The sequence below is a fragment of the Lissotriton helveticus genome, chromosome 12 (genome assembly GCF_964261635.1).
Source record: "Lissotriton helveticus chromosome 12, aLisHel1.1, whole genome shotgun sequence".
NCBI classification, from domain to species: Eukaryota; Metazoa; Chordata; class Amphibia; order Caudata; family Salamandridae; genus Lissotriton; species Lissotriton helveticus.
In genome coordinates, this window is record NC_136073.1 from 49,970,928 (window position 1) to 50,259,285 (window position 288,358).

The 288,358-nt window shown below is 45.8% G+C and overlaps 1 protein-coding gene across 1 annotated transcript; it reads left to right on the top strand.

Moving 5' to 3' along the window:
* Positions 1–102,080: 102,080 nt before the first annotated feature.
* Positions 102,081–217,874, top strand: LOC144799352 (monocarboxylate transporter 13-like). Its single transcript, XM_078670610.1, has 4 exons — positions 102,081–102,237; positions 145,364–145,507; positions 198,914–199,699; positions 217,663–217,874. Exons 1-4 carry the CDS (start codon positions 102,081–102,083, stop codon positions 217,872–217,874), a joined length of 1,299 nt encoding a protein of 432 aa, XP_078526736.1.
* Positions 217,875–288,358: the final 70,484 nt, after the last annotated feature.

Here is a 288,358-nt window from a genome sequence, read left to right on the forward strand (position 1 = left end):
TGTTGTTGTTGTTATGCGGCTGAATTATTAGCAGCTATCTTTGCCCAAAAGGCTCCGTTAAGGAACTCCTCCCCTCCCCGGCACCTTAACAAACTGAAACAGGGAGGTAGCGAAAGCTACTGATTTTCTGGTCTGTACAAATGTTAATCTTTATTTCCTGTCGCTCGGCTGTGTTTCCTGAAATGAAAGCTCAGTGCGTCTTGTATGTAACCGCTTCCCTTGTTTATAAAATGCCCCTGCTTTTTCGCCAGAGAGTGACCTCTATGTACCGCTTCTCGCACGTAGTGCATGCACTTAAGGTTCTTGCATTACAAGCATTGATGGCAGAAATAAACATCAAAATGCAACTTGGGGCCGTATTTATGAAGGCCTTGCGCCGCCGGTGCGTCACTTTTAAAATGGGAAAAAGTGACGCACCGGCGGCGCAAGGCCTTCATAAATAAGGCCCTTAGGGGCAGATTTATGAGGCACTTGCGCCACGTTTACGCCGCTGTTGCGTCACGCAAGGCGGCGTAAACGTGGCGCATCCCTACGAACGATTTACAATGTGACGCATCTAGGCAGATGCGTCACGTTGTAAAGCCCTGCGCCGCTTGTGGGCGTTCCGGCGCAGGGTGGGCGTTCCGGGGCAGGTGCGCCTCGCAAAAGTGGCTGAGTGAAATCTATAAGATTTCACTCAGTCACTTTCAGGCCAATGCTGCGTCAAAAGCCTGCGCCTGCTAGAAGCAGGCGTAGGTCTTGACGCAGCATTGTTAAGATGGGGCACCCCTGTGCCTTGCTGGAGCTGCGTCGCGCTTGCGACGCAACTCCAGCAATGCGTCACCTTTACGGCACAGATGCGTCACGCATCTGTGCCGTTTTTGCCCCATGGTGCGCCGCATTATAAATGCGGCGCACCATGGGTGGCGGAGCTGTGGCGCAGTGTGGCGCACATTAACTGGCGCATCCCTGGGGATGCGCCAGTTAACATAAATCTGCCCCTAGTATTTTTTTAAGAACTGCTTTGTAGCTGGGCTTCCGACCCTTCTGCAATAGGAGAAAGTCCCTTCTGGCCACTTGCGGTTTAAAGCAGATTTCGGATTCTTGAATGTTGTAATCCGTTTCTCGTGAATACTGGCTGCCCTGCAGTTCTCTCCCGTTCGAAGCCTCATCTCGAAGCTGTTGCCCAATTAGTAACTATATATTAGCAGCGATTTGCTGGTGTTGCAGATTATCGAGCAGCGAGTGGCGTTGTTGCTGGGAGTGTGCCAGGACCCAGCGGGTGATATTAATGTTTGGAATTCAGTTGCCGTAGAGAGACAAGTCTATTTTGGGGGATGCTTAAGTAACTATTACGATTTATAGGTTGGAGACCCTCCGAGATGAGTACGGAGTACAAGAATAAAGAACCAATAACACGAATAACTTCCTTGTCAAGTTAGAAAAATTGGCCTGAGACGCATCTCATTGGTTTTGAGAAAGCACTTCTTAAATCTTAATTATTACAAATAGGAGATAGAAAATAAACATTGCATATACAATTTTCAACAATACAATTACATACCAATAATTCAAAACCTCCACACTAGCTAGACCTCAATCTCCTAACCTTTTCTCTATCCAGAGTCATGGTTGACCACCAAGCTGACCCTTTCAGCCCTGGAGAAGTGAATAGGGTCTCTTCTGCTAACTCCCGGTGTTCTTATGAAATTTTAACTCTGGTCAAACTCACCTGCTCCCTTGCACGAGGGAGCCGGGTTAACTAGAAAGCTGCGCCCACAACAAGCATTCCAAAGCTAACCCTAATGAGGAACCACCCTCTTGCACCCTAGGGGCCTCATTTACGAGGCCTTGCGTCAGTTTTGCGCTTCCAATGCGTCATTTTTTGTGACGCATCGGCAGCGTAAAACATGCCTCCTGTTGCGCATTATTTAAAAAGTAACGCATCTAAGCAGATGCGTCACTTTGTAAACCCCTGCGCTACATTATACCTGTGTCAGGTATAATGTATGCAGAGGGGGCGTTCCCCCGCAAAAATTTCACTGCGTCACTTTTAGGACGCTGTTGCGTCAAAATGTTGTGCCTGCCTCACAGCAGGCGTAAGACTGACGCAAGCCCTTTCACATGGGGCTTACCCCATGTGAAAGGACGCATTGCTGCAGTTGCGCCACTTTTGTAACACACTCCAGCAATGCGTCACTTTCGCGCTTACAGATACGTCAGAAATGCTGACGTAACTGTAACTCCTTGCGACATGATGCGTCATACATTAAATATGACGCATCAGGTATGTCGCAAGGAGTGCGCACTGAGAAGTGACGCATCGCTGTTTTCACGCAGCGATGCGTCATTTCTCATAAATGAGGCCCTAGGGGAGGAAGCCTGGGCAACTGGGCCATAACCTGGTCCCCTGGCACAGGAACCATCTAACCAATTCCCCAGGGCAATACTATGGAGCAACTACGAAAGGAGAGGTACAGTTGCACAAGCGCCCACCTCCAACTCCCCTCCCCCACTTTATTATCAGCGGTCCACCGACCATGTTTGGGATAAAAATGTGCTAATCAAGAATTTGCTAGAAGTTTTGTATGTCTAATGCTGGTGTCTCCCTGCCTTGAGGCCAACCATGAGTTCACCCTGCCACAGGCACTAATGGCTAACTGACCACTTGCAAACTGGCCACTACTCTAGCCCATGAATATTGCATGCACTGTGACTGCAAGCGGCCCAACTCCGAACATCTCCTTACATGGAGAGGACAAATTCACATCAACTTTATGTTTAAAAAATAAATAAATCTCCCCTCAAACCGAGCATTGAGTTACAGTCTTCATGCAAGCCTTATCAATCTAATACATTGCTCAGGTTACTTTCCAGGTTGTACAATTGATGATTTATAGTTTCAGTTTCAAAGAACTTTATTCGGTTAAAAACAAATAACCATAAAAGTAACAAGCATAAAAACAAATTACAATAATTACAGCTCATAATTGTTAGTTCAGAGAGGGAGATCAAATAGACAATTATCCAACAAAGTAAAATTTAAGCCATTTCAGTTATCATTTGTTTCCGTAATTTAAAAACACTCTTTAAAAAATTTTAAACCACAGTTACAGTTAAAACCGTATCCTTTCTCCGTACTTCTAAAAAAGCTGGGCGGCATCTGGTTAAATTCATTTCTTTTAAAAAAGGGACGATAATTTTTCTACGAGAGGCACCGTAAAGTCTACAGAAAAAAAGGATATGGATATCTGATTGATTTGACATACCATCACACGGGCAAGTGGGCAACATACGTTTCCATGAGTTCATGCTGGGAAAAGACACCAATCTAAAAAACATACAAAATCTAAAACGAGTTAAAAGAAAGCGATCATAGTTTGACATGGGCAGGGATAAATATGGCTGTACAGAGTTAGTCTCGCAAAGAGTAGAGAGGTGGGAATGTACTGAATGTTTCAGGGTTTCAGCTCTCTTCCTCTTATCCTCAAGATGGTCCAGACAGAGGGTTTTTAGTGTATTCCTAGGAATGCTACCCATTGAAGATGGATCCGAATAGTAAGAGTAGCATCCAATCTCAGACAGGAAACACTTTACATATCCCAACCATTCTACTCTGTCCACGTGATCCAAACTGAGGATGTCCTGTAACAAGGCCCGGTTCATAACGCATTCATTTGTGGTCCATACCCTGTGCCACAGTAGGATAGGTTGAATTTTGATGATGTCTGTTATGTAAGGTTGGCCAAGTTCTGCGTGACAGTTAAATGTGGCTGCACACTGTGGGACTGCTAGAACTTCCCTCAAAAATGTGTTTTCCACCCCCTGAATTGGATCAACATTTGCGTACCCCCACAAGCCTGAGCCATACATAGCCACAGATATACATGTTGCTCTATATATAGTTAGCATTTCTTTTATCGGCTTCCTGCCCAGTTTTCTAACAAAATTCTTTAAAGCCATGATCGTTTTCATAAATAAAAGGGTTCTAGCCTTAATTGCGCTTGTCCAAGAACCTGACTCATGGAATAAAATACCCAGATAAGAAAAGGTTGGGGTATTATCTAGTGGCACATTGTTTAAAAACATCCGTTTCATAGGTTTACCTGATTTTGGACCACAGTTCATTGTAAAAGTTTTGCTACAGTTTACTAGTAAATCTAGATTCAGCATAAAATTCTCAAAACTAACTACTAGTTTTTGCAGAGCCCGAGGAGTACGTGCCATAAGCACGGCATCGTCTGCATACATGAGTGCAGGGATTGCCCTCCTCCCCACCCTGGGCATATCTCCGCACTCATGCAGCAGTTGACGCTCAAGCCCGTTGATGTAAAGAAGAAATAAAAAAGGTGCTAGTACGCAACCTTGCCGCACTCCCTGGCCCACGCTGAATTGTCTGGAGCATTCGCCCCCCCTACCGTAGCGGACAGAAGCTGTGGCTCCACTGTAAAGTTCCCTCAAAAAACAGATTATGGTATTGTCCACGCCCAAACCTTTCATTATTGCCCACAATTTGGCGTGTGATACGCAGTCGAACGCAGATGAAAGATCTACAAAAGTAAAATACAAGCGTTCCGACTTTATCCTTATATATTTATGCTGCAGTAGCATTAAATTTAGGCCTTGCTCGATTGTACCAATCCCTTTTTAAAAACCAAATTGCAAATCACTCATAATTTCATTTTCCTCCGCCCAGCTTTGGAGTCTTGCCAACACTATACGTCCTAAAATTTTCATTGATGAATCAAGAAGGGAGATTGGCCTGTAACAGGCACAACTGTTTCTGTCCCCCTTCTTGTAAATTGGGACGATAACGGAGTTAAACCAGGATTCTTTTAGGCCCCTAGATCGAGCCGCATTAAAAAGTTGAACCAACATTGGGCCCCAGATTTCAGTGTTTACTTTAAATAGGTCCGCAGGGATCCCATCAGGCCCAGCTGCCTTGCCACCTTTGGTGGATCTCAAGGCAAGCAATACCTCATCAAGTGTTACAACCAAATTAGAACTTGGTTGTAAATCCAAACTATTATGGGAGCTTCCGCTATGGGTATCATCCTGTGCCTTATAGAGATCGGAGAAATGATCTACCCAATTATCCTCATTTATTGCGATCTCAATTCGCGCCGTATGGGTTTCATAAGGGAAATGGGTATTAATTACCTTCCAAAATACAGCGGGATTTTTAGTTTTTGAAGCCTCGCAGAGTGAATCTAATACCTCCTTATTTAGCACAGATTTCCTTAGTTTCAGGGCCTGATTATATGCGGACCTGCATACTCTTATTTCACCTATATCCCTGGGGCTTCTGTGTACTGCCTGTTTTAGATTTTTCAACGCCCTGGTACATGCGTTATCAAACCAGCTTTTAGATCCTTTGCCTCTACGTTTCGCCTCCACCCGTAGGCTACTTTTTATGCTTGTAGCTATTATACAAAAGTGCTCAATTATTTGGTCATTATAAGAGTTATCACCCAAACAAATCATAAAACTATTAGAACACGCCTCCCAGAGTTCCTTAAAGAAGGTTGCGGGGATTACTTTGCTCCAATTAAGTGTATACCCATTTTGTCTCCCAAGGACAACATCAACCGCTGCCCCAGCAGGAGGCGCGGCCGTAGATGGGTCTGGGAACAAAACTGCTACCTTAAGGCATTGGGGAAGATGGTCACTTATGGGCAGTTTAATATTTGTAACCCCCACCACTCTATGATTAAGATTACTGGAGGAAATAATAAAGTCAATAGTTGACTCCAAGCCTCTACCAACAAAGGTCGGGGCAAAGGGTGTAGGTTTTAGGGCTAATTCATTAGCAAACCCTAAATCGAACATGAATAATAATTCATTAAGCAAGTCCCCCATCAGAGTATGATCGAAGTGAGTCAGATACGTGTCTCTCTCTGTCATAAGGCCACATAGGCCCTGACTCCCTTTGGTACAGAGTGAGCAATTAAAATCCCCCCCCCATAGAATTGCCAATTCTCTGTCATTTTTATCAACCTCTAGCTGAACTTCTTCCTTAAGTTGCTTCATTGCAACCACAATTTCTTCCCTCGGGACATTATTATGAAAGTTAATAATCATCACCTTCGCTCCTTTAAAATTACTTAAAATTATGAGCTGAAAATAATTGGATTGTAAATGGCAATGAGCTTGTTTAATTTTAAGTTGGTTTGAGACAAACGTAGTCAAACCACCCTTAGCCCTTCAAAAGTGGCCTCCCACAGCTGGAGTAAAGAAGGTTCTATAACCATTTACATGGATTGGGTCCTGAGTCCATGTTTCTTGCAGGGCCACTATATCCTGACCGCTTATTACCGACTCCCAGGCTGGGTTAGTAATTTTTTGCCTCAACCCTGCTACGTTCCAGAACAGCAGTGTACAGAGGTCACTCTTCACCTGTATCGGATCTTTTCCTGTCTTTTCCCCACTCCCGCTATTATCACGTACGGTAGATTGCATCTGATCCAGGGTATCACTATCACAGGATGTCAATCTATCGGAAGTGATAGTCTCATATACTGTGGTCAATTCTTGAGGTAAATCAATAGGGACCTCAGTACTATTAGGGAAAACCCCACCCCCAGTAGGAACTTGAAGAACTGGAGGAAGGGGGTTTTTCCCAACCACATTTTCTCGGGGTAACTGAGCTTGCTGTCAATCCACCCCTTCCAGACCAGAAAAAATCTGGAAGCGATTTTGAATTGGTAGGTTGTACATATGTGGGAGCAGTCCTCTATTATTCCATGGTCTGCCTTGAGTGAGGTTAGGCTCCAAATATGGTGGATATTGATTACTGGAAGGGGGGTAATGACAGGCTTGATGCTGAATTCTGGGATAGGAGTCCTCCGGCCTCTGCGTGTAAATAGAGGGATCGTGGGCACTTGAAAAAGCAGAACTACCCGACATTGGTGGAACCCCCCTTGGACCAACCCTGTCCCATGGTCTTACATTTCCAAACCCCCGATGTTGATGGACTGGCTTCTTAAATAGCTGCCTGTCCCTGCCCCAGTTATTAAAGCTTTTTGACGGTGCATATGGGTAGAAATAAAATAAAAGGTGCGTGGAGATGGAAGCGCTGCTACCAGCATTGAACCAATCCCGATATGCCTCACGGCCCTATAATCCTTAAAATTGATGATTATAACGTCACTGTTTCTATCCTTTGGCCTGGTTCCCACCCAATTGGCACGCCTCACGCTTATGATTTCACCATTTATAGATGCAGTTAACGGTCTGTTATCTCGGAGCCAGAAGGTAACCTTGTTCCGTAATGCTCCGTGATCTTCCCATTTACCTGCAGGCAGTTCTGGGACCCCTGCCATTACAATGACATAAGGGGCCGAATCTGGGGTTAAGTCTACAATACGACTCGTTTTTTCAGGAACAATGGCCAAGACATTCCCATTACTCGACTTAGTTGTTGATAAGTCCTTACTACCACCTTGGTTTTGGATTCCCCCTGGTTTGGATGTTTGCTCCTTAGTTACAGGAGCCGCCAGTTGGGGTATAGGCAATTGTGTGGTGGGAGTTAATAACGTAATTGCGGGGCTATCTGGTCTTATCCCCTCTTGCCCAGATTTCTTTTTTTGCACAGGTGCTGATGTTATGGGTGCAAGTAATGGAGGGGGAGCTGTTACTTTAAATTTTACAGGAGGGTTCGTTTTTACTGTGGAGTTCATCTTAACTTTTTCTAGCCCCTTTACCAGATCAAGTAAAAGCAGGGAATTTTGTTCGACCTTCTTCTCTATTTTATCTAGATGTGTACGCATTGTAAAGGTCTTATCAAGAAGTGGTTGCATCACACCCCTAATAAGTTCTACAATCTTGGCCATCATGGCCTCCTCATTTACTAAAATTTGACCAATTTGTGACTGTGATGAATGAACTACCCCTTTCCTTATTTTCTGTGCTCGATTACCCAGTGGCTCACCCCCCCTTTTTTTACTGTTTCTCATAGTAAGTGGAGAAGTAGGGGACTCAGGATACGGCTCAATATAAAGTTTTGGGGAGCCCGATAATCTGACACTATCATTCCCTATAGGTAAGTCCACCAAGGATGAGCTAGTTGGTGTACTAGACAAAAGGTTTTTGCTTATCACAATGGGGTCAGCAGGAAGGCTGTCAATATTATCTGTGATCCCTGAATTTGACAGATCAATAAGTAACACGGAATCTCTAGGGCGCTTGGGCGAAGTGGCATCCTCTATTCCCCCTAAGTTAGATGATCTCATTTCTGAAAATAATGGTAAAGTTCCACACTCACTCCCCTCTCCTTGTGTAATTTTATGGCTTGTCTTCCTTAGCTTCCCCCTTCGTCTCACTCGAGCTTTCTTAAATCTTCTAGGGGATTCTTTTGTTACGGGGACATGTGTTTCTAAAGAAACTGCTGTGCCTGATCCTATGGGGGCTAAAGCATGGGAGTCCTCATCATGCTGACCCGCATGGACCATGGCAGTTACAGTAGTTACTTTGCCAGCGGGGGCGGGATGTTCCTTTTCCAAGGGTGTATCAGAGATAGTAGCTGGGAGCTCTGGTGTAATAGTAATTGTAGGCGAATGATCCAATCCCAGGGACACCCTTCTGTTGCTATTGATTAGTGCTACCTTCTCGATTAAAAAATTGTCCATAGTTACCAATTTGGAGGACATAATGGAAGATAGTTCCAGGCTAAAGTGGGGAACAAACGTGGCTTACAGAAGAATGTTTTCTCACTCACGTGCGTTGTAAATATCAGACAAGGGTCAACGATGAAAAGAGTTTGGCCCCGGCCCGGCTCCTCGGTCCCCGGAGGGCCACAGAGGGCCCGCCCTTTTTCCGGGCTTAGCCCCGGGCGCTCCAGCGACGCGGGGATCCCTCTACTTTTATCCTGGCTGTTGGCGCTCTCTGGCGCGTGTTGCGTCACCTGCACGCGCCGCCGCGAGGCCTGCCGGGTGTTGTGGTCCCCCGGAGCGGCGGCGCGGAGTCTGATGCCCTCGTGACTCTTGGCGGTGGCGGCTGGAGCTTTTGCAGGTTTCAATGGCCAGGTAATGACTCTCGGCGGTGTCGGCGTTGCGATGCTCTCCCCCGCTCTGCCGGGATCCCTCTACTTTTATCCTGGCTGTTGGCGCTCTCTGGCGCGTGTTGCGTCACCTGCACGTGCCGCCGCGAGGCCTGCCGGGTTTTGTGGTCCCCCGGAGCGGCGGCGCGGAGTCTGATGCCCTCGTGACTCTTGGCGGTGGCGGCTGGAGCTTTTGCAGGTTTCAATGGCCAGGTAATGACTCTCGGCGGTGTCGGCGTTGCGATGCTCTCCCCCGCTCTGCCGGGATCCCTCTACTTTTATCCTGGCTGTTGGCGCTCTCTGGCGCTCTCTGGCGCGTGTTGCGTCACCTGCACGCGCCGCCGCGAGGCCTGCCGGGTGTTGTGGTCCCCCGGAGCGGCGGCGCGGAGTCTGATGCCCTCGTGACTCTTGGCGGTGGCGGCTGGAGCTTTTGCAGGTTTCAATGGCCAGGAAATGACTCTCGGCGGTGTCGGCGTTGCGATGCTCTCCCCCGCTCTGCCGGGATCCCTCTACTTTTATCCTGGCTGTTGGCGCTCTCTGGCGCTCTCTGGCGCGTGTTGCGTCACCTGCACGCGCCGCCGCGAGGCCTGCCGGGTGTTGTGGTCCCCCGGAGCGGCGGCGCGGAGTCTGATGCCCTCGTGACTCTTGGCGGTGGCGGCTGGAGCTTTTGCAGGTTTCAATGGCCAGGTAATGACTCTCGGCGGTGTCGGCGTTGCGATGCTCTCTTGATGATTTATATGTAAACCTATACAATGAAGCCTAACCCCTTTTGTACCTTTTTTTTTTTTTTTTTTTTTTTAGAGGAGCAGCTCCGCTTAATGCGTGGCAAGTGTTACCTCTGCTGACGAATGCTGTTTATTGTTTACTACCTGCGACCTTATTCATTAATAAAGTAATGGATCCTACTAGGTAATGGTAATTCATAGATCAAGGTTTATACAAATAACTGAAGGATTGAACATATCTGAAAGCCATTTAAATACCATACAGGTCATTTTGAACCTCCATTTCACTAATGCCAACGCATTTCAAAGGTTTAGGCCAGTCCTGAGAATGTAATTCTTCCTTCCATTAGTTAAGACCCAGTTTTGATCATTTGTTTGTACATCATGAAGCCATGCTGTCTGACTGTTAGAGCCGCCACCCACTACTTCTATAGCATAACCTACTTTAGAGTTTCTAAGAGTGACTGCCGTTATGACTCATTTTGTCAATTTAAGGCACTGTTTGTTTTAATTTTCTTAGACAAAAGAGGGTCGATTTGGCCACTTGCCTAAATTGGATTGAAAGTTGAGGTTTGGGATTTGTACAATGCCCAAATATTTTGCTAATTCTGAGGAATGTGGGTGTTGCAACCCATTCTGGTGTCTTATCTTAACAGCTGAAGCTTTACGTGTATGGCGTTCAATTTTTGTTCACCTTTACTTACCTAGAGGCGACTAGCTCTACTTTTATTAAATGTACTTATTTTGTTATAGTGCGAAAACAGCATCTATATATAAATGGAACTGCAGGGTTATTGTTGAAGATGTTCAATAGAAGTGGTTAAGTGGAGAGACTTGGGGTACCCTGCATTCCTCCTAATTCCAGATGTTCTGAAAAGCCAAAGTCTGACCTTATGGGTGCGACTAGTTAGAAAGTTAAAATAAACTTCTGCCAGTTTCCAACCTGAGCATCTGATTAGCAGCCTGAGCATGACTGCAGAACTTGTTGCAGAATTAGAATTGCAGTATAGCTCTGCTCAGTCGATGGAGTTTTGAGGGTGGTTTTCCTGAAACATACATTTCTCTTGTACTAAGAAGATGCTGTGTTACTTTATGGCCAGCAAAAGGTTAACTGAACTGTTCCATGCTCCAGCTCATAACTTCTCAACCACTCCACACTCCCCAAGCTTACCTTGCTCAAGTAGAAATGGCAACTCTATTAACTATTTTAAGATTAGCCCAATTAACCTCGGCAGATCCAATACTCTTGAATATATAAAAATTAAACCTGCCACACAGTCCCACAGAACTGTCCAAGGAATGGTTGCAAAGCAAGTGAAAACAGTTGAAATGCTTCAGAAATAGTCACCAAATGTGAGGAAAACCACTTCAAAAGTCTACTTTCCTATGTGTAGCAATGAACTATGCCCCAATCTGAAATGGCCGCAGCACATCACGTGTTGTCATCACTGGTCACATGTTGCACAGCAGCAAATGAGGCTGGAAGGAGTCTTTCGTCTACTTCAAATGACACTTGCTCACAAAGGCACCGGCTGGTAACCTACCTCAGCCAAAATGCCGAGCAAGTCACTCAAGGGCCAGATCGTACTCTGGAATTGACCCACAACAAAGTGGCAAAACCGCAATGCACTGCAAGGGACAAACCGCAGTACTTGATGCTTCCCAAAGGAGGGCAGTGCAAGAAATAGGGGGGACTTATGCCAAACAAATTGTCGCCAGGTGTAACTTTGACTTCAAGGCAAGTGTAAATACTCTTTCCAGGTTTATTGTAGAAAATGCAGGAGCCCACGGAGGTGCGACCTGGTCATGTGCTTTCCATCTGCAACTGCCGTTGCAGTGGCTTTCCGAACTCTGAGTGAGTGAGCAGTCATGGGCCACATCTTAAAGCACAACATGTCTTTAGGTCCTGCATTCAAGACCTCTTCTATATACTTTAGTGTATAAGTATATGTGTGTGTACTTTGTGGGCTCTGGAGATCAGCCCTAAGACTTGTATGCTTCCGCTTAGGGACTTTTTTTCTGTTCAACTGGCTCCATTTAACTGTCTTGATAGAAAACGACCAGTAGAGGTCAGTAAAATCCCAGAATTGCTCTCTGCTTGTTCAGCTTCTTCTATTCAACTGTCTTGATAGAAAACGACCAGTAGAAGTCAGTAAAATACCTGAATTGCTTTCTGCTGAGGGACTTTCTTTTTTTATTTTTTAGGCAACTGCCTTTATTTAACTTTCTTGATAGAAAACAACCAGTAGAGGTAAGTAAAATGCCAGAATCACTTTAGCATTCTCTAGATTCCAGTCCATAGAAATTGTCTTCCACGAGCACCTGTAGACGATAATAAAACAGAGCTTTGGACTATAACATTTCCTGCTGAAAGGAAATATTTCTCTCCAAGTGCTCCTATACCTGGCATGACATGCAGTTTGGTGCTTACTCCATGTTAAAGAACAGTAGATATTTCAGCACCCATGCTAATGTGCTGCATAGCTAAATACATATAAGGTCCCAAAGGCGCGACCGATTGCATTGCAAATGCTTGTTTGCTGTTGACTCCTGTATTTGTGCTATATGATTTGCTGGTCTAGATGCTTTGGGCACTGTGCCACTGCTATTCAGTGCCACAGTGCAAGTTCTCCCTATTGTACAGTGGTGTATCAGATTGGTGACTCCATGATTGACTTATTTGATTTACTTGTCAGACCCTTGTACAGTGCACCATGTGTGCCCAGGGCCTATAAATAAAATGATGCTGGTGGGCTTTCAGCACTGATTGTGCCACCCACAGACGCAGCTTGTAAAATGTCACTCAGGCATGCCATTGCAGAGCCTGTGTGCAGTCTGGGGCTGCCATGTGGACTTGGCAAGTGCGCACACTTTTCCAGTCCCTAAACCTTCCCTTTTCCACATTTTAGTCAACACTAAGGTAGTCCCAAGGGCAGGGTGCATTGTATGAGAAAGGTAGGACATGCCCTGATGTGTGTGGCATCTCCTGATAGTGAATTACAGCCAATCTCGTTTTTCACTATTGCAAGGCTACCTGTTCCCATAGGTCAGAATGGGCAGTTTGATTATAGCATCTTATAATCCTAACTGACCAAGGGAACATGGTAGAAATTCGAGTTTAGTATGCCTGAACTCAGAAGATAAACTCCATCTTTTAGTGAAGTTGATTTAAACATTCTGTGTTTGAAAATACAGCTTTTAGAAAGTGTGTATTTTCTTGCCTAACCATCCAAGTCTGCCTCTGCTAGGTTGTGTATTCCATGTCTGGTTTGTGAGTGACAGGGACTGGGGTGGCTCCAGGAGACAGGGTGAGTCAGCAAAAGGCTGAATAGACCTATCTGCATGAGGAGTGCTGGGAAGAGTAGCACCTGGGTCTGAATAGGGCTGTGCCTGCCCTCTGCAATGCTGGCTCCACCTCCTGTGGTGTGTCTGATGGCCCTGGCCCACACTGACAAAGGAAGAAGTTGTGCACTGGCAGAATGCACCCAGAACTGGTTTGGACTAGGTACAGACACTCTCTGCCTTCAGAGACAAAGGATCTGTGTGTATAAAAAGGGAGACCCAGACCCCAGAACTTTAAATCACTTATGGGAATCAAGATGACCCTTTGCCAAGTAAAAGAACCAAGGAAGCTGAAGGAGGAGACTGCCCCTGTGCTGTGCTGTTGGGGTTGGCCTGCAGTGGTTACTTTATTGCCAAGGAAAGGAGAAAAGGAACTTTGTGTGTACTTTTGCAATCTTGAAGAAGAATCTCCGAGGGCTTAAACTGAGCTTGCCTCCTGCATGAAGTCTCAGGGATACACGACTTCACCACTAGCTCCCCTGAATGCCCTTGCTGAGGAATTCTGCCTACAGAGAGATGCCTACTGTTGCTTGGGCCCTCTGAGAAGACTGCATGTCGCTGGGAGCTGGAAGCGTAACACAACTAGGAGAAGCGTGTCGCGTTTGCAGCTGTTGCGTCACATCGCCGAAGAAGGGTGCCGCCGCTGCAGCTGTTCGCCGTTGTATCATCGACTAAGTGCGTTGCATCACCGGAAAAGCGTGTCGCCGCCACAGAGGTTGCCGTCGCATCACCAGAGAAGCGTGTCGCAGGACCTGTCGCGGCTCAGAAGTTACCGAGTTCGCTGCACGGCCGTTGGACATGCACGCATCGCATCCAATGTTGTCGCATCGCATCAAGACGCCATTTTCTCGCATTGCATCGGATCGTCGCATCGCATTGAGGCACCATCTTGTCGCATCGCACTGGATTACAGTAAGAAACAGACGCATCACTTCCGTTCCGGTAAGGATCCGACGTATCACCTCCCCTGCGCTGCAGTAAGGAACTGACGCATCACCTCCCCCGAAACAAGCAACCAACGCATCACCTTCCCTGCGGCCCTTTTGTTTGTATTGCGTGACGCATCCAAGGTACTTTGAGAGTAAAGTGTCGCATTTACTATCTACATTGAACTAAGCTATTTCTACCATTTTAAAGTCTATTTTTGATTACAGTATTGTGGATTTTTGTTGTTTGGTCTTGTGTTAAGTCTAGTAAAGATAACTTATTTTTCTAAACTGGTGTGGTGTCCATTTGTAGTGTTTTCACTGTATTACTATATGGGTTCACAAATGCTTTACACACTTCCTCTGAGATAAGCCTGTCTGCTCGTGTTAAGCTACCAAGGGGGTCAGGAGAGGTTATTTTAGAGGTGTACCCCCTTACCCTGACTAGAAGCAAGGGTCCCTATTTGGTCAAAGGTACCTACCTCTGCCAACCAGAGACCCCCAGTTCTAACAGGTACCACCTCCCTGGGTAAACCCACATGGGTAAAGATCCCCATTAGTCCCCTGACCATGAAGGGTGCCATCAAAGTACACAGAGGGATAGCTTTCAGGTACCAGGTGGCATGGTCCACCAAGACCAGAATTAATCTGTTGCCCATGGCTGTCTTATGATTCAGAGGCCCCACAATGTCAATCCCACCCTCTCGAAAGAGGTGCTCACGGCAGGGAACAGTTAGAGGGCAGCCTTCCACTTCTCCCCACTGTTGCCACTTGCCTGGCAATTCTGACAAGACCTAAAAAAAGCATCCCTTTGCCTTCACATTTGGGGACAGTAAAAGTGGATGGCAAGCCTGTCAAAGGCCTTGCTCTGCCCCAAATGTCCTGCCAAGAGCAGATCATGAGCCAAACCCACTAAAAAGGTTCTAAAGCGCAGGGGTACCACCGGCACACAGCTGCACCATGCTCAGCAACATTAGGCTGGCTATATAGTAGACCATTCTCCCAGTAAATCAGATGTGATCTGTCCTTTTTGCCAACTGCCTGGGCCTCAGCCTGCTGCTTAAAACCCACAAGAATAAGGTGTCTCTTCTGCTCCATGAAGCACTCTTGCCTTGTGGGACCGCCTTCTTGCTGCCAATGGGTCAGCTCAGGCAAGTCTCCCATTTCAACCCCTTCTTCCCCGTAGGTACCGGGGCATCCACGCTCAGGTGCAGGCTCCTCCCAGACCATGGGAATTACAGGAGCGGGTTTCTCATGCTCCCTGCCCCTCCTCTTCTTGGCAGACACCTGGGGCACTGTTTCAGGCTCTAGGTCCAACTGATTACCCTGGGCTGCCATAGACAGTTTGTTCAGGCACACCCATTTAGGCAATCCCAACGTAAACAACGTTTATGGCGAAACTTTTTTCCTGCATGGAATCACAAGGCGGTTGTTACAACAACCGCGTTGTGATACCGCATACCATTTCTCCGCAGGTCAGAACAACGACCCCCCACCGCAAGTCGTTGTTCCGACTTGCGGAGTAATGGTATGCGGAATCACAACGCGGTCATTGTAACGACCGCGTTGTGATTCCATGTGGGAAAAAAGACTGCGGGAAAAAGACCTATATTCATCTCAGCATCTCCAAGTGGGAACTGTATTCCACCTACCTTTAGGCGGTGTGTTCCAGGTCATTCCCCTGCAGACATGGACAGGTTCGCAGCTACTCGCAAGGAACCTGAGACCCCAACCCACTCAAAAGGAACCGGAGCCACTTTACAGAAGCGCTCACTGTTGTTTACTGCCACTGCTTGGTAAAGTACATCAGGAACTACTTGCTCTTGACAGTAGTCAAACTAGCTCCTGTGTCTCTCAGAGCCTCTACCCTCTGTCCATTGATGGTCCCTCACTGGTACTTCTGATTGTTATCTGGCATTAGGTTTCTCTGAACCATCTCACTGTCCCCTAGTGAGACAAGGGTCATCTCAGATGTGTCCTCACAATCTCCTGGGGCCAACTCCTCCCCTAGCGCTACACTGGCCATCAGCCGTGACTGCCCACCAATAGGGGGCTGTATCTGCCTGGACACTTGGAGTCCCCTTTCATGTGACCCTCCTGATCACAAGCATAACAATTTATGGGACCCCTCTCTCCAGGCTTCCCTGAAGAGATCCATGGTTTCTTATCACCTTGGGATGGGAATCTTTACCCTGGGAAATATATTGGGGCCCTTTAGACAACTCTTACTGTTTACCCTTGTCCCCTATCTCTCTTCTGCTGGGGACCCTGCCCACCCTTGCCAAGCCCCCATGTTAATGAGGGAACACGCTCTGGTGATAGTTCTGGCTTTATATGTGCGCCAGCGCTATCTGTATTACAGTAATGGCCGCATAAGTGTCTGCGGCCCTTTCTGGAATACCTAAGTGCACTGGGGGTATGCAAAGTGAGCGCACATGCCTGTTGCGCCCGTGAGGCACTTTCCATAACACAGCCCCAGGTATAAACTTAGACTTCAGGATCTAAAGTTACATCTCAGGTTTAGGTTTACCAATGTGAATCACGCCCTATGAGTCTACATTGTCCTATTCCTTCTTCCCCATTTTCTGTAGAAAATGATTGTGTACAAGATTTACAGGGGAAAAATAATCTCGTTTTCTAATAATTGTTTCTCGTTTTTATTATTCATTTTGCCATTTTAATAGTAAATTAAAGAACTGGCCAATATCACCACTTTTATAGCCTGCAAAACATTTTTTAAATATTATAGTTTAAAACCTGGCCTTCCTGGAGTAAGCTGAGGATCTACACTTAAGAACCAGGGGCTACCACCGGACCACTGCGGAGTTGCAACCACTGATGTTACATTGTCAGTCTGATTCAACTTACTGGTTTAACCCTTCTGAAAAAATTCTGACTTTCAACAAAGGTTTAAGTTCAAAGATGGAAATATTCAACTGGCAAAGGTGCCATAAGTATTTGGTTCACAAGCGACCTTCCTTGGGTCTGAAATTCAAATTTCTTCTGCTCTGAGTTTTCCTACCAAAAGTCGATGGCCTCACCGGTACTTTGTTCGATGGCTAACCGGCCTCATGGAATCAGCCTTGGCCACAGCCGGGTTGCCAGCTGAGGGTCTTTCACTCCCATCCCAGGGACTAAGGGGCATATTAGCAAGAACCTCGTTAAAATGATCACTGTTTTAGCGGCAGGAAACTGCAGCTAAAACAGCGATAATGGGCTTGCTAATATACGTTACAGAATTCCAATAGAACCCAGGTTATATGTCATGCACATCTAACCTGGGCTTCTATTGGAATATAATATTAGCAAGCCCATTATCGAAGTTTTAGCGGCAGTTTCCTGGCGCTAAAACAGCCATAATTTTAACGAGGTTCTTGCTAATATGCCCCTAAGTGATAAAGCAAAACTTCCCATGGGACTGGATATAGTCCCTGAATCTGCCCTCCATCGTGGTCGGCTTTAACCTCTGGCTTGGTTTAGCACAACCAGATACCCCCAGTTACACTTAGCTCCTTTTAGTGCTAGATACATCTGAAAAATTGAAAAATCATATCTCTGGTCCCTTACATCTGATTTTTCTCATTTTGCTGTCTATTTGCTCATTCATTTTTACTCTCCTTTGTATAAATTGGAGTAGAATTTTGATTGTGTTGTGTTTTCTACATTTGATCTATTTTAGTACTTATAAATGCTTTACAGATTTCTTCTAACTTAAGCCTGCCTGCTCTGTGTTACAGATATCAAGGGTTGAGCTCATGTTTATATTATTGAGACCTAACTGGACATAGTAAATAATAGCATCATTATTACTTGAAAGAAACTACCATTAAATTCAACTAATCATCCACTTTCTCACAGTGTGTAATAAGTCTATCAAAATTCAAAAGCCCATGTAAAGTCCAGACCGCTATAGGAAATGTTATCTATACCGAATTTTAACGATTCGGTATTTAGAAATAGGTATTTCAGATGTAGGTAAGAATTCGGTAAAAAATACGTAATTCTTCATTTTCGTTACTACTGAATTATAATTGAGATTCGGTAATAACGAATAGGAATGAATGTGAAGACATTCGGTATTACCGATTCCGATTCGGTAATACCGAATCGGTAATACCGGGAAGTATTTCAAGGGTGCCAGGGTGTCCCTGTTGCACCCCTGAAATGTGTATGTGTGCACATGTGGCCCACATACATGCCCTAAGGGCATGGATGTGTGCCACATTGCACATTTCAAAAAGCAAAAAAGTGCTTTTTGAAAGGAAATCACTACTTACCACCAACTTGAAGTTGGTGGTAAATAGCGATTCCTTAAGGCTGAGGTGCACTGTTTTAAGTGCTACCTACATTGCAATTAAGGAATCGGTATTACCGATTCCTTAAATGCAAGGCCAATAAGGAATCGGTATTAAGGAATCAGTATTTACCGATTCCTTATTACTGATTCCTTCCCTACATCCCACATGGCTAAATACCGGTCGGTAATGGTGAAATTTACAGAATTTCACCGTTACCGACTGGTATTTGCCCACCTACATCTGGCCCATGTCTTAAAATCATTTTTTATTTCAAATACTTTTTATTGGTTTTTTAGCAAGGTTTTTAGTAAGTCATTTAAACTGATGGGTCATATTCTCAAGGAGCTCTCGCCGAGTTATCGGCACCTTAACGCAGCCTAATCTGTGATAAACTTACCAACCCATTCACAAGCTGGTGCAAACAGCCCATATCACCAGTTTTCCGTCGATAGCAGCCACAAAAAACATTGCCAAGGATGACCCCAGCAACTATCGCTAATGAGTTGCAGAGTAGACGTTCCCGAGCAAAAAGCCACGACAACATGTGCTAAGGCGCGTTAGCACCAGGAAACTAACACCTGCTCTGACCTGGGGCAAAGGCGGACGGCAGCCTGCACCATAAAAGGGAGCACAGCCCAGACCCACACCTGAACAACAGCAGATGCCATGGAGCCACTGAACATGCGGGCCGGACACCCAAGAGGTCCACAAATACCCACCCCCACCACCCCCAGGACCCCACCACCCCCCTCCCCCCCCCGGGCCCCACTCCGGGCACCCCCCACCCACGCCTGGACAAATATATGTTACATCAACCACACGGATACATATACCAAAAAACTCACATGATGTCGCACAATCACATCTGATGACATGCATGTGTCGTCACAAAAATGAGCATCACACAATAACCTTTGAAGCAACAAATGATAATTTATTGAAATACACAGAACAGAATTGAAGACACATGGCGGCTCCCCTCGGGACAATCTGTAGGTCACTGCCTGCAAGACAAAAATCATGATGAGAAGGTTGGTCTTGCGCACATCAAAGGACAGAGCGAGAGCGAAGGAGGGGGAGAGCAAAGGAGAGGGAGCGAGAGAAAGACGGATAGAGAGGGGGAGCGAGAGAAAATGGACAGAGAGGGAGAGAGAGAGAAAGATGGACAGAGAGGGGGAGCGAGAGAAAGACGGACAGAGAGGGGGAGCGAGAGAAAGACGGACTGAGAGGGGGAGAGAGAGAAAGACGGACTGAGAGGGGGAGAGAGAGAAAGATGGACAGAGAGGGGGAGCGAGAGAAAGACGGACAGAGAGGGGGAGCGAGAGAAAGACAGACAGAGAGGGGGAGAGAGAGAAAGACTGAAGAGAGGGGAGAGGGAGATAGACACAAGAAGAGATGGACAGGGAGACAGAGTGCTGACACTGCACACCCAAGCCACACTGCTCACCTGCTTCTACTGGTGTGTCTCCAACCACGTGCCAGTATGTAGTACAGTTCACCAGGTCTCACATCTGAGACAGACCCGTCATCTGGAACATAGTCCAGATGCATGAATGGCAAAGTACATATAATTGCACAAGACATCATTGCCTGACTTCCCCTGCGCACTCAGGCAGATGCACCCCAGCCCCTCCCGCTGCCCAGCGGTGCATGCCCGCCCCTGTGCACCCAGATAGCTGCACCTCAGCCCCTCCCACCGCCCAGTGGTGCATGCCCGCCCCTGCGCACCCAGGCCTCACTGCTCACCTTTTGCCACCAGCGTTTAAAAATGAGGGCCACCCACGTGCCGGTGCAAGCCCCAAGCCTGGGGCCCGCGGACATGTCACCCTCCACATCATCCAGTTCCAATCCACGGGCCCCCAGGTCTCACATTTGGTGCTGGGTCTTGATTTCTCCATGGAAGAGGACATACCAGTGCACCCAGCCTCATTGCAGGCTGCACACCCGCTCAGCCTCATAGGTGCCACTAACTCTGTGATCCAGGAGGTGACAAAATGGGGCACTAGGCCCACGCTGCCCGCTTGCTCAGGCCTACACTGCGGTCCAGCAGGGCACACAAAACATGAGCCGTCTGGACCACTGGGAGGGGGCATCATCACAGGCTGCACACCCGCTCAGCACTTAAGGTGCCCTTCCCTCAGTGGACCCAAAGTCACCGTCCCATGGCGGTGTGCCTGTGCCTGCTGCAGTGTATCCAGTGCCACCAAGTCTGCGACCCCACAGTCATGGACCCTCTATGATTGGGTATCGTAGTGCGGACACCATCATGTCCCCTCCGGTCCTGCGGAATGTGATGTTGCAGGCCCTGGGCCCCATGCCTACATGCACACCACACGGATACACCCTGAGAGAGGTTGGAAATGGTGTTGTGAACCTGCACCCAGACCTTTTTATTGGCAGGGTCACATGTGCTCCGACCCGTGTGCTGGATGGGTGTGGAGTGGGTGTAAACTAGCCGTGAGGGAGTGGCCGTGGCATGCTGACAACTAGACCTGTGAGCAGGAGATCACTACAGGGGAGTCCTGGCACATGTGGCGTTGGTGATCAATCAGGAGGCGTGGTAGGAGGTCACGAGTGGCAGAAAAGGGAAGGCGAAGAGACGGAAGGTGTGTCAGCAGAAGAGAACCCGGAACAGGATCGCCAGGGAACCCAGCAGCTGCAGAACAGCAACGCGGACAGCGGAACGAGAGAAACCGAAGAGGAGAGCCCTGAGACGTGGTCCGAAGAGTGGTGGATCCCGGAGGACGTATAAGCCGCCACAACTCAGGAGAGTTGTGGCTCCTAGCGGTATGTGACGGGCAACAGACTTAGGGAGAGGGTGGGAAGTATACAGGTGGGGGGATAATCAGAGGAGAACGGATAACAAGGGTAGCACTAGAACAGCCTCTAAGTGCCTGCTTTGTTAAAATCCCTGTGCACACCCACCCCAATACCAACAAGCCTGAATCTAAAACCCTCACTATATTTCCGCTTTCATGATACTCTCACTATATTTCCCCTTAGCCTCTATAACGACTTAAGTGCCACTTTCACCTTTCAAAACCCTTCCCCCTCACATGGCTTGGTGAAGGTATTCTATTTTAAGCGACACCAGATTTTGACCGCTGCTTTCTTTTATTTTTGAGCCTACTCCGGGATCCCGGCACAGCAGTGAAAACCCGTAATAGGTTTCTTGACCAGCCCACAGAGAGAGAGCAACCGTCAAGTTCCCCTAGTTCCGGAGGAAGCTGACTACAGCACCCTGGTGCCAGAAGACCGCCCTATCAACCAACCCCATTTCATTTCCTGGACAGTTCCTTTTTTTCAAAACTATAACTTTTCCTTAATAAAACTCTCAGTATTTAACCCAGACGGCCTCCTCGCTTCTGCTTCTGACCATCCCTCTGACATTTGGTGTCAGAAGTGGGATCGGAGGAAATGGAGGCCGTAGTCAAAAAGATAGCGGCGGGACAAGACCGCTTAGAGAAAATAATGACCCGGTTTTTGGAAACCGCGGAATCAGAACGAGAAGCCCTGCATACGACTATTACTAGTCAAGGACAGACCCAAGAAGCCACTATGGGAAAACTGGCAGACACTCGGACAACTCCGGGGTTATACTGCCCCACCCTCAGTGGTGGTACAAAAATATGTTCAAGGGGAAGACCCTGATTTCTTCCTTGCCAATTTTGAGAGGATGGCCCGAGCTGCCCAATGGCCAGAAGATAGATGGGGTCAGTGTCTAGGACCCCTTCTGAGTGGGGACTTACAAGCAGCATATCAAACCCTTTAGGAACCACTCCTTACCCCGACATCAAACGATGCGTCCTAGAAAGAATGGGCATAGATTAAGAAACCTACAGAATGCGCCTCCGTCATATTAAAGAAGGCCCTCAGTAAAACCTGCGGGCCCTTTGTTACCGCATAAAAGATGCTGCAGATAGATGGCTGAAGCACTTAATTACCTCCAAAAAAGCCATCCTAGAAAAAAATATACCTTGAACAATTTCTTACTTCCTTGCATCCCCCGATACAAAGATGGGTGAGTCAGCATACCTATTTGTCCTTAGATAAAGCAGTGGAGATCTCAGCTGCCTATTTTAGGGCACACAAGAGGTACAAAAAGAAAAAGATGAGGCCTCTTGGAAGCAGCCCAGCCTTGCGTCTGTTAGACCGCCCTGACCAGCCATAGGTCCTAGGAAAACAGAAACTGTAACTATGATACCGAATCCCTTACCAGCCCTGCCTAGAACCGCCGTGCCTTTAGGACCCCAATGTTACCATTGCGGCACATATGGACATATAGCCAGAGTATGCCCACAAAAAGAAGAACCTAGGGAGGTCGGTTACACAAGGGTTCTATATGCGGGCCCAGACAACGAACCACAGCTGTTTCACCGACAGTTGGCTGTTAACGTAGAGCCTAGAGAAGCATTGGTAGACACAGGGAGTAAACAAACCCTTATGAGACCTCAAGTTGTTCCTGGGGGAATCCCCAGTACCACAGGTATGGTGAATATACAATGTATTCATGGCGACAGTAAAGTATACCCCATGACTGAGGTTGCTATACAGCACCAGCCAGTACAAAGTCCAGTAAAAATGAGAGTCGGTGATCCTTGGGACCGACTACCCTCACTTCAACAGTCTGTTGGCAGAACCCGAAAAGAAAATAAAAGAGTGGAGAGAAGAGGCACCATTCTTTTCAGAACCTCATTCTGATGGGGAACCTGGAAAAGACAGAAAAAGTAAACAACAAAGGAGTGAAAAAAAAGAGGAAAGGCTGTTCTTCTGACAAACACAGACCCGGCTATCTGGGAACATGACAGGAACTTTTGCTCTGCTCAAAGGGAGGATAGCACCCTACAAGAAGCTTGGAGGCAAGCCCTCGAACTGGAAGACCCCCTCCAAGTAGGTCCCCAGTTCTTTACACGTAAAGTGTTATTATACCGAAAAGGAGCAAAAACACTCCCCTCCGAACTTGTCATCCCAGTACCCTTCCGGGAAAAAGTCCTATACCTGGCCCATAGCCACTTATTAGGGGGACACTTTGGTGGGGAGAAAACTGAGAGGAGTATACTAGAGAGATTTTACTGGTCAGGGATCTATCATCAGGTCCAAAAATACTGTGGATAATGTGCTTTTTGCCAAAAGACCAGTCACTCTGTTTCACCCCGAGTAACACTAAGACCACTACCCGTCATTGACATTCCTTTCACAAGGGTGGGAATGGATATCATAGGCCCCCTACTACCATCTCGTAGTGGGTGTCGCTATGTACTCGTACTAGTAGATTATGCTACAAGATTTCCGGAGGCAGTGGCTTTGAGAGAACCTAATACTACCCAGGTCGCCAAAGCCATGATCAATATCTTTGCCCGAGTCGGATTTCCAAGAGAAATTTTGATGGATCAAGGCACCTCCTTTACCTCGAAACTCATGAAGCATATATGTCAACAGTTACATATCAAACAGATACGTACTGCAGCCTACCATCCTCAAACGGACAGGTTGGTCGAACGTTACAACTCCACCTTAAAGACCACCTTAAGGAAGTTGTTGAACCTTGAGGCTCGCAAATGGGAGGATATGCTTCCTCTAGCCCTTTTTGCTATTAGATGTAGTCAGCAGAAAAGCCTGGGGTATTCCACTCAGGAGACTGGTGGCTCCTAGCGGTACGTGACAGGTAACGGACTTAGGGAGGGGATGGGAAGGATACGGTTTGGGGGGGGATAATCAGGGGAGAACGGGTAACATGGGTAGCACTAGAACAGCCTCTATGTGCCCACTTTGTTAAAATCCCTATTCATGCCCACCCCAATACCAACAAGCCTGGATCTAAAACCCTCACTATTTTCCGCTTTCGTGATACTCTCACTATATTTCCCCTTAGCCTTTATAATGACTTAAGTGCCACTTTCACCTTTCAAACCCCCCCTCACATGGCTTGGTGACGGAATTCTATTTTAAGCGACACCAGATTCTGACCGCTGCTTTCTTTTATTTTTGAGCCTACTCCGGGATCCCGGCACAGCAGTGGAAACCCGTAAAAGGTTTCTTGACCAGCCCACAGAAAGAGAGCAACCGTCAAGTTCCCCTAGTTCCGGAGAAAGCTGACTACAGCACCCTGGTGCCAGAAGACCACCCTATCAACCAACCCCATTTCATTTCCTGGACTGTTCCTTTTTTCCAAAACTATAACTTTGTCCTTAATTAAACTCTCAGTATTCAACCCATAAGGCCTCCTCACTTCTGCTTCCGACTATCCCTATGACATGGACGTAAGTGGAATTCTCTGACCCTACATTTACCCATACTACCACACTTGAAAGACCATCGAGACAACACATCTGTGTGATTCGGAATGTTTAATGCACATTCAGTGGAGTGTTGCATCTGGAGCAGTACAGGGCCATACAAGGCCCACTTTCAAAGGTTAGCCTGTGGAGGGCATGCCAGAGTCCTTCAGTGAATGAGAAGTCCAATGGAAGAGGAAGAGTTCAGTCCGCAGTCTGATAGCTGTGACATTGGTGAACAAACAGAATATGGCAGTCCATGTCGAGGTCCAAGGTGAGTGTGGCAGAGTGTGTCGGGGGACAGTGGAAGGTGATGATGCAGAGGGCTGAACCAAGCTGAAACAGGCTATTTGGTGGAGGTGAATGCTACAGTTTCCTCAGTACCAGTAAGGAGGTTTCATCCGCATCTTCGTCCTCTGCTGTTTCATGTGCCTCAGGTGTGGGTGGTGCTAGGCTTTCTCCAACACTGTGTGGTAGTCACACCTCAGGGGCCGGAGGTAGAATGTCTGCCGCACTGTGTGGCACTGACACTTCAGAGGGCGGAGATGTGGATGTAGTGGTAGCAGCAGCATGCATCAGCACCAGGCCTTGTGGCAGCAATGCCATGTGGATTGTTTTGAGGTCATTATGGAACCCAGCTACCTCTCTCTGGTGTGCAGCTGTGGCAGCAGCTCTCTCCACATTGGCCCTCTCTATGTTCTCCATGAGTCCCAACTCCTGTGCGAGCTCAATGGAGCCACCCTGACTGGACAGTCGTTCTTGTTTCTGAGTCAGGACTCTGGGGATGTCAGCCATGGTTTGTTGGGGGCATGGAGGGGACTGTCGGTGTCCGTTAGGGACCGTGAGTGGTCCCTGATGGGACTTAGGATCTAGTTTGTCTGCCATGAGGTCGAAGCCCACCCGCACCTGTTCAGCCAGGTGCTCCTGGAATCCCAACACATGGCGTTGGAAGGCCATGTGTTCTTTGTGGGTGTAATGGGAGACAGCCGTGGTGGTGGGTGCTGCCTGCTGTGTGGTTTGTGCAGGGGGTGGGTTCTCCTTGTTGCAGCTAGGCTGCCCTGCTCACGGAGGTGTGCTGCTGAGACTGTCAATGAACTCAAGGAGGGCGTCGGTGTCTAAGGTGTCATGGTCCTCTTTGTCATCAGAGAAGAGACGTTGGGACTGCTCTGCTGGAGGTGGTGGTTGTCCCTCTGCAATGTGAAGGGGAGATGCAGTTTAACAGTGTGTCCATATGTGTGTTGTTGCATTTTACATGTTTACATACAAACTGCTTGACTGTGTGCATCGTGGCTGTTTCAGAGTGGCTGCCCATTTGTTGCGGGACAGTGGACATTTCAACACCATCATGGCTGTGTGTTTGTACCTGTACATTATCAACTCACATTTCCCTGCAATGCCACTTGTGATTGGCCAGCGTCCACACCCAGTCGGCATCACTTGTGTTCTCTGTTCTGTTGTGGACGTGTTGCGGTTTGTGCCACTTCGTTGTCAATGTTGATGTGCTCTGCATGTGATGAGTGTGTGCTGCATTTTGGGGGAGTCGCTCCTGCAGCTTTGCTTTGGCTGCCACTTATCCCTTACATGCGGTGTGCCTCTGACTTCTGTTCTTTTACAGTGCTGACATGTAGCATGCTTGGGTACATTGTTCTCTTGGTGGGAGTTGGGGTCTGGGGCATGGTTTGTCCGCCGATGTTCTCAGCTCAATTGTGCATATGTGCCATTGTGCCCATCTCCCCCCGTCCCCCTGTACCCCAGTCCCTGGTAGTCACTCACCCTGGTGCTGTTGTGTCCGGTCCTGTTGAGCAGTGTCCGGGCCCCTGACTCCTGCCACCATCTCCCCACTGATGACGGTGGACACCATTTCCTCCCTGTCGTCCAGCTCCTCCTGCAGGACTGCCTTGCGGTTGCTTGCGAGTTTCTGCTTGGTTTTTCACTTGACATCATTCCAGCGCCTCTTGACCTCGTCCATTGTCCTCTTCAGCACTCCGCCTGCATCCACCTTGTCCGCGATAGCCTTCCATAATCCATTTTTTGTCGCCAATGACCCAGTGGAGGTGACGAACAGTTGTTGATGGTGTTCGACCACCTCCGTTATCAGGATCCTGTTTTCCTGCAGACTGAAGCGCTTCTTCCTACTCTTCTTCTCCTTGGCCTTCCCTTACCCTGAGGTCCCAGGCAGGTCCTCCGGGGTGCTTGTGGGGTTCTGGTTCTCCTCCGTACTTGCTCCGACATCATCCATGGTTCTTCGCTGTTGTTTGGCATTTGTTTGTCTGTTTTTTTCTACTTTTATGGTGATTGTTCCCACCTGACACGTGTGAATTGCAGGTCTGAGGCTGGTTTTCTCAAATTTTTATATCGCGATTGGCCTCATCGCAGCTTTTTTGCGTTCGCGTTTTGCATTTTTGCGGCTTGGCATTGATTTTAACGCGGCCATTTGATGCAGTATCTGGTGACTGTCGCATGGTACCGCCGTGTTGTGAATACCTGGTCAATACGGCGTAAGTTTCCAGCGATGGACTGCGATGTTGAGGGTTGCGTTAAGTAATTTTTGTGATGGTTAGCACACGTTCTTAAGAATATACCCTATGAATGCAAAACTAGGGAAACATCCGCCTACGCATCATGCAAAACTGCGAATCAAGTGTAGGACATTTTCGGTCTCCAAACCCAAAAAGCTATAAGAGCAGGTTTTGTGAATTTGTTCGATTCGGAGTTTTACACTCTTTCAGAGGTCATAATTAGGAGTAAGCATTACTGGCGTAATTCTCTGTACTGTAATTACCATAATTATTGCAAAACTACCTGTAATCATGAGTAATTATGTGAGAAGCTTAACCTCATCCATGCTCATGACGAGCTGAGCTCGTCATGAGGCACAGCGCTCCGGTGCTCATGACGAGCTCAGCTCATCATGAGCCGTGGAACGCTCGCATGCGGGGATAATTCCCCTGCTGTGCTGAGCGTTCCAGGGGACCGGATGTGGTCATGACGAGCTCAGCTCGTCATGAGCACACGAGCGCCGTGCCTCATGACGAGCTGAGCTCCCCCCCAGCACAGCGGGGGAATTACTCCCGCACGGAAGGGGTTAATCCAGCATTTAGAGCTAATTTCAAAATGCACCTCGGCATCCAACGTTAGCCAGAGCGATCGCGTAATTTCCATTATTTCACATCACAAGAGTAATGCGTAATTACTGAAATAACTCCAATTGCTCTGGCGTATTTAAAATTTCGCCTAGTCATAAAGTTATGCAACTGAAATATTGCACACACATAATTTTTTTTTGTGAATCAAGCCCCTTATGTTGGCTTTTATCCATGCCAGTCACATGGCAAATAATTATTACAAAGAAGTGACGTCTTAGCTATGTGAATTCTCTCTAAAATGTTTATTTCTTTTCCCACAAGTCTGAAGTAATTAAGAAGGATGTGTTCCTATTTCCTTCAGTAGCCGTATGCGGCAGTAGATTATGTTGAGAAACTCCTCAATAACATGTTTAAAATTCCAGAACTGGCAATGTTTATAGAAACTATAAAAAGACCTAGACAAGACAATAAATACCCTCTCACCTAAGTGGCTTGAGCAATGAGGTGCCTTAAGGTTACGGACACCAGTTAAAATGGAAGTTTATTTTTGTTACTATCTAATCCAGTAGTTAATATATGACTAGAAGCTGATATGTCTTGTCGCAGATCTGATGAGCTTCTCTACTTAACATACTTTGGCTCTTGCTGTCACATTCCATGCAGATTGGATCCTCAGCCAACCTATGCCTTCATAAGTGAGGTGCTGTATTTGCTTTTGTATACGTGGTTGTCATAATTTTTTTAACATTCTAAATATATTTCACTGTCAATTGACTGTATAGACACTATTTCTGATCTTATCCCTTGGTATAATCACAATTTGCACATATATTTGTTTGTTTTCTTCCTTTTTTCTGTTTTGTCTTCATGTGTCATTGACTGCTACATATTTAGGTCTATTACTACATGTTGTGTTTCAAATGTCAAATTTATTTATTTAGTACATCTATACTGTATCTTTTACATGTGCGTAATATATGATTTACATGATTGTATGAAATATTTCTAATTGTAATGTTGTAGCTCACTTTAAAAAATTGGGGCTCACTGTGCCACTGGAATCAAGCTATCCTGGCTGAAGAGGGGGGAAACCCCGAAACCGGTCCTTGGATGCTTGTTTCCGGTACATGGAGGACCAGGCTTGGCAGTTCGGGCTGGACTGTTCCCACGAGGCACAGGGTCAGACTGATTTGCATATGGCCAGGTCTAAATTGGGATGGCAGAGTGAGCAAAAGAATGATGGATTTAACCCAGATCTCTTGACTGAGGGTGAATGTTCTGATTTGTTCTGCATTCCGCCCATCAATTGTGTGTCTTTTGCTTAAAAAAATTGGTGACATCTGAAATCAAAATATAAATGCGGTCCCGTTAAGCAGTGATGGCTGACAAGATATTGAATTTGTAGGTTGTAGGAAAACAAGGTTCATGAAGGGCTCAATTGTAGGGCCTGAGTGCCTCATTCATTGGTTGGTGCTAAGTTATTGTTGAGCAGCGAAGACCAGAAAATGGAAATATTGGAGTATAGGGGGCAAGACAGAGTTTTGAGTATTTTTAAAGGAATAGTGTGTTGATATTTATTGGTGTTTCAGTGGTATAATGTGTCTATATTGTGGCCCTAGGAGTGGAAGTCAGTTTATGAAGCTAACTTGTAAGGGACACCATTTGTAACAAGCTCCAAGAGCAACATACATGGGGTAGGGCCATCACTGATACTTTAGGGATCCCCTCCATTGATTAAAAACATCCAGAGGATTGGGAAAGAGTGTGCTCTGTTCACTCACCTATGAAATTCATAATATTGCAACTGTTAATCAGATCTATGAGAAGAAATGTGACTACTCCTAATGATATTGCCTCAAGATGCAACATGACTGATCTAATTTAGTAAATGTTTGGGGATCCACATTTCAGAGTGATTGTTGTTTGCTGTGGTCTGGGAAGAATGTAAAGTCTTTCTAAAGGGTGAATGTATGTCTCTCACTTTGTGAAAGATAGGCACTAAAGGACTAAACAAAACAGATTTTTTCTGAGCCCGATTCATAAACCTAAACTTAGACTTAAGTGTCAATTTATTACTTTTTGCTTTTCACAAAGGTAAGTTACTACTCGTAACTTTGCTACTAGTAATTTTACTAGTAGTATATTTACTACGAGCAACTCTACTAGTTGTAACTTTATTATCAGTAAAGTTACTTGTAGTAACTTACATTTGTGAATACCAAAAAGATGTAAACTTCGACTTAGGTCAGGCAGAGCTGATGGGACAAATAGGGAAATGTAGAATGGGGTGTGACTATAAAAGAGGAATTGATGTTTTTAAAGTTAGAACCTCTTTGATTCAAGGCAAAGTAGTAAGGGCAGTGATTGAGTCTCAGTATAGTTCAGAGGAACCACAAAATAAGCATACACCCACCAAATGTTCATTAAATATTTTCACAACATCTGAGAGAATGAGAGAGCGAGAAAGAAAGAAAAACGGGGGGAGTGATGGAAAGTGTGTGGTAAGAGTATTAGAGAAGGAGGAAAGAGTAACAGTAACAGTGGGAGGAGAATGACAGAGAGATGAAGCTAGAAAGAGATGAGAGATTGTGAGAGGAGGAAAGAGTAAGTGAAAGCAGAGAGAGTGAGAGAGCCGGAAGACACAGAGAGAGAGGGGGGGGAGTGGCAGAGAGAAGTAGAAAAGGAGGGGAATAACAGAGATAGAATAAGGGAGAATGGGATAGAGAGAAGGAAAGAGAGAGAGCAAGAGTGTATGTTTGTGGAATACTCACCAGTTTTTGGTGGGTTGCAGAAGTCTACGAAACAAATAAAGAAACCTTTAAATTCTGTATAAATATTTGCACATTTGCTGCTCTTCACAGACAAAAGTCAAATTCCAGGCTGAGTTTTCTGTCAAATTGGTGCTTATTTTGTTAACATGAAGATTGGTATTTACAAACTCCTCTTGCTTTGCAGTGAGAAAAAGAAAAGTAAAGTGAGGTATGTGACAATCTTGCTGGAGTACAGGGGGTGTAAATGATGAGAGCGTAGGATATAATGTTTGTGTAACACACCAACATGTAAATACCTTTAAATAGCAATGTACACATTCAGCACTTAAATAAGCAAAAATTAAGCACTTTTTGTAATTTGGAAGTGTGATGGAAACAGAGATCTTGATCGGATCAAAACAATTTAGAACACTTTAGAAAAAACTACCGCGAGCCTACAGATACTAAGCCTTAATTGTAGGTCCCTTGTTAAACACCACGAGGATATTCATGAGCTTCTTATGGACTGTTCTCCTGATCTGCTAGTTTTAACGGAAACGTGGCTAACTAATGACTCACTGGCTATCTCGGCTTTAGCCCTTCCCCCTGACTATCTCATTCAAACTCAGAATAGATCTAAAGGAAGGGGGGGGGGACTGGCTGTGATTTTTAAAACCATCTATTCCTGCACTCTTTCCCCCGCAAATATAGCCAACTGTGAAAGCACTCTTTTTAAGTTAAAGGTCTCAGACATTTTCACTCTCACTGGGCTGTTGATCTATCGCCCTCCTGGGCCAGGGAGTGCTTTCCAGGAATCATTGGTTTCAAATGTCTCTGCACTTATTTTGCAGTCACCTAACTTTAGTGTACTGGGGGATCTCAACCTCCATCTGGAGTCCTGTGACTCCCCGGCTATACTTAAGTTTCTAGGCGATCTGGAAGCCTGCCAACTATGTCAGCTGGTTGAAGGGCCTTCCCATTTGGCAGGCCACCTACTGGACCCAGTGTTTTCAAACATCCAGGGAATTTTAGTCTCTATTAAGATTCCAGCTAGCTTTAGGGAAAAGCTTCCTCCTCCTTTCTGGAGACGCCCATGGCATAAACTTGATGGTGCCCTGTGTGAGGCTAGACTAATAAACTCCCGGCCAGATTGGTCTGGCAATTTGGAGGAGGCTGATTTAGCCTATAGAGAGTGGATCAATGAGTCCCTGGATCATTTTATACCTAAGAAAATGTCAAGACCCAAACGCAAACAGTCCCACCCATGGTACTGTGAGGCGCTCACAATTAAAAAAAAAGCAGTGTAAGTTACTCGAGCGTACCTGGAGGCGATCTTATGACTCTGTAGCCAAAAACCAACTTTAGAATCGCCACTAAAGCCTATCATAGGCTTATAAAAAAGACCAAGGCTAGTTACTACACTGATTTGATCAATGCCAGCACTAATCGCGCTAAAACTATATTCGCGTTAGTGAAGGAGCTGACTAAATCACCTGTGGGGATTAATAACATCATAGTGTCTGACTTGCAATGCGAAGAGCTTGCTCGCTTTTTTATCAACAAAGTTCAAGGGATTTATAATACATTCAACTCTGGTGGCTCTTCTATGATTTATAGATCTATCACAGACCCACCGGACCTTCCCTACTCCCTCCTAACTTTTCCACTCATCTCCCAGACAGATATGGAACTCCTGGCTTTAAAAATCAAGTCTAGGTCCCCGGAAGATCCTGTCAAACCAGAGATGTTTAGATTGTTTCAGGATTCCATCATGACGGAAGGGCGGGAATTGATTAATAAGTCTCTGCAGTCAGCTACTATCCCCAAATCTTGGAAACATGCCAAGGTGGTCCCCTTGTTAAAAAAACCCACCCTGGACCCTTCCAAGCCAGAAAGTTTCCGACCTATCTCCCTGCTTCCGTACTTGGCTAAAGTGGCGGAGGCACATGTAAATTCCATCTTGACTGGTTTTTTGGAGACTAATGGGATTCTGGAAGAGTCTCAGAATGGATTCCGTGCTAAACATAGCATGGAGTCGGCCCTATTGGCCGTTACGGAACATCTAAGGGTGGCACAGGACATGGGTAGCACCTCAGCTGTGGTGCTGCTGGATTTGAGTGCGGCGTTCGACACGGTCTCCCATGGGATCCTGTTAAGGAGACAGTGGGAGATAGGTGTCGGAGATGGAGCTCTGGATTGGTTCGTGTCATTTCTATCTGACCGTTCCTTCCAGGTTCATGCTCCCCCGTACTCATCCAGCAGTTTTCCTTTAGGCTGCGGTGTCCCACAGGGCTCTGCCCTCAGCCCCACGTTGTTTAATGTGTATGTCCGCCCCTTGGTCATGTTGGCCAGGGAACGTAACATCAAATGAATTTCCTATGCGTACAATACGCAACTAATTTTCACCTTTTCCAACGACACCGTGGGGGATCAAGCCAAATTTCAAGAAGACATCTTGGCCATTTCAGCTGGCTAACAGAGAACTGCCTTCAGTTGAATTCATCTAAAACTGAAGTCCTCCTTATTGGCACTGACACCCAGAAGTGGGATGAGCGGTGGTGGCCCCCTACATTGGGCCCCCTCCTACGCCCAAGAGGGAAGTTAAAAATCTGGGTGTGATTTTAGATAACTCACTTACCCTGGATTCTCATGCGAAAAGAGTAGCTGGTACTTGTTATGGACGCCTACGCTCTTTAAAACCTATTCTCGGTTTTTTCGAACCCCCCCATCCGACAGACAATTGTCCAAGCTATGGTCTAATCCCATCTAGACTATTGTAATGTTCTTATGCTTGGTTCCAACTTGACAGTCATTAATAGACTGCAAAGGGCTCAGAACGCTGCAGCCCGTATTCTGTTCGGTTTGCCGAAACGTTGCCACACCTCTCAGGTTCTGCGTAGGCTTCACTGGTTGCCCGTTAAACAACGTATTCAATTCAAAACTCTGTGTGTTCTTCATAGAATGCTGCATTGTCTAGGCCCCCAAATCTTGCAAGGAATTTGTTCCTTTTATGTCCCGTCGCGTGCTCTCCGCTCTGCGGACCTTTCTCTTGCCTGTACCATCAAGATCCGGAGGTGCAGAGCTGGAGGCCGATCATTTAGGTACCTGGCCCCAAAACTCTGGAACTCTATCCCTTTAAGTGTGCGTTCTATTACCAGCCACCTACACTTTCGAAAACACATCAAAACCTGGTTGTTTTCCTCCATTTAGGGTTCCCCTGTGAGCTGATACTCTGCCGCTCCACTCCGGTCGTTGTGTAATTGGGCTTGTCTGCAAGCGCTGGGACGCCTCGTTGTTGGGGTAGCCATGCGCTATATAAGCGTACTATAACATAACATAACATAGCATAACTTTCCTTTGGGGTACACACATGATAAATATTCATTGAAACCTGATTTCCACACATTATTATTTGTATGCAATATTGTTTTAGCAGTAAAACTGTGTCTGTGCAAATTTAGTGGCCATTTCAATGGAAAATGTATTTTTTGTAAATGACAGTGTTCTAAAAATTGGGCTGTGGTTCAAACAAATTTGGGAAGCACTGCTCTAAAAGGTTGCAGCTTTCCTTGTAATTTGCTAAAATGTTAATATTTTACTAGGTGCCTATATGAGCACATGTACACTCACAGACACAACAAATACACAATGTATTTTTCTCTCTCACTGTTGAGTGCGGAAGGGCCATGAATTATGAGAAATGGAGGCTCAAGTGTGTCATGATGCCCCTCAACTCCCCTACCTGTGGTAACAAACAGTATATTACTCCCAGACACAGCAATGTGCAGCATGTTATGTCATTTTATTGTTTTCAAGAGTTAAACTGCTAAAGAAAGGTACAGGATCACTATTGGTTACATCCCTGCAATTAAATATTGGCTCTTGCAATTTGTTTTCATACTTTCCAGCATCAAAGCAGATGCTGAACATCTTGAATCAAAAGTGGAATAACTAAATAAGCTTGATGTAGCTAGGGCTATTCAAGTGTTAAGCATGTATGCATGCAACGACAAAATGATGCAGGCCAGAGGCTGCATCATCACATTTTTTTCTTTTTTCTTTGAATGTTTTTGGGGTACAGATTTTGGGTCGGGGAGGGTAGCAGCGTGAAGTGGGTGAGAGAGTAGCATGGAGGAGCTTAGGGGGTCACAGAAGTAAATGGGCAAGAGAGGGCAAAATGGGTGGAGATAGAAGCACACGTCAACATAAGCGAGAGTGGGAGCTACAAGCACACAAGTGAAGAAGAGCAACACAGGGGCTTAGAAGCTCATGGTTGAGCATTGGGTGGGAGACAGACGCACACCGGTAAGAGAGAGCGATGAGGAGTGGGGGGGAGGTGCACTAGGGAGAAAGCTGGCAAACACATGTGCTGTCATGGAATGCTTCAATAAAGGAACTCCAACCAGCACAGGCAGTAGCCCGACATTGAAGGTTGCTATGGACTAGCTGTCCAGTCTTGCTTCTACCTAGATTGAAGATTATTTCAGACCGTACCAGCTTTTCTGTGCAGCGCTTCCACCTGGGACCTTTTACTCTTCCCGCAAACCACAATCCATTTGTGGAGCGGCACATGCACACAGCAGTAATGGACCGGCAAAATGTCCAACTGAAGATCTAGAACTCTAACTGACAACACTAAGGCCCTCATTAGGATGGCGGGTGTACTTTGACCCCCCCCCCCCGCCATCCCGGTGGAAAACGGGACCGCCCGCGACCTGAGCGGTGGTCCAGCCATGCCTATTATGATGCGCCCGCCACACTGGCGGGCGCATCATGCATTTTTAACATTGTTAACAATGTTAAAAATGCATGGTACACTTTCAGCACTTAACCCCTTCAATGCTCATGACGAGCTCAGCTCGTCATGCAGTACACTGCTCGTGTGCTCATGACGAGCTGAGCTCGTCATGAACAATGGCAAATCATGAGTAACAGCACTCAGGGGGAATTGCTGTAGCATTGATGAGGTTAAATAAGCAAAAATTAAGCACTTTTTGTAATTTGGAAGTGTGATGGAAACAGAGATCTTGATCGGATCAAAACAATTTAGGACACTTTCCTTTGGGGTACGCACATGATAAATATTCATTGAAATCTGATTTCCACACATTATTATTTGTATGCAATATTGTTTTAGCAGTAAAACTGTGTCTGTGCAAATTTAGTGGCCATTTCAATGGAAAATGTATTTTTTGTAAATGACAGTGCGCTACCACATGATGCTTTAGATACATTAAAGAATCGCCTGCCACATGTCCATTAAAGCTAGGTGGTTTGTGAAAGATTGTTGTTCTAAAAATTGGGCTGTGGTTCAAACAAATTTGGGAAGCACTGCTCTAAAAGGTTGCAGCTTTCCTTGTAATTTGCTAAAATGTTCATATTTTACTAGGTGCCTATATGAGCACATGTACACTCACAGACACAACAAATACACAATGTATTTTTCTCTCTCACTGTGGAGTGCAGGATGGCCATGAATTATGAGAAATGGAGGCTCAAGTGTGTCATGATGCCCCTCAACTCCCCTACCTGTGGTAACAAACAGTATATTACTCCCAGACACAGCAATGTGCAGCATGTTATGTCATTTTATTGTTTTCAAGAGTTAAACTGCTAAAGAAAGGTACAGGATCACTATGGGTTACATCCCTGCAAATTAAATATTGGCTCTTCCAATTTTTTTTCATACTTTCCAGCATCAAAGCAGATGCTGAACATCTTGAATCAAAAGTGGAATAACTAAATAAGCTTGATGGAGCTACGGCTATTCAAGTGTTAAGCATGTATGCATGCAACGACAAAATGATGGACAAGCAAAATGTCCAACTGAAGATCTAGAACTCTAACTGACAACACTAAGGCCCCCATTAGGATGGCGGGTGGACTTTGCCCACCCCCCCGCCATCCCGGTGGAAAACGGGACTGCCCGCGACCTGAGCGGTGGTCCATCCATGCCTATTATGATGCGCCCGCCATGCATTTTTAACATTGTTAACAATGTTAAAAATTCATGGTATGCATTTGCATACACAAAGCGGCAGGCACCGCGCGGTGCCTGCCGCTTTGTGTATGCAAATGCAGGGGGTACCACAGGTACCCCCCATGTGCACCCCCCACCTCGCCTTCACTATGGGGGCCCACAGGGGACCCCCAAATTAAAGACTGTATGCCTTTCTGTGGCGGTATAGCCGCCACGGAAAGGCATCTGAATAAGGCCATCATAATATGGCTGGCGGTGTCTAATAGACACCGCCAGCCATATGAACCCTTTTCCTCCCCGGCCGCAAGGCGACCAGGGCGGAAAAGCAGCAGATGGTGTTTCCGTCCGCCGCGGTCCCCCCCGCCATTGTAATATGGCGGGGGGAGAAATAGGTGGCGGACGGTCATGGATGTCGGGCGGTGGCGATTTGCCCAACATTATAATGGGCCCCTAAATGAGCCATCCTGATTCCTGTGCCAACATGCAGCTCAAGAAAGCAGTTATTATTTTCACCAGTGGAGCAGAGGAATTTATTAGTAATTCCGCGTTACAAGAAAAACACAGAATTAATAAATGTGCCCATTTCCACTGGCAAATAAAACATTTCATCCACCCCTAATTGTAACTATGGCTCAAAACACAAGCAGTAAAGTACAATTCTGTAAAAAGCCAGGATTATCTGAAGGTATCACACAGAACAATGGGACTATGAATTTGGTTGGGATATAGAAAAGACTTATCATGTTTTCACCACTATACCATGTACATGGTGACAGCACTCTTTTCAAAGTACCAGTCAATACACCTTGCGTTGAATGTCTACAGCCTTTGGAAGTTGCTCTGCTATCAATACTGACCTGTTAGAAAAGGAGGCTGATTTATCAAAGGGTGATAGTACATATTTGCCAAGATTCTTTTGAGACAGCCATTTCACCAATCAGAGAAGGAATTAAGCACTGCCCAAATAACAAATATTATTTTAATATTCCCACATTCTCTACACTGTGTAAAATAATGAGATCAGACCTAACGCAGGCTTCTGAACCTTGCACCTTTATGCACTCACATAAAACTGGAGGAAACAAAAGGAAGAAGAAACAATAGTGAAGTGACATCCTAAACAACAAAACACAAGCAGAATAATCTTAGACCAGTCTTCATGCTATTACCCTTATAAAGAAGTTACATTCTGTTGATCTCTTCCAGAAGAAAAAGAAAGGACTAATTTTTTCTCACTTTCCTTACTTTAAATGGGATTCTTGTTTGTGGCTGTGTAGGTCTTTATCAGTGTTTATATGTTTACACTGACGAGGGTGGTTTCTCTTTGGTGGGATTTTATCAGTTATTATAGGTGTAAACCTAAAACAGGATAGCCTACCCAAGCAGCTGCTGGTGCTTGCATGCACTGCGGATGCAGAAGTGCACAAGACCTGCTGCTGCCGGGGGGCGTGGCCAGGATGGCGGTGTGAGCGGACGTGTCTCGCCGAGCTCCCGCCGCCGGCCGCCACTTAATAGATACTAAAGCACCCTTCCGGGTCCCGAGAGGCTTCACTGGGGCCCCAGACCAGTTGCCAGATTAGTGAGGACCTTTGTGAGGCGGCGTTGCGGACCGGCGATACAGGGTCCGGATGGATTCCTGACAGGAGCACCGCGGCCCGCGGGGGCCTGTGGCGGCTGGAGCTGCGGAAACGAGGCCGAGAGGGGCGGAGCCATACAGCCGACGCCGAGGCCTCCCTGACGGGAAGCGGCAGGTCCGACCCGCGCGGCTGAGCGCGAGGCCTCCCGCGGCTTCTCCGTGGAGGCTTCTGCGGACCTGCCAGATATCTACGCCGACACAGCCGGAGTCCCTGGGCCGCACCCGGGGCTGTTGGAGAGCGGCAACGGGGATAGTTGCGGCGCGGGGCGAGTCCGGGAAGCGGCTTGAGGTGAGGAGCGGGGGGAGACAGAGACGACCCCCCCTAGGTGACTCGCCGCTCCGGTCTGCAGCTCTGGGACAGCCGAGGGAAGCTACAAACGGCGCCAACACCCCAGCTGTGGCCTACCACCCTTGGAGCCTCCCCCGGTCCCGGAGGTGATTATTTGAACTGAGTGCCGCCATTTTAGGGCCGGGTGCTTGCGGCCTGTGCAGTGCCCGAGCAGGAATCGCCCTTTGCCCCATCTGGTTGGTGCCCACGTGCCTTCCCTACAGCCACACTTCTGCCCCCCTACACATACGGGGGTGCGGGTCGAGACTTGAACCTGCTACAGCCTCGGACGTTGGAGGTGAGCAGGGGAGCCCCCACCCTACGCGGCAGACAGCGTGGGGCGGCGGGGGGTAGTGTGGAGATACCAGAGTGGTGCCGCTGCCGCGGTGGCCCCCAGCGTGTGCCGCCCCGATCGAGGCCCGGGTGGTGGTCGGTTGCCGCGTGGTCTCTGAGGAGCGGTGACCTGGGAGCCGCCATTTTGAGACATCACCCGGCCCAGTGACTGGCTCTCCCACACGGACTGCATCGCCTGGACCTGCGCCTCGAACACTGTCTGAGGGGGAGACACCGGCGCTTAGGCCCTAGCAGCGAGAGTAATTGGAGCGGTGGAGACAGCCAGCGGTCCACGGGGGCCGGACTCTTAGCCCCCGACTATCCGGTACTTATCTACCGGTGCTGCGGCGAGCTTCCGGCCCGATCCACCCTGGCCTGTTCTGCTGGCAGGCCTGGGGAGTATGGCGACTGGCAGAGTGCGCAAGGACAGGTCCATTAAGGACTTGCTCACACCCATCACCATGGGGAAGAAAACAGACCTTCACAGCGCTGGAACCCACGCGGCGCCCGCTAAGTCAACGGCCGGCACACCGGGCAACAGCCCCCAAAGTGCAGACGAGCCTGTCACAAGGTCTTTCTTGGAATCTCTATTTGGCGGCCTACGGGAAGACCTCCAGCTCCTTAAGACTGAATTGAAGGGGGAGATTCGGGAGCTGAGGCGAGACACGGACGCCATTGGCGAGCGGGTAGCGGACCTAGAGACGAAGAGCGATGGCCGGGATGTCGAGATGGAAGCGCTCCAGCAAGAAATTATCCGCATCCATGACCAGCAAGTTGACTTACAATCGCATGTTGAGGATTTGGAAAACCGGTCTCGGAGGCATAACATTCGAATTAGAGGGGTAAAATCCACCCCAGACACGGCAGATCTCTTCAAGTTCACGCAGGGCCTTTTCAACCATATTCTGGGCCGGTCGGCTGACTCCACTATCACTCTAGACAGAGCACATCGGACTGGACCGCCTAGAGTCTCGAGTGCCTTGCCAGCGGATATCCTGGTCTGCGTTCAGGACTTTCGCACCAAAGAAGAGATTCTCAACAAAGCGCGACAACTGGGCTCCGTCACCTATGGCGAAAACTCACCGACACTCTTTCAGGACCTGGCGGCCATCACCCTGGAGAAGCGTAGATCATTCAGACCGGTTACTGCTGAACTGCGACGCCTTGGTGTCACATATAGCTGGGGGCACCCGTTCCGGATTGTGTTTAAATGGGACAACAAAGTGCACCAGCTACGCTCTCTCACTGAAGCTTGCCGGTTGTTGGGCATCGAGGAACCTGAACCGGCGGGAGACTCGCGACCGGGGAACCACTCGGAGACCGGCACCGCAGGACAATGGCGACAGCAGAAATGGCGGCGCAGGCCGCGTCGCCCTCCCCAGGAGGAGATTCATGAAGGTCAAAGGGCGGCAGTTGCGACAGCGGCACTGGAACTGGCAGAAACGGCTGATGACTGATGGATGAACGCCGAGCTGATCTTGATTTGCTTTGGCGGTCGGCGGCGGGAGAGGACTTGAAAGAACTGGACACGTTCCCCTGTCTTTTCAGTGGCCCTACTTCTTCTAAGCGTTGTGCACATGGGAATGTTCTACTTGTTGCTGGGGTGGGATGGGTGGGATGGGATTCTGCAAGGCCAAATTGGGGTGGGTCTGCTGTGGGTGGTGGGGGGAATGTTGGGGTTTGTATTTGAGTACCAGTTGTTATTGGGTTTGACTGCCGAGGTGTTGCCAACTGAGAATTGGGTGAGTCCCACTAGGTTTGGGACCGGCAAATACATGCTATGTCAACTGCCAAACCCCGCTCCACGGGAACGATGGATTCTATTGCAAGGTAGCCTTATTGCACACACTATACACTATGGCGGGGGTTGAGAACGTTACACCACAGTCCGACACAGCGCGGACCCAATTGAGAGCACTGACATGGAATGTCAGGGGCCTCAATGACTTTAGGAAGCTGAGAAAGGTCCTTAGTTACCTGCGCAGGCATAACATAGATCTCGCTCTCCTACAGGAGACACATTTGCCTCTTGCCAGCAGGATGTTACAGCACAAGGGGTTAGCGGGATGCAGTATCGCAGCGGGCTTTACCACACACTCGAGAGGGACACTAATATGGGTAAACCCGCACTCCAAACTCACATTGACGTCACTAGAGACGGACCCGGAGGGGAGGTACGTCATTTGCAGATGCAGGGGCCAGGGGCATGATTTGCTGCTTGTGAATGTATACGGGCCCAACTATGATTCACCTGATTTCTACGCGGACTTAGCCCGGAGACGCAAAATGTATGATTACTCGTATATGCTTTGGGGCGGGGACTTTAACTTGGTACTAGACCCGGATCTGGACAGATCTGCGGGACCGAACAGGAGCCCGTCGGCGGCTGCCACGGCGCTCCAAACTGAGATGGTGCACTTGGATCTCTTGGATGTATGGCGCAGTCGACATCACTCCAGAGGGGGGTACACACATTATTCAGCGTATCATGCATTACACACTAGAATAGATTACTGGTTTGTATCACAACAGCTATCTAATAATATAAGGGACTGTCATATACTGCCACGCACACTGTCTGACCACTCTCCTCTCCTCCTGATCCTGGAATCGCCAGTGCGCGGGATCCCCCCCTTTACGTGGCGCTTCCCCGCGTACTCTTTACTAGACGAGGTGTTCAGAGGGGAAATCGCGAATGAAATCGAAAACTTTTTTGTGACGAATACGGGCTCTGTGGAAAGTTTTCAGACGCTATGGGAGACCTTTAAGGTCTACATACGCGGGATAGCCATGGCCAAACACTCCAGTGTCCTGAAGTCCATTAGACAGCGGCTTAAATGTTTAGAGAGTCAGCTGAAGGACCTTGAAGGGAGGCATCAGGCGGAACCAGAGGGAGACGCACTAGATCAGATCAAACAATTGCTGACAGAATATCACACAGAGGCAGACAGAGAGGTACAACACATGGGCAAATATGCCACGGCCCGCATGTACGGCGAGGGTGAAAGGCCTGGTTCTCTCCTGGCTAAGATGATTAAACATGAGCGGCGGCCACTGCTGATTGGCGAGTTGATCTCGAGTACGGGAGAGACCCTCACAGACGAGGAACAGATTGTCGGGGAATTCAGGCGGTACTACTCTGCTCTATACGAATCGAAATCGACGGGACTGGATGGGGCAATCGACGACTACCTGAGTTATATTAAGATGCCACAACTGTCCGATTCGCAAAGAGAATTCCTTATGATGCCCATCCAGAGGGAGGAAATAGAGGAGGCCTTAGATAGTATGCGGACGGGTAGCGCTCCGGGCGCCGATGGGCTGACTGTCGGCTTCTACAAATCGTTTAAAGAACTGCTGGTCCCATACCTCTCAGCATTATTTGATGACATATGTTTGGAAGGCTCCATGCCCCCGACTATGCGAGAGGCACTCATCATAACGATACTCAAGCCTGGGAAGCCTGACACGGAATGCGGTTCGTACAGACCCCTCTCCTTGAGCAATGTTGATGCTAAGCTGTACGCAAAGGTACTGGCGACGCGTCTTGCACTCCTCGCCCCTGTACTGGTGGCCCCGGAACAGGCGGGTTTTATCCCATCTAGGAACCTCACATACAACATTCGTACGGTCCTGGGGACGATGCAGCATGTGAAGCCGGAGAATAAGGCATTGGCAATATTCCTAGATATGGAGAAAGCCTTCGACTCTGTAGAATGGCCTTTCATGTCCAGGGTACTTAGGAAACTGGGCCTGGGTGAACCCTTCCTACAAATGATAGGCGCTTTGTATTACAAACCGACGGCCAGGCTACAAATTGGTGACACGGTCACGGAGGCGTTCGGAATCAGCAGGGGCACACGACAGGGCTGCCCACTTTCCCCGTTGCTATACGCACGAGTAGCGGAACCCCTAGCGTGTGCACTCCGAGAATACCACAGTCATGAAGGTATTAATTTCCCTACATACAAGATATGTATATCCACGTACGCTGACGACACGCTTTTGTACGTCAGGGACCCGGAGCTTAACCTCGCGCCAGTGCTAAGGGAGGTAGTGCAGTTCGGAGCCCTATCTGGTCTAAAGGTAAACTGGTCTAAATCGGTGGCATTCCCGCTGACGCCGGTGACAAATAAATTTGTCATGGACTACCCATTGCAGTGGTCGGAAGACCCGGTTAGGTATTTAGGCATAAAACTACACCCGGACCCGGATGTATTGATCAGGGAAAATTACGGAGTTGCCTACATGAAACTGGTTGACGATGTTGACAGATGGTGTAGGCTGCCGCTGTCCCTCGCGGGTCGCATTGCGCTCATGAGAATGCTGGTGCTTCCGAGGTTCTTGTTTCTCTTTTGCAACCTACCGGTGGTCCTATCTAAGGCATTCTTTAAAACGCTAATTCAGACCCTCACGAGACTGGCATGGGGAGGTAAGCAACCGAGGGTTAAGTGGCAAGTCCTGACCCTCCCATATGACCAAGGCGGTCTGGGGGCCCCGGACGTAGAACAGTACTATAGGGTCGCGCAAGCGATGCACTTGCACACTTGGATACATGGGGATAGCAATATTCCGCACGTGATTCTAGAGACGCTCTTTGCGAAACCCCTCCAGCCAGCGGCTACTGTATTCGAACCGGCCACGCGACGTGTTGGCACTCTGGACTCTATTACGAGTACGAATCACGCATGGCACTCTTTGGCCAGAAGCCATGACTGCACACTGCTGTATTCCCCCCTGGTCCCGATAGAATGGGCCATATGGCTTCCACCGCTGCGAGAAAAGGGGGTCACGCGCGCCCTTAGTCAGCTGGGCATACACAAGCTGGGGGACCTGTTCAAGGACGGGAAGGTAGTCACCTGGGAACAGGTTGATCCCTCCCAGATCACTACGACGCTGCTGCACCGTTTCCATCTGCACAGAGTCCGTGCAGCACTACAGGAGCTGCTGGGGCCGGATATGGAGGAACCCACAGAACTACCAGAACTGACTTACGTAATAAAAACACAATCGTGCGGCAAGATGATAGCACGACTGTACAGGATGGGGCAGTGTCACCGAACACAAGAACCCTCGAAGGCCCGACAGGAGTGGCAACGAGACTTACAGACGGAGATAAGTGACGAAATGTGGAAATATTGCTGCCAGAACACGAAACGGGTGTCGCTGAATGCTAGGCATAGGCTTGTTCAGTTTAAATTTTTACAGAGAGTGTATTACACTCCGGAACGCTTGCACAGATATGGACTCCGGCAGACGCCTGAATGTGAACGTTGCAGTGCGTCAGTGGCGGACTTCCTACACCTGGCTTGGTCCTGCCCGGGGATAAACAACTTCTCGGAGGAGGTTTTTCTCGAGCTGGGGCGGATACTGGAGATGGAGCTCCCGGTAGACCCGGCATTGGCTCTGCTGGGACATACCAGAGTCTTAACCCCAGCTACGCGTCGCCTGGCTGGCATAGGGTTAATTATGGCACGGAGAGCGATAGCAATGTGTTGGATGCGCGGCCCGCTTCCAACTAAAAGAGGATGGGAAAGGGCTATGTTGTACAGTTGCACACAATCCCAGCTGTATAGTGAACTCTTACCACCTGTGAGTAGGCCACGGAACTTCTGGGACCAATACCTGACATACAACTCGAACAGGAACGACACGGTTGAGGATCAGGAGGAGACAGAGGAGCAGCAAGAAGGGGGGGGGGGACAACGAGGACTAGATAATTTCAAGTTTTCTGGAGGGGCCACGCGGGAGGGACACCCAGGTAACGCTGACACTTGAGACCAAGGACACATAGACTGCACGCATAGGGAGATCTTCAGGTTAGGAGCATAGAGTGAGTGAGAGAATGGATGGGTGGGGAGGGCGCGGGAGGACTTGGCTGGGGCACGAGACACATAACATTGAGAAGGCAGTAGCTTACGGGACGAGGCGCACAGGCAGTTGAGGGGGGAGGGAAGGGGGGTTAGTGGGCATGTTGGGTTAGGAAAGTTAGACTTAGACCACGTAATCGAATGCGCGCACCATAAGAGACTACCAATACAGCACTGGAGGAAGCAGAGCTCACCCTCCCGTAGTACTGGAGAGTAATGACTTGGTGCAATGGCGTCCATGCATGATAATGTTGTTGTTTTACTTGAGGCTCAGGCAGCTGGACCAGGTGACGCCGGTGAAATGTTTGGCACAATTTCTTCCTTTCTCCCTTTCAGGAACAATGGACTTGCATATTGTATTGACATGATCCTAGTTTGCTGCCGGCCCCAGGGTTGTAGGCGGAAAGCTGTGTGCGTGCATGGATGACGAATAAAAGTTTATAATCCCCCCAAAAAAAAAAAAAGACCTGCTGCTGCCTCCCACCAGCTCCCGGAAGCAGAGAGATCAGCAGTAATGAACCCATATTTGTGCACACTCTCATTAAGTAGCAAACCTTTACTCAGTTGCTCAAGGGACAGTCTGTGGCTGCACTTGGTAACTCAGTGATGATGGCCAGTTAGATCATTAGCCAAGACCTTCAACAACACTAAGAGACGCAGCTTTCTGTGCACCTGCAGCTGGTATTTACTTAGCACATAACTCAGTCCCAATGAAGGGCAACACACCTTAAGCTGTTGTTTACTAACCAAAAACGGCATACTTGTAATCTGACCTGATGTTGCTTGCACAGCTAACTGTGAGTAGCATAACCATGCCAACATCCGGGTACACCCAAGAGGGGGTGGTGGTGTTCTTCTTGTTGTTCTGGTTGTTGCTGACCACATGCATTGGGCTTTTAACACAATTTGAGTGTCTGTAAGCACTCTTCTTTCTCAAAGGCATCTGGGAGAAAAAACTAAAATGAAAAAGTTATAAAGACAGGACAGGGAGAGGCTGATCAATAAGTTAAAGCTCTTAGGCCACAAAGGGAACAGCCTGATGCGATCTTGATTTATTGAACTGGCTTGAGTAAAGTTTGAGTTGGGATACTTTAGGGAATGGGGAAACAAGCATTGGCCTCTTTCAGGCAGCAGTGCCGCTGCCATGTAGCATGGCTGAAAGTTAGACAGGACAAGCATTTGCAATGTAATAGGTCTCGCATTCACGCGTGTTTGGGCTATTGGCATTGTAAATGGCAATGTCTTTTATTTATGTTTTGGGTTTTAACACATAAATAAAAGGCATTGTCATTTACAATACTAATAGCTTAAACTCTCGCATTGCGAGACCTATTGCCCTGCATTAAAGGGCCTTCTCGATCGCTTGTTAGATTGCAAATATCAGAGGAAGGAACCGGCCTGTGACGTCTTCAAAGTAGTAATAAATAGTGCAGTGACGAAGATGTGTAAGTGTTGTTATTTACACAGACACAAAGTGTGAAGTGAGTTACATATGATCCGAGATACAAACACTAACAAAGCGCTCCAACACATTTCGCTTTGTGATTGAACTGTTGTGGCTCAGGAGGAAGAGTGGGAGCGGCGGGGGCTATTTCCTGCCCTCTCCGTGATTTGAGTGTGGCATTGCGTAATGTCATTGCTATCTTTGGCTTAATAAAAAACACTCCAGCTGTAGAAGGGCTCTGGCTTCACCTCCTGCTGCAGGGCGGGCTTTGCTTTATGGCAGGCATGGAGGGAGGGAGGGATTGTCTCAGCTGCAGCTCTGGCCTCATGCAGCACCCCTGCTATTACTAGAGAGGGAGAGGCGCTAAGGTGGTGGTGTTGGTGGTAGTGGTATAGGTGGTGGTGGTATGGGGTGGTGGTATTGGAAGTGGTGGCATTGGTGGTATTGCTGGTGGTTGTATTGGTATCAGTATTGGTATTGGTTTTGGTGGTATTGATGGTGGAATTGGTATTGGTGGTGGTAGTACTGGTATTGGTGGTGATATTAGTCGTGCTGTTATTGGTGGTGGGGTATTGGTGGTGGTGGTATTGGCGGTGGTGGTGGTATTGATGGTATGGTATTAGTGGTGGTGGTGGTGATGGTATCGTTGGTAATGGTATTGGTGGTGGTATTGGAGGTGGTATTGGAGATTGTGGTATTGGTAGTGGTATTGGTGGTATTGTTGGTGGTATTGTTGGTGGTACTGGTGGTGGTGGTGGTATTGGTGGTTGTGGTATTGGTGGTGGGGTGGTATTAGTGGTGGTGGTGATAATGGTAGTTGTGGTGGTGGTATTGGTGCTGGTGGTATTGGTGCTGGTGGAATTGTTGGAATTGGTGGTGGTGGTATTGGTGAGGGTGGTAGTATTGGTGGTGGTGGTATTTGTGGTGATGGTATTAGTGGTGGTGGTATTGGTGGTGGTGGTGGTATTGGTGGTGGTGATATTGGTGTTGATGGTATTGGTGGGGGGTATTGGTGATGGTATTGCTGGTGATGGTGGTAGTTGTGGTGGCGGTATTGGTAATGGTATTTGTGGTGGTGGTATCAGTGGTGGTGGTATTGCTGGTGGTAGGGTAGTAGTGGTGGTATTGGTGGTGGTGGTATTGGTATTGTTGGTGGTGGTATTGGTGGTACTGGTGGTGGTATTGGTATTGGCAGTGGTATTGGTGGTATCAGTGGTGGTAATATTGGTGGTGGTATTTGTGGTGGTGGTGGTATTGGTGGTGGTGATATTGGTGATGGCAGTATTAGTGGTGGTGGTAAAGGTGGTAGTGGTGGTATTGGTGATGGTATTGTTTGTATTGTTGGTGGTGATGGTATTGTTGGTGGTGGTAAAGGTGGTGGTGGTATTGGTGATGATATTGGTGTTGGTGGTATTGGTAGTGGTATTGTTGGTGGTGATTGTGTTGGTATTGGTAGTGGTATAGGTGGTGTTGGTATTGGTGGTGGTGTTATTGGTGTTGGTGGAGGTATTGGCGGTGGTGGTGGTATTGGTGGTGGTATTAGTGGTGGTGGTATTGGTGGCGGTATTGGTATTGATGTCAGTATGGGTATTGGTTTTGGTAGTATTGGTGGTGGTATTGGTGGTGGTGGTACTGGTATTGGTGGTGCTGTTATTAGTGGTGGGGTATTGGCAGTGGTGGTATTGGCGGTGGTGGTGGTATTGGTGGTGGTGGTGGTGGTGGTATAAGTGTTGGTGGTGGTATTGGTATTGGTGGTGGTAGTTGTATTGGTGGTGGTATTGGCGGTGGTGGTGGTATTGGTGGTGGTATTAGTGGTGGTGGTATTGGTGGCGGTATTGGTATTGATGTCAGTATGGGTATTGGTTTTGGTAGTATTGGTGGTGGTATTGGTATTGGTGGTGCTGTTATTAGTGGTGGGGTATTGGCAGTGGTGGTATTGGCGGTGGTGGTGGTATTGGTGGTGGTGGTGATGGTGGTATAAGTGTTGGTGGTGGTATTGGTATTGGTGGTGGTAGTTGTATTGGTGGTGGTACTGGTGGTGGTGGTGGTATTGATGGTTGTGGTATTGGTGGCGGGGTGGTATTGATTGTGGTGGTTGTGGTAATGGTAATGGTAGTTGTGGTGGTGGTGGTGGTATTGGTGGTGGTGAAATTGATGGTATTGGGTGTGGTGGTGGTATTGTGATGGTGGTGGTATTGGTGGTGGTGGTATTCGTGGTGATGATATTGGTGGTGGTGGTATTGGTGGTGGAGGTGGTATTGGTGATATTGGTGGTAGTGGTGGTAGTGGTGGGGGTATTGGTGGTGATGGTGGTATTGGTGGTGGCGGTATTGGTAGTGGTATTGGTGGTGGTATCGGTGGTGGTGGTGGTATTGGTGGTGGTATTGGTGGTACTGGTTGTGGTATTTGTAGTTGAAGTGGTATTGGTGGTGGTATCGGCGGTGGTATTGTATTGCTGCTGGTATTGGTGGTGGTGGTATAGGTGGTGGTGTTATTGGTGGTGGTGGTATTAGTGGTGGTGGTAAAGGTGGTGGTGGTGGTATTGGTGGTGGTGATGGTGTTGGCGGTGGTGGTGTTGGTGGTGGGGGTATTGGTGGTGGTGTCAAGGTAGTGGTGGTATTGGTGAAGGTATTGGTGGTGGTGGCATTGGTGGTGGTATTGTTGGTGGTGGTGTTGGTATTGATATTGGTGGTGGCATTGGTGGTATTGATGGTGGTGGTATTGGTGGTGGTATTGTTGGTGGTGTTGGTATTGGTGGTGGTAGTGGTATTGGTGGTGGTGGTATTGGTGGTGGTGGTGGTATTGGTAGTGGAATTGGTGGTATTGATTGTGGTGTTGGTGGTGGTGTAGGTGGTGGTAGTGGTATTGTTGTTGGTGGTGGTGGTATTGGTGGTGGCGGTATTGCTGGTGGGGGTGGTATTGGTAATGGAATTGGTGGTATTAATTGTGGTATTGGTGGTGGTGGAGGTGGTAGTATTGGTGGTAGTATTGGTGGTAGTATTGGTGTTGGTGGTGGTGGAGGCAGTGGTATTGGTATTGGTGGTGGTGGTGGTGGTATTGGTGGTGGTGGTATTGGTATTTTGGTGGTGGTATTGATAGTGGTGGTGGTATTGATGGTAGTGATATTGGTGGTGTGGGTATTGGTGGTCGTGGTATTGGTGGTATTGGTATTGGTGGTGGTATTGGATTGGTGGTGGTGGTGGTGGTGGTATTGGTGGTGGTTGTGGTATTGGCAGTGGCATTAGTGGAGGTGGTGATGGTGGTGGTATTGGTGGTGGTGTTGATATTGGTGGAGCCACACTCACTTACCGCCGCCACCGCCGAGAGTCCACAGAAGCTGACGCATGGTCCAGCCGCCACCGCCAAGAGTCACGAAGCCCGCAACTACCGCGCCGCCGCTCCGGGGACTACAATACCCGGCAGGCCACGCGGCGGCGCGCAGGAAGTGACTCAGAACGCGGGGACAACGCGCCAGGAGGCGCAATAAAATCCCTGAGACCCCGGCAGAGCGGGGGAGCCACACTCACTTACCGCCGCCACCGCAGAGAGTCCACAGCAGCTGACACAGGGTCCAGCCGCCACCGCCGAGAGTCCACAGAAGCTGACGCATGGTTCAGCCGCCACCGCCAAGAGTCACGAAGCCCGCAACTACCGCGCCGCCGCTCCGGGGACTACAATACCCGGCAGGCCACGCGGCGGCGCGCAGGAAGTGACACAGAACGCGGGGACAACGCGCCAGGAGGCGCAATAAAATCCCTGAGACCCCCGCGTCGCGGGACGCGAGCGGGACGCCCGGGGCGAAGCCCGGGCAAAGGGCGGGCCCTCTACGGCCCTCATCGGCACGAGGAGGCAGGGGCAGGGCCAGAAACGCTGTAGGACTCATCATTGTAAGTAAGACTCATACTCCTAAGAGTTTCTTATTAGTTATCATTTTAGTTTAAAAAGTGAGGCTGTGAGTATATCATAAACATGTCTACGAAATCTAAGGAAGCCCCACAAAATACTCTTGACAATTACCTTGTCCAGACCGTGAAAAAAATAAACACGCAGAGGAGAAACTCTCTGGGGTTAAGCCAATCCCCAGACCTCCGTTGCCTGTCCCAGACTGCATCTATTTTGATTGATGATACTATTCTGCAGGAAGCCAATCAGGAGAGCATAATTAGTGGCCCTATTTTTCAAGGATTAAGCTGCGCACCTGGTAATGTAGTCCCGTCCTCTGAGGTTTCCAACATAGAGGCTGAAAGTGACATTGACATTGACTCTGACCAGGAGAAACAGGCACGAGTTTCATCTGATGAGCAGACACCTAAAGGGCGCGCAACAAGGCCAAGACGATTATGTACAAAAAATCCACCTAAGCAGGGCGGACCACGCCCGGGGACAAGAAGGAAGAGGGCTATTACCCCAAAGACAAAGCAAGTAAACATTCTGGAGGACAAACAAAATCACACTTTTGAGGACACTTTTTTTGAAAGGATTGCTGACTTTCTTGAGTTAAAACTTAATGCCATTGTAAAACCTTTAATATCAAAAATCGATAAATTGCAAGCGGAGATTAAAAGATTGGGTGGTCTCCACACCACGGTCGCAGGTGGGGTAGAAAACATTACTACGATAGTTACAAATTTGAGCAGTAATACAGGGGGAAATGTGGTTAGCGAGGCTGTAAGTGATGGTGTAGGGATACAGCCGTCTGTTGAGAATTTACCACCCCAACCATTATCATCATTGACCACTACTACTGAGGGCCCTCTTTTAGTTAACATCCCAACAGATAATAATCCCTCTGTTAGCTTCCCCCCAGTAATTGCTCACTCTACGGACCCCCTACAATTTCTAGTCGAGGCCACACCAGTGGTTCTTGTGTTAGCGAATGTCCCTCCTTTGGAAGGGGGAACAGTGGAAAGCCCTACCTCCCTCACAAGCAAGGCTCTGCACTGGCTAACCAGTAATATGCGGTTAGCTCCAGGGGGAAAGTACCATCTGGCAAATGTAATCAAGTCAGCAACCAGAGTCCCCTGGCTAGGAAACCGGCCGAAAAAGTTTAAAGGGGACTGTGTGGCAGTGAGCCTCTCAAATCAAGACGTCCTCCCTAACATACTTGCTAACTTACTCCCTCCTCAACGCAGACAGGGCACTGTTGTTCCTCTAACCCTGAAGTTTTTTTATGGGGAGCAACACAACGTCACTCATCCAAGGACTCCTGCGCCAGGGTGGGATAGAATCTGGGACTCTAATCTTAGATGGGGGCAGGATACAAGGCATAATGCAGTGGCCCATCATTCCCTTCCACCACAGCACAATTCTTTCGTAGAACCTCTTCAATTGTTTAATCGCTATGCCCCATTATCCTTCATGGATCAAAATGATTGACTCTCTCCTAGAAATGATACTAACGATGAGGGTCCCTCGCCTGTTTTCGGGCCTTTAGATCCAAATCTTACAGGTAACAGGGTCTGCAGAATTATGAGCTAGAATGTTGCTGGCATCAGATCTAAATTCAACAATAAGAACTAGTTGGAGATAATCAGATCCAATGACATTCTTGCCTTCCAAGAAACTTGGTAAACGTCAGATAGACTTGTTCTAGACGGCTTTTCCCATTTCTTTGTACCTGCAGTACCTAGTAATTCTGGAAGGGCAAAGGGGGGCTTGGCTATATATATTTCCCTAGATATTCAAGGAAAGCCAAGACAGATTAAAACTAACTCGACAAATATCTTAGCGGTTGAACTAACCACACCAAACTCACAGCCTATATTATTTGTTAATTTTTATAATTCTCCTGTCAGTCAAATCTTGAACGAGCATTTGGTAACTCTAGAGGATTTCCTGTCCTCCCACAGTGAGAATAGTGCTCATGGTTTCGACGTGATTCTCATGGGAGACTATAACATTCACCCATGTAACATGGATTGCCGTGTGGAATATGAGGATTTCCCCCCTTACCTCTCCACTCTGCATTTTGAACACTCACTACGTGGAGTGGCTTTGGAATCATTCTTAGCAATTTTTAATCTTTATGAATTTTATAGTAGTAACATATGCCTGAGGTTACCAACATACGTGGGTAACAACACCGGTACAATTGTGGATTATATTTTTTTATCGTCCAGTATTTTGTCTGAAGTGTTTAATTACAAGGTAGAAACTTCAGTTTTTAGCGACCATAACCCTGTAATTTTAGAGATTGTATCTCAGGGAGTTTTGGGAAAGAGAGTGATTGAAGCTTTATGTGTGACTGATTTAGTCCTGGGAGACCAGAACCGCAGACTGAAATGGGACCAAGTAACCCCAATTACCATTATACAGGATACCCTGGCTAAAGTTGAGGGGGAGGTTGCAATCTGCTTGGATAATAATAACTCTGTAACCACTTTGATGGAAGCTTTTAACGTTATTTGCCGCCAGGTCAATTTAGACCTGACTGTAAAGAAAAAGCCCCATACACATAGGGGCCCTAAATGGTTTGATTCAAATTGTTCCAAGGCTCACTCAATCCTCTTGAAGGCTTTAAAAAACAAACCAAGAGACAAAGAACAGATAGCATCATTGAGAAAAAAATACAGCTATGCTATCAGGACGAGGAAATCCGAGATTAAAAAGGAGGCCTGGAACGATTTATTGTCGCCTGAAATACAGAGAGATAGTTCTAGATTTTGGGCGATAATAAACCATCCATATTTTGTGGGTTTAGAGAAGCAGAGAGCAGATTGCACCATACCTAATGAACAGTGGGTCACAGCTGCCCTGATAACACTCCAGGTTGTGGAATACAATTCACACAAGTAGTAGCTATCATCCCCCCTTTTAGTATAGAGGAGGTGAAAAAAGCGATTAGTGACACACACTCTAAAAAGGCACCAGGCCCCGATGGGGTTCCCGCAGATTTCTTCAAGAGTGCCCCTGAATTAAGTGCCAAAATTCTCACTAATATTTTAACGCTACAAGAGATTTTATTTTTCCCATTAGCTGGTCTAAGTCTACCATAATACCGATTTTTTAAAAAGGACAGAGAACAGATCCGGCCTGCTATAGGCCAATCTCCCTTATTGATTCTAGTGTTAAAATCTTGGGGAGAGTCCTTTTAGGAAGACTAACTCAGCTTTTAGAAGGGAAGGGTGCCCTATCAAATGCACAATATGGTTTTAGAGCCAAAAGAGGAACTTTAGATCAGTGTTTAAATTTAGAACTGATCATAAAGAAATATGTAATTGCCAAGGGGGGCTCTCTGTACATGGCCTTTATGGACCTCTCCTCAGCTTTTGACCTGGTTAACAGGGCTAAGCTGTGGAAGGGCCTTTTGTCGATGGGCATTGATGCTCCCTTGGTGGGGTATCTGGCCGAGTTACATAGAGATCTTAAGACCTTGGTCAGAGTGACTAGGGAAGGAAGATGTACTTGCCACTTTAAGTCAGAGAGGGGGGTTAGACAAGGATGTATCCTTGCCCCCCTCCTCTTCACTCTATATATAAATGACCTCGAGGCAGTCCTGGCAGATTCCCACACCGACATCCCGCGTGCAGGTGAGATAAAGATACCTGTCCTCCTGTACGTGGATGATGCTGTCCTCTTGGCACGCTCTGGAGTGGCATTAAACAAACTCCTTTTTTCTTTTGGGGACTTCATGTCCTCATTGGACATGAAAACCAATGTAGAAAAATCCCACGTAATGATTGCAGGAGCCGCAGGCAGGAAAAGAAAGTCTAAAACATTTTTTTGTGCAGGGAAAGAGGTTAGGAGAGTTCCATCCTTTCCTTACTTAGGAGTGACTTTTGATGAAAAGGGCACGTGGGGCCCCCAGCACTCCGTTAAAAGCAACGCAGTAGCAAGAGCGGCTGCTGGGTTGCTTGGTTTTGCAAAAAAACTTGGAGCCCGTCCCATGGAAAGCATTATAAAGGTCTACAAAGCTAAATGTTTGTCGGTTGCTCAATACGGCTCTGTTATTTGGGGGTACACTAATCATGAATATGATAAAATTCAGAAAGTAGAAAATACATTTTTGAGAACTCTGCTTTCCGTCCCTCAATCGACTTCTACATATATAATACATACAGAGCTTGGACTGGGCTATATCACCGACATTTTAAAACTAGCCCCAGTTATTGGATGGTTGAAAATTTGGCTCAACCAGGAGCTTACTTTAAATCATAACATCCTTAAAGATTGTTTAGCCCTGGATAGAGCACACAATATTCCGTGGTTAAAATACGTTCAGACGCAGTTAACTTTAGCTGGCCGACCCGAACTTTTTTCTTCCCCACATTTGATAAATCAGGAGGACATAAAAACAGTTAAAAATCTCCTGACAAATCATTATGTTTTGGAGAGGGAAGCCACAGAGTTAAATAAATCTACGGTTAGGAAACATTGTACGCTAACATCTGTCCCAGGTATGGAACCATATCTTTTCTTGGTAAATAAACCATACCACCGTTTCCTTCTAACGAGATTTCGTCTTGACTTGATTCCCTTCATTCTGGGTAATTTTAAAAAGTGGATTAGACCTGAAAATGCTGAACCATGCGATTGCGATTACTTTTCCATCCAGGACACGACTCATTTTATCTTGTTCTGCGGCCACTATAAAGAGATTAGGAAAAAATATTTGCTGCCTATACTGTGCAATCTGGGTTTTGCGCAGGTAAAACCAGCTATGATGTTCCTGCAACTCCTTCCTAACTTAAAAGTAGCATTTCATGTTGCTATTTTTTTGGTTGCAGGCGTACGTACAAATAAGCACCGTTCTAGAATTAGGCACCTTGTCCCAGATTAATGTTTACCTTTTATATTTTATCGATTTTAATCTTTTTAACACTAATGTATAATTTTTTCTGTATATTGTGATTTTAGGGTTTTTTAACAAAATATTGATCCATATTATTATATGTCTTGATGAAATGTTGTCATGTATTATTGCTCGCTCTTTTATGATTTTTAATAATCGAATAAAGATAATTGACTGACTGACTGACTGACTGGTGGTGGTATTAGTGGTGGTATTTGTGGTGGTGATGGTATTGGTGGTGGTATTGGTGGTAGTGGTATTGGTGGTGGTATTAGTGGTGGTATTTGTAGTAGTGATGGTATTGGTGGTGGTAGTGGTGGTGGTATTGGTGGTGGTGGAATTGGTGGTGGTGGTGGTATTGGATTTGTGGTAGTGGTTGTGGTATTGGTGGTGGTGGTGGTGGTATTGGTGGTGGTGTATTGGTGGTGGAGGTGGTGGTATTGATGGTGATGGTGGTTTTGGTGGTGGTATTGGTGGTATTGGTGTATTGGTGGTGGTGTTGGTATTGGCCTTGGTATTGTTTGTGGTGGTATTGGTGGTGGTGGTGGTATTGAATTGGTGGTGGTGGAATTGGTATTGGTGGTGGTTGAATTAGTGGTGTTGGTGGTATTGGTGGTGGTGGTAGTGGTGGTGGCATTGGTATTGGTGGTGGTGGTATTGGTGGTGGTGATAAAGGTGGTGGAGGTGGTGGTGGTATTGGTCAGGGTTGGATTGGTATTGGTGGTGGTGGAGGCGGTGCTATTGGTATTGGTGGTGGTGGTGGTGGCATTGGTGGTGGTGGTATTGGTATTTTGGTGGTGGTATTGATGGTGGTGGTGGTATTGATGGTAGTGATATTAGTGGTGTGGGTATTGGTGGTGGTGGTATTGTGGTATTGGTATTGGTGGTGGTATTGGATTGGTGGTGGTGGTATTGGTGGTGGTTGTGGTATTGGCAGTGGCATTAGTGGAGGTGGTGATGGTGGAGGTATTGGTGGTGATATTGGTGGTGGTATTAGTGGTGGTATTTGTGGTGGTGATGGTATTTGTGGTAGTGGTATTGGTGGTGGTATTAGTGGTGGTATTTGTAGTAGTGATGGTAGTGGTGGTGGTATTGGTGTTGGTGGTATTGGTGTTGGTGGAATTGGTGGTGGTGGTGGTGGTATTGGATTGGTGGTAGTGGTTGTGGTATTGATGGTGGTGGTATTGGTGGTGTTGGTGGTGGTGTATTGGTGGTGGAGGTGGTGGCATTGATGGTGATGGTGGTATTAGTATTAGTGATATTTGTATTGGTGGTGGTGGTATTGGATTGATGGTGGTGGTATTGGTGGTGGTGATATTGGCATTGGTGGTGGTGGTATTGATAGTGATGGTATTGGTGGTGGTGGTATTTGTGGTGGGGTAAAGGTGGTAGTATTGGTGGTGGTGGTATTGGGGGTGGTGGTAAAGGTGGTGGTTGTATTGGTATTGGTGGTGGTTGAATTAGTGGTGTTGGTGGTATTGGTGGTGGTGGTAGTGGTGGTGGCATTGGTATTGGTGGTGGTGGTATTGGTGGTGGTGATAAAGGTGGTGGAGGTGGTGGTGGTATTGGTCAGGGTTGGATTGGTATTGGTGGTGGTGGAGGCGGTGCTATTGGTATTGGTGGTGGTGGTGGTGGCATTGGTGGTGGTGGTATTGGTATTTTGGTGGTGGTATTGGTGGTGGTGGTATTGATGGTAGTGATATTAGTGGTGTGGGTATTGGTGGTGGTGGTATTGTGGTATTGGTATTGGTGGTGGTATTGGATTAGTGGTGGTGGTATTGGCGGTGGTTGTGGTATTGGCAGTGGCATTAGTGGAGGTGGTGATGGTGGAGGTATTGGTGGTGATATTGGTGGTGGTATTAGTGGTGGTATTTGTGGTGGTGATGGTATTGGTGGTGGTATTTGTGGTAGTGGTATTGGTGGTGGTATTAGTGGTGGTATTTGTAGTAGTGATGGTAGTGGTGGTGGTATTGGTGGTGGTGGTATTGGTGTTGGTGGAATTGGTGGTGGTGGTGGTATTGGATTGGTGGTAGTGGTTGTGGTATTGGTGGTGGTGGTATTGGTGGTGTTGGTGGTGGTGTATTGGTGGTGGAGGTGGTGGCATTGATGGTGATGGTGGTATTAGTATTAGTGATATTTGTATTGGTGGTGGTGGTATTGGATTGATGGTGGTGGTATTGGTGGTGGTGATATTGGCATTGGTGGTGGTGGTATTGATAGTGATGGTATTGGTGGTGGTGGTATTTGTGGTGGGGTAAAGGTGGTAGTATTGGTGGTGGTGGTATTGGGGGTGGTGGTAAAGGTGGTGGTTGTATTGTTGTTGGTGGTGGTGTTGATATTGGTGGTGGTGGTGGCGGTGGTATTGGTGGTGGTAGTATTGGTGGTGGAGGTGGTGTTATTGATGGTGGTGGTATTGGTGGTGGTGGTGGTATTGGCGGTGGTGGTATTGGTGGTGGTGGTATTTATGGTGGTGATTCTGGTGGTGGTGGGGGTGGTATTGGTGTTGGTGGTGGTATTGGTGGTAGTGGTATTGGTGGTGGTGATAAAGGTGGTGGAGGTGGTGGTGGTATTGGTCAGGGTGGGATTGGTATTGGTGGTGGTGGAGGAGGTGGTATTGGTATTGGTGGTGGTGGTGGTGGTGGTGGTGGTATTGGTGGTGGTGGTATTGGTATTTTGGTGGTGGTATTGATGGTGCTGGTGGTATTGATGGTAGTGATATTGGTGGTGTGGGTATTGGTGGTGGTGGTATTGGTGGTATTGGTATTGGTGGTGGTATTGGATTGGTGGTGGTGGTATTGGTGGTGGTTGTGGTATTGGCAGTGGCATTAGTGGAGGTGGTGATGGTGGTGGTATTGGTGGTGATATTGGTGGTGATGGTATTGGTGGTGGTATTGGTGGTAGTGGTATTGGGGGTGGTATTAGTGGTGGTATTTGTAGTAGTGATGGTATTGATGGTGGTAGTGGTGGTGTATCACCTGTCTTGATAATATGCTCCTACTTTTTTTAAAGAATAGTGTGAATGCAACCGAAAGGTATTGGAAGGCGTTACATGGACACTAACTACATGACACACGGACATGTTAATTTTTGTGTTTTAGGCATGGAGAAACAAAGGGGCATATTACCAACAACTAGCGATATTTATCGCTAAATGGGCTTAGCGAGTATTTTTTTAACGCCAAGCATCGCTGGATATTATCGCAGAGATAACGTGCTATTAGCAACGTTTATCTCTAAAGCGATAAAATATCTGGTGTTAGCAGCGAAATGTGTGAATATCGCTGGTAATCCAGCGATGTCCACGCATTGTCGCTAATGAGGACTTAGCCATAATATCCAACTCTCATTGGATATAATGGCTAAGAACCGGTCTGAGCAGGCGTTAGTTTTTGGAGTTATTTGCGCTTAGCGCGAATATTTTCATCTCTGCCTTGCTAATAGACGATACAGACGTTAGCGACTGCTTTCAGTCGCTAACAGGTTGGGTACGCCCACTTTGCATGTCATTAGCGATAAATATCGCTGACATGCAAAGCAGGCCCCAAACCGCTCGCTATCGCCTACAAGCTGTCGCTAACTGCTGTTAATAATGCAATAGAATTATCGCCGCTTTGCGGCCGAAAACGGCCGCTAAAGCGGCGATAATCACATACCGCCCGCCTTCGTAATATGCCCCAAAGTGATTTGCACAGAATCACAAGTTACTGAAACAATGCAGATAATTAAACCTGATTCGCCAATTCCAAAGTGACCAGCTCCGGCCGCAGTGACATATCAACTACTGCAGGAGAAGCTCGCCCCCCCCATAGCAAGTAAAGGCCAGGGGTGAATCGGTCCCACAATCCATCTAGAGGTTAACTCGTTGTAGCCCGAAAATGCAGCAGCCTACCCACGGTGTCACGCAGCCTGTAATCAAGAAGCACAGCATTCTTTGAGGCTGCAAACCTGCAACTGTGGTTTCTTTTCGCTGGACACAGCTACTCCCTTAGTACAAACATATTGAAAAACTGAAGTGCAATGCTTAATTTGGGACGGTGGTTGCAGGTGGCAGGTACGGCCACTTGTTCTGGGGGACAAGGGCACTTATTTTCCAACACCAGACCTTGACCCAATGAAGGAGGGAAGTGGGGGAGAGAAACAGTGACATTGAGATAAAGCAGGGATAAAAGAGATCCTGCATGAGGGAGATAAAGAGGCAGGGAAGGGCAGGTTGGAGGAAGAAAGAGGGATAAGGTGGAATCCAGACAAGGCATCCTTGCTTTCCAACCACCTCACCATCGCCAGGGCTAAAAGCATGGGGAGAGGTGGGATGCAAGAAAACCTTTGGGGGTTTATGCATGGGGGCACACGCACAGCAGTGTTTATACCAGCACACACAGAAACAGAAACTCTTCTGTGGTGATAATGCTTTAAGTCTAATTCAGCTAGAACAGAAAACATACACATTTCATTCAAATGTTTTGAGTGGACTGGACTGTAGCAGGTACGTGGATGAGGTGTGGCGCAGCGGCCAGAGCAACTGACGACGGAACCCGGGGACTCACAGTTCGATCCCCGGTGCCGGCAGCAGATCAGCCCAGCACCATGTGACTCTGGGCAATAGCTCGCTTAATGTTCCCGAGGGCCCCCAGCGCCTTGACACCTTTGGGTAATTGTTCGCGCTTTACAAATACTGGACATTTATGTAAGGTCACATGGTGCGCCATACCACATACAGTAGGCACAACTGGCACTCCTAGTGTAGTGGAGCATCATATAACTCAGGGTGTAATAAGAAACCAGGATTGAAGACAGAAGCTAGCAGCAAGCGTCGGGGCAGTGACAGGCAGGAAGAACTAGGAATTGGTAGATCAGGCAGGCCCCGGGGAGGTAGCAAAGGGACAGAGAAAGGGATTAGGAAAGAGCAGGTGTGTTTAAGGATGGGAATACAGGTAGAAGCAGGGATGAGAAAGCGGGGTAGGAAGAGCAAAGACACATTTGCAAAGCTAATAGGTTTCACCTTTGTGAGAGCTGTTGACTTTGCCAATGTCTTTTAGCCATGTTGGTCAGCAGCGTGGAGTGAAGTAGAACTGAGTAGGGTGGAGTAGTATGGTTTAGAGTAGTGTGGAGTGTCATAGTGAGGAGCGGCATAGAATAGAATGGAGTGGTGTAGAGTGGAGTGGAGTGGCGTATAATACAGTGGATTGACGTACAGTGGAGGGGACTGGCATAGAGTAGAGTGGTGTGGAGTGCAGTGCCATGGAGTGGAGAGGGATAGTAGAGTGGTGTAGAGTGGACTGGAGCATACTAGAGTAGCGTTGTTAGACCTGTCAGCCTTAGGGTGGCATCCCCCAAACATGTTGCCTGTTAACTTCCTCTTTTTGCTGATTCCTTTTCATTGGGCTTAGGACTTTGAGCACTTTACCACTGCTGACAATTGCATAAGTGCGTATGCTTCTCCACTAAAACATGGTAACATTGGTTTAGCCACAAGTGGGATATTTCATTTATCTGTAAGCCCCCGGGACATTGCCCTACCTGTTCCCAGGGCCTATAAATTAAATGCTACTAGTGGGCCTGCAGCACTAATTGTGCTACTCACACAAGTAGACATTTGAACATGTCTCAGGCCTGCAACTGCACAGTCTGTATGCGCAGTCTACTGACATGTCGACTTGGCATTTAAAACCCCTTGCCAAGCCTCAAAACCCCTTTTATTATACCTACGTCACCAATAAGGTTGGCCCTAGGTAGCCCATGGGGCAGGGTGCTGTGAAAGTAAAACATAGGACATGTACTTTTAACTAGGCCTGGGTGCAGTTTGGGGAGTTGCACTCTGTGGAATTCCACGGAGTCACTGAAAAACTCAGTGGAATTCCATGGAGTTACACAGGTGGGCGGAGTATTACTCAACGATGGGCAACCCTAGTTTTAACGCTCAGGAGATTGTTCAGGTATAATGAATGAATGAATGAAACAAATATTTATAAGAGCGCACTGCGGCCAAGCGGCTTCCTGGCGCTGAGGAACACAGCCATAATTTGAAAGAGAACCAGGGGGAAATTAGGCAGGAAAAGCCTGAAGGAAGAGAAAAGTTTTAAGAGCTTTACGGAAATGGGAAAAAATGGGAATAGAGCGAATCGAGAGGGGAAGAGAATTCCAGATCTGGGGGGCCCGCACCGAGAAGCGGGTGCCTCCGGTGCGGGATTTACGGAAGCGGGGAACGTGAAGAAGAGAAAGGGAGGACGAGCGAAGAGAGCGACAAGGGGCATGAGAGGAAACTAAAGAATTGATGAAGAGGGGAGCAGATCGGGCATGGGCCCGGAAAGCCAAGCAGGCGAGTTTAAAATGAGATCTGAGGTGAACAGGGAGCCAGTGGAGGGATTTAAGGGCAGGGGTGATGTGGGAAAACTTAGGAAGACGCAAAACAAGACGGGCTGCCTGGTTCTGGATGGCCTGAAGGCGACGAGTTTCGTAGGCCGGAATGCCTACGAACAGGCCATTACCATAATCCAGGCGGGAGGTGATAAGGGCAGAAATAATAGTTTTAAGGGCATCAACAGAAAAAAACCGGGAAATCTTGCGAATGAGGCGGAGGGAAAGGAAACAAGCAGAGACGACGGCGCTGATATGCGCATGCATAGTAAGATCATTGCTGATCTTAATGCCCAAGGTCCGGACGGAAGAGACAGGGGAGGGAGGGGGGCCAAAGGAAAGGGGCCAGTGAACAGCAGACCAAGGGTTAGAAGGGCCACCAGTGAGAACAAGCTCAGTCTTGTCAGGATTGAGCTTTAAGTGATTAAAGCTCATCCATTGGGAAATGAAGAGTAGAGTAGAACTGAACTTAGAGAGAGAGTAAGTAGGAGAGGAGAGATCAAAAACGAGCTGGAGGTCATCTGCGTAATTGTACACAGAGACCCCCAGCTCGAGAAGGGAGGAGATAAGAGGGCGGATATAGAGGTTAAATAGAAGAGGGGACAGAGAAGAGCCCTGGGGAACCCCACAGGTGACCGGGAGGGAGGGGGCAGAAAAGTCAGAGAGGTGAACTGCCTGTGATCTGCCCTGAAGAAAGGACGCGATCCAGGAGAGGGCGGTTCCCTGGATGCCCGCTGCGCGGACACGGTCGAGAAGAATGGTATGATCGACCGTGTCAAACGCAGCGGATAAGTCCAAGAGAACTAAGGCCTGGGGGAGATTGCTGTCAGCCTTCCCCTTCAGTTCATCCAGGACCGCAAGGACCACACTCTCAGTGGAGTGGCCAGGTCGAAAACCAGCCTGGCGAGCGGCCAAGATGTTATTCTCCTCAATGAAACTCGAGAGACAAGAAGTTACATAGCTCTCGAGAATCTTCCCGAGGTAGGGGAGGAGGGAGATCGGCCTAAAGTTCGATGGAAGGGAAGGGTCCAGGCCAGCTTTCTTCAGGATAGGAAGCACGATGGCAGTTTTGAAGAGAGAAGGAACAGAACCCAGAGCCAGGCAAGAATTAAGAAGAGTTAAGGGAGGAGTGGGACAGGAAGTGTAGAGGGATCTAAGGATCCGAGCAGGAGCACAATCCGCCGGAGAACCGGACTTGACCTTAACAAGGAGGTCACGGAAGAGCTCAGGTGAAATGGGTTGAAAGTGATCAAAAACAGAAGAACAACAGAAAGAGTGATCCGGGAGGTTGGGTTCAGGTACAGTCGGAATGTTGGACTTGATGGTGATTATTTTATTAATAAAATAATCATTAAGGGAGTAACAGAGGGATAGCGAGGGGGCGGGGGACAAACTAGCACGATCGGAGGTGGCGAGACTACGCACCAGTGAGAAGATCTCACGCGATTTATTGGCCGAAAGAGCTACGCGCTCCGAGAAATACTTGGATTTAGCCGCTAAGGTGGCCAATTTGTAGCTGTTCAAAAGAGCTTTATAGGTGAGGCGAAGATCAGGACAGTAGTTGCGGCGCCAGCGACGCTCAGAGCGCCTGAGTTCTAGTTTCAGCGATCTGAGGTCGCTGGAGAACCACTTATGCGCATCATGGGGGCGGGCTGACCTGATCTTTCTGAGGGGGGCGGCCCGGTCACAAGCCGAGAGGAGCCAGTTGTTGATGGCGACCACCTGGTTCTCCACAGGGAGGTTAGTCAGGGTGGGAGCCGATGAAAGTAGAGAAGAAGAGAGATCAGTTAGGTCCGTCTTGTTCCAACTCCGAGCCCAGATGTTTTTGGGACGGGAGGCTTTCTCGGGTTGACCTAGGCTGATAGAAAAAGAGATCAAAAAATGATCGGACCAGATACAGGGGGAGATCGAGATAACCGAAGAGTTACAGCGTAAAGACCAGATCTGGTCCAATACGTGACCGTGGGTGTGGGTGGGGGCCGAAACAAGAGGGAGAAAATTGAGGCAACGAAGGGTGGCAGAAAAGTCCTTAGAGGCGGAATCCTCCCTCGGGTCACCCGGCCAGAAGTTAAAATCCCCGAGCAGAAGTAACGAGGAATTGTTAACAGCCAGCGTGGCCAGGAGATCCTGCAGGGTGGACACAAAAGACGGCATACTTTGAGGGGGACGGTAGAGAAGAATCACCGTGAGGGGAACCGGGAGGTTGAGCGAGCGGGCCACCAAGAAATCCACACCGGGAATGCCAGGGTGCGGCAAGAGCTGGAATTGGAAGGAGCGGCGGACTATCATGGCCACTCCACCTCCAGTTTTACCATCAGGGCGGTCGGCACGAAGAGCGTAATGGGTATCAGGGAGAATGGCCAGCAGATCGGGAAGAGAGTCCGAGGAAAACCAAGTTTCTGTAAGGAACAGAAAGTCCGGGGCATCAATGTCCAGAAGATTGAAGAGAGCGGATTGATTTTTCACAGCAGAGCGAGTATTGAGAAGAAAGGCAGAAGCAAGGGGGGAACCGGGGGAAATAGAAGTGGGGGGAGGCAGGGAGGATGTTAGAAGCGGGGAAAAGGGCAAGACTGGGCCAGTGGGGGGGGGGACGTAAATACCATGCGAGGATAGAAGTTTAACTGTGGATGGAGAGGGAGGGGTAGAGGCAGGAAACGAAGTGAGTTGGGCAGAAGAATACATCAGAGGACGGGCAGGGTCTATGGCCCCTGGTCCCGGCCGGTCGCGGACGGGCGCAGACGGGCTTGCCTTAGGCGCGCCTTCGGCGCGCAAACGGCGCGCCCGCTGCGCCCGTCCGCTGCGCGAACGGTAGATGCACATGATTTATTAGAAGGAAAAGGGGGCGTGGCCAGAAAGTGGGCGTGGCCGGAGGAGCGTCCGCTGAAGGCGGCGGGCAGGTCAAAGTGAAGCCGCGGCAGCGTCCAACTCGGCTGCGCGGAAGAGAGGAATGAGAGCAGGTCCCTATGACAGGTAAGGAGACAGTGAGTTAAAAAGCGCGCTGAGGCGCTGCAAAGTGAAAGTGCTAATTAAAAAAAAAACAAAATGTGGCTGAGAGCTCCCGCGGATGGCAGGGGAGCGATCCTGTTGAGGAGGCGAGCTCGTAATCAGCTCCTAAATAGGTAACAGCCCCAAGGGGGGGGCGTGGCCAGAAAGTGGGCGTGGCCGGAGGAGCGTCCGCTGAAGGCGGCGGGCAGGTCAAAGTGAAGCCGCGGCAGCGTCCAACTCGGCTGCGCGGAAGAGAGGAATGAGAGCAGGTCCCTATGACAGGTAAGGAGACAGTGAGTTAAAAAGCGCGCCGAGGCGCTGCAAAGTGAAAGTGCTAATTAAAAAACAAAATGTGGCTGAGAGCTCCCGCGGATGGCAGGGGAGCGATCCTGTTGAGGAGGCGAGCTCGTAATCAGCTCCTAAATAGGTAACAGCCCCAAGGGGGGGCGTGGCCAGAAAGTGGGCGTGGCCGGAGGAGCGTCCGCTGAAGGCGGCGGGCAGGTCAAAGTGAAGCCGCGGCAGCGTCCAACTCGGCTGCGCGGAAGAGAGGAATGAGAGCAGGTCCCTATGACAGGTAAGGAGACAGTGAGTTAAAAAGCGCGCTGAGGCGCTGCAAAGTGAAAGTGCTAATTAAAAAACAAAATGTGGCTGAGAGCTCCCGCGGATGGCAGGGGAGCGATCCTGTTGAGGAGGCGAGCTCGTAATCAGCTCCTAAATAGGTAACAGCCCCAAGGGGGGGCGTGGCCAGAAAGTGGGCGTGGCCGGAGGAGCGTCCGCTGAAGGCGGCGGGCAGGTCAAAGTGAAGCCGCGGCAGCGTCCAACTCGGCTGCGCGGAAGAGAGGAATGAGAGCAGGTCCCTATGACAGGTAAGGAGACAGTGAGTTAAAAAGCGCGCTGAGGCGCTGCAAAGTGAAAGTGCTAATTAAAAAACAAAATGTGGCTGAGAGCTCCCGCGGATGGCAGGGGAGCGATCCTGTTGAGGAGGCGAGCTCGTAATCAGCTCCTAAATAGGTAACAGCCCCAAGGGGGGGCGTGGCCAGAAAGTGGGCGTGGCCGGAGGAGCGTCCGCTGAAGGCGGCGGGCAGGTCAAAGTGAAGCCGCGGCAGCGTCCAACTCGGCTGCGCGGAAGAGAGGAATGAGAGCAGGTCCCTATGACAGGTAAGGAGACAGTGAGTTAAAAAGCGCGCTGAGGCGCTGCAAAGTGAAAGTGCTAATTAAAAAACAAAATGTGGCTGAGAGCTCCCGCGGATGGCAGGGGAGCGATCCTGTTGAGGACACAAAAAGCCCTGTATAAGTCTTTTCATTACATCCCTGCCTAGAGCGCAGTAGCACTCTACGGTACAGCTTTCTTCACTTGGAGTCCACCTGCCCCTCACCCAGATTCCAGTCTCCAGATCATGATGAGATCACCCAAGATCAACATCAATGTAAATAGGAAGATGCAGTTGAACAGTGAAACCGGCAGAGCAGTGTGAGGTAATAATTGCATGGTACATGGTAACTCAGAACTCAAGGTCTGCAATTAAGTGCTGGAAGCCTTTACTGGCCTGTGCCTGCTCCAGCAGCCCCCCAGGTCCGGGACTTCTCACTTCCGCCACTCTCTGGCCGCTGCCACAGTGGACATTCCACAAAGGGGGAAGGTTGAGTTACGTGGAAGGTAGATCATGCACATGACGACCAAGGAGGCCCTCACAAAAAGCCCTGCAGGGTATCCACCGGTGCTGACACAGGTCAACCACCCACACTGCACCCTAGTGTCACTGTACATGTGTTACCTTCTAACATGGTGAGGGACAAAGAGGGTGGTGAAGGCCATCAAACAGAAGTGCACACAGACAATCACTTCAGCTTCCAGAGCACACAGGAATGAAATACTAACTATATAACAAAGAACTGGAGTGCCAATGCTTAGCTTAGATTGTGCTAGTAATTAGCGCTGGTAAACTCCGCTCCGTCAGTGGTAGGCTGAGTTTAGACTGAAGAACAAAGTTTCCTGCCCACCCCTACTTTTAGGTTTTGCATGTCCTAGCAGTGAAAAACACCTACCTTTGTTTTTCACTACTGTGAGGCCTACTCCTCTCAGAGGTTAATATTGGGAATTCCTTAATACACTTTTAAAGCTGTAATTTTTGATTGAGAAGGAGTAACCCTGCCATGATTCATATAATTGGAATAATAATCATAAATCAACTTTGCTGGTAAAGCTGGATTTAACATTAAAAGTTTGGAAATGGCACTTTTAGAAAGTTTGCATTTCCCTGCTCTTAAAGCTCTGTGTGCCTCCAGTACATGGATGGAGAGGTTGACAGCTTGACTTTGTGAATTATCTCTAGACAGCCACACACAAAGGAAGATTAGGGGTGTCTTAGTTAACCCTGGGCGAAGTACTACGCTATGCTTGCGTAGTTTGCGAAGTTTGCGCTACTTCCCACTACACGAACTGCACGTAGCACAGTGCAAACCTGCATAGCATAGAGGTCATTTTTTGCTTGCTCACAGTCCTCAACGTCAAGTTGGCGACCACGAGCGAGCAAAATGACATCCCGGCGAGACTTTTTCCTCGTTCGTGATCAGCAACATCAAGTTGCAAAGCGTGAGCGTGGAAAATAAACCTCCCGGCGAGATTCTCAATGCGAGGAGGTCAGGTTTCTCATTGCGAGTGGTCGCTCGCGATGAGAAACTACCAGTCTGCGTTGAGAAAGCTGCCACTCTAGTAGAAATCTACTCGAGCAGCAGAAAACGACCGCTTTCACTGTGCAAGATGCGGTTTGCACTGATTGCACAGTGCGGACAAGCATCCGGCATTGTGCAATCAGTGTAATCAGCATTTTGCACAGTGCACTGTGCAGTTCGCGTAGGTACGCGTAGCTCACGTAGTGCGAAGTGCACTTCGCGTAGCTACGTGTAGTGCTACTACGCGAACTACGCCCAGGGTTAGTCTTTGTGCCCATCTGCATCCTGATGGCTCATCGTGGGCAGTATGGGAGGGCGAAGTTGACACTTACACCTAAATGGTCAGTATCCTGTCCCCACACAAAGGACTGATTACTCCCTGTAGTGAGTCAGGAGCCAGGGCTAGGAAGAAAGGACTTCTGTGCACTTCAAAGACCATCTTTGAAGTAACTCCCACTTGAAAGGCACAACTGGACATAAGTACTTGGTCTCTGAACCCACTAAATCACTTCTGGACCTGGAAAGAACCTCTGTCAGAAGAACTGCTGTGCTTCTACAAGGACTGTCATTCTGCTGGACTGCTGCTCTGGAAGAACTGCTTTTCTGCTGTGCTACTCTGCTGCCTGCTGATCTCTGACCCTGGTGAGGGAGACCTGGGCTCGGCTTTGCCTGGTTAATTGGAAGTGGACCCAGGAACTTGCTCCAGTCAAATCAACGCATCTCCTGTCCGCTGGAAGCAGAACCAGTGGATTGTCACTGTTGCAGGCACAGAATCAGTGCATCTCACTTGGAAACACTGCATTGTATCCTGACCCACCGCTTCAGAACCAACGCATCAGCACCACTGTGTGAGATCAACACATCGCTCCTCCAGCATGGATTAACCCAGTGCATCTCCTTCAGAACCGTCGTAATCGGAACCAGCGCTTCACTCAATGGACCAAACACATCACCGAAGTTGCGTTGAGAAATACAGCGCAACATCCCAACTGTGTGGGGATCATCACTATCTTGTGATGTGACAAGGATTAAGGTACTTGTGCTTAGTCGGCCCTGCATGGGTCCTGTTGCCAGCCTGCACTGCATCATGGGTGGCCTGAACTGTTGACTTTGTCCCAGTAAAACACGACCAATTAACTCTTTCCGCTCTAATTGCTTCGAAGCACTATTTTTGCATTTAATCTTTGAAAATGAATATCTCGACTTCTACTTATTGGACTGTTGTCCTTTGCTCTTGCTTAATGTATGAACTCAAAATCTATTTTTTAACCTGGTGTGGGTTTTTTTGTGGTGTTTTGTGTTTGTATTACACAAATAGTTTACACATTGCCTACTAAGTTAGGCCTGCTTGGCCAGACTGCCTGAAAAAGTATCCAACAGTGACAAAGGCTGGATACGGGGATATGAGAGCACAGCTGGAAGCAAGGATTGGTAGGGCACAGTTCCGGCTCATGGATATAAGCACTGAAGCCCCCAGTCTCAAGGGGAGTGTCAGATTTGGCATGGACAATAAATCCTATTTTTAAGGTGTGAAAATATCACCCCCTTAAGAGTTTCAAGGCACTGGGGGCCATCGGAGAGATTAAGTGAGCTATTGCCCAGAGTCACATGATGCTGGGCTGCCGCCTGGGATCGAACCATGAATCCCACGCTCCAGAGTCAGCAGTTGCTCTGGCTGCTGCGCCACACCTCTCCCTCTGTAGCACAACAGGAGACAGCTTGGAACACAGGCAGGTAGGTCAGCACAGCAATAGGAAGTAGCAAGAATCATGGAGTGGAATTCTTGCCTCCTTGTTTACCGATGTCCACTTCCGGGAACTCCACAGATAGTATTAAACACTCTTTGGGAGCCACTGGTTGTTGTTTATTTCCATAGTTCTTTCAAAGCTCCCACTTCAGCTAGGACATACGCTTGTTGTACGTGTATTATTACCGAATTTCGGCCGTTACCGACCGGTATTAAGCCGCTGAGATGTAGGTAGCCTAAATTGCAAATTCGGTAATTTACCGATTCAGTATTTTAAGGAATCGGTAAATTACTGATTCCTTAAATTACCGAATTTGCCACTCCTTTTCTTGATCTTCCCTTCCTCGAGCCTCTCAAGGTGAGACCTGAACTGCATCTTTTAGTTGTTGTGGGCACTATCTTCCTGACCAACCAATCATGTCTAACTCTAAAAAATACAAACCCCACCATCAGATGTCCACACACCTACCATCAAATCCCACAAAACCACCATCAGGCACTCATTGCATGATACACACATGGCAATATCACACTTTTAACAAATAGGGTTATTGTTTATTAAGGCAAGTAGCAAACATAATTAGTTAAATATTATCAATGCCAAAATAGACAGAATTTACAAAATTGTCCTTAATTAGTATTTCTAGATAGTCCTTTAAATCAATCTAGTTCTATTTTATCATTGCAGTTGCAAAACCAATTGGATTAATTCTGTCTCAAGCTTTTATGAAATGCTTAGTTGGATGCCAGTGATTAAACTGCTTCTCAAACAAATACATTTTGAATCCAAAATTTTGGCTCAAGACCTAAAGCATCTTTCAAATGACGGGGGATTAATACCTGTGCAATTAAGATCAGTAAAATCATAGCCTAAAATAAATAGCTAGGCTTGCAAAGCAAGGTGATCCTACATATCAAAGAAATCCTATTTACCATATAGGTCTAATAGGATATTAGGGCAGCTTACAAACATATTAACAGTGTCGCCTAGTCACTCTTGGCATCATGGACACATAGCTGTGGGCACAGATTGCCACTTACAGATTTTAGCAGCTATGACATAGAAGTCAAAGACATTTTAGTACGGTTGTACGGTAGTAGCAGCAAAACGCTCTAAGTGAAGCAGTATTCAGAGGTGATATTGGTACCCAGACACTTTGACCACTTGTCTGCCCAGAGTTCTAGACCATCTTCTATTAGGGTCACTACTTCTTGATAAACTATTAAAATGGAAGGCTTACTCTAATGTGAGGCTCATCTGCGCCTGTCTGTGCCTGGAAAGCGCCGAGCATGTGGGACCCTGGCTCTATGAACCCAGAATCCCCACCTAAACTTAGTTACACTGAAGCCAAAGTCTATGCCCTTCAGCCCCTTGGTCAGTAGTTTGATTCTTGTGCGAAGTCTGAGATTGACTTTTCTAGTAAGAAATTCAGACACTGTGGTTTCAACATTCCAATAAGACAGATATTGCTATCATCATTCCCCATAACTATGGCATGTTTGTGTCAATAAAAGGGGCAGTGGTATAGAGATATACATAGAACTTCTTAATTATATCAATGTACCTCAAGGCAGGAGGTTTAGTCATTGCTATTAAAGTCAGTAATACCACATGTTTCTCAGTAACCCTCAATTACTGTCTGTCTCGGCCAAGAACTACATTTATCAATAGCATTTGCACTTTCTTAGCACCTTTGGTAATTAAAAAAGCCAACTTTACTTTATCAGGCAAACTACATTTTCACCAAGACTGTCAGGATGACAAAGAGCATCTAAAGCTCAAATCAAAATAAGCTTTATTCGATTTTCAGAGTAAAATCATAAAAGCACAAAAAAAATACAATATACGCATTTTTATAAAAACAAGATAAAATCCTTTAGAATAAGCTTGGTCGATCAGTTATTAAGAGAGCATCATGAGTTAACACATAAAAGTGTATATTTTTAAAAAACGGTAGTTTAAAACTTAGTTAATTAATATATGATATTTTATCCAACACAAGTTAAAAATGAGGGCTTTACATAGTGTTTCTAAATTTAATAACGAGTTTTAAAAAGCTTGAGACTGCATAAGTTACATTTTCATCTTCTAACTGTTGAAGTTTCATATATGCTAGTCTGCAGGTACGAATCCCCCATGCTTTGAGGACAGGTATCAGAAAGGCCCTACGCGGTCTCTTATAAAAAGTACAAAACAGCACACAGTGTATATTAGATTGCGTTGAGGTGTCATCGCACGGGCAAGGTTGATTGTCCGTGGACCAGTCGTTACAGGTGGGAAATGTGACCAGGCGAAAGAAGGTACCCAATCTCAGTCGGGTCAGCAACGAACGGGCATAGGGACTTAGGTCTAATGTAAGATAATGTTGAAGGCCCTCATGTTGAGTAATTTCCTGATAGCTGAGAGATGTATGTTTCTTTTTCTCAGAGTTCCATCTATCAGTTTCCAGGTAATCGACGGACAACTTTTTCAACGCACCCCTTGATATCCCTTCCATGCTGGACGGATTATCAAAGAATTCAGGATGACCTATCTTTGTGAAAGAGTTTTTCACATAAGATAGCCATCTGATGTTGGCTACCCCGTCCATTGCGAGGCAGTCTGTTATTACCTCTCTATTTAAAGCGGTCTCTTCAGTCACCCAGGCCTAGTGCCACAACAGTAAGGGGGAGATCTTGATAATGTCGCTGATATAAGGAAGACCTGTTTCTATTTGAGTCCTATAAGTTGTTGTGAATTTAGACACGCCAAGTAGATGGCAGATAAACTGATTCTCACAACCTTGTAACATCTGGGCGTTTTCTATCCCCCATAGCCCAGCCCCATATGTGGCGGCGGGAACACATTTGGTCTTATAAATATGTATCAGTTCCTTTGTGGGTTCCCCCCTATTTTGGCAGAAAAATTACTCAAAGCGCCAATGGACCGAGTAAAGGCTAATTTCCTGGCGGCTACGGCCGAATGCCAGCTCCCCCTCCTATCAAAGGTAACACCTAGGTAACTAAATCTGTCTGTAGTTTCTATTTTTTGACCTTCTAGGAAGATGGGACGGAATACCTTTCTTGACCCACGGCCGCAGGACATTGTATAAGTTTTAGGGATATTTACTATTAAACCTCTGTCCCTCATAAAGCTAGAGAATTCAGCCACTGCTCGCTGTAGACCGATTCTGGTTCGCGATATTATTGCCGCGTCATCGGCATACAGTAGTATTGGGATGGGTAACCCATTTATAGCGGGGTAATCATGTTGAAAAACACTTAGGTGTTGTCCGATAGAATTGACGTAAATAGTGAACAACAGGGGTGCCAGTATGCACCCCTGTCTAACCCCCCTACAGATGGGAAATCTATCCGAGCATTCCCCCTGACAGCCAAATCTCACCCTGGCTCCTGCATCCTTATATAATTCTTTAATGAAGGTAAGAATTTGGCCATTAATGCCCAGGTCGAACAGTGTTTTCCATAGGAGTTCATGGTCCACACAGTCGAAGGCGGAGCTAAGGTCTACAAAGGTAATGTATAATTTTCCGCTCCTCGCCTGTATGCATTTGGCGGTAATTAAGGCCAAATTCAAACACTGTTCCACCGTCCCTTTCCCAGCTCTGAAGCCATACTGCAGATTGGATATAACCTGATTTTTCTCCTCTCAACTTTGAATCCTATTTAGAAAAAGATTAGGGGGCTGATTACGATGGAGTAATGATCACCAACGCCGGGCTGGCATTGGTGATCGTTATGCCATCGTAATGAGAAATATCCCCCACCATATTACGATGGCGTTGGGTATCGCGGCGGACACAAAGTCCGTCCACCGCTTTTCTGCCGGTCACCAATTGTTACAAGTGCCGGCCGGGTGGAGCTGGGCCTAGCAGGCACCGCCCGCCATATTAGGATGTGGGTGATTGATGGCCTTTCCATGGCGGTATTGCTGCCATGGAAAGGCTGGCGTGGATTGGCTTTGGGGGCCGTTGCTGGCCCCCTGGAGGAGTGTGGGGGGTGCACTGGGGGGGTACGCAGTTCCCTGCACCAAGTGGCAGGCATCGCGTGGTGCCTGCCACGTGGTGCAGGGAAATGTTTTGCATGCTCATTTACCATTGCGGACGGTGCTGCAGCCAGCAGCACCGTCCACAATGGTGAAAGGCCAGGATGCGCCTGACTATTGTCCGCCCACCATCACAATGAGCCCATAGGTCTCTTTCAATTAGTGGAACTATTGGCTAGCCACTAACTAGAACCCATCTTTAGCAACCATAATAGGATGTCTATAGGGAACCTATTGCCCCTAATCTGTACCGACTATATAACCATCCCACTTACTTTCAGGTTACACATAACCAGGGCCCAGGGAGCTTTTACTGGCCCCACTATACAACTTCGAAAATTGATCTAAAATTAATCAGAATGATTTTCAGTCATCAATGAGTACTGAAACTCTAACAATTGGCCCCAATATCAACAAGGCAACTGAGGACTTTAACTTTTGGGTAACTAACCCCCACATGCATCATTGTGACATTTTGCACTTCTTAATTTGCGAAAAATAAGGAATCGCAAATTAAGAAGTGCAAAATGCTATGCATCATTATTTTCGGTATTCATTTGTGATTCGGTAAAAATCGCAATTTTTACCGAATCCCAAATAAATACCGAATTCTTAAGTTAATTTTCGCAAATTTTCGCGCCAGGATACTATTTTTTTAGTAATAGAGCGCGTTATAAAAGCTTTAAAATAAATAAAATAAATAAATAAATAAATTCCCATTGATTCCTATGGGCCAAAAGGCCCATAGGAGTCAATGCAAATTGCGAGTGGCACTTAGAAAATTTCATGGGTGCAGGGGGGGGTCCAAAGGACCCCCCCATGCACCCCTGAAATGTATTTTTCGCATCATGTTTCACACACACATGTCCTAAGGACATGTGTGTGTGAAACATGAATGTTGAAAAAAAAACATTTTCAGCTTTTTAAACACTTTTTCCAAATTTACCGAGTGGTTCAACCACTCGGTAAATTTGGCACCCTAATTGCGAATTTACAGTTTTAAACTTAATGATGCATTGCTTTTAAGAAATCGCACATCTGCGACTTCTTAAAAGCACCCGCAATTTTAGAACTCGCAAACATGTTACGAATTCTAAAATTGCTTCATGCATCCCAAAAAGCACTTTTGCATTCGCAAACGGCCGATTTTAAGGAATCGCACCGTTTGCGACTACAAAAATGCTTGATGCATGTGGGGGCATGTCACTCAAATTTCTTGCCTGGAAGCGTGCAAGGGTGGTCAAGAGACAGAATTCAACAACCACTAAGGGCCTAAAAACCCTTCAACCATCCAAGACAAATTACAGGAGATTTGAAAGAAAGTGGAGACTTGTCAGTGACACTGAAACCAAAACTGCCACAGCAGTATACTATTCTAATCAAAAAACCCTACTAGAGAACAGTTTGAGATAGTCAGGGTTTAAGACAGCCTACCACTGAAGTCTTTAACTCGGTCACACGAAATGTGTGCGGACTTAGCTACTTACGTCGAAAAGACAATTGAGAAAATTAGCTATAATTTTGACAACCTTGATAATGTCTTCTCTAATCACCTAATTGACAAGCCCACAACTTACAAAATTGTACTACTCTGGAAATGTTCTCTCTACTGTAAATCTGACTTGTAAAAGATCTCATCCTGAAAAACAAATCTCGTTCCTCCTGAGACCCTTTTCCTCCATGTGAGCTTCAAAAGGCAAAAGAGGAAATTGTTCCCACTATTACTAATTTCTGTAACTTCTCCATATCCTCTACAGATAATACATCTTTATTAAATAAACCATCATCAGACACTTACCTACCTGCTTATTACAGGCCAATTATCTCTCCTTCACTTGCCAATGCTTGAGAAAACAATGAATCTCAAGTTGACAAAATTATCCTAAAACTAACCAGTTTCTGGGTGAATCCCAATCAGTTTTTAGACCTGGCTATAGCACCAAAATTACAGTGGTTGACAACATAAATTATAATATTATGACTTTGATCAAGGGTAGCTCTGCTGCCCTTGTCCTCCTAGATCTGTCCTCCTAGATCACTCAGTGGATTTACATACAGTCTGTCACTCAAAGTCTCTCTAAAGCAGGCAGCCGCAAACTCCCTCTTAAATTGTTGAGTATTTTATAGCAAAACGTAGTCAGTATAGGCATTTCTCTATCAACTGCATTGTTCTGCAGGGCTCAGTATTAAGCCCTATGCTGTTTAACATATATATGATTGATCTCTGAGGATATGGAGTCCATGACGAAAGCCCTGCTAGACCCTGTACGCAGAGTAGCAGTGTGGATGAAAGAGAAATTCCTAAAATTGAAGGGGAAGAAAACTGAGATAATACGTTGCAGCTTTAACTCCTCTTTAGGGTCACCGTACTGGTGGCCTGTTAACTAGGAGCTTCCTCAACCTCATCTACCACAGCAAGGAACCTAAGGTATCATTTTTAATATTTAATGAACCTTGGTTGTGCTACTAAATATCGACCCCTAGAATATTGACCAACAGAAGCATATAGGGAAGTATAGATTTATTATTCCTAACTCCATATCTGCAAATCTTGAAGATCGATGTACCATATACCTACATTTATGTGGAGCTGGAAATAGAAAATCTCGACTTATCTACCTGCAGATATTTTGGATTCGATATCTTGTCAATAATATTCTATACCTTCGATTTTTTGGTTACGTATTCAAGGTGCACTCCACTAAGCTTTAAATCCCAAATTTGAAATGTATGTTCCCTCTGCTTTTCATTACTAAAATCGTTGAGAAAGATTAGGCTTCTGTTACATGAATCAGCCGACAAGATCCTGATCCAGGCGCTGATAAATTTGTGTCTGGATTATGACAAACCACTGTAACTAACCATTCCTCAAATCTCATCCATCCAGTGCAGATGGTGCCAAATATGGCATCTAGATTTCTTCTTAAAGTCCCCAGCCACTCTTCTGCCTCCAAACTCCTAAAAACATTTTACTGGCTGCCTATAAAGTAGTGCTTAATTTTTAAAGTGCAGTGTCTGACTAACAACAGTCAAAACAATCTAGGACTGAATTATATTCAGAATTACTTTTCTACCAACCAATTCAAGTGCATGCTTTTCTTCTGGAACCTGTGAGTATTACTAGAGCCAGATAGGTGGGATAACTTTTTCCTATCTATCTGTAAAATTATTGTGGCAATTGGAGCTATGGACAATGATGTAATCCACATAGCTTGATAAGTAGGAGTGATGGAGACAGAGTATAGTATCCACCAGCCTTTGGAAGGAGGCAAGTGCTCCATATAACCTGAAGCACAATACTTGGAAAAGGTACAAACCCAGGGAGTGGAAAAAGCAGTTTAATCCTATCACTATTCCTGAAGGAACTTACCAGTCCCTTTTTAAAAGGTCAAGCATAGTGATGTAATTGGCCTGATCCAGTCAGTCCGTCAGGTCAATTTGAAGCATAGGATATGAATCAAATTTAAATACTTCGTTCATCTGTCTAAAATCAATACAAAATCAAATGGAGTCTTCATTCTTTCAAACATTAACAAATGGAGAGGTCCAGTCACTCTTAGAGGGTTCTAAGATATCTTTTGCTAGCATATTTTATATTTCCTAAGCGACTAATTTTGTGGGGCTTCCGTTATTCAGTATGGCTTGATAGTAGTGTTTCCCCATCAGGTGTATATTTCTGGTGTTCAACCAACAGGGCTCTACAAGGCAACCTAGAAAAGACATCCATCTTGAAGTTGGCCCCCATATTCACAGGAATGCCTTTATTGGACACATGTCATCATCTTGGCAAGCTTCAGCCAGGTCATCCTCTGTCAAGTCCTCCACAACCTCGGGATTGGCACGATGCTTGAAAAGGCACAACCTCTAGCGCCAGTAACTCTGACCTTCCTTTACGACAAAAATGTCTTGAGTGGATGGACGAGGAGAAGGGAATGGGCTGTGAACAATAGGGAAATAGACTTGTATGAACAGAAGGGGAATGTCAAGAGGCATTTCGATACAGTATTATTCAATCTGCCTTGTAAATGTAAATGTAGTTGAGCTTATATAGCGCACAGCTACCCGCAGTGGGTGTCCCGGCGCTTGCTTAGGGAACCCTTCCTGGTATTCCCCTGTGAGATAGCAGGGTATCCACAAGGTGAAAGTCAGGCATCCCGCCGCGAGGGGCCGTTGTGGAGATTAAGCAAGCTATTGCCCAGAGTCGCAGAGTGTGAACCCGTGAGTCGAGGAGGCACCGGAGCGAGAATTATCGAGTCCGTGGAATTTTTAGCCCAAGACCCGCCGAGGCGGGGAATTGAACCCTGGTCCAGGACCGATCTCAGCTTCCGGGTCTGCTGCCTCATACCCCTGAGCCACACTTCTCCACTTCTCGCCTTGATGGGTGGATTCTCACCTCTACTACTGGACTATACTGCCAGGATGGAGAACTTATTTGTTTTTTAAGCAAGTGAAGGACTTCTGGGGTATGTATACAAGATGTGAGAATGACAAAGAAAATATAGCATTGAAGAACCAATCATCTAATCATCAACAGGATATTAACACTCATATGAGAACAGAAACAGTGACATAGCAGATAATGTGTCCTCAGTGGGCCAGAATGCTTCTCAGCACCCTGCATTCAAACAAAGCAATGGACACCAAGAAAGGAAGTACTTTAGGCATGTTCAAATATGTACACTCACAAGTTATCTTCTGACGCGTAGACCCCAATGCACTTGGGGGGAAGGAGTAAATTCACACTAACAATGAATTAACAGTATTAAATAAAAGAAACATCTACAGGTAGCAGACCTTTGCAATGTATACTGTTTTTGAATCACCCAAAGCTCTTCTTTGTTCCCAGACAATCCAAAATGGGAACCGTCTCACAGCTTGAGGCAGTAAAGGATATGCACACCATAGTTTCAACACTTGTGTGCCACTTGCACCCCTACACACCTTGATTCATGCTAGTATTTCTGCTCCCAAGGTACACTTCTCTGCCTGGCTCTTTGAGAAGAACATACAGCTAGCAAAGCAAGTATAAGTCCCATTTGACCTCTCTGGTATACAGCTGCACTAAATTATCGAGCTGAAGCTCTATGCTGGGCTCCCTTTTGTAGCAGGCCATGCCCAAGGTGGCTGCTGACTTGTAGTCTCATGCTCCAGATCACAAACACTATTAACCTGAGTTCACGGTCTCAGGAGCCTGGAGTATTTTGAGTTTATACCGTGTGCAATGGTACAAAGCTGTGTGTGGGATCTGTGAGGCCGGACTGGGCTGTAGTTGTTCTGCAGTTTCATCTTTGCTATTGCCTACCAGGCGGGTGCTATGAAATTCTTCCAATTTTTAAAGAAAATTCATATGAATTATCTGGATATGAGGTTTATGATCTGGTTGGGAAATCGGATGTCTTATTAGCCTTACTGCATATAGAACTTAATAAGGCACATGCCAAAGGGCCAGTAATGTGTGTTTTATGGTAAGTAGGAAGAAAAGCACCTTACCGGCTGGAACGTACAGAGTTGTGTCCCTTAGAAATAATTATATCCTACCTTATTTTAAAAATGCTTTAAATACCTGGCTACACAATCATTTCTACTCTGTATACTTGTGGATAATATATTAGTCTGATATGCCCTTTAGGATTTCTTCTTGGCTGTCCGTGGTTGATTCAGGTTCTCTGCATCAGGACACCTGGTAAATACACACCCACAGAATTCTTAATTTAACAATTGTAGTAGTCTTACAACTGTTTGGCTTTTTGTAGGTGGTCAGTAGATGATTCACAGATGTTATTCAAATGCTCTTTAAGGATAAGCACTTATGCTACAAGGCTTGTAGGATCTTATTTATCTGCTCCTTCCCACTCTTCTTTATCCACATCTATGACATTACTAAGTCGGTTGTTGACCAGATAATAATTAGGTTAAATGTAGTGAAGCCCAGGGAAGATCGAGGTGTGATTCTTAAGGCTAACAGGATTAATGGCAGAATCTTACCCTAATTTTTGGCGATCAAGGCTGTTAGCTTTTATAATATGTTATTTATGGTCCTGTAATGTCTGACTAACCCATTGGTTTGAGGGTGGTAGACTGTTGTTTTTTATGTGTTTGATGGTAAGCAGTTTGCAAAGTTGTTCAAATCGAGAAGACAAGTAGTTGGTGCTTGAACCGTGATGACTTCATTGAATATCCCCACCCTGACGAAGTCCGACAGGAGAATGTCAGCAGTATAGATGTTAATCATACCACGGAGGGGAAAGGCCTCAGGGTACATTCACGCACACTTCACTGTTAGCAAAATATGTCAATGGCTCCTTTGTGAGGACTCTCAAAAATCAACAATATCCATTCCTATCCTTTATAATGGTTCATTGATAATAGATAAAGGACACATTGTTGCTTTGGCTGGCACGTTCCGAATGTCTTGAATTCGCCTGGTGGCTTGCTTATTGATCCTGGTATAGAGGATGTAGGGGCAGTCCAGCTGCTTTTTACAAGGGCTTGGGTGTTGGTTTTCTGGATGCTGATGGGAAGCCATTTGAAGAATTTCCTCAGCATCTTCAGGGTATGGCAGCAGGAAGCAGTGATGCTGTTGACTTGGGCGGTCATGTTGAATTGGGTGCCAATGATTTTCATGAGGTTCTTGACATGGGAGGCAAGGGTAGGTGTAGGTCCAAGTTCTGCCAGTCATCAGGTGGAGTCTCCTGGCAGGGAATTGATCCCGAAGATCACTACATCTGTTTTGTCATTGTTTAGTTTGAGACAGTTGGATTTCATGAAGGTGGCAAAATTGGTTCTAGTGTTGGAAGTCTTGTGCAAGATCAATAGAATCAGCTGAGTGTTGTCGGTGTAGGATAATAGTTCTGAGAGGGGTCATGTACGCATTGAAGAGGATTGGGTTGAATGAAGATCCTTATAGTACTCCACAGATGAGTTTGCCGGCGTCCCAGCAGTAGGTGGGCATAATCATTGGAGGTCAGGTCCTTGGATTCCAATCTCATGTTGGTACTAGATTAGGATGGAGTGGGTTAATGTGTTGAATGCCACAGAGAGGTACAGGAGGACAAGGGCAGTGGTGTCTTGTCCCCTCCATCCAGGATCATCCAGATGTCTATTACCGTGTTGTTGTTGGGTCCGAACCCGGATTCTGTGTCAGTGAGGAGTTGGTGAGAATTGAGATGGCTGGTTAGGTGCTTGTTGATGAGTTTCTCCAGGACTCCTACTGGCTTTGGAAGCAGGGAGATTGGTTTCTAATTAGAGAGCATCGTTGGGTCTGCAGAAGGGTTTTAGAGCAATGGGAGTACAGTTGTGTGTTTCAAGGGCCCATTCAGTTAGTATGGTAACCTTGGACAAGATGGGGAGTTGAGTTGTGAGGACTGTATGGTCTAGTTGGGGATCAAAGCTGTCATAAATGCTGTTTATCTTGCTGTAGGGAAATTTGGAGAGCTTGGTGCAGAGGTTCTGTGGGGAGTTGATGCTGTTGGAGGTGTCCTCAGGGGAGGTAAAATCTTTCACAAAGGTGAAAAACTCTTCGCTGCTATTGGAGCTGACGTCAATGCATTATGTGAGCGCAGTGCATTTGGCAGAAGAACACCTCGCAGCAGGATGGCCTCCACAACATCGTGGGATCCTCTCGGCCCCACGACTTGAGGTTTGCCCAGCCCTGTGCCTAAGAGCCCATACCCTCCTCCTGTGTTGAGGTGATGCTGCGCTGAAGCTGAAGTGGTGCTGTGTTGGTGATGAATTGCTGCTGAGGTGGGGCGGTGCTGGTGCCCAGGTGGGGCTGCACTGTTGCTGAGGTGGGGCTGCACAGTTGGCGCTGCACTGATGCGAAGGAGGTGTCGGCAGCAAGCACTATGTAAAGTATATAAATAACAAACATTGTAGTTGAAAGCTTATATATATATATGGCAACAAGTGTAGAAACTGACAATATTTCCTTATTTTTGCCGCTCCCGTTCAGTGAAGTGAACAAGACCCTTACGGGTAAATGTACTTTAACTGTTTATAAATTAACCACAGCAGTATTATATTCATAGTATACACTGAATTAAATACAGTATTTATTGCAGACACAAATCTGCTATTGAGATTGTGTCTGTCGATCTAAAAGTGTTTCTCGCTACTCTTAAAAATAGAGAACGGGAGGGGTTGGCGATGCTTAAGAAACAAGTCGCAAACATCTTGGTATTTCCAGCTCCACATTTCTAGCACCATACTCGAAAGAAGACGTGAAAACTAAAATGACATGCATGTGAAAAACAAGCATTTACAATGCAACGGTTTCGCCTTTGGAAAAGTTAGAGCTATTGGCATTGTAAATGACAATTTTTTTATTTATGTGTTCGTTTTGAAAACCGATAAATAAATGGCATTGTCATTTACAATGCCAATAGCTTAATCTCTCGCAAATGCCACACACACCCACAGAGAGCCCCCCCACACAGATCCCCTCCACACAGAGCCCCCCCCCACACACACACAGGGCCCCCCCACACACACCCACGGTGCACAGCAAGTGGCACACAACCTTCATTCTACCCAGAATCAGCAGCAAAGTACCAAGAGTGATGCACAACCCTTACTCAGGCCACCGCCGGCAGCATGGCACTCCCTGCTACCTACAACCCTCACCCTTGCCTTTCCTGGTAGGAGGGCACTGCAGGGTGCAATACAACAATCGCCCTGGGCATCATCCTCTACATTTAGAGCGCAAGTGAAATGTACCCCGCGCCCAGGCCCTTCATAGACCGAAAAAAAAGGAGAAACATTTCTCGGCGCTATAGCCGGGCCAGCAGAGCAAGTGGCAAAAATGCGTATGCATACAAACGTGCATGTACACATGCATATTCATGATATAGGTGAGCAGGTGTAAAAATAATATATATGTACGTGTATACGAATGTACAAATCTAGTACTTTGTGTGGCTATGCAAGTGTGTATAGGTGTACGTGTCTCCTCTATCTCCAACTGCAGCCGTGAAACACGCCCTTTCACCCCAACTCTACAGATCATAATATAGAAAGGGTTTGGATTCTCGTGCACACGTTAGTGCATCTGAAATAGAACAACAATGTAAACGTATCAAAGAATGCAGGCTGTGAATGCATGGCAATGACTCCGGTGACACACTTCTCTAGTGCAGCGTCTCCTGCACAGATGTCCCTTCTCAGCACCCAGGTTTACACAGTGGTGAACGGTGAGCAGCGGCTCGAAGGCGCGCCATGGTCTGTTCCAAGAGAGAGTTTCATAGACACTCTCACTTTACAGAGACAAGCGGGGTGGGGTGCTTGGTCCCGGACTACTTACCACCTCGCGAGGCAGAACCCCCACCCCCGAGGCATAACCTGTAATGTACTCTCATCTGAAGGCCTTAAAAGCGAGCAGCACGCTGCACATTACAGCAGACGAGGGAGCTAGGGAAGGCGATGGGGACGAAAGAGGAGGAGAGAGTGGGAAAGAGGGAGAGCGCGCCCAGCGCGGGGAAATGAAAAGGTAGAAGGGGAGAGAGAGGGAAGAGCGAAACATAGAGGAATGTTGAGGGGTAGAGATGTGAGAGAGGTGATAGAGGAGAAACATGGTGAACAATGGAGATAGGTCGACAGAGGGAGAAGATGGCGGAGGTGCGGGCGGGGGGGGGGCGAAGGGTGAGAGGGGCCACGACCTCGAGAAGCGAATCCCTGGGCCTCGCAGAGCCCAGGGGGCACACCGCGCAACTTTTAAGCCTTTTTCAGCAAACACCGGACGGAGCCCTGTAGCAGGCGGGGCTGCGCGCCAAGAAAAAACACGGTGGGCGCTGAAAAGGGGAGCGAGAGTGCCTCGTATTTGTTTATCCCCGCATCCCTGCCTCCCTTTTCACATTCATTTGAATAGCTTTCAAGCTCTGAGATGGAAGCGCGCCTCCTGCCCCCTATTTCAGCGGCAGCGTCCTGGCAACAGAGCAATTTTCTATCATCAGCGATAAATGGCGTCGAGCAGAACATTCTGATAACAAGGCAGCGATACAGCGGGGCCCTAAACGTTGAGTACAAAGGAGATGAGCTGGCACACAAGAGAGGGCAGAGCCTACCCCAGCTGTCTCTCAGCTGGTACCTGCACCCTCGTCCCATCCACACAACCGTACCTCGGGCTGCTGTCTCCTGACAGTTTCTCCCCTGCGGAACCTGTGGAACGGACGGCGGGAGGGGGCGGGAGTGGACACGGACGGCGGGAGGGGGCGGGAGTGGACACGGACAGCGGGAGGGGGCGGGAGTGGACACGGACGGCGGGAGGGGGCGGGAGTGGACACGGACGGCGGGAGGGGGCGGGAGTGGACACGGACGGCGGGAGAGGACACGGACGGCGGGAGGGGGCGGGAGAGGACACGGACGGCGGGAAACGTGCACAGGACAGCGAGGGGGGGGCGGAAAGGCACACGGAGGGGGCGGGAATGGACAGCGCATCAGTGAAAGGGGAGGGAACGGGAAAAAACGTAACTCCGCCCTGGGAAAAAATCTCGGGAACGCCCCCGAATCTGGTCCGGCCTTGACGGACAGATCTCTGTTCCAATGGCTAGCCTCCATTTATGGAGCTAGCCAATGGGACAGGGGGGCGTATTCCAGAGTCCTTACTAAAATCAAGAGATTTCTCGGGAGGCGGAGCTAAGAGCTCCGCCCTCCAGCGAAACCTAAAAATATGCTGCTGCTCTCTAAAGTACCCCCACATGTTCTCCTCAGAAAATAAGCCTCTTAACCTGTCACCAGCAATGCTCTATCATGAAAAGTAGCCCTCCCATCTTAGACTGTTCGTCTGTTGATTTCTGATGTTGATTCCTGTGCTGGATCCATGATGTGGGAGTGTCATGGAGGCAGATGGGACAAGTAACGTAATGCAGGAGGAGGGAATTAGGGATGGTCTAACAGCAACAACGCGGGCGGGAGAGGAGGGGCAAGCAACGAGAACAAAGCCAGCAAGGACGATGGGGAAAAGAACAAAAAGAAACTAGGAACTGACCAAAAGGTGGCCTACAATCACACGGACCACCTATGGTCTAATAGGAGAGCACAAACAGAGACAAATCGTAAACAGCGGTGGTAAGGGGCAAGGTGGGAAGAGAGAGATAAATACAGAAAGGGGCAGCTGGATGGAGAGTAGATGTAAAGGCGAGAAGAGACGTCATGTAAGCAAGTGCAGAATGGGATTATTAGAAACAGTGGTAAGAGGAGCAGGATAAGCAGAAAATGTCAAATAGCACTATGTGGAGACTGTAAAGGTCATAGGCGGGATGGGGGATGTTTGAACAAGGGTATGGAAATAAAAGAGGCTAAATGCACAAAGGAAAGGGCAATGGGCGACAGAGGGAGAACGCAAGTTGCAAGGAACAGAAACTTCGGCAGTTTATTTGGGCATTCGGTTTCGGAATGTCGCCTCCCTGCTAATGTTTCACCTTCAGGGTTTTGCTCACTGCCGCTATCCGCCCCTGCATCTGGATTCTTCTGGCTCGAGAATTGGAATCTTTCACGAGATGCAGCTGTTGGCCGCTCAATGATCCACTTAAGAGCAATGCCGACAGAACGCCTCGGTCAATAACTCCACTCCACGCTGTTACTTGAAGCGTAAAAGGCCATTTTATTAGGACAAGGATGCCACATTCCAATTTCAACAATAAATCATAAATGCAGCTGTATAACTTTTATCATAACTATAACTCATTCTCCCCATCCATCCTCAAATCGTCTCACCTGTTTTGCTCCGCCCCTTTCACTCTGCAACCTCCTCCAGACCCTCGTTCTCACCTTCACTTGCCCTCCAACACATCCTCTCTTGAATATCTACTGTTGCTCATTGCATCCTGCGCCCCGTCATCAGTCACCAGTGTACCTTCCCCCGAGGGGTGGCACTGCCCGTATGTGACTCAACAGGGAACTCCCATAGGACGGTTACCTGCCCCATTCAAACAGATCTCGTGCACCTTTCGCATCCCTCATTATTCCCTGCGACACCATGTGGAGTCTTTCCATAATTTGCTAATCACATCCCGCAGTTCCATCATATAATATGCGTTTCCCATACGCGAATGGTGCACCCCATCATCCCTGAACAGGACTGGCTCCTCCAAACTGAGCCCCACATTGGCAATCACCTCTATATCTCTTGCTTGGAAGAGAATCCTCATAGTCCTATTCAATTTCCTGGGTACTTTTTTAATGGCTGCATGCCTTACAGCCCACCTCTAAACTCTATGAGGCACCAACTCAGTCCATAGTTAGCATGTTCGCGGCAAAATTCCTCTTTATTGCCTCCAAGTCCCTCTGCATGTGTTGCAGCAGTGTCAGTCCTGACAATCACACTAGGTTGTTTTCTCCTAGGTGTAAAACAAGCATATCTGGGCAGCCCCTCTGAGGTTACATCATTGTCAACCATGGCAGTAGAGCCCCCCCCCAATGCATTCCCCCTTTACCCCACCAAAAAACGTCATGGTCACTTCTCCACAAACTCTGAGTCCATCCATACATCTGCTGGTCTGCATACTTGGCTGTCCAGTCTATGAAAGATTGTGCCACAATCCAGGTAACCCTCTTGCTTCCTGGTCCTCTCACGCATCCTGTAGTATAAAGAAATTGTGATTAGCCCCACAGAAGTCACAACCTATTCCTTACCAACCAGCCCACTAATCCCCCATTGCTCTACCCCTAGTTCCGTTCCCTTATTTCCTCACATATTTCTCACAGCATCTGGACTGCCATCGTCCGATCTGGCAAATTTTGCCCCAGGACCCTCCCAAATGCGCCGCCGCTGTAGCTGCGCAGAAGCGAAATGAATGCGTCCCATAATCAGCTGGCTCCCTGCCCACCATGCATAGTGCCCTGCTCAATATCACCAGTAACTGGAAAGCGGTCAATTGCTCCCCTATTGCGTGGCACCCCCCTTGTGTGGACCGACCTTGTTTTGACACATACTCTTGCCATTCGTGCATCGGGCATGTCTCACTGCATCCACTCTCCCTCAACCACACCCATCTTCCGCTGCCCACCTGGTCCGTCTTGGAGTGGCTCAACCGAATTCCCAATCGTCCAAACGCACTTCCCAATATGTCAGCCTCACCTGACATGGTGTCCCCAACAATTCCGAAACACAGAACGCCACAAAATACATCCAAATCATATATAATCTAAAAATTGACACCTCAACTGTGTCGTTACTAGGGGTCGTGGAATTTGCGTAGTCATGCTACGCAAAGCTCTGCGAAACAGTAAAAAATCTCCATGAGCACACAAAAGTTCCTCGAACAATCGGAATTGCTTGTTCCACCCGTTCGCGATGCTTTTTTCCTGTTCGTGAACACTGTTTGCATGCTCGGGAGAAATATCTCGTGAACATGCACTTTGAAAGAGCAAACAAGTAAAAAATTCCGCGAAGCCGCTGCATTTTTGACAATTCTGCGTTCTCCGTGAATCACGAAATTACACAAATTCGCCAGTGGAACAGAATTTACCGCCCAGGCCTAGACGTTACAACACTCCGGCAAAACCCCAAATAACTCCCGCAGCAACTCAAACGGGATGGCCTCTCTCAAAGCTCTCCTCTCCCCCTCATTCCCGCCCCCATCTTTCAGCATTCTACTCAAAATGTCATCCATGGCGTGATCAAAACCGAGTTATAACTTGCTGTAAAAGGATATCCCGGCGAACTTTCCTGCTATTGTCTGTGACAAACCTTTATTTATACAACGTAAAACAAAACTCAAAGCTTCCTGCTCCGCCTCTTGGCATGTTATGCTCAGCATACCTAAATCTTGACCCTTAAACTCCCCAGATTTGGACTATGCCGGCCTGTAAGTCCGTCGTGTGGATTCCGCCAAAGACCTTTCGACCAGGCCTACCACTCTCACTCCTCCCAGGCCCAGATAACGTTTGGCAGCTCTGTCTTGAATTCCTCCATTTTCGGGTGCCAGTCCTCAAAATTGCTGCCACAGCGAACGAGACAAAGCATTCACAATGTCATTGCCAGTCCCTTGGACATGTTTAGCAAGAATGACCACATTCTACCTCAGCATAAACTTGTGCAACAGTCTCAAAACCATCAAATCCCTCACCTTCTATCTGTTCACCAGTTCCACCACTGTCATGTTGTCCACATGGAAGAATGCCGGCTGGTTCTGCATTCACTACCCCACACCACCAATGCCACCAGGAGTGGAAAAAACTCCAAGAATGCAATACTCCACCCTTGACTCAATCAGTGTGCTGGACAACTCTCAGCACACCAACCGCCATCCCAAAACAGTCCAAAACCTAAGGCGCCTAGTGTAACCGAAAACATCTGAACCTGCCAGACTGTGTTTTCTTACACAAAGTCCACTTATACACCATTAAAATCAGCCAAGAACGTCTGCCCCACTCCCATATCTGCCCTGACCACCATCGAAATCCTTACCCTGTGGTAATACTGCGGCCTGACATGGCCATGCCGAGGCGCCTCCAGAATGTTCTCCCCGGTCTCAAAAACACTCTGCAAGCAAAATTCCGGAAACTCTTTCACCCATTACCCGTAACAAAAAGGCCTGAATATCATCCACTTCGTCCTTAGGCAGTCACGCCTCCCAGTGCACTGAGTCCAGTTCTATGGCCCGAAAAGTCAACCTGCAGCTAGGCTCAGACATTTTCTAAGGCGCCAAAGGCACCCCAATCACCTGTGCCAGTCCCTCAAATTGATGCAATGTCCTCACACAAGCTTTTGAGTCTCCTCTCCCTTCGAACAAAAAGTCATCCAGGTAATGTGACACCCCTTTGTGACCACTGCTCTTGCACTGCAGGAAAGTACTGAACATCTCAAAAAGTACACAAGAAATTGCGCCCCCCATTGGTAAGCCTTTGTACACATAGATGGCACCCTCAAACTGCATCCCGAGTAGCAGAAAATCTGCAGGGTGTATGGGGAGTAAACAGAAAGCAGACTTGACATCACACTTCACCATTTCTGCTCCCCACCCACACGCCCTCACCAAGCAGATGGCATCATCCACTGAGGCATACAGCACCCTTGAGTCTTCTTCTGCAATGAAAACATTGACTGATCCCCATTCTGGCCATGATAGGTGATGAATCATCCTGAACTCCCTGGTTCTTTTTTAGGCACCACCCCGAGAGGTGATATAATTAAATCTTCCAGGGGCCAATCCTTGAGTGGGCCTGCCATCCTCCCTTCCTTAACTTTCTTTTCTAGATTTGCTGCCACCCCTTCAGCAATTCTTTGGCTGATTTCAAATTGTCTGCCCATCTATGCCCTCTTGGACCTTGGTATCCTACCTTAAACCCTCGATAAAACCCCACTGTAGCCGCAGTGCTGCCTCCCTGTCGGGGTAACTCGAGAGCCACGGGTCCATGGCCTCAATATTAACTGGAGTAGGGGCCCTTCTGCCCATTCTGTCCACTCCCCTACGTGGCTCTCCACTGTTCAGCTGGGGTGGCCAGGGTAAAACACTGCATGAGCATTTGTGCTTGAACTTGCATGGGTGCCTGGAACAAAATCCCTTATTGAAGTTCCAGCATGCCCTGGTTGTGGCCCGTCTGTTTTGGTGACACACCTGTTCCACTTGCCCCGAAACTAGGCCCTCACGCCCCTTGTTGAGCGGGACATGCCTGAAAGGACCGATACGTCACAGGCAGGCCGCTGGCAGTACGTGTAAATGCCGAGGATTGTGTGGATGACATCCACTTCATCCACAGCTCCTGATCCACCTCCCCCCATGGTTTATCAGAGTTGATGCTGACCCTGGCCCTAAATTCCTCCTCATAGCTCAGCTAGGCAAACCCCCCAAAAAGCATCTGTGCTTTTCGAATATTTTCAATGTACTTCAGCAAGGCAATCCCTCTGTCTAAGTATTTCGCATAGTAAATGCCAGGGTATATTAGGAATGCTGAGGTCCAGTTTTCCAAGTTAATGGGTATCCTCGGCCTCCTCATCAATTCCCACTCTTCTTCCTTTGATGCCTTCTTAGTCTGTATCTCTCTGTGTAATAATTTAAAGATGTCGACATATTCATGTTTCCAAATCATATTTTTCGTTTTGTCAAGAAATGTGAACCCAGCGGCATTGCTAGCCCCATGTGTGGCAGTTTTTTATTGTGCTTGTTGTCCGTTTTGTTCTCCTTCCCTGCACCTGTTTTTGGCGCCAAGTCCCTTACCGTCCCTTCACCAACACCCACCGACCAGCAGAATTTACCCTTCCCATCCTCGTCACTGCCATCCCATGCAGTCCACCTGTCCCCATTACCTGAGAGTCCTCCTTGGACTTCCTTGTCTTTGCCCCAGCTGCTGAGCTTTCTCTGTCCCACTGGCTTCAACTTGTCCTTGGCCGCACTTGCCTCCTGTTAAACACCAACTCTCTTGGTTTCCTTCTCAGGTACTCCCAGAACCCCCCACGGTCCCTTCTCCATCATCTCGCACTTCCCCTTCTTCCCACTCGTCACTCTCATCCTGATAATCCAGCACTATTTCAGCCTGATTCAACATTGGCCCCCAAACGTCATTCTGCACCACTCTTTTCTGTCTTTTCACCACTATGCCACTCTTTCCGGCGCAATTCTTCGCCACAGCGATCATTGCGTGATCCCTCATTGGAGGGTAGTCTGTAGTGGACCCCCTGCTGCTTCCTGCCAGCGAACCGGGGCCGTTGTGTGCCCCAGTGGTGTCACGCCACTCCTACAAGCCTCACCTGCCGGTTTTGCCCCCCCAGGCTGCTCCAACCTGAAGGGTCCTCTGCACCACAGGGCCTCGCCGCCGTGCTGGCTGTACCTTTCTTCTTTCCTGCATGCTGCGTGGCAGTGACCCACACCCATGTATCCACTGAGAGCTCATCCTCATCTTCCTGCACTCATCCACATCCCCACCATGAGGCACAACCCCCCACCCAGATGTTGCCTGCTTTGCCCTCTCCCTAGCCTCACACATGGATGCCCATCTTTCCTTACTCTCCTGTATGATACACTGCAGCTCTGAATTTGTTTCCAGGCTGAAACCCTGCCATCTGGGTAACAAAGGGGGGAAAGGCTCCCCTCCCCCAACATCCCCTAAGGCCCCAACCCCTTTTCAGTGGGCCCTGCAATGAAATGAGATGCTTGGGCCCCCGCCCACCCGGACTTTTTAATAACAGGGCCCAGGCCTGCAACTGACTCTTTTGTCCCAGTCCCAGGGATAGGCCTCCACGTGAGGTCTATCTGGCCGCTCTCTCCCTGGGGTTCCTGTTCCTTCCCTGACATGCTGGCACCTTTGCTCTGTGGAGCCGGCTCCATGCTGCCTTCGGCCTCAGGCAACCGCGCTGGCAGGCTCTGTCTCCTGCCTCTGCACTTGGCCTGCTGCGTCTTTTGTTGGCCCCGCCCTCCTGGTCGCAGACGACTTCTTAGCCTGTGGCTGCTCGTCCCTGCATTCCGCCACCACCGCTGCTATTCCCGCAGACGCAGACCACGGGGTTAAGACCATGCCAATGCATGCTTGATCTAGCATGTCTGGCTGCAGGAGGTCCGCCCGGCCTGCCTGCTCGGATGTATGACGTTACAACGCATGCTTTTACTACGCATGCTGTTACAATGCGGTTTTTACAACGCAAACCTTTACAACGCATAGCGCTTTGGGGTGCTGGATAGTGAATAGTTTAATTTACTATTCCAACTCCAGTCCCTGTGGACACTAGGGAAGGTGTTGGATAGTAAATTAAATCTATTCCCTATCCTAGAGCGCCCCCCAGCGCAATGCGTTGTAATGGTTTTCGTTGTAAAACCTGCGTTGTAAAAGCACTGCGTTGTAAAAGTTTCGTTGTAAAGGATGTTTCCCGCCTGCTCCAGCACCAGCAGTAATCTTCCTTTTTAGTTTTTTCTGTTGATGCTGCCCCAAACTCGCTAAGAGGGCCCCCGTCCGAAGTATCCTTGGACTAGGCCGTAAATACAACTACCCTACTCATGAACTTTTTCCTGCCCTACCGTGTGGTGCTAGGTGTCAAGAAGAGGCCAGAACCTCCTCTCCTGACACCTTTATAGCGCACCCCTTAACCCGCCCCCAACACACTCCTTTGGACCCCCTCCCACCTTGTCTTTCCAGCCTTCACAAAGTGCCCCGGGAAAAGATTGGTCTGTGACCTTTGCTTCCCCCGGGGGCCGGCATTCTGGTACTGGAAGTACTGCTGTTGCCATATTGGTATTCTGTCATTGTTTGTGCACTTGTGGCTATCAGAATTGTGAAGATTTAGTAAAGTAGTCCCACATGCAGTTGAATGATAGTCAGTACAATAGTGACAGTTATAATCCTACTCTGATATCCAAATGATATTTTCAAACAGAGTTATTATCACCACAACTTAAAGTACTTCAACTGAGGGCATCGACGCGTTTCGGTGGGCACAATGTTTTGGGGCCAACACCTTCTTCAGGATTAAAATTGTTGAATCCCACATTCAATTAATTAAAAACATCTTATTTGACGATCACTCAGAGTCTTAATTGTATGTGGTGCATCATATGATACCACAAAAATGGTTATCTTGGTATTAGACTCAATTTCATTATTCAGGACGTGCTGCTCTTGCATCAATTGTTGATATCTTCATCTGTCACTATTGTACTGACTTCGTGCTATTAGGATTTATCCATTCCTTTGGCCTTTTTTGTTTCCCACCAACATATTGTTGTGAGTTTTTTATTGTGTATTAATATGTGAATGTATTTTTTAACTGTGTCTAATAGCAAGAAAAGATAGGCTTTTTTAATGAAATAAATTGAATAAACTGTCGTATTTTTATCAATCCAATCTCTGTGCTCCTGTTCAAATGAGTGTTTGTGGTGAAGTGAGTGATTCTACATTATAAGGTTGTACCCAAAAGGGAATTTATTTCTGACAATTGTCTTTCGGTACCCTACCCTTTTGGGCGTTGGGGTCCCTCTCTTTTATTAGAGAGTTAAGGGTGGATTCCGACATATGGAGCACCAAAGCTTCCTGCAGCCTCGTGAGTCTCCCATAGTCTCTGCTGGTGTCTCCTGCGCCGGCCCATATGACATTAACCAAATACAATGTATCCCTTCAAATGGTAATAATGTCACTGTTAATGTATTCTATTTACAGCTTTTGCAAATATATAAATAGACATGCGTACACATATTTGCTATTTTTATAACAATATCAGTTTCAAATACAAGTGACTGAATAATGGCGTGAGCCTACGTAATATGTCTAGAGGGTAACATCATGCATCACCATGTATAGTGGTTTGAGAGGGTGTGGCGTAACATACAGAGCTGACAACTTTGGGGCTGGCGAACCGGGTTCGAGTCTCAGCATCAGCTCTTCCCGTGCCTACAAAAACATGCATATCGTCACAAATAAAATGAAGCAATGGCAAATCCAAACAAAATACGGAAGGAAAACAAAATTACAGATGCCAATCAGTGCTACGGCAATGATTGAATTTCCTTGTTGAATGCTTACATGATCCGGTGTCTTGGGACTAATTGAAAGACAAGATAAAGGCACGCAAGTAGCTGCTCAAAACACGATAGAGCAAGCTGTTCAGAATTTAAAAACAAGCAGAGACCTCAGAGGGGTGGTAGTGGGAGCGGACAAGCAGTATTGAGGGAGGTGTGAGAGGTTGGGGTGGGGAGGATGGTACGGGTAGATTAAAGAATGGGCGAATGGTGCACAAAGTAAAAAAAGCAGAACACTTAACATGAGCAGAAGTAGGCAAACAAAAAAAAGAGTGCTCACAAGGGGGCATCTTCACAATAAAGTGGCAAAGTGTGTCTTTAAGCCAAGAAGGCTAATGACATGCTTCGTCACTTTAGAAACCCAGGGCTGCACCATATTTACTAGAATATGGTGCAGCTCTGCATGCCCCCCTGCGCTGGCACTAAATGTAGGTGCCTAGCCCCATCATAGGTAGCCTTGCACCATAGTGCAAGGGTGCCTGTGTTCAGGGGAAGATAGTTTATGTGCTGGGAGGTCCCTCTTCCTGCACATAAACAATATTTAAATGCCATTTTGTAACTTCTATTTGTGCTGCTTAATTCAGCACACATAGAAGTTGCAAAACTGCATTTTTTTATAATTATTGTTTATGTGCAGGAAGAGGTAACTTCCTGCACATAAACAATCATTGTCATTTTGCTGTTTCTATGTGTGCTGCACAACGTAGCACACATGGAAACAGCAAGACTGAGAAAAAATAAAGCATTTCTCCTTGTTTCACCTGTTTAAGACCAGGCTTTCCCTGATCTTACTTTTGACACTGCCTCCTATTTACACTGCTCTTGTTAATAGGGGGCAATCTCAAAAATCAATATTGCCTGCCCCTTTCAAGCTAAGTGCAGCATTAAAGGGGGCCTTATTTACCAGGCAGTGTTAATCCACATTAAGTGGCTTAATGCTGCCTTGTAAATAAGGTGAGGCTCCTATCACCACCACAACATCACCAAAAGTGAAGTTGTGGTGGCGATAGGGACTTGTGGAGAAGCGTGGCTCAATGGTTAGAGCAGCAGACCCTGATGCAGAGATCTGGCCTGGAACCAGGGTTCAAATCCCGCCTCGGCGGCTCTTGGAGTCAGTCTCCCCGGACCTGATAATTCTCGCCTAGGTGCCTACTCTAATCATGGGTCCCACTCTGTGACTCTGGGCAATAGCTTGCTTAATCTCCACACCGGCCCCAGCAGAGCTTGGATGCCTGGCTTCACCTTGGGGGTGCCCAGGAGTGGACATTTCACATGGAAAAGCCAGGAAGGGTTCCACAGCGGTATGAGTGCAGCGCCGGGACGCCCCGTCGCGTGGGCAGCCGTGCGCTTTACAAATACAACACATTTACATTTACATTTGTGAATATGCCCCAAAGTATCTTAAGTAACCTGAAGAGTAAGAGCACATGTAACAAGGGCAGTCCTCATGGGAGGATGCATAAGTCCAAAAGAAGGTACTACTAAGTGTCTTCACCAAAACAAATGGCATTTACAGAAAAAAGATGGGCGGTGCTTAAAGTCGATATTGTAGATTGCATGTACTGCCTAGGTAGGACCTAAAAAGGAGCCAGAACAAATAGACCATTCCCTGCTTGCAAGTGGTGCACAAATGTGACCAATATCTTTTTGGCCTTATTACGAGTGCATTATATACAAATGCACTTGTTATAAGGTGGAAGGGATATCCGTTGTGTATGTGATGGAGTTAAGAAATGTAAAGGCCAGCATTTGTAAAGCGCACAGCTAGCTCCAACAGAGGTGTCCCGGCACTGTGGGCCATCGGGAAGATTAAGCAAGCTGTTGCCCAGAGCTACATGGTGGTGGGCTAACCTGCCGCCGGGGATCGAACCGTGAACCCTGTGGTCTGGAGTCAGGCACCCTGGCTGCTGTGCCACACCTCTTCCACCCTTCTGCAAAACTCTAAATGGAGGCCTCAAGTTATAGCCTCGGGAAATCCCATCCATTTCCCTCAGTAATCCCTCTCTGATGGACCAGACCACAGTCAAATTGTAACCAACTGGGGTAGGGGTGAGGTCAGAGAAGTCATGATGGTTCAGGAAGCTCTATACGATGACACTCCTCTGTCAGGTACCACTCATAATGCTTAACATACAGTGGGTCTCCGGGTAAAAGGTCACTTCCTTGCAATTGACGCTATCATGCACATCCATAGTGTTCCCACAGTGAAGAGGGGTTTTTCCCATCCAAAAATAAATACCTGGTCCAGCACACAGAAGAACAATTGTTACTTACCTGTAAACAGGTGGTTCTCCAGTATTGGTGTCTTTCATAGATTCACATGCTTGAATATTCCCCGTCGTCGAAGTGGGAGTCCCACGGTATATAAAAAATAGCAATAATGCTAATATAACATAAATGATAACATAATACCTAATAAAATAGAGATAATACATACTGTAAAAAAATCTACAATGGTACTTCCATAGGAATACATTATCAAGAGAAAAACTCATTTGTAACATATCAGTGTCATTATGTTAGTCCAAACTGCAGCCAATCAGGCTCAAGCACCCTCTAGAACCTTCTCCTCAGAAGCTCAAGCCCTCAGATTTTCGTAGCACTAGTAATAATAGCGCATGAGGAGAAGAGAGCCTCTGAGGGGAGGATGGGTGGGTCGCATGTGAATCTATGAAAGACACCAATACTGGAGAACCACCTGTTTACAGGTAAGTAACAATTGTTCTTCTCCAGTATTAGGGGTGTCTTTCATAGATTCACATGCTTGAATAGAATAGATAGCAGTAACTCCTTAGAACTGGGATTGCTAACAGATTCTCGAAATTGAAGGCAAAACATATAGCTTAAAAGCATATAGCAATCCCAGAAAGAAAAGGAGGTGGGAACAGAGGCTCACCTTATTTAAAGAGATGGCTAAGCACTGCTTGCCCCACTGCGGTATCCGCTTCGTTGATGGAATCCAAACAGTAATGTCTGGTAAAGGTGTGTCTGCTTGACCATGTCGCCGCCCGGCAAATCTGGTGTAGAGGCACTCCAGCAAACAAGGCGGTGGAAGACGCCATCGCTCTCGTTGAATGTGCTTTTACTGAACACTGTAAAGGCTTGCCAGCTTGCTGGTGACAGAAGGATATGGCTGCTGAGAGCCATCTTGCAAGTGTTTGTTTTGTCACTGAGTGTCCCCTCCGCATCCTTCCATATGCTACAAACAGTTGATCGGATTTGCGGAAAGGGGTAGTTCTTGAAATGTAAAACTTTAGACAACGTTTGATGTCTAAAGAATGTAGTCATTGTTCTGCCGGTGATCTTGGATCCGGGAAAAAAGTCTTCAAGAAGACAGGTTCGTTCAGATGGAAATCAGTAGGTACTTTTGGCAAAAACGAGGGATTGGTACGAAGAGACACTCCATCAGGCTTAAATTGTAAATACGGATGCTCGATCGTGAAAGCGTGAAGATCGCTTACACGACGAGAAGATGTTAAGGCCAAAAGCAATGCAACCTTCCAGGTAAGAAACTTGGTGTCTGCCCTGTGAATTGGCTCAAAAGGAGGCTTCATAAGCTGTGACAACACCACGTTGAGATGCCATGCTGGAGGAGGGCGCCTAATAGAAGGAAACTTCCTGAAGAGACCTTTAAAGAATTGTCGGATTATTCTGGATGAGCAGAGAGACGTTGAACCATCGTGTCTAAAACGCGAAATAGCTGCCAGAAAGACTCTCAAGGTGGCATGAGAGAGACCAGACTGAGCGAGGCTCAGAAAGAAAGGCAAAAGCTGCTCCGGAGTGGAATTGATTGGATGGATATCTGATGCAGCGCACCAATGGCAAAAACGCTTCCACTTTAGCTTGTACGTTTTGATGGTTGATGGAGCTCTAGCAGAAGCAAGAATGTCCCTGCATTCCTGGGGCATATCTAAATTTGCGAATTCGAGGTATTCAGGTTCCATGCCCATAACTGAAGCGTGGTCGGGTCTGGATGGCAAATTTGACCTTCGTCCATCGTCAGGAGATCTGGACGTGGATGCAGATGAATGGGAGCGCATTGGGATAACAGAAGAAGTTCTGAGAACCAAGCCTGTCTGGGCCAACGAGGGGCGATCAGTATCAAGTGGCAGGATTGCCTGCGCATCTTCCACAACGTTCTCGGCACCAACGGGATTGGAGGAAATGCATAAGCGAACAGGCCGCTCCAATCCATGAGAAGGGCATTTCCGCTGGACTCTGGATGGGGATGCCAGCTCGCAAAGGCGGGGCACTTCCGATTCAGTGGGGTGGCAAAAAGGTCTATCATGGGATGACCCCAACGGCGGAACACCATGTCCAGAGTAGGCTGATGTAATTCCCACTCGTGAGTCGATGACGTGGACCTGCTCAGAGAATCCGCTAGGATGTTTGATACCCCCGGCAGATGGACCGCCGTTAAGGAAATTTGATGACGAAGAGCCCAATTCCAGATCCTCTGAGCTAGCCGAGACAGTGGCTGAGATCTTGTGCCGCCCTGTTTGTTCATGTAGTGCATGCTGGTGGTGTTGTCCGTTTGAACCAGCACGGACTCCCCCTGCACTACGGGCAAAAAGGATCTGAGCGCGAGGAAGATCGCCATCAACTCCAGCCTGTTGATATGCCAGGTTCGTTGTGTCGCCGTCCACTTGCCCTTGATTGAAAGGTCCAGGAGATGAGCGCCCCAACCCTCCATGGACGCATCTGTGGTCAGTGTTAGATCCGGAGACTGGGCGAGAAACGAAGTTCCTTCGTTTAGATTGGATGGTTGTTCCCACCAAAGCAGACTGTCCTTCATGCGGGACGTGACTCGCACTAGGTCGTTGAAAGACCCCGACACTTGACGCCATTGCCGGTCCAATTCCTCCTGAATAGGGCGAGTGCGCAACCTGCAGTTCGGGATCAGAGTGATACAGGATGATGCCATCCCCAGAAACAACTTCAACGTCCGCACAGAAACTGACTGCTTTGATCGGATGAGGGCGACCAGACGGACTATCTTTTGTTGACGTTCTTGGGAGATGAAAGCTTTTGACAGGTCCGTGTCCAGAATTGCTCCCAGGAAGTTTCGTCTTTGCAACGGTGCAAAGTGTGACTTCTCCACGTTGATGGTCAACCCCAGTGACTCGAATGTCTGCAGGCAGAGACATGTGTCGTGAGCCAGCTGTCGAGGGGATGGGGATTTCAGAAGGCAATCGTCCAGATAAGGAAAGATTTGCACTCCCTGAAGGCGCAGATGAGCCATAACCGGGGCTAAAACCTTTGTGAAGACACGAGGTGCCGATCGTAGGCCAAAAGGCAGCACTTTGAACTGGTAGTGCATGTGCCCCGCCTTGAACCTCAGAAATTGGCGATGGCGATGGAGAATGGGTACATGAAAATAGGCGTCTTGCAGGTCTATAGTTGTTAGGAAATCGCCGCTGCAGAGAAGTCGCAAGACTTCCGATAGCGTCAGCATGCGGAAAGATTGTTGTTTTAGACAGAAATTGAGTGCTCTCAAATCCAGAATGGGCCGCCACTCTCCCGTCTTCTTGATAATGAGGAAAAAACGTGAGTAGAAACCTTTCCCTCGTTGAGATATAGGAACCACTTCGACTGCACTCTTTTGTATCAGAAGACGAACTTGATGTTGCAATTCCTCGAAATGGGGAGGTAGCGGGCCCGATGGAGGAGAATTTGGAGGAAACTCTGTGAACTCTAAGGCATGACCCTTGCGTACAATGTCTAACACCCATTGGTCCGATGTTATTAGAGACCATTGGGAATAAAACTGCGAGATTTTCCCTCCAACTCCTTGTGCAACCTGAAAGTCATTGACGTTTGTTGGTGGAGCCTCTATAATTAGGTTTTCCTCTATAGGGCTTTGACTGCTGTTGACGGTTAGACTGCTGGTTGGAGTAACGCTGGTTTCCTTGATTGTACTGGCGGTACTGAGATTGTCCTCCTCGAAAAGTGGTTGAAGACGAGCCTCGTCCACGCGCACCTCGAAAGGGCTGCTTTTTGAATTGCAAGGATCCCAGCGACATTGCCGTATCGGTGTCTTTCTTTATTGATTCAAGTGCCTCATCAATGTGAGAGCCGAAGAGAGACTCACCGTCGTATGGCATGTCTAGTATTTTTGACTGGACCTCTTGTCGAAATGATGTGGATTTAAGCCAACCCTGACGTCGGAGCGCCGCAGCACTGGCAAGGATACGGAAACCAGTACTTGCCACATCAATCGCACAGTCGATCATCTCTTCTGATGCCCTCATGCCATCTTGAAGGATCTGTTGCGCCTCTGCTCTGGACGCCTCTGGGATTAGTGATACTAGGGCAGAAAGATCCGACCACATTTGCCGGTCGAAACGACCCAAAATGGCCAAAGCATTTGCGGCACGGACTGACGTAGACGCCATGGTTGAAATTTTGTTCCCAATTGCATCCAAACGTCGACCCTCTCTATCAGGTGGAGTGGTGATAGGAGTCGCAGGGTTACATGATCGTCGTTGCGCCGCCTGTGTTACCACTGAATCTGGCTTAGGATGCGAAAGCAAACAAGCGGGGGAACCAACTGGAGCTTTATATTTCTTCTCCAGGCGAGGGAGTTGAGCAGGCAAGGAGTTAGGAGCGTGCATGATCTTTATACCCTCTTTCCATACAAATTCGATAATAGGTATGGTGTGGATTTGTTTGTAAGGTTGGTTTTTGAAATCATAGAGAAAACAGTCTTCCTGTCGCTGTGCTCTCAGTAGTTTAAAGCGGTCCGCCGCTTTATTCATCAAAACATGGAAGCTAGCGATGTCAACCGGAGGTGAATCACCAGCATCTGTCTGCTGAGGAGAGGGCGTCTGTATTCAATACTCATCGAATTCCGCCATATTTGGGTCCTGGTCCTCATCTGTATCCTGGGGTACTTCCCCTTCCTCTCTATCCGACTCCGCCTCATCTGCAGCAACATGATGCAAAATTGTGGGGACTGCAGGACGGGGTCGTTCTGGTTGAGCCGTCTGCTCTGTAGAGTGCTGAAGGTGAGTAGGCCCAGGTGACTCTGATGTTGCATGGGCTGGTGTACCCTGAGGTGTTGGAGGAAATCTTTTATTGTAGTCGTCCAGCATATGCTGGAGGTTGGAAAACAAAGATACTGGAAATGTTGCCATAGGAACCTGAACATATTGTTCTTCTTGCTGGTCAACGTCCTCCTCCTCATCGTCCTCAGAACTTGAGTCCTGACATTTAATTATCAAGTCCGATGGACTATGTGCATCACCAAGGACATCGTCATCCCCAATCGATTCTGTTTCGTGGTCAGTAGCCATCATTGGTGAAGGTGGCTGGAGAGTAGGAGGTGGCAATTGAAGAGTAGACTCCTTGCAACTGGCCATAGAAGGCAAAGGCACTAGGGGCATAGTGGTGAAAGAACCCATCTCTGATGTGGATCCTGTACGTTCCGGCTGGGATCCTGAAGGTAAAGGCAAAACTGCCGTTGACGTAGTCGTCGCCGTCGACGAGCCAGTTGTGTCTACGGCGGTCGTCGACGATGTAGCAGTCAGAGACGGTGCCCTTTTAAAAGTAGTCGTCGACGAGCGTTTTGGCTCAGCCGTCGATGCTGACGTCGTCGACGGAATCTTCGTCGACGGAATTCTCGTCGACGGAATCTTCGTCGATGGAATCGTCGTCGACGAATCCTTGGATGTCATCTTCTTCGTCGACGAAGCCTTCGTCGACGGTATGGAAATCGTCGACGAGCTGGTCGACGGAGCTGGCAGCGTCGACGGGACCTTCGTCGACGTGGAACTCGACGTCGGAACCTTCAACGTCGACGATGATTTCTTAGTCGACGGCAGTTTCTTCGCCGACGAGACAATCGGGATCGTCGACGAAACAGAGGAGACAGAAGCTCTCGTCGACGTGCAAGACGTCGACGAAACAATCGTCGACGACGAGGAAGCAGACGTTGTCGTCACTGAAGTCGTCGACGAAGACACCGCAGCCAACCTCATCGATGGAATGGTCGTCGACGAGCCCGTCGACGACCGCGGTGTTAGAAGTGTAACAACACTTATAGAGGCTGGAAATGACGCCTGAGAGCCAGGTCTCGTGGGCGTAGACACAGAAGCCACAGGAGCAGCAGGTTTTACTTGTGCCACTGTCAAAGCCATCTTTTTCTTCTTCAAAAAAGGAGAAGGTAACTCCTGAACACTGCCACGCTTGGAAGCAACAGTAGAACAGCCTGACTGGAAACTTTCTGGGTCTGATAAGACATCCTCCTTATCCTGAAGGCGCTTCAACCACAGAAGAAGACGACCTTCCCTGTCTCTGAGAGTCTTGGCTGGAAAAGCTCTACAGAATTTACAGTCAGCCACCTTGTGTTCTGGATATAAGCAGTAAATACACTTTTGGTGGGGGTCCTTTTCAAATAAACGTAGCTTCCCACAGGAAGAGCAAGGTCTAAACAAAGACTTCTTACTTGACATCTTGTAGAAAGAACAACTGAAGTAATAAAACTTGAAGAAAACTGAGCAGAGCTCAGGGAGACTCCCTTCACACGACGTGCGGTAGAAAATCTGAGGGCTTGAGCTTCTGAGGAGAAGGTTCTAGAGGGTGCTTGAGCCTGATTGGCTGCAGTTTGGACTAACATAATGACACTGATATGTTACAAATGAGTTTTTCTCTTGATAATGTATTCCTATGGAAGTACCATTGTAGAGGTTTTTACAGTATGTATTATCTCTATTTTATTAGGTATTATGTTATCATTTATGTTATATTAGCATTATTGCTATTTTTTATATACCGTGGGACTCCCACTTCGACGACGGGGAATATTCAAGCATGTGAATCTATGAAAGACACCCCTAATACTGGAGAACACCCTCCTCTAGAGGCAGACATATTGGGTAGGCCAGCACTACACCTAAGACACTTAGGGCCTGATTCCGAGTTTGGTGGTCCCACTTCGAACGTGCAACGTGTGGGATTGACAAACCTGTGGTGCGACCACCCGTCGCATGCATCCGCAGCCCCAGAAGCACAAGGGGGCCCGTTGCCTCACTGCCACAATTTTGAAGGTGGTCTCACGACCATGAAAAGGGTGGTTTGAGGTAACTCATAATATGATCTGCAAAACCACTGCGGCATCACCAGCATATTACTGACTCTAACCGATGTAAGACTGTCGCGTGATCCAGTATCCCCACCGGTCGCAGCGGTCCTGTTGCAGTCTGACCATCACACTCAAAATACTGCGGTGTGTCAGTCTTCGGACCGCCACCATAGGTTCAGCGGTCCTATGGACTGCCAAACTCATAATGAGGCCCATAGTAATTATAAGTGAGACCAGAAGTGCATCGTAACATTTATGTACAAACATTTCACTGCTGAGTCTCTCAACATCTAACCTTACTTTATATTCAAAGCTTGGCTCCCGGTATCCTTTCACATGTAAGGCATTCCACACACACAAAGTGAGAGACCTGGCCATTCCAAAGTAGACAAAGTACAGATAGGAACGCATCTTTAGTGGAGATACAAAACTGTTGCAGGAATAATGGATTTCTTCTCTGACCATTGAGGATCTCATAGAGAGGGCCCTTATCTCGTGGTACATGACCTATTTAATGGGAACACATTTACATACCCAGCAAGAGGGGCCAGGTACCGGGTTGCAGGATCTATAGTTGGCTTGCAAAAAATATTTTATGTTGTGTCCATACTTTGTGATGCAGGGCACATATTTCAAGGTGCGTGGCCTTGTCTTGGTGATTAAATGTAACATATTTTTGGGAAGTGGGGACCACAAAGTGGTATGCAATGTGTATAAATGGAGTGGTAAGCCTATATCATTGGAAACATCTTCCATATTTCAAGGTACAAGACCTACATATAAGAATTTAGGACAAAGATTTACCAGTTCAGGGTCAGTATTTATCGTTTATGGCTATGTATGCATCCAGAACTGATGTGTCTATTTTTCTTTCTTTGATGCAGGTAGCACTAGAGTTCTGATGGTCCTCCTGAGCCAGGGCCTCGATGGCCCCTCCGAAGGGGGGTGGGCGTGGATGATCGCCCTGTCTGGGTTTATGGTGAATTCACTCACCTTTGGCTATATCCGCTCCATGGGAGTCTTTTATGTGGAGTTTGTCTACTCGTTCCACAAACTGACCAGTGAGGTGTCTTGGATCGCTTCCATCTCCATCGCTTTTCAACAGTTTGCGGGTGAGTGACATGATGGATGAGATAGGGCATGACAGGGCATGACAGATGACAGGAAGGGCATGGCTAGTGAATGACCAGAGTTCTACACACTAGGCATGATTACTGTGTGGCCAAGTGAGGCATGCTTGTACAAAGTCAGAGAAGAGAAAGGCCAGGGACCTGAGAGGGGACAGCTCCCAGAGGGCAAACATCTTAAGCTACTTATTAGAGGTGTTAGTTATTGCAGTCAACTAAATCCAACACCAAGATGTCTGGAATCTATTGCAAATAATAATTATCTGCAGAAATGAGGCAGAACATGCATGCTGGGTGCTTTCCTCAGCAAAAACCTCATGGCCAGGTGTTTACTAAATATTTTCCCCTGAGTACATTTCCTCAAGTCTTGACTGCTACATTTTACCTAGGTAGACCTGCAGAGGTGCGGTATTTGCTTCCAAACTTGGAATTCAGGTAGGTGCAACAATGGGAGCGGACACACATAGCCAAGTATATGAGGACACTTATGGTCCAAGAGGACAAGGCTGAGAAGGCATGGTTCTCGTATGGGTAGCGTATATATTAGGATCTGGGAGAGGGAGGGGTGATCCCTCTCTCAGGTCAGGAAGGTAGAGAGGCCCTTCCACCTAATGGAAGGTAAAAAGGAGGGATACGTCCTCCATAATTAATTCACACATAGAAAGAGTATGCCACCTAAGACTTTCTATACATAGTACTGGGCAATCATCGTCTTTAGTGGGTCACCACTTTAATAGAAGCGGGGAAGGAAAGAATTCCTTCAGCCTGAATCCTAAAAGTCAGGGTGGGCTCGACCATCTTCCAGGGAGCACATAAAAGAAAAGACCAGGGAGCAGAAAGATTAAAACCCCTACGTCTTGCTCTGAGGTATCCCTTTATTAGTGGAGTAGTTGGGGTTGCTAAAAATATAAATGGATGGTGTTAGGATATAATGGTCCTAAGACCCTATACCGACATGGTTCAGCCCTACTCTATAGCCCAGATAGGTCCGGGGCTTTCATCAGGGTGATTTGGCTCACCTAGAGCTAGCCATTTGGAGAAGCTGACGTTCTAGTCTTTTTCCTCTCTTTTCATCGGGCTTCTGCTCCTTTATTTATTCGGAGCCCGACACAGACACGCAGTGGACGTGCACAGCAGGCGCGCCGAAGGTGTGCCAAAGGGCAAGCCCATCTACGCCTGTCCATGCCTGGACTCCCCCAACCGCCAGGAAGGCTGCATCTTTTTGAGTAACTTATGTTCCATAAAACTTACTCGAGCATGGAGCTTAACAGCAATAGGGAAACACACTCCTGGCACCTTCTGCGGGAAGAAACTCCACCTACATGACAATCTAGACCACTGGCAATGTAACACCTGTAAGTTCTCCCGGGTCAATACAACTCCTCCATCGGACTCCACGCTACGCTCTCTCCATTGGCTAGCGACAAAAAACGTGCCCTTTTTAAACTCCTTAGTCTAGTCTGCAAAACTTTGCAAGGAAATGGTCCGTGTTACCTCAAAAAAAAATTACCGCAGTACACTCCTGTCCATCAGCTTAGATCCAGCGATCAATTATTATTATGCCCCAAACGTATCTGAACAACCAGGTTTGGGAACCGCTCCTTTTCATTCCTGGCCCCTCATCACTGGAACCAGCTGCCCTTGTCCATCTGTGCCTGTTCTGATCTCACTCTCTTCAAAAAACTTTTGAAAACTTGGCTATTCAACCTATCATCTTGCCATCGTCAAGTGTAATTTTCACTGCTGCCATGGTGCCTAGAGATCCCATTGGAGATGATTTGTGTGCCTAATAAATAAACAAACTAAACTAAACCTCCCTGTTGTGTAAGCTCTTCGAGCTATCTAATTGTTATAGATTTGATGCATGTACCTCTGTGCATACCAGGGCAATGTGTATACTTACCCTTTTGTTTCTTTTTTCTTTTTCGAGTCCAACCTGTAATTAAAAATGGCCATATTAGTACCAGTATTGGTAATATTTAAAATTGGGAATGGCCAGTGCATTATCTAGAATCACAATGTGAAATTCTAACTTGTGGCATGCACGCTATTGTGGTGGTAACAGTGGGAGTATCATGTTGTCCACCCATTCATCATTCGTGGAGTGCCTGAGTGTGAATCTTTCTCATGAAGTCTTCTGTAGTAATACACACCTAGAGTACCCACTAATTTAGCTAACAATATTGGTGTACCGCTCATTTTTAATTTCATCTCAATGATAATAGCTTTAGCGGTTAGTGCCAGTTCGGTGATACAAACATCCATCTAATCTCAGTCACAGAGCTATAGCAATCTCCATTTGCAGTAGCATATCTTGTGCATTAGATATGCATATTATATTGTTTAGATTGTACACATTGTATGTTAATCATGGGATAGATGCACACATAGAATACGCCTTCACTCACCCGTTGGTGTTGAACTTTCTGTTTCCCTAGAGTTAGAAGAGAAAAGGCTCACCCTGTAGTCAAATTCTTTGTTTTGTCGGTGTCAGATTGTGGGTAAAAAGACGAAACATAAGAGCAAGTAGATGTATTCTCGTAATGTGGCACACAATATATTGTGGTTCCAGAATGCATACATATGGGGACTTACTTTGCTAAGAGTCCTACCCTACTTCCATGCCTATTTGGTTCCGCGCCTCCCGGCTTGTGACTACCAGATGCTGGAGAGCGCGTGTATTTATGCATGGTTACGCCGCAGCTGCAGTTGATCAGCTCTCATCCCTCTCCCATATCAGACGAGGCATTTCTTCTGTGATAAATGGGGGTGGGGTAGCACACTACTCACACACCGGCGGTATCGCCCCTAAGGACTCTGGTTAATGTAGTCACGTGTTCCGCGATGCATCTTCTTTCGATTCTCTGCTATCTTCGCTGTCTTCGCCATCCCTGGACACGTGTTTCGGGGTATCACCCCTCGTCAGCAGGGATAGGCCGTGTTCTGGGGTTGCCGGTGGCTGCCAAATATCTGCCAGGTTTAGTACCACTCAGGCGCGCAGGTGTGAGGTCCCAGGCTCGTCAGCCAACTGCTCAAGGGAGCTTTAACATTACAAATGGGGGTGGAGTCGCACACTACTCACACACCGGGGGTATCGCCCCTAAGGACTCTGGTTAATGTAGTTACGTGTTCCGCGATGCATCTTCTTTCGATTCTCTGCTATCTTCGCTGTCTTCGCCATCCCTGGACACGTGTTTCGGGGTATCACCCCTCGTCAGCAGGGATAGGCCGTGTTCTGGGGTTGCCGGTGGCTGCCAAATATCTGCCAGGTTTAGTACCACTCAGGCTCGCAGGTGCGGGGTCCCAGGCTCGTCAGCCAACTGCTCAAGGGAGCTTAAACATTACAAATGGGGGTGGGGTCGCACACTACTCACACACCGGCGGTATCGCACCTAAGGACTCTGGTTAATGTAGTTACGTGTTCCGCGATGCATCTTCTTTCAATTCTCTGCTATCTTCGCTGTCTTCGCCATCCCTGGACACGTGTTTCGGGGTATCACCCCTCATCAGCAGGGATAGGCCGTGTTCTGGTGTTGCCGGTGGCTAATGAAAAGGGTGATGAAAATACTGTGATCAATCTGTCTGACACCGCCTTGGATAAAGCAGAACTCCAATTACTCTCTTTAGGATTGTCTTATTGCCCTAATAATTCTTTCAATTATGTTCAAACACGTGTTGACGTGTTCAAATTTATACGCAAGCTAAAACTCAAAAAACATTTCAAACTATCGAATGCTCATGATAAAGCATCAAAGATTGTGGCAAATACTCAACCCTCCAGTGTATTTCAAATATCGGACAGTAAAGCTTTGAGAGTTGCTCAGGAGTTGGCTCTCGATAAGGACATTGTAATGGGTACTACCCAACAAAATCTGTTAGACATGGGTATTACAACTAATCAACCATGTGCTACGAAATTCAAACCTCCGTCCACGTTTTATCCCATGATGCCTACGGACAACATAGATGCATTTGGTGATATAGTGGTGGAAGATTTGAAAAAACTTCAATGTACCATCTCACGTAGAACCAAACGTATTAGATATGTGGAGAAACAATACAGTATTCTGATGAAAAAACTAAGGAGCAACTCCAATCTAATTATAAACAAGGCCGATAAAGGAGGCAATACTGTGATCTGGCCACGTTCATTGTACCTGAATGAAGCGGAAAGACATTTGAGGGATGAAGCTTGTTATAGAAAAGGCAATTTTATTGACATTATGCGCCTTAAGGACACAGTCCATAAAGAACTGAATCAATGGAAGCGTGAGGGATTACTCAGCAAACAAGAACATGCTTTTTAAAAAAACGATTTTCCTGTTACACCTTTTTTTTATTTGATCCCTAAGATACATAAACAGATTTCACCGGTCCCTGGCCGTCCTATAATTTCAGCTCAGGGCAGCTTATTGGAACCTATCTCACGTCATGTGGATCATTTTCTTCATGAATATGTGGAAGCCTTGCCATCGTTCATCAAAGATACTGGACATTTTCTTTCTAAAATCAATGACATTGTTTGGGATAATGAGTTTGTGTTGATAGCCTTAGACATAGATTCATTATATACAAGTATAGCCCATGAGGATGGATTGAATGCCATTAAGTTTTATTTGGGGAAACGTAGTATTGCGTTCAGTCAACATAGTAAAATGTATTTGAAAATGTTGGATTTATGCCTCAACAATAATTATTTTTTGTTTGATAGGGAAATCTACCAACAGCTGAGAGGAGTGGCGATGGGGGCATGCTTCTCCCCTACCTATGCATGTTTACATGTAGGGTGGTGGGAGGAGCATGTCCTCATGGGTCCACTCGCAATTCTATTCCCCAACAACATAGTCCACTTCTGGTGTTTTATTGACGACATCTGTATGATTTGAAGGGGCTCGGTAGCCTTGGCTGCTGAGTTTGTCAAAAAAATCAATGACAATCATCTAAATCTAAAGTATACATCCCAAATCAGTATCACCAAGATCCAATTTTTGAATGTTGAAATCTTCATCTTGCATGGCAAACTGCAAACTCGACTCCACAGAAAGCCTACGGCAGGCAATTCTATTTTGCATGCTGATAGTTCGCACCCAGGTCATCTGGTTAGAAGTATCCCGTATGGGGAATTTCTGCGGATACGTAGAATTTGCAGCTCTAAGTCTGATTTGGAGAAATGCCAGAGGGAGGCTTTTCTAAGATTCTATGCAAGAGGCTATCAGGTACCCCTATTACAGGAGGCTATGAATAGGGCTAACAATATGAACCGTGATGAATACCTCACTTCCATCAGTGCCAACAGGTTGCACAATGTGCAAGAGTCAACAGAGAAAGCCCTTGATAAGGTTAGTTTAATCACTACCTTCAACAGTGAAGAAAGGAAGGTGAGGGGGATATTAAAAAAGCATTGGCCCCTATTGAAAACTGACATCTCCGCTGTTACCAGACGAACCATCTATAGTCTTTAGAAGAGCACCCTCAATGAGGGATGCGTTGGTCAAATCGAGCCCTGAGGTTATTGTGAAGAAAAATTGGTTGTCTGATAAATCTGGATTTTTTAAATGTATCTCTTGCAGAGCGTGTAAGTTCGGTATGAACACCAAGGAATAGTACTCTGCATTTGATCCTCTACCTATTCATATCAAAGGGCATTTCACTTGCCGCACTGATTTTGTGGTTTATGTGCTCCAATGTACATGTGGGCTCAAATACATTGGGAGCACCAAACTACAGGCTTTTAACCGTATCCTTCAACATCTAAGGGCGATCGTTAACTCCGATGACAATTATCCAGTTTCGCGCCACTTTGGCTTGGTCCACAATAAAAACCTTAATGATCTTAAATACTTCATTATTGATGCAGTGCCCAAAAACATCAGGGGAGGTAACAGAGAGAAGATTTTAAGGCAACTTGAAAGCAAATATATTCTGCTTTTAGACACTAGGATTCCCAACGGAATGAACACAGGGGAGGACTTGCATTGTTTTCTATAATTATAGGTGATTAGAAGGGTGGCAGACTTTTAGCCCTTGGTTATGTTCCCCTTTTGTTCTGATAACCTATTGGGTCCTGAGGGAATCAGGGTGCACAGTAATTTACGTATTTGTGTTAGCCCTAATGCCTTATGTTGATTCTGATCTCAGTTTTTTCCATCTTGATACCCTTTGTTTGATGTTGTTGTAATTTGGCACTGTTGGTATGTTTTCTACCACTTTACAGAATGTATCTAATCACAGTAGAGCTTCAGATGACAGCGTTATAGACACAAGGGTAATGGGCACTATGCCACAAGTTCCTTTTCTTAATTGTGTCTATTTAGCAGCTGTCATTATTATGAATGATTGTCATTCCCAAGGTAATTGTGCTGTCAATTGGCCAACATTTTTGCAATACATGTAATCCCTCATAAATGGGATCAACATGCATTTGTTATTGTTTTCCCAATTATATCAATCAACTGGTGACCAATAATTATAAGAGTTAGTTAGTTATTCTACCTCTTAAAATCCCGGTTGTTTTTGCACTTTGCACTTTGCACTTTTCAGCACTTTCTTCACTAAGATTTGGGCACATCACTTTGAAACTTTGGGCCGCTTTTTATACCATCCTAGGTTGCATAAACTGTTTCCAACTGTGGTTTATGTATAAAACACTAGTTACTCGGAATTCATGACTTTAGAGGATGGAATTTAAAAGTACATGTTTTTTATTCTTGTCATGATTAGTTGTAAATAATGAATTTTGAAAAGTTTTTGTAACACTTGAAACCTTATTCTATGGATTTATCCTTTAAAGTATTTTTCAGTGTTAAAGTGTATTTTCTATGTCTATGGATTGGTAACATCCCCCATTGTAAAGTGTGCACAGTATTTAAACACCAGTATTGGTTCCTTGAGTCATGTGATCAAGGCTACTGTGACATAGCCGAAACGCGTCATGCTGGCGACAAGGGGTCAATAAACCACTTCTGAATTCAATCTGTCTTTCTTTACCGGAATTCTTATCGGGAAGGGAAGTGGAGCAGGAGTTAGGATCATATATATATATATCTATATATAGATATTTGTAGACAACAACAATGGAATCAGTGCTGTTTTTTGGGGGCATCAGTACATTACATGAAAGGGAGCACATTTTTGATATCTTACACCCCTAGTTTCATGTGTAACCATTTTGGGCTCAGGTGTCAGACATATTTTAGGGCAGCCAAGCGGGCAAACAGATATGTCATGTGTTGCCAACTTAGGCTGGAGACACATACCTTGAGAAATCGGTACTTATAATAATAGAATTTATGCTGATATAAGGATAAAGAGCTATATTTGACTATTGCTCCTAATGCATTATAATGTACGCATATCACGAGAGATACAGCTAAAGTAATAGGCGATTATTGATTTCACTTTAAAGTTGCATTGGAGCAGGCTCATAACAAGCATAGAAGGAATCAATAGTCTGCATGCACGTGGATATCACCAGTCTTAGACAATTAAACAACTAATCAAGGTATTCTTTAAGTAATCAATTGAAGCTGATATAATCGTTTTAGTGCTCTTGTGAATCAGAAAATAGTAAATATTATTTGAGATGTTATTATATAAGGATGTTTGTTTGAAGTAGAAGCTGTAGAAAAATATGAATATGAATATTCATCTTAAACATCTGCTAGCTTTTGTTGAGAATAGGAAAATATTGCAGTGTCTGCCAATACTAGTAGTAAGATCATCAAAGTTTTTGTCAAAAGCGTGTTGAGAATATAATGTGTTTCTCTAATCATACTAGAATAGGGTGTCTACTTGAATGGAATCTAAGTATAAATAGAGAATGTATATTGTGAATGTTATTGGATGCATAACAGTCTGTCATGTAAATCATGTTGTTTCCCCTTGGAGTTGAACACATATATGAGGCATTGTTTCCCCAAGGAGTTTACAATTAGAAAGAGTGTATTTATAGTCTGATCTGTTTTGTTGGCCTCCCTGCAATAGGACATTTGCTTGCAAAAGATAAAATATTGGGAAAAGGGTTGCACTTGTTTGACATACTTTTAGACTAATTGGCTAACAACCAACAACAAATGTATGTGCTTTTAATGATTATGCCCTCAGTATATTAGTAGGTGGTTTTTGTGTTGTAAATTTGGTCTTAATTGATAATATTATGTTTTGTCCTCTGATTTGAATAGTTTGTATATGGCTTGCGTTTAGTAGCCCTCATAATCCTCATCAGCCAGGCTATCTTGAATCCAGTAGTAGAGTGGATCGGGCTGGACTGTTCCCCCTAAGTTGGCAGGGTATGCCCAGACGTGGGTCCCTTGCTCACTCTACCACTGGATTCAAGATAGCCTGGCTGATGAGGATTATGAATCCGAAACCGGTCCCAGGATGCTGGTTTCTGGTCCAGGGAAGACATGGCTTGGCAGTTCAGGCTGGACTGTTCCCATGAGGCACAGGTTCAGACTGATTTGCAGATGGCCATGTCTGAACTGGGGTGGTCGGAGTGAGCTAAAGAATGGTGATGGATTAAACCCAGATCAGTTAACTCGGGTGAGTGTTTGATTTGCTCAAACGCTGCGTCCATCATCCCCTTTGGTATCGCTTTGTTCGCCCTAAGTTGGCAGGGTATGCCCAGACGTGGGTCCCTTGCTCACTCTACCACTGGATTCAAGATAGCCTGGCTGATGAGGATTATGAATCCGAAACTGGTCCCAGGATGCTAGTTTCTGGTCCAGGGAAGACATGGCTTGGCAGTTTGGGCTGGACTGTTCCTATGAGGCACAGGGTCAGCCTGATTTGCACATGGCAGAGGCTCTGGATCCCCCTGGTATAATGACTCCCTTAGGGAGAAGAAGAGGGTTCTGCGCAAGACGGAAAGAGCCTGGCGCAGAGTCTACGACATCAAGGCGAAAAGTCTCTACTTATTGGAACTAGCGACCTATAAGCGTGCTATAATAGCTAGGAAGGCCGAGTTCTACGAAGAAAGAATCATCACAGCTACAGACCCACAGAAAGAAATCTTTAGGGTTCTAAATGAACTCAGGAAAATAAAAGAACAGAGGCCGGAGTTCACTTTAGAGGATTGTCAGAGATTTCAGGATTATTTTACCAGTAAAATAATTGACCTGATCTCTGAAATCGCCGGCACCCCTACGCATGCCTGCCTCCCACAGACCACCCCGGTTAAGAAGCGGGTGGACAGTCCTTTAGACACCCTACCCTTGATTACGAAGGAGGGACTGCCACAGCTTATGGGGCGAGTCAAATCTGGATCCCAGGCTGATCCCTGTCCTCCGGAAATATTTAAACTGGCTTTGCCAGGAATGGAGGAGGAGGTCTTGGTTCTTCTGAACTCATCCTTAGCATCAGGGCAGGTGCCGTTGGCCTTCAAGGAAGCACGACTAGTTCCTCTGCCAAAAAAACTAGGGGCAGATGTGAAATGCATGAAAAATTTTAGGCCCATATCTCAGATCCCTTTCTTGGCTAAAGTGCTTGAGCAGCATGTACTACCCTACCTTTCAGATCATCTGGAAAGGAACGGCCTGTTGGAACCGAACCAATCGGGATTCCGTGCGAATCACAGCACGGAATTGGTCATGCTGTCTATTCTAGATGAGCTTAGGAGTAGGGCGGACAGGAAGATGCCTGGTGCCCTGGTGCTGCTAGACCTCTCCGCGGCGTTTGACACCGTATGTCATAAACAACTACTGTCGCGGTTGAGGGACTTTGGCATCCAGGGCACAGCTCTTACCTGGTTTGCCTCTTTCCTGTCAGAAAGGACGCAGAGAGTACAGCTGGGAGAATTGGTCTCCACTGCAATGTCAACATCATGTGGAGTGCCGCAGGGGTCTGCCCTGTCGCCCCTGTTATTCAACATATATTTACAACCGTTGATTGCACTCCTCAACCAAATGGACTGTCAGGTATACAACTACGCCGATGACACCCAAATCATCATCCAAATGGACGAGGTTCCTGGGGTGTCAACAAGGCTGCAAGACATCCTTAAGCATACATCTAACTGGATGTCGCTGAATTCTTTAAAAATTAACCCTGACAAGACAGAGGTTTTACCAATCACTATAGCGGGCAGTCCTTGGCATGATGGGTTTTGGCCTATAGAACTTGGTCCACCCCCAGTACCTGCAGTGACGGTAAAAAGTTTAGGCATCCATGTGGATGACAAACTATCCATGCGGAAGCAAGTTAGCATGGTGGTAGGAACCTGTGTCGGACTTTTACGACAACTCAGGAAAATCGCACCACTATTGTCATTTTCAACCTTGAGACAGGCGGTCTCCGCAATGATATTATCAAGGTTGGACTATGACAACTCGCTATATATAGGATTGCCCCAAATACTTTTGGATAAGCTCCAAGTGGTGATGAATGATGCCGCTAGGCTCATTTTTAAGAAACCCAGGAATTCGCATGTGTCCCCACTTCTGCGCGAGCTACATTGGTTGCCGGTGAGGCAGAGGGTGCTTTTCAAAGGGCTCTGTATTGCACATAAATCACTCTATGGCCAGGCCCCAGGATACATCAAGACCCGCCTAACTCCATACATACCGGGCAGGGCACTAAGATCTGCCGAAGCATCTCTTCTCACCCAACAACGCGCCAGACTAGCTACAGTGGGAGGTCGTGCTATTTCGAATACCCTCCCTGCAGCGTGGAATAATCTGCCGATGGATTTGCGGAGGGAGTCTAATCTGATGTCCTTCCGGAAGAAGCTGAAAACTGTTTTGTGTCAGAAGGCCTGGGTGGGGTTATAAGTCTGGTTGTGTTCATCTAGGAATCGGTCTGTGCTGCCCGACAAAGCGCTTAGAGACCCCTGGGTTATAATGCGCTATATAAATCGAATAAAATAAATAAATAAATAAATGGCCATGTCTGAACTGTGGTGGTGGAGTGAGCTAAAGAATGGTGATGGATGAAACCCAGATCAGTTGGCTGGGGGCGAGAGTTTGACTTGCTAAAACACTCCGTCCATCATCCCCTTTGGTATCAACATGTTCCTGATCAAAGCACTGCATTTGTTCAATAATTTCACTATATGTGACAGGTGTGATTTCTCTGGCCTCGGTCTCAATATTTGTAAATCACCCTATGAACTAGCATCAGACATTATGATAGACTCTTGTCCTGGTTCAAAGCTCTGGAAAGAGGATTTTTTTGTAAGACAATCCTTCATGAATCTGAATTCCTCTTCACATTCTTGATTCCACTTGAAGATAATACCTTTCTTTAAAAAAGATTGCATATTCTTTATTCTCTCTGAAAAGTTATCAACAAATTAGTTATAATATTCAGTCATCCCCTGAAATTTAACAAGCTCTTCTTTTGAGGTGGGTCTGACTAGATTGTTTATAGTTGCAACCAACTCTTGTTTTGGTTCAATGCCTTGTGATGTGAGTTTATGACCTAAGTAGTTGATTTCACCTAAATTGAACTTACATTTGCCTGCTTTAAAAGTTAAACCATTTCCTCTAAATCTCGTTCAAATCTCTCACATCGGTTGTTGTGTTTTCTTCATCCTTACCAAACAGCAACATGTCATCCTGATAGATTTTAATGCCCAAAATACCTTTTACAACCCTTTTTATTACTTGTTGAAAAACAGCAGCAGCTGAGATCAACACAAACGGCATGCATACAAATTTATAATTACCAAACAGGGTGATAAAAGCAATTAGTTCTTGAGAATCTTGGTGCAATCTCAGTTGATGGTATGCTGAAGTGAGATCTACTGATGAAAAACACTTTGCCCCTTTCAACATTGATAGGATCTCGCTGATATTGGGCAACGGGTAGTGATCAACAATGACACCCTTGTTGAACTCCAAAAAATCTACAAAGAGGCGAACCTCACAATTAGCCTTCTTTTCCATAACCAATGGGGCAAGTCATTCTGTGGTTTCTACCTGCACAATTATGCCATAATTCTTCAACTTGTATAGTTCTACTCTTAAATTGTCCTTAACTATTAAAGGGACTCCCCTGATTTTGCTCACTATAGGTTTTGCACCCTTCTTCACTTTAATATTATGCACATAGTCCTTTAAGCAACCTAATTTGGTCTGAAAGACTTCAGAAAATTCTTATTTAAAATGTGTCTTATTATCATTTGCAGTCTTTGTATCACTTACTGAACGTATCTGTTCAACGTGCTTTAGGCTGACTAATTGATTGGCATTAGGATCAAGATATACATTCAGACCCCTCTCCTGATACCACCTGATGAGGGAATCACCTCTCATGGAGACATACACCTTTTTTGCAGTTACTCCTTAAACTGTATGGACCCATTAAAGTACCCCAACATGTTGATGGGTTGGCCTCATACCCTTTTGGACAAATATCAGGTTTAAATAACTTGACCTTGCCACGTAAGTTTCTTTAGAAAAAAATCCTTTGGAATAAGCATAATCTAATCCCCCGAATCAAATAGCATAGAGACTGATATGCCTTCAACTTGAACTATCTCCCAAGGGCCTTTACCATCTTAAACCTGTAAAACATCTCTTCACCTAAAAATCATTAGAGCTCTCATAAGTGACTTTACTAATCTTTGTTTTGTTACGAACAGAGTTTTTACTATCAGAACTCCTATAACATTTTGACACATGCCCCTTCTTCCCGCACTTTTTGCATATGGGCTTCCATTCCACACAACCTTTAAAATTGGCAAAGTGACCATATTCACCACACCTAAAACACTTCCCTTGCGTTTTCTTAGCATATTTCCCAACCTCTTTTTTAACTTCTTGACTTGTGCTATGATAATTACATTTCCAATGTGAGGAGGCCGGTTATACCATAACCTCCTTTTCATAAGTGCTTCCTTTTTTTATTACGTCTACACATGCTAAACTTTGTTCGTACATCTTAGCAATGGTAACAACAAAGCAAAGGATCATCCTTTTGCCAAACGTTTTCCTTAGCTTTCTCAAAGCTACAACCTAGCATAAATTGATCACTTAATCTTTCTTCATTATTAGCACCAAAACTTCAGGTTGAGGCCAATTTGTCAAAGTACTCATATACTCTTCCACAGATTCCCCAGATCTATGCATACGCTTACCAAATTGATACCTTTCTAATGCTCTTGAAACTTTTGGTAAGTAATGTAAATCCAGTTTTTTTATACAAATTTTATAGTCATTGAAATTGGCACTTAAATCAGATGATAATTCAGGCCAATGTTCAAAAACATCTTGGCTGTTCTGACCCGAAACATTGCATATGCAAAGACATCTTACGTTCCACACTTAAGGGCCTGCCACAAACTCTGGCAGAATGTGCAAAAACACACTTCCATTTCTTCCAAGGAATCAGAGGATTCCCTGGGTTCATCAAAAAGAAAGGAGGTGGAGTGACGTTTTGCATGATGTCAACACACACATAAGTTCCAGGTATTAAATAAATTATCAAATTACTCAAAAGCAAACAAAATGCAAATGTTGTATGTCAGCACTTGTTACTAGCTCACTACAGCTTGATCCCAATCTGAAGCGTATAGGAACAGATGTGTGTGTGCCCATCGCTGAACACACTGCCCAAACACACTGTTGCTAATGTTTCACTGTGAAACCAAATACCACCGAAGTAGGTGTGCCCGTCACCGAACACACATCACCTGCCAATATCCTTCACTGCACAATTGAAAGAAATGAAACCTAATGTACTAGGAGTATTTGAAGAAGGTGTGCCCATCACCGAACACACTGTCGGTATCTTTCCCCTCACTGACTCACTGAAACATTTAAAATGCTTGATATACAATGCAAAGCTGCCCAAACATCCAAAATGGCTTCCAAAATGTGGGGACCTCAACAGGGAGGCTATTTTATTTGGGAAGTTGAGCTTGTTGTCAAACACCGGTGAAGATAACGTAGGTTGCCGTGTGATGCGATGGGAAGACAAAGCCTGAACTGCAGCTAGAATCCGCTCAACCACTTGAGTATGAATACAAGTACTGGTGTCTGCTCACACACCGGAGCACGAGAAGGAACACAGCAAGTAAAAGAAAATAGTACCTTTAACACGATGAGGGCACCGTAGCCCACTCACCATTAAGAATTGCAAACAACTGAGAGAGCGCAAACTGACCTAAATGTATGAGTACATCACACTTACCTGTAGTAAGCACAAATCATGAGGAGAAATGCCATGAGTGCTAATAGTATCTGCAATTATATTCTGAATGTATAGCTAATGTAGAGATTTAAGTAGAAGTGGAACTAATACAGAAATGTGTGACACTATATGATTTTAGTAGATGTGATTATTCCTGAATCCATGTCGTGTAGCTGTTAAAATGTAAGATGGTATGTGGTTAAACGCAGAATGTGGTAGGCCTCAGGGCCAGAGCTGGAGGGAAAGGGAAGGTGTTTCTTTTCACGACACAGATTGTATTAATGTTTTGGTCATTGCATTAAATGGGCCACGATTTATAGAGATGTTTATTGAATAATAGAAATAAGAATATTAACATGCTTTAATTAATGAAGAAGTTGAATGTTATAATCATGATGAGAAATATTGTAGGCCTGAAACGTTTTAACATTGATTTACACGTACATGTCTGGGCTGAGAAATGTTGCAAGCCTTTTTAGAAGTCTATGAGAGTTGGGTTCTTGGCTGCAGATATCTGTCTGCACAGGAAAAGGGGGAATCCAATTATAAATGAATGAATAGAGGTCTGTTCAGTAGACGGCCCAGACATGGAGGAGGGTTCTGGAATGTTTAAGGGGTATCAGCGGGCCGGAGAAGAGTCTGAGAAGCAAGGTCAACTCTAACGTATGAGGCCCAATACAAAGCATCATGGAAAAAGCCAGAAGCTACACCACGTGAGGGGCGTCTCGCAAGGGGCGTCTCAAATGTTGTTGACTGTTTTGTATTAGGGACAGCACCCCTGGGTGGAGTTAGAGCAGATACCTGAGGACCCTTTAGAGAGCGGATGGGTAGGCAGAGAGGGGTCATGACTGGAGAACTATAGGTTTTCACCAAGAGACTTAGAGTGAGTGACTTCCCTTGGGGGTCATTCACTGCTGACACCTTTGTTAGGTTGGGATTTGGTTAAGTAGGGATACCATCTAGGGCAGGGTAGGGACAGCCTAACCTGTGCGTTTTCCTCCAACCTAAATGAAGGAGAGATATGCGTCTATGCTGATAGCTTTATTATTCTTAGAACTTGTGTTAGTGATTTCCGTTGCTCGTCTGAGGGCTTTCCGAGAGCACATGTATGTAATTGGACCTGTGTATCTCGTGAATCTCATTCTGAGATGCCTGTATTTGCAGCTTATCATATCTTTACAATAAACTTTTGAAAGCTAGAAGTTGTTTGTGATCTTTGGGAGCAGAGTCCTTTATTGGGTGAACTAGCTTGGAAATGGGTGTACTGTTTTCCTCCAAGACAGGCAACAAAGGTTCAGTCGACCAGATCGAGGTTTAGATCAATAGATATAAGGTATCGATCAAAATCTCGCCCTTTCAGTTGGTAGCTATAGAGGATGGTTGCCTTCTTGAGGACGGTGACCTAGGCCAGGTTAGCTTACCCCAAGGCCCCTAGAGATCGATGATCGGAAGAACAGCCCGCTGAAGAAGATCCGGATGACGTGAGACAGAAAAGGCAGCAGTATCGGTCGAGAGTGAGTATAAAGGGTTATGCGTGTTAGATTGCGGTGTTTTGTATTGTATCTATGTTGTAATGTCTGGCGGAGTTGAATGTCTGTAGAGTGACTGTGGAGCAGGTTGTGAGCGCGCGCAACCGGTGGAAATCTTAAGTTCAAGGAGAGCTTAAGTGGTTCGGGTGTATCGGACACCCAGAGTAATTGTCAACTAGTGTGAAGGGGGTCATGAGGTACCATTGATCACCCGAAGGACCGAGATAGGGGGACCGTAAGAGTGAGTGCGTGAGTAACGGACGCTGGTCGGAAGTTACTGTGTGTGTAAGCAACCTATCAGAGAGACGATAGACATTTCGTCAGTTGTGTTGACAATTACAGATAGACTGTGGACGTACAGTCGAGAGAAGTGACCGCTTGGTCGGAAGTAGTCATTTTTCGGTGTATGAATGGGACGCATGCATAACCGGGAGACGAGTTGAAAAAGGAGGGGTGCTGCTGCGAAGCGGAGAAAAGTGACGTCAGGTAGTGTCGCGCAGTGATTGGCCGACCGGAGAAAGACCGCGCTGTGATAGGCCAGCTAGCAAAGACGTCAGACAGGGTCGCGACGTGATTGGCCGACCGGAGAAAGACCGCGCTGCGATAGGCCAAGCTAGCAAAGCCGCGACAGGATTGGTGGATTGTCATCAGGAAGTAAACAGAGTAGCGAGGCTGGATTTTGTGCGCATAATTATGAAGTGTTTTAAATGGCTGAAAGCGGTGTTTAAAAAAGAGAAGCGGGGATCGTATGAAGGGGAAGAAGCCCCGCCGGAGGGTACGCCAGCTCGTTATATGGCAGTGAATGTTGGGCTGCATACGATCCTTTGGATATCAGAGTGGAGTAAGATTACTGAAGGAAATGAGGAACTGACGTTCCCGAAGTACGGGACGTTCAGATTAGAGGTGTTACATCGATTAAAATCAGTCATGACCTCAATGAGACCCTTGCCTAGACCGACCCAGTTTGAAGCTCTTGATGCATGGATTAGGGCAGCGCATGAAAAGAATATGAACAGACGACAAGAAAGGGTGAAACGATCGGTAAGGGCAGTGCAGGATGCCAGGTGGGATGCGGATGCTAAAAGATGGAGAGTGCATAACATGGAAATAAACAAACTGTACCCAGTGTTAGAGGTGCCCGTAAATAAAAGTCCCCTAGAAGAAGATGATGAGAGCGAAACAGAGGACAGCCTGATAAACAGATTATTGACAGACAGGCCACCCCCGTATAATAGAGCAGGGGGAGAGGTCGAGCATAGTGAAGGAGAAAAGGGGGGCAATGCAGGAGAGCATAGACCGCTTCCCAGTTCAGAGTGGGATCCTGAGGCAAAGAAAGAGCTGTCCCAGCCTAGTCAGGTGCAACAGGTAGTCGGGAGGTTTGTGGTACAAAGAGCGCCGGAAACGGAAAGCGCCACATCCTACCCATTACCAGATGCACTACAGGTACCTGTTACCATAGGTCCTATAATATCGATATATGACCAAGAGAGAGCAAGAGGGGAAGAACGGGTACGGAAAGACAGAGAAAGAGCAGAGAAGGCAAGGAGGAACGATACGATTAATTCCCCAAGTCAGATGCCGATACCCAGAGAGTGGAGCACCCCGATGCACACAGCAGGGGACCCAGGAGGAGATCCTGGGGGCCCTAGATGGCCAATGGATCTGAGGGGATCTGGACGAAAATCCTTTCAAGAGCTAAATGAGTACATGAAGCAGTGGGATGAGGCAGTGAAGGCTCAAAAGTGCATCATAGCTGCGGAAGCTGAAAGGGAAAGTCAGGACAGCCGAGCTCGGACTCACTGCGGGGCTGGGGAGAGCAGCCCGGAGTGGGACTGTAGAGAGAGAGAGAGTAGGGGAGTCACCCATTGGGCCCGGAGAGGAGATAGAACAGACCTGGAAAACGGGGGCCCCGGGAGTGGAGGGGTGGCGTGCCCAATACTCAGTGAAGGGGAGAGGAGAGCGCAAGAGTACAGAAACAGCTTTAAGTGTCCACACTGTGTGCCCGGCACCAGAGAACTGAATGGGAGTTGTGAGAGGTCGCACCATAGACCCTGTGATGACGGGAATGAGCGCAGCCCAGGGAATATGGGGAACCAGGAAGGATCGTATCGGATACTGAGCGATACGAGGCAAAGGGAGAGTAGCGACCAGAGGGAAAATAACAGAGAGGTGTGCGGTGAGAGGAGAGAAGAAGAAGAGAGTGGGGGTAACAGGCCCGTGTTCCATCACCTTCCAAGATCGGATGGCCGAGCATGGGACCTGGAGAGATGGGAGCAAGGGAGGGCACCCATTAACTCTCCCGAGCCCAAACGTAGAGCTCGAAGTTGGGATGGTAGGGAGACCAGTGAGCCCCCTTCGAAAGACATATTGCGAGCTGAGATAAAAGCCAAGAGACTCGATGTCGCCAGTTTAAGGTCAGATCTGGATGACATGGTAGATGGTACCCTGCCTTTAGAAAGAATGGAAATGTATGAACAGGATGAAATACTGTATATGGCAAAGGACATTACTCGGAAAGCGAGAGCAGTCCATGAGAAGTTAGTCGAACTAGCAGGCAAATATATGGTGGACTTGTCAAGAACCAAAGCATTACAGGGTAACCACAGGCTACATTATACAGATCGAGACCTAGATGAGAGGAGAACGATTGGGCTGAAAACGCACATAAGGGAACTGATCGCTGGAATAAGGACATGGAGGGCACTAGATAAGTGGGAAGAGAGGTGGTCCAAGAAAGGGACCGGCAGGAGAAGCACGCTTGGTATGACACCAGGAGGACAGCAGGGAATAGAAGCTTACCCTTTGCGTGAAGTTGCAAATGGGAACTATGTACATGTCCCTTGGAGTAGGGGAGATTTAGCTGCTTTTACCACCTCTTTCCCCAAATTGCGGGAAAACCCAGTGGAGTGGTACAAGCAAGTGGAGAGATTTGTAAAAATCTCAAAGGTCCTATGGATAGATCTGAACACGCTGTTTGACATTGTAGTACCAGGAGATCTGTGGACAGCATGCAAGGTTAGCGCTGAGTGGCCCACAACGGAGCCAGAGAGAGATGCTAAGACTAATGGGCCGTCCGAGATTGTGATGGCAAAATTCGAGAGAGTGATAACTTGGCTGAAAGAGAAAGTGCCAATGCAAGATATAGATTGGGTCAGAATAGACCGAACAAGACAGGAACCCAAAGAGACAGTTCACGAATATTACGAGAGATTGCTGAAGGCGTTTAAACAGTATAGCGGCTTGGATGTAATGGATCCAAAAGACATAGGGCAATTTGTGTCCAAGTTCGTCCTGGGACTGAGACCGGATATTAGTTTAATGATTCAGCAACACTCGATTTGTTGGCAAACTAAACCCCTAGACGAAATACTGAGATATGCCAGGTACTGCTGTGATGAGATAGACTCCAAGGCTAAGAAACTAAAAGAAAAGTTGATGGTGGTACAGATGCAGGCAGCAGGGAAGGGGGGACAACAGCAACAGCAGCAAGGAACAGGTACAGGAGGAAAGAAGCAGTACAGTCAGAACAAGGGCAATGAGGAGAGTTCCACCTTTAGACCCAGAATAGATATAGCTGCCTTGAAGAAAACGACTAGGTGCCACCAGTGTAACGAGGTGGGGCATTGGAAACGCGAGTGTCCCTACAATGTAGAGATAGGAGAACAAGAGATAGAGGAGGAAGAGGTCCAGAGCGCACCTACAAGAGGGGTGACGCCATACCAAGGAAAGGTGCTCAAAGGGGGGGGGGCTCCTCCCCGAGCCCAGTTCCCGCAACCTCCTCGAGTAGGGACCATGGGTAAGACCTATAGACAAATGCCCCTGTTTGTGGAAGGTGAAGAGTGCTATTATGTGGACCCATTAACCGGACAGAGAGTGGAAAGAGAAGACTGCACCCTCGGGGCAGCCTTGGAGGTGGACCAGAGGGGACCCTATGTCGAAGCAGAAGTAGCAGGGTGCCCTACGACATTTCTGGTGGACACAGGAGCCACTAGATCCACGATCAGATCAGCTGCAGTTCCAGACCTGCCCATGTCTGGAGAGACCATACAAGTGGTAGGGGTCGCAAACAGGAGAATAACCAGCCAATTGACAGAACCGGTACAGGTGAAAATAGGGAAGTACAGCGATGAGCACCAGTTTGTGGTTTGCGATTCAAGTCCTGTGTGTCTGCTAGGAAGAGACCTGTTGTGTAAATTGAATTGTACTATATACTGTACACCTCAGGGAGTGGAGGTATTGACCAATGATGATGATGCAGACTTCAAAGTTGCAAACTCAAGAATATGCGTGGAGCTGTATCCTACTTTAACAGTAGATGAGCTCCCCTGGGACTTGAGAGAGACAGTGGCACCAGAAGTATGGGATTTCACTGGGGAAGAGATTGGATTGGTCAAAGGGGTGGACCCAGTGAAAATTGTAGTGAAACCGCATGCTGAGTTCCCAAGAACACCCCAATATAAATTGACTCCAGAAACGATTGCAGGCATAAAACCCGTGATCGAGTCCATGATTAAACAGGGAATACTGAAAGAAATCGTGGGTAGTCCATGTAACTCCCCGATTATGGGTCTGCAGAAACCAAATGGGAAATTTCGGATAGTACAGGACCTTCGAAAGATTAATAACATAGTCGTTTCGTGTTGTCCAGTGGTACCGAATCCATCAGTGATACTGTTTCAGATTCCATTCCAAGCTGAGTGGTTCACTGTGATCGATCTTTGTCAGGCTTTCTTTTCGATCCCTCTGGACGAAGAAAGCCATTTTCTTTTCGCATTTAAGCTGGAAAATCGCGTCCTAACATGGTGTCGTATCCCTCAGGGGTATACAGAGAGCCCATCGATCTTTAACCAGCTTTTGAAGAAAAATCTTGAAAGTCTAGTGCTGCCCCAGAAGTCAGTTCTGGTCCAGTACATAGACGACCTCCTCGTGGCGTCAGAAACAGAAGAAGCTTGCAGGGAGGACTCCATTGCTTTGTTAAATCACCTAGCTGCCAATGGGCACAAGGTGTCCCCGGGAAAATTGCAGTACTGCCTGACAGAAGTGCAGTACTTGGGACACAGAATAGAGAAAGGCAAACGAAAGGTGTCACCAGACAGGATAGAGGCGATCATGAAAATGAATGCGCCTAAGACACAGAGAGAGGTCAGGATGTTCCTAGGGATGGTGGGTTATTGCCGACAGTGGATCGTGAACTTTTCACTGAAAGCAAAACCCTTGCAAAAACTGACGCACAAAGAGGTGAGTGATCCGGTACCATGGGACAAAGACTGTTTGATGGCGTTCCTACAGCTGCGAGAGGACCTGTGTCGTGCTCCGGCATTGGGAATGCCTGATTACAATAAACAATTTTTTCTTTACTGTTGTGAGAGAGAAGGTTGCGCGTTGTCTGTGTTAGTCCAAATCCATGGGAATGCCCGTAGACCAGTTGCTTATTTCTCGGCTACTTTAGACCCAGTAGCCGCAGCGTTGCCCGGATGTCTCAAATCCGTTGCTGCAACGGGTGTCAGCATTGAGAGATGTGAAAATATCGTCATGGGGCACCCGTTAGAGGTGTGCGTGCCCCATTCTGTTGAACTGTTGATGACCAGGACCAAAACACAGCATCTGACCAACAGCAGGCTCACGCGCTATGAGCAAGTTATTCTTGCTGCAGAGAATGTGACCCTCAAGAGATGCTCTGTTTTGAACCCTGCCACCTTGATGCCACTTCCAAATGATATCGAGGATGATGATGAATGTACAGACCATGACTGCCTTGATGTGACTGAACTATGCACCAAACCCAGACCCGACATCGTAGATGAGCCACTGACCAACCCAGACGAAATTTTCTTTGTCGATGGCTCATGTGTAAGAGACGAAGTTGGGCAGTTGAGAGCAGCTTATGCTGTTTGTACAATTACTGGAGTTGTGGAAGCTGGGTGCCTGGAAGGAGTACACTCCGCTCAGGTAGCCGAGATTATTGCCCTGACACGTGCTTGCTTGGCAAGCAATCAAATTCGAGTCACCATATACACCGACAGCCAATATGGGTATGGGGTAGTTCATGATTACGGGCAGTTATGGTCTCAAAGAGGTTTCATGACCTCTTCAGGCTCTCCCATTCGCAATGGAGAGTTTGTGCGCCTGTTGTTAGAGGCGTTGCAATGCCCAGCAGGTATCGCAGTTGTAAAGTGCACCGCACATACCAGAAATGAGGACTTCGTTTCGAAAGGCAATAGATATGCAGATGAAGTTGCGCGGTATTGCGCGGAACAAGGGTACTCTTTCACAGAGGTGGAAGTGGGTGGAATAAATGTAAGAACTGAATTAGCCATGATACTGGAAACTGTTGATACTTGGGATGAACTGTCAAACATGCAAGAAAATGCTCCTGATTCTGAAAAAGAAACATGGGAAAAGGCAGGATGTGTAATGGGTGAGTCCCATTTTTGGGTCTCAGCAGACGGCAGAGCAGTGTTGCCCAATGAGATGGTGAGTCCAATGGCTAGACTCATACATGGTCCCGTACACTTAGGGAGAGATGCTATGCTGAGAGTGTTTAGACAAACTTGGTACAATCCTAAATTTAGAATAGCAGCAGAAGCAGTGTGCCAGCGTTGTGTGACCTGCCAGCAGCTGAACGTAGGAAAAAGAACACCAGTTGCACTAAGTCACATAGGAAGGTCTGGAGGTCCATTCAATCGAATGCAGATAGATTTCATTGAAATGCCAAGGTGCAACCGCCTCCGCTATGTCCTGGTGGTTGTTTGTGTGTTCTCCAGATGGGTTGAGGCATACCCTACACGTAGGTGCGACACCCTCACAGTGGCCAAGTTACTGCTCAGGGAACTCATTCCTCGCTTCGGGGTGCCGGCCTTTTTGGAATCAGATAGGGGAACACATTTTAACAGCGAGCTTGTGAAGATGATTTGTGTAGCGCTAAATATTGACCAGAAGTTGCATTGCAGTTACCGACCAGAAGCCTCAGGAATTGTGGAGCAGATCAATGGCACGATCAAGGCCAGAATAGCCAAAGTTTGTTCCTCAACGACCCTAAGTTGGCCTGATGCCCTGCCATTGGTTCTCATGAGCCTTCGTAGTACCCCAGACAGAAGAACGGGGTTATCACCACATGAGGTGTTAATGGGGAGAGCAATGAGGCTGCCATCTGTCCCAGCTACTGCACTGTTAAATATCACAGATGATATGATCCTGGACTATTGTAAGGGGCTGTCTGACGCCATTCGTTCTGTGTCCCTTCAGGTGCAGGCTGCCGAGGTTCCAGCGTGCCAGGGCCCGTGCCATGACCTGTACCCTGGGGACTGGGTCCTGGTGAAAAAACATGTGAGAAGAAGCTGCTTGGATATTCGTTGGCGTGGGCCCTTCCAGATCATCCTGATCACGAACACAGCTGTGAAGGTGGGAGGCCTGCCCAATTGGATCCACGCGTCACATACGCGAAGGGTTCCAGCACCTCTGGAAGAAACAGCTCCTCTCTCGGATAGACGTCCAGCAGAGGACCGAGAAGCCATAGAGGGGGCTAGCCAAGCTGTAGAGGTGCCAGCGGAAGCAGGGGACGAGTCTGACCAAGCTGAGGACGGTCAGTACAACAGCGAAACAGACGACGCTACAGAAGGAGAAAGTAGCTGGGAGTACGAGTCAGACACTGACAGGTCTGAGAGAGAGCGAGAACAGACAAAAAGGAGAAGGAGTAGAAGGGCACGTGGAGAAGATAATTGGCCGCAAAGAAGGAGCTCTAGCCTGAGGTCAACTCCAGAGTTAACCCTTCCTCCGATATCAGAAGACTCAGACCCAGAAGAAGGTGCTCAGGGCGCTGAAGCACCCGACCGAAGAAGGTCAAGAAGAGTGCGGGTGCCTAACAGAAGATACTCCACACCTGAGTGGACATATCTGGCGACAAATGTCTGTGAAACCGGAGACAGGGAGGATCCGAGCGGTGGTGGTGTCCAGTTCTGAGCCCATTATCACCGTGGAAATACGACTGTTGGTACCCGGAGTCGAACAAGAAGGGTCACTAACATTCATGCTCCCCAGACCTCCCCGCCTCAGCAAGTTAAAACACATGTTCCTTTCAGAATTGCAATTCCCCGACTTTGGTACAACGATAACAGCACATGAAGAGCACAATCTTCGTTTGGAAATACTGAACTATGCTATTGAAGCTACAGGCACAAACCTGATAGTAGACTGTTAAAGGACTTTGTAAATAAAGCAAGCAGAAAAAGAAGATTACCTAGCGCCCAGGAAGCAGAGAATTTTAGGGAACTTCCCTTGAGTTGATGGAGAAGGGCTAGGGTTGTCTTTATTGAACTGTTAAAGGACTTTTTGCGAAGAAGGTTGTCAGCTTCCAGTTGTGTGGATTCTGAAGACAAAAGGATTAAAAAGAGACTGTAAAGGAACGAGAGGAAAAGAACTTTTTTCTAAGATAAGAGAGAGCCATATTGTCTGACGAAATGGAAGCCGGCACCCCGAACCGCAGAGCTAAATGTATAATAGGTACACTAATAGTAGGAGTGATAATATTAATAGCTTTAGTGGTAACAATTTCTTATGTAAAGGGACATGAGGAAGAGGCAAAGGTAACTGATGTGAATTCTGTAGAAACGCTTACACCTACTGTTGCTGGTGAGAAAAGGGAAAACACTCAAGAGAAAGCGTTATTAGCTGCAGAAGCCCGCAGGTTACACGTAGATGAGTCCCAAGGAGACTTTAGGTCAAATGCTTATGCTAAACTCCTATATGAATACGTGGATGCCATGGAGGTTAAGGATTGTTATGTCTGCATGCAGTTGCCGGCGTCTGTAGATGAAGGTATTAGATACCATCACCTCCCGCTGACATATGGCATTACATGTAGCTTATTGCTTAGTATATTTTATGAGAGAGATAGTTTTGAATACTATTTCTCCAATTATGATTCAGTGTTGCCAGAAGTCCCAAATTATAAGCAGATGAACAAATGGGACTACTGGAAGAGTGAAGACAGATTGGCCAAGTTCTTCATTCCTTGGATTACCTTAGATACTTCACATGCCCGTAGAAATAACCTGACATGCAAGGTGTCAGAAGTCGAGAAGAAGTTCATAGGGCAGGTGGATGATCGTTACAGGAGACAAAAGATTTTGAAAAAATCAGGACAATGGAAAACAGATTGGACCGAGGAAGAGAAGGCACACAAGAGAAAGGGTAGTAGTGGTCCAATAGCTTTAGATAAAACGCAGAGAGGAAAGCTATGTCTTCACAGAGCCAAAACGTATTATGAAAATGTATACGTTGGAGAAGTAGACTGTGAACATGCTTTCAATATAGAGTACTATACTAAAGATTTCCTGAAAGGAATGCAAGTGATTCCAAATGTGTATTTTGTATGTGGAAGAAATGCCTACGTGAGACTACCTGACAACTGGTATGGATCATGTTACCTAGCAATTGTCTTCCCCAAAATATATCATGCACAAGACTTAGTGATCATTGAGGGCAAGACATCTTCGAGGGGAAGGAGAGATGTAGGCGATGCAGAAATGGTTGGAGATGTCTTTGGAGCTATGTTCCCTCTTTTAGGTCTAATCCTTAATGACGTTAAAATTAGACGGCTGGCAACAGTCGTCGACAGGTTGTCTGCCAGCACTGCTCAGTCCTTAATGCTGGTAGAAGGAGAGATGCAATCGATAAGGGCTATGGTTCTTCAGAACCGTCTTGCGTTAGATGTCCTACTAGCAAAAGAGGGCGGAGTCTGTAAGGCTTTGAAGGTCCAGGAATGCTGCACTTACATTCCAGACAATTCGAAGCCCCTTGAGAAAGTTATTAGGAACATAACTAATATTCACAAGGAGATCGAAGACTTGAGTAGAGAAAATGTCTGGGAAAAGGTGGGCCACGGAATGAGTACAGTTGGAGGGTGGTTTTCCACCTTAGGCAAAAGCTTTGTTTGGTACATACTAAAACCTATCATCATAATATTGATCTGTGGGATTATATTGTGGGGATTGGTGAGGGTATTCAAATGGTACAGAGCAAGAAGGTCAGAAAGGGCCCAAAGAGAACAGCTGCAGAGATTGGCTGCCATACAAGATAATCAGTACAGGAGCCTGAGGGCTCTGGAAGCGCAGAGAATGCTACCAATAACTTCAGTTTAAATGTTAGTGATGACCCCGAGAGGTCATCAAAGGGGGGAACTGAGAGAGCGCAAACTGACCTAAATGTATGAGTACATCACACTTACCTGTAGTAAGCACAAATCATGAGGAGAAATGCCATGAGTGCTAATAGTATCTGCAATTATATTCTGAATGTATAGCTAATGTAGAGATTTAAGTAGAAGTGGAACTAATACAGAAATGTGTGACACTATATGATTTTAGTAGATGTGATTATTCCTGAATCCATGTCGTGTAGCTGTTAAAATGTAAGATGGTATGTGGTTAAACGCAGAATGTGGTAGGCCTCAGGGCCAGAGCTGGAGGGAAAGGGAAGGTGTTTCTTTTCACGACACAGATTGTATTAATGTTTTGGTCATTGCATTAAATGGGCCACGATTTATAGAGATGTTTATTGAATAATAGAAATAAGAATATTAACATGCTTTAATTAATGAAGAAGTTGAATGTTATAATCATGATGAGAAATATTGTAGGCCTGAAACGTTTTAACATTGATTTACACGTACATGTCTGGGCTGAGAAATGTTGCAAGCCTTTTTAGAAGTCTATGAGAGTTGGGTTCTTGGCTGCAGATATCTGTCTGCACAGGAAAAGGGGGAATCCAATTATAAATGAATGAATAGAGGTCTGTTCAGTAGACGGCCCAGACATGGAGGAGGGTTCTGGAATGTTTAAGGGGTATCAGCGGGCCGGAGAAGAGTCTGAGAAGCAAGGTCAACTCTAACGTATGAGGCCCAATACAAAGCATCATGGAAAAAGCCAGAAGCTACACCACGTGAGGGGCGTCTCGCAAGGGGCGTCTCAAATGTTGTTGACTGTTTTGTATTAGGGACAGCACCCCTGGGTGGAGTTAGAGCAGATACCTGAGGACCCTTTAGAGAGCGGATGGGTAGGCAGAGAGGGGTCATGACTGGAGAACTATAGGTTTTCACCAAGAGACTTAGAGTGAGTGACTTCCCTTGGGGGTCATTCACTGCTGACACCTTTGTTAGGTTGGGATTTGGTTAAGTAGGGATACCATCTAGGGCAGGGTAGGGACAGCCTAACCTGTGCGTTTTCCTCCAACCTAAATGAAGGAGAGATATGCGTCTATGCTGATAGCTTTATTATTCTTAGAACTTGTGTTAGTGATTTCCGTTGCTCGTCTGAGGGCTTTCCGAGAGCACATGTATGTAATTGGACCTGTGTATCTCGTGAATCTCATTCTGAGATGCCTGTATTTGCAGCTTATCATATCTTTACAATAAACTTTTGAAAGCTAGAAGTTGTTTGTGATCTTTGGGAGCAGAGTCCTTTATTGGGTGAACTAGCTTGGAAATGGGTGTACTGTTTTCCTCCAAGACAGGCAACAAAGGTTCAGTCGACCAGATCGAGGTTTAGATCAATAGATATAAGGTATCGATCAAAATCTCGCCCTTTCACAAGCATTAATTGCAGTGTTTCAGAAGATGCGGTGTTGAAATGTGACATGTGAGCTGAGGTGATGTTACCATGGAGTCGGTGCAGTCTGATCTTTACCATCAAGTCATCGCCAATGAAATGATATAGGAACTCCAAGTATTTTAACAAATAATGTTTATTCAAGTAGGAGATAATCACCTCAACCACCACTTGCCTGTGCTCCCACCGTCCTAGTTCAAAGATACTCATTCTAATGAACCAGGTGTCCACACAGGAACTGTGCGAAAGCATTCCCCTCTTAACAATCGAAGACATTTTATATATTTACTAGCAGCCCGTCCCGACGTTGTCCGGGTAGGCTTTGCTGGGTGAAAGGTACTCACCAGCATCGCTCCCCTGGGCATGTCGATGTGGACACTCCTCCCCGCACTCCTGGCCGCTCAACCTCAGTGTAGTGTAAAATTGGTCCTTTGCATAAATACTATACATCTTTAACACACTCATAATGCCCCATGTATGTTAGAAGGCATTTCAGAAAGTAGCCTAGAGATAGCTGTCGTGCATTTGAATCCCTACACGGAAAGAATTAATTGCAGTATGCTCTCTTTATTTCCATGACACCACTCTCTATAAATAGTGTCAGAAACTCCAATATGAAAATCAGTCTTTCAGACCCTTTTTTTTTTTTTCTGCTCCTTGATTTATGGTTTTAGCTCTTGTTTTTCCCACACATTTAATCCTGTGTCAGCACCCTCCGCGTCAAGCCCGTGTTCTCACTGGCTATATAGTAAAGAAAATTAACCCAGTTTGCGTGTGAGCTGCTCTCTGCTAGATTTATGGCCCTGTGGCTGTGCGCTGGGCAGTGGTTATCAGCCGCGCATACAGGGCTAGGAATTATGTGGATTCGGGCACCGTGGACGGTTGATAACTTCATCCCCTAGAGATATTAACAAGACCCGCTCTCAAATAAAGCCTAATAACTCAGAAATGTAAACAGTCTTCGTGACAGATGGGGGCAAGGAGGAGAGTGCATCAGCGCTAATGAAGAATGTTGACTGCATGTTCGCTATAGCTGTGACGGATGGCACTTGGAGTGCTATGTTAGCAGGACGAGGGCTGCTGTTATACAGAGAAGTGGAAAGGTTGTGCGGTAATGTACCTTTTAATGTGTGCTCCTTGCTTTCGGGGATGATGCATTGCTTCTGTGTGCTCCTTGCTTTCGGGGGTGATGCATTGCTTCCGGCTTCCGCGCTCCTAGCTGCTCCTCCCCGTGCTCCTAATCGCCGACCCGTGATGTCAGCACGCACGTCGTTAGCTGGCGCTACTTCGAAGGGACTACTTTTCCCAAAAAATTACTTTGCCCTTCTAACATATATATTTTTTTCTTATATAGCCTATGTCCATCTGCTTGCCCTGACGTTTTCAAAGATGTATTGGGTGTTTGGATTGGTGGTGTACTTTTCGAGTTTACCTGGCTCAAAGGACACAGTTCTCTCTTTATAATAGTAGTATAGATATAGATAAGTTATATATACCACTAGCTAGACCCAAAGGTATCAGAGAGCTTTACATAAAAGAAACAGAAAACATAGCATTACAAAGGAAACATCAGTGAGCCAATGTCTAACGTAGTTCTGCGTATGACGCACAAGACGCATACATTCTAGATCAGCCTGAAACAGAGATGGGGAAAATCAGTAGCATTGGAGGTGTGATTACAGTATGCAGATTCGTTTAGGACAGTCTAAATTAGCATAGCGACTAACTTAATAAGCAGCTGAACACAGTCAAAAAACAGCTGTCATAAGCAGTCAATTCTTGGTGAAGTGAGCAAAAGGGGCATAGGTCGTTTGGCGATAGTGGTATTGTATTTGTTGACAAGAAGGAGTTTCAGGTCCCTTTTAAAGGAGGAGAGGGTGGGGTTGCAACATAGTTCTCAAGGTGGAGAGTTCTATATGCAGGGTGCATTTCTAGAGAAGGAGCGAGCCTGGGTAGTTTTTCTTTTCAGTTTAGGAGGGACAAGAAAGAGCGAGTTGGAGCTTCTCAGTGTTCTGGTTCTTCCAGCTGTCGTTAAGTTTGTTGTTCAGATAGTCTGGTGAAGGGGCTTTGTGTGTGATGGTGGCAGTTTTGTAAATACATCTTCCTTCAATGGGCTACCAGTTAAGGAACTTGAGGGCTGGAGTGATGTGTTTAAGTAGTTTAGCACTAGTTATGAGATGGGCTGCTGTGTTCGGCACTGATCTTAGGGAGGTAGGTGAATTTTTGGGGTACCTGTGAAGATGACGTTTCCATATTCCATTTTAGAGAATCAGAGATTGTATTACTGTCTTGCAGTAATCAGGGGAAATGAAAGGTTTAATTTTCCTGAGGTGTTTCAATGAGAAATGAGATCCTTTGGCTGAGCTTTAGATGTGATCCTGCATTGTCAAGTTCTCGTCAAGGGTGATGCCTAAGGACTTTACTGAATAGGACAGGGTGAAGGACAGTTTAGGGCATTCAAGTTATCAAGCCATTCTTGGATTGGTTGGTGATTGCTCTTTGGGGTGAATAGTATTACATCTGGTTTGTTTGTGTTCAATTTTAAGTGGCTCAAGTTAAACCAGGTTTGAATTTTGGTTAGTGTGGTCGTTGAGGTGTAGGATATCACTAGGTAGGTGTCTTCGTAGTACAATTGTGTGTCATCAGCATATAGGTGATCCTTAACCCCTGCTTGCATGAGAATGATTGTGAAGGGTTCCATGACGAGATTGAAGAGGGAAAGAGGGAGTATTGAGCCTGGGAGGACACCAAGGGTAATACATGTGGATTTGGAGAGAGAGAAGCTGATTTTGATTTGTTGTGAATGGTGTTGAAGGAAAGATGTCAACCATTTAAGTACAGTGCCATTAATACCAGAGCGGATCTTCAGTGTCTCAAATCGAGCTGAGTGATTGACAGTGTTGAATGTTGCTGATAAGTCAAGTAGGATGAGTAAGCATGCTTTGCGTTCTTCTAAGATTCTAAGGATGTCATCTTAGATATTGAGCATGGCCATTTCTGTGCTACATGCAAAAAAGCCAATTGATGGATAGAATGCAGAACAATCTATACATTCACCCCAGTACAGAGATCTGGGCCTATATCCATTGTTGTTGTGTTCCCCATGCCATTCCAGTTTGAACACAGGCATATGCAAATCAGTCTTCACCCTGCACCCAATGGGAATAGTCCACCCCGAACTGCCAGGCCAGGTCCTCCCTGGACTGGAAACAAGCATCCTAGGACCGGTTTCAGGGTTTAACCCCTCATCAGCCATAATAGGTTGACTCCAGTGGCATGCAGAGCACGGGACCCACGTCTGGGCATACCCGTTCCACTCTGGGTGACGAATCCAAAACCAACAATTGATGGGCAAAATGCAGAACAATGTCATACATTTATCCCAGTACAGAGATCTGGGCCTAAATCCATAATTTGTTTTGCTCCCCATGCCATTCCAGTTTGAACCCAGTCATATGCAAATCAGTCTTGACCCTGCACCCAATGGGAACATCCCAGCCTGAACTGCCAGGCCAGGTCCTCCTTGGACTGGAAACAAGCATCCTAGCACAGGTTTCGGGGTTTCACCCCTCATCAGCCAGAATAGCTTGACTCTAATGGCATGGAGAGCACGGGACCCACGTCTGGGAATACCCATCCCACTCGGGGTGACAATTGCAAAAACAAACATTTATGTACATGTTAGACCTGGCATCATTGGCATGAGTCTCTACTCCATTTTTTCTGTTTGCCTCCTCTGTTTACGATGTTTTTGCTGGTATATTGCTTTGGGCACTGTGCCACTGCTGATCAGTGCCACAGTGCAAGTGCTCCCTATGTAAAATTGCTGTATTGATTGCATTCCATGTTTGACTTATTTGGTTTACTGTCAGTCCCTAGTAGAGTGCACCAGGAGTGCCAGGGCTTGTAAATACAAATGCTGCTAGTGGGCTTGCAGCACGTGTTGTGCCACCCACAGAAGCGGCCTGGTAAAATATGTCTAAAGGTCTGCCATTGCTAGACCTACGTGCAGTCTGGTACTGTCACGCAGACTGCGCAAGGACACCTACTTGCCAGTCCCTAAACCTTCCCTTAACTTCATGTTAGTCACCCCTATGGTTGGCCCAAGGGCAGGGTGCATTGTAAGCATAAGGTAGGACAAGCCTGACAAGGTTGGCATGTCCTAATAGTGAATTACAGCCATTTTCGTTTTTCACTATTGTAAGGTTACCTGCTCTCCATCAGTTAGAATGGGCTGCCCGGGTTATTAATGCTATAATCCTAGCGGGCTCGGGGAGCATGGTGCCATGTCGAGTTTGGTATCCCTGAACTCAGGGTTTAATAACGCATCCGTTTGGGTGGATGGTTTTTGGACTCTGTGTTTGAAAATAGAACTTTTAGAAAGTGGCTATTTTCTTGTCTGGCTGTCTACTGGTCTCTGCTGGTTTGGTGTGCGTATGACAGGAGCTGGGTGGCTCCAGAGGTCTGAATGAGTCAGTGTGGGTGAGTGGGGCATTTGCATTGAGAGTAGGGGAAGAGTAGCTCCTGATAGCCTGCCCTGCCTGACACAATGCTGGCTCCACCTCCTGCCAGGCGACTGATGGCTCTGTGCCTGCCAGGGACGATCCTGGCTCCACCTCCTACCGGGCAACTGATGGCCCTGCCCCTGCCAGTGACAATGCTGGCTCCACTTCCTGCTGGGCGGCTGAAGACTCTGCCCTACACAGTGAATAGGCCAGGTGCCTCGGCCTGGCAACACCCACAACAAACCCAGGATGGGGGGAAATTCCCGGGCATGGACAAAGGGATCAAAGCCAAAAAGGGGTATAAGAGAAGGACCCCTGAACCAAGAATTTATATCACTTCTGACAAGGAAACCTGAACCAAGGACAAGAAGCCTGCTGATCCAAGGACTTGCCTACCCCTTCTGCCAGTGTGCTGTTTGTTGGGGGAATCCTGCAGTTGCTTTTTTATTTTTGCCAAGGAACCAGGAGAGAGGAACAGAGTGTGTACTCTCAAGCTTTGCCAAGGAAAATCTCCAAGGGCTGGAAGAGTGCCAGCCTCCTGTTGAAGTCACAGGGTCAAAGGACTTCATTTATTTGCTAAAAGTGCTTGTTGTTGGAACCTGAAAATCCAGCACCTCTGAAGAATCCAGCAATCTCGACGCCGACGGACGCCGCCGAATCCAGCTCGACATCGTGAGTGCAGCTCCCGTGTCCCGCACCTTCGACACCGGCCGCCGGGCCCGATCGATGCCAGTAGTGATGCCAGTGAGTAGCGAGTTCGGCTCCAGCTCCAAGTGACCCTGTGTCGACGCCGCCGCTGATCGCATCGACACCGAGCCCTCTCGACGCCGTGAGCGCTGCTCACTCTTGCAACATCGACATCGACGACGACGCCGTATCCTGCTTCACCTCGTGAGCGCTGCTCCTGCCTGACATCTGTCGACGCCGCTGCAGATCGCCCCGACTCCAAGGCTCGATCGACGCCGAAGACGCGACGCCGGACATCTCGACGCCACTGATCATCGTGTGCTTCACTTTTCCAAGGTACTGTGTTGTGGGGGTTCTGTGCGACTCCGGGCTCGACGGTCGACGCCGAACCTTTGGATTAACTTTGCCTCGACGTCGTGTGACTTCCGTGTGGGTTACATTGTTGCCAAGAACTGTGTTTTAAAGAAGAACAGTTGCTTTTGTTACTAAAGACTTTGTGCTAAGAAGAAACTAAACTTGAACTATTATTTTTTCCTTCCAAGAGTATTTATTAAGATTGGGGTATATTTTTGTCGTTATTTGGTCTTGTGCTAAGCCTTATATAAACATCCTTATTTTTATAATACTACTGTGTCGTGTCCATTTGTAGTGTATTCACTTTATTACTGTATGTGGTCATAAATGCTTAACACACAGCCTCTGAGATAAGCCTGTCTGCTTTGCCAAGCTACCAAGGGGGTGAGCAGGGGTTATCTAAGTGTGTGATCCCCTTTACCTGACTAGAAAAGGTGTGTCCCTATTTGTCAGAAGTGTATACCTCTGCCAACTAGAGACAGCCGCTTCTAACAGTACAGAATGCAGAACAATGTCATACATTCACCCCACTACAGGGAGCTGGCCATAAATCCATTGTTGTTTTGCTCCTCGTGCCAGTCCAGTTTGAACCCAGCAATATGCAAATCAGTCTCCACCCTGCATCCAATGGGAACAGTCCAGCCCGAACTGCCAGGACAGGTCCTCCCTGGACTGGAATCAAGCATCCTAGGACCGGTTTCGGGGTTTCACCCCTCATAAGCCAGGAAAGCTTGACTCCAGTGGCATGGAGAGCATGGTACCCACGTCTGGGAATACCCATACCACTCGGGTGTGACAAATGCAAAAATAGAAATTGATGGACAGAATGCAGAACAATATCATACATTCACCCGAGTACAGAGATCTGGGCTTAAATCCATTGTTTTTTTGCTCCCCATGCCATTCCTGTCTAAAACCAGCCATATGCAAATCAGTCTTGACCCTGTTTCCAATGGGAACAGTCCAGCCCGAACTGACAGGCCAGGTCCTCCCTGGACTGGAAACAAACAAGCATGCTAGGACCGGTTTCGCATTTAACCCCTCATCAGCCAGGATAGCTTGACTCCAGTGGCATGGAGCGCAGGGGACCCACGTCTGGGCAACCCGTCCCACTCGGGCTGACAAATGCAAAAACAACAATTGATAGACAGAATACAGAACAATGTCATATATTCACCCCAGTGCAGAGATCTGGGCCTAAATCCATCGTTGGTTTGGTCCCCATGCCATTCCAGTCTGAAACTAGCCATATGCAAATCAGTCTTGAACCTGCACCCAATGGAAACAGCCCAGCCCAAACTGCCAGGCCAGGTCCTCCCTGGACTGAAAACAAGCATCCTAGGACCGGTTTTGGGGTTTCTCCCCTCATCAGCCAGGATAGCTTGACTCCAGTGGCATGGCAAGCACGGGACCCACATCTGGGCAAACCCGTCCCTCTCGGGGTGACGAATGCAAAAACAGCAATTGATGGACAGAATGCAGAACAATGTCACACATTCACCCCAGTACAGAGATCTGGACCTATATCCATTGTTGTTGTGTTCCCCATGCCATTCCAGTTTGAACACAGGCATATGCAAATCAGTCTTCACCCTGCACCCAATGGGAATAGTCCACCCCGAACTGCCAGGCCAGGTCCTCCCTGGACTGGAAACAAGCATCCTAGGACCGGTTTCAGGGTTTAACCCCTCATCAGCCATAATAGGTTGACTCCAGTGGCATGCAGAGCACGGGACCCACGTCTGGGCATACCCGTTCCACTCTGGGTGACGAATCCAAAACCAACAATTGATGGGCAAAATGCAGAACAATGTCATACATTTATCCCAGTACAGAGATCTGGGCCTAAATCCATAATTTGTTTTGCTCCCCATGCCATTCCAGTTTGAACCCAGTCATATGCAAATCAGTCTTGACCCTGCACCCAATGGGAACATCCCAGCCTGAACTGCCAGGCCAGGTCCTCCTTGGACTGGAAACAAGCATCCTAGCACAGGTTTCGGGGTTTCACCCCTCATCAGCCAGAATAGCTTGACTCTAATGGCATGGAGAGCACGGGACCCACGTCTGGGAATACCCATCCCACTCGGGGTGACAATTGCAAAAACAAACATTTATGTACATGTTAGACCTGGCATCATTGGCATGAGTCTCTACTCCATTTTTTCTGTTTGCCTCCTCTGTTTACGATGTTTTTGCTGGTATATTGCTTTGGGCACTGTGCCACTGCTGATCAGTGCCACAGTGCAAGTGCTCCCTATGTAAAATTGCTGTATTGATTGCATTCCATGTTTGACTTATTTGGTTTACTGTCAGTCCCTAGTAGAGTGCACCAGGAGTGCCAGGGCTTGTAAATACAAATGCTGCTAGTGGGCTTGCAGCACGTGTTGTGCCACCCACAGAAGCGGCCTGGTAAAATATGTCTAAAGGTCTGCCATTGCTAGACCTACGTGCAGTCTGGTACTGTCACGCAGACTGCGCAAGGACACCTACTTGCCAGTCCCTAAAACTTCCCTTAACTTCATGTTAGTCACCCCTATGGTTGGCCCAAGGGCAGGGTGCATTGTAAGCATAAGGTAGGACAAGCCTGACAAGGTTGGCATGTCCTAATAGTGAATTACAGCCATTTTCGTTTTTCACTATTGTAAGGTTACCTGCTCTCCATCAGTTAGAATGGGCTGCCCGGGTTATTAATGCTATAATCCTAGCGGGCTCGGGGAGCATGGTGCCATGTCGAGTTTGGTATCCCTGAACTCAGGGTTTAATAACGCATCCGTTTGGGTGGATGGTTTTTGGACTCTGTGTTTGAAAATAGAACTTTTAGAAAGTGGCTATTTTCTTGTCTGGCTGTCTACTGGTCTCTGCTGGTTTGGTGTGCGTGTGACAGGAGCTGGGTGGCTCCAGAGGTCTGAATGAGTCAGTGTGGGTGAGTGGGGCATTTGCATTGAGAGTAGGGGAAGAGTAGCTCCTGATAGCCTGCCCTGCCTGACACAATGCTGGCTCCACCTCCTGCCAGGCGACTGATGGCTCTGTGCCTGCTAGGGACGATCCTGGCTCCACCTCCTACCCGGCAACTGATGGCCCTGCCCCTGCCAGTGACAATGCTGGCTCCACTTCCTGCTGGGCGGCTGAAGACTCTGCCCTACACAGTGAATAGGCCAGGTGCCTCGGCCTGGCAACACCCACAACAAACCCAGGATGGGGGGAAATTCCCGGGCATGGACAAAGGGATCAAAGCCAAAAAGGGGTATAAGAGAAGGACCCCTGAACCAAGAATTTATATCACTTCTGACAAGGAAACCTGAACCAAGGACAAGAAGCCTGCTGATCCAAGGACTTGCCTACCCCTTCTGCCAGTGTGCTGTTTGTTGGGGGAATCCTGCAGTTGCTTTTTTATTTTTGCCAAGGAACCAGGAGAGAGGAACAGAGTGTGTACTCTCAAGCTTTGCCAAGGAAAATCTCCAAGGGCTGGAAGAGTGCCAGCCTCCTGTTGAAGTCACAGGGTCAAAGGACTTCATTTATTTGCTAAAAGTGCTTGTTGCTGGAACCTGAAAATCCAGCACCTCTGAAGAATCCAGCAATCTCGACGCCGACGGACGCCGCCGAATCCAGCTCGACATCGTGAGTGCAGCTCCCGTGTCCCGCACCTTCGACACCGGCCGCCGGGCCCGATCGATGCCAGTAGTGATGCCAGTGAGTAGCGAGTTCGGCTCCAGCTCCAAGTGACCCTGTGTCGACGCCGCCGCTGATCGCATCGACACCGAGCCCTCTCGACGCCGTGAGCGCTGCTCACTCTTGCAACATCGACATCGACGACGACGCCGTATCCTGCTTCACCTCGTGAGCGCTGCTCCTGCCTGACATCTGTCGACGCCGCTGCAGATCGCCCCGACTCCAAGGCTCGATCGACGCCGAAGACGCGACGCCGGACATCTCGACGCCACTGATCATCGTGTGCTTCACTTTTCCAAGGTACTGTGTTGTGGGGGTTCTGTGCGACTCCGGGCTCGACGGTCGACGCCGAACCTTTGGATTAACTTTGCCTCGACGTCGTGTGACTTCCGTGTGGGTTACATTGTTGCCAAGAACTGTGTTTTAAAGAAGAACAGTTGCTTTTGTTACTAAAGACTTTGTGCTAAGAAGAAACTAAACTTGAACTATTATTTTTTCCTTCCAAGAGTATTTATTAAGATTGGGGTATATTTTTGTCGTTATTTGGTCTTGTGCTAAGCCTTATATAAACATCCTTATTTTTATAATACTACTGTGTCGTGTCCATTTGTAGTGTATTCACTTTATTACTGTATGTGGTCATAAATGCTTAACACACAGCCTCTGAGATAAGCCTGTCTGCTTTGCCAAGCTACCAAGGGGGTGAGCAGGGGTTATCTAAGTGTGTGATCCCCTTTACCTGACTAGAAAAGGTGTGTCCCTATTTGTCAGAAGTGTATACCTCTGCCAACTAGAGACAGCCGCTTCTAACAGTACAGAATGCAGAACAATGTCATACATTCACCCCACTACAGGGAGCTGGCCATAAATCCATTGTTGTTTTGCTCCTCGTGCCAGTCCAGTTTGAACCCAGCAATATGCAAATCAGTCTCCACCCTGCATCCAATGGGAACAGTCCAGCCCGAACTGCCAGGACAGGTCCTCCCTGGACTGGAATCAAGCATCCTAGGACCGGTTTCGGGGTTTCACCCCTCATAAGCCAGGAAAGCTTGACTCCAGTGGCATGGAGAGCATGGTACCCACGTCTGGGAATACCCATACCACTCGGGTGTGACAAATGCAAAAATAGAAATTGATGGACAGAATGCAGAACAATATCATACATTCACCCGAGTACAGAGATCTGGGCTTAAATCCATTGTTTTTTTGCTCCCCATGCCATTCCTGTCTAAAACCAGCCATATGCAAATCAGTCTTGACCCTGTTTCCAATGGGAACAGTCCAGCCCGAACTGACAGGCCAGGTCCTCCCTGGACTGGAAACAAACAAGCATGCTAGGACCGGTTTCGCATTTAACCCCTCATCAGCCAGGATAGCTTGACTCCAGTGGCATGGAGCGCAGGGGACCCACGTCTGGGCAACCCGTCCCACTCGGGCTGACAAATGCAAAAACAACAATTGATAGACAGAATACAGAACAATGTCATATATTCACCCCAGTGCAGAGATCTGGGCCTAAATCCATCGTTGGTTTGGTCCCCATGCCATTCCAGTCTGAAACTAGCCATATGCAAATCAGTCTTGAACCTGCACCCAATGGAAACAGCCCAGCCCAAACTGCCAGGCCAGGTCCTCCCTGGACTGAAAACAAGCATCCTAGGACCGGTTTTGGGGTTTCTCCCCTCATCAGCCAGGATAGCTTGACTCCAGTGGCATGGCGAGCACGGGACCCACATCTGGGCAAACCCGTCCCTCTCGGGGTGACGAATGCAAAAACAGCAATTGATGGACAGAATGCAGAACAATGTCACACATTCACCCCAGTACAGAGATCTGGACCTAAAGCCATTGTTGTGTTGCTCGCCGTGCCATTCCAGTTTGAACTCAGCCGTATGCAAATCAGTCTTGACCCTGCACTCAATGGGAACAATGCAGCCCGAACTGCAAGGCCAGATCCTCCCTGGTTGGAAACAAGCATCCTAGGACCGGTTTGGGGGTTTCACCCCTCATCAGCCAGACTATCTTGAATCCAGTGGCAAAGTGAGCAAGGGACTCACGTCTGGGCATACCCTGCCCAATTAGGGCAAACAAAGCAAACACAAAGAGATGATGGACACAGCCCTGAAACTTTTCAGACACTCACCCCAGTCACCGACCTGGGTTAAATCCATCATCCTTCTTTAGCTCCCTTCACCACCTCAGGTCAGACCAAGCTATATGTGCTGGACTGTTCCCATGAGGCACAGGGCCAAGACTGATTTGCATATAGCTGGGTCTGAACTGAGGAGGCAAAGTGAGCTAAAGAATGATGATGGATTCAACCCAGATCTGTGACAGGGGGTGAGTGTCTGAAAAGTTTTAGGGCTCCGCCCATCATCTCTTTGTGTTTCCTTTGGAAGTTTAGAGTTGTGCTAGATCATAATTGGTTCTGACTATTTCCTAGGTTAGGGCTCAGCTTCCACTTCCTATGGCAATGCATATTTTTACACATTTGGAGTGTTTTGAATTGATTTAACCATTTGTTTTTTGCCTTCTGGAATGAAACTCAAATTTTAAATAAACCTTCATGATTTTCATGTGTGAATTTTCCTATGTGGTATTTTCCTACATGTGGATTTTTCTATGTGAGAGTTTTCTATGTGGGTTCTCTGAATTCACATGCAATTTTGTATTTGTGCTTAGGCTCTCATCATTAGGGACTTACACATACCCCTGATCCATTCAATTGTCCCTTTGAATGGTAAATAGTGAATATTTTCAGAAAGTCACTATCTTGAGGTAGCGAGGACGAGCACTCCAAGGGTTACTTGGTAAGTGATGTGAGGTTAGACACACCGATGACAGTAAACCAATGGATGTCCCTTAAGAACTGATTGCCCAGTCAGTCGTTTGGTTTATAAAAATCTTTTAATACAAACCATTAAAATATAATACATGGGAATCTGCAATCTTAGTATAAAGGCTCATCTCTTGGGGCCTGACTTAAAGTTCGGTGGACAGGTTACTCCGTCACAAACATAACGGATAATCTGTATGCAACATTCCAAGTTCATTCTATCCTCCTGTACCTGTAATACAGTGGATGGGAGACATCATGTTTGTGATGTTTGTGATGGAATGACCAATCTGTCAAACTCCAAATCAAGCCATATGTTGCTTATTATAGGCCAGTTGTGATATCACCTGTAATGACATAGCTGATCAATTGTAATAAGTTAGCAGTAGAGTTCTGATATCACAGTGCATTCTGCCAGAGCGAGAAGTCAACATAAAAGGCATGCCAAATAGCATAATTACAGCTGCAGTTTAAAGAAGGAAACCAAGAACTGACTTTTCATTCTTCTGATTTTTTGTTGAAAAAAGAAAAAGTGATCAGTATAACAAACAATTTAGGACAGCATGCTTATTTATTTTATGCTATAGATCTTTTCTGCAACCTCATAATCTCTACATGCATCTCCACTACCTAAGCCACAGCATTTTCTTAATTTGATTTACAATAAAGGGATTCTAATATATTTTAGCAAACATGCTAACTGCTTTTGGGTGTGTTTAATTTCACAGTGCAGATTCTGCTCTAATAATTCATGTCTGCAATCAACATAAAAGCGAAACTCCAAAGAATTAAGTAGTTTGTGGGAAGCGTTATGGTGTATCCATGTATTACAGGAAATAAAATACCCCCTGCCATACATTAAAAGGATACTGTAAGTCACCTCAGAGTCCAGGACCTTTTGGTATTGTTCATCTGTATCTGCATAGATCACCTAGATGATGTGCAATAATGTATGGCTGGGGTAATTTGTTACTTATATACCACATGCAGAATAATGAAAGGCAAAATAAATTAGAAGTCCTTCTCTTTCTTGCCATTGATGCAACCTCAAATAATTAACATGAGGGCAAGACTTAGAGAGGCATCAGAGACAGCAGGGTCCAGTTACTCATGACATTAACAATGATTTTCCTGGCTGAAGTGCGATTGGAAGACATGTGCTGGAGTGGATTGAGTCTTTCTTAACAGAGACAGTGAAGGTGGGCTTTGCAGCCACCTCTCTCAATAGACCAGTGTTATGGGGTTGTCACTCGTGCCCCTGCTGTTGAACCTGTACTTAAGGCCATTGGCCCACCTGTTGCATATAGTAGAATTTTCCTTCATGTCTGCGATTGACACTCAGGACTTGTTGGCTTTCCAAAGGGTGGAGGAGTTCTACTGTGCAGTGGCTCCCTCCAGCTCTGGGGGTGTTCCATTAGTGAATGTGCTCAAATTCCTTAGAGATTCATCCAGCAAAAACCAACATCCTACTTGCTTAGATACTTCCAACTTTTGGGACACTAACTTCATTGATAGGCCCCTAGCTATGCTAGTTACAGTTCTGGATCAGTACATTCCTTGACCCAGCACCTAGATGGGGTTACTAAAGCCTGTTTCTTCCAGTTACCAAGATTCTACCACCCACTGTGTATTTTTGGCACTAAGTCGAGCTGATGAAAAATAAGTTACATATGCATTCACTATTGTAATTACATCTTTTGGACATCCACTCCAAGCCCACCATAAAGCTACAGAATATTCAGAATGGCACTGAAACATGAAATATATTGCACCCAGTTCCTATGATAATAACAATAGGTTCTAAATCCTTGTCTGATGCTCAACCTTTTTTATGCATAAACTCTCTGTAAAGCTGTATCCATCTATAGTAGAGTAGGATCTGCTTACTATTGTTACCCCCACTTTTTGATGATGTTTCACTGTTGTTCGACTTTAGTCTGGCGGGGGCCCTGCTATCCAGGACCCCAGCCTAGCTGCTTTCTCTCTAAATTGATTGCATGTACTTTAGGTACACTCCAGATTGGTTACTGGGTTACCCTTGTGAGTCCCTATTATATGGTACCTTAGGTGCTAAGGGCATAGGTACCCCAGAGGCCTATCAGGGGCTGAAGCATGTAGTATACTACCACTGGGAAGCCTTCCAAAATGGCACCACAGGTCTGTTACTGCAGCCTGGGTAAGGTGGTGCATGCACCCCTTACTGTGCAGTAGGTTACCTACATCTACCTTTGATCACCGACACATATAAACCTATAAGTCACTCCTGTGGCAGGCCGTATCAATCATGAACAGGGAAACGGAAAGGTTTGGGTCCTATCTCTGACTGGCCTGGACCACTCTAATATACTTAACAGAAAAAAATAGCCAGACAGGTTGCGTTTTTTTTAATTTTATCACACCTAGCCAAACAGTTCTAGGTGGTACGACTACTTTATTTTAGTCTTTTTGTCTTTTTTAGAAAAACTTTTTTTTCATTGAATTTCATATGTCATCCAAAGAACAGTCATCAATCAATAATGAACACATACAGACATTAAAACATCAATGTACAATATACACAAAGGTACAATATACACAAAATCATTACTGTGGGTTAGAATAAACACCAAATACACACTAGTACAATGCCTCCAATAATTTCATCACAAGGCACCAGTCCTTCATATTATATACAAGTAGACAGGCGGACAAAACAGTTTATTGGTACTGCCTGCCTGTCTTACTGAGCCAGAGACTAGATTGATACTTCTGGGGTTGCACTACTAGGGATAGAAAGTGTGGTAATATTTAATAACCCTAGCAGCACCCATCTTTTCTTTCCCAGGCTCGGGGTCAACGCGTTTCGAACCACAGTGTAGTTTACGGGTTCTCCTCAGGACACGGACTGGAGGTAGCCAAAACTGTGTGTAGCACCATAGACCACTGCTGCTGAAAAGTGCCACTCGAGTATGGGGATTTTGCTAGTTCAGCAGCTCTCTCCGCTCATTCTCGCTCGGCGTCCACACGTCAGACGCCGAGCGAGAATGAGCGGAGAGAGCTGCTGAACTAGCAAAATCCCCATACTCGAGTGGCAATTTTCAACAGCAGTGGTCTATGGTGCTACTACCTTCAGAGGTTCCTGGTGCCCGCAGCAGTTCTAAAGGCTCTAGGCCTTGTATCTATGTCAGTCGTGGTTCTCATACCACTTTCTTAATACATGGTTTGGTACACCCTAGGGCTCAACGTATATTGTGCTAATTTACTGTGTGCTAAATAAGTGTACTGAATGTACTTTTGCCTCTAGCCTCGTAAAGAGACTAGAGGGATGTGTTTACAATAAATACATATGTGTTATATAGATACCTGGTGTGGTTCTCCTTTCATTTGGTTATTCATGAGATTATAGACTGGTAAAACAAGCTGCTTTGCATTCCTTCAAGACTTAGCCTGAAGTCTGCTCTCCACAGCTACCTCTAGGATAGCTTTCTATATAGGTTGTCTTTAAACATACCATCAATAAGGGTCGTTTGGACTGGTGCAAGGTGCCCACTAGAATAGTGGACAGTATATGCCAGGCCAACTTCTTACACCATCCTGTTCACAGAAACTCATTTTATGAAACCTTGATAGAAATGCATGAGAGAAAGAGTGGCTATGGAGACTAGAGGGGAACTGTAAAAGGTTGGTAGTGAGAAAATCAATGGAAAGGAGGTCATTGGGGGCGCCAACAAACATTGTTGCACCGGGCGCCACTGGTTCTAAAGCCGGCCCTGCCCCTACTAATTCCAGTGTACCTTTTCCTCCCTATTGCTTCAGCTCCGGTTGGCAGCGCCCTCAGCATACAGTATGGGGAGCGAGCGGTTGTGATGGCTGGAGGGGTACTCGCCTTCTTGGGAACTGTGCTGGCTTCATTTGGAAACTCCTTGCTGCACCTCTACCTCACCATGGGAGCCTTGACAGGTAAGATACACTCCCTGTGAATGTAGGGTGGGCTATGTCTGTGAAGAAGTGATGTTCCAGGCTTTGAAAGCAAGAGAGTGCATGTGATGTAGTCATTGACACCATGTTCCTTCTCTCCTCCATACTGAATACAGCCCCACACTCTTTTGAATCTCTTTGCAAGTGAAACAGACACAAAGGGAATTTTGAGGGAGAGTGTAGTGTTTCATGGCATGTTCTGTGTTTAATACATCTCCACCTTTATTGCCATTGTACGTGATGTGTTACTTTCTGAGTTATGCGACATGTAGTCAGGTCTTTGGATCTAATTTATGTCATTAAGGGGTCAGCAAGGTGTGAAGGCAGTTCAACATCCAGGGTGTCACGGAGTAAATGACTTGAAATCGACAACAAGTGCAGACCGCTCTTCGCAATTGTGACTGAGAGGGGACATGTGTAAACACTTAAGAAAACACCTAAAAAACATTTCCTGATAAATAGAGTAGAAAAACAACATAGACTGTGCATTTATATAGAACAGCTCTGCTTCACACAACTCCCTGTTACAAATGTGCATGCACGTGTGTTGTGTCGATCCAGTACAGAAGGATCTATCAAACAGATAACTCACGGGCTTACCTTTCACAAGTGTTAAATTCGAGAAAGCGGTGCAGTTTGCACGTTGTTTTATAACTCGGAACCCGGGGGCATATTAGCAAGAACCTCGTGTGCAGGACATATAACCTGGGCTTCTATTGGAATTCTATAACGCATATTAGCAAGCCCATTATCGCTGTTTTAGCGGCAGTTTCCTGCTGCTAAAACTGTGATAATTTTAATGAGGTTCGTGCTAATATGCCCCCTTATTTTCAAATGTTGCTTATTATAATGTTTTATTCATAATGTATTATACACAGTAGCGGCTCCTGGAGGGAGTGCTGCGGGAGGTGAGGTGGGGTGGGGGAGGAGCAGGTTGGGGGGTAGTAAACTCTAGATTAAGGCCCAAAGGAGTTCAGTAACTAAATAAATGAATAAAACGAATTACATTGCATGCTGCATCGCCGGTTTGGCTTTGCAGCACCCTCAATGTAATTTGTTTTATTTATGTATTTAGTGATTGAACTCCGTTCGACCTTAATCCGGAGTTTACTACCCCCTACCCTGCCCTCCCCTGCCCAGCCCCGCAGCACTCCCTCCAGGAGCCGCTACTGATTATACATTTTAATCTGTTGTTGATTAGGGTTGTATGTCAATAGAACACATGCCCTTACTAATCATGCCTTTTCCACAAAGCCTTTGCCACACAGATGCCTTCACCACTCACGCATTTACCACGCAAGTTAATTATTATGAGGGAAGTAAAACTTCTATATATGTGAGTGTGTGTGTATGTAATGGCGGTACAGCACACAAATGAAATAAAACAAAAATTTGCACAAAGAAAGTGGAGTCCGTTCAGGTTTCTGGTTCCAGGAAAAAGTGTGAGAAAAAGGATTGTTGCAATATAAATATTATATATACATATATATATATATCTATACTACTATTATAAAGAGAGAGCTGAAACCTTTGAGGCGGGTAAGCTCAAGAAGTACAGCACCAATCACAACACCCAATACAGCATTGTAAAGGACAGGTGCAGCAGATGGACATAGGCTATACAACTGCCCACCATATACATTAAAAAGGTAAAATAACCTTAGGGGCAAAGTAGTCCCTTGTGGGCGTTGGCATTGTGCTGTCAGCAATGGGCGTGGCAAACAACACTTGTGGGTGTTGACACTGTCAGAGGGGCCTGGCCAAAAATAAAAAAAGAAATGGGCGTGGCTTTCACGGGGTGCATGGGCGTGGCTTTCACAGGGCAAATGGGCGCGGCTTTCACAGGAAGCGCCATCCACGCCTTGGCATTCACGTGCAATTCTTTCACGGGGCGCGGCATTCACGGGAAGCGCCATTCACGCCTTGGCATTCATGCGCAATTACTGCTATATGTTGCACGGAAAAAGAAAGGTTTAGAAGACTCCCTTGTGGGCATGTGCTCACGCCTTAACATATTGCTCCACGGCTCCGGCGGAGGCTAAAGCGAGGAAGCGTAGCAGCCGAAATCACACAGATAACGATTGTAATTTACTCCGGGGCTCAGACGGGGCATCAAGCCATTCAGCCTACCAGTGTGAATCACACACGCGCAGCCCTCCCAAGCACGCTGTGATGCAGGGCACTGTCAGCGTACAAGGATGAGCATCGGACACAACGCTCTTGGGGATTACATAAACAACCCACTCCACACCACCCACAAGCTGCAAAGGTTACCGCTGACGAAGCACAGATCACGAAGTCTCTTCAAATACGTTACAGCTAAGGAGGCACATATCACCAACGCTCTTCCTAACAGTGCATGCACAAGCGGACAAGCAAATTGCACACAAATTAACAACTAACGTTAGCCTAGATCAACAACTTCTCAAGACAGGTAAAAGACGACGTGCAAGATCAATGTTAAAGAACGCATACAAATCCTATTGCCTTTTGTCATACTTACGTAATGCTGCATACCTCTCAATAAATTCACATTTCCTATTACAAACATTGCACACATTATATTTCATCCCCGGACAACGTCGGGACGGGCTGCTAGCATATATATATATATATATTCACTGAAAAAACCATAGGTTATAGACCATATATAGTTAGGAATTAGCATTTACAAAACCTTGAAAATTCACTGAAAAAACCATAGGTTATAGACCATATATAGTTAGGAATTAGCATTTAAAAAACCTTATTTTACTCACACAAAACCATTGAAATTCCATATATAGTTAGTTGCACTAACTATATATCGCGCACCCGCAATCCACTGCTGATCATGTCACATATTACATCATTCATGACATGGTCAGTGACATCACTGATGACATCACTGATGACATCTCAAATGACATCACTGATGACAACATCCAGTGACTGTATGTTTCTGTAAAGTTAAAATATGTCTTACATATTGAAGAATGAGTGGATGTATAAGTGTCTGGATGAAGGATTTAGTAGGTGCGTGACTGACTGTATGAGTGAGTGATTAAATGTGTCTCACTGAATGCATGGGTTAGTGACTAAACTGTCTTAATTTGTGCATCATTATGTCTGTTGTGATGTAAACTGCTGCATGTGTTGATCATTAGCTATACGAGAGGCTATATGTGTTATTAATTGGTTGCCCAAGTATTTCTATGGGAGATTGAGTTTGTGTGGGGGTGGCTGGAAGGTGTGTGACTCTGTGCATAGATGTGTGAGCAGTTTATTCACTAGGTGTATGAGTTCAAGAGTGCATGTGGAAACAGCTACATGGGCAGTTGACTGTGTGCATGAGTGTATTGATGAGTGAATGGATATCTCAATGCTACATGTCATAGTAAGTACATATGTAAAACACAGTACATGTGAGAGTTGGCATATATAAATAACTGTGCATGAGAGCCACTGAATGAGTGAGTGGTTGTATCGATCATTGTGAACTTGTATCAGGGATTGTATAAGAGAGTAAATATGTGTTAGTATATGTTTCAATAAGTAAGGTGTGTATAACTGTATAGTTGAAGAAATGGAGGTGAGATTGTTTCTTTGCATGACTGACTGGGTGTGTGAGTAACTCCATGGATGAGTGGCAGTGTGTGAGTGTCTGTATACACTGAGTGTATCTACGGTTATATTAGAGTCTGAAGAGGTTTATCGTATTAGCACAAGAATGATGTCAAATGAGACGTCATCAGTGATGTCATCAGTGATGTCATTTGAGATGTCATCAGTGATGTCATCAGTGATGTCACTGACCATGTCATGAATGATGTAATATGTGACATGATCAGCAGTGGATTGCGGGTGCGCGATATATAGTTAGTGCAACTAACTATATATGGAATTTCAATGGTTTTGTGTGAGTAAAATAAGGTTTTTTAAATGCTAATTCCTAACTATATATGGTCTATAAACTATGGTTTTTTCAGTGAATTTTCAAGGTTTTGTAAATGCTAATTCCTAACTATATATGGTCTATAACCTATGGTTTTTTCAGTGAATTTCAATGGTTTTTTAATAGCAAATATCATAAGCTGTCGAATGTCAAGTACGTGGTAAGTAAAAACATTTTCGTGTTTATGCACACTGATCTGCTTTGAATGCTGCCCCCCACCCCTCATTTCTATTAGGAGTACTCTCTCTTTGCAGATAGTGAAGGGTAGTTAACGCAGGCCTTTGCCCCCGTTGTAATCCGTCGTGCCTGCTTCTCTCTCCATTTGATTGATTGTTCTCTTTGGTTCATTCTCTATTTACAAACAAGCACAGAGTCGCAATACTCTGTTTAGTCTTTGCAGATAGCGAAAAATCGTGTAAAAAAACAAAAGGAATCGAGCAAAATCAGTAGGCCACTAATGGGATCTCTTTTTGACCTCCCTAAAATAGAAACATTAGGAACAACCTGTTGATAATACCAATGTGTATGTACATAAGCGGCGTTCATTTGTGTTCACAGTACCCCTTGTTGATTGTTTGAATCGAGCATTGAATTGTTCGAAGTTGGTTCTCTTAAGAATCTTCTCTGCCTGCAAACGAGGAAGAATAGGAATATTCTCTCTCCCTTTGCAGATAGTGAAGGGTAGGTAACGCAAACCTTTAACACGTCGTGCCTATTTCGTTCCTCATTGATTGATTGTTTCCCCAAACATTGACTGTTTGGGAATTGGTTCTTTTTGGAGGTATTCCCTGTTTGCAAATATACGTAGGAAAATCTTTGCAAATAGTGAAAGGGTACGTAATGCGGACCTTTCTCCCCCGTTGTAATCTGTCATGCCTATCTACTCCCCACTGATTGATGCACCTGTTTCACCCGGACCATTTACTAGAGATACGTCATCTGGCCCGACCAGAGAGCACCCCTAGTGAAAAGGACATATGCAATAATAACGAAGTGATCACTGTATCCTGTTAACAGAAACTTTAGCATGAAACAACCTGGAAAGAAAAGAATAGGAAAACGAAAATCAGTAGGCCACTGATGAACATGAACTTTTATTAAACAACGAACAAAGAAACGATAACATAACGTAATGATAAAACCTATTAATGTCCTAGAAACAAGAAAACGTTAGAAATATGCCAGTGGTGAGAGACCAGAAAAACAGTAAGAGAAACCAAATCACCCCTCGCTGTCCCACCGCCTGCCACGCCAAAAAAATCGATAGACTAGGGAAAATGCAAGTCAGTAGAACATCCGCCCCCACTCTGGAAACTTCCAAGGTGGGGCAGGGTTGCGGCTACGCCCAGACGGGAGCAGCCCATATAAGGCGGGTCCTGCTGCCACGCCTCGGCCAGGAGATCCTAACGTAGGGTGTAGCCGGAGGAGAGGCCGAGGCCAGCGGGACCCGGCCAGGGGATTGCCTTTACAACGCTGAAGAGTTGCAGGGGGGGGGAATGTCTCCTCGACCCTCCCCTCTCTCTCCCAGTCCGGCCGCGGTGGCCCTTGAGAGTTTCAGGTAGTCCCGCCACATGCTCTTCCGGTCCGGCCACCAACGGTCGGGGGGCCGAGGCCGACGGGATCCGGCTGCAGCCGATAAACCAAGGAACCCGTTCATGGGGCCAGAGCCAGGGGCGTCCGGCCGACATCCACCGGAAGCCCGGCCCAAAGACGGACGGGACATTTTTTCTTTTCTCCTTCGTAATAGCAGCGGCAACACGCCAGGCACCACTTCTTTCTTCAAAAATGGCTTTGACAACACTGGGGGGGATGTCTTGCACATGCCTCCGACCCCCCCCCCCGTCCTCATCGCCACCGGCCATAACAAATGTCAAGCGGGGCGCCGTGGGGTGCACTGGGAGGGAGAGACGGTGCGAACAGGCCTCTCCCGCCTCCTCAGGTGAAGGCTTCCCAGCTGCACCCTCAGCGCTCCAGGCGCCCCGAAAAGGGTTCGTCCACTGTGGCGATGCTGCAACGTCTCGCCCGGCAGGGTGGAGCCCGTCCGCTCATGTGACCCCGCGATCGCCGGTAGCTGCCGAACTCTCAAAATGGCGATCGACCTGGCAAGAGCGGGCCCAGCATGAAGAAATGGCCCGGTCACTGGTTGACTCCACCACCGTAGTCCTCCACGACCTTGAAGATTCTAGAGGAGCCGCGGGAGTCTCCGACCCCCGATGGGGAATGACTGCCATGATCGCCCGTGGAGTGACGAAACTGTATCCGCGGGACGTCGGCGCTCCCATGCTGGCGCCAGCCTCACTTTGAATTACTAGAATCCTGCAGACCTCAGTTCCGGTGAAAGCACAGTGTGACCCGGTAGGAAAAATTGTTGCACCCCCTCCCCTTTTTGACTGATAGTTCAAACCACCGATCCTTTCCTTTGCCCTTTTAACGGAACTTTGGACTGCCTCCCCCTCTTTTACATTTTCTAGAGAAAACAAAACATTAACCACTACATTACCATAGCAGTTGACACCAGAACTGTTTTCAAATTGAAAACCAACAACATCTTCAACAGAATCCTTTTTGTTTCTGCTGTGACCCTGCTACAGCACAGGCATTGTCCCCAGCAGTAATTCTGCAATGCCGGTAAGAATAGCTGTGGTGCCTACTGGACTCACTCACCCCCGCGGCGCCCCACGCCGTTATTTGCTGGGCGGCAACTTACTAGACATCACTTTCGTGCCATCTAGATTGCAGCGCGTTCTGCTGCCTTGGAACTATTCGCACAACAGACTGCTACTGACGACCCACCCCCAGGCAACATCTTCTGAATTTTCATAATTTGAAAGAACTAGTAACATGTCCTCATCAGGAATTCAAATATATTTTTAATGTGACACATAATTGTAAAAACTTTGATGTACAAAGAGTCATTCCTAGAATCTTCCGCTTCAGGCTCGGTCCCCTCCCCAATCACAATACAGGATGGTTTTCAGATATTAGGAACACGTGTGGTGTGACGGATCTCATCGGGTGTGGGCCTTGATCTACTATAACTCCTTTAAAGAGGGGTGATTCTTTACAGCTGGAGCCATAAACTACATCTGCAGGGCTAGCTGATAGCCTGGACAATCGGACACAGAGGAAGAGGAGTGTCAGAGGGTGCGGTAGTGAATAGGGCGAAAGGGAGGTGTCGGGCGGGCACAGAGTGTGATTCTCAGGGAAGAGCAGCGCAGATGGGGGGAGGTTTATTGCCCATGCATAAGACAGAGAGCGGGGGTGACCAGTGCCTGGGGAAGATGCTTGCGAGGGTGGGGAGCCATGCTACGAATCGACAGCGTGCAGAGAGTGGGTCTGGTCAAGGCATCTAAAATGGCTGCCGTGCACGACAAAAGTGTGGCATTTCAAAAATGGCAAGATGGCGCAAACAATGTTTTTCAACACTTCCTCATTTCCTTCGAATCGAACGTTAACAGACGTTGGTGCATATTACCAAAGTTAAGCGATATTTATCGCTAACGATGCTTTCCAACGAATTTTTTACCGCTAAGCATCGTCAGAAATTATCGAAGATAAACCTTGCTATTATCAAGGTTTATCGCAAATGCGATAAAAAACGGCCGCAATGCATGAATATCGCTAAAAAGTCAGCGATGTTCATGCATTACCGAGCTAATGCTCTTAGCCATGTTATCCACCTCCCATTGGATAACATGGCTAAGAAATGCTCAGGGCAGGTGTTACTTTTTGGAGATATTCGCGCTTAGCGCGAATATCTCCAAAAGTTGGTAATAGGAGATATATATCTTGCATGTTGTAATGCAAATTATTGTGGTATATGGAACTCATACCATAATCTCTCAGGAAAGCAGAAACTGATCCTTTTGGGACCGCCTGAGAAGGCCTAGGGGGTGAGGGGTACTCTACTTTGCCCCCTTTTCACGTTCCGAACTATTTTATTTTACTCTCTTCTGTAATTACACAAAATAGCAGCGATAAGATGCATCAGAGACACACAGTGAGAGAAAGGAGGCCGGAGATGAAGAAGAGATGTCAAATACACATTGGAGATAATATAGTGGGAGAAGGGAAGTAAATATGAGTAAACTTACCATGTAACATAAAAATGTTGCACTCTATACTATAAGTCTCATTTTATACTACAATCACTTCGCTACAACCTCATAAATTAAAAATAAAAATGAATAATGTCTCAAACAATTTTTGATTTCTAAATATAAATTTATTCTTTAGAATTTTCTAAATTTGAAAGAACTAGTAACATGTCCTCATCAGCAATTTCCTCTTCAATCATCTCATCTGGAATCTCCTCATTAAAAGTCTGCAATGATGATTCTTGTAACTCTATGGTCTCCAAACATTCGATAAATTCGCCATCAACAGATTGATCAAAAAAATCATTCAAGTCATCTCCTCCTTGTGACAATATTTCATTATTGGTGCTGTCAATTTCAATCAATTTAGTGGAATCATTCAAGTCATCTCCTCCTTGTGACAATATTTCATTATTGGTGCTGTCAATTTCAATCAATGTAGTGGAATCATTCAAGTCATCTCCTCGTGACAATATTTCATTATTGGTGCTCTCAATTTCAATCAATGTAGTGGAATCATTCAAGTCATCTCCTCCTTGTGACAATATTTCATTATTGGTGCTGTCAATTTCAATCAATCTAATGAAATCATACAAGTCATCTCCTCCTTGTGACAATATTTCATTATTGGTGCTCTCAATTTCAATCAATGTAGTGGACAATGCAAAAGAAATTGCCACGGTCTCTTCATTGTGAGCCATTTTATTTTGAAATTGCTTGCTGTAAATTGCAGAAAAAAATAATCACTTTCATTTATCGTTTTTAGTAATACATAATATAAAACTAACTTTATCAAGTATTTAGTATAACAGAAGGACTGCAAATAAATAACAGAAAACATTTTTCAAATTATCTTCAAGTGTACAACATAGTTCCCCTTACAAATTAACAACTCACCTTTTTAAAAGTAGGAGAAGTGTTAGTACTGTGTAAATCAAACACCAGAAATTCACCACCAAAAATTCCTCACAAATGTACCTCAGACAGTAGTATCACAAAATGGCTGTGGTTTCCTCTCATTTGAGATATATACATAACCAATTAACTTTCATCACACACAAATACAAAACCAAAGTAACATTTTAATTGGTTCTAAATTTCAACACTTTCAAATGTGTTTTCCCCATGCAATTTTCCATAGGACATTTACATACGTCTACAGCCTGAATGGCTGAACGGAATTACACCAAACTTGGCAAAATGGTACATCAAACTTAAGAGGTCAGGAAGGATCTACTATGCCCCCTTATGGTCATTTGCCCCTTCGCTTTGGCCTCCTCTTGTCTCTCGATCCTACCGAGAGACAAGATGGCGGCCGCTACGGACTGTTTGTAATGTTGACAGACGCCGGAGAACCAATCAGCTTCGCAAAGCTCCGTAACGCGAAAAGTACGCGAAGCGGAGCGCTGTTACAGATATATATCTTTTTTTGAACGTTAATTTCTCAAAATCCACTGGAGCACATATATTGAGACCTAGCAAAGGCACATCGGGCTACCAGTCCCTAATATTTTGCCAAGTTTCTTGCAAATCCATTCAGCCGTTCGATTATTGACATTTAGATACGTCTACAGCCTGAATGGCTGAACGGAATTACACCAAACTTGGCAAAATGGTACATCAAACCTAAGAGGTCAGGGAGGATCTACTATGCCCCCTTATGGTCATTTGCCCCTTCGCTTTGGCCTCCTCTTGTCTCTCGATCCTACCGAGAGACAAGATGGCGGCCGCTACGGACTGTTTGGAATGTTTACAGACGCCGGAGAACCAATCAGCTTCGCTTCACAAAGCTCCGTTGCGCGAAAAGTACGCGAACTGGAGCGCTGCCCGGTCCGCTGTTACAGATATATATCTTTTTTTAAACGTTAATTTCTCAAAATCCACTGGAGCACATATATTGAGACCTACAAAAGGCACATCGGGCTACCAGTCCCTACAATTTTGCCAAGTTTCGTGCAAATCCATTCAGCCGTTCGGGCTAAATGTGAGGCCAACCGCCCTATGGAAAACTCAATGTTAAAAACACGTTTTGGGACCCCCCTTTTTTCTCGACCCCCCCTGGACGAACCCCCCCCAATTTTCAGGGGCTGCTCAGAAACAAAATGTGCCATTTTCCTGAAAATTTCAGCCAATTCCGTCCACAAACGCCAAAGTTATTAGACATAGAATTTTCAAAAATCCCATAGAGAAAAAATCCTAACTATATATACCTACTGGCGACCGCCAGTAGGTAATATATATATATATATATATATATATATATATAGAGATATATATATATATATATATCTATATCTATATATATATATATATATATATAGATAGATAGATATATTACCTACTGGCGGTCGCCAGTAGGTATATATAGTTAGGATTTTTTCTCTATGGGATTTTTGAAAATTCTATGTCTAATAACGTTGGCGTTTGTGGACGGAATTGGCTGAAATTTTCAGGAAAATGGCACATTTTGTTTCTGAGCAGCCCTTGAAAATTTGGGGGGGGTTCGCCAAGGGGGGGCCGAGAAAAAAGGGGGGTCCCAAAACGTGTTTTTAACATTGAGTTTTCCATAGGGCGGTTGGCCTCACTTTTAGCCCGAACGGCTGAATGGATTTGCACGAAACTTGGCAAAATTGTAGGGACTGGTAGCCCGATGTGCCTTTTGTAGGTCTCAATATATGTGCTCCAGTGGATTTTGAGAAATTAACGTTTAAAAAAAGATATATATCTGTAACAGCGGACCTGGCAGCGTCCCAGGACGCGTACTTTTCGCGCAACGGAGCTTTGTGAAGCGAAGCTGATTGGTTCTCCGGCGTCTGTCAACATTCCAAAAAGTCCGTAGCGGCCGCCATCTTGTCTCTCGGTAGGATCGAGAGACAAGAGGAGGTCAAAACAAAGGGGGAAATAACTATAAGGGGGCATAGTAGATCCTCGCTGACCCCCTAGGTTTGATGTGGAGGTTTTAAAAGGGCCCCGCTGGGCAAAAAAAAATAATAATAATAATAATCGAACGGCTGAATGGATTTGCACGAAACTTGGCAAAATATTAGGGACTGGTAGCCCGATGTGCCTTTGCTAGGTCTCAATATATGTGCTCCAGTGGATTTTGAGAAATTAACGTTCAAAAAAAATATATATCTGTAACAGCGCTCCGCTTCGCGTACTTTTCGCGTTACGGAGCTTTGCGAAGCTGATTGGTTCTCCGGCGTCTGTCAACATTCCAAACAGTCCGTAGCGGCCGCCATCTTGTCTCTCGGTAGGATTGAGAGACAAGAGGAGGCCAAAGCGAAGGGGGAAATGACCATAAGGGGGCATAGTAGATCCTTCCTGACCTCTTAGGTTTGATGTACCATTTTGCCAAGTTTGGTGTAATTCCGTTCAGCCATTCAGGCTGTAGACGTATGTAAATGTCCTATGGAAAATTGCATGGGGAAAACACATTTGAAAGTGTTGAAATTTAGAACCAATTAAAATGTTAATTTGGTTTTGTATTTGTGTGTGATGAAAGTTAATTGGTTATGTATATATGTCAAATGAGAGGAAACCACAGCCATTTTGTGATACTACTGTCTGAGGTACATTTGTGAGGAATTTTTGGTGGTGAATTTCTGGTGTTTGATTTACACAGTACTAACACTTCTGCTACTTTTAAAAAGGTGAGTTGTTAATTTGTAAGGGGAACTATGTTGTACACTTGAAGATAATTTGAAAAATGTTTTCTGATATTTATTTGCAGTCCTTCTGTTATACTAAATACTTGATAAAGTTAGTTTTATATTATGTATTACTAAAAACGATAAATGAAAGTGATTATTTTTTTCTGCAATTTACAGCAAGCAATTTCAAAATAAAATGGCTCACAATGAAGAGACCGTGGCAATTTCTTTTGAATTGTCCACTACATTGATTGAAATTGAGAGCACCAATAATGAAATATTGTCACAAGGAGGACATGACTTGTATGATTCCATTAGATTGATTGAAATGGACAGCACCAAGAATGAAATATTGTCACAAGGAGATGACTTGAATGATTCCACTACATTGATTGAAATTGAGAGCACCAATAATGAAATATTGTCACAAGGAGGAGATGACTTGTATGATTCCATTAGATTGATTGAAATGGACAGCACCAATAATGAAATATTGTCACAAGGAGGAGATGACTTGAATGATTCCACTACATTGATTGAAATTGAGAGCACCAATAATGAAATATTGTCACGAGGAGATGACTTGAATGATTCCACTACATTGATTGAAATTGACAGCACCAATAATGAAATATTGTCACAAGGAGGAGATGACTTGAATGATTTTTTTGATCAATCTCTTGATGGCGAATTTATCGAGTGTTTGGAGACCATAGAGTTACAAGAATCATCATTGGAGACTTTTAATGAGGACATTGCTGATGAGGACATGTTACTAGTTCTTTCAAATTTAGAAAATTCTGAAGAATAAATTTATATTTAGAAATCAAAAATTGTTTGAGACATTATTCATTTTTATTTTTAATTTATGAGGTTGTAGCGAAGTGATTGTAGTATAAAATGAGACTTATAGTATAGAGTGCAACATTTTTATGTTACATGGTAAGTTTACTCATATTTACTTCCCTTCTGCCACTATATTATCTCCAATGTGTATTTGACATCTCTTCTTCATCTCCGGCCTCCTTTCTCTCACTGTGTGTCTCCGATGCATCTTGTCGCTGCTATTTTGTGTAATTACAGAAGAGAGTAAAATAAAATAGTTCGGAACGTGAAAAGGGGGCAAAGTAGAGTACTCCTCACCCCCTAGGCCTTTTTAGGCGGTCCCAAAAGGATCAGTTTCTGCTTTCCTGAGAGATTATGGTATGAGTTCCATATACCACAATAACTTGCATTACAACATGCAAGATATCTATCTCCTATTACCAACTTTTGGAGATATTCGCGCTAAGCGCGAATATCTCCAAAAAGTAACACCTGCCCTGAGCAGTTCTTAGCCATGTTATCCAATGGGAGGTGGATAACATGGCTAAGAGCATTAGCTCGGTAATGCATGAATATCGCTGAGTTTTTAGCGATATTCATGCATTGCGGCCGTTTATTATCGCATTTGCGATAAACCTTGATAATAGCAAGGTTTATCTTCGATAATTTCTGACGATGCTTAGTGGTAAAAAATTGGTTGGTAAACATCGTTAGCGATAAATATCGCTTAACTTTGGTAATATGCCCCAACGTCTGTTAACGTTCGATTCGAAGGAAATGAGGAAGTGTTGAAAAACATTGTCTGCGCCATCTTGCCTTTTTTGAAATGCCACACTTTTGTCGTGCACGGCAGCCATTTTAGATGTCTTGACCAGACCCACTCTCTGCACGCTGTCGATTCGTAGCATGGCTCCTCACCCACGCAAGCATCTTCCCTAGGCACTGGTCACCACCGCTCTCTGTCTTATGCATGGGCAATAAACCTCCCCCCATCTGCGCTGCTCTTCCCTGAGAATCACACTCTGTGCCCGCCCGACACCTCCCTTTCGCCCTATTCACTCTCTGACACTCCTCTTTCTCTGTGTCCGATTGTCCAGGCTATCAGCTAGCCCTGCAGATGTAGTTTATGGCCCCAGCTGTAAAGAATCACCCCTCTTCAAAGGAGTTATAGTAGATCAAGGCACACACCCGATGAGATCCGTCACACCACACGTGTTCCTACTATCTGAAAACCATCCTGTATTGTGATTGGGGAGGGGACCGAGCCTGAAGCGGAAGATTCCAGGAATGACTCTTTGTACATCAAAGTTTTTACAATTATGTGTCACATTAAAAATATATAGCACTCCAACAAAGTAGTAGGAATATAAAACTTTAATAACATATAAATATATACAAGAAAACAAAAACAGTAAAAACATTTAAACAACGAAGAGACCGTGGCAATTTCTTTTGAATTATCCAATAGATTTATTGAAATTGACAGCACCAATAATGAAATATTCTTGTCAGTAGCGGTCTGTTGTGCGAATAGTTCCAAGGCAGCAGAACGCGCTGAAATCTAGATGGCACGAAAGTGATGTCTAGTAAGTTGCCGCCCAGCAAAAAACGTCGTGGGGCGCCGCGGGGGTGAGTGAGTCCAGTAGGCACCACAGCTATTCTTACCGGCATTGCAGAATTACTGCTGGGGACAATGCCTGTGCTGTAGCAGGGTCACAGCAGAAACAAAAAGGATTCTGTTGAAGATGTTGTTGGTTTTCAATTTGAAAACAGTTCTGGTGTCAACTGCTATGCTAATGTAGTGGTTAATGTTTTGTTTTCTCTAGAAAATGTAAAAGAGGGGGAGGCAGTCCAAAGTTCCGTTAAAAGGGCAAAGGAAAGGATCGGTGGTTTGAACTATCAGTCAAAAAGGGGAGGGGGTGCAATAATTTTTCCTACCGGGTCACACTGTGCTTTCACCGGAAGTGAGGTCTGCAGGATTCTAGTAATTCAAAGTGAGGCTGGCGCCAGCATGGGAGCGCCGACGTCCCGCGGATACAGTTTCGTCACTCCACGGGCGATCATGGCAGTCATTCCCCATCGGGGGTCGGAGACTCCCGCGGCTCCTCTAGAATCTTCAAGGTCGTGGAGGACTACGGTGGTGGAGTCAACCAGTGACCGGGCCATTTCTTTATGCTGGGCCCGCTCTTGCCAGGTCGACCGCCATTTTGAGAGTTCGGCAGCTACCGGCGATCGCGGGGTCACATGAGCGGACGGGCTCCACCCTGCCGGGCGAGACGTTGCAGCATGGCCACAGTGGAAGAACCCTTTTCCGGGCGCCTGGAGCGCTGAGGGTGCAGCTGGGAAGCCTCCACCTGGGGAGGCGGGAGAGGCCTGTTCGCACCGTCTCTCCCTCCCAGTGCACCCCACGGCGTCTCGCTTGAGATTTGTTATGGCCGGACCAGGCGATGAGGACGAGGGGGGGGGGGGTCGGAGGCATGTGCAAGACATCCCCCCCCAGTGTTGTCGCAGCCATTATAAAAGAAAGAAGTGTCCCGTCCGTCTTCGGGCCGGGCTTCCGGTGGATGTCGGCCGGACGCCCCTGGCTCTGGCCCCATGAACGGGTTTCTTGGTTTATCGGCTGCAGCCGGATCCCGTCGGCCTCGGTCCCCCGACCGTTGGTGGTCGGACCGGAAGAGCATGTGGCGGGACTACCTGCAACTCTCAAGGGCCACCGCGGCCGGACTGGGAGAGAGAGGGGAGGGTCGAGGAGACATTCCCCCCCCCCTGCAACTGTTCAGCGTTGTAAAAACAATCCCCTGGCCGGGTCCCGCTGGCCTCGGCCTCTCCTCCGGCTACACCCTACGTTAGGATCTCCTGGCCGAAGCGTGGCAGCAGGACCTGCCTTATATGGGCTGCTCCCGGCTGGGCGTAGCCGGAACCCTGCCCCACCTTGGAAGTTTCCAGAGTGGGGGTGGATGTTCTACTGACTTGCATTTTCCCTAGTCTATCGATTTTTTGGGCGTGGCAGGCGGTGGGACAGCGAGGGGTGATTTGGTTTCTCTTACTGTTTTTCTGGTCTCTCACCACTGGCATATTTTAACGTTTTCTTGTTTCTAGGACATTAATAGGTTTTATCATTACGTTATGTTATCGTTTCTTTGTTCGTTGTTTAATAAAAGTTCATGTTCATCAGTGGCCTACTGATTTTCGTTTTCCTATTTTTTTCTTTCCAGGTTGTTTCATGGTAAAGTTTCTGTTAACAGGATACAGTGATCACTTCGTTATTATTGCATATGTCCTTTTCACTAGGGGTGCTCTCTGGTCGGGCCAGATGACGTATCTCTAGTAAATGGTCCGGGTGAAAAAGGTGCATCAATCAGTGGGGAGTAGATAGGCATGACAGATTACAACGGGGGAGAAAGGTCCGCATTACGTACCCTTTCACTACTTGCAAAGATTTTCCTACGTTTATTTGCAAAGAGGGAATACCTCCAAAAAGAACTAATTCCCAAACAGTCAATGTTCGGACAATCAATCAATCAATGAGGAATGAAATAGGTACGACGTGTTAAAGGCTTGCGTTACCTACCCTTCACTATCTGCAAAGGGAGAGAGAATATTCCTATTCTTCCTCGTTTGCAGGTAGAGAAGATCCATAAGAGAATTAACTTCGAACAATTCAATGCTCGATTGAAACAATCAACAAGGGGTACTGTGAACACAAATGAACGCCGCTTATATACATACGCATTGCTATTTTCAACAGGTTGTTCCTAATGTTTCTATTTTAGCGAGGTCAAAAAGAGATCCCATTAGTGGCCTACTGATTTTGCTCGATTCCTTTTGTTTTTTTACACGATTTTTCGCTATCTGCAAAGACTAAACAGAGTATTGCGACTCTGTGCTTGTTTGTAAATAGAGAATGAACCAAAGAGAACAATCAATCAAATGGAGAGAGAAGCAGGCACGACGGATTACAAAGGGGGCAAAGGGCTGCGTTAACTACCCTTCACTATCTGCAAAGAGAGAGTACTCCTAATAGAAATGAGGGGTGGGGGGCAGCATTCAAAGCAGATCAGTGTGCATAAACACGAAAATGTTTTTACTTACCACGTACTTGACATTCGACAGCTTATGATATTTGCTATTAAAAAACCATTGAAATTCACTGAAAAAACCATAGGTTATACACCATATATAGTTAGGAATTAGCATTTAAAAAACCTTATTTTACTCACACAAAACCATTGAAATTCCATATATAGTTAGTTGCACTAACTATATATCGCGCACCCGCAATCCACTGCTGATCATGTCACATATTACATCATTCATGACATGGTCAGTGACATCACTGATGACATCACTGATGACATCTCAAATGACATCACTGATGAGATCACTGATGACATCATCCAGTGACTGTGTGTTTCTGTAAAGTTTAAATATGTTTTACATATTGAAGAATGAGTAGATGTATAAGTGTCTGGACGAAGGATTTAGTAGGTGCATGACTGAATGTATGAGTGAGTGATTAAATGTGTCTCACTGAGTGCATGGGTTAGTGACTAAACTGTCTTAATTTGTGCATCATTATGTCTGTTGTTCTGTAAACTGCTGCATGTGTTGATCAGTAGCTATATGATTAACTATATGGGTTATTGATTGATTGTCCAAGTATTTCTATAGGAGACTGAGTGTGTGTGTGGCTGGCTGGGAGGTGTGTGACTCTGTGCAGATCAATGTGTACTTGTATCAATGATTGTATAAGAAAGTAAGTATGTGTTAGTATATGTTTGAAAATGTAAGGTGCTCTATGTTTAACTGTATAGACAAGAAAATGGAAGTGTGATTGATTCTTTACAGGACTGACTAGGTGTGTGAGTAACTCCATGGATGAGTGGCAGAGTGTAAGTGTCTGTATAGGTGTATGAGTGCATATGATAGTGTTGTAAAGATGAGTGATTGTATGTATGAATGATTGTATGGGTGAATGAGTGAATGTGTGTGTAGACGTAGGAATCAGTGAGTACGTATGTAGTAACTAGTATTGGTGTGTCAATGGTTTCAAAAATTATACTCTGTATTTAACACTGGGTGAAACAGAGGTTATATTAAAACGTGAGGAGATGCATTGTATTGTCACATGAATGATATCATCAGTGATGTGGTCATTGATGTCAAATGAGATGTCATCAGTGATCTCATCAGTGATGTCATTTGAGATGTCATCAGTGATGTCATCAGTGATGTCACTGACCATGTCATGAATGATGTAATATGTGACATGATCAGCAGTGGATTGCGGGTGCGCGATATATAGTTAGTGCAACTAACTATATATGGAATTTCAATGGTTTTGTGTGAGTAAAATAAGGTTTTTTAAATGCTAATTCCTAACTATATATGGTGTATAACCTATGGTTTTTTCAGTGAATATATATATATATATATATATATATATATATATATAACCAGCAAAATCCTTCCGAGAAAGATCAGAGGCCACAAGGGGATTTCAGTGCAGGAAACCCTTTATTCCAAACATCCCAGCAGCGGCAGATGCATTTCGGCACAATCGCCTTCTTCAGTGCCCTGTGCTGTAAAGATCTCAACCCAATTATACTCCTCCTGTGTGAAATACTTGCTACCAACTGCGTCCCCTCCCCCTAATGCTGTCATCACACCAATAGGAGTTCGTGACCAGTCCAGTGAACTCCAAATCCTAGCAGGCACTGTCCCGGCACTGCAGAGCTGGTGGCGTGGAGGAGTGGGAAACACTGTAGGTTAAGGCCAGCTTCAGGTGAGTCGGGTCGGTCGTAGATCAATAAAAAGGCGGGAACCTCCCTGAGTCCCCTATAGCCACAGCAGCCAGTCCCTTCAGGCAAGTTCGTGCGTGGGGGCAGTCAAATGCGAGACTGCACGCCCCCTCGAGATAAAATACCTGAGTCCACATACGACGTCCTGTTGCTCCTGGCGGACAACGGAATTACTGATCCCTCAGTCACAAAACGCTGCAAGCAGCAAGTTGCCAGTGTTTATTCCGTGTCTCTTTTCGCTGCGGGGCCATCTGTATTGTGCATCTGGCAAGCACAATGAAATATCCAGCAAAATCCTTCCGAGAAAACATCAGAGGCCACAAGGGGATTTCAGTGCAGGAAACCCTTTATTCCAAACATCCCAGCAGCGGCAGATGCATTTCGGCACAATCGTATATATATATATATACATATATATATATATATATATATATATATATATATATATATATTACCTACTGGCGGTCGCCAGTAGGTATATATAGTTAGGATTTTTTCTCTATGGGATTTTTGAAAATTCTATGTCTAATAACTTTGGCGTTTGTGGACGGAATTGGCTGAAATTTTCAGGAAAATGGCACATTTTGTTTCTGAGCAGCCCCTGAAAATTGGGGGGGGTTTCGTCCAGGGGGGGTCGAGAAAAAAGGGGGGTCCCAAAACGTGTTTTTAACATTGAGTTTTCCATAGGGCGGTTGGCCTCACTTTTAGCCCGAACGGCTGAATGGATTTGCACGAAACTTGGCAAAATTGTAGGGACTGGTAGCCCGATGTGCCTTTTGTAGGTCTCAATATATGTGCTCCAGTGGATTTTGAGAAATTAACGTTTAAAAAAAGATATATATCTGTAACAGCGGACCGGGCAGCGTCCCAGGACGCGTACTTTTCGCGCAACGGAGCTTTGTGAAGCGAAGCTGATTGGTTCTCCGGCGTCTGTCAACATTCCAAACAGTCCGTAGCGGCCGCCATCTTGTCTCTCGGTAGGATCGAGAGACAAGAGGAGGCGAAAGCGAAGGGGCAAATGACCATAAGGGGGAATAGTAGATCCTCGCTGACCCCCTAGGTTTGATGTGGAGGTTTTAAAAGGGCCCCGCGGGGCAAAAAATAATAATAATAATAATAATCGAACGGCTGAATGGATTTGCACGAAACTTGGTAAAATATTAGGGACTGGTAGCCCGATGTGCCTTTGCTAGGTCTCAATATATGTGCTCCAGTGGATTTTGAGAAATTAACGTTCAAAAAAAGATATATATCTGTAACAGCGCTCCGCTTCACGTACTTTTCGCGTTACGGAGCTTTGCGAAGCTGATTGGTTCTCCGGCGTCTGTCAACATTCCAAACAGTCCGTAGCGGCCGCCATCTTGTCTCTCGGTAGGATTGAGAGACAAGAGGAGGCCAAAGCGAAGGGGGAAATGACCATAAGGGGGCATAGTAGATCCTTCCTGACCTCTTAGGTTTGATGTACCATTTTGCCAAGTTTGGTGTAATTCCGTTCAGCCATTCAGGCTGTAGACGTATGTAAATGTCCTATGGAAAATTGCATGGGGAAAACACATTTGAAAGTGTTGAAATTTAGAACCAATTAAAATGTTACTTTGGTTTTGTATTTGTGTGTGATGAAAGTTAATTGGTTATGTATATATGTCAAATGAGAGGAAACCACAGCCATTTTGTGATACTACTGTCTGAGGTACATTTGTGAGGAATTTTTGGTGGTGAATTTCTGGTGTTTGATTTACACAGTACTAACACTTTTCCTACTTTTAAAAAGGTGAGTTGTTAATTTGTAAGGGGAACTATGTTGTACACTTGAAGATAATTTGAAAAATGTTTTCTGTTATTTATTTGCAGTCCTTCTGTTATACTAAATACTTGATAAAGTTAGTTTTATATTATGTATTACTAAAAACGATAAATGAAAGTGATTATTTTTTTCTGCAATTTACAGCAAGCAATTTCAAAATAAAATGGCTCACAATGAAGAGACCGTGGCAATTTCTTTTGAATTGTCCACTACATTGATTGAAATTGAGAGCACCAATAATGAAATATTGTCACAAGGAGGACATGACTTGTATGATTCCATTAGATTGATTGAAATGGACAGCACCAAGAATGAAATATTGTCACAAGGAGATGACTTGAATGATTCCACTACGTTGATTGAAATTGAGAGCAGCAATAATGAAATATTGTCACAAGGAGGAGATGACTTGTATGATTCCATTAGATTGGTTGAAATGGACAGCACCAATAATGAAATATTGTCACAAGGAGGAGATGACTTGAATGATTCCACTACATTGATTGAAATTGAGAGCACCAATAATGAAATATTGTCACGAGGAGATGACTTGAATGATTCCACTACATTGATTGAAATTGACAGCACCAATAATGAAATATTGTCAGAAGGAGGAGATGACTTGAATGATTTTTTTGATCAATCTCTTGATGGCGAATTTATCGAGTGTTTGGAGACCATAGAGTTACAAGAATCATTATTGCAGACTTTTCATGAGGACATTGCTGATGAGGACATGTTACTAGTTCTTTCAAATTTAGAAAATTCTGAAGAATAAATTTATATTTAGAAATCAAAAATTGTTTGAGACATTATTCATTTTTATTTTTAATTTATGAGGTTGTAGCGAAGTGATTGTAGTATAAAATGAGACTTATAGTATAGAGTGCAACATTTTTATGTTACATGGTAAGTTTACTCATATTTACTTCCCTTCTGCCACTATATTATCTCCAATGTGTATTTGACATCTCTTCTTCATCTCCGGCCTCCTTTCTCTCACTGTGTGTCTCCGATGCATCTTATCGCTGCTATTTTAAGTAATTACAGAAGAGAGTAAAATAAAATAGTTCGGAACGTGAAAAGGGGGCAAAGTAGAGTACTCCTCACCCCCTAGGCCTTTTTAGGCGGTCCCAAAAGGATCAGTTTCTGCTTTCCTGAGAGATTATGGTATGAGTTCCATATACCACAATAACTTGCATTACAACATGCAAGATATCTATCTCCTATTACCAACTTTTGGAGATATTCGCGCTAAGCGCGAATATCTCCAAAAAGTAACACCTGCCCTGAGCAGTTCTTAGCCATGTTATCCAATGGGAGGTGGATAACATGGCTAAGAGCATTAGCTCGGTAATGTATGAATATCGCTGAGTTTTTAGCGATATTCATGCATTGCGGCCGTTTATTATCGCATTTGTGATAAACCTTGATAATAGCAAGGTTTATCTTCGATAATTTCTGACGATGCTTAGCGGTAAAAAATTCGTTGGTAAGCATCGTTAGCGATAAATATCGCTTAACTTTGGTAATATGCCCCAACGTCTGTTAACGTTCGATTCGAAGGAAATGAGGAAGTGTTGAAAAACATTGTCTGCGCCATCTTGCCTTTTTTGAAATGCCACACTTTTGTCGTGCACGGCAGCCATTTTAGATGTCTTGACCAGACCCACTCTCTGCACGCTGTCGATTCGTAGCATGGCTCCTCACCCTCGCAAGCATCTTCCCCAGGCACTGGTCACCCCCGCTCTCTGTCTTATGCATGGGCAATAAACCTCCCCCCATCTGCGCTGCTCTTCCCTGAGAATCACACTGTGCCCGCCCGACACCTCCCTTTCGCCCTATTCACTACCGCACCCTGTGACACTCCTCTTCCTCTGTGTCCGATTGTCCAGGCTATCAGCTAGCCCAGCAGATGTAGTTTATGGCCCCAGCTGTAAAGAATCACCCCTCTTCAAAGGAGTTATAGTAGATCAAGGCCCACACCCGATGAGATCCGTCACACCACACGTGTTCCTACTATCTGAAAACTATCCTGTATTGTGATTGGGGAGGGGACCGAGCCTGAAGCGGAAGATTCCAGGAATGACTCTTTGTACATCAAAGTTTTTACAATTATGTGTCACATAAAAAATATATAGCACTCCAACAAAGTAGTAGGAATATAAAACTTTAATAACATATAAATATATACAACAAAACAAAAACAGTAAAAACATTTAAACAACGAAGAGACCGTGGCAATTTCTTTTGAATTATCCAATAGATTTATTGAAATTGACAGCACCAATAATGAAATATTCTTGTCAGTAGCGGTCTGTTGTGCGAATAGTTCCAAGGCAGCAGAACGCGCTGAAATCTGGATGTCACGAAGGTGATGTCTAGCAAGTTGCCGCCCAGCAAATAACGGCGTGGGGCGCCGCGGGGGTGAGTGAGTCCAGTAGGCACCACAGCTATTCTTACCGGCATTGCAGAATTACTGCTGGGGACAATGCCTGTGCTGGAGCAGGGTCACAGCAGAAACAAAAAGGATTCTGTTGAAGATGTTGTTGGTTTTCAATTTGAAAACAGTTCTGGTGTCAACTGCTATGCTAATGTAGTGGTTAATGTTTTGTTTTCTCTAGAAAATGTAAAAGAGGGGGAGGCAGTCCAAAGTTCCGTTAAAAGGGCAAAGGAAAGGATCGGTGGTTTGAACTATCAGTCAAAAAGGGGAGGGGGTGCAACAATTTTTCCTACCGGGTCACACTGTGCTTTCACCGGAAGTGAGGTCTGCAGGATTCTAGTAATTCAAAGTGAGGCTGGCGCCGACGTCCCGCGGATACAGTTTCGTCACTCCACGGGTGATCATGGCAGTCATTCCCCATCGGGGGTCGGAGACTCCCGCGGCTCCTCTAGAATCTTCAAGGTCGTGGAGGACTACGGTGGTGGAGTCAACCAGTGACCGGGCCATTTCTTTATGCTGGGCCCGCTCTTGCCAGGTCGACCGCCATTTTGAGAGTTCGGTAGCTACTGGCGATCGCGGGGTCAAATGAGCGGACGGGCTCCACCCTGCCGGGCGAGACGTTGCAGCATGGCCACAGTGGAAGAACTCTTTTCCGGGCGCCTGGACCGCTGAGGGTGCAGCTGGGAAGCCTCCACTGGGGAGGCGGGAGAGGCCTGTTCGCACCGTCTCTCCCTCCCAGTGCACCCCACGGCGTCTCGCTTGAGATTTGTTATGGCCGGACCAGGCGATGAGGACGAGGGGGGGGGGTCGGAGGCATGTGCAAGACATCCCCCCCCAGGGTTGTTGCAGCAATTATACAAGAAAGAAGAAGTGTCCCGTCCGTCTTCGGGCCGGGCTTCCGGTAGATGTCGGCCGGACGCCCCTGGCTCTGGCCCCATGAACGGGTTTCTTGGTTTATCGGCTGCAGCCGGATTCCGTCGGCCTCGGCCCCCCGACCGTTGGTGGCCGGACCGGAAGAGCATGTGGCGGGACTACCTGCAACTCTCAAGGGCCACCGCGGCCGGACTGGGAGAGAGAGGGGAGGGTCGAGGAGACATTCCCCCCCCCTGCAACTGTTCAGCGTTGTAAAGGCAATCCCCTGGCCGGGTCCCGCTGGCCTCGGCCTCTCCTCCGGCTACACCCTACGTTAGGATCTCCTGGCCGAGGCGTGGCAGCAGGACCTGCCTTATATGGGCTGCTCCCGGCTGGGCGTAGCCGGAACCCTGCCCCACCTTGGAAGTTTCCAGAGTGGGGGCGGATGTTCTACTGACTTGCATTTTCCCTAGTCTATCGATTTTTTTGGCGTGGCAGGCGGTGGGACAGCGAGGGGTGATTTGGTTTCTCTTACTGTTTTTCTGGTCTCTCACCACTGGCATATTTTAACGTTTTCTTGTTTCTAGGACATTAATAGGTTTTATCATTACGTTATGTTATCGTTTCTTTGTTCGTTGTTTAATAAAAGTTCATGTTCATCAGTGGCCTACTGATTTTCGTTTTCCTATTCTTTTCTTTCCAGGTTGTTTCATGCTAAAGTTTCTGTTAACAGGATACAGTGATCACTTCGTTATTATTGCATATGTCCTTTTCACTAGGGGTGCTCTCTGGTCGGGCCAGATGACGTATGTCTAGTAAATGGTCCGGGTGAAACAGGTGCATCAATCAGTGGGGAGTAGATAGGCATGACAGATTACAACGGGGGAGAAAGGTCCGCATTACGTACCCTTTCACTACTTGCAAAGATTTTCCTACGTTTATTTGCAAACAGGGAATACCTCCAAAAAGAACTAATTCCCAAACAGTCAATGTTCGGACAATCAATCAATCAATGAGGAATGAAATAGGTACGACGTGTTAAAGGCTTGCGTTACCTACCCTTCACTATCTGCAAAGGGAGAGAGAATATTCCTATTCTTCCTCGTTTGCAGGTAGAGAAGATCCTTAAGAGAATTAACATCGAACAATTCAATGCTCGATTGAAACAATCAACAAGGGGTACTGTGAACACAAATGAACGCCGCTTATGTACATACGCATTGCTATTTTCAACAGGTTGTTCCTAATGTTTCTATTTTAGCGAGGTCAAAAAGAGATCCCATTAGTGGCCTACTGATTTTGCTCGATTCCTTTTGTTTTTTTACACGATTTTTCGCTATCTGCAAAGACTAAACAGAGTATTGCGACTCTGTGCTTGTTTGTAAATAGAGAATGAACCAAAGAGAACAATCAATCAAATGGAGAGAGAAGCAGGCACGACGGATTACAAAGGGGGCAAAGGGCTGCGTTAACTACCCTTCACTATCTGCAAAGAGAGAGTACTCCTAATAGAAATGAGGGGTGGGGGGCAGCATTCAAAGCAGATCAGTGTGCATAAACACGAAAATGTTTTTACTTACCACGTACTTGACATTCGACAGCTTATGATATTTGCTATTAAAAAACCATTGAAATTCACTGAAAAAACCATAGGTTATAGACCATATATAGTTAGGAATTAGCATTTACAAAACCTTGAAAATTCACTGAAAAAACCATAGGTTATAGACCATATATAGTTAGGAATTAGCATTTAAAAAACCTTATTTTACTCACACAAAACCATTGAAATTCCATATATAGTTAGTTGCACTAACTATATATCGCGCACCCGCAATCCACTGCTGATCATGTCACATATTACATCATTCATGACATGGTCAGTGACATCACTGATGACATCACTGATGACATCTCAAATGACATCACTGATGACATCACTGATGACATCTCATTTGACATCATTCTTGTGCTAATACGATAAACCTCTTCAGACTCTAATATAACCTTAGATACACTCAGTGTATACAGACACTCACACACTGCCACTCATCCATGGAGTTACTCACACACCCAGTCAGTCATGCAAAGAAACAATCTCACCTCCATTTCTTCAACTATACAGTTAAACACACCTTACTTATTGAAACATATACTAACACATATTTACTCTCTTATACAATCCCTGATACAAGTTCACAATGATCGATACAACCACTCACTCATTCAGTGGCTCTCATGCACAGTTATTTATATATGCCAACTCTCACATGTACTGTGTTTTACATATGTACTTACTATGACATGTAGCATTGAGATATCCATTCACTCATCAATACACTCATGCACACAGTCAACTGCCCATGTAGCTGTTTCCACATGCACTCTTGAACTCATACACCTAGTGAATAAACTGCTCACACATCTATGCATAGAGTCTCACACCTTCCAGCCACCCCCACACAAACTCAATCTCCCATAGAAATACTTGGGCAACCAATTAATAACACATATAGCCTCTCGTATAGCTAATGATCAACACATGCAGCAGTTTACAGAACAACAGACATAATGATGCACAAATTAAGACAGTTTAGTCACTAACCCATGCATTCAGTGAGACACATTTAATCACTCACTCATACAGTCAGTCATGCACCTACTAAATCCTTCATCCAGACACTTATACATCCACTCAAGACATATTTTAACTTTACAGAAAAATACAGTCACTGGATGTTGTCATCAGTGATGTCATCAGTGATGTCATTTGAGATGTCATCAGTGATGTCATCAGTGATGTCACTGACCATGTCATGAATGATGTAATATGTGACATGATCAGCAGTGGATTGCGGGTGCGCGATATATAGTTAGTGCAACTAACTATATATGGAATTTCAATGGTTTTGTGTGAGTAAAATAAGGTTTTTTAAATGCTAATTCCTAACTATATATGGTCTATAACCTATGGTTTTTTCAGTGAATATATATATATATATATATATACATATATACATATATATATATATATATATATATATATATACATACATACATACATATATATATACATACATACATACATACATATATATATACATACATACATACATACATACATACATGTATATATATATATATATATATATATATATATATATATATTATAACACTTCTTCTCCTGGTTGGAAAAGATTTGGGCGCACTCCCTTTGGTTACCACAAATTAGTTTATTTCGATCTGTCAAGCATGAAAGGCAGATGATCTACGCGTTTTGATGCTAGATCGTGAGCAAGATGCTTGTAGCATCGAAACGCGACAGATCGAAATAAACTAATTTGTGGTAACCAAAGGGAGTGCGCCCAAATCTTTTCCAACCAGGAGAAGAAGTGTTATAATAGAAAACGGCGTGGTTCTGCCGTAGGTAACCGCACCCATAACGAGCGCTCAACGGCCGGGGAACCTTGAACCTACGTGTGGAGATATATATATATATATATATATATATATCAATCATGATGCACGTTGGCTTTTAAAAAAGAAAAGGAGCACTTAAGCAGGTTGCATTTGACAGCCGCATGGGGAGGCTCGGTCGAGTGACCTCCTAAATGCTTTAGGGCACTTTGGGATACAAAATAATTACACGGCAGCCTGGCCGTGAGGAGCACCATCACTTACTGGAGGAGAAATACAGATTCCAGCAAGTGAGGCTGTCGTCATGCACTGATCAAGACTTTTTTCAGCACAGAGCCTCATATGCTGATTTAACCTGCCATGATCCGGAACCTACTAAGGACAGAAAGTAAGCCTAAATATTACAAATAAACACTTGAACTTACCAGAAGTGACTAACAAATGCTCGTATTAGGAACTTTCCCAGCATGCACTGCTTAACTGCACTGAGCATACGCCCACCAGAGGGTAGCAATGATGACAAATAAAGCTTAAATTCAAACACAATGAGAGGCTCAGGTGTTTGGTTTGTGGCAGTCCTAGAAGAGATTTGTAATCCTGAAACTCGTTGGCTTTTAAAAATAAAAAGGAGCACTTAAGCAGGTTGGATTTGGAAGCCGCATGTGGAGGCTCGGTCGAGTGACCTCCTAAATGCTTCAGGGTACTTTGGGATACAATATATATACATATATATATATATATATATATATATATATCCACACGTTGGTTCAAGGTTCCCCAGCTGTTGAGGGCTCGTTGTGGGTGCGGTCACCTACGGCAGAACCACGCCGTTACTTATCATTACACTTCTTCTCCTGGGTTGGAAAAGATATTGGGCGCACTCCCTTTGGTTTCCAAAGGGAGTATGTATATATATATATATATATATATATATATATATATATATATATATATATATATATATATATATATATATATATATATATATATATATATATATATATATATATATATATATATGACGCTCACAGAAACCTTATCATACGATAAGATGAAAGCAGCACTCCGGCAGTTTACTAGACACAGCGTTTATTAACAGCAAAAACAAACGTTTCGGCGGTTGCCTTCCTCGGTGTTTTCTCACCGGTACCATGCAGTTCAGAACTTTAAATGCACTTTTGCCAGAATGGTAAACAACAACAAGGGACTTGCCCTTCCTAGCACCACGGTGGGCGCCATCTTGAAATGGGTTATATACTTCCGAAAATCGGACTTTTCAAGACAGAAGGGTCACAAAAGCGATAAAGCCGTGGATCGGCTTATGTCCCTAACAGTATGAGTACCTACTGGCAAACAAACTTTTTAGCATATACAACTACAAAGTAGTGTTCAGCATATTTCATAACATGACTATCAAAGTTAATTTCATTTCATCTTTCTAAAATTATTAAATATACTTGAGATTGCAAGCTACGAAATACCCCACATGCAATGAAGGCCGTCCTGCCACCGAAACAACAGAATAAAGAACACAAATCCAAGAGGCAATGAAAAAATTACAGCAAAACATAGTACAATTCCTGGTCAAATTTTCAACTAAGAAACTAGAGCGGAAAGAGAAGGTGAAAAAGGTCTATACAATATCAGTTTCAAACACAGATGAAATCTTCGTTCAGCAGGTAAACAGAGTGAATACTCAAATCATGAAGACCCCTAGGTTCAATAATGAGTGGCAATATATCTATCAAAGTCGAGGCTTAATGCAATAAGTAGGTATATACATACGATTAACATGATTAACATGTTTCTAGGTGCACAATCGGCCTAGTATGGCATTTGGCATGTAAACATCGATGATAATAGTAATAATAGTAGTAATTACTTCCCCAGATGTACTGCCATCTCTTCCCCGCTGTTCATACCTTTCGGGTATTTGGTGGACAGGTCGATGATGTACCTTGACTCAAGGCGTCGTAGCCTCCTGAGTCTATCGCCACCACGTGGATTATGTGGTACATGATCTAGACCAAAAAACTGCAATTTGCTATGATCTTTGTTATGATATTCCGCGAAGTGTCGCGCCACTGGGTATGAGGGATCGACTTTGTCGATTGCCCTCATATGCTCCAGCACCCTCAACTTCAGTTGGTTGATGGTGCTCCCAATGTAGCGTAAGCCACACGGGCACACAAGGCAGTACACGGCATAGATGGTACTGCACGTGATGAATTTCTGGATTTTGTTAGTTCTGCCTGCGTCTGGAATATCATAATGAAGTACCCTTCGACTGTTGGCACATGCCTTGCATTTGCCACAAGGAAAGAAACCACTCATGGCTCTTAAGGTGTTAACTTGAGCAGAGGGCACCTCCAAGTGGCTATGTACCAACATATCTCCTAGAGACCTGGCCTTGCTAAAGGTTACCAGTGGATGTGGTGGAAGATCTTCCCTCAATACTTCATCAGTCTGTAATATGTGCCAGTTTTTACGCATTAGAACTTTAAGTTTGTCCGCCCCCTGGGAATATGGTGTAATCATCCTAAAGATGTCTTTTCTGGGGGTCCCACTCTCCTTGGGTTTAGCTCTAAGTAAGTCATTTCTAGAGATCTTCCGAACTTTAGTGAGAGTACTCTGCAAAAGTTGCTCTTCATAACCTCTTGAGCGAAAGCGTGCCAGGCAATCCGAAGCAGCCGCTTCGAATTCCCGGTCTTGGGTACTGTTCCTCTTCAACCTTAAGAGTTCCCCATATGGGATACTCTTGATTAGCTTCAGTGGGTGTCCACTTTTGGCATACAGAATAGAATTCCCCGCTGTTTCCTTGCGGTACAGCGAGGTCTGGACATGGCTATCCTCAACATATACTCTAAGGTCTAAATAGTTGGCTGTCACCCCACTAATAGTACCAGAGAGATGAATATTATAGATGTTATCGTTGAGAGACGTAATATACTTTTCTGCCATGTCTCTAGTACCCTGCCACACGATGAATAAGTCATCAATGTAGCGGTACCAGTGTACCACCCTGCCGCTATCCTGGCCTTCCTTCCAGCTCCTGGGCACCTGCTCCTCCCACCAGCCAACGAACAAGTTCGCGTAGCTGGGAGCAAAGCAGGTGCCCATCGCCGTACCGGAGATCTGTCGGTAGAATTTGTCTGCAAACAAAAAAATGTTGTTAACTAAACAAAACTGCACAAATTCCATCAACATAACGTTATGATGTGCAAAACGTATTTGGCGTTTGCCCAGATAATGTTCGATAGCAGCCAAGCCATGATTGTGGTCGATGATCGTATAAAGACTGGTGATGTCCATCACCAGGAACAGATAGTCCGACTCCCACTTCATCATGTCCACTTTGCTCAAGAAGTCCTTGGTGTCTTGAATATAGGACTTTAATTCCAAGACCAGTGGAAAGATAAAATTATCCACGAATCTAGACATATTTTCCGTCAGTCCATTAATGGAAGCTACAATTGGACGCCCCGGTGGATGGATTTTATCTTTATGTAGCTTGGGTAGATGATAAAAGGTTGGTACCATGGGATTGTTGCTACGTAGGAAAATATGTTCATCCTTGCTTAGCATTTTGAGATTGTACCATTTAAGCACCAGATCATCGTACTCTCTGACACTTGCATCATACTCATTTCTGGTGGTGATGGAATAGTACTTGGGGTCAGAGAGTTGTCTCAATGCTTCCTGACAGTAGTAGTCTCTTGTCATCAGCACGACATTTCCCCCTTTATCAGAGGGTTTTATAACGATTTTCTGGTTATTTATAAGATCTTTTAGTGCTCTTGGGGTTGGTATCATGTTGTACGGCTTGGTCCTGCCGTGAGCAACGCACCACCAGTTTCAAATTGCGCCATCACTGCCTGAAAATGGACCGCACATGAAGCCTGTGAAAGCAATTAAGGCAGCAGCGCTACCAAGGACTTGAACTTGGTTTTGGCCCCAGCAAAGTTCAAAAGAAAGCCTGCAAGGGAATCACGAAAAAAAAAAAGTCAGCGGAATGAACTTTAAACATTACCCACTGGAGGGAAATAAATGTTTTGGGACGGTGATTGAACTACGATGACCAGAATGCCAAAGGAACAGCCCACCAGGGGGCAAACACTTAAAATGCATGTAATTGGTCTTGTTCGGTTCCAGCCCCTTTAAAAACTCTGGCGCACCCTTTGAGAAAGGTCTGTGGTAGACTGAAATGCATCAGGGATAGAGGGATGCCAGCGCTTGTAAATATGAAATAAACCTGCCGGTTTCCATCGTGATTGTGTGCGGCTCATTCCTTCTCACTGAGAGGGGTTGGTATCATATATATATATATATATATATAGATATATATATATATCTATATATATATATATATATATATAAATATTTATATGATAGCTCCAGTCGCCTTCCCTTCAAGAAAACGTTAAACGCACTCCAGGGGTCAATAGCCAAAAGTTTATTCAGCCCACAAACAAGAGTGACAGACACGTTTCGGACAAAAAGTCCTTCGTCAGTGTTTAAATTTTTGGACCACCCGACAACATTATATACACGTCATCACGGTGTGACTGACAGGGGGCCAATGCGGAGGTACATGCGAATATAGCGGCCATTATTAAGGAGGTTTGTTAATAATTCACACTACCTTCCTTTTAATGTAATATTAACATTAAAGCTGCTTCTGCCGGTGCGAGTTTATAGATCTTGCCGGGTATCGGCATGTCACCGGCTTTTTACTCATGTATCCTCTGCAGGTCCGCTGAACAATAAAATTAATTATACAAGTGATTTTACCCATCTGAGTTGATGACACCCACAACAAGCATCAAAGCTAAAAATCTTTAGTCAAAATTACATTTTTTCTATGTATTATATCATGTGGAATACTCCAGAAAATAATGCCGTGTATCGGCTATTCAGCAAAGAAACCACATATCCTGATCGTAATCCCAGAATTAACATCAGAATGTATGTGAAAAAAATGTGAAAAAAAGTGAAAAAATGTGAGAGGATATATATACAAGAGATTAGAGAGAGAATTCATACGTTATGGCTTTTCATAGTTAATCACGAAATTCAAGATCCAAGACAAACCATACTTTTTACATTAGCAAATCCAATAAGTAAAAAATATTGTCAAAAAGTGAAGACCAGGTCAAACAGTCACAACTCCTTTACATGACTTATTGAGTTTACCTTCATCTCCCTAGATGTACAGTAAGTTCTTCCCCACTGTTAAGACCTAATGGGTGTTTAGTCTGCATATCTATAATATAGCGGGACTCGAGTCTACGAAGGCTCAATAATCTATCCCCCCCCCCTTGGACTTTGGGCTACATGGTCCAAACCAAAGTATTGTAACAGCTCCCTGTTACTCTGATGTACTTGGGCAAAATGTCGAGATACAAAATCTTTGTTCGTAATAGCTCTCTGATGCTCTAATATACGCATTTTGACAGTTTTGATGGTACTTCCAATATATTTGAGTCCGCAGGGACAGATAAGACAGTAAACCACATAAGGTGTTGTGCATGTGATGAATTCCCTGATTGGTTTAAGTTTGGACATTCCAGGGATCCTATATGAAGGTATCCATTTACTGTTTTCACAGGCACGACATTTCCCACATGGAAAAAATCCCTTCATATCTTTCAGTGTCCCACTCACTTTCGGTTTTATTGGTGCAAGATGGCTATGTACAATTTTGTCCTTAATGGATCTTAGTTTTCTGAAAGTCATTAAAGGTTTCAGGGGAACATCACTTCCTATTGTGGGATCAGTACGGAGGATATGCCAGTTTTTTTAGAGAATTTTTCTTAAGATATTCGCCTGATCTGAATAGGTCGTAATCATTTGAAACTTATTACTAATCTCAGATGATTGATATTTTTTGTTGTTTGTTCTCTCAAATAGTTCTTTTCTGGGTATTCTAGCTACCTTCTTCAAGGTCTTCTCTAATACAGTCTGATCATATCCCCTTGTGCGAAATCTCAAAACACAATCTTTAGCCGCCTTTGCGAAATCAGAGTCTTGTGTGCAATTACGTTTTAATCTGAGAAGTTCGCCATAAGGTATACTTCGGATCAAACTTTGGGGGTGGCTACTTTTGGCATGAAGTATGCTATTTCCGGCCGTCGGTTTTCTGTATAAGGCCGTCTCCAGCCTCTCCTTATTCACGAAGACCCTTAAGTCAAGGTAGTGCACCTTCGAGGTACTGATATCAGCAGTAAATTTTAGATTTAAATTATTGATGTTCAGATCCCTGATAAAAGATTCAGCCTGTGCGGAGGAGCCCCTCCACACTATAAAGAGATCGTTGATGTATCGACGCCATACCACGATGTGTTCTGCCCACTTGGTGTTGGATACTGCTAGGGCTACCTGCTCCTCCCACCACCCACTGTGCTAAGAAAGTTCCGCAGAGATGAGGACGATTATGAATTCGGCACAATTCTAACCTTTGCTAAAAAATATGATGTCATAAAACAACAATGGAATAGTACGGATACTGCCAATCAACCGTCCATAAGCAAAACGGAATCTGAGCCAAGTGACGGGGAACAAAGAACAAAGGGATCAAAAAAGTTCTCTTTTTTAGACGAGCTGAAACTGTTACATCAAGAACAGCAAGCTCCCAAAGGAAGACCGGCAGTCCGGGGCACAAGTCGAACACGTGCCAGAGGCAGGGGATTCTTTCAACAAGCAAGTCAAACTGCAAAACCAGGAGAAGTCGGAAACCAAAGCGGCGGATACAATCTACGGAATCGAACAATAACAAAAAAATAGACTCGGGGTCACAACATCTGACACAAACTCCTGATCTAGTCATCAACCTGTCAAGATACACCTTAACCACAAGTGAGAGTAATCTCCTCAACAAAGGACTCTCGTTCTGTCCTGAAATTCATCAAGACATCATTGAAACAAAGATTGACTTATACAAGTATATACGTAAACTCAAATTGAAAAAACACTTCAGTAAATTTCCGGCAATGAAAGCGGACAATAAAGATAAGGGAGAAAAAAATGATGAACCACAATTCTTCAAGGCAATGGAAATACCACAATTACGTGTAGCCTATGAACTGACAAATGAAACAACAGGCTCACAGATAACAGACACACAAATGCTACACGAAATGGAAGTAGAGACCGGAAAGAGGCCGGTAACTTACTTCAAAGGAAAGTCAAAATTCTGTCCTATTCTATATCCAGGCAATAAAATAGACATCTTCTACGATTTGGTGCTAGGGGAATTGGAAAGAATGCATAGCACACAAACTGGCAAAAAAGAAAATTTGAGCAAAACTGAACGCTTGGCCATCCAAACCCTGAGAAACAACAACACTATTGAAATCAAACCCGCCGACAAAGGCGGGAATATAGTCATTATGGAAAGAACAGACTATGTAGAGGAAGCATTACGGCAATTGGGAGATACCAACAACTATAAAATCTTAACAAAAATTCCAATAATCAGCCTAACAACAGACCTAAAAACTAAACTGGATACTTGGAGAAATGAAGGCTTACTGACGGAAGAGGAAAGCAAATATCTTATGGTGGAAAATCCGATCACACCAACCATCTACTTTCTTCCGAAAGTTCATAAGACTCTCAACAAGCCACCGGGCAGACCCATAATATCGAGCTGTGGCAGTCTCTATGAGCACATATCGATATATGTGGATTATTTTCTAGCCCCGATTGTACCATCACTAAGCTCCTATCTGAAAGATACTGGTGATTTTTTACGTATTCTGTCAAACACAGATTGGCAACCAACCTACCTCCTAGTGACAATAGATGTAATCTCGCTATACACATCAATAGACCACGAAATCGGAATCAAGGCTATTCAATACTTCCTCCAACAACGTCCAGTATCTGAATATCAACACTCAAAAATGCTGATACAAATGATCACCATGTGTCTCTATAACAAAAAAAATTTATTCGACAAGAAGGTGTATGCGCAGTGCTGCGGGACCGCCATGGGCGTCTCCTTTTCCCCGAGGTACGCAAATCTCGTGATGGGGTGGTGGGAGAGATACGTGGCTTGGGGAGAGGAGAACGACCATCACATGGCGGACGTAGCGCTGTGGCTACGCTTCATTGATGACTTATTTCTCCTGTGGAAGGGTACTGAAGATGAATTCAAGGAATTCTTTGACAAACTAAACAACAATGACGTGGGCCTAAGATTCACGTACAACTTAAGTGCAAAAGAAGTGGAATTCCTGGATACTAAAGTATATGTGAAAAACAACAAAATCCAGACAACTACCCACTGTAAGAAAACTGCTACAAACAGTATACTACACGGCCAAAGCTTTCACCCGGTTAATTTAAAAAAGAGCATACCATATGGTGAACTCTTGCGAATGAAGAGGAATTGTTCGGAAGAAAATGAAATGGAGAAAAAATTAGCAGAGACAAAAAAACGATTCATACAAAGAGGATACAAAAAAACGGACATAGTCAGAGGAGAAGCCGCAGCTAGAAACAAAAGCAGAACGGATTTACTAATGAACAAAACAGGCAACAAAAAAAGTGACGAAGAATCAACAACCACAAAAACCATGAAACAAAAGAAAGAGAAAAAAGAAAAAAATGCAGCAAATGAAGAACAACCACGCATGATAATAAGATACACCAAAGAAAGTAACAAAATTAGACAAATCATGATGAAGTACTGGCATGTATTGAGAAAAGATCCAGACATTGGAAAAAACATAGGAACACACCCCAAAATAACACACACAAGAGCACCAAACCTTGCTGATCTTTTGGTACAAAGCCATTTTCAAAACAAAAAAACAAATTCTTGGCTAGACAACAGACGCAGTGGTTTCACAAAATGCCAAACGTGCAAAGCATGTAAAATTGGAAAAAATCTAAAGAACCTGCAAGATGCTACTGGTAAAAACTTCATCATAAGGGAAACAATCACATGTGAGACATCATTTGTTGTATATTTGTTACAATGTAAATGCGGAAAAAGGTACATTGGAAGTACCACTTGTCCCCTGAAGAAGCGAATTTTGGAGTACATCCGTGCTATAACAAACAGAGACCAAACATATGCCATGGCTAAACATATAGCAAGCCATGAGGGAAAAACATGGTTGGACATAACATACTCGGGACTGGCAGCTGTCTCCCAACATGAACGAGGGGAAGACAGGAAACTTAAATTAGGAAGGCTGGAGTCCAAACTTATCATGAAATTTAAAACCAAACAACGGCTGGGGCTGAACGGGGATGAGGAACTATATGTTCATTTATGAACATGATGTAAAAACTCATTAGAAAGTCACTCTTTGTAAGAATATTTCCGTTGAAAATTGAATAAGTATAGAATGACAAGGGACAAAGGTCGAAAAAGAGGTGTAGAATGTTTAAAAATGATTAACTGCCAGAAATTCGTACTGTGTTTTTCATAAAGACCCTCATGTAAAAAATGTTTGCTTGGTCAGCGGTGCAAAGGGCACTCAGCCCTAGTAAAGAAAAATCTCCCACACATAATAACACATGGCACAAAATGTATATTCATATAAGCCAATTAAATTGCCCAGTACAATATATCAGGACATATAAAAATGTGAGGGGGCTATACACCGCGTAGCCGAATAAACATTAAGTACATGAGGACAATCATCAAAATGATGAAACATACTCGTAACACATCAAATCAAACAGTCGTAAAATCACATACTTAATGCTGAATAAACACATGTTGTGGATGATAAATAGGACGGTGAACCCACAGGACCATTTTGATCGAGTTTGTCAACTTAAAACACTTATGAATAAGACATGATGAAATTAATATGTAACATTTGACACAATCATTATAAACCACATATCCCACAATGCACTGCGTTCAGCAAGAGTATAAATAAAGAAATAGATGAGGGACAAACTGTAAAAAAACTGCCGTGATCAAGAACTCTGGTTCGAAACACGTAGGCAAACACAGTTTTGAATAAAGAACTTTGAAATGGACTACTGACTGGAGTGCCTTCACTTGTTTATTCGTGAAAAAAAAAATATATATATATATATATATATATTCCAACTAAAGTCGCCCGTAAGCAGAAGAGCCCACTACAGGTAGGTATACGCCAATTCTTTAATTCAAGGCAGCAGTTGTAGAACCATCAGCACTGTCCACAAAGTCCTTACATTAAGCCCAGCGCGTTTCGTATAAACCACTTCATCAGGGGCTCTGGATAAACAGTCTGTGCTCCGGCATTTCTAGCGGCACTTTTGAGGATTCGATTACTCCGCCTCCGGGGGTGTGACCATGACCATGGCCTTCTGGTAATCGTAGTGAGGCCGTACCACTCCAGTGAGCTGCCGTGTGTAGGACTGCCAATCTAACAACGTAACCTCCAAGTGGAGTGTGGTTACAAGTTCTGGGGCACTATACTGCTTTTTGTTCCTCAAATTACGGCACCCGTTTCCTTTCACATTCCTGCCAGTGACGGGGCTGCAGGGGTGTCGGCTGACACCGGGGCTTGCTTCCATGACTCAGGCAAAATCCTGAATTTACCCTCACTGCCCTTTACCATTACCCACTTCTAAAACCTCAAAAATGCCTTTACCACCCATAAACCAAAAATTACTTTTACCTCCCTTTACTCCCTTTACCACTACCCACCCCAAAACCCTAAAAATATAAACCCTTTACCTCTATTTACCCCTGAAGCCTAAAAATACAATTACCACCCTTTTTTACTACCCACCCCTAAACCCTAAAACTACTCTTACCACCCCTAACCCTTAAAATTACCCTTACTACCCTTTACCACTACCCAGCCCATAACCCTAAAAATACTTTTTCCAAAGACAGAGCGCTTCTTGGTTTGCTAATAACGTTGGCGCAGTTTGATGAATCGTCAGAAAATGTTCCAAAAAAGTTCATCCACCACAGCCCCTTCCTGGAAGTTTTTGGGGTGATACCTCAAACGGGGGCTGAGAAATAAGAGTGTCCCAAAACACAAAATTCCTTTGCATTTTCCATAGACTTCTTTATGCAGCACTACTGCAAAAACTGCTGAACGGAATTACACTAAACTTGGCAGAATGTTAGAGCGTGGTCCACAGATTGTGCTCTTTAATGATTTTGTGTAAATCTGTTCAGAAGTTTATGGGAAGTTATGCTTTAAAACATTTGGGTATCTGGACGGATGGGTTCAAAGGACACTTGCGCCATTCCCTCCAACCCATTTTTAAAAAATAGAGCAGTCTGATTGGCTCAGGGAGCTTTTTTTTCCTTGGGCCTATACGCGACTCCCACTGGAGTAAGGCTCTGATTCGCTGACAGCAAAAATTTGAAAAATATTGCTGCCAGTTATTAGAGGACTCAGGTGCTTAGTCTCCTGTCCTGGAATTATTGGAAATAAAGAATATAAGGGGGCATGGTAGGATACCCTGCCCCCCTAGGCTCTGTGGGGGGACCTAGAGGGACTCACTCTGGGGCCGAACTTAAAAAGAAAATTGGGCGGTTTTGCCCAGATCCTTCAGCACTGTAATGACTCGGTTTTCCGTATATTTTGGTGCCTCTGTCAGTTACCAGGCCATTACTTACCACAGCCCTTCTCAGGACTCATAAAAATACCACACTTTTAGAATACCTACCTGAGAAAGGAATAACACTGAGAGCTAGAAATACTTCAAGTCTATAGCCATAGTTAGGAGGGTATGTAGAGCAACACAATGCACCCTCAGTGCGAACAAGAGCAACACAACGCACCCTCAGTGCGAACAACACCTTCCGGTGTAACAACGCGCTACTGCACGACAACGCACCACTGTGCGAACAACACCTTCCAGTGAACAAAACAAAACAACGCACCACTGTGCGAACAACACCTTCCGGTGAAACAACGCGCTACTGCACGACAACGCACCACTGTGCGAACAAACAACGCACCACTGTGCGAACAACACCTTCCAGTGAACAAAACAAGCACATACCTCCTCCACTATGCTGGGAAGAAACACGTAGAATTTAGACATTCCTGCTGGGAGCCGATTTCCCTTCCGTATCAACAACTACCCATTAGAGGGGAAACTTACCCAACCCTCTGTAAGCACTTGGTAAAAAAGGCGGCCGACCTTCCCTCACGAGGAATACAGACAAATTATATGCTCTGGGGTTTCTTTATTACATATTGATAGAATGACAAAAGAAAGAAATAACTAAACATCACAGTAGACATTCTTCACAATAGCAATTACAAACATATACATATATGTAGAAGCTGAAAATAAAAATAATAGTTAAGCATAGACAGTTAGAAAATAAGAATTAGTGGAACACCTTACCAAGTTTCTATACATCTCTCTTCCTCTGGCTCAGTCAGGACTCTCTGCTACACAGTCACGACTGCACGTCTGCACCGTGATGTATCACCGGACCGCCAAACCACCAGACTAACTCACACTCTCTCTGAGAGCTCTCGGATCCTTTCTCTAATATAGAATGCAATCCTCCTACTTTTCTTATCAGATTCCTGTACCACCTTGTACCGAGAGCACAACAGCGGCTGGCCAGGCATTTGCTATGACTCCGGCATGGAGTGAGCACATTCCGCTGATAAGAACCGGTCCTCTCTAGTTTAGCAAGAGCGAATAACAACTAGGAATTTAAACTTAACCTCTCACCTAAAGAGGCTCAGAAGATGGCAGCAGTTTAGAATATGGAGTTGCTCAAGCATAGGCCTCTACTCCTGCAAAGAGCCAAAATTAGTATGCAAGAAGGCATACGATCATGCCAAAGCCAATAGGCAAGCCCTGCCATTAAGCAAGATGAAGTCAGAAACAGAAACAGACATAATCAAACCCTTCTTTGTAGCTTCCGGTCTACACATCACTATGTCTATGTGATGATATAAGTTGCTAGCAAGATAACATGAAAGCATGTCAAAGGCAATAGTCAGCACTGCCGTAAAACAAGGTAAAGTCAGAAACAGGCCTAAATATCACTATATTAGGCTAAAATATGCTGAGATGGTGGTGGGCAACGGTCATAACCGACCCAATAATTGAAATTACCTCGGTCACTACATTCCACCCATGACCATTGTCCAACACCATCGAAGCTTCAAACAATATGCAAACGATTACTGAAATAATAAGAACCATAATTGACAGAATGAACAAAAGCAGTTCTAGGGCAAAGCATATTCAAAAGACTAGGCACACATTGAATACAACAGCATAATGCAACTAAAAACAGATGACTAAAAGATACACCACCCAAGATAAAACAAAGCATCAGGTAACCACCCAAGGAGCTAATCCCACAGTCCTTGTCAAGGGTCTATTGAACTGCAGATGACAATCATGCAAAGCAATGATATGAGACTAGGTGGATTTAGAATGATCAGAAAGACCAAAGCAACATTTCAATAGCAGGAAATCAATAACAACCCCACGCTGCAAAATAGCTAGTCTAGCACCAAGCATATCAAGCAGGAAATCAGATAAAGCTATCAAGGTGTGGTTAACAGACTTAACCATAAGACAAGCCAGTCTACTAATAGCCCTAACATTATAAATTGTCAGTCCAGGAATCCTTACAACTGAAGCAGCTAAACTAATAGATTCAGACTTGGAAAACAGAATGACATTAGACCACGTCAAAGCCAATAGGCTAAAGTCACAATTCACCTAACTCAAATAACATTATGCACTTAATCCCTCAGTATCCACCATGGAGCACATGTGCGCATCATCACCAACAACACTGCACCTCAACATCCCACATCTTCTATTCTTTGGCAAGACTATAGAGCAGAAGAGAAATAAGCATATGCAAGACCATCCTACATTAAGGCTAAGGTAACATAGCACACTAAAGTCAGTACACAATGGTGGAAATTGAGGGTCATCACAGGGCATCAGACCACTAAAGTGGCTCATTCACTACATTGCATCCCATGACCCTTGAACATCATCATTCACATATATCAAAAATGAAATCACTGAACTAAAGGCACATCTATGAATGAAGCACTGCATCTTTTAACTGCAAAATTGGCATTATTGCAAAGTAACTAGCAACTGAATATCATGACTGAAGGTCTGACTGTCATTGAAACACTGCATGTCTCATTTAAAAGCAAAACCATTTAAAACTAAATTTTCAGAGTGAAAGACACAAGACTGTAAGCCATATTTGAAAGAATGCCTACAAGTGAAAAATTGCATTTCATAATCAAAAACACAACTGTTAAAAAGCATATTTTGAATCAGCAACTCTCGTGCTGAAGTGGCTACACAAAAACATTGAATTCAAAGCAGATCATAACTTACTGGTTTTCTCTTTTTTTTTAACTTCATCACGTATGATCACTATGAAGCAGGCAAAGACTGCATTACCTAAAACAATAACTCAGGTGAAATATCTAAAAATTATTCAGAAATATCTGGATGCTTGAGTCATTTGCACCTCTAATGTTTAAACTGCAAATTCTACTGCCAAGGCAGCCAACTGTAGCCCAGAAAATATCTATTCTAATTGCAGCAAAGTGTCTCTGTTAAAAAAGAGTTCTTATCTGTGAAAAAAGGAAAACAAAAACACAGCTGTCTCTTGTCAGGTGGACTCCATGTCGAAAAACCAGTTCACAGTTCCCTCCATTTTCACTTTTTACACAAGCAGTTCTGCTGTGCGAAAGACACACAGCTCTCATGCTTTCAAAGTCAGCCTCACTTAAAGGGGACAGTTCCAATTGTAGCACACTCTGCTGATCCCTTCTTCGCTTGGAAAGAAGCAGTCCATCTGTGTAGGGTCACAGGTCTCCAACATCCATCTTCATCTGTATCCCCTCGACAAGGAAGAACCCCATCCGATCCGGTCAGCCATAGATTATCGGCTCCCGTCCGCCATCTGCCACAGGACATCACCGTCCACCGTCTGGTCTGGCTCCAGGCTTGAGGGGGGAAGTTTGGGGGGTGGGAGGAGGGTGGTGGGGGGAAGGGGGAAGGAAGGCACCACTCGCACCCAGGCACCGCAATCTGAAACGATAAACATGTATCACTTGTCTTGCAATAAACTACAATTCAAAAAGCAAAATTTTTTTTTTTTACATTTCTAAAAGTCCAATATCTTAATTTCTGTCTGCAAAGCCCTCCTCTAGATCTGGGGAATAGTTTAAGAATACCATTATTATTATTATTATTATTTTACATTTATTGACAGCACGGCTTACCCGCAACGGGGGTGTCCTGGCGCTGAGGACTGTAAACGGGAGGAACAAAGAATTTAGCAGCTGGAAAATAGAAAAGTCTTCAGTTTGCCCCTGAATTGTGATTCTGTGTCAATGAGACGAAGACTGATAGGTAGGGAGTTCCAGAGTTTAGATACCACCACAGCAAATGCTCTACCACCCTTTTTTGCTAGGCGGAATCTGGGAGGGAGCAAGAGACGGAGGTGGTTTGATCTGAGATCACGAGACGAATGGACTATCTTTAGCCTGTGTCTGAGGTATCTGGGGCCTTTTCCATTCAAAGCCCTGAAGACCAGTACAAGGACCTTAAATTTGATGCGCGCAGTGATAGGGAGCCAATGAAGCTTCCTTAGGTGAGGTGAGATGGAATGCCGGTAGGGGACCGTACAAATCAGCCTGGCTGCGGCGTTCTGCACGATCTGCAGTCTGTGGAGAAGGTAGGCTGGAAGTCCTACATACAAACTGTTTGCGTGGTCCAAGTGCGAAGTGACCAGGGCGTGCGTCACTGTCTTCAGTGACTCAGTGGGGAGAAAGGGGGAGATCTTTTTTATCATGTGGAGTTTGCCAAAGCATGCCGAGGTGACTACATGCACTATATCCTCTAAGTTTCTTTGGGTAAAATCTAACTTTTTCTTACACAGTCAGAAGGGCTGGGGCAGCTTGCTTCACTCTTCACTCGCTCCTAGCTAGCTAACCCCTCTTTCACAGAGGCTTCGCGGACCATTGGCAATCATAACAAGCAGAGACAGTTCTGCTCCCTGCTGCCGGCCTGCATCTTATCTCTTACAAGGCCAAAGTGTCATGCACGCCTGCTGACTTTCGTCTGCTCCTATCTGCTCTGCGACTCTCCTTCCTCATGGGGGGCGGGGGAGCCTGCTCATTTGTAAATCTCCCGAACATCCATCTAAAATAAGGTGTCTCATTCTGCTGTGGTGAGGAGCTGGGATGGCCCCTCCCTTACAAGAGCTTCGTGAGAGAGAAAGGCTATGGAATGAAAATGTTATCTCACCGAGGTCAGAACGAGTCAGTTCACGGTTGCAATATTTTTTCTTCTATTTTATAAATCCTTTTTTTTCCCTAACTGCTCACAGCCCAGAGCTGTGAAATTTCCGTTCTTAGATGGAATACACCAAACTAAAACCACACTGAACAGCCCACCTTTGATTGCATGCACCTTCATATTTTCTTTTTTTTTAAGGAAGCACATGTCACACAGTCTAAAAACCCTTCTCTTGTCTCAGATGAAAAACAGCTTTAACCTCTCCTGACCTCCAGCAAAACCCTTTATACAAAACATTTCAACACAGAGATTCACACTCTCACTCAACAAAGCACAAGTAGCTCACTCATGAGCCAGTACTCCATATGGAGTCAATTCCCATCTGGGAATTTCCATTGTCAATTTAGAGTCAACCTTTGTTTTCCTAGAAAACATAATCCACCTCTTCAATCCTTTAAAGTCACGACGCCAAGATGTAAGGCAATCCCCTTGCACTCCACCCTTCGATCCTGTGAGTCACGACGCCAAGATGTAATGACTCGGTTTTCCGTATATTTTGGTGCCTCTGTCAGTTACCAGGCCATTACTTACCACAGCCCTTCTCAGGACTCATAAAAACACCACACTTTTAGAATACCTACCTGAGAAAGGAATAACACTGATAGATAGAAATACTGCAAGTCTATAGCCATAGTTAGGAGGGTATGTAGAGCAACACAACGCACCCTCAGTGCAAACAAGAGCAACACAACGCACCACTGTGCGAACAACACCTTCCGGTGAAACAACGCGCTACTGCACGACAACGCACCACTGTGCAAACAAACAATGCACCACTGTGCGAACAACCCTTCCGGTGAACAAAACAAACACATACCTCCTCCACTATGCTGGGATGAAACACTTAGAATTTAGACATTCCTGCTGGGAGCCAATTTCCCTTCCGTATGAACAACTACCCATTAGAAACTTACCCATCCCTCTGTAAGCACTTGGTAAAAAAGGGGCCCGACCTTCCCTCACAAGGAATACAGACAAATTATATGCTCTGGGGTTTCTTTATTACATAATGATAGAATGACAAAAGAAAGAAATAACTAAACATCACAGTTGACATTCTTCACAATAGCAATTACTAACATATACATATATGTAGAATCTGAAAATAAAAATAATAGTTAAGCATAGACAGTTAGAAAATAAGAATTAGTGGTACACCTCACCAAATTTCTATACATCTCTCTTCCTCTGGTTCAGTCAGGACTCTCTGCTCCACAGTCACGACTGCACGTCTGCACCGTGATGTATCGCCAGACCGCCAAACCACCAGACTAACTCACACTCTCTCTGAGAGCTCTCGGATCCTTTCTCTAATATAAAATGCAATCCTCCTACTTTTCTTAACAGATACCTGTACTACCTCGTACCGAGAGCACAACAGCAGCTGGCCAGGTGTTTGCTATGACTCCGGCATGGAGTGAGCACATTCCTCTGATAAGAACCAGTCCTCTCTAGTTTAGCAAGAGCGAATAACAACTAGGAATTAAAACATAACCTCTCACCTAAAGAGGCTCAGATGATGGCAGCAGTTTAGAATATGGAGTTTCTCAAGCATAGGCCTCTACTCCTGCAAAGAGCCAAAATTAGTAGGCAAGAAGGCATAAGATCATGCCAAAGCCAATAGGCAAGCCCTGCCATTAAGCAAGATGAAGTCAGAAACAGACATAATCAAACCCTTCTTTGTAGCTTCAGGTCTACACATCACTATGTCTATGTGATTATATGAATTGCAAAGCAAGATAACATGAAAGCATGTCAAAAGCAATAGTCAGCACTGCCATAAAACAAGGTAAAGTCAGAAACAGGCCTAAATATCACTGTATTAGGCTAAAATATGCTGAGATGGTGGTGGGCAACGGTCATAACCGACCCAATCATTGAAAATACCTCAGTCACTACAAGCTCACCTACGAGATTCTTCCAAAAAAAAGAAAAGATATTACATAAAAAGGTTTGACCCAAAAAGTACTGGGACCTGGGTATTAAATGTTACAGGGAAAGTGGTCCTAGTGTACACTTTTTTTTAATGAAAACAAAACAATCTTTTATACTCAATTCGAAGTGAAAATAATAAAACAACAATTTTAAGAGGGATGTTGTTTAATCACGTCCTCCTCAAGGCAATGTATGACAAAAAACATCTTGCAATATATACAATGTGCCCAGAAGGAAAAGGGGAAAGTGAATGGGTAAAGTGATTAATGGTGAGGGTTAGGGTTTTTTTTAGGAAAGGAACTTAAAGATCCAGTGAGGTCATAGAATGCATCATTTGACATCAAATATGCATATATTAGCTGAGCCACACGGGAAAACAATATAAATCCTAAGCCATATAGTGAAACACAGTAATAACAGTCTGTTGTTCATGGATAGGTAAATGTGAAAAAGTCGACATTTCGATCCCTCATAGATGTTATGTTATGTTATGTTATGTTAGGGCTATTTGTATTGCGCACGGCTGCTCCAGCGAAGGAGCGTCCCGGCGCACCGACAAGGTGGCGAACACAACACAACAGAAAACAGAAAATATTATTTAAAAATGGGGGTATGGATTTTAACATAACTCAGAGAACAGAAGGGTTTTAGCGGCCTTGCGGAAGGAAAGCAAGTCGCCAAGGGTCCGGAGTTTCAAGGGGAGAGCGTTCCAGAGCGCGGCTGCCCGCACCCTAAAAGAGCGACCCCCCGCCCGACTGAGTTTGAACCGAGGGGCTGCCGCTAGTTCTTGGTCCAACGAACGCAAAGTGCGGCCCGGGATGTAAGAGCACAAAAGTTGGCACAGTAAGGGAGGCGGTAGGCCCTTCAGAATCTTGAAAGATATGCACAGTACTTTAAAATGGATCCGCTGCCTAACGGGTAACCAATGCAAGGCTCGCAAGGTTGGACCGGCCGAGCAAAACCTAGGAAGACCTACGATTGCTCTGGCCGCTGCGTTCTGCACTCTTTGAAGTCGGGTTAGCTCGGCCTGGTTTAACCCTATGAAAAGGGAGCTGGCATAGTCCAGCCGAGCCAAAACCGTTGCTTGTACCACAAGTTGACGGGTTGCGGCATCAAAATATTTAAGGGCAGGTCGCAGATTGCGCAAGATGCCAAAGCAGCACGCCGCCGTCCTTTTAGTGTGACCAACAAAGTTGAGGGAAGGGTCCAGCCAGACACCAAGATTTTTGATCTCCGCAACCGGAGTGGGGGTGGGACCCAACTCAGGGGGCCACCAGGTATCTCCCCAAAGGTCCGTCCGCTTCCCAAAGACCATCACCTCCGTTTTTTTGGCGTTAAGTTGGAGACAGTTGGACGTCATCCAACCAGCCACCGCCCTAAGTCCTTCTCTGAATCTTGGGGCATCCACCCCAGAGTCCCCGCTGATCGTGACCGCTAGCTGGGTATCATCTGCGTATGACACCATGGTCATACCACAGAGCTTCACCACCTCAGCCAGCGGCCTCACGTAGATGTTAAACAACGTGGGACTCAGCGAGGAACCCTGCGGAACCCCAAGAGACAGAGGATGACATTTGGACTGATAGGGCGGGGACGCCACACAGAAGGAACGATCCCTGAGAAACGAACGAAACCACTGGTGTGCAGTGCCAGTCACCCCTATCTCCTCCAGCCGCTGCAGGAGAATTTCATGGGAGACCGTGTCAAAGGCGGCGCTTAGGTCTAACAAAACAAGCGCCGCCGTTTGACCTGCATCCAGAACTGCCCGCAGGTGCTCGACCATAAATAACAATGCTGTCTCCGTACTGTGGCCGGCCCGAAAACCATTCTGGGTGTCGTCCAGAATGTTGGCACGCGACAGATGATCAGTGAGGGCGGTGTTAACATGCACCTCCGCGAGTTTGGCTGGCCACGGGAGAAGCGAAATCGGGCGGTAGTTCTCCGATTTTAAGGGGTCGAGAGATGGTTTTTTCAAAATGGGCATAACTACCGCATGCTTCCATTTCAAAGGCACCTGGCCAGATGATAGCGACATGTTGATTAAGTCGCAGACCGGGCGAGCAAAAGTCTGGTCTCTGAACATTGGTGGCTTGAGCGGGTCAACCGGCGACCCAGACTTGACTCGAAGGGCCAATGCCGTGTAAGACTCCAAAGAGAGACAGGGGAGAGAATCTAGCACCACCTGAACCTGCTGGATGGGTGGCCCCGTACTGGTTTGTGCAGTGGTGGGGAAGGCCCTATAGATGGTCTGGACCTTCTCCAGGAAGAAAGCCGCCAGCGCTTCACAATGGGTATTGGAGCTGATGGAATTGCCGGCAGGCTTCCTAGCCACAAGGTCTTTAAGGGCCTTAAAGATGGTTTTAACAGGATTCCCACTGCTGCGAAACTCCAGAGCGTAATATGCCGCCCGGGTTCTACAGACCGCGCGGTGATAGGACTTAACCGCAGCCATATACAGGTTTTTTTTGCTGCTGTCATACCTCTTCCTCCAGTCTCTCTCTGCACGTCTACAGACACTTTTTAGAGCCCTCAGATTGCCATCATACCAGGGGCTGGGGGCGCGGAGGCCACACTTACTGGAAACCATCGGGATAAGGGAGTCGAGGGCTCTGGTTACCCATCCGCAGAAATGGTCATAACCAGATTCCACGTTCTCCACTGCACCCAGAGGATCATCAGTGAGAAGGCGATGGAGATCTTCCGCCTTAAGTTTGCTCCAGCGCCGTCTGGGCATAGCTCGCAGTGGCGCCTTAAGTGGGGCTTCTATAAGAGGACAGTAGATAGTCACGAGCGAGTGGTCTGACCAGGTCAGGGGGAGAGGGGGGGCCACTGTAGCCCCCTCTAAGTTGGAGAAAAAGGGGTCCAGAATGTGGCCACCCTTATGAGTGGGGTCCGAGACCAGCTGGAACAGTTGAAGGGCCTCGAGATCCGCCACCATCCCTCCCACTGAAGAAAGACACAGAGTGTCAAAATGGAGATTCAAGTCTCCAATGATAGAAAAATTGGCAGACCCTACTGCTAGTGAACTAACTGCCTCGGGAAGAGCCTCCCTAAATGCCACGGAACTACCAGTAAGGTGGCAACTTAACCTAACCCTCACCATTAATCACTTTACCCATCCCACTTTCCCCTTTTCCTTCTGGGCACATTGTATATTGCAAGATGGTTTTTGTCATACATTGCCTTGAAGAGGATGTGATTAAACAACAGCCCTCTTAAAATTGTTGTTTTGTTATTTTCACTTCAAATTGAGTATAAAGGATTGTTTTGTTTTTATAAAAAAAAGTGTACACTGGGACCACTTTCCCTGTAACAAAAAAAAGAAAAGGGTGGCCTGCCATTATAATTATAAATATTTGGGGTGGGGGCATCAGTCAGTCCCACTCCACAAGACCATTTTGGTCCCCAGGGACCCCATCTCCTGGGGCCTGGTTCTGAATAAGGGGAGGGAGTGTGCACCCTCGTAAAGCCTATTGGGAGGCCTAAAGAGAGGGGGGCCGTTGGCCCCCTCCTTGAACCTTTGTAGGCCCCAGGTACCCCATCCCCAGGGCTGAAATTAACTTCAAAGGGAGGTGGTGACACATGATACCCCTCCCTGAGCCTTGAATGGCACTGTGAACACCCAGGGCCGACTCATGTACTCTGTCCCTGGTACCCCACCCCCAGGACAGAGCAGTTTTCTTTCCAGCACTAGCACTAGCAGGGAAACATATGTTTGCTCCCACCTAGTGGGAGCATTTTGAAATCTCCCACAGAGTAGGAAAAAACATGCCTTCTCTTCCTGCAGCAGTACAGGCAGGGAAAGCATGTATGCTCAGAGGAAGCACAAGATTTAAACATGCTCCTGCTTGGTGAGGGCAGAATTCTGTGACCCTGCCTATAAAACCTGCGAGGAGTGAAACAGACATTGCTCCCATCCGGAGAGAGCACACAAACGCAGCTGCTCTCGCAATACGCATGGAGACTGTGGGGGCCCGGGGCTGCACCCACAGCCCCCAACTTGTGGATCGTGGAGGAGGGCACCGTGACACCCACTTTAGGCCCCTGGGGGCTAGGGTCCCCGAGGCCCAAGAAGGCTCTGGGAGGAGTGCCACTTGCACCCTTGCCTTAATTATGGAATTCTGCCCCTGGATGGGGTCCCTGGGTCTTAATAATGTCCCCTCCCCTTAATTATGGTCATTGGTCCAGGGTGTGTGGTCCCGGTCCCTTTTAAGGTTCAGGGAGAGGGCCACGCAATCCCCTAGTCTTAATTAAAATATGGCCTAGGGAATGGAGTCCCCAGGGCCCATTTGGACTTGGGGAGGGGGGGTCAAGTGCCCCCCTTCCCAAACAGTAGTTATTTGGCTCCGGGGATGGGGTCCACTGTGTCTTTTAAAGCTCAGGGACAGGGGCCACTCAAAATCCTCCTTTTAATTAAAATATGGCCAAGGGATGGAGTCCCCAGGGCCTATTTGGGCCTGGGGAGGAGGTTGAGTGCCCCCCTCCCCAAACTGTAAGGTATTTGGCTCTGGGATGGGGTCCTCTGGGTCTCTTAAGGCTCATCGAGTGGGCCACGCAATGCCATGTCCTATGCCATGTCCTATGATTAAACTATGGCCTCGGTGGATGGGGTCCTCAGAGCTTCTTAAGCCTCTCCTGCCCTATAATAAAAAAAAAAACATCAGGATAGGGTCCTCAGGGTCCATTTGGGCTTTGGGTTGACTTCCACCCATCCCATCCTTTAATATAGAATATTTTGGGAAACAACCTTTACAACGCAACTTTTACAACGCATGACACTACAACGAATATCACTACATTGCATGTCATTACAACGCATACCATTACAACGCATAACATTACAATGCATAGTACCCTTACACTATCCAACACTTACCCTACTGTTGCAGCCCCCTGGAGTTAGAATAGTAATTTTTACCCCTACACTATCCAACACTTACCCTACTGTTGCACCCCCCTGGAGTTAGAATAGTAATTTTTACCCCTACACTATCCAATACTTATCATACATGCAATGTAATGGTATGCATTGTAAAGGTAGTATGCTTTGTAATGGAATGCGTTGTAAAGGTAGTTTTTAAAAATGTGTTGTAATGGCATGCGTTGTAATAGAATGTGTTGTAATGGATGTTGCGTTGTAAAAAATGCGTTGTAAATGTATGCATTGTAAAAGTATGCGGTGTAGCGTCATACATCCGATTATTTTATTCCTTAGGATGGGGTCCCCGGGGCCTCTTAAGAATCAGGGGACGGGGACCTCGTGCCCCCTCCCCTATAATTAAAGTATTTCCCTGGGGATGGAGTCCCTGGAGCCCATTTGTGTTGAGGGTGGAGTGGTCAAATGCCCCCTCTCCTAAAGGTAATGTATTTTGCCTCGGGATGGTTTTCTCTGGCCTTCTTAAGGCACAGGGAGGAGGAGGAACACACGTCTCCCTCCACTAATAGTATATTTTTTGACCTGGGGGATGGTGTCCTCGGGCCAATAGTGACTTGGGGAGGGGGCATCGCTACCTCTTCCCCGGTGGGGGTTAGCTGCTTACAGGGTACTGGATGCAGGGTCTGGCCCCAGGCCAGGTCCTGCCACCAACCCATACTGCATACTGCCAAAGGTGATGTCATCAATGATGTAATTTTAGATGTCATCAGTGATATTGTAAATGATTGTATAGAACATGTCATGAGATATGTAATATGTGAGGTCTAAATCCTGCATGGGAGGGGCCCAAGTTATAGTTAGCGCTGCGAACTATAACTGGTGAATTTCTGCATTTTTCTTTTTAGTTCAAAACATTATGTTGGCACCGACATATTCACCTAACTATTGTGCCACTTTAACCTTTGTTTTTTTTTCAGTCATATGCATATATATATATATATATATATATATATATATATATATATATATATCATATGCATATATATATATATATATATATATATATATATATATAATTGCTCCCCTGACAGAAGTCATATATATATATATATATATATATATATATATATATATATATATATATATATATATGCAAAAAAGAAGGAGAGAACTCTGGGTAGTTCTCAAGTTTAGGTGGGAAGCAGCTCCTGTTAGAGCACTCTCAACAGGAGCGACACTCTAGATCTGCTCACCTCAAATGTCTGTTCTTCTTTTTCTATCAAAGTTTTTAAGCATAGGATTAGCACAATGCTATCCACGCCGAGACAGAAAATGACAAAGTCTTTTGCCATTTATACAGCAAAGTCTTTAACCCCTTCGATGCTCATGACGAGCTCAGCTCGTCATGAGTTACGCCTCTCGTACGCTCATGACGAGCTGAGCTCGTCATGAACCGCGTGTTTTTGAAAAAGGCAGCGCACAGCGGGAAAATGCGCCGCACGCATGGGGTTAAGCATAGGACTAGTACAGTGCTGTCCTTGCCGAGCTGTAAATTGACAAAAGCCATTTATCACTCCAGGCACAATATTACAGCTTTGAATTGGTAAAAATACCAACTCAAGCCAACCTGAAATGAGTAAAAGCAACCCCTGACACAGTGTTTCGCTTTAATTAGAGCTCTTCAGAGAGGTATAGCTTTGTCCAGACACAAGGGAGCACCCAGTATTAAGTCAAAACAAAACCCTTTCAGGCATAGAGTGACGCATAAATTATGCAAAAAAGAAGGAGAGAACTCTAGATAGCTCTCAAGTTTAGGTGGGAAGCAGCTCCTGTTAGAGCACTCTCAACACCAGCGACACTCTAGATCTGCTCACCTCAAATGTCTGTTTTTCCATCAAAGTTTTTAATCATAGGATTAGCACAGTGCTATCCATGCCGAGATAGAAAATGACGAATTATTTTGCCATTTATTCAGCAAAGTCTATAAGCATAGGACTAGTACAGTGTTGTCCTTGCCGAGCTGTAAAATGACAAAAGCCATTCATCACTCCAGGCACAATATTACAGCTTTGATTGGTAAAATACCAACTCAAGCCAACCTGAAATGAGTAAAAGCAACCCCTGACACAGTGTTTCACTCTCATTAGAGCTCTTCAGAGAGGTATAGCTTTGTCCAGACACAAGGGAGCACCCAGTATTAAGTCAAAACAAAACCCTTTCAGGCATAGAGTGATGCATAAATTATGCAAAAAAGAAGGAGAGAACTCTGGGTAGTTCTCAAGTTTAGGTGAGAAGCAGCTCCTGTTAGAGCACTCTCAACACCAGTGAAACTCTAGATCTGCTCACCTCAAATGTCTGTTTTTCCATCAAAGTTTTTAAGCATAGGATTAGCACAGTGCTATCCACGCCGAGATAGAAAATGACAAAGTCTTTTGCCATTTATTCAGCAAAGTCTCTAAGCATAGGGCTAGTACAGTGCTGTCCTTGCCGAGCTGTAAAAAGACAAAAGCCATTTATCACTCCAGGCACAATATTACAGCTTTGAATTGGTAAAATACCAACTCAAGCCAACCTGAAAAGAGTAAAAGTAACCCCTGACACAGTGTTTCGCTCTAATTAGAGCTCTTCAGAGCGGTATAGCTTTGTTCAGACACAAGGGAGCACCCAGTATTAAGTCAAAACAAAACCCCTTCAGGCATAGAGTGACGCATAAATTATGCAAAAAAGAAGGCGAGAACTCTGGGTAGTTCTCAAGTTTAGGTGGGAAGCAGCTCCTGTTAGAGCACTCTCAACACCAGCGACTCTCTAGATCTGCTCACCTAAAATGTCTGTTTTTCTATCAAAGTTTTTAAGCATAGAATTAGCACAGTGCTATCCATGGCAAGATAGAAAATGACAAATACTTTCCATGTGTGGTAAAGGCACAAAAACGTACCTATGTGGTAAAGGCATTGCATGGTAAACACATTGCTTGGTATACACATTGCATGGTAAAGACAGCATTATAAAGGCTGTTTCCCAATAATTAGTCGACTGTCATGTATATTTTCTATTTACTTTTGCTCCACACTCTTCCCTCCCTGTCTCATGCTTCTTCAGTTTTCTTGCCATCATCATTCCACTTTATTTGTTTTTTAATGTAATGTATATTTTCCATTGTTTTTGGTGCCAGGGTCTTCAATAAAGTTATTCTTAATTTCTCTGTCCCGGACCTTCTGATTTCTACAGGAATCTATAACTGGGTATCCCTTGGGAGCTTGCGTTTGTTTGTTTGTTTGTGTGTTTGTATGTGAGCTAGTGCGCAACTGTGCATCTATGTGTGAAGGCGATTCCCCAGAGACCTAATTGGACTACTCTAGGGAAGCACAATGAGAGAAGGAACATGGCACAAGTGGTGGATGTGTGTTATAACTGAGGCAGATCATAACAATCTTTGTTTTCTTCCCTCTCAGGCTTCGGTTGGGCTCTGGTATATTCACCAACCATGGGCGCCATCCCAAAGCACTTCCTCCGCCGAAGGGGCTTGGTTCTGGGCTTGGCACTCACTGGAAATGGCTTCTCCACCATCTTCTTCTCACCACTCTTCCAATTTCTCATTGACATTTACAGCTGGCGAGGGGCCCTCCTCATCCTCTCAGCAATACAGTTGAACCTGTGCATCTGTGGGGCTCTACTTAGGCCTGTCTGTGTGAGGCAAGACCACAACCATGGCAACGGAGAAGCAGAAAAGCGCAGCAAATGTGCTTTGTTCTTGCACAAGTTGACTTCTGACCTGAACTTCAGCCTGTACCGGAACCGTGGCTTTGTGATGTTTCAATTGGGCACATTTCTCTTCTCTACTGGTACCTTCATGGTTTACGTCCACCTGGTGTCACACGGGAAAGACCTGGGCCTTAGCAGCTACGAGGCAGCCTTTCTCATGTCGGTGACAAGTCTAGCAGACATGTGCTCTCGCCCCCTATCAGGCTGGTTTGCTGACCTCAAGCTACTTTCATCGCTGCAGCTTTCGGCTTTGTGGGCCTCAATAACTGGTCTCAGTATGCTCCTCTTGCCCCTTGGCAGCACCTTCCAGGGCATCATGGCCCTTGGGCTCTTCTACGGCCTTAACGCTGGTGCCTTTGCACCAATGTTTTATACTACGCTGCCCGATCTGGTGACCACTGCGAGGACGACCAGTGCTGTAGGGCTCTCCATGATGGTCACTGGCTTTGCTGCACTACTGGGTCCCCCATTTTCAGGTAAAATTAATTGGAACAAAGCAAATCATATTGCAAAGGGCAAGTCAGGAATTTAGCAGAAGAGGAGTGACAAATAGCAGTTGTATTAGAAAGACGTCAGAAAGGAAGAAGTGGAAATGATCCACACTCAATAAATGTATAAAAACTATTTGACTTGGATGCGTTTAGGAGATATCAAATTTATTTTGTAGAAGGATGTTTTTTAAATACCACAGTGCTGATGCACTTACTGTGACTACACTAGTCACTGCACACTAACACATTACTCTTGTAAATTTCATACAATGGGCTAGTCAGTATTAGATTAACCACTTCTGAGAGCATATCAAATGGTGATGAGGGCATTTCCTTGCACGTGAGGACTTCACATTCTATTTGACCAGTTAAAAGCAACTTATGTGAGGTAAGTGAAGAGTTCTTTTGAACATGCAAGAAATATCACCAACACCCAACAGCTCTGGTCAGAAAAATCGCCATCTGTTTCTCTAACTGTCCGCATGCAGTAGGATCTCCTACAGTGTCTCCGGCAACATATCATGGAGTAAACCAAAAGGTCAGGGGGAAAGAAGAATTAAAAATAGGGTAAGTAACATTACTTATTTGAGTTTCTCCTCCTCTACGGGGGTAATATATAAAACACTAGATATTGAGAGGATTCGGGTAAATTTGCTAAGTTGGTAGTCCTTACAACAGGTAGGAATTTTGGTTGGCCTCCTCGTCCTAGTTCTAATTACTCAGTGGTCTATTCCGTGCTGTCTTGTTAGAATTAACCATTTGCCCTTGACGAATAAGGATCACAGAGCTTGGATTTGCATATCTTCGCCATATAATCACATAAATACCACCATTTTTTGATCATCTGAAAAATTTATCCTTTTGGCCTGTTTTTGCCCTGGTCTATGTAGACCCAAACTCCGGATGTCTTTTTCCATAGTGCGGTCTTTGCCACACTTTTCCTCACACATTTCTTGGTGCTTCCATACCTTCTGCACTATGTTTTTCCAATTCCCTGTGGAATGGATCCACTATGGATACCTTTTCCCACCATACATTATTATTAAAGGGGCTACTATAATCTTAACTCTCAGAATTTTTCCTTCATACAAACATAATTAATCTCTCTCATCCCAATATTGTTTGAGTTGATGTTTTAAAGCTTTTTTCTTAGGTCAATCATCTACTATATACTGGTTGATTTTGATTTTGATACCTATCATCCTCCGCATAATCCACATCTCACTCATGTTTGGTAAAACTTTTTTGCCTCATATTCAGAGCCACATCATCAATTGTGCTACTCTCCTTTTCTGTATCTGTCACTGGTAAGCCGAATACCCAATTGGTAACCATATTCTTCAGTGCAGGTGAGTATTCCATGTCAAAGTTATAGCCTTCTAGCCCCAACATCCATTTGTAAATTCTAGGGTTTGTCCTTTCTGAATGTTTAGTAGTGAAAGCATGAATGAAGAGCTTGTGGCCAGTACTACAAGTGTACTGTGTTTCCCCTATTTATTTATTTATAGACTTTAATATAGCGCGAACAAGACCCTTAGGTATCAGAGCGCTTTACATAACATGCGGTATGTTAGAGATAGAACTTATATAATATAACGATTCATAATGATATGGGGTAGGTAAGTATATAGCCTTCAGGAGTTAAGCATAAAAATATATACACAGTGACATGAGGTAGATTTAGGATACAACTTGGTGTCAAGATGTACTGGGACTTCCAGTGTGCAAAAGTTCTTAACTGTCTTCATCCTGTGCAATCTGCGTTCTACAGTCCTGTGTCAGGAGTAGAGTCGTACCGCTGGTAACTTTCTATTTACTTACATTGATGTTCTGTATTGGTAATATCTCTGTCACGGTCGTAGGGATGAACTGTCTTACCTATGTAAGGAACTTACTCATCAGGAAGATCTTATCTTCCCTCCTAAATGTTGCTGTGTTTACAATTTTCCTAATGTTTGGAGGGAGTGAGTTCCAGATTATGGGGGCTGCTCCTGAGAAAGCTCTGTCATATGTTTTCCTCTTCCTGAAAATGGGTGGTCTCATCGATAGCTCCTTGGCATTCCTGGCTGGTCTGCTTCCTCCTAATAATTACATTTTCTGTGCAAGGTATCTTGGTGTATCGTAGTGGAGCGCTTTGTGGGTGATACATACCATTTGTAGCTGAATTCTGGCCTCGTATGGTAGCCAGTTTAATGCTTTCAGGTGTAGAGAGATATGGTCGAATTTCCTCGATCCGGTGATGAGTCTTGCAACTGCATTGAAGCATGCTTTTAGTGGTGCTGTGGAGATTTTTGGTGGACCTGCTAAGGTTGTACATCCATATTCAATCCTCGAGATAACTAATGATTGGACTGCCAGTTTGAGATCCGCCATAGAAATGAATGGTTTCACTTTACTAATATAGTTCAAATGAAAATGGGCACTTTTTGCCATTGATTTAATGTGGACTTTCATGCCTAGGTTCTCATTCAACGTGATTCTTAGTGATTTTGCTGAGTCAACTAGGGTAGTAGTGCAATTTAATGCTGTGATCAGTTTGGACCATTCCTTCACTTCTGTATGGTTCTTTGGTGGTGAAATTAGTAGGAATTCTGTTTTTGTGCGTTTAGCTTCAGATGATTGCTCGTTAACCATTGTAATGACATTTTTAAGGCCTCATTAATTAACTTGATGTCTTCCAGAGACACGAACTTGATATATATTTGCGTGTCATCTGCGTACATGTGATAGGATATCTTTGAGTTTCGGAGAACTTTTGTAAAAGGTTCGACATACATGTTGAACAGTGATCGAGACAATGTAGTACCTTGCGGGACACCAAAAAAGTTAGGGCATGATGGTGAAAGTGATTGGTTGACCAGGAATGTTTGCGTTCTATTCTGAAGGTAGGATTCAAACCATTTCAGCAAATTTCCAGACATTCCCATCCTGTCATGGAGCCTGGTCAGTAATGTTTCATGATTTACCATGTCAAATGCAGATGACAGGTCAAGGAGGATTAGTAGGCATGTGCGATTGTGATCTAGGGTCTGAAGTGCGCCATCGACAAAATGTAGGATCGCTGTTTCCGTGCTGTGTCCTGTTCTGAATCCCGACTGGCAGTCGTCCAGTAGCGTGAAATTGGCGATGTGCTGGCTCAGTTGATTTTGCACGCATTTCTCAATTAGTTTGGCAAGTAATGGACTGTTGGTCACTGGGCAAAAATTATTAGGATCTGCCGGGTCCGCTGTAGGTTTTTTGATGATGGGGACGACTTGACCTGTTTTTAGGCATTCTGGAAGGATCCCTTGGGATAGAGAGGCATTTATTATTTTCGTCCATATTGGAATCACAATATGGCTGATTTCTTTCAGGCATTTTGAAGGGAGTGGGTCATTGTAGTGGTTGTTAGGTTTGATATCGGAGAGCGTTTTGGCGATGGTATTCTGGTCATATAGTTTGAAGGTATCCCACTGTGCCTTGTTTTTTGCCTTATTATAGACAATTTTCGAAGTGGTATTGATCGTTGAGGTTGGTTGGTTGGGAAGGTTATCAGCTGCTCTCCTGAGCTCTCTTTCAAGCGTGTTGGCCTTATCGGTGAAGAATGTTGAGAATTCTTCACAACTTAGTTGCGTTTTAGTAGTCTCTTGGGCGGATTTGGCCAGCTTATTGAATTGTTGCTTTAAGATTTCGAATAGTTTCCGTGGTCTGTTTTTGGCGTTATCCAATTCCGATCTAATAAATTCCTTTTTGGAATTGAGGATCTTTTTGTTGTATTCGTTTCTGATTTTTCTTAGGGATGTCAGTTCGGGGGATGATGAGTGTTGTCTCAATTTTCTTTATGCCAGTCACAGTTTCCGTCTGTCTTCATTTAGTGTCCCATTAAACCATGGATTTTTAACCTTCTCTGTGACTCTTTTCAGTTTTAGTGGCATGGTGGTGTGGACTATATTCATTACTGATGTAGTGTAGTGATTTGTTAGGTCATTCACATTCTGCAGGTTGTTAGGTGGATTTAGGTCCTTCTCACAGCTTTCTACTCATAGTTTAATATTCGAGTCTTTAGTGTCCCGAGTCAATTTTTTGAGTTTGATAGGTTGCATGGTCTTGTTCTTTTTCAAAGTGGGTATCAGGAAGATTATGGCATGGTGATCCGACCAGTTGCACTGAACAATTGACAGGATTGAAGTATCATTGTTTCTCGATATTATCCAGTCTAACGTAGCTCCTTTCGAGTGTGTTGGCTGTGTGCATGCTTGGGTGAGGTTTAGCTTCACTAAAAAGTCTTTGAGAGCGTTGACCTGTTTGTCATTGCCGTCGTCCCAGTGTAAATTAAAATCACCTAGGAATATGTTATTAGCGTCAGTGTTAGAGTTAGCCGTTATGATCTCCAATAACTGGTCTATGAAAGTAGCATTATTTCCTGGTGGGTGGTAAAGCGCATGCAGGTCTGCCGATCTTATATTGAGACCGAGATATTCACAGGATTCGAGTGGGTCAGATTATATTTGGCTGACCTCTATATCCGATCGGTGAATGCAGGCTATACCACCTCCTGTCTTTTTTAGTCTATCTAGTCTCACAATGTTATACTGAGGGGTACTAGGAGATCCATGAATGGAGACGAGGATTCCGAAAGCCATGTTTCTGTAAGGATTGTCATGTCAATTTCCTTGCTAATAATGAGGTCAGCTATGTCTGATGCATGTTTTGCTGCGGACCGACAGTTGAGCAGTAGTCATATCAGAGGTTTCCCTGAGCTACTTGGGTTCAGTTTTTGTGAGTCGGTGATTAGCAGGACATGTTGTAAGTTGTTAAGGTTGGGTTTCCTTTCATTCTGTATGGAGGTTCTATTAGAGTCGATCAGGACTGTTTTAATTTCCTCCCCTCTACTGCGGTCCGTAGGCTCATACGCCCAGAGTAAGGATAGGGTTTCCTCTTCCGATAAGTAATTACGATTCCTCTCTGGTCGATTATGCCTATTTGATAATGGCATGGCCGTCTCATTGCTCTTTCTTTGAGAGTTGTGTACTAGTTCTTGGCTGTGCTCAACTAGAGTGAGTGTTTACCATGATTTCGAGTAACTTTTCCATCGCTTGCAGAGTGCTTATTATGTCTTGTGCCATGTTGCCTATTTGTGTTTGAAGCTCTTTGATTTCTCTCTGAGTCTGGGGTGGCATATTAGGAGTGCTCACTTGCTTATTTTGGGGTTCGCGTTTTGCTTTTCCGTGTTTTAGATCGGTTCTCCTTGCTGAGATCCTTTTTTTTGTCATTTATTCGGTTGTCTGCTCCACCTCTATGTGCGATGTGGGTTGCGTTATCTATGCTTTGTGATCTTAGTACCACGTTTGGGGGGTATGCATTTCGTATGGTTCTAGATGTCACTTGTACTGTAGTAGCGTGTGGTATGGAAGGGTTGATATCTTCCAAATCAGTTATTTCCAGGTTCTCATTGAGTGGCCTACTTGTAAGAGATGTACCTTCATTGGGGGGAGAGGCGGCGATTCTTCTCTCTGGCACTGCTCTTGGTCATTATTCGCATATCGTGTAGACATCTCCGTTCTTTCTGTATCATTCCCAACCAATGTCCTTCCTGTTCCAATTGTGTCTCCTAGTTGCGTAGATTGTTCCCAAGGGTCTCTAGTTCGTATGAAGTCTGTGGTGGTAGTGTTGTTGGTGTCTAGAGTGTCTTCTTGTGGGGTCCGGTGTTGTTGAGATCTTGAGTTCTCTACAGATTCTTTTAAGGTTGAGAACATGTTGTCGAATTTATCTAATTCGTTGTTGGCTGCTTGTATAAGCACTATTCAATTTTTGTAAATAGTTATGCATAGGTCCGCTCTGCATCTAGGTGACGATGTGATCACAAGTTTTGTGCCATGTGGGATATTGTTTATAGTTTTCATGTTGAGCATTTTTGTGATCGCATTGCACCATTTAGCCGTTCTTCTGGTGAAGAATATCAGGTCATTCACTATAATGCCTTTGTCTGTGCTAAAGGAGGGGTCAGAGATCAGTGTGTCCGGATGTTTCCTCATTAGATTGTGCTTGAATTTTTTGGCTGCATTTTTGGATAATTTGGTTGGATATTTTATGACATAAGCGTTCATGCCTACTGGCTCTAAGTAGCTGTCGTCCATATTTGCTGCTTGGCGTAATGTATTGTATGAGTTGCCCTCTCTTACATGTCACTCTCTGTCTCCGGTTGTTAGCAAGATTAATGTAATCCTTGTAGTGTCTCTTCTCTACTTAATTGCTAATATTTACCATTTGTTACTTCGTCTTCTCTGCTTAGTTGCCAATTGTCCAGTTTGATGCTTGATGTGCTCTCTTGCTCCCCTGTCTGCCTGTGGTTTCTGTTATTGAGTTTGTTCTCTTCTTATTCCTAGTGTGAGGGATGTTTGTGAATTCTCCCTGTCTTGAATGGATTTGGTTAAGTCTGTAAACTTCGGCTTAGGATGTATAACCAGCTTAAAATTCAGGGTTATTTCCCATTTCTTTCCTAGTTAAAAGTAATTTCAAGATGGCCGCCTTCGTAGTTGCCAAGCTCATCTGAAACCTGGATGTCCTTATCTCTTTCTATTAATCATCATCTTTCACTTGTCCTTTCTTGTTCCTGCCCTTTTGGAGTGGTGTGGCTCACTGGTTAGAGGCGGCAGACCCGTAAGCAGAGGACGGCCCGGGACCAGGGTTCGATTCCCGACGCGGCAGGGTCGTGGACCAGGGTCAGCGGGCTCGATAATTCTCGCCTCGGTGCCTACTCTAGTCAGGGACCACACTCGGCAACTCTGGGCATTAGCTTGCCTCATCTTCACAACGGCCCCCCAGACCGCCGGGGATGCTTGGTCGCACCTTAGAGATACCCATTAGGGACCATCTCTCAGGTTGAGCCAGGACGGGTTCCCCAGCGGTCGAAGCGCGGAGATACTCCTCCGGGAGTTGATTCTAGCGCTATATAAACCCACAATTAATTAATTAATTAATAATGCCTTAATAAGGAGCCATCCTCCACTCAGGATGGCCGGGGCCCAAGCCAGCAAAAGTTGACAGTGAGGAGGAGAGTGAAGTGTCTGCTCAGTGCCTGCCTTTGACCTACTGCTGTTTTAGATCTGGACATCAGCGGCGGCCGCCATTTTAAGGTCAGGCAGGCCGGGCCCTGACTCCCCAGTCTTCTTCTTTGCTCGGATCGATATTGCTTTAACCCTAAGCGCTCCTGGAATAATCCCTCCCAGCAGCAGGGGGCTGAGGTGGGCCCGCGCGGGAGTGTAGCGGGTGCTACGCGTCTGCCTATCGTGAAATAACAATCCGAGGCTACTCTGTGTCGCCGTCCCGTCTGAGCAGCAGTGATCCCTGGTAGTTCAACGGTATGCAGCGGTCCGGTGATAAGCCGTTTAGTCTCCGTTTTTCAGGCTCCACTCACCCGCGCTCCATACCTCACCTGATGTAAGGATAGGCGCAGTCTGTGGGGGTCGGAGTAGGGCTCACGCCAACGCAGGGTCCGGTCCCACGTCGTTTCGCCTCTATTTCACGGGCTCCGGGCCTCCGCTCACCACCCCTCCTCAGATGCTCTCAGTCTATGGAGGCAATAAGGCGCAGACCATTGGGGCCCTGATATCGATATCCTGTGGGCGATGCGGGCAGAGGATCCTGAGCCTCACCTCTGTCCCGTATCCTCAGCTTCGATGCGAGGACACGAAAGAAAGAACTGAAACAATTTACTGCCCAGTAACCAGCTAGGGTCTATCTTCCCACTACAAAACAATTCTGCGCAGTGTCTTTTAGAGATCTAGAGCCAGAACCCTCAATCAACTCTTCATTATTCACCATTTGAGATAAATAAAAATGGACATTCTTTTTAACTATAGTTCCCAAAGGGTCTACAATACAGCAACCTGTTTTATGAATTTGGAACTGTATTATGCAAGATCTAGGAATTATTTGAGCTGCTCCATATCACTAGGAACCAGTGCCATCTTTACTACCATGATTAAATCATGTGTGTGTTTTATTCCCTGAAGGATGTGAACAAGATAACGTATCCCAAACCCAATCAAATTTGACATGTTTCTTTCTTTACTGTGAGCTCCTGCATTCCCTAAACTCTTCAAACATTCCTAAAGTTCTTATTAGGTTCCTCCTCCCCCTCAACATGAACTAGAACATTGATATAAAAACATACACTATGAGAAGGTCTTTCAAAATATGCTGTATAATACTTTGGAATGTAGCAGCTGCCGATGTGAACCTGGAAGGCATTCAACAAAACCTATATGCCCCCTGAGATGTAACAAAGAAAGTGGAGAGGGAGCTGATTTTTGCTAAATAGGTATTATTGTAGCAGTACAGAAGACATTGCTTAACTAGGATTTTCCTAGAATCTAGAAAATTGGACTCTCACCATGTAATTAGAAACCGGTAAGTGTGCAAACCCCTCACAGCAGGCATGTGGATCAGTGTTGCGCACAGGATTTGTGATGCTCCTCACTTTCTGAGGAGAAATGATGCTGCAGCAGAATGAATTCTTGACCAACAAAAACAATCATTAGTTCCTATAGATCATGAATTTAAAGCATCTGAAAAACACTCAAAAGATATTTAAAAAGTTAGGCAGGCAAAATAAGAGGTAAAATTAGTGTGACACTGGCCTCCTGAAGAACAGACCCCCTGGAGGGAAACTATGAATAACATTAGGATTTGGGTGGTAATAAAAAATGAATTGGTTTGTGGAGGAACTTCTAATCCCCTCCATTGGAGAATTCTCCTCTAGTGAAGAATCCACAAGTGCAGTTACCATGACCATAAGGAGGTAATTCTACCGACCCATTCAGGTTTAGCATTTAATCAACAATTAGAAGGATTTTTGGCTACCATCCATATCCTAATCAGGCCCTGAATGTATGTAATGAACATGCCCAAAAATGGCACAATCTCATTTCAAGAAAAATATAACATCAACCAAATGTAATCCCCAAACCTGTTGCACAGGGGGAGGTGTGAGGTCTCCATCCCACAGAGCCAAATCCCAAGAGGTTTTCTTAATGATACCTCCTGGTCTCCCAAGTGACCTTGGGTATGAACCGTCTATGCCACCATCCGCAGGCCTGTCTAGGGATCCAATGTACACCATCAGGTCCACCATGACCTCACCCTCTCAGAGGTAGCAATGATGAAGTAAATATTTGGAAACTACAATTAAGGCCCCTAAAGAATTGTAGGATTATGTGAAAGCACTAGTCCTCACTCACTGTCACCTGATTGTGAGGACACCCGTGGGTCTTGTGTTTTCACTCTTCTTTAGACATTTCAGTTCATGAGTTTGTATTTTGTTGGTTGGAGGAAGGCACTGTTGTAGCCAGATGCTGCCACAATATCACAGAGGCCCATTATGAAGATAGGAGAGGGGTCGAAAGGACAACTGGAAGAAAGCAAATTGGAAGGAGGTGGGAGGGCACTAGAACGCGATAGAAGGGCATTAAATGGTACTAGAAAGAACTTGGAAAATGAGTAGAGGGCAGCAGAGTTAGCAAGACACTACAATTGGTATAGAGATGGAAACAGAAGTTAATGAGGGCACTACTATATCTTTATAGCCTGCCACAGAGGGTTATACTGTCCATTAAAAGCCATGAAACAGCGTTATAGCCCAGAGCTGAAGGAGAGGGCCTTTAAAAAGGGAGCAGGCTTTCAATGGCCGGTAAAGCCCAGCTACGGTGGACATTAAAGCTATTAGAACATTCCACCCCTTGAGAACAGAATGTTCTAATTAAACAACACAAAGGTCTCTCGGAGCTGTAAGGTTGACTCGTACTGAAACAACAGAAAGGTTTTTAAACAGTTGAAGTTGGGTGCACTGCCAGTTTATACGCATATGCTCATTACAAATGTCTACGGTGCTTCACGGCGAGTGGACAAACCTAAACCACTCTTTGGAGTAGAACAAACTACTGCTGATTGCTTTGTGGATTGCCGAAGCACTCACATGTGAGTAATCAATGTCCAGTTACAATTAACAAAAATTACAAACACCAATATGACAGAAGTGACAAGATATCCAGAAGATGAGTAAATCTTGGAGTCTTTAATGGAGATTACAGCCAGCCGACACGTGTTTCATCGCCTTCGCGATTCATCAGGGCTAGAAGGCCGTATCGATGTCAGAAGGTCGCTCAGCTGGTGATAATTCCGACCCAGCCGGGCCCGTGACTAATACTGCTGGCGGTGGTTCGTTCAGCAGCGATCAATATTTCTGTATATGTGTGAAGATTAATGTACAAACTAATGTGCTCGGAGGTGACCCGATATCGCTGTTCCGGTTTGCGGTTGTCGATATCAAATGATATTACTATTTCCTTTTACTTCACGGATACCTGTTGCGGTTCCAAAATTGTGGTGTGTTTCATGCCGTGTTTGGCGTCCTCTGCGGGTGTGGCGGGTTCACCTCCTTCGCGCTCAGTTCCTGTCCAAACAGGAACTGAGCGCGAAGGAGGTGAACCCGCCACACCCGCAGAGGACGCCAGATGTCAGAAGGTCGCTCAGCTGGTGATAATTCCGACCCAGCCGGGCCCGTGACTAATACTGCTGGCGGTGGTTCGTTCAGCAGCGATCAATATTTCTGTATATGTGTGAAGATTAATGTACAAACTAATGTGCTCGGAGGTGACCCGATATCGCTGTTCCGGTTTGCGGTTGTCGATATCAAATGATATTACTATTTCCTTTTACTTCACGGATACCTGTTGCGGTTCCAAAATTGTGGTGTGTTTCATGCCGTGTTTGGCGTCCTCTGCGGGTGTGGCGGGTTCACCTCCTTCGCGCTCAGTTCCTGTTTGGACAGGAACTGAGCGCGAAGGAGGTGAACCCGCCACACCCGCAGAGGACGCCAAACACGGCATGAAACACACCACAATTTTGGAACCGCAACAGGTATCCGTGAAGTAAAAGGAAATAGTAATATCATTTGATATCGACAACCGCAAACCGGAACAGCGATATCGGGTCACCTCCGAGCACATTAGTTTGTACATTAATCTTCACACATATACAGAAATATTGATCGCTGCTGAACGAACCACCGCCAGCAGTATTAGTCACGGGCCCGGCTGGGTCGGAATTATCACCAGCTGAGCGACCTTCTGACATCGATACGGCCTTCTAGCCCTGATGAATCGCGAAGGCGATGAAACACGTGTCGGCTGGCTGTAATCTCCATTAAAGACTCCAAGATTTACTCATCTTCTGGATATCTTGTCACTTCTGTCATATTGGTGTTTGTAATTTTTGTTAATTGTAACTGGACATTGATTACTCACATGTGAGTGCTTCGGCAATCCACAAAGGTTGACTCGTACACATGGAGGTGATCGAAGGTTTATTGGAGAGCCAGAAAATGGTAACCAACACCTCTGGTATCTCCTTCCAACTGTCACCACCCGCTCTCACACAATCTAACATTACAGAACTTGTGGCATCAGGTTACCAAGAGACAGGTAACCTAGATACCACATCTCCCCTTCTTAATCATAACAACTCCACACTAACAATACATGAATAGATAATAAATAAAGGAGAAATAAGCTACACATAAATACTGGTGCTGCTTTATGTCCCATGTCCCTTCTTAATAAAGAAATCTTTAAGTGCACCTTACATAGTACATGATTCATACTTAGAACATGATTCCATACCTAACTGCTGCATACTGATATGCATTTGTATTACACTATCCCACACATACATATCACTAGGCAATCTTAGACCTATGGAAGTGCACTATTCTATTACAAAATTATTGAACTTCCTAGGTAACAATACTGTTCTTTCAACACGTGTAGTCGTTCTTCCACCACTTGAGTCACTAGCTTCAGCAATATGAGCATTCTCGATCTCTTCATTCGCTACTCCTGTAGATGCGAACTCGACTTTATGAGGTTCATCATCAGCAATATCCCACACTTTGGAATGTTGATTGCTTTCTTTGGTAGCCTGCCAATTAATAACTTTATTGCACATGAACATCCTGCAATAATGCCAAACCTTCTTGTTGCTCAGCAAGGCAGACTTGGTAAAAAACATTTACAACTTACAGTGGCTCTGAAAATTTGCTACAACCTTTATTTGTTCTACAGGCCAATTTCAATTTTAACCATTCTCCTGATCCCAAATACACATCTCTTACTTCATGTCTCCTGTTGTACTACGCTTTGTACAACTTTTGCATATTTAATAAGTTGCTTTTCACTACAGAAGGACATCATTTGCTTCAAAGTTTCATGCTTTTTAAAGCCATGTTGTTTTTCATAAATGGCTCCTTTCCTCCCAGAATTCTAAAAGGACTATAGCCCGTTGATGGGGGTTGCGATTCTGTAGACCCAAATAGTACTCCTTATTTCCTTCGCCTAATCCTGCCAGCAGTGATGACTGCCTGTACACTTCCCATTATCACCCTATTGAAACATTCTACAGCGCCATTCCCAGCAGGTTGATAAACAATCGTTTTCTTCCTCGTAATTCTATTCCTAGTTAAGAATTCTTCATGCTTCTCTGAAGAGAACTGTGGTCCATTGTCACTTAAAATGTTATGTTATGTTGTCTTGTAAAGCGCATGGCTACCCCAGCAATGGGGCATCCCAGTGTTGTAGACCACTGGGGAACCCGTCCTGGCTTTCCCTGTGAGATGATCGCTGCTGGGTATCTCCAAGGTGAAACCAGGCATCCCCTGTGTATGTGGGGGGCCGTTGTGGAGATGAGGCAAGCTAATGCCCAGAGTTGCCGAGTGTGATCCCTGGTAAGAGTAGGCACCGAAGTGAGAATTATCGAGTCCGCTGACCTCGGTCCACAACCCTGCCGCGTCAGGAATTGAACCCTGGTCTCGGGCCATCCTCTGCTTCCGGGTCTGCCGCCTCTAACCAGTGAGCCACACCACTCCATGGATTTAGGAATGCCCTCTCTCAAAAATATCTTTTCCATTTAGAAAATTCTAGCACTAGTATAGGTCACTTCAGTTACTTCAATCTCTGGCAATTTGGAATAGCAGTTGATGACCGCAATTACTTGTCTGGATACCCCCAGTCATCCAAAATGGGTCCTAAAATGTATATGCTTAAATCCAACTCAATGAATGTGATTACTTGTACCTGCAGTCTCAGACACAATGGGATGATGACCACCACAAAAGTAAAAACTCAGATCAGTAAACACCAGAGCAATGTGAGATGCAAGAGGAACACCACAAAACTGACCGGCCATTTCTTGGCCCAAGGACACACACCCAAAAACATGACCTGGGTCATCATTTAACAAATAGAGAAGACCATAGACAATCTAAAATAACGTCTTTTTGAGAAAGAACAAGGATGAATTTACCGAATGTCAACCCAAAAAACTAGATTAAATGACAATATTTCATAGAACTCTGTTTTGTAGTTACGTGTCCCTGATAATCTCTAATAACATATGGGATGCAAACTGCAGATCAGGGTTTTTGACTTCATTTTACAGTAATAACCAGCAAGAAGTGCCTCCCTCCTGGTGACTACTAAGTCACATAAATCCAATCAGAGTATTATAGTACCTTCCAATAAGATGCAATTACTCAGTTGCACTTACGGTCGCCACTGGAGAGCAAGATGTATTGCTATTGATCCCCCCTTCACTCTGAGAGAACCATCCACTTTGCATATATTGAGCAAGAATACAGAGATAATCAAATATGACATAGCAAAGCAATGGTAGGCAGATGTGGACTGGCATTCGTCCCCCATTTCCATGGTTCTGAGTGGGACGCACTAGCCATTGGAAGACAGGCTCGATCAACGGACTAGCGCTGGGATCCAACAAAATCAATTGGAGAAGATGGCATGCGCAGTCCGTGTTTCCATAGCTACCAGTTGGACGCGCAGCTTGCCATGACTTGCGATATTGCTCCACGTTGAAACTGCAATTGCAGATGCACCCTGTGGGCGGTACCTAAAAGCACAAGGACTCATTTGACAGCGTCAGTAAATACTAATTAGTGGGTAGTGAGCAAAGGTGAACCGCATGGACCTAGCAAACCTGCTAACGAGCGTCCTCTTTGACACCTAGCCTGGAAGCGTGTAGAATCTGACATAGGAGAACTTAATGTCAGAATCCTCAGAGCCACACAAGATGCGGGCTCATAAGGAGGATCGGTAGGTGCACTGGAGGGTGAGACATCTTGATGAAGTAAGTGAGGAGTATATGGGGTAGCCTCATTTAAGATAATAACAATAATTAAATTATCTTTGAAAACCAAATATTACATAGCACATTTTTCATGGCTTAGTGAGTGTGACTACAAGGTCTACCCCCTCAGAGCATCTTATGTAGTGATCGACTACCATATTATGAGTTGGTTTGTGTTTATCCACGTTGCATGCGAATGAATTCCCACACATGCATGTTCCAGTGCGGACTGCATTTGGCTTAACATATTTTCAGTGTGTTCCCACAAGAGTGAGAGGCACCTTTAAATGCCTTTGTCTATTGTTGTACCTGACTTGTGTGCATCGTCATCTGAATATTGGCTAATACTCTATTTGAAGACACAGAATGTGTGAAAATGTGACCCTACAAATGACAGTGGGGGTGTAAATCAATTATAAGATATACACCGACATGATGAAAAGTTTGTGCATGGTTCTTTCATGGGTGGTCATTCAAAAGATGCATGCAGACTCAAGGTATGACTACCTACATAACATATATGTTTTTTCATGATCTTTGCAGGAACTGTTGCAAGAGGTGACTTTTTCTCCTTGTTGAAGGGTTTTCTAAGTACAAACCTTCAATTGCATGCCTTATCGTGCGTGCGTGCGTGCGTTGATTTTTTCTGGTCCTGACAAAAGCCATATTGACCCCCAGAGGCACTCAGTTAGATGGCTGAAACATGTTGATCACATTGAGGATAGTTGAGATCAATAGAAGTCTCATAAAGATCCATGACTGTTTTTAAAATTTGACCAGGACCTCCATTATGAAAATCACTACACATGGTAGGAGTTCTTGAGCCAATTTTAAATCACACATCACCACATATACTGTCACACTCACAAAAAGCCAGCTCCGCTGTCATCAGGTGCTGCTGCACACCCTTAAAGCATTCACCAACCAGGGTGGGAATCCGATGATGAAGCATGTCACTGACTAGGATGGTGAGTGCGGGTTCTTTAAAAACACAACGGGGGTTCCAGGGCACACTTGCCACTAAGATTCTGAGAATCTAATCTTCTAACCTTTTGTCCAGTAGGTAGATAACTCATTTTTGTTTGTTGTATTTACTGATCGTCTGGGAAGGTGGACAAGTTCCCCTTTTTCCTTCTCCCCCTCTCTGATGTTTAGCTATATGCTTAAGTGTTCCCAAGGATTCTTTGGATGTTCTCTATTTCCCTGCGGTTGCCTAAAATACCAACTGTGCCTTGTCCGAGCTAGCACAAACTTGACAGATCCTCCCACATCTCTCCGTGTCCACATTAATGTCTGGCCACCAATAAGACAACTCCACTCTTCTTTTGAGTTTCACAATCTCAAGAGGTCCTTCATGATTTAACTCTAGCATCCTTTGTCTCAACCCTTTAGAAGGTATCAGCCTATCACATCTGAGAATATAACCCTCATCACTAAGGAACAATTCATCTTTAATTTACCACAACTTCTTACATTCTTCATGCAACTTGCTCATGTCCATCCACCAACAGTGATACATTGTTTTACTATCCCTAAGTTTCATCCCCTTCATAACCAGCTTTCAAACCCTCAATCAGTATTGCCGCTATACCTTTCTCAACCAGGCCACCCTATAATTATCCCACTCATTACTGATATGATCACACAATAGTAAAGGAGAACCGCTTAAACAGTCCAATATCCTGTTCTTTTCCCAGGTAAATATTAACATTGTATGTGAAATCTAACAATCTCAAAGTCATCCTCATTATACATTGTGTGCCCTCATTATTCCATTAGATATGAGTACTTTCACCAATGGCTTATGGTTGGTACGGAGTTTAAACCTGTGTTAGAAATGGGGGTCTCTAGTTGACAATGGTTTGCACATTTGTCCAAATAGGGACCCTTGCTTCTAGTCAGGGTAAGGGAGTTACATCCTTAGACAACCCCTGCTCACCCCCTTGGTAGCTTGGCACGAGCAGACAGGCTTATCTCAGAGGCAGTGTGTAAAGCATTTGTGAAAACCTACAGTAACACAGTGAAAACACTACAAATGGACAACACACCAGTTTAGAAAAATATGCAAACTTTATCTAAACCAAACTAGAATAAAACAACAAAAATCCAACATACAGTTATTAAGATATGACTTTTAAAAGGTAAAAACAGTTTTGTCCATAGCAAAATATAGATGTGACACTTTCAACACAAAGTTCCTTGGATGATTCAAAATCATGAGCAAAAACAGCCGCAGGGAAGGTGATGCGTCACTTCCTTGCTCCAGGGGAGGTGATGCGTTGGTTCCTTACTGCCACGCAGGGGAGGTGATGCATCGGTTTCTTACTGGAGAGGGGGTGATGCATCTGTTTCTTACTGTGCCGGCTGGTGATGCGCTGGTTTCTTACTGTGGCCCTGGTGTTGTTGTAGACTTGGCACCCCAGTGCGATGTGTCGGGAGTCAGGGAGTCAGGAAAGTGTTGATTCTTGCAGCCGCACACAGGGCCTGCGTCGGAGTCGGACTTTGGCAAGCAGTGCACGAGATTCGGTGTGCAGTGGTTTCTCCAGTCACAGGTAGGTGCTGCGTTGGTTTCTTCAGCGGCACGGCGGTGATGCTTGGAAATTCTTCACGCACAGCGATGTTGTGTCGAACACAGGTGCGGATGCATCACACTTCCTCAGTTGCTTCAAGTTTTTTCAGCTCCCAGCAGCAAGAAAACCTCCAGAGGCCCAACTAAGGAACAGGCACCTCTTGGCAGGTCAGAACTCCCAGCAAGGGAGTTCAGGGGAGCTGGTGGGGAAGTCTTTGTATCCCTGAGAATTCCGAATAGAAGGCAACCTCTACTTCAAGCCCTTGGTAATCTTCTTCAAGCAGAATACTCAGCACAAAGCAAAGTCTTTGTCCTCTACTTGCAGGAAACAGCCATTGCAGGCCAACCCCACACAGCATGCAGCAACGGGGCAGTACCTCTCCTTTGGTTTCTCCAGCTCTTCTCCTTAGCAGAGGTTCCTCTTGAGTCCAGAAGTTATCTAAACTTCTGGGGTCTGGGTCCCAATATTTATACTGCATTTCACTTTGTTCTCTTGTAGCTGAGCAGAATGTACCCACCCTCCTCCTGAAGCCCCAGTGACAATGTGCAGGAGGAGGGAAGAAAGAAGGCTGCCTGTGTCCTCCTGTGTATTAGGACATTGAAATGTTGAGTGCAGTGGCCTATTCCTGTTCATATAGGCTGCTGCTGCTCCATTGTCTTCAATAGAGCTCTCAACATTCCAATGTTCTCATAGGAGGTGGGAAAGAGATGGAAGGACTCTAGAACTGACTGGAAGGAGGTTTTTAAATAGCACTAGAAAGAGATGGACAGAAAAATGGAGAGTAATGGAATTGGGAGGGAGATGGATTCAAAACTGTACGGCACTATCAGGAGATGGGAGTGCCCAAGATTAGGGAAGAAGGAAGGACAGTTGATTTGGGATCGAGAAGAGAAGTCACTAAAAGTAATTGGAAAGAAGCTGGGGCATTGGAAGGAGATTGGATGTGGATTCAAAAGAGCTGTGAAACAGACAGAAAGGAAGCATGGATGTTGATGCGAAGGTAGTATAGGGGAATTATGATAAATGTACAGATAGGCAGGGAGGCTTTATGGCGCTGGAGCAAGTTGAGAAGGGGCTGGGAAGAGTTGCTAAGCCAATGGGACAGGATTTGCGATGTAATTTGGCTTGCTAGCATGTTGTGTCCTACATTCAGATGTCACAATGTCATGATCATCACTATTTTTCCTTATCTGTTTACAGGATTCCTCAGGGACCTCACTGGGGGCTTCAGGGTCTCATTCATTGTCTTTGCGGGATTCACGCTAGCTGGGAGTGGAATTATGATGTGCAGCCCCTCGTTCTTCACAAGAACCCCATTGCCTTGCCAAATGAAGAAGAACAGTGAATTGCCACATACTGAAGAGGAGCCTCCGGCGCCCAGCACTATGATGAGACTTTCATCCATGGACTAATCTCTGGACAGCTCAAAGAACAACGGACTGTATACTGTGTCCAGTTAGTGATCATCATCTTTGAAAAGCACAAAATGGCCTCGGTGTGCAATATCAGGAAATTGTCTCTCTTTTCCACTTTGGACAAGAGTGGTTTAGAGGGGGTGAGAGTACCAGGGATTGTTTATCCATCTTTTCTATTTTCAGGTGTGCTAAAATGTAAGAAGCAAACACACTTGCTCCTGATATAAAATGCATGATGACTAACATATAGAGCTCAAGACCCCATTATGTCATGCAAAATATGATCATGACAGTCATCTTCAGCCAGAGCGTTGTACTGGTTATGAGAAGGGAGCAGCACCAGCCAAGATTTCCATCCCCTTCTAAGGGAGAATGGTTAACAGGGGACATGAGCCTCGGTGGCCATCGCCTTACTGCCATGGTGTATCATGATCACTGTGGAAGAGTGCATCGTCAACAAAACAAAACCACTGAGCAACCATAGAATGCTTGGAGCTGCTACATAATTTGTATCTTCATAGCCACAATTTTGCACTTGAGTGCACATAACTTGGTTCCAGCTCTGTACTTCTTCTGCAAGAGCAACAAAGATAACCTGTTCTACAATTTTCATGAAAGTCTCAGCGTCAGATCCAGATTTGATTTCTACTGAATAGATGTTTGCGCTCACATACAGTTGTGGTCTTTAAAGGTAAAAGATAGTGTTCAATCATAGTGTATTGTAATTAAAAGACAAACACATGGCATTCACGGCATGCTGAGGACTGATATTAGCAGAATCTTCCACCAATGTTTTTTGAGTAGAATATTGGCAGTGCCTTGCCTGAAATTGTGTGGGATGCAGTTAAGGCTAGTTTCAGAGGTGGAACTATGAGCTATACCCTTAAGAGGAAGAAACAGCAGTCTAAATTGATTAGGATACTTTCTGACACTTCGATGTAACTCAAAAAAGAACTAACAACCATAATATTAGATTACGAAAAGATATCAGCACTAAAATTTCTTCGTGAATTGAAATAAATCACAAACTTACACAGAAGTGTAAGCTTACCTTTGTGAACCAGACCCCCAGTGTTTAAAGGATATACAACTAGGCTACTGGCGTATGCAGGTGATGTGGCAAATATGATCACAAATCCAGGAAACCGTGATGCATGAAATTGAGTTGGAAGCTTGGCTTTTTGGGAGTGTTTCTGGCTATCTCATAAATAGCTGGAAGACACAGATGGTTTCCAATAAGCACTACCATTTTGCAGACAATAGAAAGACTCAGTGTGGCACATACCATTGAGTTAAAATTACTGCTTCAGCAGGACTGAATGTCCCACTAAATTACGATTCTCTATTAAAAAAGATGAGGACTGATCTGAAATGGATGAACAATCTACTAGTTACAATCATTAGGCACTGTAATACAATAAAGATTGCGCTACCCAATATACTGTATTTGTATAGGGAGATAGTATTAGAAATAGGCACTAAGAGCCTGATTATGAGTTTGGCGATGTGGATGCAGCTCACCAAGCCGACTGCCCGATCCTACACCGTTAATCTGTGTGTGCACTGCCTGCCAGATCATGAGTTTCCTCACATCTGGTGGGCTTTTTTATAGCAGTCCTACAGTGGTGCCTCAGAAAATAGGCACTGCAATCTAAACATCAAAAACAATTCCTACATTGCATAGACTGTAAAGCCCATGTCATGCATGAACTAGGGTGCATGCACACAGGGGAGCACATGTATACATGCATACACCTTTGTTTAATGACTGACCGCTGCGCCACCATCATGAAATGGCAGTTCCCTGGCGGTTGTGGCAGTACAATGGCAGTGTGACCAGCAAAGTTGTAATTGAAAGGTCGGACAGCCGAAGCAGCAGCGGCTGGACTGTCACCACCATGACCCAGCGAGTCTGGTTGTCCTCGGACCGCTAGTCTTGTAATTAGGCCCCTAAGTGGTTTCATAAATTAGACTATATCAGCAGTAATTTTCTTTAGGAATACAGAAGGACAAAGAGAGCTCTAAAGTTTATGCGATTGCCACCAGAAAAGAGAGGATGGGTGTTCTATAACTTCATATGTTATTGCTATGATTGAATTGAATTGAATTGTGTGTCTTGTAAAGCGCACTGCTACCCGCACCGCAGGCCTCGTAGCGCTATAGACCGCTGGGGAACCTGTCCTGGCTTTCCCTGTGAGATAGTCCCTCCTGGGAGTCTCCAAGGTGAAACCAGGCATCCCCGGCGTTTGTGAGGGGCCGTTGTGGAGATGAGGCAAGCTTAATGCCCAGAGTTGCCGAGTGTGATCCCTGGTTAGAGTAGGCACCGAGGCGAGAATTATCGAGTCCGCTGATCCTGGTCCAAGACCCTGCCGCGTCGGGAATCGAACCCTGGTCCCAGGCCGTTCTCTGCTCTCGGGTCTTCTGCCTCTAACCAGTGAGCCACACCACTCCACTTGATTCAATGCTGCAACATCTGAAATATCTGATCATAGGACAGGTGGTCAATTAGAAGAATGTTCATGAACTTTACAAATATAGCCTGGATAAAAAGAACTCCTTCCTACCAAAATTCATTGAGCAAAGTTAATTTCTAAAAGTCCGATTTAAGACAACAGTAGCTGTCATTAAAATATGGATTAAAATTGCTACCCTGTGGAATATGACTAAATATGATGGCATTCACTGTTATTTCCTGTTATGTTTTATGATAGGTATTGTCAAGTATGGAAGCATGGAAATATGGAAGCAAGCTTCGGTCAGTAGCGTTGAGGATATTTTTGTAAAAATGCAACTATGCGATTTTTAATATATTCACGACAAATTTAACATTGAAAAGTAGAATTTTTTCAAACATTTACAGATTAGAAGCTATTTTTCAAATTGGATGCAATATTGCTTTGATCTTTTAGGATACTAATAATACAGTCTCAAACTGCTGAGGGGGGACAAAAATCCAAACCCTGTATGATCATTTTTCTTACCATCACAAAGATGATGTTCCCTTAAAGTCATTTAAGCGATCAGATAGACTAGATATTGACTAAAGTATGGAAACTTGTTTTCAGAAATCCTTAAACATTGGCCCCACAGTATTATTTTCCACCAAATTAAAAAACTCAACATTTCAAAACAATATATAACCTTTGTTATACTCCATTAAAGCACTTTAACTGGGGGAGGTGCCCAAACTCCCATTGTTTAAGGTGAGGCGCTACCAAAATAGATGTGATTCATAATTTCGCTACATGTGCTAAACTGACTGAATCATAAGAGAAGATACAGGATTTCAGGGGCACAATAGTGTGCAATCAGATCAACTCATTCTACTTGGTATAGAGGGGCAGACACTGCAGGATCCAGCCATCTGTTACCCCTTATTTGTGGCAATGGCAGCTGCCAGAATTTGCATTACCACTGAATCCTGACCCACCATTGTATCAGCAGAGGCTACCTCAATACTTACCTAGCTACTACATGGAAGAAAGCCTGTACGGTGCCATGGGGAAAAGAGTTAGGAGTGAATGTTCTAAGATCTGGGCCCCACTCTCTAGTTGGTTATCAAATGTAGGCTCGTGATTAATGGGTTAGTCAACCTGCATGAATTCTGTCTAGGGGTTGTCCAACATATAATGAATTTGCAGTTCAACAACGGACGTTTACTTGGGGGCTTTAATTTATTTAAGGAAAGAATAAGATCTCATTATATACCAAGCTCTGGGGCAAGGTTCTCCAAAGTAAACCATAGAGGGCCGGTACCATGCCAGATTTTAAGATAACTACATTTATCTAAATAGGGATATGCTAAATATCTAGCATAGAACGAGCCTTCCAGGACCGACTTTGGAGAGCCCTGCTCAGGGAGATGATTTATAGCGTACCCATTTCCAAATATAATCCAAATGAAAAATACGTTTTAGTGAGTAATCTATCTGCCTGGATAGCTAATGTTATCATTCATAGCAGTTTGTATGAACTATATATGAATTTTGTAAGGTTTAAATGTATTTATCTGCCTTTGTAATATTCCTCCAAAAATACTAAAACAATAAAAAGGTATTGAACCCCGCTGAGAAGTGCATGTATTCTGTATCTGCTCATTTAAAGTGCTGCTGTTTTGGCTTAGGAGCAAAGGACTCATGGGTGGTACTGCAGAGTGAATCTGGATACTTCAGTGGTGTGTGGATAAGCCTCTGAATTGTGAGTTGTTGTAGGTCCCATTATCGAAAGACTTCAAATGGGTGGGGGGGGGTGTCCAAACCCCCAATGTTCAAGGTGTGGAGCTACTGAAATAGATGTGATTCATTATGTCACCTAGACAGTCCAGTGATGGTCAGACCACCGGCTAGCTAATCCATGCCACTACCTCCAAACTGGGAAGGCTGAGGAGTTTTAATGCACAGTGTTATGGTAGATAGTTGCAACGCCGCGGGATGCAGGGTACGACAACTTTACTCCTGGACGGTAAATATTGCTTAAGTGAAGTTTCTATGGTTTGCTGGGCCCAGAACTCTTGATGAACTTAAATTAATTTGTGTACTGAAACAGGGTCTGGGGCTCTTTGAGCAAGACTGCGAAGATCAGGGGGACAGATCCTTGCAGGCGGCACAAGATTAAATGAAATCCTTGCTCTGAATTAAATGTCCATGAACAAGAGTGGAAGAGAGGCGCTTTGGAAAGCAGATGGACCCTGCTCTAAATGCTGGATCCTTGATAGAACTCTGTAAATAACACAGATGAAGGCTGAGGGGTATAGTGCTCACCTGAGGAGGGCTCAGCAGTGGATAGAGAATCATGTAGGTCTAGGGAATCCAGGGCACAATATGACACCTGCTTTTGGTGTTTTGTACTTTGTGTTTATGTAGGTCGTGCATCACATCTGGCTGACTTAGCCACATAATTTTCAGGAGGTAGGCATTTGTGGGGTGGTGGGGTAGATGGTTTGCAGATCAGCATGCCAGTGTGAACACTGGGCACTCCTTTCAACACATGCCAGGTTAGAAGCCCACAGCTAGCTACTAGGGTTACACGTATTTATGTGGGTAGAGTACAGTGCTAGGGATTGGTCCGCATTTCTTCGACAATTGGCTCTGATTGCTTTCCACGCCTGACGTCAGTTCTGTCCTACAGAAGATTCTACTGACACCAGAATGTTTGCTAGCCCAGGGTTTGCTTCTGCTCATTTCTGAGGCATCTGACCCGGCTCATTGATTGAACGGCCTTGTTTAGCCGCCCAGCACGTACGTTTTTCTTTCCTGAGAGCCCCCAGGCATGGACAGCTTGGCTCCGACATTGGCATCCTGTTCAACTTACTCACTATGCATCGCTGGTGGTAATGCCTACATGGCTGGGATGGCAACCATGGCAAGGATATGCTAAGTGCCAAAGTCTCCACAGTGGTGCACAGCCCCGTCACAGCAAGGAGTGCTGCAGCAGACAGCAGGACTGCCCGTCCACCTATGTAAGTGCACAGTGCCTGCGTGCTGTAAGCATCGATGGTTTGTATTGGAAATGCTGGAGGTGTTCTTTTTTTAAATTGTATTATTTTTCTATTTATTGTTTGTCCTCATACGCCATTACATCTTTCCAGTACATTGCTGATTTCCTCTGCTTTCCCCCTTCGTACTGGCACCAACAGGGACGTTCTGATCTTAATGGATTGCACTTTACACAGAACCTCTCAAATTGGTCCGTTCCACTCTTCTATCTACTCGTCCCTGGAACTGACTCGAGTGGTGAAGTATGTCAAGAAAGAGGCATAATCATAGGACTAAACTACCCCCGATTTAGTCTAAAGACTATCCAACCAGCTTATACAAGGTCCCTAGAAGGCAACCTTCTTACTGTTCTCTTTTCTTGTAGCTATATTCCTTTTTATTACATATTTAATAGCGTTTACCCAGTCTAAAAATGTCGGGGGTACTTTTAATCCAACATTTACAAATTTCTCTTCAGGCCAGTAAAATAAGATAAAAACACAGCTTATTAGAATCCAAAGGTAGGCTTTCATACCAATCGAGGAGACCAAAGAAGAAGAGAGAGGTGCTCACCTGTATATCGACCCCAAATATTCCTTCCATACCTTTTAACACAGGGTCCCAAAACTTCTGAATTATTGGACAACTTACAAACATATGTTCATCATTAGCTTTTTCTTTTCGGCACTTTGGACAGCATGAAGTAACACCTTTTGCAAATTTAGATTGTTTTTGAGGTGACCAATAGACTCTATGGAGAGAGAAGAGATGATTTCTCCTTAAATTGGCAGCTTGAACTGGAACATGCAGTAATTCAAAAGATACCTGCCATAGTGTTTCTGTATCGACGTCTGGCAAGTACTCTCCCCACAACCACGCTGGCAGTGTAAAGTCGCACTCTGCCAAATCAATCAGACACCAGTAGAGATTTGCCACTTCTTTTTTGTTTTGCTGCCTGGTTCTCAGAGAAATCTCTAAGTCGTTTGTAAAACCAATCGGTATTCCAATCTTTTGAGTCCAGCTTTTTATTTGTAAATATTTAAATTTGGATATCTGATTGTCTGTCATATGCTTCATCTCCTCCCAAGATATCAAGCATCCTTCTGGAATCAGTTGGGCCCAACAGTTCACTCCGGCAGTTTTTAAAGGTACAGCTAACAAATCTTTAGTCCACTCAGGTGAGCCAGGGATGTCCCATATAGGGGCCATAGCGCTGTAATAACTAATTTTTGACAGTTTTCTAATTTTGCTCCAAGTAATTGCTAGGTCTTTTGAAACTTTGAATCGAACTTTCTTGAAGAAACGTGGGTCTCCAAATTTATACAGATATGCATGATCTGCTTCTTTTATGTCCTGGAGCATTTCCTTGGACATTTTACCTATATCCGACTGTTCTGGTTCATTCATAAACATTTTCCCTGCCTTCATTTGGAAAACCCACGCATAAATGAGTAAGTCAGGAGCACAAAAGCCTCCCTTGTTTTTTCTTCTTCTAAGTTTCTTCCAAGAGATTCTGATGCCCTTGGATGCCCATGTAAATGAATTCAATTTTGACTGGATTTTCCTAAAACTATTCGCCTTAAAAGCTAGGGGTATGTTTTGAAATAAGAAATTGACCCTTCCTATTAATGTTAGGGGTAAATATGCCCAGCTTTTTATGGAGTCGGAGATTTCCTTGACGATTTTACATAAGTTTGTGTTGGGTATATAATTGATGTCCTGAGTAATTTTTATTCCCAAATATCTAATTTCTCTTTTTATTTTTATTTTTAATTTTTTTTTAAGAACCTTTATTGTTACTTCAAGTAAATACAAGCATGGGCCTACAACCACCCCGGCCGGCCGCTAGTCAAATCGTAAGTACAGCAAATCAATATAGAAAAATACAGCAGCCCGAAAATCGGGGTCTAATAAGTGTCCAGGATATAACGTGTATTCGAGCGTACTGTGCAAGATTCAGGAGTCAAGAAGGTTCATTTTATAATAAAGAAAAACTCAAAATCAATGCCATACAGTCATACATGGTCCTACAATAGCAAGCATGAAGCAGGAAATCCGCAAATAGTGCAAATACGTTTGAAGTATTGGGGGTAAGGCATACGAGTCAGGATAAATGTAAAAACAAACACGTGTCATAGCGAGCTGCACCCCACCCCTCAGAACGAAACATACTGTAGGAAACATGAAAAACGACGACACCAAAAAGGAAGAAAGACAAAGGGCCATAGAAACAAAGAAAGGACAGAGTAACAAACCCCACCCCCCACCCTGCACCCCTGCAGAAGGCTACGGCCTATCCCCCCCCCAGCAGCGTGCCTGTCACCCTAAATAAGAGACCCGAAATATAGAAAAAGAGAAAAGGAAGAAAAAGAGAAAAAATGTGGGGAAGGGCCAACGATCTAGCCACCCGGCCCCCTCTCCACCACCGCGCGCAGTAAACATCCTAAAAGCAAGATCAGAATAGCCACGGAAAACAGTAATCACCAATAGCACAATCAATATCATCCCCGCTGAGTGTCCCCCAAATCGCCTTCAGCCAACAACAAGGTCCACCTCGTCATAGACGGTTTCACTCCTGGCCTTTTCTATCAGTAGTACCAACATACGTCCACTTATCAATCGGCATACAGAGCAGCGTGGAGGGCTAGAGTGATCCGGGCGGACCGGGCAATGTTGTTACTCCATGGGACTTCAGCCCAGTGCTTAATTTGTAAAAAATGAAGTGCAGGTGCTCAAATGTTTGCCAGAGGCCACACCTACTTTTCTCTGGCTCCGCCCACTTCATCCACTGGCTCCACCCACTTACTATATTGGCTCCACCCACATTTTCACTGGTCTGGCCACCACCAGTAAATTAATGATAATTAAAAAAAACACGTAATCCTGCGCCTGCGGCCCCCGCCGCCCCCAGGCCCTGCCAGCCCTGCCTCGCCTCGCCTCACCTCACTCACCTGCCGCCTCAGCTGCCTGCCTTATTTCAAATTCGGCCGGCGCCGGCCTACCCCCAGGGCCAGGCCCCACCGCCCCAGGCCATCTTGTCCCTGCCTCCAGGGCAGCGCCAGCGCTGCTGTAGCAGTGGTAGGTAGAGTCGGTCGGTCGGGTCGACCAATCACAGTGTTAAAAAACCCGACTCACTGGTCTGGCCACCACCAGTAAATTAATCACGCTCACTTCACGCCACGGACCACGGTTCAATAGGCTGGAGCATGTGATTTTTAACAATCGAGAACAACACTCCTCACAAAGTGTACAACATCACACCTGAATAAAGCTGTTTGTGGCTGCATCCCAAAGCATGTTTGATGAGAGAGTGAAAATTGGAGCATCCATGGGCTTTCTACCAGCTGTTGTCTGACAATTCCAATTCCTGACAGGTAGCAAGCTGTGCCGTTGGATGAAGGGAATCTTAAACAGTTCAGATGTGCTCTCGGGAGGCCGCCTGCTTACCCTAATCACTTTGAAGAATCAACGGTATGCCTTGCAAGATACATAAACTCACCACACATGTCTCGCTATTTGTTTATGGACTTTAAGAATGCTGGTCTATAAAGACAAACGGATCGAAATATCAATGCGGGTATAATGTATAATTTTGCATATAAGCGTTGAGACTAACAATATACACCAATGAAAATATGCATAATTATTTGTACTTTGTGTTACTCAAGAGTATTCAGATCTGCATTTACTCACGAAACAATTAAAGTATATTTATTTCTAGCTTACAAAAGAGCATAACGAGGAAGGAAAACTAAAATCTAATTTACATTAGCGATAAGTTTTGAAGCTGGCAGTGTTAATCATAAACATTCCATATTTTTCATCGACCAAATTTCAGCATGTGGGAAAAATAATCCTGTATTTTGGCTCCATAAGAATCAGTGTTGGCAAGATTCAGTACGTAATTTCCTAGCTGGTGTCTTCTTTCAGTCAGCATGAATGTAGCTTCCCTAGTGCCATTTTTTAAATTCGAGCCATTAGTATAATCTATAATAAGGGCATCAGAGCACGAGTGCCTCCGCTCTCATGTTATCCCTCGTTTATGCTCTACCTGCATTATTTTTGTCTTATTTAATTTTGTTAAAAGACACATTAAGTTTATGAAACTCTCCAACAGTGAAATGCTGCGTTCCTCTGGGCTAGCTCTGAGATTTCTAGAGACATACACATTTTCGCAAAGATATGAGGATTTAAATAAGCAATCTCACCCCACTGCCAGGCCTCTGGCCCTGCCCTGCCTCGCTCGCCTCGCACCCAGGTCGCCCTCACCTGCTGAGCAGTGACTGTGAGCACTCGCAGGGGTTATATCCAGGCTGTTTGTGTTGGCAGTGGCAGGGGTTTCTACAGGGGGCAGGGGTTACATCCATGCAGTTTGTGCAGACAGTAGCATTAGGGTCAATGGGGAGTGGGGATTACATCCATGCAGTTTGTGTTGGTAGGAGCAGGGATTTCTAGAGGGGGTTACATCCATGCAGTTTGTTTTGGTAGCGACAGGGGTTCCTACGGGGGAGAGGGGGAAAGGAGTTACATCCATGCAGTTTGTGCAGGCAGTAGCATGAGTTTAAATAGGGGAATGGGGATTGCATCCATGCAGTTTGTGTTGGTAGTAGCAGGGGTTTCTAGGGGGGTGTTGGCTGTGGGATGCCGCCGCTGGTCGACTCACGGCTCCTACGAGGGGGGGGTGGGGGCATCAGTGGCTTATCTGAGGCAGCAGGTCTCAGCGCTCCTAATTACATTGCCTTTTTAATCAATGCCCGAAGCGGTTCCAGACACTAGGTCATAGCAAGGGGGTGGGGGAGGAGTGGGGGTGGAGGAGCAGGTGGGGGTGGGGGGGGAGGCCAGGGGTGCCTTCTATGCCAGTCTGTACCGGGTGTCATGCACCACGAGGGCTACCTGTGCTGCCACAGAGATATACCCGTCACGCACACCCCTGCAGTGTTTTTCTTGGTAATATCGCACTAGCAGCTTATTTATTGTAGGCATTGCAGCATTTGTATGGCGCTTTCTTACCACTAAAGAGGCTCCGCAGTCGCCGGCCGCTCCCAACTCCGAGTCGAGTCTCAGTCCCCGACTCCCCCACCAGCAACTTTGGAGTTTGGGCGGGCGAGGGAAGAGGTGCGGAGTGCGGACGTGCGGTTATGCAGGGGCGGGCAGCAGAGAAAATGCGCGTGCAATGCATTTGCATGCAATCTGCGCACGCGTCACTTCCTCTGGCGCGCACAGCCCCAACCCCCGCAGCAAAGCCCTGCCCAGTGCCTGCCCCTGGCCCCTGCAAGGCTGTAACAAAAGTTACAATTTACAACGGCAAGTCCCGGACTCTCCCGCCCAGGCGGCGCCCACTGGGGCCCTGATCCGATCCGCGCCTGGGGAAGTGGAATTAATTTGTTCTTCTGAATCTTACTTCTTTTCTTTAAGTAACTCAGTGCCACTGCCTGACAGTAATACACAGCAGCGCCACACTCTGTGCCTGCCAGAGAGTCATCACCACGCACCAGTCAGTGCGCACGCAGACAGAGACAGCCACGAGTCTAAAAAATGAAAATGAGGCAGAGAACAGGTGCACTTTAATGCCGAGTGATAGACCCGGCCCCCATAATTAAGTGCCGGTGCTGAGCACCGGCAAGCTCCGGCTCAACCAAAACACAGCCGAATATGCATGGCGGAAATCCGTCTTTGCCAGTATTGACTCCGAAAACATCCTCCAGTCCGAACACAGTCTCACCAGCCAGGAAGAGAGAGTCACACCTTCCGGTAAGCGCCGAAACGCCGCCGGGGCAGTCCAAACCATAGATCGACGTTGTTTCCCCAGCTGCCGAATAGAGAAGTGCGCCGACAAGTCACTGACGTGTAGAACAGATCTGTCCAAAGCGATCTCATGAACCGGGTCTTCCAGCTTCTCCACGAACATAGGCGTAGCTGGAGCACTCATCACTGACGCAGAGGCGGGCACATAGGCGCTTCCTTGGGATCGAGTCATGCCCGTGTGGAACGGTGGGACAACAATGGCGGCCATCCTTCGTCCCAGATCCAGGGCGTCCCGCACAGTGGCTTCTCTGCCTGGGTGTGGTGTGCGTAAGAGGGCGCCATCCGCCATCTTAGCTGATCCGGCCTCGTCCTTCTCCATCTCACCTCGGGACCGGGCCTCACACCAGGGAGCAACAGGAGTCACAACGAGGATCCCGAAAGTCAAGGCAGGCTTCCCAGCGGAGGGCCAACAAAAGGCTAAACAAAATCTCCGCCGCTCCCCGGGAGCCGCTCACCGATTCCGGGAGAAGTCAATAATCATGCCAGGATACAACACTGGAAAGGGGGCCAAGTATCGTGCACACCCCTCGATCCTGCTTTACCGCACGTCCACAAGGCACTCCGCTAGATGGACTGGGTCGGCACTGTCGCCATCGGCCCATCAGATCTCCGGTTCCCTCCGGCCGACTCTTCACCTCCACCAGAGGCCGCTGTTGTCGCAGTCGCGGCCGGCTACTCTCCTCACTCGACACCCCGGTCCCAGCTCTGTGAAGGCCGCAAAACAGTCGGGGACATTTCCACGGGTCTGCCGCACGTAAAAGCCTCAGGAGTAAACGGTTAGTGATAGTTGTCCTTCGCCTACTTAAATATGCCGTTACGGCTCAGGATAGTTGCCAGGATGTATGCGCGGGGTGAGAAGGCTCACGGAGCCGAGCGTTTATGCAGCCATCTCGGTCGCCATCTTGGCTCCTCCCTAATTTCTCTTTTTAATTTTAGTTCGGGGGGGGGACTCTAACATTCCAAGCCATGCACTCAGTTTTCAACTAATTTATCTCGTATCCTGAGTTGTTACCAAATTGGTGAGTTAAACTATATACAATTGGAATAGATCTTTCTAGATCTGACCTATATACCATGATATCATCGGCATACAGTAACATTTTTTGCTCCCAACTGCCAGATCTAAAAGGAAGTATGTCGTCATGTGCCCTAATTTCCTCTGCAAAGCATTCTATGTACAAATTAAAAAGCATTGGGGACAGGGGGCAGCTATGCCTTGTACCTCTTTGCACTTGTATAGGAGAGGGGAGGTTCCCATTTATTAATATTCTAACTGTTGGGGCTTTATAAATTGCTGAAATTACTCTCGAGAAGTTTCCCCCAAATTGCATTTTTCTAGTACCTTATTTAGAAAAGCCCAATTCACGCTGTCAAACGCTTTCGTAGCGTTCAATGTAATAACAGCTAATGGTAAGTTATATAGGGTTGCAAGATCAATAGAGCCAACCAGATTGTAAATTAAATCTTGCATCCCTCTTCCTCTCACGAAATTCTTTTGATCCTGGTGTATGAGACCACTCATGATGCCATTCAATCTCTCTGCCAAGACCTTGAAAAAGATTTTATAATCAAGGTTTAGCAGAGAGATCGGTCTATATGAATCGCATTGTTTTGGGGGCTACAGAGGTTTTAATATCAAGGCCACGGTTGCCTCACCCCAAGAGGGGGGCATAGACCCACCTTCCTCAAAGATATGAGAAAACAGTTTATCCATTACAGGGATCAAAGGTACCGCTAAAGATTTATATAGCTCTGCCGGTAGGTCATCTGGCCCTGGGGCTTTACCTTTCTTACCTGAATCTATTGCTTTCCTAATCTCGTACTGTGATATAGATTTGTTAAAGTTACCAGAGGAATCATCACTAATCGCTTTTACAGGATACCGCTGTAACCATGCTTCCATGGTGGCTTCGTGTGGGTTCAAATCTTCCCTATAGACTGATTCAAAATGTTTTCGGAAAACCTCATCAATATCTGCAGGATTTTGACACATTTTCCCGGTAAAGTTACATATCACCTCCTTTATATTGCTTCTAACTAAGTCCTGTTTAGTTTTCCGACAAGAAGCTTGCCGGATTTTTCCCCATATTCAAAATGAGCCATCTTGCTCACCTTCCACCTGTTTTGTAGTCTGCCATCTAGTATCGCTGCCAAATCCATTTTAAGAGATAATAGTCTTTCAGTGATATTTTGTTCTGTATCATCTTGTGTCATGGAATGATGTTGTAGCTCTTGAATTTTGTTCTCTATATCCATTATTTCATTTTTATATTTCTTCTGTCTTGCAATTTGAATAGAGGTTACACATCCCCTTAAATAGGCTTTGTATGAATCCCACAATATCTCTATAGAGGTGCTTTCTAAATTAGTTGAAAAGTAAGCCTCAGTTTCTGCAACTGAACTATCTATAATCTCTTCCTCTGCCAGAATCGCACAATCTAGGGTCCATCTTGTCTTAGTTGGGGCATTAGGAAGCTTCAACGTTAACGTTACAGCTGCATGGTCCGATAGGTGTACACCTAAGTGTTTCATTTCTGATACCCCTGACTTCAACGTTACACTAATTTAAAAAAAGTCTAACCTAGACTTGTGACCATGTTTTTTGTTATGAAACGTATAGCTTATTTTCCCTCCTACTCTTTCTCTCCATATGTCAATCCACCCCAGTTGCTTCATTGTATTTCTCAATAAAGATCTCATTTTATTATTCTGTGGAGTTTTACTCTTTAGAGACCTATCCAGAACAGGATCCAAGACTAGATTGAAGTCTCCTTCCAGTATTAGGGGGTCTCGAAATAACAGTAACACAGCATATACAATTTTTAATGGGTCCGGGTCATCTAGGTTAGGACCGTAATAACCAGCGATCCTCAATTTGTGAGAGAAGAACTTCACATTTGCTACGACACATCTACCAATCTTATCCACTTTAGCCCCCTCTACTAAAATGGCTGGGTGTTTCTTTTTAACAATTGCTACCCCCTTCGCAGTTGTTTGCTGTGTAGTGCAAATGACCTCCTTAATTCAGCTTTTACTGTTGCCTAATTCCTCATCTCAGCCTCAACTAGATGCGTTTCCTGTAAAATTAAAATTAGCTCAGAACTATCCTTTAAATATTGAAATATCCTCTCCATCCTCTGTTTCACCCTCAACCCATTTAGATTCCATGTCAACACCTTCAAAAATGTTGAAGGGTCAACTTAAATCTGTGCCCTATCTCATGAAGATTGGAGGAACAGCTTTTTGTAATTTTATATGGCGAATCAGACTCTTTATTTTTGTATTTTTTCCCTATGCTCCTCACCCAGTGACCCCCCCATATTCCACTCCCTCCCACCCTTGTGCTCCCCAGGAGAACCCCCATTGTTTCACTCATGGCCCTACCCTGGCCTTTGAGGCTACCCTCTCCCAAGTAGGGACAGCTCATACTTTATTGCTATTCAGGAGAAAAAATACTATTAACTTAAAAATTATATATATATATATATATATATATGTTCCTTTTCACTTCGCTCGATGCTGCGGCATCCCAGTCCTGCTGCTTAGACCGGATTTCAGAACGAACAAGTAAGACCCAGCTTTTTGTGCAAACAGTGTTTTATTCCTTCAAAGAGTCAGAATAACACCCAAACAAATCTGCATAAAATATATGTATATATATATATATATTTTATTTTTTGGGAAGAGACCGAATCCAACTAAAAGGAGAAAAAGAAACCATTACTAAACCTGACTCATTGTTTCGTGGTCGTTGTTTCTCCCTGAATTTGGTACAGTAAAGCTTTAGCCTCCTCTACCCGTCTGAATGTTTGCATTTTATTTTTAAACATTACTTTTAGTGTGGCCGGGAATTTTAGTTGTGCCGTGGCACCCAGTTGTCTGAATGGATCTCACAATTTTCCCAGCTCCCACTGCCGAGACGCAGTAATGGAAGAGACATCCGACCTAATTTGAAAGGTGAACCCTTCTGCACTTAATGTATTTACTTTCAAGGCTTTAGAATTTTCCTGGGTCTACTCTTATTTGGGCTTTGTCTCAAGGGGGCCCTATGCACTCTTTGAATGTCAGCAGCAAGTGCTTGTTCGGAACATTCGATGTTAGTTGTTTGCTTTATTAATTTCACAACAAATTGCTTTATATTGTCCCCCTCAACTCCCTCAGGGACTTTGAGCAATCTAAGGTTGTTTCTTCGCTGGGCATTTTCAATAGACTCCATCTTATCCTGAAGTCTAGCTTCTTGAGCTTTTATTTTTATTAGATCCTTTACATTTTCATCAACTTTTGCTGTTAACTCAGCCACTGAAGTCTCCAAAGCTGTAGCCCTGATAGCTAATGAATCCAGCTTATCTTCCATCTTCATGCAGAATATCTTAATATCTGCTTAATTTTTCTCCGAAACCTGGAATCTGTTTCTCATCTCTTCAGTGAGAACCTGTATTAGTTCTATAGTTGAACTCTGGGCTTTTAAATCAGTTTCGTTATATATTAACAGTTCACTCTGGTTCTTTTCCTTTCCGAGTTCTCGATAATCACTGGAGACAGGCCCATCTTTTTCGGTACGTGACATATCGTCCAATTGTTCTTGCAGCAGGGTGCTCTCAGACCTCTCTATCTCCCTCTCTGCTGAATTTTCCGCTAATGGTTGATACTTGTTTGGGGTTAGTACATCCTCAGGGAATTGGAATGGATCTACCCTCTCATCCAAGTTACTATCATTGCCGCCTTCCAGCATATTCTCTCTCGGTTTAAGAATCAGGGTGCTAGAGACTACCTTAAAAAAATCTTTTAGCGAGGGTGTCAGGCTTGTTGCCTTATTTATTTGATCTTGTTTTGATGTCTTGGCCCTCTACTTTGACTTAAGTTTAGATTTCAATTTTGCTGAGCCTATCTGGTTCTGGGTTTTATCGTTAAGGGGAGAACCTGTCAGAAGCACGCTACTAGTTGTTTCACTATAGTCTCCTGAGCCCTCTGGGTCTAAACCCCTTACTGGTCCAGCAATCGAGTCTCGACCTGTACTCCTTAAAGTATATTGTGATACTAGCTTAGTATTAGCCCCTCTCTTTATATTCACTGTGCGCCTTTTAGCCCGACCTCCTCCTCTCTGCTCCGCATATGTAGCACTTACTTGTTTGCTATTATTCTGTCTGTATCTGAATTCTCTCCAGGGGATTTTTGCGCCTCCCTCTTTCTTGTAGTGTGCCACTTTCGATGCTCTGGGTTTCCGGATACACCTCTACCCCTACCACCATGTATGGGGAACCTGGCTGAAGCTCTACGCCCACGGTGTAACTCCAATGCGGCCCGTGTCCAAAGGGCGACCTGCTCCTCCCGAGGCTCTCCCACCTGCGGGAGAGACACCATGTCTTGAACAGCCACAGTTGGCCCCGCTACCTCTGCTACAGTCCCAGCAAACTTTTGTCAAAAAGGAAAAAAAAAGTGGTATTTCCACTGCTGCAGATGCAGTAATTGTGGGGATATGGGGTAGTTCTAATTCTTTAAGTATTACCCCCTTTTCCAGATGCCCATTGGTTAAAGCACAAATACTGCAGGTAATGTTTTTAGTAGAATGAACCACTTTATCAATATCAATAATCAGCCCCCGGCTCACCAGCTAACGCTGCCACTTAGTCGAAAATCTTCGAGTTTTCCTTGGGTCTTCCCGTTGCTCCAATGCTCCGATGCCAGTCCTTTGCAAGATTTTTACCGCCGCTCTATATTGCTCATAAAAGCTCAGCATTCCATTACAAGCCCTCGCAAAAGAGAAAAGAAGAAAAGAACTCCGTGGGTGCTCTGCCAAGCCCCTGCCAAAGCCTCAGAACCGTCCCCAAACAAGAACTGCAGGCTCAGCAATAGCGTTAGAGATTCTTCCTGCTCCGATCTTTTCCTCGTACGCCGGCAAGAACCCCGCCTTCCCCGCCTTCCCCGCCTCTACAGACTGACGGGAGATGGCAATGGCGATTCCGCGTTTACAGCGTCTCGCTGCTGCACAAAACTCCGAGCACAAAACTCCGAGCCTGGTCTGTTTCCAAGATAATTTTTCAAAGTATTACCGTTAATTAAGTATGGGCGCAAAATCCGTTCCGCTCCTGGAATTTGCGAATTTTCGGCAATTTCACGATCCGCGAATCTCGCTAAATTGCCGAAAAATTCGCAAATTCGCTCGCGGGCAGATTTTTTTGCACATGCCCGAGTTGAAGCTCAAATAATCAGCCCAAACAACTAGTGAGCACGGTCTAGGCTAGGCAGGTGTGCTTCCTCCCTATATCTACTGCCTACAATTAGATGTAATCCTTGATGGAGGTCTTTGCATCCAAGAGTTTCTCGAGCGCAATCCCCGTGTACTTCCTGTGACCAGGAGGCTGCTTTCTTCTCATCTGCTGCTCTGATCGGTCTCTGACCCTTTATAAACAAGAGGAATGTGAACTCACATAAAGGCCCGCCCGTTTGGCCCTGCCACACACACACTAGGGTATGCAAGTCCATCTTCCCGCCCCTTCCTCACTATGATGGACAGCTCACTCGAGGGACCTTGGCGCCTTTCGGCAAAGTGACAGACACACGTGGTCACTGGAGACAACTCTTCTGGCCCTTTACGCAGCTGTAGTGTAGCAGAAGCACTATACATTTACCCAACGAGGTAGCACTTACTGATTAGCCAGTAGAAAGTACTACAGTTGAGTACAGGTATGGCACAACACGGTGGCATCTTCGTGGATAAATATGCAGGCAGGATTCATTCTGGCACGATGCTCCTGTCACAAAAATTGAACCTCAACAGGAAGCACTTACAGATATAAGCAGGTGCCCGAGTTGAATCTCAAATTCAGTTGTGCATTATAATCAGCCCAAACAACTAGTGAGCACTGTCCAGGTGTGCTTCCTCCCCATATCTACCGCCTACAATTAGATGTAATCCTTGATGGAGGTCTTTGCATCCACGAGTTTCTCGAGCGCAATCCCTGTGTACTTCCTGTGACCTGGAGGCTGCTTTCTCCTCATCTGCTGCTCCGATCGGTCTCTGACCCTTTATAAACAAGAGGCATGTGAACTCGCATAGATGCCCCACCCGTTTGGCCCCGCCACACTCACACTAGGGTATGCAACGTCTTCCCGCCCTTTTCCCCACTATGATAGACAGCTCACTCGAGGGACCTCGGCGCCTATCGGCGCGGTGCAAAGTTACAGACACACGTGGTCACTGGAGATAACTCTTCTGGCTCTTTACCCAATGAGGTAGCACGTACTGATTTGCCACTAGATGGTGGCAAATACTCTATTTGTGCTAATCTGCGAGTTCGCGAATCTTTTAGCGAAATCGCAGATTTTTTTGAGATTTCGCTTGAATTTGCGGACCGCAAATCTGCAAAATTCACCCATACTTACCGCTAATGTAGCAACTTCTATTTCATTGTTCAATTTTGCTACCGCTTTACTTCCTCTGCACCTCCTCCGCACAAACTGTCCCGACCTTACGGGAGCCTCTTGCAACCCGCAAACTGCCGGCCGCCATGTTCTCCAATCTCGGTCGCTGGAGTTGTTCTCGTGAAAATCTAATGAATGTGGTTCCTTTAACAGCTGTGCATTTGTGTAAATCTTTGGCTTCATGTAGGAGTCATGTGATGCAAGTAAGCAGGAACACACAATGTCAACGCTGCTTACTTCAGCCCATGTCTTCTAGACTTTTGGTTTGAAGTGAACCAGTCTGCGGTGCCGATATTAATATTTTGTGGGAGTGTTTTTGATTTTTGTTTATATCTGGTGTGCAGTAACAAGCTGTCTTAACTTCCTGCATGTTTTCTGAATTATTTCAAGCTTTCTCCCACAACGTATTTTCCATTTACTGTTCAGAAAGTGGTTCTTAGGTCGAGGCTTCAAGCAGGGTCGGCTTTAGGGTGGTGCAGTTAGCGCGCCCGCTCCGGGCGCAGAGCTCGAGGGGTGCTTCATTTTGAAAAGTCTTACAGGTTCCAAAGCACTTGCTGGAGAGTTCTTAGTGTGGCCTGCAGTTTTCATTCAGTAATGAAAACTTTAAGGAAAACTTTGATGAGAAATGACCCTAGTGGAAGGTTTAATTCACCTTAAGGAAGCACAGAGGGTTAATGTGTCTGCTACAAAGTACCTGTAACATAAAGTTCGCTGAATTATACTATATGCAGACAGCTCAGTGGGTTACTGCTTTTGTCAGAGAACCTTTTGTTACTTGCACTTTATCATTGCACTCCTATTATAGCACAGTGAGTTATGAACCTTAATCAAAGAGCTGCATGTAAATTCAATGGCATAGGTTAAGAATTATATGTTTTTTTCCGAGTCGTTCGTTACTAAACACGGTTTGTGTGTGTAGATATAAATTCCTATTTTGTCGCACTCGAAACAGATGACAGTGGTAAAAAAGAAATAGCCAGCACCTCCGTTATGTTTGTAATTATTAGGTAACCACTGTAAAAGCGTGCTCAATGAAAACAATTTGCCACCAAAGCAGTGTTACTCTGTATAGGAAAAAGAACTTTTCCATATACTTACATAATCAAAAATACAATTCAAAGCACAGCACCAAAGTAATTTAAAACTGACTCTGGTGTCAGTTTGATTTTATTTTCAGTAATACACCAAAGAAAACAAGGTGGACAGAATAATATAGTCCACATGTAAATACAGAGATAGGTTGGTTCTTGATTAGTTGACACGTAGTTGGAGCGTAGATGCAGACAGCCGACCCGTGTTTCGTCGTGTAGGTGACTTTCTCAAGGCTGTTGGTAAAAAATACAATACACCGCTAAAAACCACGAAATTGTAAAATATGGATAATTCTCCCAGTGTCAACCACTTCATGCAAGTGTTGTCACATGCAGCTAGAATGCTGAAGTATCTTGTATCAAGTCCACTTCATGCAAGTGTCGTCACATACAGCTAGAATGCTGAAGTGTCTTGTATCAAGTTAACACACAAAAAGGTGCTCGATAGAGACATAGTCAACCTTGACCATGTTGCAAGATATGAAAGAATATACCCAAATAGAAGGAAAGGGAAGAAACAAAAAAACACATAATATAGTCTTTGTGCAAAAGGCCCCGTGTGAAAAGTCCATAGTGTGCTCCAGATGTTCAATTGGAATAATCCCTAAAAGAAGCTGAATTAGAGAAGTTTAAAGCACCGGACACCAGAGAGTAAGGGAAAGAACATACACTTCAACTGTAACTGTTTGGTTAATGATTGTTAAATTCAAGACAGATTTCAATCCCCTTGGTGTACTTAGGAATTTGTACAGCACATGCTTCAAGAATATCCTGGGGGCAGCAGATGATATCCCAAATTTAAACATTGTCTCTCAAGTACAAGAGTCAACCTGTGGAGGATAAGAAGTACACTGAGATTGACAAATAGTTGCTTAAGTCACTTTGGGATATCATGCTTTACATATGTATAAATGCCAGATTACGATTCCAAAACTTGTTAAACAAATTGCAATTTGAACAGGAAGGGGTGGGAGCACACTGCTAACCTCCCAGCACAGTTCGCCCCTTAGCATTATGGTAAATGCAGTTTGTAGTGCATTCTTACTTGGTATTTTGCTGGAGTGTTCCACCAAAGTTGGTGCAGGTTAGTGCTGTACATCTCTAGACACATGTGTTTCTGGATTATATCCTTCATCAGTAGAGATAAACAAAAAACGATTTTCATCTGGGGTGGCTGACACAGGCACACAGGTGCATCTCCACAAGCTCATCAGCTGGGAGGTCAGCAGTGTGCTCCCACCCCTTCCTGTTTCAAAAGGCTCCCTTGGCCATGAAGCTGATGAGCTAGTGGAGATGCACCTGTGCGCCTGTGAGAGGTACTGAGCCCTGTAAGAATTGTGGCAGCCTGCTCAGCAAACCCCAGAAGAAAATAGTTTTTGATCTCTACTGATGAAAGATAAAATCCAGAAACACGTACCTAGAGATGACAGCACTAACCTGCACCAACTTTGGTGAAACACTCCAGCAAAATACCAAGTCTGCGCGCACTGCAAACTGCATTTACCATAAGGCTAAGGGGCGAACTGTACTGGGAGGTCAGCAGTGTGCTCCCACCCCTTCCTGTTTCAAAAGGCTCACTTGAGCCATGTGGATGACGAGCTAGTGGAGATGCACCTGTGAGCCTGTGCGGCTGTGAGAGGTACTGAGATCTGTAAGAATTGTGGCAGCCTGCTCAGCAAACCCCAGAAAAAAATCGGTTTTTTTAATTACATTTTTTTAATTCATTTTCCTGTTAATCATACAGTTTAAAGATTTGAAACATAAACAGGCAGTACAGCATCTCACAGCGGTTTTGTACAGATTGGTAATGTTCCCCAAGTCCAAATTAAGTGATCTCATAACAGCTGAGACCCTCCGCCCTTTATTCAGTACTGTGCCATTAGACCTCCTCCGACTCCGAGTCACTGTCCTCTTGGTCCGACAATGGATCACAAAGCTCATTCCTGTACGTATTCCATGCCCCCCACATTGTATTCCATTTTTTAGGGCAACCCCTGTTACGATATATTGCTCTCTCTGTAATCATGGCTGTATCCATATCTTTGCTCCATGCCACTGGGGTCGGCACCTCCACCCCCTCCCCTCCCCCCCACTTTTGTGCTATATTCCTTCTGGACAACATCATGCCTAACGTAACCCAGCTTTGTCCTGTGCGTGTGAGATCGTTTGGCTCCCATATATTTAACAAACAGCGCTTAGACTCCGGTAGCAGCGAGACCCCCTCCACCTGTGAGATGGTCCGTGGCACTTTAGCCCAATATTCGCTATTTTGGGACAATCCCATATGGTGTGGTAAAAGGTACCTTCCTCTCCGCAACCCCTCAGACAGTCGGAATACTCCACCCTCCCTATCTTGTGTAGGGTGCGCCTAGTGTAGTAGGAGTGGTATAATATGCACAGTTGCACCAACCTGAGTCTTGAGGGTATACCCACCTCCCTTGGGGATGCTAAGGCTTCTTGTCATTCTGTGTCGTCTATTTCGCCAAGATCCTGAGCCCATTTATTCCTCAGGGGTCCCAGTGGGTCAGGAAAGTTATTTACAAGTTTGCGGTAGGTGAGAGAAGTCGCCTTCTTTGGCATGTAGTCCGTTAACAATCTATCCTCCAGGGGGGACGTTTCTGGGACCTCTGAGTCCACCGCCAGTACTACCATCAGGGCATGTCGTATTTGCGCGTATCTAAACTGTTCTGAGGGGGCCATTCAATACGTTTGTCTTAACTGCTCGAAGGGAATCACCGCCCCTTTCCGCCACATGTCTCCAACCGTCGATATCCCGATGTTGTCCCAGTGCTCAAAGCCCTTACTTTGTCTGGGCCTCCCCAGTCGCCTCGTATCCCACAATGGAGTGAGTTGAGTTATCACTCCTCGCCACCCCAGTCGCTCCTGAGCCGTATGCCACAGACCTAGGGTGTGCTGCAGCGGCCCAAACCGTGTCGTCACCTGTTTTTTTTCGTAGAGTGGAGCCAACATATACCCCACGCCCAGCTGCGCTCTATCTGCCTGAAGTGCTGGGTCCGACCGTGGAAGGTAGATCCACTGATTAATCACCTTCAGCTGTGCTGCCCAGTAATAAAGTTGTATATCAGGGAGCACTATTCCACCATCATACCAGCCGCGCACTCGCTTAGCCTGTGCAATACGTGCCGGTTTATTACCCCACAAAAATTTAGATACCTGCGCTGCAATTAAAAATAGGAGAGTGCTACCGTATATGGCGTATTTTCTAGGATGTATAAAAATCGAGGCAAGGCCATCATTTTAAAAAGCGCTGCCTTCCCTAGCAAGGTTATCTGTAATGTTTCCCAGTGACGTATGTCTCTTTTGAGATGGTCATGTGGCGGGTGTAGATTTTTAGTGTAGAAATCTTCTGGGTCAGTTGTGATGTATATCCTTAAGTATTTGAACGTGTGTTCCGCCACCCGCAGCGGGCAACACTCAGGAAGATGTGGTGGTGGACCGCATAGCACGTACATGATGGACTTAGACCAGTTAGTGGTATATCTGGATGTCCGACCATACGCTGTACATATATCTAGAAGGGTATTAATGGAGCGTGTGGGGGAGGTCAGATACAACAGGATGTCGTCAGCATATAGGGAGATACGATCTTCCCAAGTGTCTGTCCATTTAAGGCCTTTTATCGTTGGTTCCCACCGTATCCATGCCGCAAGCGGATCAAGCACCAGTGCGAATATTAGTGGTGATAAAGGGCAGCCTTGGCGTGTACCTCTTTCCAAGGGGAAGTCAGCAGAGATGTGGCCGTTTGCGGCTACATGTGCCATGGGTTTGGTATAGAGCAGTGTTCCCAAACTGTGGTCCGCGGACCCCCAGGGGTCCGTGACACATTCCCAGGGGGTTCGCAGGCTGCAGTTTTAAAAGCACTGAAAGTTCCATGTATAATTAACAGTTTTCGAGCAAAAATAAAAGTATCAAGATAACATCAATGATTAAGTACCTGCTGGAGAGAGAGGAGAGTTTTGTCCTGTGGCAGCTTTGACTTATCTAATGTAGCACCGAGGGTTGGTTAATATACCTACTGCAAAGAACATGTATTAAAATTAAATTCCTAAAAAAACAGGACTCTCAGGCAAGAAGTCCTAGATCTTGTTCATGATCAAAAGACCGCCACAAAACTTTCTCTTGATTCCCTGTTTTATAATATCCAATTTGCCTATTTGGGTGTCCCTTATTAGAAAGTATGTTCTATGCTGCAGGCCTAGTTGTTGCATTGTAAGGTATAACTAAGGTATAACTAAATGCTAACGCCATGCAACGCCTATTAGGAATTTGGGGCGTCAAAGGCATTTCTTCACTACAAACCTCAGCTCTCCAGGACCGGAAGAACAATTCAAAACATAGAATTTTTGTTTGTGGTCTCAAAAGCTCAAATTGCTTCTTCCGCACAAAATTTCTTACACTGCAGCATATTTACTATGTTTCTATCATTAGCAGGCGCATCTCTTGGTGGCTTCTGTTAAATATTCCGCTATCCTCCCAGCCATACATTTCCAAAGCAGCCAGTACTTGCTCTGACCGTCTAAAAATCGTTTACAACCAGGGAGACCATATTTTGTAAACCAAAACCCGGGACATTTCGCAAAAATAGGAGGAATACAATTTGACGTCAATCGAGCATCACAGAATGACAGCCTCATCAACAAAGAAATACAGAAGAGGTACTAGGAAAATAAAATGCAATTGTTTAACTCAGTATTATATCTGTTAGCTAAATTGCATTCTTGAAACAGCGTCTAACTATCCCAGCTTTGGAAAACATAAAAACTTGCCTGCCACTGTTTACAGTCAACCCTCTCTAAAAACCTGGAAGGAGAAGCTTTTACATATTGCATATTTTATGTGCATAGGTCAGTGGGTTACTGATTTTGTCAAAGATTCTTTTGTTACTGTGCCGTTCATAAGTGACAATCGTAATCTAGCACAGTGACCTATAAACTGTCATCAAAGAGATGCTGGCAAACTGGTGGTACAAGTTAGTAACTTTTTTTTCTAGTCTTTCATTATGCTGATGCTGCTAAAAATGTTTATTTGGGTGGAAATACCTTTTTATTGTTCAAGTCAATGCTAACCACTGTGTTATGTTCTGAATCTTGCGTTTGTGCTTCTCCAGACCAAGCACTCTTTAAAAATGCCTACCAGTATGAATGACATGTGAATCCTATACCTTGTAGTCCCCTTTGCCTTATGTAACACTATCTATACACTGATTTACATGTATGAGTCATTGTCTCTATATGTGTCTGATGTAAAGTGCTCCAACAGCCTACAATGGTGTGAGAGATGCTATCAAACATATGAAATACACATGATGGGGGGCTATGGAGAAATGAGAGGCGCTGTTGAAGGGTGATAATAAGGGAATCATTGAAGAACCCCAACAAAGATTGTGGTATCCTAGTGCACAGTAAGGTCTTCATTTACTATTCTTTATAAACTAACACAATTCAATATATAATGATAAATGTGTTGTAGACTGCACCATTGTATCCTAAATGAATTTGAGAGGAGAGCCTCCCAAAGCCCCCTTTGAAGTGGTCAGGCTCACTCACTGCACTTGGTGCACACAGTATGGGGACTGGTCTGAAAACATTTGCCAGGGCTGCTTTGGGTTTCCAGTCTGGCCCTGGCAGGAGCAGGAGACTTGTACCTCAAAATAAAACCAACCATTTAAAAGTTAGTCACCGAGTTGCAGCACCAACCTTCCCATCAAAATCTTTAGTTTTTTGCAAATTCTTTCAATATAAAATACTCAGGGGGATATTTACAATAGAAGTGGAGGAGCGTGTCATTAGCCTCCTTGGCTTAACAACGCGCTCCGCCACTTCAGAAACGCAGGGCTGCACCATATTTACAAGAATATTGTGCAGCCCTGCATTTCCTCCTGCGCTGGTTACACTTAGCAGTGTAGCGCCAATGCAGGCACCCTTTGCACCATAGTGCAAGGGTGTCTGTGTGAAGGGGAAGATTGTTTATGTACAGGAAGCTCCCTCTTCCTGTACATAAACAATCTTGAAATGTCGTTTTGTCACTTCTATGTGTGCTGCTTAATACAGCACCCATGGAAGTCATTTTTTTAAAGATTATTTATGTGTAGGATGGGTCTCCTTCCTGAACATAGACAATCCAAGGCGTTTTGCTTTTTCCATGTGTGCTGCACAAGGCAGCACACATGGAAAAAGCAAAAACGAGGAGAAATAAAGCATTTCTCCTCGTTTTGCCAAGTTAAGACCAGGTTTTCCCTGGGCTTAATTTTGGTGCTGCCTCCTATTTCCCCTGCCCTTGTAAATAGGGGCGTCCTCAAAATCAATGGGTGTTGCGCAACACCCACTGCCCACCCTTTTCACACTAAGCCTTGCGTAATAGGGGGCCTTATACCAGGCAGCGTTAAGCCATGTTGAGTGGCTTAACGCTGCCGTGTAAATACGGCGAAGCCCCTATCATCGGGGGAACATCGCAAATACTGACCTTTCTATGGCGATAGGTGCTTGTAAATATGCCCCTAAAATCCTTAGTAATTCGAGTATATTTTTGTGTGCACAGGTGTGTTTATTTTTTCAAATTACTGTTTTAATGTTTGAAATGTAAATCCTACAGATTGCTTGGGGGTCCCCGGATTTCAGTGGTGACTCAATGGGGGTCCTCAGAAGTCAAATGATTGGGAACCACTGGTATAGAGCAACGGGACCAGGCTCGGACTGGCCATTGCGGGCACCGGGTTACAGGGCCGTTTTTGCAGCATAGCTGCAAAATCGGCCCTGTAACAAAATCGGCCGAAAACCGGCCCCGGCAAAGAGCTCGGTTGCACCCCCAGGGGGCCAGCGGAGCACTTTGCCAGTGCCGGTTTTGGTTCTCAGTCTGGCCCTGAACCGGACCCAGGAACAAAACTTCGGCCCAAATCCTAAATGGCGTAATGTGGTGATTTGAAAGGGCCAGTGCACCATATCAAATGCCATATGTGCATCCAATGACAGTACCACTGCCGGTTCCTGCAAATATACAGGCGTTCCAGCACCCCATGCCGCCTTCTGGCGTTTAGCGCTGTGCTCCTGCCCGGCATAAAGCCCGACTGGTCCGGATACACAAGTTTTGTCGGATGTGCGGTCAGGCGGAGCACCAGCATCTTTGCGAGGATGTAAGCCTCAGCATTTATAAGGAAAATAGGCCGATAGGAGGCACAGGGTTTCAGGATAGCCACTATGGTGGTCGTTCTTTGGTCCAGTGGTAGTTCCCCCGCCTGCAGACTGTCATTGAACATATTCAGTAGATGGGGCACCACGGTATCCATCATCCTCTTATATAATTCGATCTTGTACACCGTTGGGCCCCACCGCCTTGCCCGATTGCAGTGCCCGAATGGCCACCTGTATCTCCTCTATAGTCAGATCAGCCTCTAGTGTCTGTGCTTCATCCGGGGATAACTTGGGCATGGCAAGGTCTTGTATATAAGTAATTGCCTCATCTACTGTGATGTCAGAGTTTGAGGCATAGATCATCTGGAAATGCCACCCCAGTGTCTGCACTATTGCTCGCGGGTCTGTTGAGGGACCCTCCCCCTGTATCAAGCCACGCTATCCACCTATTGCTCTTTTCTCGTTTATCCAGCCACGCCAGCAGTTTCCCTGCCTTGTCACCAATTTCGTATATTTTGTGGAGCGTGTTCAGTAGTTGCTGCCTGGCCAGTTCTGTCAAGTGTCCTTTATGACGCTGCTGAGCAAGGTGTAAATAATGTGCCGTGTCAGGGGTTGGGTCTTTGCTATGCTGCACATCTGCTGCGGCCAGTTCAGACTCCAGAACTTGTAACTCCATTTGTCCCTCCCACCTGTGAGCTGTGATGGATGCCAGAGCGTGACCCCTAACAACTGTTTTAAATGCTTCCCATAAGACAGTGGGGTAAGCAACTGATCCCTCATTTTCTTGAAAGTAATGTCCCATCTCCCTCCGGAGTCCCTGTCTAATCTTGCGGATTTGTAGATAGCCTGGGCCTATCGGGTAGATTAGCCGCTGCTGTTGCTGGTGATTGGTATATGCAAGTAGTATTGGGGAATGGTCAGAGATGCCTCTTGGTCTAATGTCTACCTGCGGAAGGCCACCCACCGAACCCAGAAAGTAATCTATACTCGTGAGGCTATTATGAACACTGGAGTAAGAAAATCATTTTTGATCTCTACTGATGAAGGATGAAATCCAGAAACACTTGTGTCTAGAGATGACAGCACTAATCTGCACCAACGTTGGTGGAACACTCCAGCAAAATACCAAGTAAGCGCGCACTGCAAAATGCATTTACCATAATGCTAAGGGGCGAACTGTGCTGGGAGGTCAGCAGCGTGCTCCCACCCCTTCCTGTTTCAAAATTGCAATTTGATTTAGCAGAGACCGAGAGCCTAATCAAGGATCCCCACGAAGGAGTGCTGACCCCCATAAGCCTGCCTGCCTGCCGCCTGCAGTGACCCCCTCCCGCCGCCGCTATTGAGTAAGACCTGCGGCCGCCGAGCGGAGGGGGACTCTAAAACTACACCCCCCAGCAGGCCTAGCGGCGCCAGCCGCCTCTTCATCGCGCCAGGTGGCGCATAAAGGAAGCGTCACCCCGGCAGAGCGGGTGACGCGGAGAAACTTCCCAGAGCAGCGCCAGAGACCGAGAGCCTAATCAAGGATCCCCACGAAGGAGTGCTGACCCCCATAAGCCTGCCTGCCTGCCGCCTGCAGTGACCCCCTCCCGCCGCCGCTATTGAGTAAGACCTGCGGCCGCCGAGCGGATGGGGACTCTAAAACTACACCCCCCAGCAGGCCTAGCGGCGCCAGCCGCCTCTTTATCGCGCCAGGCGGCGCATAAAGGAAGCGTCACCCCCGCGTCGCGGGAGCGCGCGGGAGTGCCCGGGGCTAAGCCCGGGCAAAGGGCGGGCCCTCTGTGGCCCTCTAGGGGCCTGAAGTGGCCGGGTCGGGCCACCTCCCCAATATTGTCCGGCAGGATTAGCATGCTAAAGCCAACATAAGAAACAGACGGAGTGTGGGGCATTATAAACTGCATAAGGATGAGCAAAACATTGAAAACACCGATGGCAACAAGATCTACCAGCAGATTGAAAACTGTGAGTACACCTTTGCCAACCATAACTGCAATAGACATAATGTTGCAAAAAACTATTAATGTCGTGGCGGATGCCATCCAGGATTCGGAGAGGCGACTCTCTTTGACACCAGACTTATGCTTTCCAAACTTGTCCTCGCACACTACTAACAACACCCAAAATATGGATGATACTGCTTCATCACAGCAGCATATGGATTTTGCACGCATTCCACGCAGCGAGGCTCATCTGTGGGCTTGAAAAGTTACCAACTGAACATTAGCGCGACGTGAGGCACTACAAGTCCCATAAGTCCCATCCAGGGCGTGCATCTAAGCAAGAAGGGGTGTGGTGCCTCAAGCGCTCCTTCATAACTGCCAAAGCCTCTGAAGAGAAGTGGGGACACTTCGAAACGCGTCAGGCATCCAGGGCAGTTTGAACAGTTAAAGGACATCGTTGTGCTGGAGGCGTGCTTACCATTTAAGGCTCCTTGTGTGCAGCTGAGGTCCGGGTGCTCCTTTGTACGTTGGGTACTTCGGAGCTGAATATTTACGCGGCGACCCATGCCGCGGAAGGAGCACCACCCTGAAAGAACCAGGGGCCATGCGGTCTTGACTACGGGCCGAGAACATGGGACAGCAGCATATGGATTTTGCACGCATTGCACGCAGCGAGGCCCATCTGTGGGCTTGAAAAGTTACCAACTGAACATTAGCGCGACGTGAGGCACTACAAGTCCCATAAGTCCCATCCAGGGCGTGCATCTAAGCAAGAAGGGGTGTGGTGCCTCAAGCGCTCCTTCATAACTGCCAAAGCCTCTGAAGAGAAGTGGGGACACTTCGAAACGCGGCAGGCATCCAGGGCAGTTTGAACAGTTAAAGGACATCGTTGTGCTGGAGGCGTGCTTACCATTTAAGGCTCCTTGTGTGCAGCTGAGGTCCGGGTGCTCCTTTGTACGTTGGGTACTTCGGAGCTGAATATATATATATATATATATATATACACCATCATTCAATACTTGCACCGTCCCCTTAGTGGATGTCCTTGGGGGCAAACTACCCCTCTTGTTACCTCCAGTAAGTCTCACACAGTGGGGTTGCTAAAACATCTTCGGAGGCCATGCCCCCTCTTTCTCCACCACTCTGTAAATGTGCCTCCTGGCAGACTACAGGATGGGGGATGAAGTCCAATTCACTCTTGAGGGACATTGGGGGCCAAGAAGCCCTCCTGGTACCTCTTCTAAGTCCTACGCAGTGGAATTCCTGAGCGCTGGTCAGAGGCTTACCACCCTTTCTCCACCACTCTGCAAATGCGACTACTAGTTAAAGAAGTGTTTGCAATGTAATAGGTTTTGCAGTTGCAAGAATTAGAGCTATTGGAGTTGTAAATGTAAATGTTTTTTACTAATGTTTTTTGGAGTGGAGTGGAGTGGATGTATGTTGTGTGAGGTGGAATTATGTGGTATGTTGTGCAGTGAAATTATGTGGATAGAAAGTATGTGGTATTAAGTGTATAGGAATCATGCAGAGTGGGATTATGTGTTATGGAGAGTAATTATGTGGAATGATAGTTTGTCTTGTGGAGTGGTAACCTCAGGTTTAGTCTTCCTTATTTCTGTTGAAGCTAAACTATGAACTCAGTGAGACAAATAAAGAAGGAACATTGAGGAGCACTTGGGGACCTAGTCAGAGGTATGAGCAGGGCCACTGAAATGATGTGACTGGCTGCACCGACTTATACATTTTCTGCATTAGCCACATAATTCATCATCTGCACGTAATCTGCAGATTTGAACAAAAAAGGCCTTGTTTCTAGCTCAAACGGCTCAAACGTTAACAAAAATCAAGTGACAAGCGTTACAGCGTGGAGGAAGGCCCTTTGCAAACCTAGAATAGTCAACGGTTACTTACTGCTAAATGTGGGTGTTAAATTGGGACTAATGGTGTGCAAGCCACTCTTGCTTCCCTCTGCGCCTCTCTTGCCTCTTTCTGCCTTTCTGTTGCTTCTTTCTGCATGTGTCTTTCTTTTTCTGTACTTCTCTTGTCTCATTCTGCAAATCTGTTGTAGTCAAGTCAAGTCAAGAAAACTTTATTCGGTTTATGATTGAAACCATAAAAGTTGCACAACATAAAAACATTACAGATGACGGTGCTTGTGTTAAGATGACAACCAGAACAGCAATGATAATTAATAAATAGATAAAAAGAAAGAACCTGAGGAAAACACTCTTTACTGATCCATGTGATTCCTAGAGTAAAAATAGCTTTTAAAAAACCCACTATAAAAACTAGGCAGTCATCTTTCAGTAATTGCAAATACAACAATGCAGGACAAACTTGTCTAAAATTCATTCTTTTTAAAATAGGAACCAAATAGCGTTTATGAGGTAAATCATAAAGTTTACATAAAAACATAAAATGCAGCATATCCTGCAGAGACTGTCCGTCGCAGCCGCAGGAGCTGACACTTTGCCTCTAGTAAAACATTTGGGTCTGGCAAGCAGAAGGTAAAAAAGGTTCAGCCGAAACCTAGTTAATACGAATTTTTCATGTGTGGACAAAGGCCCCATGTGGTATGACTCTGCCCTAGGGGTTGTTTTAAGCATTATATATGTCCGCACGCTAGATTTCTGTACCTCCTTGGCTTCCGTTTCCATATTCCTTTCTGCAATCTGTTGTACTTTCTGCACCTCTCTTCCCTCATTGTTGCCTCTTTCTGTACCTCATTTGCTTCTTTCTATATCTCTCTTATGTCTTTTGCCTCTTTCTGCACCTCTATTCCTTCTTTCTGCACTTCTTTTGTTTCTTTTTGCACCTGTCTTGCATCTTTCTGCACCCCTCTTGCCTCTCTCTCCACCCCACTTCCCTCTTTCTGCACTTCTGTTGCTTCTTTCTGCACTTATGTTGCTTCTTTCTGCACCTCACTTACCTCTTTCTGCACCTCTATTGCCTCTTTCTGCAGTTCTCTTGCCTCCTTCTGCACTTCAGTTGCCTCTTTCTGTAACTCTCTTGCCTCTTTGTGTACCTTTTTTACCTCTTTCTGCACCTCGTTTGCTTCTTTCTGCACCCCTTTTGCCTGTTTCTGCACCCCTCTTCCCTCTTTGTACAACTCTCTTGCTTCTTTCTACACCTCTCTTCCCTCTTTCTGCACCACTCTTGCCTCTTTCTGTACCTATGTACCTTCTTTCTTCACTTGTCTTGTCTCTTTCTACATCCTTTGCGCCTCTTTCTTCACCTTTATTGCTTCTTTCTGCAGTTGTCTTCCTCTTTCTGCACCTCACCTGCCTCTTTATGTATCCCTCTTGCCTCTTTGTGCACCTCTCCTACTCCTGTCTGCACCCCTGTTGCCTCCTTTTCCACCTCTGTTGGTTCTTGCTGCACCTCGTTTGCTTCGTTCTGTACTTCACGTGCCTCTTTCTTTGCCTCTCTTACCTCTTTCTGCACCTCTGTTGGTTCCTTCGGCACTGCTCTGGCCTCTTCTTGCACCTCTGTTCTAAATTTCTGAATCCCTGTTACCTTTTTCTGCATTCCTATTCCCCCTTTCTGTACCTTTCTTACCTCGGTCTGCCCACCTGTTGCCTCTTTCTGTACCTCTTGCCTGTTACTTCAGTTCTCTTTCCTCCTTTTGCACCCCTCTTGCCTATTTCTGCATCCCTTTTACCTCTTCTGTATCTTCTGTACCTTTCCTGCCACTGTCTGCACCTCTGTCCCCTCTTTCTGTACCTCTTTTGCCTGTTTCTACAACTCTCTTGCCTCTTTCCTCAGTATTCTTGCTTCCCTCTGCACCTCTGTTGATTTTTCTGCACTTCTCTTGCCTCTTTCTGCCCAGTTGCTTTATTGTGCACTTTCCATGCTTCTTTCTGAACTCCTTTTCCTTCTTTCTGCATCCCTCATGCCTCCTTCTGCACCTCTGTTGCCTCTTTCAGTACCTCTGTTGGTTCTTTCTGCATGCCTTTGCTTCTTTCTGTATCTCACTGTGTCCCATCAATGCCAAAAGTTAGGCACCCTGCTTTTTGCATTATGAGTTTAATGCATGTTGGCAGTTTCACAGCGGTAGAGTAATGATGGTAGTATGTTTCGCGCTGGAAACGAGCCAGATTCCCATGCTGCCCACACTACTGACTGCTGAACACACCCAGAACGTGGTCCCAGTCAGTCGAACACTTATTTTCCTGCTGTTTATTTTACCAAGATCCCGACCCGAAGGTATTAGAGTGTTTTTCATGTGCACCAGTGACATCCCACAAGGGCACAATCACCCTTGGCACAATTTTAGGGCACATTTATTACCTTTCCACCAACTCTCACATGGCAGTGTCCCTGCCAGGAAAAGGTCAAAGGAAAGGCAGGTCATAATTTGTATGACGGTACATATGCTAGCATAGCCTGCCATGGGAGCTCTGATATTAGCAGTTACAATCTGGAGGCCGTATTTCTGCGCAAATCCTAATCAAGCATTCAAACTGCCATGGAAAAGGACGTTCAGGTGGCTGAAAAACAACATCAGTTCCCTTACAGCGAAGTTGTAATTAGGCCCAAAATAAAAAATTCACAGTCCAATATAACTCATTTTTAAGAAAGGGGTGACATTTACTATTCTCATTCCAATCTTTACCGTTTTGGGGAAGGGGCAGGACACCACTCCAATTTGAACCAATTTTGGGAAAGTGTCAGACAGCAATGTCATTTACTTTTTCCACTCCAATCTATACCAATTGGGGGAAAGTGATAGACACTAAAGGGGTGACATTTAGTATTTCCATTTCAATGTATACCAATTTGGGGAAGAGGTTAGACACTAAGCAGGTGATATTTACTATTCACACTCCAAGTAAACCAATTTTGGAAAAGTATTGAACACTAAAGGGGTGACATTTACTATTCCCACTCCAATCTAAAACAATTTGAGGAAAGTGTTGTACACTAAAGTGTTGACATTAACTATTCCCACTCCAACCTAAAACAATTTGGGGAAAGTGTTGGAAACTAAAGGGGTGATATTTACTATTCCTAATCCAATCCATACCAATTTGGGGACTGTGTTGGTCATTAAAAGGGTGACATTTACTATTGCCACTCTAATATATACCAACTTGTGGAAGGTGTTGGACACTAAAGGGATAACATTTACTATCCCCACTTCAATCTATAACAATATTTTTTTTATTGAGCAGAGAGAACAAACATGGATATTAACAATATACTTACACAGAAAACAATTTTGTACATGAAATTATGATGTAGCGGGGGGCGCTAGAGGGCGCCAAGCAAGATGGCCGCACTGCTGTGAGGCTCTGCATGACCGGTAATATATCCGCCAAATATCGGCTGCATCCTGCACTTTTACAGCCATGAAAACCCAGAGGTGCCTACCTGTGTGAGTTCAGCGCTGCCTGAGTTGCCTTACTGCTGCGTTGGCCTGCCATTTGAGGTGCAACCGGCCCCCTACATTTCTTTGTGGCGAGGACTGTAAATGGCGTCTGCTGGACGCTGGTGATCCGTGGCGGATCGGAGCTCCCAGCTGCCTACGAGGTCCCATCGAGTGCCCTGGAGTGTATGCCGGTGACCCCCCGGCGGACGGTAGCGGCTTCGGAGCGGAAGGCATGCCTGGAGCCTTCCCGTTATATATCCTACACAGCGTGGCCCGTCGAGATTGGAGGCGGCGGGCCTGGGCAGATCCTGCAAACCCTCCAGCGACGCTGCAGGGGCGTGCCTGGTGCCTCCCTGGCCTGGTGAACGCAGCGCGGCTCCCCTGGTGCCGGAGGGGGCTGCGCCGGAGGCACTGCAACGGATTGCGGTGTATCCTGAAAGGAGGCCTGGTGGAGAGGAGCCCTGTGGTGGCGTAGTAAAGGCCCCAGCTCTTCTGGACAACAGTGCCCGTCGGTGCTGGATGCGGTGAGTGGGTGGGCCTGCACTCGGCCTGGGCTGCGGAGGTGTGACCGGGTCCGGTGCTAGGCCGCGCCTCACTTGCTGGGTCTGGTGTGGGGCGGAGGACATTGCGGAGCTTCAGGCCCATGGCAACTGGGGAGGACAGATCGGTGGGTCCACTGTGTGTTAGGCCTCTCTGCTGCTAGACGCTGCCATAGTTCAAGGCCTCAGTTGGGCAGGGGTGACAGTTGAGGCCCCGGACCGGCCCTATTGTGTACTGTGACTACATTAGCTGTGGAGACTCCTGGCATTTGTCTTCCTTGCTGCACTTTCCCATATCTGATATGTGGATCGGTGGCCTTTGATATGACATTCTCTTCCTGGGTGTAGCCGCGGTGGTGCATACGTGGCAGATCTTTGCGGAGTGAAATCTGGGTGGATAAAACGTGGGCCGCCATAGCACTTCAACACACCCTACTGTTACCAGCTGGTGGGGGGACTTTCCTTCATGAGCAGTGTGAGGCAGGCAGCTCCGCTACATTGCTCCACTCCCACTTGAGTCTCCGTGATATAAGTTCTGCTGCCATCATTTTTGTGGGTGTCTGAATAGGAGGTGAGGCCTTGACGCTCGTTAATTCTACCTCCACATTGTGAGACCCTGAAGGGTGCGCCCCGGTCAAGCCCTGTGTTAAGACTGGTCCATATAGTGCCATCTGACTCCCACTCTGCCCCTGTTTCTGCACTGGCTGGCGTTTTGCGATTTGGGACCATGGGCCTGTATGATAGGACACAGCCTAAACTAACATTTGAAACTCAGCACATCCCTAAGACCCCACAAAAGCCTGCCTCGGACCCGGAGGTGGATGCGGTGTCGGATGGGCCCCCCACCCTTGAGGATACACTGGTTGCCATGCAGCGGACCTTGCAATCCATAGAGGGCGCTATGACGGCGGTCAACCAGAGACTAGATCACATGTCTTTGCAGTTGGAAAAACAAAGCACGAGCATGGGTGCGGTGGAGCAGAGGGTCTCTGCCGCGGAAGATGGTCTGTCCACAGTTACAGACAAGGCCCTAAATATGGAGAAGGTCCTCTTGCTTATACAGGAGAAGAATGAGGATTTGGAGTCGCGGTCCCGACGCAATAACATCTGCGTTATGGGACTGCCGGAATCCACGAATGTGGGAAAAATGGAGACCTATATGGAACGCCTCATCACAGACATCTTTGGCACGGAACACCTCTCCCCTATGTTTATTGTAGAGCGCGCCCACCGTTCACTGGCTGCCCTGCCAGTCCCAGGAACACCTCCTCGTCCTATAATTGCTAGGATTTTAAACTATAGGGACAGAGACACGATTTTGCGACTGGCGCGAGAAAAGGGAGCCGTAGAACATCAGGAGAACTCCCTTACCTTCTTTCCTGATTTTACTGTTGCAGTGCAGGGCCGCGCGAAGGGAGTTCGTCACTGTGAAACAGTTTCTGCGCTCGGAGGAGGCCCCTTATGCAATGCTGTACCCTGCCTGCCTGCGTATTGGCGCAACTTCGGACAATAAGATTTTTACTTCACCTAAGGCTGCTATGGATTATTGAAAAAAATTGAAGCGGAGGAAGCGGGCCTCTGCGGAGGCGACCGGAGGGGAGGAACTAGAAGACACTGAGTGCTGAGGGGTCTTTCTGGTGTGTAACTGTGACTGCTGCACTAGAGACAGCTAGACCTCTGGGACACTGTGCATAACAATATGTTTGATAGTTTACATTAGTTACCCGTCCTGTATGTAGATCTGCTTCTCGTCTTCTGAAGGGTAGGCTGTTACAGACATAGTGGCACTGATAATGCTATGGATGTCAGGAGTGTTATATATTTGCTGTCACTGGTGAACCTTAGCGACTTTGACTATTTCTCGCTTTGCATACCACCTACTCTAAAACAAAAGAACAAAAGTTACTGTGGGAATCATGCCTGCCTAGACCTGAGTTGTTTATCTTAGAGTCTGGGTCTCTTGAATTATAATATGATGGTAGGATCTAAAGACAGATAATAATATGGCGCCAGATGTGCCAAAATGTTCCCCCGGTCAACCCCTGCTAGGCGGGAGAAAAGCGCTTCTGCGCTCCCTTCATATGGGTGTACCCCGACTTTTGTTCTCTGTTGTGGGTGAAGGGGGGAGGGATAGGTTGGGAATCAATCAATCAATCAATCAATGACACTTGTAAAGCGCGCTACATACCCGTAGGGTCTCAAGGCGCTGGGGGGGGGGGGGTGCCGCTACTGCTCGAACAGCCAGGTCTTCAGCTTCCTCCTGAAGGAGAGGTGGTCTTGGGTCAGGCGCAGGTCGGTCGGGAGGGAGTTCCAGGTCTTGGCAGCCAGGTAGGAGAAGGACCTTCCTCCTGTAGTCGCTCTTCGGATGCGGGGGACGGCGGCGAGGGCGTGGTTGGCTGATCGAAGGTGGCGTTTGGGAGCGTAGAAGTTGACTCGGCTGTTGAGGTAGCTCGGGCCTTGGTCGTGTAGGGCTTTGTGTGCGTGGGTGAGGAGGCGGAAGGTGATTCTTTTGCTGACGGGGAGCCAGTGAAGGTCTCTGAGATGTCCGGAGATGTGACTGGTTCGTGGGATGTCGAGGATGAGTCTGGCTGAGGCGTTCTGGATCCGCTGGAGTCTCTTCTGGAGCTTGGCGGTGGTACCGGCGTAGAGGGCGTTGCCGTAGTCCAGTCGGCTGGTGACGAGGGCGTGGGTGACGGTCCTCCTGGTCTCGGTGGGGATCCACCAGAAGATCTTCCGTAGCATGCGTAGGGTGTTGAAGCACGCCGAGGAGACGTTGTTGACTTGCCTGGTCATGGAGAGGGAGGCGTCCAGGATGAAGCCCAGGTTGCGTGCATGGTCTGTTGGTTTGGGTGCGGAGCCCAGGGCGGGAGGCCACCAGGAGTCGTCCCAGGCGGAGGGTGAGGGTCCCAGGATGAGGACCTCCGTCTTGTCCGAGTTCAGTTTTAGGCGGCTGGTCGTCATCCACTCGGCTACCTCCTTCATCCCTTCGTGCAGGTTGGCTCTGGCGGCGGCGGGGTTGTTGGTCAGGGAGAGGATCAGCTGGGTGTCGTCGGCGTAGGAGATTATGCTGAGGTTGTGTTTGCGTACGATGGCCGCGAGGGGGCTCATGTAGACGTTGAAGAGGGTGGGGCTCAGAGATGATCCTTGAGGGACGCCGCAGATGACTTCGGAGGCCTCTGACTTGTACGGTGGTAGGTGGACTCTCTGTGTTCTTCCGTCGAGGAAGGAGATGATCCATTCCAGCGCCTTGTCCTGGATTCCGATGTTGCTGAGGCGCCGTACTAGGGTGCGGTGGCAGACCGTGTCGAATGCCGCGGAGAGGTCTAGGAGGATGAGGGCCGCTGTTTCTCCATTGTCCATCAGGGCTCGGATGTCATCGGTGGCGGCGATGAGGGCGGTCTCGGTGCTGTGGTTGGCTCGGAAGCCGGACTGTGAGGGGTCGAGGGATCCGTTCGTCTCGAGGAAGGCGGCCATCTGCTTGTTGACGGTCTTCTCGATGACTTTGGCTGGAAACGGGAGGAGCGAGATGGGGCGGTAGTTCTTGAGGTCGGTGGGGTCCGCTGTTGGTTTCTTGAGTAGAGCGCTGAGTTCGGCGTGTTTCCAGCTCTCAGGGAAGATGGTGGTGTCGAAGGATGTGTTGATGATGTCTCGCAGATGGGGTGCGATGACAGCGTCGGCCTTGTTGAAGACGTGGTGAGGGCAGGGGTCGGTCGGAGATCCGGAGTGGATGGAGTTCATCGTGCGGATGGTGTCTTCGGTGCTGATCGGGGTCCAGGCGTGGAGGGTGGTGGTGGGGGGTGGTTGTTTGGTCCTGGTGTGCGTTGGTTGGTTGTTGAAGCTGTTGTGTATGTCCGCGATCTTGTTGTGGAAGTATGAGGCGAGGGAGTTGCAGAGGTCTTGCGATGGGGTGATGTCGTTGTTTCCTGCGCTGGGGTTGGATAGCTCTTTCACGATGTTGAAGAGTTCCTTGCTGTTGTGTGCGTTGTTGTCCAGCCTGTCCTTGAATGCTGTTTTCTTGGCGGCGCGGATCAGCTGGTGGTGTTTCCGGGTGGCAAGCTTGAAGGAGGTCCTGTTGTCCGGTGTCGGATCCCTTCTCCAGACTTTCTCGAGGGCTCGGCAGTTCTTCTTGGAGCTCTTGAGTTCGTCGGTGAACCAAGGGGCCTTCTTGCTGCCGGGTCTGCTGGGCGGGGTCCTCAGTGGGGCGAGTTCGTCCGCGCAGTTGCTGATCCACTTCGATAGGTAGTCGGCGGCCTGGCTGGGGTTCGCTGAGCTGGCAGGAGGGTGCTGGCTCAGGGAGGTGGCGAGCTGGTCTGCTGTGATCGTGTTCCAGCTTCTGCGGGCGGCCTGTTGTTGGTGGTGGTGGGTCGTCGTTCTCTTGAAGGTGAAGTGGACGCAGCTGTGGTCCGTCCATTGAAGCTCTGTGGCGTGGCTGAAGTCGATGTCTGTGCTGGAGGAGAAGACGGCGTCGAGTGTGTGTCCGGCGAGGTGGGTGGGGGTGGACACCAGTTGCTTGAGTCCCAGGTTGGCGAGGTTGTCGAGCAGGGTGCTGGTGTTGCGGTCGTTGTTGTTCTCCAGATGGAAGTTGAGGTCTCCCAGGAGGATGTAGTCAGCGGAGGGGAGGGCATGCGGGCTGACGAAGTCGGCGATGTCCTCGCTGAATTGTGTGCGTGGTCCAGGGGGTCGGTAGATCAGGGTGCCTCTGAGGGTGGTGTTTGGGTTGGTGTGGATCTGGAAATGCAGGTGTTCGGCGCTGGTCAGGGTGTTATCGGTGCTGGTCGTGAGACGGATGGTGTTCCTGTGGATGATGGCGATGCCTCCTCCCATCTGGTTGGCGTTTCGGTCCCTCCGGACGATCTTGTAGCCCTCTGGGATAGCGATGGCGATGTCGGGAGCTGAGGAGGCGTTCATCCAGGTCTCCGTGAGGAAGGCAACGTCAGGGGCTGTGGTGTCGAGGAGGTTCCAGAGTTCGATGGCGTGTCTGTGGACGGAGCGGGTGTTGAGCAGGATGCACTTGAGGTGGGTACTGCTGGTGTTCGACTTGGCGGGTGCTGGTGTGAGGCTGGTCCGGATGCAGGAGAACTTGCAGGCGTGGCAGCTGAAAGGTCCGTGGGTACGTCGTGGAGTGGCTTGATGGCAATCTGGGAGTCGGTCGGTGTTGAGAGCGGTGAGGGTGGCGGCGGAGTACGTCAGGCGGGTCGGTCGGGCTCCTCGGGGGCCAGGGGTCCTGGCGCTGGTCGCGGTCCGGTCGCGGACGGGCGCAGACGGGCTTACCTTTGGCGCGCCTTCGGCGCACAATCGGCGCACCCGCTGCGCGTGACCGCTGCGCGTGACCGCTGCGCGTTCGCACGGTCGCCATTTAAGGCGAAGTGCGCGGGTGGGCGGAGCAGCTGGGAGGCGGGAGCGGGGAGGGAAACAGAAGAGAAAAAGGGGCGGGGCTAAAGGCGGTGGCGGGAAGCGGGAGCGGGGGGCGGCGAGGTGGGCAAAACACGACGAGAAACGGCAAATACAAAAAAAAACAAGCACAAATTTTAGTACAAACGGGGGAAAAAGACAGTGACACACGATCTGGGGCACAGGAAGAAAACAAGCACAAATTCAGGAAAAAAACGGGGGAAAACGACAGTGACACACGATCTGGGGCACAGGAAGAAAAACAAGCACAAATTCAGGAAAAAACGGGGGAAAAAGACAGTGACACACGATCTGGGGCACAGGAAGAAAAACAAGCACAAATTCAGGAAAAAACGGGGGAAAACCAAAGGAGAGCGCTCAGGGCGGCAGCGAGGCCGGCGCTGAGGCAGAGGCAGGCACTGGGGGCACACGCAGCAGCTGGTGGCCGTGCGGCGCGGGGGTGTCCCACAAGTGGGTCACACTCACCTGCGTCGCACGGTCGCCATTTAAGGCGAAGTGCGCGGGTGGGCGGAGCAGCTGGGAGGCGGGAGCGGGGAGGGAAACAGAAGAGAAAAAGGGGCGGGGCTAAAGGCGGTGGCGGGAAGCGGGAGCGGGGGGCGGCGAGGTGGGCAAAACACGACGAGAAACGGCAAATACAAAAAAACAAGCACAAATTTTAGTACAAACGGGGGAAAAAGACAGTGACACACGATCTGGGGCACAGGAAGAAAACAAGCACAAATTCAGGAAAAAAACGGGGGAAAACGACAGTGACACACGATCTGGGGCACAGGAAGAAAAACAAGCACAAATTCAGGAAAAAACGGGGGAAAAAGACAGTGACACACGATCTGGGGCACAGGAAGAAAAACAAGCACAAATTCAGGAAAAAACGGGGGAAAACCAAAGGAGAGCGCTCAGGGCGGCAGCGAGGCCGGCGCTGAGGCAGAGGCAGGCACTGGGGGCACACGCAGCAGCTGGTGGCCGTGCGGCGCGGGGGTGTCCCACAAGTGGGTCACACTCACCTGCGTCGAGGTGGCTTTGGCATGGTTGGGGTGCTGAAGTGGGAGGTGGGTGGGATGGGACGAGTTGGGGGGTGATTGTTGGTTGATCGCTATCAGGTGCACATTTCAGATCAGGGACGTCTGCTGCGCTCTGAGAAAGTATTAAACCGGTGTTATTGTCCGCCACTTATTACGCCTACCACCAGATAATGGGTAGTTCCATTAAATTTGCCACTTGGAATGTGCGTGGGCTGAACTCCCCGCGGAAGATCAGGATGGTGTTTGCAGGACTGGATAGAATGGTTGTGAAAGTGGCTTTCCTTCAGGAAACGCATTTGACCTCTGCATCGGTACGGAATGTTGGCGCCCGGTGGGCTGGTGTGCTAGCTTCCTCCTCCTATTCATCGTTTGCTAGAGGTGTACTCACGTTAGTGAAGAAGGGGGTTCCCTTTACTGAACTTCAGACTGAATCGGATGACTGTGGACGATGTGTGATAATTCATGGCAGACTGGAAAGCGAGAGTGTGTTGTTAGAGAACATCTATGGGCCGAATTTGGATGATCCGGCTTTTTTCTCTGATGTGTGGTGCAGGATTCAGCGGTTTCCCCGAGCTGAAATTATTTAGAGTGGAGATTTCAAGGTGTACTTGGACGCGTTTAGGGATAGACAGGGAGTGAGTGACGCCCGACCGAAAAATGCATCTGAAGTGTTGTCGGGTTTGATAGATGCTGGACATGTGCAGGATGTGTGGCGACTGTGTCATCCAGAGGCGCGCGAGAGCTCTTGTGTGTCTTCGGGGCGCGGCTCGTGGTCCTGCATTGACTATTGGTTGATTTCAGGGGGGTGTATCCTTGGGTCCAGAGTGTGTGCCATGCAGCCAGGACGCTCTCCGACCATTCTCGAGTGCTCCTGGAATTGACACTGCCGGAATGTGGGGCTCCGCCATTTGCCTGGCGCCTTCAGCCGTCTGAATTGAAAGACCCGGTGTTCAAACACACTATAGAAGAAGCAATCGGGCATTACTTCATGGAGAATGAAGGTACGGTGGATAGTGCCGGAGTCTTGTGGGAGGCCTTCAAGGTCACCATAAGGGGGGCTTGCATAGGGGCTCAGGCGGGTGTGCTGCGGGATATTCGACGCCGGATTCGGAAACTAGCTATGGAGATTAGTGATTTGGGCGAGCCTTTGACGCTGACCCTTCTGCGGATAAGCTTACTCAGATTCGAGAACTTGTCTCGGAACATAATGACACTGTAGACCAGGAATTGCGGCACTGCTCTCGGCGTCGCATGGCAAGATATTATGGTGAAGGCGGACATCCCAGCCACTCCCTTGCTCAGAAGCTGAGAGAGCCCCGAGGCCAGGAGCCCATACTTGAGCTAGTTGATGATGCAGGTGAGGCACGCCACTCAGCTGACGACCTGTGTGAGGTTGTCTTGCAGTTCTACACTGATCTCTATGCTGCCCGGGAGTCTTCTTCTGATAAGGCAACACATTCTTACCTGGACGATGTTGCACTGGGTTGGTTATCCAATGCGCATCATGAATATTTGGTGCAACCGTTTGGGGAAGAAGATGTGCGGGACGCTATACAGGCATTACCTACCTGTAAGGCTGTCGGACCGGATGGGCTGCCCAGTGACTTTCATAAGACATTTGCATCACCTTTGGCTCCCCGGCTGCTGGAAGTATTTGCGGAGGCATATGACAATGGGCATCTTCCACCGTCACTCCGCGAGGCCTTACTGGTCACACTACTGAAACCAGACAAACCCCCCTAATCAATGTGGATCGTACAGACCGTTGTCCATCATCAAAATCGACACCAACATTTTAGTAAAAATGATCGCCACTAGGCTGCAGCCCCTGGTTCCCCTTCAGGTCCTGCCGGACCAGTCTGGCTTCGTGATGGAGTGGTCCACTACACATAATTTACGTATACTATTTTCCATATTGCACTATTTTGAACCTGACATCCAGGCCGTGGCTGTGTTGCTTGATGCAGCTAAGGCCTTTGATTCTGTGCATTGGTCTTACATGTTCACGGTCCTGACTCGAATGGGGTTCCCCCCTTCTTTCTCCAGTGGATTCCGGTTCTTTATAGTGGTCCTGTTGCCAGGGTTATGGTTAATGGCAGGGTCTTGCCCTTATTTCTGATTGGAAGGGGCACCCGACAGGGTTGCCCCCTATCACCGATACTATTCTCCTTGATAGTAGAGCCCCTAGCTTGCAAGCTTCACCAAAAACATTCGGCTGCGGCCTTGAGATTCCGGCAGCGTCCCTTGATCGTATCGCTGTATGCGGACGATATGCTTCTGTATGTCCGGGAGCCCTCAAACTATCTATCCCCGCTTCTGAGGGAATATGTCCAATTCGAAAGATTTTCGGGCTTGGGCATAAACTCGTCCAAATCCGTAGTTTTTCCTCTAATTGAGCGCATGAAGGAGGTCGACTTGGACTTCCCCCTGACATGGGCTACAGAACCAGTAAAGTACTGATCCATAGAGACCCTGCGGTGGTGGTCGCAGAGAATCATGGCTGCGCCATTATGCGTATAGTGGAACAAACTGAGAGGTGGGCACGTCTTCCTTTGTCACTGGCGGATAGGATCGCGGTGGTTAAAATGGTGTTCCTGCCTAAATTATTGTATTTTTTCATCAATGTCCCCATCAGGCTGAATCTAGCTTTCTTTCAGACACTGCAGGCAGCTCTACTCACATTTATATGGGGAGGAAAGCAAGCAAGATGTCGCTGGGACCTCCTAGTGCAGCCGTTTGACAGAGGAGGCTTTGAAGCCGCGGACATTCGCTTATATTACCTTTGTGCACAGGCGCACTTTGCACATTACTGGCATTTCCCACTGCGCTTCCAGCCGCATGTGGCGATTGAAACAGATGGGGTTCGTCCTATCCCCGTGCAAGCTATGATCCTATCGGGCGGGTCAGGTGGGCCTCGCCAGGAAATTATCCCTACCTGGTGTACGTCTTGGACGTGGAAAACCCTAGCTGCTAGGGTTCCGCTTCCATACCCCTATGCTCCTCTTCTACTTTGGCTTCCCATCCAGGAATCTCGGCTGTGAGGGAGCCCGCGACCTTGAAGGAGCTCTCGGCTGCCGGTATAGTTCGTATGGGTGACCTGTACGCTGGGGGTCATTTCAAAACTTTGGAGGAATCCCAACAAGGCGTCAATCGACCCTTTATGTTCAGATTTATGTATATCCGTGTTCGGAAGGCAGTACTGGATGCTTACCCGAAATTCCCGGAGGAACCTTTAACCCTCAGGGCCTTGCAGGTGATGCTAACGGGTGCGAGCCGTAAGTGGCTCATAACTCGGCTTTACCATGCCTCTCAGAGAGAAATGGAGTTTGAGGACCATGCGTCACGTCAACGATGGCAAACTGCGTTGGGCACCCCACTCCCGATGGAAACATGGTCGGCTTGTTGTCAACTCACAGGGTGCTTGACTGCCAATTGTAATCTCTGGATTATCCACTTTAAGTTTCTGCATCAATTATATTATACTCCGCTACAGCTCTATAGGTATGGTCTGCGTGAGTCTGCAAGGTGTGTGAGATGTGGAGTTGAGGATGCGGATTTCCTCCACGTGGCTTGGCTGTGTGGGAAAGTGTCGGAGTTCTGGACTGCGGTAGCTCGCATCCTATTGGAAGTGGTGCTGGAGCGAGTTGAGTGTACTTCTGAAGTTGGAAACAACCTTTACATTGCAACTTTTACAACGCACTACCATTACAACGAAACTTTTACAATGCAACATCCATTACATCGCATGCCATTACAACGCAACCATTACAACGCATGACACTACAACACATACCACTACAGCGCATGTCATTACAACGCAGTCATTACAATGCATACCATTACAACGCATACCATCACAACGCATAGTACCCTTGCACTATCCAACATTTACCCTACTGTTGCACCCCCTGGAGTTAGAATAGTAATTTTTACCCCTACACTACCCAACACTTACCCTACTGTTGCACCCCCTGGAGTTAGAATAGTAATTTTTACCCCTACACTATCCAATACTTACCATATATGCAATGTAATGGTATGCGTTGTAATGGTATGCCTTGTAAAGGTAGTATGCGTTGTAATGAAATGCGTTGTAAAGGTAGTTTTTAAAAATTCGATGTAATGCATGCGTTGTAATGGAATACGTTGTAATGGATGTTGCATTGTAAGAAATGCGTTGTAAAGGTATGCTTTGTAAAAGTATGCGTTGTAACGTCATACATTCTCCTGAAGTGTGCCTCCTAGGCTATGTCAATTGTCTAAAGCCCGCTAACCGCCGCCTAGTGGCGGTTGCCACTTTGATGGTAAAACGTGCCGTGGCAAAGAGGTGGGGTGCACGCTCAGCCCCCACGGTCATACTGTGGCTTATTGACCTGTCATACTGTAGAGACCAGTTGCTAGCTTATGGGGAGGAGCTGCCTGAGGCTTCCTGCCCAAAGGACTTCTGGACCCCTTGAAGGCATACATGCTTGCACACCCTGACCTGCTTGAGGGGGGGGCAGCTCGACACATAGGTCGCTGTGAACACTGTTCTGGATATATCACAGATTACAGGCATTCTACATTGTAAGCTCTGAGTGCTATACTGTACTGTCATTATGATACTACTCACTGTAAATTCTAAAGGCGCATGCATGGATGGAACTGACTTGATGAGAAGGCTTTGAAGTGTTGGTACTACCTGGTAGAAGTGAAGGGGGTGGGGGGAGTTGGGGGGAGTTGGGTGTTTTCTCTGCAATTTAGCAAAGTCTGTATATGCTACGAGTTGACTAGCTGTGCCATCTACAATGTACGGATTTTCAATGTATTTTGGCAGTGATATGCATATGTTTTTGTGGATGTATGCTGTTTGTTACTCTTGAATTGCTAATAAAACTTAATTAAAATTTTATTTTTTTTAAATTATGATATAGCACCTAGTAGCTAACAATACTCCATTGTAACCTATCCATAATGCAAGTTAATTAAAATGACATAGAATCCAACTTTGCTCCAGATTCCAGAGACAATAAGCGGTGCACCTTTGAACTTTTGTATAACAAAGAATAAAATACTCATAGCTCATTGATACCGGTTCTCAAGCTAATATAACCTCTATTCTGATGCATCTTCTCACTATCCAAAGCGCAGACACTGATCAAGAACATATCTGGGTGAGCAATTAGAAGGTGCTAAAGTGCTGTACAACTGTAAACTATGCTATCAACACTTCTAAACATACCATATCCTATAGATACAATCAGCAAGAAAAATACGAAAGTGCTTCCGATAGTACAATTGTATATTAAGATACATTCTGCCAATGAAAAGTGCAAAAGTGCTCTGGAGAGAGATTGTGAAAGATTATAGGTAAAAATAACTAACGTATGAATAAATGGTCTAGAATCCAAGTTCTCACTAAGGGCCTGATTACGATTTTGGTAGGAAAGCCTCCTAACGACAGTTGGATTCCCCTATACCACGTCGGATGCCATCCGCCCGTCTCGGTCGGAAACATTTCCGACCGACCGATTACGATACTCGTGGTAAGAAGGGGAACCGTTCTGACATTCTGAATCAGTTCCAACCGGAAATCAGAGAATACAGGTAGAACGGAGCCGATTAATACAGCTCAACTGACAGCGGTTCCGACCAACCCATTACAATGTCGGATTCCAACAGCCTTTCTGACTCGGTCTGTCCAACATGAAAAGAGTGTCGGAAACTGACTTTGAGTGTCCCTAGCAGGCCCCCATTTATTCTATTTCCACCTCAAGCATAGTTTCAGGTGAGGCACAATCCACGTTGGATTCAGTTTCTTCAATGTAGCAGCACAGTTCACTTTGAACAAAATCAATCAATCAATCAATCAAAGTATTTGTATAACGCGCTACTCACCCGGAGGGTATCAAGGCGCTTGGGGGAGGGGGGTCCGCTACTGCTCGAAACAGCCTGGTCTTGAGTTGCTTTCTGAAGGAGAGGTGGTCTTGGGTTCTTGATGCAGTCGCAGAGTCCTTTTTGGGCACAGCTTGGTGTTATGGTTCCCACCTGGAACATTCAGCAGAGACTGCACCCATGCTTCCCAGGGCACGCATAGCACTTTCCACAGTCTTCCTTTTCTAGCAGACCCACACACCATTAAGGGTCAAGGTGCTTCTGGCTCTCCTGGAACAGTCACACTTCCTGCAGAGTCAGGAGGCTGCTTCCCTCTCTCAGCAGGTAAGATGGCTTTTAGGTGCTCCAGGTCAGAGAAACAACTCATTCCATCCAGGCAAGACTTCAGGTACTGCCGCCTCACATTTGGGAAGCAGACTGTCAGGCAGAGACAAGTTCTGGTTGCACAGCAGATCCATGAGTACTCTGCAGAACACTATCTTCCTTGGTCAACAAGAACTTATATCTAGAGGAATACGTGGGTCAGCGGCTCACACTTTTCTACAGTCAAAGCAGAAAGGATATGTGGATTCACTGTCCCCACTTTTAAAAGAAGTTTATGGTGGTTCTTCATTCAAGTGTCTTCCTTTCCAGGCTGCCCCCCTGACACAACCTTTGTTTATAAGGATGCTTCTCCCAGCAGGGTAGTCTCCAGCTGGAGAACCATCAATGGAGGGACAAAGAGATGTGAGTTTTCTGAAGTACCCTCTCAGCAACCGCTTACAGTAAAAGACCGAATTGAACTTCCAAAGGAGCCTTATATCCCCTGTCCACATGTCTGTGTTTCATCCTCCTACCTTCAGCTTCAGGAATGTTAACAATGCACTTCCATTGTGTGGTAAAATACCCTAACTTTCATCTTGTGCACGGAAACAGGGCATGGGCTTCCAAAATAGATCCCACTGGCCTTCCTTGCTCTGGCTTACTCATTCACACAATTCATGCACCACAGAGGGTGCATACATGCACAACATACACTTGGGATGTTAGTGCTCAGATCTGGATAAGAAGCAGAACTTTATACGAGTGGACCAGTTGGCTTCCACTCCAGTGACACAAATATAAATGTATGGTCATAGCTATGGATTCACAAAACATTTTGTGCTGCCTCCACCATTACACATGACAAACTCATGACAAGGACAGTAGTCCTCAGCATAATGAGGGCATGCTAGGTGTGCCCCCACCTCCCCATGGTCAATGGACAGGTCCAAAACTTCATTCAAGTCAAAGGATATGCCTAGCCTCTGAACACACATTAGGTTAGTGTGACGGTACGGACAAAATGCAGGATACCAGATAATAGCAGGGAAAGGAAACACAACTGTACACCATGCAGCAGACATTTGTATCCAGGCATCCATCATGCACATACAGGAGTATATTGATGCACTTACATTGGGTCTATATTACACATACAGTTGCACTATGGTGTTATTGCTAAAGCTCCAAAACACACATACGAGGCTAGAAAACACTTATACTGAAGGCTGATCATCATAAATGGAAGCTCAATAAAGCACACATATAGTGCACATACAACTAGTTAAATCAGACTGTATTCCATACTGTGGGCCTCATAACACACATAACGGGGTTCTACAGCTCACATACCAAAGCTTTATAACACGCTGTATCTATAAAACGGGCTTTGTAAAAATGGAGTTATTAGTTGATAGAGGTAAGTATCCACCTCAAGTAATAACTGCAATCCTTCTCAGGGTGAAGTACTAAAGTCACTAAATTAACCTGAACTCAATCCCGTTTAGCTATGGCACAGAGCAGACAGGCTTAACTAACAGACAATGTGTAACGTATGTATGCAGTCCTCAAACAGTAAGAAAGTCAAAGCACAACACAAGAAAAATATCGAACCAATTTAGAAAAATAGAGTACATTTAAATAAATAAAAAAAACGAAAGTGACAAAAATCCAACAAGTAGATCCAGAGTTATAAATTTGTAGATTTTAAAGTTCAAAATAGTGCCAGACAGCCTAAGGTGCTAACAGCAGTCATCTGATTGCACTTGGCCAGGATGAGGGTAAGGTCAACCACGATGACCACTGGCCAGATACAATGACTAAGTTTGTTTCAGTGAAAAGATTTAGCTTTGGACTTAGTCTCGGAATGGAAGCCAAAAATCCTCAGCGGGGCAAGGCATCAAGGCAAAGGCGAAGAGGGCTCTATTTGCCGTATACATGCTGATCTAGGTCTTGTGAAGTCATTGTTTTGGCTGGAAGGCTCCATCTGGAAAAAACTTTCATTTTGAGCCCAGAAAAGGGCCCTCACTGGTTGGATACTGTTTGCACCTTTGCTCTGTGAAGATTTCTACCTGCGGACCTGGTCACTTTTTTTTAGCTCAAATTGCTCCAGCTGGACACAGCAGCAGGCTGTAGCCAAAGAGTGCTCTACAAGGCCGGACACCTTCTTCGCCAGGTCCTGCTGAATCAGATTTGCTGCTGCGCAAAAGAACATGGCAGGAGAAATACAAATCTTTGGCCAAGTGGCAACTTACCTTCATTCTATTGACTTAGCATCTTAGTCCCAGTCCCCCGGCAATTCTTCAACCAAAAAGTTGGCAAATAGATTCTAAGTGCCAAGTTTCAAGAAACTTTAGGAGTACACTTTGACATCAGCCAAGGGTCCAGGGTCTTAGGGAACAGCACTTGGAGGTTAAGTCCCACTCCAGAAGAGGACAGCAGCAGTGTCCAAGGCAGGTTCAGTTGGAACTGGTCCGCTGAAAATGCAGGAAAAATAATTGTGAAGCATGTTATGTCCCTTTAGCCCAAACAGGAAGACATCCAATTGACCACTGGAGTCCACTTCTGTGTCCTGAGTACCAAGAACAAAGTCTAGCAAGTCTAGTCTTCAAGGCTCTTCTCATGTCATAAACAGCCCAGTCCTTTTCTGTACTTCCTTAGGTCCAGATGTGATCCAAGGAGGGTAAAGTGGGTGCCACATTTATTCCCAGTGCTAACCACTTTAGGGTGACCAACTTACTGCTCCTTGACTGACTAGGTGGACAAAGGAAGAGGGCAGGCCCAAGTGTTAGCTACATGTGGCTGTGGTAGGGTAGGCCTCCTTGAAATTAATTAAGCTTCCTGGACACAGACCAGAAGGTCGGCATGTCAGAGTAACAGCGCACCTCCCGAAACAAAAGGTGTTTGTCTCAGCTCTGGAAGCAGATTCACACCTCAGAAGGGGAGCTGTACTGCTTTTGGATGAACGAGTGAATAAGTATTTATAGTATTAAAATCAATCAATTACAGATATCGTAAAAAACAAAATATAATAAGATAAAAACAAATAGTAATCAGTTTGTATACAAGTCCCCATAAAATCCAAATACCTGAGCCTGCGTCTTTGTGCTTGGCTCCAGTTCATTGACTATGTATACTGTTACAGTGAAGTACTAGGTTTTGCCTACGAGTCAGGTAGGGTAGGTTGAGATATTTTACGAGTTTGCTAACAAAACAATTTGTCTGAAGGTAGAAGCAGCAGCATGTTCCTTCTTTAAATGATCTTTTTTTGTTCTCAATAAAAGTTTGGCACAAATGCAATAATTCTGGGCAGATGCATATCATGTGTTCCAAGGTTTCTAATCTGTAACCACATAGGGCCCGATGTAGGTAGCCAAATACCGGTCGGTAACGGCTGAAATTCGGTAAATTTGCCGTTACCGACCGGTATTTAGGGAATTGAGATGTAGGAGGCAGGTTTCAAGGATTCTGTCATTAAAAGAATCAGTAAATTACCGAATTCTTACAATACCGAATCGGTAATTTACCGAATCCTTAATGTAGGGAGCACTCAAGTGAGTGCATTTTTCATTTAAGGATTTGTTATTTACCACCAACTACAAGTTGGTGGTAAATATCGAAAACCTTTAAAAAAGCAATTTAGTGATTTTTTAAAAGTGCCATGTGGCAGACATACATGCCCTTAGGGCATGGAAGTGTGCCACATGTGCACCCATGCACTATTCATGGGTGCAACAGGGTGTGAATGTGACACCCTGCCACCCTTGAAAATGTTCCCCCTATTATCGATTCGGTATTTACCGAATCAGTAATAATGAATGGCTTCCCATTCATTCCCATGGGCCTCCAGGCCCATAGGAATGAATGGGAATTACCGAATCGGTAAATACTGAATCGGTAATACTGAATATTACCGATTCAGTAAAATGTACCGATTCATTACCTACATCACATTTATCAATTCCTAAATGCCGAGTCGGTAAAATTTGGTGTTTAGGAATCGGTAATATGTGATTACCTACATATGGCCCATAGTCTTTAGCAATCACATGCGCATGTTCTTTTTTTCAGGCACATTCAAATTCATTGATTGGAATGTACAGTAGTCGAAACTGCAAGCATCTGAATTTTGTGGCGGCTTCCAGGTCTGAGTCTGGGCGCAGCTGTTTTGCAGCACAGGTTGTGTTTAGGACCAGGTGATAGTACTTATATTTCAAAATTGTGTTTATTTAGTTGTAACATCCAAGTTGAAAGAGAGCATTTTGTAGAAGGCTTTTTTTGGCTATGTCTTTGGAGGCCGGATGCATCGGCCAGAGAGGACAGATTGTGGACATCCAGAAGTTTTCTAATTTTGTAGAGAGTGCAGTCTGGTGAGTGGGTGAGTACCACTAAGTGCCAGCAGGATGTGTTCAAAGAAAGAAGTTTTTTGTAGAAATTGCAGGAGCCCACTTTCCACTGGTCAGGTCTCCACAAAATTCAAACCGCATCTGAGAGCTTGGTTGTAGATACCATGGGGAAAGAATGCGGCCGTGAGCCATACTTAAACAAATACGCATACAAATATAAACTACGCTTGTGATACACTGATGTTAACACTGTCATCAACGGACAACATTTAAATCATATGCTACATCATCTTCCCACTTACATAGAAAGAAAAATAACAGAAAAAAAAGTCTTTATACTTAGTTGACATGGAAACATTGCAAGAACTTCTACACTGTTAATGGCCATTACCATCAGGTTCAGTAAAGGAATAGTTAACAATTTCACGTGCAATATTTGAAGGAACTTTCTCATTTGTCATGCTTGCAGAAATTCCTTCATTGGTTCTCACATCCATCTTTGATGAACATTTTTGTGTAACAGAAACCGACTGATATATGTTAGAGGAAGAATTATTGTCTTCCAAGTTAAACCAATTTTCAAATGTCTGACATTTATGCTTACCAATTTCAAATGCTTGCTTAGCTGTCAATTTAACTAGCGCTCTTTTGCTCCACCAACTGTTCCCTTGTAGCACATATTTTCTCTTTTTTCCTCTATTAGGTTGTTAAAGTGGAACCCAGTCATTTTTCTTGAAATCCACACATTTCATTCCATGGGTGGTGTCATAATACAGTTTGTGCTTTGTCTGTGCTGCATCCATTCTTTGTTTTACCATTTTGGCAATGCCACAATGACAAACTTTGTCTCTGAGCATTGTGGCACTCACCCAATCTGGACAAACTTCTGCTATGGGCTTCATTTTTCTCAATAGACAAAACGGAGAAACACCAGTAGTAGATGTGGGGTGAGGTGGTATGCCCATACTTTTTGTTTTAAGAAAATATCAACAGGTACTCCACTTGCCAAAGCAGACTGTATACCTTTTTTCTAAAACCTATTTAGAGGTCGGTGATGTCTGATGTGATGTTTATGTACAAATAATTTCATGTGTGAAGAAATAAAATGAGTATCATTGTCAGTATCCAAGTCCAAATTGGGTCCTTAATTTTCAAAACAGACAATGGGTATGCTATTGGAACAAAATAAAAAATATCTAATTTGAAAAATAAGGACTATTAAGAATTATTTTGTTGGATGGTAGTAAATGAAATGGCCCAGCAAAATGTAGGGCTACTTTTGACCTGAGTTCTTCAAGATATGAAACCATTTGTAATGGTGTGTTATGAGTAAGTCAGTGTTTGTCTGAAAGCAAACAAGTACTGCAGAAAGATATCCAGTTGGCCACTTGGGAATCTAGTGAGGGCCACCAAAAATCTTGTTTTAAATTTTAAGAAGTGCCCTCCAAGCCAAGTGGTCCTGATGGCCAGCATGGAATGGTTTGGATCCCATAGCAGCAGGTGGAATGGTAACATCTTGCGTAAAAGCGGCCATTCAAGGATAACTCACTGGCTACTTGTAAGAAAGGTCTAAGGGGATGAGATAATGACCTTTCTTTGGGCCATCCTTTTTTAACAAACTCCATACCCAGGGATAAGATGTTATCTTCGGCAATGGCGGATAAACAATCTTCATGAGAAATGAGTTCAGAGGTACTTAAAATATCATCTAAAGTGGCTACTACTGATTCAACGTCTTTATGCTCCTTAGTTGAGTCAGTATCCAGAAATGGCATTCTAGATAAAAAATCTGCTCTTGAGTTTCTGCTGCCAGGAGTGTAATCAATGTTGAAATTGTACTCATGTAGTTGTTAAAAAAGTCTAACCAGTCTTGCTGATGCTTTATCTGATCCATTTCCATTAAGTAAATTAATTGAAAGTTTAAGGTCTATAAGAATTGCCCAGGAGTAGGCTAATGCTTCTCTCCCAATGGTGCTGTAGTGAGATTCAGATCTTTTAAGGGAACGCAAAGCAAAATCTATTGTGTGCTCATTGTTTTCATGGCATTGTAACAATACAGGACCTATACCAATCTGACTTGCACCAACAGTCACAATGCAATTAGTACTGGGTTTAAAAGCAAATCGAGAAGGTGCATTAGTAATAATGCTTTTACCAGTGGTGAAAGCTTAGTCAGCTGCATCATCCCAAACAAATTGTAATATTTTCTGCAACAACTTTCTAAGAGGTTGTACAGTCACAGCATAACCGTGAATGAATGTAGAATAGTATTCACTAATTCCTAGAAACGTTTTTGAAGTATCTTTATATTTGGGAGGAGCAACTCCTTGAATAGCTTGTTCCAATGAAAACTTTGGATGTATACCGGTCTCAGATATATGATCTCCTAAATAATCCAACTCATTTTGAGTAATGTACATTTCTCAGGCTTAAGAGGGGAGAGGAGTTGGCCTAATGACTAGGGAAGTCAACCTTGAATCTTGGGAACTGGGATTGAGTCTCGGAAATGATGCTGAACAGCCTGTGATTCTGGGCAATCGTAATCTGCCTGTGCCTAACAAAAATTAACGTGGCCTCATTTAACGCAACTTGTGCTATGTAAGCGCTCTGATACCCGATACCTGCGGGTCAAGTTCGTGCTATATAAAACTCCGTTAAAACAAAGAGTGATGCCAATGTCTCTGAAAACTATTGACACATTTTTAAGGTGTCTTTATGCTCCAACTCTATTCTTGAAAATGTAAGTATGTCATCCTGGTAAACTTGTGTGAATGGAATCTTGGCTAAAATAGTGTTCATTAGTTTTTGAAAAAAAGCTTGTTGTAGAAGCAAGACCAAATGTGAGCCTTAAAAAATGTATAAGCACAGCAAGGGGTGATGAATGCTTTGAGTTCTTGAGATTCTGCAGCAAGGGGAATCTGATGATAAGCGGAGCAAAGATCTAATAAAGTGAAGAACTTAGCTCCATGGATGTTAGAAAGTAAACAGTTGATTTTGGGTAATGGGTGTCAATCACCAGATTCTTGTTAAGTGTGCGTAAGTCTGCACATAATCTTATGTCTTCGTCCTTTTTGCAAACTGCAACAATGGGACTGATCCATTCTGAGGAATCAGTCTGTACAACCAGTTGATCTTTAACTAGTTTTTCCAGTAAAATCTTAAATTCAGATCTCACTGATAAAGGTACGGATCTGACCTTATGTGAGATTGGAAAGACAGTTTCTTTTAAGTTTATTCTTATGTTCAAATTTGTGAATCATGCCAATTTTATTGGTGAAAACATCAGGAAAAATGTGCATCATTTCTGACAGAATGTTATCTTCAGGACTTTCTATAGATGCTATATCTACATCACACACTAACTGGATAAGAGGATCCAGTCTTAAGCATCAATGCCAATTTTACCAAACCTTGCCAACCTGGAATACGTTTACCTTTTCTAGCCACATATAGTTTTATGTAAGTTTCTCTACCTAAACACTTCACAATTTCCAGGAAAAAAAAACTTCAATGCCCTGACCACCATAAGCTCTGGGAAACACGTCAGGTTTCTGTAAGGGTTTGAGTGTACTCTGAACTTGCTCATATAGCGTATCTGAAATAATTGTAATGAGTGCTCCTGAATCTTCCATCATATCAAGTTTGATAGAACCAATAGGAACATCACAAATATGCCCTTTCAGATATTTAACATCAACTGCATCTATATTGGGTGTCAGGAAAACCCTTAATAGATCCTGTTTACAGTCCTCTGTAACTATATGCCTGAAAGGGTGTTGTTTTGACTTATACTTGGGGCTCCCTTGAGTCTTCACGAAGCTATACCTCTCTGAAAAGGTCTAATGAGAAAGAAACACATGTCAGGGGTTGCTTTTATTAATTTCTGGTTGGCTCAGATGGTATTTTACAAATCCAATGCTGCATTACTGTGCCTGGAGTGGTAAAATGCTTTTGCCATTTTACTGCTAGCCATGGATAGCACTGCACGAATCCTGTGCTTAAAGACTTTGCTGTAGAAATGGCAAAAGACTGTGGGGCATATTACCAACAACTAGCGATAATTTTTGTCTCTAACTTGTTTAGAGACAAAAATTATCGCCGCACATCGGTGATTTTTATCGCAGATAAACCTTGCTATTAGCAAGGTTTATCGCAAATGCGATAAAAAACGGCCGCAATGCATGAATATCGCTGAAAAGTCAGCGATATTCATGCATTATCGAGCAAATGCTCTTAGCCATGTTATCCACCTCCCATTGGATAACATGGTGAAGAACTGCTCAGGGCAGGTGTTAGCTTTTGGAGATATTCGCGCTTAGCGCGAATATCTCCAAGAGTTGGTAATAGGAGATAGCGATGTTAGCGACTGTTTCCAGTCGCTAACATCTTGGCACGCCCACTTTCCATGTCATTAGTGATAAATATCACTGACATGCAAAGCGGGGCCCAAGATGGTCGCTATCTCCTATTAGCTGTCACTAACTGGTGTTACTTACATAAAGTCAAGTCAAGATAATTTTATCTCCGCTTTCTTGGCTTTTAAAGCCAAAAAAGCGGAGATAAACCCCCTTGATAATATGCCCCACTGTCCCTTTCTATCTCGGCATGGATGGCACTGTGCTAATCCTACGCTTAAAGACTTTTATAGAAAAGTAGACATTTCAGGTGACCAAATTTAGAGTGTCTCTGGTGTTGAGAGTGCTCTATACTGGAGCTGCTTTCTACCTAAACTTGTGAAACTTCCCAGAGTTCTCTGCTTCTTTTTTTGCATAGCTAGATAGCAAGACTCCAACTGGGCTTAATGCCTCAGAGGATTTTTACACGTGTCTGTAAGCTGTTGCATGCTACCATCTACATTATCTTGACTTGACTTTATGTAAGTAACACGTCCCAGCCTACATGCTAGGCAGTCCAGTCAATTGATACTTTCCTGCATATTTATAGCTGGTTTCTGATTAAAGTGTTCAGGGTGCTTTCCACTACTTGCCAATCTGCCGCAGTTATCAGTTCAACTACCACAAAAAAAGAAAAAATGTTTTTTTCATTTTTTATTCTTTTCACAGTCACACATTTCACTAGCTGCACAATCATGGTTTACTTATATGTTTTTCACAATCAACATATCCACTTGAATAAAACGCCCACTTGGGCAGTTTTTGGTTTCAGTCTTAGCAACAGGGGCTAACAATGCACGAAAGCGGCTCGCAATAATCATTGACAGGGGTTAGTAGCTGAAGACATATTATATGTTGATGTTGTCTTTTCTGCATTATGAAGTTAGCTACCTCGTCATACTTATGAATTAAGGTTTTAACATTTGATGATGCACATTTGCACATTTGTATATAACCTGAGGCTTTTCGATTTATGTTATGCTTGTGTTTTTTGAACGCGTACTCCTCAATAGCACTGTTTGCACAAATAATATTGAAATGATTTTTATTATAATTCATTATACATTGTGAAATTGATTTTATGCAAACATCTTTTTTATCACAAGATTGCAATCTGTTTATGCGTATCTATAGTCTGTTGTCAGTGGTATTTAAATCTTATGCACATCAACCAATTGTAAACCATGTACTATTTGCATTTGCACTATAAAAAGTAACCTCTCCCAGGCTGGCGTCATGTGATCAAGGCCTCTGGGCAGGCCAAAACGTTATGCTGGCAGGGCGAGCTTCACGAAGAATAAAATACTAACTGCTCACTTGCAATTTGGGTCGGCTCCTCTTTCTTGCATCGCCGGTAGACTCCGAGCAACTGGGAGTTCCTTGGTGTGGACTGAGTGATTTGGCATTCCTTTAACCGGTTTTTGGCTTCTCCGGTTTGAGCTGACCCCTCCTTCATCTGTGTGGCAGAGCGGTAGGAAGCTGTGACCTCCGGTGCCCCGGAAGTCTTTAACACTCGCGTTGGGGAGATTCTGCTCTAGCCCCCGGACAACAGTATTCGACTTTACACTTGAAAACGGACACGACGGAGCGAGACGGCTGTCTCTGCTGGTGCTGGGTGTCCGCTGCAGCAGTATCGCCGGTCATTACAGTCTGGAGAAGGAGTCTGCAAGGTCTCACGGAGCAAACCACAAAGGCGAGTGTTCCTGGGTCCTGTGAGTACGCATTGGCGTTTTTTGAATTTAACGAAGCGCCATGTCAGCTGACGCCAAGAGGGGGAGAGAGCAGGCAGCCCGTGACCTGTTTGATGACTCCCCGGCTGGGGGGTCACATTTAACTGCGGCAGCGCAAGCAAACAGTGAGGAAAGTACTGGCAAACTTAAAAAACTTGAAAAACTGATGAGAAGAGAACAGGCCAAGTGGTGGGAACATCGGTCCCTCAGTAAATACTTGGAGGTTGACCGCATCCCCAGGGGCCTAAGAATCATGCTTGCTCCAAGCTATGAGCTACCTGATCCTGATATGCTCAAGGACTGAGGGGAGTGTAATTTGGAATCGTCCCGCCGACTTATAACTATTTTGGTGAAATATGCAGAGAGTGACCGGGCAAAACTTGAGGTGCAGATGGAAGAAGTGAATAAGGAGATAGAAGTTCTGGCTGCTGGAAATACAGCGGATTATGACAAAGTGAAAGATGAGATGTTGGCAAGATTGAGCAAAGAAGAGGAGATCATTAAAAAGAGGAAGGCGTTCAAGTTTCAAAGGGATAAAATAGACTATCAGGAGGGACGCATTTTTACGTTCGCCAAGAAATTTGACACCATCAAAGCAGCTACGTCAAAGGCCTCCTTGCTTGGTCTCCCTGTTGGCCATACTCCGGCTTCATCTTCGAATGCGCAAACTCTTGGTTCTTCAATGTCAGACCTAAGCTCCATGATTGACAGTGGGTCAGACACAGAGACAGTCAGAGCTAATTCTCAGTTGGGGTTTACCCGGTTTTCATTGGCGCAAGAGGTGGACTGCTTGCACCAAGATCGACGCGATACATTACATCCCAGGAGACCCTTTCAGCCAAGCGCAAAGCAAGGAACATCAAGCGCCGCAGACGCAGGCAAGCCCGCAACAGATGCATTACCAAAAAAGAAAACCTTCCAAAAGAAATTGATCAACAAAAAGCGTTAATTTCTTCCATCCAGTCTAGCCATGAACGCTCTGTCATCAATCTTACGGACATCACACTCACTAATGCGGATCTACAAACTCTAGCTCTAGGACTATCATACAGTCCTGCCAGCAACTTTAATTATGCGAATACACGGATAGACCTTTTTAAATTTACACGCAAATTAAAGCTGCGAAAACACTTCGCAGGTATCAAAACTTCAACGACACAGGAGATCATACCTTCCAGAGACAGCACCCTGGACATAAACATTCATGATCATCGCTTAGTGCAGAATTTGGAGTCTTTAAGAGCAGAACAATCAAACTCACAAGGCTTCGAGGAACTTACGCCCTGTAATACTGCTGGCATTTCCAAATTCAAACCCAAGTCAACTTACACGCTGGTGATGTTTCATGATAATATCGATATTTTTCATGAATTAGCCACGAAAGAGATTAAAAATCTTCATGTTAAAACATTGCAAACTAAAAAACAACATCACATGCAGAACAATCAACACATGAGTTTGGTCAAGAAAATTCAAGGAGACAACAACATCATTGTTCGCCAAGCAGATAAGGGTGGCAATGTTGTCCTATGGCCTCGCTCTTTGTATTTACAGGAAGCTCACTCACAATTAAACGATCAAATGTGTTACCGACGTTGTGATGTCACAGCAATGAGGAGGGCACAGACTGAATTTTATTCACTGTTAATGGGATGGCGTAGCAGAGGACTTCTGAGCCTAGATGAGCTCAAATTTTTGAAAAATGATCATCCAATCACGCCAGTACTCTACCTCATACCGAAGGTACACAAAGATGCAACTACACCTCCGGGCAGACCCATTATTTCTGCTCGTGGAGGATTGTTGGAGAACATCACCATCTATATTGACTCATTTTTACAAGGGTTTGTGAGTGAATTACCCTCCTTTATTCAAGACTCTGGAGACTTCCTAAGAAAAATTAACAACTTGATTTGGGATCCTGACTGGTGGCTGATAACCCTAGATGTAACATCATTGTACACCAGTATTTACCATCAGGATGGTGTCAGGGCAGTCCAATACTATCTGGACTTCAGACCGGTGGGAATGTTGAACCATAACAGAATGCTAGTAGCCATGATTAACCACTGTTTGAACAATAACTATTTCATGTTCAATACCCAATATTACCAACAGATCAGGGGCGTTGCTATGGGTGCCTGCTTCTCTCCCAGTTATGCTTGTCTTCACATGGGCTACTGGGAGAGGCAGGTACTCCATGGTGACTACCATGAGATCTGCAGTAATCACATTATACACTGGGTTAGATATATCGATGATATATTTTTAATATGGCGTGGTTCCTTGTTACAAGCAGAAGCCTTTGTAGACTGCATCAACTCCAATGCTTTCAATTTGATGTTCACGTCTAACATCAGCCAAACTGTAGCACACTTTTTGGACATCGAGATCATGATTGTAAATGGCAACATAGAAACCAAGCTTTTCAGAAAACCAACGGCTGGCAACACTGTGTTGCACGCTACCAGCCACCACCCAGCCCATCTAATACGCAGCATCTCCTATGGGGAAATGTTGCATATTAGGCGTATTTGCAGTACAGAACATGAATGCTCGGTAGCTCAACAGGCCAGCAAAATCAGATTTTTAGCTAGAGGCTATAAAGAGACAGACATCAGTAATGCCATAAGAAAAGCAAAGGCATTCCCTAGACAGGAAGTTCTAACACACAAAAGAGTTAGGAAAAAGGTCGAAAGAGATTCCAAACAGCCTACAAGGCTGATTTGGACTTTCAACAAACAACATGGAGCCCTTAGGAGAATTGTCAACAGACATTGGAGTCTTTTTCGCAATGATCCAGTAATAGGAGAGCTTATGTCACCTAGGCCTTTGATAACTTTCAGGAAAGTGCGCTCATTGAGTGATGCCCTGGTAAAGTCCAGCCCTGAAGTTATCACTCCTGTCATTTGGCTTCACACCAGCAGAGGCTTCCGCAAGTGTGCAAGCTGTAAGGCGTGCAAGAATGGAGTCAATAAGACCGAAGTCGCCACTCCTTTTTCTGAAACCCCCTTAAAAATAACCAAGCAGCTTACATGTAAGACTGATTTTGCAATATATGTGCTGGAGTGTCCATGTGGTCTGCGCTACGTTGGTAGCACCAAGTTACAGGTTCACAAACGGATACTCCAGCACATTAGGGCCATCAACACCAGCGACGCGACATATCCGGTTGCGTGGCATTTTAAAGATCATCACAATAATAGAAGCGATTTATTGCAATATTACGTGATTGATGCCATTGGTCCTCTTAGAAGAGGGGGCAACAGAGAGGCTATCTTGCGAGCGACAGAAACCAGATACATCTTGGAACTAAATAGCAAGACTCCAACTGGGTTTAATGCCTCAGAGGATTTTTACACGTGTCTGTAAGCTGGTGCATGCTACCATCTACATTATCTTGACTTGACTTTATGGAAGTAACACATCCCAGCCTACATGCTAGGCAGTCCAGTCAATTGATACTTTCCTGCATATTTATAGCTGCTTTCTGATGAAATTATTCAGGGTGTTTTCCACTACTTGTCAATCTGCCGCAGTTATCAGTTCAACTACCACAAAAAAACAAAAAATGTTTTTTTTCATTTTTTATTCTTTTCACAGTCACACATTTCACTAGCTGCACAATCATGGTTACTTATAGGTTTTTCACAATCAACATATCCACTTGAATAAACGCCCACTTGGGCAGTTTTTGGTTTCAGTCTTAGCAACAGGGGCTAACAATGCACGAAAGCAGCTCGCAACAAACATTGACAGGGGTTAGTAGCTGAAGACATGTTATATGTTGATGTTGTCTTTCTGCATTATGTAGTTAGCTACCTCGTCATACTTATGAATTAAGGTTTTAACCACAGAGGAAGGCGTATGCCCTAACGCGTTTGGTGCGTTTGAAAGTCAAATATAATCTGTGACTTTCCCCCCGCGAGTGCTGTGTCTTCTTTGGTAACAAGAAGGGGACGAGGAGCAGAATATATATATATATATATATATATATATATATATATATATATATATATCACGATAGGTTTGCTATGTTTGTAATGTGGTTTGCTTCGTTATTTAAATATGCATTATATATATAGCAATTTGCATTGAAGAATGAGTGGATATATAAAAATAAATATTTGGATGGAGGATTTAGTAGCAGTGTTATTGACTGTTTACTTGACCAATTTATAGTGTCTCACTAAATATAGTGGATAGTGACTAAACTGTTTGAATATCTGTATCACTTTGTCAGTTGTTGTGTAAACTGGTTCTCCAGTTGGTTACTAGCTATGTGAAAGTCTGTATTAGTTACTGATTAGTTACCTGAGTATTTGTATGGGAGAGTGAATGTGTGTGTGGTTCGGTGGGGGGTGTGTGACTGCCCAAAGATGTGTGAATAATTGATTCACTAGATATATGAAGTTAAAACAAAATATGAAGTAAACATACTTTGACACTAAAACTACATGTTCTAACAGTTGTTTGGGTGAGTGAATATCTTTATGGGTGTGGTGATGAGCAAATATATTTCTCAATGGTACATGTCCAACAAACTAGAAAAATAAAAGGCAGTGTATGTGTCAGTTGTTGTATATTAATAAGTATACATAAGACTAAATGATTGTGTGAGTGACTGTATGGATAACTTTATACTCGTAATAATGATTTTATATTTCACTAAGTATGACTTACTATCTAAATGAATAGATGAAGTTGTGTTTGTATAAGTGTGTAGCTAAGTAAATATGTAAGTATGATCCATTGTTTGCATAAGTGAGTAGGATGACTTCATATGTGAATAGGATGTGTGCTGGTGTGTAATGTCGATTTAGGTGTATAAGTATTTTTGATAGTGTTCTATTGTTCATTGACAGCATGTATGAGTGAATCTACAGGTAAGTGATTAGATGTGTGTATACATCTAAAATCACTGAGTGGGTTTTTAGATCCTTGTATTGCTGTAACAATGGATTCAAATATGATACTCTTTATTTTACAAAGAGTGATGAAAGATTTTACTAGTGTATGAAAAGGTGTATGTGATTGTCACGTGGATGATGTCATCAGTGATGTCATCAGTGATGTCATTTGAGATGTCATCAGTGATGTCACTGACCATGTCATGAATGATGTAATATGTGACATCATCAGCAGTGGATTGCGGGTGCGCGAAATATAGTTAGTTGTACTAACTATATAGGAGCAATTTCAATGGTTTTGTATGAGTGAAATGTCCAGCTAACTATAACACCCCTAAAACCTATAGTTTTTTGAGTAAATTTTAAAGGTTTTTTAAATGCTAATTCCTAACTATATAAGGCCTGAAACCTATGGTTTTTTCAGTGAATTTCAAAGGTTTTTTAAATGCTAATTCCTAACTATATAAGGCCTGAAACCTATGTTTTTTTCAGGGAATTTGCAAGGTTTTTTAAATGCCAATTCCTAACTATATAAGGCCTGAAACCTATGTTTTTTTCAGTGAATTTCAAAGTTTTTTTTAATGCTAATTCCTAACTATATAAGACCTGAAAGCCCACCAGGAATCTCCAGTATGCGCCAGGGCACTGCATTGCAGAGAGGTGTAATGAAGCCACGCCCCTTTTTACACCTCTCTGCAACGCAGCCCCCGTGCATGTTTGAAGAGGGGGAACTAATTCCCCTTGCATACTGGGGGTCCCTGGGGGCCAACTAGCCCACCTTGAACCTCCAGTATGTGCCAGGGGGCTGCATTGCAGAGGTGTAATGAGTCCATGCCCCTTGTTACACCTCTCTGCAATGCAGCCCCCTGGCGCGTTTGCAGAGGGGGAACTAATTCCCCTTGCATACTGGGGGTCCCTGGGGGCCAACTAGCCCACCAGGAGCCTCTAGTATGCGCCAGGGGGCTGCATTGCAGAGAGGTGTAATGAGGCCACACCCTTTTTTACACCTCTCTGCAACACAGCCCCAGTGCATGTTTGAAGAGGGGGAACTAATTCCCCTTGCATACTGGGGGTCCCTGGGGGCCAAATAGCCCACCTGGAATCTCCAGTATGCGCCAGGGGGCTGCATTGCACAGAGGTGTAATGAGGCTATGCCTCTTTTTACACCTCTCTGCAACGCAGGCCACTGGCGCGTTTGCAGAGGGGGGACTAATTCCCCTTGCATACTGGGGGTCCCTGGGCCATATCTGCCCAAACGCCAAAATTCGGAACATTTGAAAATGACTTTTCTTGAGAAACATTTGGATTTGGATTATCATGTCCTATACTTTGGAATTTTCGAAAGACTGACTTTGAGGATGCTATAAATTACTCAAGTCTGCCCGAATTGTGTGGGTAAAATTGATACCTAGTCACTTTGAATAAGAATGTACTTACGTCTCGTCTAACATTTGGAAGAAATATCTAGTTATATGACAACAGGATACCGACATAACTTGAAGGAAATAAGAACGCCCTGAAGAAGTTCTGTTGTACAGAACGAAACGCGTCAGCTGGCTGTGGTACATAAACTTAAGGAAAATTAAAGCATTTGAATATACACCAAGATTCAGCGCTTCAATAAGGACTCTAAGTGATATGATTTGATTGGACTTATTGTGCAAGTGGTGCTGTGCCAAACTTTGGAATATTCTCCACTACTCTCTACTACTTACTCTCTACTACTCCACTACTCTCTAATACTCACTCTCTACTACTCATTCTCTACTACTCTACTACTCTCTCTCTAATACTCACTCCCTACTACTCACTATCTACTACTCTCTACTACTCACTCTCTACTCTCTATTACTCACTCTCTACTACTCTCTCTTCTACTCACTCTTTACTACTCACTATCTACTACTCTCTACTACTCACTCTCTACTTCTCACTCTCTACTACTCTCTACTACTCACTCTCTACTACTCTCTCTCTACTACTCTCTACTACTCACTCTCTACTACTCTCTACTACTCACTCTCTACCACTCTCTCTCTACTACTCACTCTACTACTCTCTACTATTCTCTCTCTCTGCTACTCAATCTCTACTACTCACTCTTTACTACTCTCTACTACTCACCTCTACTCACCTCTACTGCTCTCTACTACTCACTCTACTACTTACTCTCTACTACTCTCTACTACTCACTCTACTATTCACTCTACTACTCTCTACTACTCACTCTCTGCTACTCTCTCTACTGCTCTCTACTGCTCTCTACTACTCACTCTCTACTCTATTACGTACTCTCTTCTCTCTACCTCTCTACCTCTCTCTACTTCTCTCTCTACTAGTCTCTACCTCTCTACCTCTACCTCTCTACCTCTACACCTCTACCTCTCTACCTCTCTCTACACGCACACACATATACACATATATATATGCATATATGTGCATATGCATTTATGTATATGTATATATATACATACATATATAATCTGCATATCTGGAGGGGGCGTGGCTAGCAGCCGATGCCAGCAGACGCAGCCTAACGAGGCTCCCGTCCCTAGCCCCGGTAAATCCTTATTATATCCGTTAATCAGCGCGGACTCCCCGTGAAAACCGGGTCGAGTCCGCACCAGCCATCGGTGCCTGCCCAGAGTGCGCGCCGAGCGTGTGCATCGCCCGCAGTCAGCACTGCGGCCCCTCTGGTCCCGGAGCGGACGAAAACTAAAATGGCGGCATAAGATTCCGGGGGACGCCGGACTACACACAGGGGGACCTGGCGCTCAGCAATCGGAGACTGCCAACCGTACAGGGTGAGAGCTGACCTTGTGTGGCGACCTGGGCGCGGCGATCTTGACGGAAGCAACGGCGGCGCTGCGGAGGAGAGTGAGGCCCGTGCCCCCGAGGAGCTCGAAAATTGACGTCCCGGCTTCTGGGCCTGCGCGTCTATAGCGTCGGCACTGCAGCGCATGATCCTGCGCCAACGAGAGGAGACCCCAGGGCGGGCAGCGGGAACACCACCACGCCTAGGGCGTACGCGGAGCAACTCCACGGGCGAACAGAATCGCAGGAGCGGAGTCGGAACAGGGAGGCGGGAGGCCGCGGGGGAGGCGGCTCAGTGCCAGGGAGGCGGCGCACAGACCCGGACTGAGGACCCGGCAGCCTCATTTTAAGGAACCTGGGGGGGGGCCCGGCTGGCTCCACTACTGCACTGAGGTACTGGGCGGTGCGCTCATTCCCAGGTGTCTCGACCCCCTCCTCGCCCAGCTGACCTGCCTCATTGTCCAACACCCGGGGGGAGCCTGTCGGAGTGCCCAACTCCCTGAGACTGCCAGAAGGGGCACTCAGCGCGGCGCTGACCAGCGGGACCACCCTACCCCAGCGGGGTGTGATCGTGAGTGTGGGCCTCGGAGCAGTAGGTGGATTGGAACCCGGCAGGGGGCTGTAATACTTGCCGACAGCGGAGAAGGGGCGACTGCCTGACGACCCTGGACTCTAACGGTGGGTGGCCTGATTGGTGAATAGCGACAGAGGCTGGCGACTCCACTTTTGGGACGACGACCCGGTCCTCCACTGGGAGTACTGCTCCGACAGGAGTGCGGATCCCTCGAACACGGACACCCTGCACGCTGGCTGAGAACTCGGTGACCCACGGTGACGGGAGGGGTGCGGGAAGAAGGCGCCGGAGTGCGGAGCGGGGACCTGAACTGGCCAGCAGCAGTGAACGGGCCGCTGTGGGACTACATCGGAGACGGGGGCAACCATTGCCACCCCCCCCCCTCCCAGCGGAACCACTGGGACACAGCCACCGCTGCAAGAGAGCGCCCCTGGCCTCCCGGACCGAGGACTGCAATTGTCTGGCTGGTGACGGCTCTGCATCGACGAAGGGACCTGACGACCTGCTGAGTGACCTGTCCGTCTCGAACACCTCAACGTTAGCCCGGCGGCTCGCCCGAAAGAGGCATGGGGAAAACGAAAGGACCAAAAGGTGAAGCAGGGACGGCCAAGAGGCTCTGGACACCATGCCGCATTCCCAGTCGGACTTGCTGACGATGCGGGACCGAATCCTGGAAGCTATAGCGGCCACGAGGACCGCCTTGCAACAAGACATTGCTCAAGTGTCGACGGGCCTGGGGCTCCTGCGGGCAGACCATGGGAAACTAGCCGACAGGGTCAAAGACACAGAAATAATCCTGAAAGACGTGGTGCCGGGACAGAAAGCCTTGGAAGGAAAACTTACGGACGCCCTGGACCGTATCCAGACGCTGGAGAGGAGAGCGGAAGATGCGGAAAACCGAAGCCGGCGAAACAATGTACGACTGGTGGGCCTTCCGGAGAAAAGTGAGGGGACGGACATGCTGGGTTATGTGGACAAGTGGCTACGGACAGTGGTGGCGCCGGAGGGCCTATCCCCATTCTTCACACTGGAGAGGGCGCACTGTGTGCCTGCCCGGCCCCCGAAACCGGGGCTCCCTCCGCGACCAGTGGTGATCAAAGTGCTCCACTACAGGGATAGGGACTGGCTACTGCAACGAGCAAGGGAAGCGGGACCGTTCCAGGTTGACAATAGCACAGTCACGTTGCTTACGGACTACACCTTCGAAACCCAAAAACAACGGGCTTCATTCCTCTCCATTAAAAAAGAGCTCCGAACGGAGGGGCTGCAGTATTCGCTGTTGTTCCCGGCGAGACTCCGAATTTCGTTGGATGGGAAGGCACTGTTCTTCACTTCATCGGCGGATGCCTGGGCCTGGTGGGACTCCTACAAGGCTGGAACGGATGGGGCCCACCACAGGGCCGCCGCGGAGGAATTCCAATGGGGCACGGTAAGAAGATCCAGACGACTTCGGAAAAGGGGCCAACATCTGAAGCGGCTGACGGAATCGCAGACAACAGTGGAGCGGAAAGCGGCACTGCAAGCGGTGAAAGAGGTCTCGGGAGCGGAGGAACCACAGCAGGAGGGGGACTCGAAATCGATCTCGGAGGACAAACAAACGGGGTCGGAAACTGAACTATCGGAGGTGGACAGCACGAAGGGCCCGACAGTAACGCCACAAACGGCGGAGGAGGTCTTCGGCTGCTGAGAATCGAACTGGGGGGTGGGGGGGCTGGCAGCGACAACCTGAAGGGAGTGGCGAACCTGTCCGCTGGAGCAGGCAGACGTGAGACTGGTCAACCGTGAGTTTGGATGTACATTGAGGGGTGGATGGGAAGAGGGACGCAATTATCGCTGAGGTAACTAGTACACGCACCCAGAGGCCCCTAAGGCCACCGCAGTACAGACTGCGGGCTAGAAAGTTTTGAGAGCACTTTGCTCAATTGTTTGGACGGGGGTAACTCTTCTGTAGTTAGGTCCTGTTCTAGGGGGGGTGGATGTCTAGAGATGTTGGGGTTACTCAGGACAGGGAGGGGGGTGGTGGGAGAGGGTCGGGGCAGGGGAGGATTGTAGGGCGAAGGGGGTGGGGAACAGTCCAGTTGGGGAAGGGAGACGGGGGGGCCATTACTGGTGTCTGGCCACTGGGGGACAGGGCTCTTAGCCATCAATATCGAGACCATGGATAGTGTGGGATCGCTAAAATGTGTGTCCTGGAACGTGCGGGGACTGAACTCAATGACTAAAAGGCACAAAGTTCACTCTTACCTGATCCGCAGGGGGGTTCACATTGCCTTCCTACAAGAAACACATCTGATCAAAAAAGAGGGGGCGGCGCTCCAAAGGAGGTGGCGGGGTCACCTGTTCTACACCACATATTCAGCGTTTGCCAGGGGGGTGCTGGTCTGGATTCGGGCTGGGGTCCCCTTCCAAGTCACTAGGCATACTGTGGACCCGGAGGGTCGATTCGTAGCTGTTGAGGGTTTACTCAGGGGCCGTACTATAGCGCTCTGCAGCGTTTATGCACCGAACACTGAACAAGCGCCTTACTTCACTAAACTCTCCAAGCACTTGGCAACCTACTTCGCTGGTCCAGTATTGCTGGGGGGAGACTTTAACTCTATTGAGGACACTGCATTGGATAGGTCACATCCACCACTACACGCTTCCCCAGTACATAGGCTAGCGAAACATAGAGTGCAATGGCAGGGGCAGTGGGATCTCACTGATGTATGGCGCGCGCAACACCCTGCTGAGCGGGACTATTCCTTCTATTCCAGCATGCACGACCTCCATGTCCGCATTGACGCATTCTTGTGCTCTCATCAAGTTCTCCCGGCAATTAACCGCACAGAATACCTAACACGCACGATCTCAGATCACAATCCCCTGCTGCTCACCCTGGCCTGGATGAACGGGTCTACACCGATTCCGACATGGCGGCTCCGGCCGGACACGTTGGATGACCCACCATTTAGGACGGACTTAGAACTCAGAATCACCCAATATTTTACAGAGAACGAGGAGACTGCCTCCTTCAGGGCCGCTGAATGGAACGCATTCAAAGTGGTGGTGTGGGGACACTGTATAGGAAAATTTGCAGGGACACGGCGTACGCTGGTAGAGGACTTGGACAAGGCGGAACAAACGCTGCGGGAAGCTGAGCAATCGCGACCCGGCCACCCCGAATTGCAGGGTAGGGTTAGTACAGCGAGGGAGGCAGTAGCGGTTGAAGTGGAGCGCCTACGCAGCTTTGATTATAAAGCTTATGTGACCAAGACTCTCGCTGAGGGGGATAAGACGGGGACACTCCTAGCCTGGCTGGCCAACCCTCACAGAGGATCCACCCCGATACTGTCCGTGGCGGGGGTGAGCGGGGAAATCTATCACACGCAACCAGACATAGTGCGGTGCTTCAAAGACTATTACGGCAACTTATACAGGAGGGGGTTGGAGACCCGACCCGAGGCGACGGAAGCCCTGTTGGCGAAGGCCCAGCTGCCTCAGTTGGACCCGGAATACGCTGACGCACTCGGAGGCCCGATTGGCCTTGAAGAAATTAGAGGGGCCGTCAAGAAAATGGCGCGAAACAAAACGCCGGGGATGGATGGTCTACCTATTGAGTTTTATGTAAAGTATATAGAGCTTCTGGCCCCGAGACTTAGGACGGTATATAATGAAGCCAAGGAGAAGGGAGAATTGCCCCAGTCGATGCGCGAGGCGATCATGATCCCGTTGCTCAAACCGCGCAGGGATAGCGCGGACCCGGCGTCATACCGACCGTTATCGATGCTGACGACGGACTATAAAATTTTGAGCATGATTCTGGCCGGGAGATTGATTGCTCATATGACGGGTTTGATTCATAGGGACCAGTCGGGCTTTATCCCTACCAGGAACACAGCCCAAAACATTCGGCGGCTGCTCAGGCTACTGGCGGACCCTCCACGAACGGCAAAGGCCCCTATGGTGTTGTCGGTTGACATTGAAAAAGCATTCGACAGCCTGGAGTGGAACTATCTATATGCGGTGATGAGGGGATTCGGTCTTGGGGAGGGTTATATAAAATGGACCAAAGTGCTATATGCACGGGCAGGTGCGAGGGTGAGAGTAGGAGCTTTAATATCGGATCGCTACGACGTGAACAGGGGGACGAGGCAGGGTTGTGCGCTCTCTCCACTGTTGTTCGCCCTGGCCATGGAGCCGTTGGCAATGCTGGCTAGAAGTGGTGATGCGTACCTTGGACTAGAAGCGCGAGGGACCCACCACCATATATCGCTGTATGCGGACGATCTTTTGCTGTTCTTAGATAACGCTGATGAGGCGGTTAGGGGTGCGGAGG

What these genes read in the sequence shown, in the direction of transcription:
- LOC144799352 (XM_078670610.1), top strand. Translation starts at nt 102,081, where the DNA reads ATGATCGCCCTGTCTGGGTTTATGGTGAATTCACTCACCTTTGGCTAT. An exon ending in CGCTTTTCAACAGTTTGCGG is followed by an intron (nt 102,238 to 145,363) that starts GTGAGTGACATG and finishes CTATTGCTTCAG; the next exon opens with CTCCGGTTGGCAGCGCCCTC. An exon ending in CACCATGGGAGCCTTGACAG is followed by an intron (nt 145,508 to 198,913) that starts GTAAGATACACT and finishes CTTCCCTCTCAG; the next exon opens with GCTTCGGTTGGGCTCTGGTA.